At 47.1% G+C, this 243,793-nt stretch overlaps 2 protein-coding genes and 1 long non-coding RNA gene across 17 annotated transcripts in view; all 3 read right to left on the reverse strand.

Moving 5' to 3' along the window:
• DNMT3A (DNA methyltransferase 3 alpha) overlaps nucleotides 1–26,577 on the reverse strand; it is a 112,409-nt gene extending 85,832 nt beyond the window's left edge. For 2 of the 3 annotated variants that reach the window (XM_077330581.1, XM_077330571.1), the window contains exons 1-2: nucleotides 26,422–26,558; nucleotides 6,640–6,896 (exon numbers count right to left, since the gene is read on the reverse strand). In XM_077330581.1, coding sequence (XP_077186696.1) covers nucleotides 6,640–6,708 — 69 coding nt within the window. In that variant the 5' untranslated portion in view covers nucleotides 6,709–6,896; nucleotides 26,422–26,558. Of the gene's footprint in view, nucleotides 1–6,639; nucleotides 6,897–26,421 lie in introns of all 3 variants that reach the window. The other variant, XM_077330590.1, reaches the window with a different exon arrangement.
• Nucleotides 26,578–32,740: 6,163 nt separating this feature from the next.
• LOC143833615 (uncharacterized) lies at nucleotides 32,741–50,507 on the reverse strand. The gene is made up of 3 exons (XR_013229676.1): nucleotides 50,276–50,507; nucleotides 49,131–49,163; nucleotides 32,741–33,079 (listed from the first exon to the last, which is right to left on the reverse strand). It is a non-coding gene; the product is annotated as an uncharacterized LOC143833615 (long non-coding RNA).
• A 24,943-nt stretch (nucleotides 50,508–75,450) lies between these two features.
• Nucleotides 75,451–243,193, reverse strand: DTNB (dystrobrevin beta). 13 transcript variants are annotated; one of them, XM_077330631.1, is made up of 21 exons: nucleotides 242,949–243,134; nucleotides 226,947–227,014; nucleotides 223,140–223,220; nucleotides 217,230–217,443; nucleotides 211,710–211,795; nucleotides 206,585–206,739; nucleotides 205,705–205,810; nucleotides 202,306–202,472; nucleotides 193,112–193,236; nucleotides 158,326–158,403; nucleotides 136,957–137,046; nucleotides 135,115–135,202; nucleotides 124,478–124,563; nucleotides 122,018–122,131; nucleotides 121,646–121,742; nucleotides 120,499–120,519; nucleotides 92,629–92,788; nucleotides 90,064–90,153; nucleotides 84,647–84,700; nucleotides 80,900–80,935; nucleotides 75,451–77,109 (listed from the first exon to the last, which is right to left on the reverse strand). In XM_077330631.1, exons 2-20 carry the CDS (start codon nucleotides 227,011–227,013, stop codon nucleotides 80,931–80,933), a joined length of 1,884 nt encoding a protein of 627 aa, XP_077186746.1. In that variant the 5' UTR covers nucleotide 227,014; nucleotides 242,949–243,134; the 3' UTR covers nucleotides 75,451–77,109; nucleotides 80,900–80,930. The 13 variants fall into 13 exon arrangements, 10 of the variants coding, with proteins under 10 accessions (XP_077186746.1, XP_077186737.1, XP_077186764.1 ...); XM_077330622.1 differs by having other exon boundaries at nucleotides 135,115–135,205; nucleotides 242,949–243,132; XM_077330649.1 differs by lacking the exon at nucleotides 120,499–120,519.
• Between the last annotated feature and the right edge of the window lie 600 nt (nucleotides 243,194–243,793).

The raw sequence follows: 243,793 nt of genomic DNA on the forward strand, positions 1-243,793 counted from the left end.
AGCATAGCTAAAACAAGGGAATGGAACACCTTCCCTATGAAGAAAGGTTGGGGCTCTTTAACTAGGAGAAAGGACGATTGAGAGGTGACATGACAGAGGTTTGCCGAATTATGTATGGGAGAGAGAAGGTAGAGAAAGAAGTGCTTTTGCCCCTTTCTTGCAGTACAAGAACTCCTGGGCACTCAATGAAATTTATGGGCTTAGAACTTCTTCACTCAAACACATGGAATTCGCTGCTGCAGGAAGTGGTGGTGTCTACAAGCAGAGTCAGCGTCTACAGGAGATTGGATAAACAAATGGAGCAGAAGGTCCATCAGTGGCTACTACCCACAAGGTATAGCTGGGACACAGCATCTGGGGCAGTGATCTCTGTATTCCTGGTGCTTGGAGGCCACCAGTGGGGGGGCTTCTGAGGTTCTGGCCCTGCAGGTGGGCCTCCTGATGGCCACCTGGGTTTTGGCCACTGTGTTAGATTGGATGGGCCACTGGCCTGAGCCAACATGATTTCTCTTATATTATGTGTCAGCTTTGTGAGTTTCAAAGGTACCAGCGGACTCTTGTTGTGTTTTGCTGCCACAGACGGACAAAGCTCCTCACTCAGAATGTCAAAAAAAGGCTCTTGCACAAGCTTTGTTGTCATGAGGAACAGAATCAATTCAAGAAGTGCAGTGAAAGATTTTTGTAATTATAGAGATACTTTATATCTTGCTTTTCTCCCCAGTGGGGATTCAAAGTGGCTTACAATGTCAGTTTCTCCACCTCCATTTTATCCTCACCACCACCCTGTGAGGTAGGTTAGACTGATAGAGAATGACTGGCCCAAGGTCACCAGGCAACCTTCCCTGGCGGACTGCTGATTTGATCTTGGGCCTCCCAGATTCTAGTCCAAGAACCTCTGTGGTACACTGGCTTATACCTTTCCATGCTCAAATAAAATACTCTTGAGGTACTACCAGAAAATATGTCTATGATTGCCAGAGATCAAATGTGCAATTTGTAGCTTTAATGTGCAATCTTCCCCAGCCTTCCCCTCAAAACCACCATGCCAAGCAGGGAGAGTCTCCATCTTTCAGACAAAGGGAAATATGGCAAACAAAGCAACGCCTGAAGGGAGAAGACAAGAGAAATGTTGCCTGAACTACAGTCACCACTTAGACCCAAATCCAAACCTCTGATTAGTGGAACCAGGGTGTAGTCTGCACGGGGCTTTTTACCCACTTCCAGCTTGAATAAATCCCTCCCGTCTACAGTGAATTCCATTTCCATTTTGATTTTGGGTAAATTTTCCCTCTGCAACATGCATGATTGATCCGGAGTGACTCTACCTTTCCCCCCGCGATATCCAGAAGTGGATATAACCCTAGATATTTGAAAAATCGCCATCAGTAAGTGTGCAGCATTTTGCTTTTTGCGAATTAACTTCCTGCCTCGTAGCAAAGCAGTCTTCCCTGATTGGCCAGGGCATCAGTACAACCAGTTCCTGGTTCCTGGTTGCAAGGCTTCCCTGTCTTAAAGTGACTGCGCTCCAGAAGCCCTAACTTCTCTCAGCAGAGGTCTGCCTCTTGGATTTATTCCCCCCTTCTTTGCTGTCTCCAATCCTCCCCCCCCCATACAAGAAAGAGACTCCTGCTGCGTTTGGCTCCCTTCCCTGCTCTGAGCTTCTCCAATCAAGCGCAGAACACTTTCTGTTTCAATTGGGGGTGGGGAATAGAGGAAGACCTGAGTTCAAATCAATCTGAATTCAGCAGGATGCACAAAGGAAAAAACAAAGTAAGTGCAGAATCAGCCCTAGTGTGAACAGCTGCAGGACGAGATGGGGCTACTGGCTTGCAAGACCCAGAGTAAACTGCTTCTCCGCTGCCAGCTTTGCGCTCCTCACCTAATCTCCACTGCTCACCTGTCAGTCCGCATCCGCTGAGCCACACTCCACCTTTTGTTTCTATTGTATACCTCTACAGTCCTCGGGGCAGGAACGTTCTGTGCGGCACCTGGTGCACTGAGAGTGTTACATAAATGGCAGGAGATGTTTGACAGGGGGGTGATTCCCTTGGAGACAGACAGAAATTCCACCATGAGAAGAATCCCCCCCCCATTCCAGCAGTCAAATGTGAAAATAGACCTGAAGGCCAAACGCAACGATTCCATGTCCCCAAGTCCACCACAGGGCTTTAACACCATTTTAGATCTTCTTCTTTTTTTTTTTTTTTTTTTACTTTTAAAAATGCCACAGGGCCTGATCCTGATGGTGTGGGGTTCCCACATCATTTTCAAGAGCCAACTCAACTGAGGCAAAAATGTTGGCAGCACAAGGTCCTGTAGCTGCTTCCCCCGCGGAGCGGTCAAGCTTGAACAAGATGCTGCGTGAACATGCAGTCCAAAGGGGGACTGCTTCTCACCCCCCAGCATCACCTTAAATCAAGCCAATCCCCTCTAACTCCCAGGCTGCAGCACTCACCAAGTGCCTCTCCCTGGACCATGCTACACTTCATTCCACTTAGACAGCAGAGAGACGGGGTGAAATCTCAGGAGTTAGGATGTGGGCTGTGCGGGGTGGGATTTCGAGTGGCCGAGGATGCAGGGCTTCAGTGTCCTACCCAAGACTAGCAGAAGGAGAATATAGCAGTAGCAGAAGAAGAGTTGGTTTTTATAGGTCGCTTTTCTCTACCCAAAGGAGTCTCAAAGCGGCTTCTAATCGCCTTCCCTTTCCACTCCCCACAACAGACACCTGTAAGGTAGGTGAGTGTGAGGGAGCCCTGATATTACTGCTCAGTCAGAACAGCTTTATCAGTGCTGTGGCGAGCCCAAGGTCACCCAGCCAGCTGCATGTGGGGGAGGAGCAGGGAATCAAACTGGGTTCGCCATATTGGAAGTCTGCACTCCTAACCACTACACCAAGCTGGCTGACAAGAATGTAAGTTTGATGTCAAGAATGTAAGTCTGACAAGAATATAAAATACGTCTGACATCATCTGCCCATCTCAGAGTTACCTGAGACTGTTTTAAAGATTTTGTCATGATGGTACAGTGACAAGAGTTCACACGCACCAAGTACTCATGGTGGCCTGTGACATCTAAAAGCATCTGAAAAGCAGGCTTCCCTGAAGAGCCAGGGAAAGCTGCTCCCTCTCTGGAAGCCAGAACAAGCTGGGTGGAGGCAGAGGGCAGGGATGGCCTCTGCATGCCCCATCCCCATGCTTTTGTCATCACACCAGCAGAGAAAGACCCACAGAACAAGAACTGTCATGTCCCCCTCCCCAACTGAGCAATTATCCCTTCTCCCCCCTAACCTGGGATCCCCACAGAAGCCACAAGACTCATGGGCACCTTTCCCAGAGCTCACTAAGTGTCTTCACAAAGTGGGTGGGCCCAGGTGGGGCGTTTTTGATGTTTATGGAATAATGTAGAGAGTCGCTTTACCTGAGCAAGCAGCGGAGTGATATTCTAAAAACACAGCAGGATTTGATTTTGACTAAGCACAATTAGGCTGTATGGGTAATGCACTTAGCTGGAATTTCTCAGACGTTTCCAGTTGCAATGTATTTTTATAATTCAGACGGAAGTTGCTAATAACATTACTGCATCGAATTGTATTTGTTTTCCAAAAATCATTTATATTCCTGTCAAAATCTGGCCAGAATGTCTCTTTGCCCGTGTACATGTGCACAGAGCTCTCACCTGCCCTTCGGCCCCAACGGTTATTGTTACAAATAATAGTGCAGATGTCAAATGTCTGGGCTCACATAAAAGGATACACAGGAGAACAATAATTTTTCCCCTTTTCATTTATGTAGGTGCATTAGATTAGATGTCTGCAAAATGAAGATGCTGACAGATGAGAGTTTCTTAGTTAGCTCAATATGCATCTTTTGTGTATGTGTGTGTACTTTTGAACAATGTAAGGCATTAATTTCCAACAGAAATTTTGAAGACTTATTACCATAATTCCACATAACCTCACAGCCTCTCCATCAGATGGCTATCCAGTCTCTGTTTAAAAATTTCCAAAGATGGAGAACCCACCACCTCCTGAGGAAGCCTGTTCAACTGAGAAACCGCTCTAACTGTCAGGAACTTCTTCCAGATGTTTAGATGGAATTTCTTTTGAATTAATTTCATCCCATTCGTCCTGGTCCGTCCCTCTGGGGCAAGAGAGAACAACTCTGCTCCATCTTCTATATGGCACCCTTTTAAATACATGAAGATGGTTATCAAATCCCCTCTCAGTAGTCGCCTCTCCAGGCTAAACAGACCAAGCTCCCCCAACCTTTCTTCATATGTCATGGTCTCCAAACCCCTCACCATTTTTGTTGCTCTTCTCTGGACACACTCCAGTTTGTCTACATCCCTCTTCAAAGAAATAAACCTTCAAAGGACTGAATGGGGTGATAAAAGCAAAGCTTAGCTTTCCTTCCCAGATTGGCTACAGGTGGAATGCCCACATGGATGCTGTTCTGCAGGCACCACGAAATCCCCAATTAACAAAGTCCCCAATTAACCCAGTGGCGGGGGCTGCTTCAGCTTAAAGGGCAAAATTCTGGGAAACACACACTTCCCTGTCTTAGAAAGCAAAGAATAAATCACCAACTGGGGAGGGATGGAAAAGCAAAAAATTGCATGGAGAAGGCACCTTACGTTGGTAACACATCACTTTGACCAGCATAACTCCTCTTCTAACATCTGTTACATACCGCCCTTCATGGGACTACAGTTCAAAGTATATTGTTGGTTAGCTGTTTTAATAATAGGTTGATATTGCTTGTTTGTTTATTTCTCATGCTTCTGAGTTTGTCAGGAGCCACCTCCTCCATCTTTGCAGGGGCAGCATGACGCACACCAAATAAATAAAACATCTGCCAGACCACTCCAACTGGATACGCCCCGTATTGCTCAGTGGTCCTTTCAAGTATTGGGGGCACCTTGGTCTGTTTTGCATTTTCATGCACTGTTGTTGTTTTTTTTACCAATGCTCCGTTTGTGTATCTACATTGCCCACATTCCATACTTCGATAGCCCCCCCCCATACTTCTAAGTAGAAAAGCTGGATATAAATAACCTAAATAAAAACAAATGTATTAACAATGGTATAGTTGAGCAAAGTCAGACTCCCTGCACTTCTACAGATCCAATGGAAAAATGAGCCAGAAATACCAAACTCGTGGGATTTACTTTTTGTGGGATTTCCCTGTTAGACAGATGGCATTTTAGAACATCAAGAAGAAAGAAGGGGGTTACATGCCAATGCCAATTATGTCACAAAACACACTCCAAGCTACAAGAGCTGTGCTAGAGTTGTGGAGTAAAGTACAATCATCTCAGAAAGCATGCAGGGCAGGACAGAGAAGGGATCACAATGGTTTAAGAGAAATATTGACTGAGTTTCCAGGCTTAAAATGCATGAATGAATGATGTCAGCTCCATTATGTAAATACTGAGTGACAAGATTTATGCACTTTCTACTTGAGTCAGAATACCAAGAATGGAACCTCCATGTTCAACAGCAGGATACCTCTGTCAAGTGCTGGAGACAAAACAGAAGGGAAAGGCTCCCTTCATCTGAACTTCTGCAATGCATTCTACTTAGGGCTACCCTTGATGAGTGTCCAGTAGCTGCATCTAGTGCAGAACGCTGCAGTTTGGGGCCAGTTATCAGGATCATGTGATCCCAACATTACAACAATTCAACTTTAATGTTCTACATTCACAATGGCATGAGATTACTTTCAGATTTTCTGTCTACCAGTATTTTTAAACCACTAAATCTATGTTAGTGGTTTTAAGTATTTTATTCTCTGTTTTATTATCGTAATTATGTGGCCTTGAGTTCCTATAAAGTAGAAAGGCGGCTAATAAGTATTTTAAATCAATAAACAAAAATGAATTCACAATAGCTCTTTGTTCCTAAACTTCCCTCGGGCACCTGGCAGGTCAGTGTAAAAATAAATGGGTTTTGATCTGGCCTCGTAATGCAATCCTCATCGACATGGATCCCCTGGGCCGATATAACCAACACTCAAACATCCTCTTGAGTCCCCACCTCCACAGCATACTCACAAAAAGACTTTCAAACAGAAGCTGCAGGGACTTATTCCAGGCACACCCCTATAACTTGGGGGACAGCAGTGTAACTGCTCTAGGTTGCCCTATAACCACAACATCTAGTGCTGGGCTAAGTTCTCTTTCACACCCTGCCTGTCCTCAGGAGCTTTCTTTAACATTTTCTTGGCGTGGCACTAAAGAATCGAAACACGGATCCAATGCGGCCCCAATGGATACACTCTAACTAGGCCTCTAGGCCTCCCCTCAGTTATCTCCTTTCTGTCTCCGTTCAGGGCATTGTGGGTGTTTTAAATAGCCTCTCCTTAGCTAATCATCAAAACCGAGCCCAACAAAAGTTCGTAGCCCCATCCCACCTCACCCCCATCTACACTGGACAGAAATGGGGGTGAGAGAATCAGCAGAGCTGTCTCACAGAGCAGCATGCGGTGTGTGCAACACAAGCCCAATGCCCCACTTGTGCACAGAGGTCGGTGGTGACCCTTTGTGCTCAGAGCACAGCCCCCTGCGGGAGAGCCCTGCGCAACCAAGTCGCGAGGCTGGGGACAGGGTGGGAGCCCAGACATCAGTCCCGGCCCCCCTTACCTTATGAGAGTCGGCTGTTTCTTGGTCTACAGTGGGGCCGCTGGTGTCGACGGGGCCATTGGACGGCATGGTGGGGAGACTCAAGGTGGTGACAGGGGGCTACAAATCTTTTTGGAGTCTGGGGCTGAATGGGCAAAATTAAAAGTTCCAAATGTAAAAAAAAAAAATATTTGTTTTTAGATAGAAATGGAAGAGCTGCCCACGATGGCAGTTTGATGGCCCCTCTGCTGGCACGTCTGTTCTGGTTTTCCTGCCACCTGTAACGGGAAGAGGGAAGGATGGAGGGTGAGGCCCAGACTCACAATGGGGAGCTGCTTCAATGGCCTCTCCCCAGCCGCAGGCAATCATTAACAAGGTGCAGCCTTGACTCAGCCAAGCTGGGCCCCCTGTGGGTGCCACGGCCCAGCCCAGCCCAAGCCATCTACGACAGGAGATGCCCCCCTTCCCCCTCCCCGATCAGACCCACAGACCTTCCCTTCTGCTGCCCCAGAAGCAGCAGCTGCCCTAGGCAGTCCAGGACCTGCTGCTGTGGGAAGAGCCAGCCACACTCCCTACAGCCCCCCTCCACGGCTGCTTCGGGCACCAGGGATCCTTCCAGACAGCGTGGCAGCAGGAGGAGTGCAGCAGCTACTGACTGAAAGGACAAAACCTAGGAGGGTGGGCTTCTTGGACATGGGCGCTTCAACAGAGGGGTCTGCTTTAGACACCTTAGGTGCCACCAACCCCCTTGAAGAAGTCTGCCCCATCAGCCACTGTCAGCCTGTGTTTGATCTGTGAATTCCAGCCTCTGCCTCAAAAAGATTTTAGAAAGCAGAACAGCCGGGAAGCAAAGCCCCCTTTGATATGCATTTATGCCCACCTTCTGGCCCCAAATGGAGCCTCAGGACAGTTAAGCCACTAATCTACTGAGCCAGAGAGCAAAACAGGCCCTGAATGACCTCCTCTCAGTGTCCTGCTGCTCTTTGGCACACCTGCAAAGAGAAGCAGAGGACATGGCCCTTTGCTGTCTGCACAGGTGCAACAGCAGCAAAAGGGAAGCAAATCGATCCTATGGAAGTGTGGACACACTTATCTGCCCCAAGACCAGCAAAAAAGGGATGGGCCACAACTCATGGCCTGAAGATCACTGCCCTAAGAGGTTCCATGTGCTGGCACCTTTGAATAATTCCTTTGTTTCCCATCCCCCCCACAGAACTGCCACTGCAGCGGCCTTCCTGTCTGTCAATCCGGACTTGGCTCTCTCCGTCTGTCACCCCATCTCTCCACCTCTCTGCAACCAGCAATGGCTGTGCAAGCAAACTGTGCCAACACTCAGCCATCGATCATCCCGAAATTCCACGGACCTGGAGGAGGGAGAAGGAGGGAGGTCGAACGAGAGCAAAGTTCTCTGTTCTAACTCTGTCGCACACAGCAGGGTGCCTCAAACCAAGACCGGGGATCGCTGCAGGCTGCTTGATGCCTGTAAATCAAAGAGCTCTGAGTTACGCTGGAAAGTGAGCCAAGCCACTAAGGGGAAGGCGGGAAAGGAAACACACAAAACGCTATTCAAACACGCCACTTATCAAAGTCACAGGCCAGCCTGAGCAGCGGCAGTGGTGGACCACAGAAGGCTACTGGGTGCAATTAGGTGCCACTCAACATCCAACCCATAATAGACCTCAGCAGCTTGCAGGTGGGCTTGGCCTTTGTAAAAGTCTCCCCTGCCTCACTCGCAAATCCCCCTCCACACTAACTCCCAGGCTACGGCAGGCATGTCTGTCTCACCAAGTGCCTCTCACTCGCCCCCGACCATGTTACCCTTCACTGCAAGAAAAAACCCAAAGGTCTCATCTTAGGCTGGGCTTCAAATCCCTTCTGAGACACTGATTCTTCCAACCCCCTTCTGTCTCCAGAACAGCAAATTGATCAGCTGTCTAGGCTGGAAATTACTTTCTCCAGGAGAGGTCCGACCCTTCAAGAAACGATCTCACCCCCTCCCCAACACACACAGAGAAATAAAATGCAAAAATCAGCACTGCCCCCCCTCCTCAACACCCCACCTCCCCAGATGGGCTTCCGCCCTCCCAGAACATAAGCCCTACTTCAAGCCAAGCCACAAATGGCTTCGTAGTTCCTAACAGCACTGCAGTGAGGACCCAGCCAGGACCCTGGGAGCTCCCTACAAGCCTTGAGTCACAAGGAAAGATGGCGTATAAATATTTTAATAAGCAAATAGGCAAGATACTCTGAGCCAGTGGTAGTCAAACTGCGGCCCTCCAGGTGTCCATGGACTACAATTTCCTTGAGCATTCGCTGGCAGTGGCTCATGGGAATTGTAGTCCATGGACATCTGGAGGGCCGCAGTTTGACTATACCTCAGCCTGCAGAAAGAGACCAGCCACAAAGGAGAATGCAGGAGAGGGAACGAACTCTCTCTGATGATCCCACCACCAGAAAACCTCCTTTCCCCCATTTCCAAACCATTTGCTAACGTGCTGGTCCATTGCCCTCTCTAGGAGGGGCAATCTTCTTGCTTCTCCCCCCCACCCCAAAGTTCCCACAACTATTGTTCCCACCACAGGGAAACCGAACACACACTGCTCTGCATCTTGCCAATGCCAACCCACCAAAGAGAAACAACGCAGCTACCACGCACGTGGGGCTCCAGGCCAGTCCCCAAGCTTCCAACTCCGCTCATTCCCAGATATGCAGCCTTCTCCATTCCCCCCGGATGACTGCTCCAAACACCACCATGTAATGCAGCCAGGCCACCACCACCTCCCTGCCTGGCCAGGGACTTCCCCATTTCTGCACCCAATTATAAAGCCAAGCTCCCAGGAAGGGTTCATTGTTCCAGCAGTTTAGACTGTATTAATAAAAGGTTGGGGAGGGTGGAGAAAAAAGGGAGGATTTTAATACGTAAATCTCTCCCACACCGAAGGAAAGCTCCCTTGGGGCTGCCAATCACCCCTCTCTGGAAGAGGAAGCACCCCAGAAGACACCATGAAGATAAAATGGGCCTGGAGCTCAAAGCAACCCCCAGACCAGCTGCTATGACTATCCAGGGCTCCCATTCTTCCACTCCCCCGCCTTTTGGTACGTCTGACTGAACAGCTCAGGGGAAGAGTATGAAGCCCTCTTGCTGCTTGGCTTCAGTACTTATGCGTTGGCACGTGGGAAGGAGTGGGAGAAGGTTCCTGGGTCCTTATGAGGCACATGGCAAGGATGCCTTCATAGCACAAGACCCTGCCCTCCAACTAGTTTTTGGCACATTAACACATGAAGCTGCCTTACAGTGAACTAGACCCTTGGTCCATCAAAGTCAGTACTGGCTACTCAGACAGGCAGTGGATCTCCAATAGAGATGGGTATAAGTTAACCACGGTTCAGTTCATGGTTCACGAACCAAAGTTGGTGATGAACTTCCACCAACTTTTGACACCATTCATGGCAGTTTATGGATAGAACAGAAAACAAGGGTTTAAAGGGACTCCAAATGTGAACTCAAACTTTTTCAGCCCTGGCCCCTGCCTGCTGAAATGAGCTTCCAGAAGAGCTCCGAGCCCTGCAAGGACTAATGCAGTTCCGCAGGGCTTGTAAGATGGAACTCTTGGTTGAGGCTGGGCAGAGAGAGGGACATCATGGGGCCCTCCTCCTCAACTGTTCCCATGCCCCCATCTGGGTAGCATTTCTTTTCCTTTGGGTGTTGGCAGCTGGGGGGTGGGAGCGGGTGGTTTTAATTGTTTTATTGTGTTATGTTTTGTCACTTGATCTTTGTATTTGCATTTTTATGTTAACTACATCATGAGCCAGCTGGCCAAGGGCGGCCTACAACTCAAATGAAATAACAAACAGACTATGAAGGAAGACCAGGGTTATTATGCAGAGGAAAGCAATGGCCATCTCTGCTCATAATTTGCCTTGAAACCCCTGTGGTCCTGGGCCCGCCATGAGCTGACTGGTACCTGACAGCTCAGAATTATATTATTACTGAAGACAACCTGGAAATTGCAGCTAGTTCAGAAGGCCGCCTGAACCTTGTTAAGGCTGCCCGTTAAGAATAGACCTTGCTATTTTAAAGCAACTTCATTGGCTACCAGTTTACTTCCAAGTTCAATTCATGTGCTGAGCTCCACTCAAGCACTTCTCCATCTACGACCCACATACCTTTGAAGGGTCTTCTCTCCCCATCTGTCCTCATTAGCCAGCAGCCGACTTCTGCTTGCCACGTTCACTCTTTAAAGGTTGCACCGTGGGAATCAAGAAGATGCCACTCCTCTCTCTGTGTTGCTACCAGTTTAGAAAACGGGCTCCTCAAGGAAGCAAGTGAACTGCTGCCTTTAGAAACTTTCAGGAGGCACTGCAAGGCCATTTTGAATGCATCGTAGCTGCAGGCTTGTTATTCCACCTTATTAGGCTTTATTAGGTTTTATTATGCAAGGGTGGAGTGTGGAGTTTTATTCTTGTTTTATGCTTTCATTATGGCCTTGAGCCATGGGGAAAGGTGAGCTATATATAATATTTTAAAACAACTACGTAAAGGAGGCAGCTGGCCTCACACCACTTAGCACACCTATTGAGAAGTTTCGTCCACTGGGGTCACGGGGAGAGGAGCGCTACACATCAATTCTCACTTCTGTGCCCAAATGCACCCTGGGGGAAGAGAAAGGGCTACAGGAGGATGTCAGAGAAAGAGTCTCTGATTAGATCCAAGGCATTTGTCAAGAAACCATTAGGGGCACCAGGGTTGTGACTGTGAGAACTGGAAGCAAAATGGACATTTCAAACGCCATGCTCAGGCACCAAAACGGATGCACAAAATAGCAATACAACAATCCTGCATGCTGTTCTTCAGCATTCCCCTGCTTTCCTGCAGCAGCTGCTATAGAAAGGTTCATTGGCCCTGGCGATTTGATTATAATAACTTTATTTTTATAGCCCGCCCTTCCCGGTTGGCTCAGGGTAGGTAATAACTGGCATGTACATGTAATAAAATTACATTGATAACAACTGACAACAATTAACTGTTCAATTAGATTATGTTAAGTTATACTACTGACTTATTAAACCACCTCTATTAGGGACTTGTAAAGGAGAACTTCATTTCGGCTGGGCAGCTGGTTTGAGGATAGTGCGTTATTGAAACTAACTCAAAAGAATTTTCAGCTAAACATCCGGAAGAAGTTCCTGACAGTTAGAGTGATTCCTCAGTGTTACAGGCTTCCTTGGGAGGTGGTGAGTTCCCTTTCTTTGGAAGTTTTTAAGCACAAGCTAGACAGTCACCTGATAGAAATGCTGATTTTATGAACTTAGGCAGAGTGTGAGTGGGTGGGCAGGAAGGGATGTGCCAGTGTTTGTCTCTTGTGGCCCTTCCTTGCATACCCAGAGAATTGCTGATCGCCACTGTGGGATGGCAGGTAAATTTCATCCAGGCCAGGTTGGATTTTGGAGATTTTTTTTTGGGGGGGGGGAATCACTTGAGCATGAAATTGGGGTCTCTGTGGGCGGGCAGGTAGTCGTGAGTTCCTGCATTGTACAGGGGGTTGGACTAGATGACCTTGGAGGACCCTTCCACCTCTATGATTCTATTGGTTTTGTGAGGAGGGAGGCCAGTGTTATCTCGGTATTTATTTCCTGGCCTCAACTGTCGGCCTGGTGGAACAGCTCTGTCTTACAGGCCCTCTGAGTCCCTCAACAGTCCTGAAGGGCCCTCATCTCATCAAGGAAAGCATTCCACCGGGTTGTGGCCAGGACCAAAATGGCCACCTCCCGCAGCCCCTGAGAGGTTTCTCCCTCCAGGAACTTGCCTCATCCCCTTTTAAAGCCATCTTGACTACAGGCCATTGCCGTTTCTTGTAGCAAGGAGTTCCATACACTAACTATGTGAAGGAATATTGTCTATCTTTATTCCACTTCCTCTGGGAGGCCCAAAATCAAACAGTATGCAAATAGAGGGGGAGGAAAAATTATCTCACCATATAAACGCATATTCGTTTAGCAAACTTCTGCAGCCTCTCTTCCGCCTAAGTCAATCCTAAAATTCACTAGTGGCAGCAGTTCATTAAAGGGTACTAGAGAGCCAACAATCCTCCCTGTGTTTCTGCACCAGGTCCCCAAGGAACACACTTCCCTTGTCACACAGCACAGACACTTGCCATGGCAGAACACTCCTTCAAGTCAGCTGTGATTTTGATCCTGGACACACAGGTGCAGAAAGCGATGTGGGCTGTCAACTCCTCAAAGAGACTTGGGGCCCAAAAATGCTCTTTTGCGGCTAAGCGCATCCATTTCCATGTACAGAAAAGTCACACATGAAGCAACATTCCCACACACGTGTGCCAAAAAAAGAACAGGCCTCTTGGCATAAAAACAGCATCTCTCCTCGCCTCAGAGGAACATAATACACATTCCTAGGCCCCCCTACCAATTTTTCCTGTTAGCCATTGGCTGGGCTTGGAAATATCATCTTCTCCCCCCTTGCCCAAGAATTTTGTCCATGTTTTTACGATAAAGGAGGACAACATTCCCCTTTCCCACCTCCCACCTCCAGGTTACTTCAGATAGCTTGGAGAATCTAAAGCAGGGGTGGTCAAACTGCGGCCCTCCAGATGTCCATGGACTACAATTCCCAGGAGCCCCCTGCCAGCATTTGCTGGCAGGGGGCTCCTGGGAATTGTAGTCCATGGACATCTGGAGGGCCGCAGTTTAACTACCCCTGATCTAAAGGTTTGGGCACAGATACCCTCTGCAGCCACCACATCTGCAGAGGCAGTTTCATCTGAAAGGATCCAGTGCAGCCAATGCAAACAGAAGTGACTGCAAAAGGGAGACCGAAAAAGGAGAACTTCCCCCACACACGCCAACACACCCCTGAAAGGTCGCACTGTGTTCATCTGCTTCAGTCCCGAAATGGAGAAGCTTGCGATTATCTTAAACTTCTGCCGACTACAACCCACGCCATCAGACAGCTTTCCTCCATCGGCAAATATGTTTTTAATTTTATTTATTTTGGGGTTGCATGTTGGACACACGGAGCTGCCTTAAGCTTGGCTATCGAGCTCGGTATTGGCAGCTCTCACTTCATGGGGCTCAGGCAGAGATCCTTACGCTGGAAATGCTAGGGCAGGGGTAGTCAAACTGCGGCCCTCCAGATGTCCATGGACTACAATTCCCAGGAGCCCCCTGCCAGCATTTGCTGGCAGGGGGCTCCTGGGAATTGTAGTCCATTGACATCTAGAGGGCCGCAGTTTGACTACCCTTGTGCTAGGGGATCGGACTGAGGGCCTTCTGCATGCCAAGCGCATGCTCTGCCCACATTCACCCTTTGTGGCTCTCTAAAGGCCAAACTAGATGCAAAATCTTTTGATGAGCTGGACCAGCATTCTCTTAGACCAATTCACTTTTCTCTCTGTTAGATGGCAGCTGCTGGAAACTCATTTCCCACAGTGCAGCAGAGACCCGATTGAGAATGTACCTGCAGTGCGGGCCTCTCCCCCTCAACACAAAATGGCCCCAGTAGGGGGTTACTTGCCCTGTGGAGGTGGAGGAAGCTGAACACGCAGCTGAAAAGTTGCACCTTCAGCCCTAAACTTACAGTTTACGCTAATTGGGGCAGGGAACTCTCTGCTTATGTCCCAGGGCGATGTGAACCGAAGGGGACAGACGGCTCCTCCTTCACAAGCCACTCGGTGCTCCCTTTGCCAACAACTGACCTGAGTCGGCCTTTGCAGGAACCCAGACAGGCTCTTTCAGCAAGGCAAACGCCTCAAAACCAGACCGGCTGAAAGGACCAAAGCAGGTGGCTTCAGCCACACAGGGGAAGAGTTTCTGCCAGCATCCATGGTCCAGCCACTTTGGAACCTTTTTCTTCTGTTTAGTAGGGCAGTGGTCCCCAACCTTTTTATCACCGGGGACCAGTCAACACCTGACAATTTTACTGAGGCCCGGGGGGGGGGGTAGTCTTTTGCCAAGGGATGTCGCCGCCGCCTGAGCCCCTGCTCCACTTGCTTTCCCGCCGGCGCCCCTGACATTCCACCGCCCACTGGTGGGGCGCTGCCAGCAGCAGCTGCGCAGTGCCACGCCGAGAGGGAGCCCCAGCCATGGCAGCCGCTGGAGAGCACCAAAGGTGAGCCGGCAGCAGAGAAACAGGGCAGCTCCCAAGGCAGCAGCCGGGGAGGAGGACGAGGAGCAGCGGACCGGTACCGACTGATCCACGGACCGGGACCGGTCTCCGGACCGGGGGTTGGGGACCACTGCAGTAGGGTACTAAAAACATCAGCCAGACAGCAGGGAAGGGAGAAGGAAAACAAGAGATCCCACAAACTAAGGCCAGGAGTGGGTTAGGTTTCATTCAGCAATAGCATATTCTCTGCGGCAGCAGACGTGAAATGGATGTTTCCAACAACCTGGTTACCACATTGTAATTGCAGCTGTCTTACACAAGTAACCACAGTTATTATAAGGCACTTGAGGATTGTCTCTCTGGATCAGACCGAAGGTCCGTGTGAACCAGCCTGCTAAGGTCGTCTGAGATGCTCACAAGCAGGACAGTGACGGAGAAAGTGCTGCTCCCTCTCATCACACCCCCAACGCCTAATACTGAGGGACACTGCCTCTGTTCATGGAGGTTCCACCTAATCATCAACTTGGCAAATAGCCATCAATTAACTCCTCCACTGTTAACTTACCTAATCTTCTCTTGAGGAGACAGAAGCCTGAGAATACCGCCACAACTTGCTGCTATTATCTTGATGGATTAATTATGGTGGGGTGAAATTTTTCTTTTCACTACCCTGCATTTACTGCCAATCATTTTTCAAATTCAGGTGCAAATCTATTGTAAAAACAACCTAAGGTCGGGAATGCCTTCCAGGTGAGTGCGGCACAGAAAATGGAAGCTTCGCTCAAACAGAAAGGTACGGAGACTGCTGTACACAGTAAAATTAGCAAACAGCTCCTGAGGAAATTGAAGTGCACATTTCTATACTGAAAAACATACCTGTGGGACTCACTGACACAGGATGCAAAGCTAGGGCCAGAGCAGACTTTATTAAGGCCAGGGTGGTCCAGGCTATCCCGCTTTTGCCTGAGCCTGGAAGCTAAGAAGGGTTGGCCCTGTTTAGTATCTGGATGGGAGACTTAAAGGCCTCTACGCAGAGGTAGGCCATGGCAAACCACCTCTGTTCATCTCTTGCCTTGCAAACCCTACAGGTCCCCATACATTGGTTGCAACATTTGGGCACTTTCCACCACCACCAGACTGAAGCAACTGAGACATTTGTTAAACTGATGGAAGAAATATGGCGATCGCTTTGTGCGTGATGAATTAAACCTTCAGACATGCCCAGAAGTGTCATTCAACAAGTCTCAGATGGTCTCCGGGCCTCTTCCCCTGGCTACAGATTAAGGGCCCCCAATGGTGTTCCCTGTAATGAAAGCAGCAATCGGAGGGGTGAGGAGAGAAGAACCAAAGAGTAGCACGAGTGGTACGTTCCACATGAGAGACTGTTGCTCACAGCCCAGGACAGAGGGGCACCTGCTTGCATTTCACTAGCCAAGAATCAAAATCAGATGCATGCTGCTAACTTTCTGCACACCCAAGGGATACTTGCTGTCTTTTCAAGAATGGAAGCAGAGTTGGAAAGAGCACTTCCTTTCATGTAGTCCCCACAAGGAGCAGGCACGGCCACAGAGCTGTGATGGTGAGTTCGGCCTCTGTCCCACATTTTCACCCCAAAAGAAAGTGCAAACAAAACCATCCAGTCTACTTCATCTCCGCTCTTTCGCCTTTGCCCCAGAAACTCTTGGGACAGTGGTCAGTAGAAGCTCTACCAGCTTTGAGAACAAGGGGAGAAAAATACTTATTTGTCAAATCCAGAATTCAGCCTGACTTAGGGTGAAAAAAACAGAACCCAAAACCTGACACCACTACCTGACTCAGCTGCCTCATGCACAATTACAACTTTCGCTAAATATTTATTTAGTGTACCAGGAGCTGTACAAATGTTTGCAATCCTGCTGGGGTAGGAAGCTGGCAACACCTAAAAACATGCCACAGGTACTTTTCTTTTATGAGCTCTGGAACCCGGCAGGTACCACTCAGCCCTGCCTCCGCCATCTTCAGCCTCCGATTCAAAGAGAAACCACCTCCCACGGAGGCGCCAAATACTCAAGAGCACCCTGAACTCAGTGCTAGTGGGAGGGACGGAGGGGGCTGCTGATTCATGGCAGGAAGCACCTACCTCCCCTGAGTCAAATCTATCCCCTCCGCCATGAGCCCCTGACAGCACCATTGAACCTCATTCGGCAAAGATTCTAAATACTCATCAATTCCAAATCTATTTCTGCTGCGGGACGGGATTCCTAAAGGCCTGCCAACACCCCACCCAAGATCAGTGCAAGATTCACCCGACAGAAAGACGAAACAGAGGGAGTGAGGGAGGGAGGCTCAGCACCACTCAGTTTTAGGATTCCCCCAGGATAGGCAGCTTCAGGGGATGGCATCATGTTGCCATCGCTGCTGATATACAACCATCATAAATTCATAGCCAGGAGCCATAAAAAACGCTGGCTCCATCCAGCGAGACATATTTGGCTAATTATAACGTCTGTGGTCGGCTACCTAGCTCTGTATCCAAATAGACGTGGGATCCCTTTATGATGCGCGGAGGAGCAAGACTCTGGAAATTCAGCTCTCATCTCTGCTGAGTGTGTTGGCTTCCATGTGCAGAACGAGCCTCTGCACACACCGACAAAGGAAAGCTCCAATCTCCAAAAGGCAAGCCCCTCAGGTCCCCTAGGTGGCACAGAGACACGAACAGGTGGTCGAGACCACACCACCAGGCCGGACCCACGTAAAAGAGCAGCAGAACAAGTTATTCCAAGGAATGGCATCCTTTGCACTGAGGATTATCCCCCTGTATCCTCCACCCAATAACCCCCTTGCCCCACATGCTTTCAAGTTTAAATGACCACTGTAAGCTGTTTTTAAAGGCTTCTGAAGGTCTGTGGCAATATTAGCCAATTCTCTGGGGGCAGAGGAGAAACCCAGGAGAACTTGTTTGAAACTTTCCAAAACACTATGCTGGAAAAGTGCTTTGGGGCGTACGAGTCCCTGTTTGCCTCCATCCCATATTTTTTTTTATCACCACCACATAACGGAGGCTTTGGCTTCACATAGGGAGGAAAAAGTTTTCCCACAACTGCTTCCAAAAAGGAAAACCCAGAACAATGTGGGTCACGCCACCGCTGAAGCCAATGTGCTTCCTCGTACTACGCTCCGGGACTCTGAAGCAAACGCGGAGATCTGTGCCGAACCAGTGGCGCTCTCATGTCATCCATTATGGGCACGAGTCTGAAACAAGACAGTGGCCCCTCCCGCAGAGCTCTGCATGTGCCTCAGGGGGGCTGACCATAGCTTGAGGACTGGAAACTTGATTTTTTCCTCTTGGCACAGTCTAATTAATTGTAGCAGTAAACACAAGGAATGGGTTTTTATTCTCCCCTCCTTCACCTCTTGGCAAGAGAAAGCTTTCCTCGTTTAATTTTAGGCAACCACAAGGCTAAACAACAGACAAGCTGTTATTCATTCATGAGAAAGCACAGCTTTCATTCAACACCTATAAATCTATCAACCATGTCGAGCTCACAAATTAGGATAAAAATGCAAGTAACTAACAGACCAAGAAATAAGATACAGAACAGCTATCAGACTTATCTAGTTGTGATAGTACCCTTGCTAACGGTGTAACACCACATTCTGTCTGGCCTCACCGCTGGTACAGCAAACCTTTGCATTGGGTGAAATCATCTGTCAGGTCGTCTTTGCTGCAACCTGTTATTTTGATGACACTGCTTCCTATTTGTTTGTTTAAACTGCTTCCCATTTGTTCAACGTAGCCACAACCAGCAGGCATGAAATGGTTGTTTCAGGTTGTCTTTCCAGGTGTGAACTCGCATGGATCAAAACCACAACGCCCAAGCATGTGCAGGGACAGCACTCTAGGGCTGGCATGGTGGACCAGCCGAATGCACCAATGCATCGCAAAATCCATCAGCGGCGTGACACGCCAGCATCCTGTTTTCCATCTTAAAGCACATCCCTTCTCGGCAATCTCTTGGAGACGTGCGTGCGATGCCCTGAGCCGACCTCCCCTGCTGAGCGCTAGGCAACCTCCAGTCCTCCTTAGACAGCGCTCCCAGCTAGGGGACTCCCCTCAGGCCTGCACTGGATTAGAAGAATTCCAGGCTGCCCTTGGCGGCTTTGCAGGTGGAGGGGTCAAGAGGCCTCCACCGGGGTCACAACCTGTCTGCCCTCCTACTCACGCCAGGCCCGGAAGAGCATCATTAGGAGGCCGAAGCCACTGCCCCCCGTTTCCTGTCAGAAAGTGTCTCTGATGGAGCCACAGGTGAGAGAGTTAAGGGCACAGGCCGCAGCACTACAGCCCAGGCTGGGCTCCAAATGCTGCATCCTGCGGCAGCACCCTGACGTCCCCTAGAGCAGGACGGGTCTCTCCTTCCTGCCAAATAACAACTGTGAGCCTTGCGAGGGTGAGGGGAGCCGAGGGGGAGAAAGAGGCGAGTCCAAAGGACTAACTTATGGGATGCTGCCAAGTTTTTAAAAGCAAACATTCCTTCTCCGTGTCTCTTCCCGCTCCCCACCACCACTTTCCTCATGACAATCAAGTCTGGCTTCCTTCTAAGGCCTGGAGAAATCTAGAGATCTTAAAGCAAAGAGGCAGCCTCACCCAGGATCTAATCCGACTATCTCAAAGGGAGGAGGGGTCCTGCAAAGCCTTCCCCGCCCCACACACACACACACACACACACACACAAACCCCATCTTGCCAGACTAAATACATCCCTGATTTCTTTGAATGTTTGCAGACATCAGATTGGAAGGAGAAAGGGCTCCTGCCAGGAGGCTTCCATCTGGCCCAGCAGGGGAGGGTTACTGAGTGCCCCACCCCTCCAAATCCCCAGTTCACAAAAGGTCAGCCCTTTTCCCCTGCATTGTGTGGGTCCTTTATGGCCGCTGTGCTTGAAACACTGCCCCTGGGGTTTCTAGAGACCGCCCCATTCCAAAAATCAGAGAGGAAGAACAACTGGAGAGGGTAAAAAATGTCACGGTGCAGTGGCATTTTGCACCGGTCAAGCATTTGTGCCCAAACACCACATGGACCATGCACAAGCCTCCCTTTCAAAAGTCAGAAGATCCCCAGAAGAGGAGAGACAGACAACTGTAGTTACACATGTAAAGAAAGCCCCAAATTGCCATTGAACAAATGGCTGAACCGACAGGGAAGTTTGGTGACTTCAACAGCATGTAAGGCGTGCACATCGGCGGGGACTCCCCCTTCAGCGGGAGCCAGGACACACGTTCCTGCCACTGCAGTGGCTTGAACCCAAGGAGTCTGAAGAACTACCTGTTGGCAAGGTGGATGATACTGTGGGAATCCTTCAGCGTACTGAACCAAAGTGGAGCCATTTTTGAGAGCTGAGTGACCAAAGGAGGATGTGCAGAGTATGGAAAAATACTGCCACGTTGACAGGAACAGAGCTATGTGTCCTAAAGTCCAGAAGACTGGAAAACAACATATAGGAAGGAAAAAGGCCGGTAATGAATGTATGTATTAGACTTAATGTATGGTATATATTAACCTTGTAGTAGAGATAAGCATACTCACAGAGTACAGGGGGATTAAGACTGTAACAATAAAGACGGGGTAGGAGAGGGGGAGAGGAAAGAAGAAGAGAGCGCGCTCAATTCCCAGACGGGGAACCTCTGCTCGGACTCCCCTCGGCTCCTACCCAGATGAAAAGGCACACCGACTTTGAATCTTCTTTCTGGGGCTATCAGCTGTCGGCTGGCTCCGACAAGTGGTGCCCCGTGTGAGGCTCGTCGCGACACGTGTTTGGATATTTCAACGCTCACCTCGCCCGGCAAGGGTTTCAGGCGCCATTCATCTTCGGATCCCGGTGAGCGTTCCCCGGTGTTTGCCTTTCGCTGCTTAGTGGTTTCTTTCTCTCCACTATGGGCAGCTCCCTTTCCAGTCCGCAGAAGCGCTTTTTGAAAGACCTTCAGTATATTCTTAAACAGAACAGGCTGGAGGTTCCTGAGGAAGATTTGACGTCCCTCATTTTGGCAATAGCCACGTATTGTCCTTGGTTTCCCGAAGACGGCACAGGGGAAATAGGGCCCTGGGACAAGGTTGGGACCACTCTCCATAGAAATCCGCATGTTTCTCTGCCGGTTTTGAACGCATGGTGCAAGGTTCGTGTGGCCTACGGCACCTTAACGCCACCTAACATCAGCCTGACCACGCTTACGCCTCAGAGCCAGCCTGTTCCTGCTCTCGCTCTCCCGGCACCAGCCCTCCCACAGCTTGCTGCACCTTCGCCGCCGTCATCTGCTCCGCCTGCCTGCCAGGCTCTGCTGCCGCCTGCACCCCCTCCTGCCCAAGGCCAGCCGCCGCCATCCCGGAAATCGGCTATCTTGGCAGCGGACTCTGGGTCTGCGGAGCCCACTGCTTTTCCAATTTTTGTTCCGGCTTTTGGTCCTCCTACCCATGCGCCTTTCGAGTTCCAGCTCATGAAGGAACTGAAGACGGCTGTGTCCACGTACGGCATTAGTTCTCCCTATGCTCAAGGATTAATGGACAATGTTTTTTCTCTTCGCCTCATTCCCGAAGACCTTAAGTTGCTGGCGTGCACTCTCCTCCCTCCCTCAGCTCTGGTCATTTTTGACAATGAATGGGAGCATGAGTGCCGCGAACGGGCTCCTGTGCTCGTCCAGCAATATAATGCCCAGTTGCCCCCTGGAAGTGCTCGAGCGGATGAGGCTATCATGCTAGACGTTTTGTTGGGGCGAAGCACCCAAGCAGCAATAACAACGCAGGTTGCCTTGCACCGCCTGATTCAAGAGGCCTCCGTTGCCGCCGCGCGAGCCGCCTTTCTTCGCACCCCCGACCCTACCGGGAAACTGCAGAAATGGGGAGCGGTCCGCCAGGGTCCAGCGGAACCTTACGCTGAATTTATACATCGTCTCATGACTGCCGTTCAGCGACAAGTCACAAGTCCTGAAGCTCAGGAGCTGGTAGTCCGCCAGCTGGCTTTTCAGAATGCCAACAATGATTGTCAGGCAGCCCTCCGTCCCATTGCCGACCTACTAGGGACTGATATTCATGCTATGCTGCAGGCCTGTCAATCGCAGGCCGCATACTCCTGCGGAGCGACATTTTTGTTCAGAGGAACCTCTGGCTCGACCACTGGTGGCCTACCGACGCCTCCCCGACCCGGAGTGGAAAGGATCTGTCCCGCTGATACCAGGAAAATGAGCTTTTGTATTTTTCTGTTCTGTTACATGCTTCTTTTTGTTGATTGTAATCTCTTTGTACGTTATGCTTACTATATGTTCGAGCAACACGGTAAGGATTCTATCTTGTTGTATGAATCGCCTTTATTAGGGGAGAAAGGCAGGTTTCGTCCCTGGCCTACTGGCCTCACCACAGTTGGTGATGGGATCCCTTAATGAGATGGGAAACAAACCTACTGTATTTTGGCCCCCTGAACAAGCTTGAAATTACTTAGAAACAGGTTTTCGAATTAGATAGATGTGTGTGAACATGTATAGTAAAGGATTAGGTTTTTGGTGTGGGGTTAATAATGTTATATATAACAAACACAATAGAGAAATTTAAAACTCTTACCCAGAAACAAGATTTGGAAATTAAGGATCTTGATAAGAAAAACAAGGAATTCCAGGGTGAACTTTTAAAAGTAAAAACACAGTTGCAAAATGTACTGGATTTCCAAAGCCACACAGATAAGAAATTGAAAGGAAAATACAGCAGACCCAGTAACCCAGCTTCACCTCTTGTCTTTTAAGAGGAGGAAATATTCTCAGTTTCCCCATCACAGAGTCAGGAAGGAAATCTTGCCTCTGAACCTGTACAGAGTTCCAAAATCCAAGTTCACAATAATGGTTCAACATGTGTGCTTCCATTTTTACTTTTAAATTTTCAAATTTTACATTTGGCTGCAATTGGTAGAGCCTCCAGCTATAGTTGCAGTCACACTGAAACAGCCACTATTTTGCAATCTTAAAACAGACTCTCTTTGTCTAATTGCCTTCCTAAGCACTAAGCCCCATGACTCATTCCTTGCTCTCCCCCATCCCAGCAACTAATCCACATAACAAAGGACTGAAAGTATTCCTTCTTCCCAAATCAGGAAGGGAAGAAGTTTTGGTTCTCTAAAGACTGACCCCTACCTCAGAGAGAATCAAAGGGGGGGTAGAGTACAGTAAAATAGTTCTGTTCTAAAATATGTTTTGTTTTAGTTTTTATTTTTAAGACAATTTTGGCTGCTTTTAGTATTTGAAATATTTTCTCTTTGAGAAAAAGCATTCCCTCCATAGCTTTTCATTCTGATATTTTTACTTCCTATTTCAAATTTTAATTGGCAGTTAACATTTTTTCCCTTTTTGCATAAGACAATTTTGTTTAAAAATCTGTTTTTGCAATTTTGTTTTTGTTTTGAAGATGTTTAGAAAGCTTCATACAGATCTTTCATTTGGGTACTCAGGCTTCCACAAAGCCTGACTTCTATGAAAAGGCACTCTGTGAATGTACAGAGGAACAGTCTTTCCTCCTTAAAAACACAATTCTTTTGACACACTATTGTATAATAGGACTCACATGCAGATTGGAAAGGACGGTCAATGCCACTGGACTGATTATTCGAGAATTGCAAGGGGAAATTGAGGAATTATATCAAATGATGATGCAGTACCGTTTTGCCTTGGACTTTTTGCTTGCACGCCAGGGTGGATATTGTGAAATTGTAGGTCAGACAGCATGTAAAGTGACTTTTCATAATAATAGAGATAATGAGTACAGGTGGTGGGACTGGATCATTGGGGGGCTACCTTCAATAACCTGGCTGTGACAAGCGGTGGTGGGAATACTATGTGTGATTTGTGTATTAATAACAGGATGTTGTTGCTTACAATGTATTCCGTCTTTGATGACACAGTGCGCTGATTGGTTTCATGCAAACAAATCGGCCAAAGCCGTTTCTAGACACCATTTCACGGCGCCTGTATATCAGGTGGTTCCCACTAGAGATATGATTGGCTGTCATTTAAAAGAAAAGTGGGTATGTGGGAATCCTTCAGCGTACTGAACCAAAGTGGAGCCATTTTTGAGAGCTGAGTGACCAAAGGAGGATGTGCAGAGTATGGAAAAATACTGCCACGTTGACAGGAACAGAGCTATGTGTCCTAAAGTCCAGAAGACTGGAAAACAACATATAGGAAGGAAAAAGGCCGGTAATGAATGTATGTATTAGACTTAATGTATGGTATATATTAACCTTGTAGTAGAGATAAGCATACTCACAGAGTACAGGGGGATTAAGACTGTAACAATAAAGACGGGGTAGGAGAGGGGGAGAGGAAAGAAGAAGAGAGCGCGCTCAATTCCCAGACGGGGAACCTCTGCTCGGACTCCCCTCGGCTCCTACCCAGATGAAAAGGCACACCGACTTTGAATCTTCTTTCTGGGGCTATCAGCTGTCGGCTGGCTCCGACATGATACGGCACCAGACCACGCAAGGCGCTGCGCACCACTTGGAGAGGGGGGAGCATGGAACCGAGAGCACGGCCACAAAGCTTCTGCCTTTCAATGCCAAGGGCAAATACATGGGGAGCAAAGGCGGGCGGGGGGGTCTCCGGCTAGGGCTAGCCATCCAGTCCTTTGGCATCCCTGCCCAGAGCACAAGAAATGGTGGGCACGCACATGCACACGCACACTCTCTCTCCCCAGACTGGCAGCTGGAAGATGTGGTGCTTGCACAGCTGTACACAGCCCTGCCCGCTAGCCCTGGGCATGTACTTCGGGCTGCCCTTCCTGCCCCCATTCTCTCCAGGGCCTGCCCCAGTCCAGTGGGTCAGGCTGATGCCCGGCCGGCAGCCCTGAGAGAAAGCAGCCCCTCCGGTGGGGAGGAGGCAGAGGCGGAGGGAGGAGACTGGAGCCTGGCACCGTGCCAGTCCGAGGATATTAACCCAGCCATGCACGCAAGAGGAGAGGAGGGCTGGCAAACATGGAAAAAGCGAAGGGAGGGGTTCCAGGCTGCATTTCGGAGAGGGGCGAACGGCAGGGGCCCCTCCCCAGCCCTGCAAGGATGGGCCTGCTGGGGAGGGACGGAGACAACCCCCCCTCCCCCGGCGTTGCCCTTCACCAGAGGAGCTGCAAAGCGTTCAAGGACACGGCAGAAGCCGCCTCCCCGAGAGAGGCAGGAAAGGGGGGGGCGTCCCTCCCCGGGAGATTGAACACCTCAACCTAGACTAGGGAGCAATCCCGAATCGCGCCCTCCCCGGCACAAAATCGGGCGGCTCGAGGAGGGGCAGCCCGTTGTAAGGTGCACGGGAAAACCTGCACCGTTTCCAATGCAACCTCGGCGCCTCCTTGCCAGAATTTCCAGGGGGGGGGGGGAGATCAGAGGTACAGGAGGTCGGGAAATTGCACCAGGGGAGAATAGGCCCCCCCTGTACAGGTGTGCGCGGGGGGGGAGGGAAGAAAGCGGTCTCCACCCAACGCTGTAGCGGTCTACCCCTCCCTGCGCGAACCTGCAGTCTGGTTTGGTTGGGGGGGGCATTGCTGGGCAAAATTCTCCCCCCCCCGCCCCTAAAGGCCACCTTAATCGCCTTTCTGAAATCATGCCTCTCTTCCAGCACGAAAACGGGGGGGGGGCTCCCCTAGCTTCCCCCCCTCCCCCGCCAGTCGGGTCATGCCAGGCTGCCATTTTTTTGCCGCTCACTCCGCTTTGCCCTCCGCTTGCTCGGTGCAACATATTCCGCTTTGCAGGAGAATTTCGGGCGGGTGGGGGCGGAGGAGAGAGACGGAAATCCATCGCGGCTTCCCCCTCCTCGCCCCCCCACCTTTGCTTTTTCCTGCTCCCTGCACAGCCCAGATGCATCTTCGTAAAAAAAAAAAAAAAAAAGCCCCTGATCGCAGAACAGTACAGGCGAGACACGTCTGCAGAAATGGAAATTAATAGCAAGCCCCCCCTCTCCCGCGGCACGGCCCGGCGCGCGCGCGCACACCGACACACGCATGGGGGAGCCCCGCCGCCGCCGCCGCCGCCGCACTCCTCGGCGCTCCCCACCCCCGTGGAGCTCCTCTCCGCTCCGCTCCCATATTCTTTGCAGGCAGAGCCGTGAAGTTCAAGTTCACCCAAAATCTACACGGGGGGGAGACCCCTGAGGCCGGGCGCGCCTCGGAGGGGACCTTGCCAGCCCCCCGCCTTTGCCCATCCCTGTGCCAGGAGGAAGCCGCTTGAACTTGACGGCATGGGGTACGGTGGGGGGGGGCAGGAAGAGAGCGGGGGAGGCGCTGCCAATAACAGTCCTCGACAGACACGGACGTGCCATTTCGGTGCAATGCAATAAAATGCAACAAGCGATCGCGGCAGCGGCGACGTGTGTGTGTGTGTGGGGGGGGGGGAGGCAGAGTTGCCGCTGCTTCTCCGGGGCACGCATGGGAAATGCAAACCAGGAAAGGCGCGGGAGGGAGGGTGGGGGGCGCTGCGGCTGGTGCGGAGGGATGCGGCGCGGGTGGGGTGGGGTGGAGTGGGGGGCTCTGCCATCCTCTGCGCCAGCCTCGCATGTCAGAGCGATCTCTCCCCCCTTGCGCCAGAAACCCCTGCCCAGGGTGGAAGAGGGGGGCTGGCCCTGGCACGGATGACCCCCCCGTTTCCCTTCGCAAGTGTCAGCTCTCCCCCTCCCTGCTGTCCCCCTCTTACCTTGCGCCCCGGCGTTGCTGTCGCTGTTGCAGCTGCTGGCTCCTTCCCGGGAGGGGGGATCCTCCTTCCGCGCTCCCTCTTGCCTTGCTTTGCCTTGCCCTGCCCGGGGAGGAGGCCTCGCCCGCCGCCTCCACTGCAGCAACGAAGCCGCTCGGATCGGACCGCCTCGGCTCCCTTCGGACGCGCTCGGGCCGCAGCGCCGCCAAAGCCCGAGAGGGGGAGCCCGAGAGGCGCCGGCAGCCTGTGCCAGGGCCGCTTGCAGGCAGGCGGCCACCCGGGTCCTAGAACCCGCCGAAACCAGGCGAAAGAAATCCCCCCCCCCCAATCATGCGGGGGACAGTGACGCTGGGACCCAAGCCTCGCCCTCTCACTGACCTCAACGCCCCGCCTCCAGCCAACCCCCCCCCCCCCCGGCTCAGCAGAGAAACATCTCTCTTAAAAAACAGCATTGAGACCAGCCGTTCCGCCAGCAACACGCAAGTTTTTAAGAAAGCGCCCCCCCCCGTCCCTTGCCCTAGAGCAGACGGATCCGTTCGAAGATTCCATTGCTAGCTGTCATTGCTTCTCCCTGCAAATCCATTTAACCGTTCTACTTTTGGCTTCTGCTTCTTCTTGTGACACTGAGTACCACGGGTTAATCATTCATTCATTTGTCTCGGCATACTTGGAGCCAAGTTCAAACTCAGATTTTGTGTTCTGTATGACAAAATGCCCTTTTCAGAGCCTAGCAGTACACAATCATTAAGCTAAAGAATGAACTGAGTTGTGATCAAAGCTAGCCACCGCAGGTCAGGTTAGGCTACAGGAACTCTCTTTTTATAAGTTAAACTCTAGATATCCTCAGTTCCTAAAGATGATACTGGGTTGAAAGTTGGGCCCAGGTCTTTGAAGTTCAGTTTTTGTAAGTTGGCACTGAGAAAAACCAAACTCAAAAGCATTGTCACAGGCAGTTCCGTGGTAACACATCTGCTTTGCATGCCAAAGCTCCCACATTAAATCCCTGATGCCTCCAGGGGAAAAAAGGTGATGGGAAAAACCTCTGCCTGAGACCCCAGAGTACTGCTGCCAATCTGAGCAGACCATGCTGACCTTGGAAGTCCAATGGCAGCTCCGTGTGTCCCTTACTTAGCTCATCCATAATATGCTCTAGGACAGGGGTAGTCCACCTGAGGTCCTCCAGATGTTCATGGACTACAATTCCCATGAGCCCCTGCCAGCGTGCACAGGTGGACTACCCCTGCTCTGGAATACTGGCTGAAGCCCAAACCCCAGAATTGCAAAGCCTCAGCATACAGCATACAATGGCGTCTTCTTACCTGGGGAAAATATCAGCTTCCGGTGACTATTATCACTGCTGTTCCGGAAACACAGATTCGAATCTTCCCTGCGACCTCTGAGCATGCCATCAGGACACCTGCCTTTTAACCACTCCAGCTGGAAGGAAGTGATGTGGGGGGGGAAGTACAGCTCATCTGCTTTACGTGACAGTGAGGGGTTATGGTGAGGGGCTCAGCTTTCCGAGACAGAACAACCAAGGACACCCCCTCAGCCAGCTCCAAACACCCCCACGTTCTCTGGAGCAGCTGCAACAGCACCACCACTTCCATTTTGACTAAGCTACTCAGCCTCCCTTTTGTACATCATAAGTGACAGTGCACAGTCACTCCAGTCTGAACCCCATTTGGCTTTGAGCGACCACAGTAACTCTGCAGGGGAGTGAGGTGAGGAATCCAATTCATTTTATAGGGCACATTTGAAGTGCAAGGTAACAAAGCAGACCATTTTGTTCTGCGCCAAGAACAGAGTTTTCTCTCCTGGCATGAATTAACACGCTCTGCTACTCCATCATAAACCAGAAGGCAAATGGAACATCTTTAAAAGGATCTATAAAGCTAAACATTTATTTTTTAAAACATTTGTAACAATTCTGAATTGTGTATTTTGTCTGTTGTAACCCACCCTGAGCCTTCGGGGGAGGGTGGGCTAAAAATATCGTCATGCATAAATAGAATAAATAAAGACTGACCTTGAACTAGAGCCCATTTCAGCACCTGACAAAAATGGGCTCCTGACATGATTAATTAAAAACTGGAGTAAGCGAGGTTGCTGGGTCACCCCAATCACCACTGGGGGTGAGGATAAGGTTGCAAGATCCATGCTGGAAACCCCTGGAGATTTGGGGGACAGAGGCTGGAAAGGACAAGAACCTCCATGGGGTACAATGCCAAACAGTCCACCCTCCAAATTTACATTTTCTCCAGGGGAACTGATCTCTGTAATCTGGAGAAGAGCTGGAATTTCAGGGGATCCCCAGGACATCCCTAGGTAGGTCTGTGGCTGAGTAGCAGAACATCTGCTTTGTATACAGAAGGAAGCCAATTCCAGTCCCCATCTGAAACTAAAAGGTTTTGGGTGATATGAAAGATCTCTACTTAAGGCCCTGGGTAGCTGCTGCCTGTCAGAGCAGACAAGTCTGGGCTTGGGAGTGAAGGGTCTGACTCAGTAGATGGCAGCTTCATGTGTTCAGTTGCGTCAAGCCTTTAAGGTGCCACAGAAGTTTTTGTTATGTCAGCTGCAGTGCAGTAGCTGGGCCACCCTTCTGGAATGTATCACTATTTTTAAAAGTAGTGATAGGGAGACAACAGTGAGATGTAAACACCCTCCACATTAAGCAACTTGGGAAGGTGGCAGAAGGATCTTGCAATGGCTGCTGGGTAGGGGTGGGGAGCTGTACAGAGGGAGACATTTCCAAAAGGCCATTCCAAGTGCTACCCTGGGACGGATCAGCTGGCATTTATGAAAGCACTTCTCTCACCACAAAACTCCCACGGAGAGGAATTAACAGCAACCTGAACTCCATCTCCTGCTGAGCCAAGCCACCAACCTCTCAGGGTGGCTCCATGAGGAGGGTCCTGATGCAGCAAAGGGGCTCCCCTCCCTGCCAGTCACCTGCAGCATAGGGAGTGACTGGCATCCTTGCCTAATCTTTTCCCTCCAGGCCCCTGGCCTACTCCACCGTGGAAAGAAACACACAATGATAACACCACCAGACCAGTCTAGATCCAGCCCATGGACAGCACTACTAAAATCCAAACTGGGAATGGTTGCGTTTACCATTCCAGGATTTGTGGGGATAGTTACTGGGCAAAGAAATGTAGGCAACATCCCTTGTTTATACCATACCTGACCATACCAGGAGCTTCATACCATCTGCCAATCACAGGGGCTAGTAAGGTTGACAACCTCCAGCTGGGGATTAGAGACCTCCCAGAAATATAATTGATCTAGGGATGCCAGTCTCCAGGTGAGACCTGGGGATCCACTGGAATTATAGCTCATCTCCAAATTAAAGAGATCAATTCCCCTGGAGAAAAGGGCTGCTTTGGAGGGTAGACTCTATATGGCATCATACTCTACTAAGGTCCCTCCCTGCCCCAAATCCCTCCCATTCCCAAGCTCTACCCCCAAAGTCTCCAGCTATTTCCCAACCTGGAGCTAGCAACTCTATCAATGTTTCCTCTTGTTGCTGCTGTTCAGAGCTTTCCTGACCCTGAATGTGGAGAGCCCCTTTAGTCCAGCTTTATTTACATTTCTCCTTTCTCACTGGGACCAAAGGCAGATTAGAAGAAGAAAAGTTGGTTCTTACATGCCACTTTTCCCTACCCAAAGGAGTCTCAAAGCGGCTTACAGTCGCCTTCCCATTCCTCTCCCCACAACAGACACCCTGTGGGGTGGGTGAGGCTGAGAGAGTGTTGATATCACTGCTCGGTCAGAACAGTTTTCTCAGTGCCATGGAGAGCCCAAGGTCACCCAGCTGGTTGCATGTGGGGGAGCGCAGAATCGAACCCGGCATGCCAGATTAGAAGTCCGCACTCCTAACCACTACACCAAGCTGACACTCTTTACCCAGAGGAAGCCAGCTCAATCAACAGGATAGGACACCCAGTAATGCAATATAGGATGTGGACTGTAGAAATCTAGAACCAACCAGAATTCTGAAACAGAGCTGAAGCAAACCTTTCTCTCCCTCTCCCCTTCCATTCTGAAATCTGGAAATAAAATCGATAGTAGAATTACTCTGTCCCAAATTGTCAGGTCAAGAAGGTTTTAGGTTATGAATTTTAAGATTAATCCTGAATGTTTTGTGTATGTATTTTTATGGATGTTAGTTGTCCGAGGGAGGGGCAGCCAATAGATCTAAACAACAAATAAATAAATGTTGATGGAATCATAGAATCATAGAATTATAGAGTTGGAAGGTACCTCCTGGGTCATCTAGTCCTGAAATATGCAGGATACAACCCTATCGCTCATCCTTGGGAGGAGAAACCTCTTTAACTATCAGGAACTTCTTCCAGATGTTTAGATGGAATGTCTTTTGAATTAATTTCATCCCATTCATTCTGGTCTGTCCCTCTGGGGCAAGAGAGAACAACTCTGCTCCATCCTCTATATGGTAGCCTTTTAAATACTTAAAGATGGCTATCTGATCCCTTCTTAGTTGTCTCCTCTCCAGGCTAAACAGACCAAGCTCCCCAAACCTTTCCTCATATGTCTTGGTCTACAAACCCCTCACCATCTTTGTTGTTCTCCTCTGGACACACTCCAGTTTGTCTACATCCCTCCTTCAACTGGATTGCCCAAAACTGAACACAGTACTCCAAGTGAAGCCAAACCAGAGCAGAGTACAGCAATACTTTCACCTCCTGTGATCTGGACATGATACTCTGTTTGATACAGCCCAAAATCCCACTTGCCTTTTTAGACACCGAGTCACACTGCTGTCTCATGTTCAATGTATGGTCTACTAAGACTCCTAGATCCTTTTCGCACATGCTACTGCCAAGACAAGTCTCCCCCATCCTATATTGGTGTAAATAGTTTTTCCTACCTAAATGCAGAACTTTTCATTTATCCCTATTGAATTTCATTTTATTTTATTTAGCCCAGTTCTCAAGCCTATTCTGATTCGGTCTTCTGTTGTGTTTGCTACCCCTCCCAGTTTCATATCATCTGCATCCCTCATCCCTCATCCACATTTTACCAACTTGTCAACAAGAATATCATGTGGAATCTTATAAAAAGCTTTACTGAAATCCAGATAAATGATGTCCACAGCATTCCCCTGATCCGGCACGGTAGTCAGTTTCTCGAAAAAAGAGGTAAGTTTGGTCTGACAGGACTTGTTCTTGTGAAACCCATGTTGAGTCTTAGAAATCACAGCTCTCTGTTCCAGCTGCTCAAGGACTCAATTGTTTGATGATTTGTTCCAAAATGTTGCCAGCTATAGATGTTAAGTTAACAGGTCGGTAGTTAACTGGATCCTCCTTTCCCCCTTTCTTGAAGATGGGGACAACATTCGCCCACCTCCAATAATCTGGCGCTTCACCTGTTCTCCAAGAAGTTTAAAAAATAATTGTCTCATCTTAAGTACAGAAGGACATTCTTGAAAGATTATGGATTCTGGAGAGCTGAGCAGGTGAATGACCTCCTGATGATCCTATAATAGTGTTGTCTGAGTATGTGCGGGAACAAAATAGCCATCCAGATTTATTGATCCACAGATCTTGTGTTGAGTGGGCCTACTGTTGTTGGTTAATAGCTCATCTAGGGTTGCAGTGTGCCCATTTGTGAGAACAAGGCTATCCCCCAAATATGCTGTAGATCATTGATAATATTTGGCATAATTTTTTGCAATTCACTGTGAGGGCAAACAAGTTCTATTACTCTCTCTGCTGGGCTGTCAGTCTCATGGAAAGGGTTTCTTAGGTACCAGTCTGCTTTTTCACTTTTGGGAGGTGGGTATTGTAATTTTAATAATCTCCCTGGCTTCTATATTCTTTCCCTCTGCTGCTTTCAATTGCTAACAGCACTGCAGTGTCAACTTCCCTGTTGTACTGTGCATGTATACAGATGTGTACCACATCTGCTAGTGCAGAAACTGTCATGCGGTCTGCTTTTGAAAATCCAGACAAAGGTGATTTAGGTTATCTTCAGGCCTGCTCACCACATTCTGTAGTAATTCTGCAAATCCCTTTCAGCACTACAACCAGTCTCCAGAGCCCTTGACACACAAAAGGGGGCTCATGTACCCAGTCACACATGTGGTGTTTCTGGTATGAATTAGCTCTTGACAATTACATGTTTGAAGTGTCCCTCAAGACTGTAAATATGAGAATGCCAGACACAGGGACTGCGACATATTTATTATTTATTTAAAAGATGCGGCCAAAGGCTGCTTGCAAAACCTGACTGCGGGCCAAACAACACAATGAAAACATAAAAATATATAATATGAATGCTCCCAAAGAGAGCAGCATTGGATAGCTCTGTGCTGAAAACAATCAATTTAATAGCAAATCAGCTTAACGGCTACCATTCAGGAGACAGACCACTGGAAAAGGATGGTCTTATGGGCCTTATTAAAATCAATCAATGTTGGTGCTTCCTAGACCACCTAGAAGCACCCGGAAGAAGAGAACGGAGTGCTCCCATGCAAGGACAGGGATCCAGGAGGAGAAGTCGATACACAAGTTGGTTCAGGGAGGGGTGGGCCTTGAGATACACAGGTCCCAGATCAAGAAGGGCCTTCAAGATAAGGACGAGGACCTTGGACTCAACTCAGAGGCAAATAGGAAGCCATTGTAGCAGCTAGGTCCTGAAAAGAAAAGGGTGGTTATATTCTGCACACATTGAAATGTCAAGGTTGTCTTCATGGGCGGTTCTGTGTGTAGTGTGTTGGCCCAAACAAGACTAGAGATTGCAAAGCACGGATCAGAGTGGTCCACAGTTTCCAGATCAGAAAGCATTCCTAATGGCAGACCCAGCCAGTTTTCCCCCAACAGTAAGGTAGTGTCCAAGAGCACACTCAGACTCTCTTCCTGACCTGCTAAAGACAAACTCATCCTGTTCAATCTATTTCATAACATCTGTTTTCCCAGTCTACACTACTTATGTCTTATCCGGATTCAGTTTCAGCATGTCCCCCTTCATCCACCTGAATGCTGCTTGAAGAACTGGTTCAGAAGCAAAACCATCTAGGGTAGGGGTGGCCAAACTGTGGTTCTCCTGATGCCCATAGACTACGTATGATTGACAGCTGCCAGCAGCCAGCTGCCAGGGGCTCATAGTAACTGTAGTCCATAGACATCTGGAGAGCCACAGTTTGGCCAGCCTTGATCTAGGGCAGTAGTTGGGGGTCAGGACCCTTTTGGGAGTCAAACAACCCTTTCACAGGGGTTGCGGCAGGGCAAGCAGCTTGGCGGGGGGGGGGCACCATGCACACAACAGCCTTGAAGGGTAGATTGAGATATAGTGTTCATCTGTCTGGAGCAGTGGAAAAGAGCGAGATCAGCATGGTGGGACAAGAGGCAGAACTGAGAAACCCTGGGGAAAACCCAACTGATATGGATCAATGGATCTTCACGCCATTGGTCAGTTTTGGTTTAATTTCTGTGAAAGAACACTTGAATAATTTTATGGTTGGGGGTCACCACAACATGAGGAACTGCATTAGAGGGTCGCAGCATTAGGATGGTTGAGAACCACTGATCTAGGGGCTTAGTAAGCGACACGTAGTCTAATAGGACAAAATGGCATGCACATGGAAGCTTATACCCAAATTTCATTTGTTGGTCTTAAAGGTTCCACAGGACTCAAACTTACCAGTTTTGTGGCTTCAGACCAACAAGACTGCCCACCTGGATCTAGTTCAATAGGATCAGAATACTGATGATACCCAACTTCAGACCTTGGGATGATCTTATTTTAAGCTGCCTGTACCGAGACCATCAGCTCATGTTTCTTGGGACTATCCTCTTGAAGTGGCAAAAGCATTCCTGGCCTGTTACTTGAGATGTGTTTTAACTAGAAATTCCAGGGATTTAACGTCGGACCTTCTGTTTGCAAAGTATATATACTTTTAAACTGAGTTCTCTGGGCTTTGAACCAGAAGTCTCACAGCATCAGCCGCAGAGCTGCCAACTCAAAATGCTTCTGGAAGGGGCTTGGGTAAAGAGTTCAGGGTTGTGGACTATGCAAGTCTGTATTGTTTGCACGGTCTCTTGTTGTTAAGTAGGACCCTGCTATGTCAGGGGTCCCCAGCGTGTTGCTTGGAAGCACCATGGCACTCTCCAGTACCTTTCCTGGTCTCTGCCAAGTGTTTTTAGAAAGTGGGTGGGACCAGGTGGGGTTTCTGATTGCCCCTTGGAGATATGATTGGCTGTGTGGATTAATATAACATTTCAACAGCAGCTGCCACTATGGGTTTTATTCTCTCTCTGATTCTTCCTTAGACAGACAATCATGCAGTACTCCTTGGGAGGTGGTGGGTTCTCCATCTTTGGACATTTTTAAACAGAGGCTGGATAGCCATCTGATGGAGAGGCTGATTCTGTGAAGGTTCAATGGGGTGGCAGGTTACAGCGGATGAGCAATAGGGTTGTGAGTGTCCTGCACAGTTCAGGGGGTTAGACTAGATGACCCAGGAGGTCCCTTCCAACTCTATTTTTCTATTATTCTATTAAAGGGTCAGCCTCTCCACACACACAAAAAATGGACACAAATCCAATATTAAAATGCAACAACATTCAGAAACTGTGAGGGATCATTTCTGGATACTCTGCTGCAAATCTGAAGGCCACTTGTTCTTCAACAAGATCTCCAAGTAGGCTCCAAAACATGAAATCTCTGCACTCAAATTCATCACCAACTGACTCTCTTTGTTTAGCAGTCATTCATCAGGATTTCCTTTCCCACCAGAGGTGTTAAATATTAGCTTAGGCAAGTTGTATCATCACCAATTATTTTGTCTTGAGCGGTCACTGTACTTCTTTTCATACCTGAGCTTTTGCACTTCCTGCTACTTGAGTGCATCCTCGTGTGCCTGACAAGATGGGGAAGGAGCAACCCATGATAAACATTTGGCTCGCATTTTGTTAATCTTTAAGAGAGCTGCAAGACTGTCTGAAGCTTTCAACAGCAATGGGCTAACCCATCTGCCCTTCAGGAATCCACAGATCTGTCCCTCTTCGAGTCTGTTGTCTTGTTCATAACCACTTTAGTGTTTTAGAAAACCCTCACCAGCTTCTCACCTGGTGGAGGACAACACAGGGAAGGGTGGGGCCTCCTCATTTACAGGTCAGTGTTGAATTGCATTTATGGGGCATTCTTGTCTGGAAAGCTAAACTGAAGCTCCTTAGCACCCACACCCCAATGCAGAAGTGGAATCAGAGTGTTGCCTTTCTTCTGTCCTTCCTATCCTGCCACACAACTGTTTTTTACGACCATCGCACAAGGCGACCAAGATTCAGGAGCCAGATGTGAGTCTGTTATCCCCCAAGAGGACTCCTTTCAGAATAAATGTGCAGGAAGGTTGTTTCAGAGGGTCGAGGTGATGGTCTGCAGTAGAATAGCTATACTAAAGTCCAGGCACAGCTTAGAGACCAAACACCTTCCACGAGTCAAAGCTCCCTTTGTCAGAAGGAAGGAACTCCCCCAGTCTTAAAGGAAGTGATAAGGAGACACAGGACACACGACCATGTTTTCTAAAATGGCAGCTCCCCCTGCAGTCTAAAAAAAAAGTGCTGATTCTCTGCAGATAACCATCTCCATGCATTCTTCAGAACATTAAAAATGCCACAGCAGGGAAGGTTCATTCCTATGCTGCCCCCTCTTGCATCTCCTTGCTGGAGATGCCCAATTTAAAGGATTTATGCTGAGATAATCTGGAGCCTTCTTTCTATCTCAGATGTAATGCCTATGACTTGCTACCCCCTCCTCTGACAATAGTTGCACACAAACATGCTCAGCCAAATGCCTGATCTCCAGGCACCCTAATTCCAAGAATGCCTAGCAGGTTCATTGTACATCCATGTTTCAGTTTGGTGCACACTCTTTTTATGCACTTCTGGAATTGTTTACTGCGGCATAAGAAAGCATCCCTCTGGTTGACTTAGGAATGCGGTGGCCACAGGCCACTGGTCCCACACCCAGCATGCCCCCTCCAAGAGCCCATATCTGGTCATGCTGAAAGGGATTTTGAGCTACTGGTCTTCTGTCAGACCAGAGAATGAGACATCCAGATATTATCAGAGGGCCAAATTCAGCCCAGCACCTGATAGTGCCCTGAGGCCAAATGAAATCCAGGGCTCAGAATCCCAAACAAAACAAGACGGGGTTGTGTTAGAAGTTGTGAGTGAATTCTATGACTATTCACTGAGGGAGATGGCAGGCACCAACCACCAAATACTGAGGAAAGTCTTGTTGGCCAACAAAACCATGAGCAACATCGATGCCCTTTCAGGGTTTGCCTGGAACAGCAAACTCGGAAATGTATACAGCTCAGAAGTGTTTGCAACAGATTTGGAGATGGGAGAGAACTCAGCAGGGTATGATGCCATTCAGTCCAGATCAGCCATTTTCTCCAGGTAGGGTGGCCAAGTCCCTCCTGGAAACTGGCAGGGGATCGGGGGAGACTGGCCAGGATTGGGAGAGAGGCCCAGGCTATGTCCCCAGCAAAATGGTGACAACATTTCTAATATGTACTAAAGTGATGTCATCACCCTAGGATGTGGTCCAATCCTTCGGCATTTGTGCCAAAATTCTATGATAAAATGGCTTCTACCATGGAGTTTTTGGCCAAATACTCAAAAGAAAACCAAAGTTATACCTCCCATCTTCTGCTTTGTGTCCCCAGAGGGAGTGAGAGTGCCTGTAAAATATTCAAACTTTCACCTTTGCAGCCAATAAAAACCTAAACTGATTTTTATTGACAATAGCAAGCTTCAAAGAATCTTTAGACACATTGTTCTGTGAAGGAGGAATCTTGGACGTCTTAAGAAGATTGTCAGCACCTGTCCAGGACCCCAATTCCTAGCATCCCTTAAGAGAAGCACTCACAACTTATCTGGTCCAGACGTAGTTTTGTGTTGGTAGAGAAATACCTCAATTTGAGACTAACTTCTCCCAATCATACAGGGGTCTGAGCACTTTGTTTTTAAGCTAACCATTAACACAAAATCTCTTTTTGGGCTCCAGGGACCATGTTCAGCGTCTTAGAAATCCATCCAGAAAGTCCCAAAGAGCAGGAATCCCCAAAAGGAGGGGATGCTGTATTGTTCTGGCATTTCTCCATAGCAATGTAGCAGTTTTGATTTTTTATTAAAAATGCATCTGTGTCATGGCATTACTGCATAGCAATACGGAAGTGCCTTTACGGAGAGCCAGTTTGGTGTAGTGGTTAGGAGTGCAGACTTCTAATCTGGCATGCCCAGTTCGATTCTGCGCTCCCCCACGTGCAGCCAGCTGGGTGGCCTTGGGCTCGCCACAGCACTGATAAAGCTGCTCTGACCAAGCAGTAATATCAGGGCTCTCTCAGCCTCACCCACCCCACAGGGTGTCTGTTGTGGGGAGAGGAATGGGAAGGCGACTGTAAGCCACTTTGAGCCTACTTCGGGTAGGGAAAAGCGGCATATAAGAACCAACTTTTCTTCTTCTTCTTTAAAAAAAATTAATTTTGGAGCTGGGGGGGGGGAGATAATTTCAGTCCATGAGAGAGCTGTTGTGCTGTGATTGGTGGCTTGCTATGATTGACAAGCCAAGGATAGGAGAAAGAATTTTGGCTTGTTTTTCCTTGTAGCCTTGTCAGGAGGCAAAAAGCCGCGATGGGGTAGAGGGAAAACACGGGAGTGAGCTCCCTGTAAGGAGGGCTGCAAATGCAGGATTTACCATCCTGTGTTTGCAAGCAGGAAGCCACTTGCATTTTGTACCTCCATGCGGAAATGGTCCCTAGCATGAGATGGAAAAAACAAATGGTGATTCCCATCTTGCTAACTAACAGGGATTCACCCACTTGTAGGTAGGGCCCATTGAAATTAACTAAAGATGTTTAGGGCTTGGGAGGAGAACTTGCTTTAATAGGTCAGACCTATTTCCACTGTTTCCATAAATGACCCCAGAATCCACCTTGCCTTATTTCATAGTAGGCCCCCTCTGGATCTGGAGTTTTGCAGAACCCAAGAAAAATTGATTAAGTTTTCACACCCCCACAGAGATCTGGGCCTTCATGAGAAATAGTCCCACATTGCAGGAAGTTGCTCACCTCACCCCCGCCTCTGCCCAGCCATTCCTCTAGAAACAGACTCATCGCCAAGATGCTACTAGCGCGAAATTGCTGTGACAGGTGCCAATTTGCAGAGGCTGGGAAGCATTTCTAAGGGCCTTCAACAGACTGATTTGAATTGTTAATTTAACGAAGCAGGTGGGTGCCATATAAGCCTGTGACACATACAACACCAATCTATTAGTTAGTCAGCTGCTCCTGAATTCTCTGGAAGACGATGAGATCCTTGTCTTACTCATAACTCTTGAGGTGGGACCCATTACCTGATGTTCCTGGTTTTACTAATGGAAGAGAAGGTGATTCGATGTTGGAATCAAAACTTCTGACAAGATGGACCGTTGGCTGAGGGTAATTGTGATGGTCCACAACAAGAGCCAAAAATCCACCTCTTACTTTTTGTTAGGACTAATCAAAGCTGCACAAAACAGTAAGAAAGCTTTTGAGTTCTCCAGAACTATTTCTCAAATTGGATTTTTTAAAGTGGGTGGGGAAGATGTTCCTGGCCTTAAGTCTATTGATCTACATGTTGTGTAGAATGCCGGACAGATTTGTATAGATCAATTGTTGGTAGGTAAAACTGGTGTCAGGTTGTGCTTTTGACCTTCTGGGAGGAAAAAGCTATAATGGTAAAGAACTATAACTGCAAATATAAAAGTCAGTAGTTGATCAAATGTTTCTCCAACACCAAATGGTTCCTTAGAAGGTTGAAATTAAGGACAAACTGGCTATGGGTCTTCTGCATGGATGTTCTGATGGTGTTCCTCCTCTCTGAGGCCCTCATTGTCAAGAATGGAGAAGACTCCCTAAAGGACCAAACTGACCTCAAGTCTGAGACAGTAAGTCCCTCAGATCTTGATCTTCCACCTTAGCCATATAACAGCATCTGCTACTGCTTCACTTTTCACAATAGTGTTTATCATGCGACACGTTACAGTGGTTGATTCCTGAGGACAACAAGAAAGCCAAAGAAGGGGCCTCGAAGTTCCTTATGCTTGTCACTTGTATGGCAGACTCCAGCCTTGATTTCTTAAAGTCCCATGTCCTTTGGATTGAGGGCCAGGAATATTGCAATGAGGGCCAGCTGAGCCCTGCCATAATTCATCATTATCCCTCCTGGAGTCTCCACACGGCTTTATCAGCTTTGACTGAACCTCCATTTGAGCCTATCAGGGAAGTTTCCAATAAAACACTGTATCTAAAAGTTCATCTCCACAATGCCATGACATCCGCTTGTACAGTACTGGAGTTAGGTGCTCTCTGTGCAAGCAAAGATGGCTGCATATTTCCTAAGTGGTCCTCTGTAATGCCGCTGCATTTGTATCAAAGGTTACTTCATGGAGCTCAGGAGATTTGTCTTTTTGTCCCAAACCATCTCATCCTGGGACTTTGGCAAGGAGCACTAGAGATTGCAGCACTTTCCTCATAAAAGGAGCAGTGCGTCTTCCAAAAAGATTTTGTAACACTATTCATGGATTTTTCTTTCATCCCCAAAGGGAACGCAGTGTCCCTCAGGAGCCAGAGTGCGGTATGTCCTGCCTTCTGTCCCAAACCGAAGGACTGGAAGGAGACGGGATGGCATTCCTTAGACGTGTGCTAGGATCTATGCATATACCTGAACAGGACAGCATTCCTTAGGGCAGGGGTAGTCAACCTGTGGTCCTCCAGATGTTCATGGACTACAATTCCCATGAGCCCCTGCCAGCAAATGCTGGCAGGGGCTCATGGGAACTGTAGTCCATGGGCATCTGGAGGACCACAGGTTGACTACCCCTGCCTTAGGGTGTTCGATGCCCCATTCATTTCCCATGGTACCCAGAACTTGGGGAGGCCAGTGTCCTATTCACCATCATGTTCTGGCTGAAATAGGGCATCTACAAGGCATATGAGACTGCTCATTCCTTGAGAGTGCCAGCAACATTGGCTTCTGTTACCATCAGGGACCCAGAAATTTGTAGAGCTGCAATATGGTGGTCCCTTTTGACCCTTGTTAGACATTACAAGATAGACCAACCACAATGGAGGAAGCAGCTTTTGGCAGAAGGATGCTCTGACAGGTGGCAGAATATCAGATGTCCGTGTGCTGTTTGTTTTCCTGCCCTAAGGAGCGTAGCTTGAGCATAGCTAACCATCTGTGGATGACTTCCCCCACTGAAGTAGAATGAAACATTGGTCTTACCTGAAGGTGGTCATCCACTTCCCACTCCAAAACAACAACAAAAACAAGGCAAAATACAAGGCAAGGCAAAATACAAATGCAGATCTGTATGGAGGAGCTTGAAAAAAACACCCATTAAGGCCACTCAAAAGAATCTGAATCTGAATAGCCCTAGCTGAGCAGTCCCACTGAATAGAATTTACATGCAGCCAAGAGCTCTTTTTTGCCTGCATTTCCTCCACCTATGGGCAAGAAGGCATCCAATGCAACATTAAGGAGATGTCTGAGACGGTGCCTCACCCTAGTTCAGCAGGCAAGGTGGTTTCTGATTCCACAGGGAATCACAGCTCACTCCATGCACAGCACAGCTGCCAATGCAGTCTTTGGCGTCAATGCTTCAGTGGAGGAGATTTGTAAAGCTGCTATGTGGGTTCAAGTTTCACATTTGTTGGGCATTATAAAATTGACACCCTTGCCTTGACTGATGCAACTTTGGGGTGTAGAGTACAGCAACACACAATGCAATTAAAGCAAGCAGCTTTTTCCATCCCATATGAGCACTGCTGTTGTAAACTCCATGAGAAGATGCCCACCTCTTAGCATGAAGGTTTCTTGTACTCTGAGGAAGGAGGGCATCTTCTCCCACTCTTCGTGGGGAAAATCTTTCCCCCATATGGCTGAACCTTCTGTCTTCTCTTCTATAAATCTCCCTGTCTAGTTAACTCTGTAGTGTGTTTTTATCAAGTTTAACCTTGATGGTTAACCATGCTGTTTTGGCAACAATTTTTATTCAAGTAAGTTAGGTGAGAGCTTAGGGAGGACCTAACTTGAGGACCTGAGTGAGCCCATGATTGGAGAAAGATTTGCGATGACCTGACTAGTTGGTGGGAATCACCCCTGATAAGGTAAGGTGTCCTCCCTTCCCCAAAAGTAGAAGGAAGCTTTGGGCTATGCCAACACTGCCTTTTCTGCCCCAAGTTGCTGATCCAGGAGTTGCATGCTAGCAGTGCAAGGAATCCAGTGGGCTACCTGCCTCATCAGAAACTCCTACTGTTTCATGGGGCCAGTAGAATGATGAACATTCAAAGACAAGGTTTTCATCTCCTCACTAATCATTACCTTTGTAGAGGGGATCCTCCACATTCAGAAGCACTAAACCTCTGAATCTCTGAGCCAGGAGGCAGCATCAGGGGAAGGCTTCTATGTCCTGTTGCTGTACGTCCTTGAGGCAACGGTTGACCATGTTGTGAGACTGGGTGCTGGACTAGATGGAAGACTGGCTTGATCCATTAGGGCTCTTCTTATGCTCCTATGTTCTTTTGGCTGCTGGCCCCAGCCCTATCAATATCACCAATCCCAAGCAAGAAACCACTAGATTGTCCTGTCCTTTCTTTAGACAGCCTGATTGGGCATTGATTTGCACCACCAAACATATATGAATGAAGATAACATGGATTGACTGGACCTGTTCAGAGCTTGGAGTCATTCCTTGCTTGCAACACCATGGCTCAAGACTCTTTATGCCATCATGGTAGGGCACAACAAAGACTGCACTGCAGGCTAAATTCAACCCCACTTGTATACAGCCTCATCCATAATATGTCAGTTTAGTGATGGCAATTGGGCTTCCACCCATTCATTATTTACATGCATATTTGGTACAGACTCTAAGGAGAGAATCAACACTTTGTCACAGCTAGTGGGTTGGACTAGAACAAGGATGACCTGAATTTGAATCCCTGCTCAGTCGCGAGCCTTGCTGGACGATCTTGAGCCAATCATCCTCAGCCTAACCTACTTCACTGGGTTGTTGTGAGGATGAAATAGAGAAGGAAACAATAATACATCACTTTCAGTTTCTTGGAAGAAGGGTGAGATACAAGTCAAATAAATAAGGAGCTCATAGCAGCATTTTAATGGAGAGGCTCTGTGGGAGTTTCACAGCCAAGGAGAATAGGAGACCTAGCTTTCTTTAAGCCTGAAGTTCCATGCTCTGAGGTTTCTGTGGATTGCTCCAATAATGAATCCTTGACTTGATGCAAAGGATTGATTTATTGAAAGTAACGCAAGAAAACCCAAATCAGTACACTGCCAAGACTGGCTTGTAGAAATGATACTCTGGATTATATCCCAGATCCCAGACTCGCCTCTCCAGAATCTAGGTTCAGGTGGGAGCCATGTGAAATCAACAGGTCCTTATCAAGGACACCACGCTGTCCACTCTAGGAGCATTTGGAAGATGGATGGTAGGAACACAAGCAAGAAAGGGCACCAAAATGTCGATACAATAAAAGTAGGAAGGGGCGCCACAGTTCACATTGATAAAAAGAGAAAAAGCCTACAACTACATTCCCTACTGACTATATGATATACGGCAGGAAGGCACTTCTGACACACGTGCACCTTAATGACTAGCGGTATTATTCCGACATGTGCTTTTATGAGTCAGAGCTCACTTCTACAGATGCTAGGAAGAGGAAATCATTTTGCAGCGTTCTGCAGGAAGACTGACAGGGGGTGTTGGGAAAGAGAGGAGCTTGGTGCCAGTCAGTCCCAGCACACTAGCTGTTGGCTCCACACTCATTCATAACAGACTCTCCCTACTTTGCAAGCTGCAAAAGTTCCTTTTCTGAGGTGTGTCTACCTGAAGTCCTTCTGGAAAATTGATGCGGTGCATCAAATTCATGCAGACCATATATGTATCCCCCCTGCACGGATTTCACTTCCCTGTAATCTGGTGTTGGGGCATTCTCAGGATCTTGGCAGTCTCACCAATACAAAGAACAGACTAAATCTACATTGTCACACCCACAGACACACACCAGTGCCAGCAATTCAGGGTCTCCACTTAATGTTCAAAAAGTTTCTCACGTGACCTTGCAGTTACATAGGACTCTTCTTCATGCCACTAGTGTCCAGGGCAAAACATGAAAGAACATTTTACATCTCTACAGTGACCAGAGCAGGTTTCCTACAGCTCAGAGCCCAACCAAAACAGCTCTATCCCCTCTGTTGCACAAGCAATCGGCATGTACTTGCTCAAGAAGTACTTTTGTGAACAAGTCTCTCTCCCCCCCTCCAAGTTCCAAAAGCTGGCTCTTTGCTGGGCAAACTGGTGCGTTAACACGCTCTCGTTTCAATGACTAAGGCGCCCCAATGAAGTCATCCCAAATGTCTTTCTAAATCAACAAGCCAAAGATGAGTTGCCGACACCCCCCTCTCTCCCCGCTCTATCTTAGTCATCAGATCTGCTAATCGCTTCCCCCGGAAGGGAACCCACTCACCCGCCTCCACCTGCCTCTAGGAAGTGGTCAAAGGGGGAAGCTGCGGAGGCTGCAGGACAGAAGTTGGGCCGGGTTTCCAGCTCTTTGAGTGAGTTTGGCTGTGACAAGGAACCCTCCAAAAGAACCAAGAATCAGGCCCAAAGTGAACGGAGGGGGAGTCTGCTGAAGCCAAGCAGCAGCTAAGCCATGGACATTTTATTTTAACCCAGTCCTCTCTTGTTTGCTCAGTGTCTGTGAAGGGATTAGTTCTGCCCATGCCTTGTGGCAGAGCAGATGCGCTCTAAGGCTTTATGCTCTGCGGGCACTGATTCGTTGGTGATTCCCAAGAGAGGTACGCCTGGCCTCGACCAGGGCCATGGCCTTTTTGGTCTTGGCCTCGGCCTGGTGGAATGAGCTCCTGGGTGAGCTGTGGGCCCTGTGGGAGCTTTCCACATTCCCCAGGGCCTGCAAAGCGGAGCTCTTCCGCCAAGTCTTTGGTTGAGGCCAGGGCAGTGAGGAAGTTCACTGGAAGATCATGCCCCCCCTCCCCGGCTGGTGTTAACATCTGGGCCAGCTAGGCCCCTTCTCCTCCCCGATAGTGGGTAGCAGTCTTGGGTGCGGGGCTTGTTTTCTTTATCACCTGTTTGCTGTGTATTTTTATATTGTATTAGTATGTCCTTTTAATGGGGGTTTTAATGGGATTTTTAATAAGGACCTTGTGACCCAACACAAGCCATCGTATGAGATCACATAAATAAATAAAAATAAAAGGCCACAGGGGCAGCCCAAGACCTCAGCCCCGCCAGTAGCTTTGCCACATGACCTTATGCCAGGAGTTCCTGCCAGCACTTACAAGGGAGCAGAGCTTTCTGGAGGGAAGACCAAGGCAGGGAGCAATTTGCTGTTTTGGGGGATTATTAGGCTACCTTGGAGCACACACTTTTCTTGGATGCTTTGGGCTGATCCTGCGTTGAGCAGGGGGTTGGACTAGATGGCCTGTATGGCCCTTTCCAACTCTATGATTCTATGATTCTATGATTCCAAGGGGATTGCTAAAAAAAAAAAGCAGGATGGAACAAGCATCTGTACAGGAGCTGCAATAGTTGGTTCTGGCATTTCTGCTGGACCTCAGGCAGAAATGTCTCCCAGCCACAGCTGGTTGGGCTAACACTGGCTGTGTGAATATTTGGATTTATCTATGAATCAATTTGAATCAATTATGTAAGGATGTGACCTCCATTAAGACTGAGGGGAGGGAGGGTTTCTTCCTAGGGATTGTATTACTTCCCGAATGTCAGATCATTTTCACTTCTGCTAGAGGGAAAATTACCTGTGTGGACAATGCAAAAGGTTAAGAAGTATAATCTTATCTCCTGGGCTCTTGCAAAGGGACTTTAGATGGCCATTCTGGGATTACTCGATGGCTATTTGCCTTAGTCTAGCTCTGTGATATCCTGTGGAACTCCTAGTCACTGGAGAGGTATGGAAGACTGAACTAGAGAAATTCGCTTCAGGAGTACTTCTTGGGGGCCTGCTTTTAATGCCCAGAGTTAAGGAGACAGGAGTTATAGCAGTCAGAACAGCCATGGATGGCCATTGTATTTTGAAGCAAGTCCACCAGGGCTGCTATGCAGAACGAGGGAACGGCTACCTCTGCTTAAATCTGGCCTCCCTGTGAGTGGTTGTCATTAATCAGTTGCAACTCCACACCTTATTTAATTTTAAGAGGATGGGAATGGCAGAGTCCATAACTGTATGTAATACTTTAACTTTTCATGCTTACTGAGTTACATTCTCACATTGATGACGGAACAGCTTGAGAAATCAGAGGCATGGCCTACGCCAGCCCATTGGTGGCACTCCTGTCTGAAGGAGTGGCCTGGCAAAAAGGTTCAAAGAAAGATCAAAGCTGACCCATTCCCCTCCTATGATTTACTCAGGCACTTTCCATGTCGCTGCACAGAGCTGGGACTGTCGAGGCGAATGAAACAAGCTGCTCCAGAAATGCAGGGAGGTGGCAGGGCAGTCTGCAACAGCCCTGTTACCTCTGAGAATCCTAGAGTTGGAAGGGGCCATACAGGCCATCTAGTCTAACCCCCTGCTCAACACAGGATCAGCCCAGAGCATCCTAAAGCATCCAAGAAAAGTGTGTATCTAACCTTTGAGAAGAGGCGGCCAGGCTTGAATTGACCAACTAGGTGCCCTCAGAAGGCCTTTGAGCAGGGCACAGACATGTGTGGTTCCCCCTCACCCCACCCTGCAACTGCCTCTGAACACAAAGGGCAGATTTAGTGGCTCAAGAATTTGTTTACCCCCCCCCCCCATAAACCTTCAATACGAGCAGTCATCAGCAGATTCTGCAGCAGGGAATTCCACAGGCTAAAGACAGCTCTTGTTTGTGTTGTTTTATTCTGTAATCGTGTAATACATTATTTAATTAGATGTCTTATGTAGTATTTAAAAAAAATTGTAGACAGCCAGCATGGTGTAATGGTCAGAGTGCTGGACTAGGATCTGGGAAAGCCAGGTTAAAATCTCCATTGTAGCACAGAAACATGTTACATGACCTAAACTTCAATGCAGGGTTGTTGTGAAGATAAAATGGAAGAGAGGAAACTATGTAAGCTGTTTTAGGTCCCCATTGGTGGGATATAAACAGATAATAAATAAATCAGTGATAGCTCGACTCTCATAAGGCATGTGGAAACCCCCTCACCCCACTTGCTTGACCTCCTCCCTGGTCCCTCCCCCATTCACACAGACACACACAAACTCCTCCCCCCCCATTCATCCCCCACCCTCACCACCCCTACCTCTGGCTTACCTGACCTCCTTCCTGGTCCCTCACCCCTTCCTTGTCAATGGTGTTTCATCAGACTGGAGAGAGGTGAGTAGCGGGGTACCTCAGGGCTCGGTGCTCGGCCCCGGTACTTTTTAACATATTTATTAATGATCTAGATGAGGGGGTGGAGGGACTACTCATCAAGTTTGCAGATGACACCAAATTGGGAGGACTGGCAAATACTCCGGAAGATAGAGACAGAGTTCAACGTGATCTGAACACAATGGAAAAACGGGCAAATGAGAACAAGATGCAATTTAATAAAGATAAGTGTAAAGTTCTGCATCTGGGTCAGAAAAATGAAAAGCATGCCTACTGGATGGGGGATATGCTTCTAGGTAGCACTGTGTGTGAACGAGACCTTGGGGTACTTGTGGATTGTAAACTAAACATGAGCAGGCAGTGTGATGCAGCGGTAAAAAAGGCAAATGCCATTTTGGGCTGTATCAACAGAGGCATCACATCAAAATCACAAGATGTCATAGTCCCATTGTATACGGCACTGGTCAGACCACACCTGGAGTACTGTGTGCAGTTCTGGAGGCCTCACTTCAAGAAGGACGTCGATAAAATTGAAAGGGTACAGAGGAGAGAGACGAAGATGATCTGGGGCCAAGGGACCAAGCCCTATGAAGATAGGTTGAGGGACTTAGGAATGTTCAGCCTGGAGAAAAGGAGGTTGAGAGGGGACATGATAGCCCTCTTTAAGTATTTGAAAGGTTGTCACTTGGAGGAGGGCAGGATGCCGTTTCTGCTGGCTGCAGAGGAGAGGATGGGTTTAAACTTCAAGTACAACGATTTAGGCTAGATATCAGGAAAAAGTTTTTCACAGTCAGAGTAGTTCAGCAGTGGAATAGGCTGCCTAAGGAGGTGGTGAGCTCCCCCTCACTGGAAGTCTTCAAGCAAAGGTTGGATACACACTTTTCTTGGATGCTTTAGGATGCTTAGGGCTAATCCTGCGTTGAGCAGGGGGTTGGACTAGATGGCCTGTATGGCCCCTTCCAACTCTATGATTCTATGATTCTATGATTCCTCAGACACATACCCAGACTCCTTTCTCCCTCCCAAATCCCCCCCTCAAACCCCTCATCCCTCCCACTTCCTCCCCAGACTCATCTTCGTGGCAGTGCTGGCTCGGGTGGCCTCCTCACTGCCCAGGCCTCTTCTGGCATGCTCCCTGGGGCAGGACTATGGATGTGATGTTATAACCATTTCAGGGGGTGTGCTAGAAGATGTGTTCCACATCAGTAAGAATCTGCTTCAGGTGCTTCCTGAATAACTCAGGCTAGCCTGCTCTCATCAGACTGCAGAAGTGGAGCAGTGGATGTCTGATGAGGAACTGCAGGGCTGCTACTTCTCTCGCCTTGAAAGCCCTAGGAGAGGGCATCAGTCACCTGTGAATTGATGGCTCCCCAAAAGAAAAATCAACATCACAACAATCGGAGGATATGGCAGATACGGGGGGGGGGGGGGAGGCTGAACAAAAGAAGGGGTTTGAGATATTTTACCCCAAAAAGTTAGTAATCTTGGAGACTCACACCGATTCTAACCTCCAACCTATCCCTAGGAACACAGGGGTGGAGGCACAGATCATGAGAGCATCATGGCTCCACCTTCATCAACTTCTGGCTCCAGAGCCATGGTGATCCACACAATGGTCACGTCAAGGCTGGGCTACTGTGATTTGCTCTTTGCAGGCATAACCTCATTCCTGACCTGGAGACTGCAACTGCTCCAGAATGCAGGAGCCTGGGTCCTCACACAAACACCTTGGAGGGCCCATATCTGGCCAGTGCGTCGGCAGCTGTGCTGACTCTCAGTTGAATTCCAGATCAAGTTTCAGGTATTGGTACTTACCTTTAAGGCATACCTGAGGGACCACCTGTCTGCCTATGACACCCTGAAGAGAGCGCCACTCTGTGAATACTGATTGGTGGTCCCTGGCCCCAAAGAGGTACATCTGGCCTCAAACATGGCCAGAATGTTTGCAGTCCTGGCCCCCGCTTGGTGGAATGAACTCCTGGGGGAGACCCAGGGCCTGATGGAGCTGGCTCAGTCCTGCAGGGCTCTTCTGAAAAATGTTTGGTTGGGGCCAGTGACATTTAATGGGCCCATCCTAGGAAAGCACCCCCAACTGGAGGAAGACTTACTGGCATGGGGAGTGACCTGGAAGCTACAGTCACATTTGGTGTTAGATGTAGATGTTGGTTTGAAAAATGTTATTAGCTTTATTGTTATTCTGATTTATGATTGTTGTATATCACCCCTAAGGCAGCTTGCTGGGAGGGGTGTGTATATGTGTGTGTGTGTGTGTAAGTAAATACTTACATACTGTGCTTGCTTCAGGGAGAACAGCGGGGTCTAAACAGAGAAAAGGAATAAACACACCAGTGAATTGATGGTTGATGTCCGAATATTTTAATGTTTTGATATGTCCAGATATTTTTATGTAAGAATATCAGAGTGGCAGATCATGATCTCCAAACCTCATTGCAGCAGGCTTCAGTCCACTTGTGGTTGCCAGCTCCAGCCTGAGAAATTACTGGAGGTTTGTGGGTGGTGCTTGTGGAAGGGGGGGAATCTGGGGAGGGGGCTGACGTACAATCTATCTATAGTTTATAGTATGCCGTATACATAAAAGTCTGCTCTGTGAAGTTGCCGTTTTCTCCAGGGGAACTGACCTCTGTAGTCTGGAGGTCAGTGAGATTTCAGGAGATCTCCAGGCCCCACCTGCAGGTTTGCAATCCTAAATGCAGGACAAAGTTGGAGTCCAGGGACACCTTTCAGAACAACTTTCGGGTGTATGCACACTTCTTCAGATGCATGCACACGAAAGCTTATATCTTTTATTTGAGGTATAAGCTTTCGTGTGCATGTACACCTCTCCAAATGCATGTACATGAGAGCTTATATACCTCGGATAAAACTTTGTTGCTTTTAAAGTTGCCACTGGACTCAAACTTTGTTCTGCTGCTTCACACCAACACAACTACCCACCTGAATCCTAAATCCATTCCACTGGGGGGGGGGGGGTGAGCCTTTTCAAATAGGGCTAGTTTACTTCAAAGCATGTGGTATGTCTTGCAAGGGTGGAACAAATTTAGAGTCCAGTGGCACCTTTCAGACCAGCAAAATTTTATTCAAGGTGTGAGCTTTTGAGTGCAGGCACACTACCTCAGACAATGGAATAAAAGTGTTCCTGCACATGAAAGCTCACACCTTGAATAAAACTTTGTTGGATCTGAAAAGTGCCACTGGACTCTAAATTTGATTTCTGGGATCTGTTAACCATTTTCATCATGCGGAATGTTACTTTACTCTCACGTTCTACCTGTAAGATTGAACTGAAGTTTGTACCTGAGGAAGCGTGCGTGCACAGGAAAGCTCACACCTTGAATAAAACTTTGTTGGTCTGAAAGGTGCCCCTGGCCTCTGAATCTGTTCTGCTGCTTCAGACCAACCCGGCGACCCACCTGAATCCTGCAAGGGTCGGCGGGCCTCCGCGTTAAACAGATTCCGTGCCTGTGAACAGCAGCCTGCTGGACACGGGAGCCTGAGGCGTCTCCATTCTGCAACGAGCGGCCTGAACGCAGCAAGAGAACCGAGTCTGGAAGGGGAGAGAACCGGGAGCAAGACGCTCCCGCGCTCCCGTCCCCAGCCAGGCTCCACCCCAGCCACGCCCGGCCGCTCTTCCACCCCGGAGGCCTCGGTTTACCTGCCGCGGCAGCCCTGCGAGCCCGCCCGTCCTTCAGGCGCGGGTGAGAGCGGAAGGCGCGCGGCGGGTCAGCTGAACAGGCTGCGGCTGAAGGCGGCCTTCATTGCCTGGTGATGGATGGGCGCCGAGAGAGCGGGAAGGGCGGCCGAGCGGCGGGGCCATTACGCGGCGCAGACAAGGCGGAGGCTCATTATCGGCGAGCTGGGTCACCCGCCAGGCGACGCAAGGCAGGGAACCGGGGGGGGGGGGGGCGGCCACGGAGGAGGCCACGCAGGAGGCCGGCCTTAGCCAGGCTCCTTGCACAAAGCAGCCCGCACCGTCGCCGCGGGCCTCCGCCCTTCTCGAAAGCAAGCAGCAAACGCGGGGCCTTCTCCAAGCTGGGGAAGTAGGGGTGCCAGCCTCCAGGCGGGACCTGGGGATCCCCTGGAATCACAGCTCACCGCCACAGATCAGTTCCCCGGGAGAAAAATTGATTGGGGGGGGGGCTCTATGACATTGCAGCGCACTGAAGGCCCTGACCTCCACTCCCCAGGCTCCATCCCCAAATCTCCAGGTGTTTCCTAAACTGGTTCTGGCAACTCTACCCTTCCATCACCTTATGCCCCCCCCCATGCACCCCTCCCGGCTCATCCCCAGATCTCTTAAGTGTTTCCCAACCTAGGAGGAGGTTAGACCCCTATTTCTCCTGTAGGAGGGGAATCCAGAACGTGACTCTGCCTCTTGGTGAAGGATCTTTTTCATTTTGCTGCACTAGACCAGGGATCCCCCAAATGGTGCCCACTTTCCTGGCCCTTGCCAAGTGCCTTTGGAGAGTGGGTGGGACCAGATGGGTGCTTTTCTGATCAGCCATCGGAGATAGGCAGTCTTCTTAAAACGTTGCTTGAGCAGCTGCCGCCACCACTTCAGAAGACTGTGGGACTGAAGGTTAACCATGGCAGCAGCCATTTTGTGGCTGGCTCCATCTCCTGCAGCAGCCATTTTGTGGTGGTGCCCACCAGGCAGTGTCAGAATCCAGAGGCCCCTCGGGCTGAAAAAGGTTAGCGACTCTTCCAAAAGAGGAACAGGCCTGCCTGAATCTGAACATCTTTGCTTGCAAGGAACAGCACTGTCATGCATACCTGGCCAACAGACCCACAGTTCTGCAGCTCTAGATAGCGTTGACCTTTCTCCACATGGGATATTGGAACCGTTAGCTGTGTATAGGCGGTGGTGGGGATACGTTTGGTGAGGGAGGGCTGGCTGTCATCAATAATTTCGCAGGTTCTTTGCTGAGTGCAGCATTAAGTAAAGTGACTCTTGAAAACTTATACTCTGGAAGTCTTGTTGGTCTTTAAGGTGCTCCTGGATTCAAATTAAGTAAAGTGTGTGTCCGGGGGGTGGGGAGGGAGAAGGTTGTAATTTCTTAGCTGCTGGGGTTTGGGGAGACGGCACCGGAGCCAGAATGACACTGCAAAGAACTGGGCTGTAATCTGCCGTAGATTATGCCGGAATAAAATGTTGTTAGTCTTTAAAACACTGCAAGGCTCCTCTTTATTCTTTCAGAAACACCCCCTCCCCATCCTTGCACCTCTAGGAAAACTACCATTCATTGTAAGAGTGGCTGCTTTTAATGGGCAAATAAATGAAATAAATTATCGATGAAAATATTTAACAGAAAACCACTTAAAAGGCAAGAACACTCTAAAGCCCTTTTCAATCCCAAGAGCCTGGAAGCCACCCAAACAGGTCAATGGAGGTTGGGATTACTGGCCATTTGGTTCCAGTGGACATGGCAGGGCTTGGAGGCAGCCATCCTTTCCCAGTATGCCCCAGAAGAGCATTCCAAGTCGTCACAGGGTGATCCCTGGCCTGAAAGAAGTGTGCCTGACATTCACGCTGGTGGAATGGTTGCCAGCCGAGGCCCAGGCCCTTATGCAGTTATTCGTTCCCCGGGGTCTGCAAAACAGCATTATTCCACCAAGTTTATGGTGGAGGCCAGAACAAACAAATAAGATCATATGGGCCTCCCTCTTTCCCTCTCCAGAATAAAATCTCACCACTTATTACTGAATAGCGGGAGAAATAGCGGGCATATTGGAGCATTTGGTGAATTATCATTTTATTATTTTTATTGTATTTTACACTGATTTTAACATGTTGTAAACCACCCCAAGCCTGGCCACAGAGAGGGGCAGGATATAAATTAAGTAATAAATAAATAAAATAGATCAGATCAGCCTAGTCTGCCCTGCAGCCACTCTCCAGGACCTCAGGTATCTCACTTTCCGGGTTATCCAGTCCTTTAAACTGGAGAAGCTGGGGAGGGACCATGGGGCCTATCCAGTTACTAAGGATTTTGAATTCTTCCCAATGGGGGTGTAAGCAGAGGGCCCCTCCCATTGCCAGGTCCTGCCATAAGGCCTAAGGAAAGTTACTACTTCAGTGAGGAGAAAAGCGCTCGACGGTGACCCTTGTCAGAGGCCTAACGGCTCAGGGGGCCAATCAACTTTGGATTCCCCCAGCCCCTCCGAAGCCCAAACAGAGGGCTTTACATAAAACCCACAATAAACCTCCTCTATAAAACACATTTGAAAGTAATTAAATGGGGAATAGAAGGGGGAAGACAGGAAAGACACACTGAGTTAGCAGCTCACCATGTTTTTCAACTCTGGGCCCCGTAAAGATACCTTTGAGACTCCTCAATCCTTCTCTGCCCATCTGTTTCGCAGGCAGCCATGTTTACGTTGTCATGTATGCAGCCCACTACTGCATGGCCAGTAACTGATTCCACAAGATGACCCCTTTTGACATGTTGTAAAGTGTTCACATCAGGACAGGTAGCTTCCACTCCTGTGTCTTTGCTTGGTTTTATTCTTTCAGTTGTGTTGTAAACAGTCCACAGATTCTCTAAAAATGTCTCGGTTCACAGATTGTCAAATCCCTTTCTTTGATAAGCAGTGATAAAACCAACTATGCTTTTCTACCACCCACAGATTCATTTGTCAACATAAAGCAAGTCAGGATGTATGGGGTGGGGGTGGAGGGGTTAGCTGTTGAGATCTGTTAAGAAAAGCTCACCCACTGCCAAAATTACCAAAATTTCTTTCATGGGAAAGGAAGACATCAGAGAGGTGTCTCTGGAAGGCAGCTAGAATGTGTGTCTGTGGCCATGCCATTCCTCTTGTCAAAATAAATATATTAATCGTTCCTGGTGCCCCCAGGAATGTGGCTTTGAGTACATGCATTCATTCTAGGACTTTCTGACTCCCCATTCTGGCACTGCCAGCCACATCAGCTCAGAGGAAACATAATCCTCCAAGGAAACATAATCCATTTCTTTCGCCAGTAGGATGTTCCAGTGGGTCGCACTTATTTATGCTGGCTCCCTTTGGAGGAAAGAGCACTGGAAATGTGTGGTTTATTTATACTATCTGTTACATGTACAAATACACAAGTAGTGTATAGGCAGCGATAAAGAGGCATTCCTGTTTTGTTTTTACTGTCAAGCTACCCCATGGAATTTTATTTATTTATTGTCAGATTTTTAGACTGCCACCCCCCCCTGGAACAATTGTCTCGTGGTGGTTTCCATAAATCTAAAATCCCACAACACAGGCTCCGTCAGGGCCCTTAGTTCTTCCAGGAGCTCATTCCACCAAGTTGGGGCCAGGACTGAAAAGGTCCTGGCCCTGGTTGAGGCCAGGCCCATCTCCTGGGGGCTGGGGACCATCAGCAAATTCCTACTTGCAGAGCGAAGAGCCCTGCAAAGGGCATAAGAAAATCAAGCAGTCCCTCAGATAAGCGTTTTCAAGGCCAGGGACATTCCCAGGTGGTTTGCCTTTGCCTCTGCCTGCATCATGACCCTGGTCTTCCTTAGTGGTCTCCCATCCCAATACTAACTAGGGATGACCTTACTTAGCTTCTGAGATTTCACAGACTAGCCTGGGCTACCTAGGGCAGGGCAGAGGCATTCTTCCCCACATCAGGTACCCAGATCAGAGAATCTGCATCCCCAGTGTGCTTCAACAATGCACAGTAAAGTCTGTCTCCTCCTCTATCTCCTCTGTTCCTCCTAGCATTTAAAGCTGTGTATCTTTCCCACACAGACACCTGCCTACTCTATCTAGGTGGGAAGCTCAACTGTAACAATATCTTAAGAGGGCTTTGGGAGACCATGCAGTTTGTGGCATCCAAGACAGGTAAGGGGAAGAAAAAAAGTAATTACAGGCACCATCAAAACAGGTATTCGGCTGGATGGCTTACCCTCCCTTTTCAGTGTCAGAAATCGTCACCAACAGGAGCCAGTGTGCTTCCAGGGTGATGATGAGGCATCAGGCAGGTCAGGTATTTGGACAGATATCCTGTTGTCATTACAATGCCCAGCTTCTCACAAAGGGGCCTTTTATTAGGCAGAGGTTTTAAGGAAACAGCCTTGACAGGTCTCTGGAGAGGCAGTGTATGCGTTTTCTAAATAAATGAATAAGAAATAAATTATGCAACTGTTTGTTATTTTGCTACCAACCAAAAAGGGACACACTCTCCCTTTGACCTTGGAATACCCACACTTCCTAGGCAGTTCTGTAATATGACATATAAATAAACTTGTACCAGGGTTTTAAAGGGATTAGGATACTTCTGGAAATGCAGCTTATCTCCTGACCATAGAAATCAGCTCCCCCAGAGAAAATGCATGCCTTGGAGGGTGGATTCTGGCATTGCACCCCATTGAACTCCCAGGCTCCATCCCTAAATCTCCAGGAGTTTCCCAACCTGGATCTGCCCCCCCCCCCACCACCAGTGGCTGTGGGAGGAACCTGGCAACCCTCCTGGCTACAGTGCAGGGGGGTAGAAGGGTCTCATTGCCTCCCCCACCCACACTACACTCCCCTGTATATCCAGGCACCTTGGAAGGGTTAATGAGACAGCCCTGGGAGGCCCAGTGCAGTGAAGAGCCCCTTGGGGCATAGTAGGGTCATTACATTCACTTTGGGGGTGAGGCCATCTGCTGTAGTGTGTTCAGTGTGGGGTCTTCTCTGCTCCTTTGGGGTGGGGGTAATTGGGTTTAAACACCCAACTAATGAAGTGTGAAAACGTTAGCACAAATAGAATGAACAGAAGCAGCCCCTGTGCAGGGGCGGGGGGCTGTGGGAGGGAGGGGGAACTGGCCCACATACTGTACAATGGATGTTTTGGATATGATTTATCCTCCGAATTAATTGTATTTTTACAGTACTCCCAAGCACAGGTGCATTTCTCATTTCCTCACATCCATGGTGTTTTCCGTATAGGCTTCTGTTTAATTCTTGGGTTTTGGTTGTGTTTGTATAGCTATGTGTGGCAGATTTTTTTCACTCTGCTAATAGGCCACCGAAGTGTCTATGTAATCTGCTTTTGAACTCTGGTGCTGGAGAAGTCCCTTGGACTGCAAGGCGAACAAACAGGTCAGTCCTAAAGGAGATCAGCCCTGCCTGCTCCTTAGAAGGCCAGATCCTGAAGATGAAACTCAAATACTTTGGCCATCTCATGAGAAGGAAGGACTCCCTGGAGAAGAGCCTAATGCTGGGAGCGATTGAGGGAAAAAGAAGAAGGGGACGACAGAGAATGAGGTGGCTGGATGGAGTCACTGAAGCAGTCGGTACAAACTTAAATGGACTCCTGGGAATGGTAGAGGACAGGAAGGCCTGGAGGATCATTGTCCATGGGGTTGTGATGGGTCGGACACAACTTCACAACTAACAACATGTAATCTGCATACAGAAACATGTGTCACCTTCTGTATTGTACCTTTTTAGTGTTGGTAAACCAATAATGCCCTGACCTGGTTGGCCCAAGTTAGCCCAATATCATCAGATCTTGGAAGCTAAGTGATATGACAGCCATCTTCAAGTGCTTGAGGGGCTGTCATATAGAAGATGGAGCAGAACCAATGGGTTTAAATTAATTCAAAGTATTTCCGTCTAAACATCCAGAAGAAGTTCCTGACAGGCCAGTTCCTCAGTGGATCAGGCTTCCTCGGGAGGTGGTAGGTTTTCCATTGTTGGAAGTTTTTAAGCAGAGGCTAGATGGTCATCTGACAGAAATGCTGCATTTATGAATATAGGCAGTTTGTGAGTGGGTGGGCAGAAGGGATTGTGTTGGTGATTGGGTCTTGTGGCCCTTCCTTGCATGCCCAGGGAAATGCTGATTGCCACTTCGGGGTCGAGAGGTGAATTTCTTCCAGGCCACACTGGCCAGGAATTCTGTTTGGGGGGGGGGCAGGGAAAACTTCTGGGCATGGAATTGGGGTCACAGTGGGTGTGCAGGTAGTTGTGAGTTTTCTGCAATGAGCAGGGAGTTGGACTAGATTACTTTGGCCATCCCTTCCAACTCTATGATTCTAGGGCTGGCCCCGGTTAGCATTTGGATAGGAAACCACCAAGGACATCCAAGGCAAGCAATGGCAAACCACCTCTAGATGTCTCACACCTTGAAAACCACTAAGGCTGGGGTAGTCAAACTGCGGCCCTCCAGATGTCCATGGACTACAATTCCCAGGAGCCCCTGCCAGCGAATGCTGGCAGGGGCATCTGGGAATTGTAGTCCATGGACATCTGGAGGGCCGCAGTTTGACTACCCCTGCCCTAAGGGGTCACCATAAGTCAGCTGAGACTTGACAACACTTTGCATGAACACACACACACACACACACTCACACACCAATAACAGACCAGGAGCAGAGCTAAAGAAGTTGCCTCCTGTATGGCATTTTGGACCTCAACACAGCCAATGCTAGGGATCCATCCCTTGATCGCACACCCGTTTTCAGTGTTGTTGAACAAGCTGAGACTTGCACACACAATAGAATAATAACCATATTCAGAGAAACAATCAGCATCATTGTTACAGCACGGGCTGTGTCAGAGAATGTGTGTTGATAAAAATAGGTTACAAAAATTCAAATTAAGACATAATAATATTTTTTATAACCCGTCCTTCCCAGCTGGCTCAGAGCTGGTAACAAGAGGGGAAAAAAAAAAACAAAATAAATTATTTACATGGATAAAACAGTCATTATATATTTTAAGTTAAAATACATTATTAAAATAGACTGTTAAAACTATCTCCTTAAAAAAAACTTACAAAAAAAAGGAGGGCGGGTAATTTCTGTCAAGCTTGGGTTGATATTTCCTCTATTCCTGGCCTCAGCCATAGACTGTTTTGCAGGTCATCCTGAACTGTTGAAGCTTCTGATCTCACCAAGAGAGCATTTCACCAGATTGGGCCCAGGACCAAAAAGGCCCCGGCCCTGGTTGATGCCAGTGTTACTTGGACTGGCGAACCTGGGGATCCTGAGCAAGTGATGGTCAATAGATCTTAGAGCTCTTTGGGGTGGGGGTATAGTGGAAGAGGCACTGAGACAGCTACTTATATATAGTATATGGGAAAAGTCATGGGGAAACAGATGGAAGTTTTATGAAGACTTCAGAATGAGCTCCTGGGATTTTGTCCCATAAAACTTCCTTCCTAGGCTTTGAGTCTTTGGCCTTCGTTCCTTTTTGTCTCATCCTTCCTGATACAAAACCAGCCGGCAGCCAAAGCTGGCCCAATAGCACAATCAACCAGAATTTCTGAGAATGGCAATATATAAATTAAATAAATAAGCAACCAAAACTGTTGTTTGGGACAACAGCTGCACAGTAGTATTTAGGGGAGTGGAAGAATCTGTGACTCAGTAGAGAGCAACTGAGTTGCTTCCAGAGGGTCCTGGGTTCAGTTCCCCCAAATCTCCAGCTAAAAGGATCAGATAACAGATGATGTGGGAGAGCTGTGCCTTAGGCTTAGACCCTGGAGAGCTGCTGCCAAGGGTGGGACCCGAGAGGCACCCATTAAGTAGCCACATGTTGTCTGAGAGTGCATTAATATGAATGAAAACTGTGGAAACAGGGGCTGCCACCAAAGAGAAACCCATAGCCAGGAGAAGCATGGTGCCATATAAAGTGTCGGAGCGATGTTAAACATTGTGCTGTCACCTCATCCTGCCTGTTTCAGTTCTGCCGGCAGCCCAGTGTGGATAAGGAATCCTTCAATGGTGCAAGGAGGCCATTGTGTGGAACTACCCATTATGGAATTCAGCCTGGGATAAGAAGCAAAGCTAGACCGTCTCCGCAGTGATCACAGGACAGTGTCCCCATCGCGTTTACTTCCCAGAGCCCCCTGAGGCATTACTCAGAAAGGGTAGGAGAGCCAAGACCGAGAACTTCAAGCAGGTGAGGAATGCAGAGGGAAGGAGGCCTGAACTTTCTATTGGCCCGGGGCAAGAGGCAGAGGAGGGAATTAGGGTGTATGTGTTGAGGAGACAGTCTGCCATCTGGGTCCCTCGTAATCTTTTGCAGAAACATCTTCCCACCAGACACATTTGTGTGTTCAATATTTCATGTTTGTTTACAAGCTGTCAAAACAGAAATGTGACTGCGTGTCTGCCGAGGAGATGCCACGGCCCACGTTCCCCCTCCTCCCCCTACCCCGCTCCACATGCTCATGCATCGTGGACTAGGTCTGCAAAGGAGTGAGCCGTGGGTTCTTGATGCAGTGGCAGAAGTGGGGAGCAAACACAGAGGTTGGAACTGGGATTAGGCTGCTACTGATCATCATCTGATTACATTTTCTTCATGGGTTTTATATTTGGTTGGGTGAGCATTGGGTGAGCCCTGGAAGCCTGACGGCACATGCCTTAAAATAAATATTGCTGGGTCATTTTCTCTGTTCCTTGCTTTCCTCTGGGCAGAAGTGATCACCAGCAGGCCTGTCGGCTTGTTCCATTGGCGGTCAGAGGATACCCGAGAGCATAAGGGAATTCTTATTCCACAGACAAATCAAAGAAGAGCACACTGTTTAATGAGGTTCCACAACACCAGCCAGCCAAGGCGGAAAAATCATTTCTCCATAAAATAAACAAGTTGGTGGGACTTGGATAGCCTCAATTCACTTGGTGGAGCACCTTCAGACCCGTTTTTCTTCATAATGTGCAGGGGGGATCCTCCTGACTACCGTGGGATGCTGGATCCCAAAGACTCACTGTGGATTTAATTCAAATGAGTAGCCATGTTGGTGCTTGCACTCGAAAGCTCACGCCTTGAATAAATCTTTGTTGGTCTTAAAAGTGCTACTGGACTCTAATTCTATTGTGGATTTAATGATGTGTGCAAACATGTGAACTGCTGTCAAACTGCAGCAAGGCAAGGGAGAAGCAGAGGTGGTTTGCCATTGCCTTCTTCTGCAGGATCTTCCTTGGGGACCTCTCTCCGATTGTGGCCCTGGAGAGAGCAGACAAGGTTGGGCAATCCCAGGGGTGGCCAAATTGTGGCTCTCTGAGAAATGCTTTGTTCTATGACTGGTCGGTGGTCCCTGGTCCCGAGAGATGTTTGGTCTCAACTAGGACCAGGGCATTTTCTGTCCTGGCCCCTACCTGGTGGGATGAGCTCCCGGAACACATCCGAGCTCTGTTCGATCTAGCACAGTTCCGCAGGGCTTGTAAAACAGAGCTCTTCTGCCAAGGTTTTGGTTGGGGCCAAAGTTAAGTAACTTGGACCATAAGGAAGGCCGAGCGTCAAAGAATTGAGGCTTTTGAATTCTGGTGCTGGAGAAGACTCTTGCGAGTCTCTTGGACTGCAAGGCGGAGAAACCAGTCAGTCCTAGAGGAGATCAGCCCTGACTGCTCCTTAGAAGGCCAGATACTGTAGCTGAAACTCAAATACTTTGGCCACCTCATGAGAAGGAAGGACTCCCTGGAGAAGAGCCTAATGCTGGGAGCGATTGAGGGCAAAAGAAGAAGGGGACGACAGAGAATGAGGTGGCTGGATGGAGTCACTGAAGCAGTCGGTGCAAACTTAAATGGACTCCGGGGAATGGTAGAGGACAGGAAGGCCTGGAGGATCATTGTCCATGGGGTCACGATGGGTCGGACACGACTTCGCACCTAACAACAACAACAACAACAACAACCTATTCCACGGCCCCACCCATCTACCTACTAGTTACTAACATTGAGAGGAAGAAGCACTCAATCACTGCCAGCCCCTCACCTGCTCTGAGGGATGAGATGCCACTGCTGATTTTAACCTGTTTGTGCTAATGACTTTAAAAATTAATTTAAACTGAAATTGTATTTGTTTTAATTTACTGTATTAAGCTTCTATGTTGGACACCACCCCAAGTCAGCCAGCTGGATAGGATGGTTTAGAAATCCAGTCAATAAATATACAATAAAGTTGACACTCAGGGGCCTGATTCAGACTGGGACTTCCCAGTGGGAGGAGTGTGTGTGTTATTTGTCTGGCTGTCCATTTGCCTGTCCATTCATTCATTCATGGATGGGATTTTTAGGCTGCCCTTCTCCTGCAATGGTCTTGTGGATGTGCCACACCTCCCTTGCACTGTTCCCCTGGCCTGGAAAGACCCACAGAACTGCTAAGTGGCCCCCTAGCACAAACCCACAAGTCCCGCATAGGTAGGGAAATTGACTTTGGTTGCCTGGAGATCAGTTCTAATTCTGGAAGATCTCCAGGCCCCTCCTGGAGGTTGGCAGCCCTGATTCCACTTCATGGTGGGGAGGGAGCTAGAATCCTGGCAGGCCACAGGAGAGAGAGGACAGTGAGCCCACCCCTCCCTGTACTGTGCTGGCTGGTGAATCTAGTTCATCGTATTTATATCCTGCCTCAGAGGCAGCTTGCAAAACCAGAGTTTCCGACCCAGGCAGATGGCAGAGAGGAGATTTGCAGCTTCGGCAGCCCGAGTGGTCTAGAAACAGCCACAACACTCGGCCACCTGTACACATACCAGTCCTCTTCAAGCAACTGGCTGGAGCAGGCTGTACCTTTTCAAACAAATCGTTTTAGAAAAGTCACTCCTGCATCAGGTTTTTACATTACGACCATTCTGATTCTCTTCTTGGGAAGGGGATGGGGGAGTGTTTTATTCAATGGTGAAGATGTATAGCCTACCTTCCCATCAAATGATACAACCGATTGGAAGAAAGAAGAGAAACACACTCATTCCAGAGCACCTGCAGCTCTGGACTTGCCTGCACAACACATGATGTTCCAGCCTCCTCGGCTCTCTGCTGCTCCTGGTACTGCTGGGGCTGAGTCTTTTGCAAGCCCAGAAGAACAATCTCCTCTCAGGAAGGGTGTTAGAGATTTGCAGAAGAACCATCGCAGTAATTTCCCTATGCTGTCATTTTTAAAGGGGTTCCCAAGTCTCTACCATGCATGGAGGAAGTTAGCCTGTGGTACAGTCTTATGTGCAGAAACAGGGCTTCCTTTACCTTTAACAAGCTTTTAATCTTATCCCAGTTGAATTACTAGAGGCCTTTTAACTTTTAGATCTCTTTCATCAGCCCCCGACAACGATCACTTTCAATGTCTCTCTTCAATCCAAAGATACTAGACGGATTTCTCCTTATTACTTCAGAGACACTTGAAAGGATTACCCCATATAATGCATAACTCACCAATAAACTTATGTTGTGAAAACTCATGAGCACAATCAATATTCAAGATGTAGGAGGGAAAGAGATAGGCAGTCTCTGTCGTGGCCAATAGCTCTGAAGGTGCTCAGATGACAACCTATGTGCTTGCACACTGGACACCTCCATGCACCAGCTGCTAAGGAGATGCAGTGTGTGTGTAGGGGGGGGCTTTCCCATCATGCCCGGCTTGTGAGCTTCTCGGGACAATATGGGTAGCTGCCATTGGAGGCAGCATTGGGCTCAATTGGAACTGAATCTGACCAGCATTGCTTCTGCCTCCCAGCCCAGGTTGTGAGCAGGACAAGCCCACCCAACCCCGGTGTCCGTCTGGCACCATGCGGAGCAGCCCTCTCAGACCTCTGACCCTGGAACCAGCCGCAAAAATCCTCTCAGATTAGCACCGTGTTGCCCTCTGACCTCCCCCTTTGCTGGCCTGCTGAAGGCCTGCTGTTCCTGACCTCTCCAGCTCAGGCGAGCACAAGGCATTAACCTGCCTCCCAGGATCACTAATGACAGCAAACGAACTCCACTGCGTATGTCTGGCCTGGCCCAGGGAGCCTTAAGAGCCCGCCAGCGGCACCAGGAGGCCTCCCTCCCCTGGTGCGCCTTTCAGCTCCCTTCGGATGTGCTTTTAGCGACTGGCGAAAAAGTGCTGCCGGTTTGAGGGAACTTGGAGCAAGCTCTCTAGTGCAGGGGTATTCAACCTATGGTCCTCCAGATGTTCATGGACTACAATTCTCACGAGCCCCTGCCAGTGTTTGCTGGCAGGGGCTCATGGGAATTGTAGTCCGTGAACATCTGGAGGACCAGAGGTTGACTACCCCTGCTCTAGTGTATGGCAGCAGGAGAGCTATGACCCCAAACACAGGGTTCCTTGCTCCGAAAACCAAGGGCAAAGGTTTTCACTGAGAAGGCTGGATTCACCCCGGGCCTTCTGGCTGCTTCAGACTTCTCTACAGGGGCTTCGTGGGATCCTGAATCGCCCCTGAGGGCATCTTTAAGGTGGCTTTGGTGGCATGATCTTTCCGAGGCATGAGTCTGACCTTGGGAGCAGAGCACAGGCTTTGCATGCAGAAAGAGGGCCTCGAGTCTTACCCATTCAGAAAGGCTCTTGGGTTGCAAGTCCTTTCTCCCACTGAGGCCGGGGGAATTGCTGCCAGCCACCACAGGCAGCACTGCAGACAGGACGATTCAGATTAAGGCAGCTTCATTTATTTGTAAATCCACTCCCTCCGGTGTGAAAAGAATGGCTCCAGCTTAGTCTGCCATGATCCCTGTCCATCAGCTGATGAGCAGAAACTCCCGGCAGCTGAATCCTGTGTGCCTGCTGAATGCCGAAGGTACCAATGAGACTATGGAGGGAGAAAGGGCAAGAGTGATGCTTCTTCTGCCACAACCCCCATCAAGAAACGGAGAATGGGGAAGGGATGTGGGAGTGCAGATGGTCCCAGGTTCTGCCCCTGGCTTTTCCAGTTAAAGGGTCTGGCAGGAGGGGATGTGGAAAACCTCTGCCAGAGAGCTGCTGCCAGTTTGAACAGACTAGGCATCCAAACCGTCTTGAGCCTAGGAGCATCTTTGGAATTTTGACTCAGCAGGTACAAAATGGCTGCCTCTAATCTGGAGAACCAGGTTTGATTCCCCACCCCTCCTCCACCTGCAGCCAGCTGGATGACCTTGGGCCAGTCCCAGTTCTCTTAGAGCTGTTTTCACAGAGCAGTTATTAAAGTTCTCTTTCTCTCTTCCCCCCAGGGTGTCTGCTGAGGGGAGAGGAAGGAAAAAGGTGTTTGCAAGTTGCTCTGGAATTTCTCCGGGGAATGAAAAGAGGGGCATAATGCAACATTAAAAAAAATTGTTCAGCCATTTATAATTTCAGAACTCTTGTTGGGCAAAAACCCTACCAACTCCCAGCCTTTCAAAAAAGCAGTTAGGGGCACCATAGCCCACACTGGATCCACCCTGGGCCTCCTCAGAGTAGATCATACTATCCTTGATGGACCACTGGGTTCATTCAATATGAAGTGTGCATGTGGAGACCTGGTACAGTAAGTGTTCCCCTACCCCCCACCATCCACTTTTGCGTGGATAGATGCAGGTCTCTACAGCTGTGGCTGAGCCCCCTGAAAATGTCCTTGACTCTTCCAAGAAGGCTTGGGCCGACTGGCTTGCCAGGTCTTCTTCTGCTTTGGATTCTTCTTCTGCCTTGGATCCATAGCTGGGGAGGGGCAGGGGGAGGCGCGCCTGCAGGAGAGGGTCTTGCGTATTCATGCCCTGTCCTGCCAGCGCCCTGCAAAGAGTTTTGGGATGAGAAGGAAATGATGAAATCACAGCAGGGGCTGCCGAATGCCAACAGACAGCGGGAGTAAAGGCCAGCCAGCCTCTCTTCGAGGTCGTCCCAGAGAGTGGTCTGGGAATGCATCCTCTCCCCCCCCCCCATCTGAGGCAGAAGTAGCCTGACCTTTCCCCTTTCCTGGCACCGCTGACCTCCGCCTCGCCCCAGGAGGGGCCCAGCCTTCCCCGTCACTCAGCCCTCGACTCCTCATTAGGCCCTGACACAGCCTCAAGGACACCACGGGGGCCTTTTGTGGCTTCCCCTAATTATCTAGTACAGAAAGACTCAAAGTCAGCGCCCTTTGGGGGCCTGCAGAGCAGCAGTCTGGAGCCAAAACACTCCAGAAGAAGCTGGCCTGGGCTTGAGCTGCAGGACAGGACGGGCCTCCACATGGCATCCCCCCAGCGGCAGTCCAGGAGAAGTCAGGAGCTAGAGGACAGCAGTCTTTGCAACCCACCCGACAGGGAACAGGGCTGTCCCCTGGTACCGGCCCCTTTGCTAAAGCAAGTCTGCAGCAGGAAACCCCGTTTGGGGTTCAAAGCCAGCCACAACCCTGTGAGGTAGGAGAGAGCTCTGAGAGGACTGGGACTGGCCCACCCAGCTGGCTGCATATGGAGGAGAGGGGAATCAAACCTGGCTCTTCAGTCTGCCCCTCCGGGGTAGTCTGTGCAAACCAGTTCAACCTCACCAGAGGAATAAGTATGCTTATATCACCTCCTACGCCAGGAGAGGGGCGGCAGCCCTAGTATGTCTAATTTTAATTGTAAATTACTGTTGATTTCAATGTTTTATGTTGATGGTGTTTATCCTGAATGACCATTGTTTATTTTATACCTTTGGAGAAGGGCGAGCTATAAACAAATTACTATTACTGTTTTAATAATAACAACCACCACCACCATCTGCACCAAGAGCCGGCTTGGTGTAGTGGTTAGGTGCACCAATTTCTAATCTGGTGAGTCATTCCCTTCACATGCAGCCAGCTGGGTGACCTTGGGCTCACCACAGCACTGATGAAGCTGTTCTGACTGAGGAGTAATATCAGGGCTCCCTCAGCGTCACCCACCTCACAGGGTGTCTGTTGTGGGGAGAGGAAAGGGAAGGTGACTGTAAGCCACTTTGAGCCTCCTTTGGGTAGAGAAAAGTGGCATATAAGAACCAATTCTTCTTCTTCTACCTCAAAGGTGTCTGTTGTGGGGAGAGGAAAGGGAAGGCAATTGTAAGCTGCTTTGAGACTCCTTCAGGTAGAGAAAAGTGGCATATAAGAACCAACTCTCATTATTATTAACTATTACACCACAGTTGGTTCTCAGATATTTTCACTGGAGATACCAGGGATGGAGCCTGGGACCTTCAGCATGCCATGCAGATGTGCTTACCATTAAGCCCCCCACATTCAACTGACTAGCTTTAAAGGCTGACCCACAGATCTGTGGCTGCTGTATCCCCCTCATCTGACTTGGCCTCTTCCCACCCCTGCCTCTAAGTGCAGGTGCCTGTGATATTTTCTGGTGAGGTTTTCACCGCCTCCCCTCTCCCTCTCCCTGGTTCTGCCAGACATTCACGGAGAGGCACAAGGTGGGACGGGACTCATTTATTAAATATTTGGCAGATGACAGAACATGGCTTCCAGTTTACAGCTATTGAGATCCCCTCCCCAACATGTACAGTCTCTCCCAGATATTTTAAACAATTTTCGTATGAAACAGTCACACGCATATGCCATTCACGCGCACACATACACTTATGTACACGCACTCACGCACATACAGAGTGGGGCCCCAGTTGTGAAGTGGAAGTATTACAAATAGCACCCCCCCCCCAAAAAAAAATCAATTTCTCTATCCAGGACCGAGCTGGAATTTGGCGCAGTTTGTGGCAGGTGCTGTCAACCTGCAGTGCTAGTGGTCACTTAAGACCCATAATGGGCTTGGGCTCGCCACAAGGAACACACACACACATACCCATCATGAGCTGCTGATGTGCCCAATCTCTGAACATGCTGGCAAAGTAGGCCCTTGCAGAAAACAGGTTGGCAGCCGCACAGTGCTGAGAGGACAAAGCTTCCTAAAGCTTCCCTGATAATCAAGCTTCCATTTTCACTGGGGATGAGGGGGTGGGGGCCCTGCTTCCTGTTCAGCCCCTCTCCTCCACAAGTGACCCCTGAAGCCTCTGGTCCTCTTGGTGGTGCCCCAGTTCTGTCGCTGGAGTTTGTTATGGCATTTATGCAAGTGATGATGCAGCAACCATGATGGGGACTCTGGCAGACATAAACTGCATCACCTGAGCAAGACAAGGAGCAGGCTGCTTTGCCTGTTGGGGCTAGATGCCACTTCCCACCTGGAAACCGGGATTTCCTGTTTCCTTGGTATCCAGCCCTCGCGTGCTCCCAGCCGGAAACGGCCAGCCACATTCCTCCACAACACAACCACATCTTCCTGTCTCCTGCTGCAACTTCCAAGCTACCAGGCCAAACAGCCCATCTAACTTCCCAGCAATTGCGATTCTTAGTAACATGTAACTTGCCCTTTGGGCACTTCCCCCCAAAAGTGGGTCACGAAACATACTTTGCAAAACAGGCAGTTTCCTTTAACTGGCTAGATCTCTCTGAAGTGCAGGCCTGGGGGGGTGGTGGTGGTGGTGGTGGCAGAGACTGGAACCCTGCTGCCCTTTAGCTCAAGGTGGTGTTTGCGAAACAGCCCCCTAAAAGGGAAGGGAGGAAGCGGCAACAGCCCTCTGCTAATCCAGACTCTTATGCCAAGTTCCTGAGATCTGCCGCAGCTGCTGAGACTCAAAAGCTACTGCTGTGTCCGGACATCCTTTCCGGTACCTGCTCACACTTGGCAGAGACCCTTTGCTTTGGTGCCTCACTTGCACTGAGCTACCATGGCACAAAGATTGGAGGAGGAGAGGAGGAAAGCCCACCTCTCAATCAGGGCTCCGGTGTGGCATGAGTACCCCATGTGGAATTCACACCTTGCTGCTCTGTGCCTTTTCTTTTGATAAGGAAATACACGGCACTTACTCAGCTGTGGGACTTACGGTCACAGGATGTATCAACAGCCTCTAAGCTTAGATGAGCTTAAAAGGGGATTCAGCAAACCTACGGAGGAGGAAACCGTAATGTCAGTCAGTTGCTTGGGAGCCATCGTGGTAGGGGTTGGCTCCGGGCCTTGTTTGTTGGCATTCCAAGCCATTGGGTTGGCTGATGTGGGAAAGAGGATACTAGACGTAGGGGAACCAATGGTCCGACCCACAGCACGCTTTTCATGCAAAAAAAACAACAACAAGACCCATGTTGGGTGGAAAAGCTGGCTGAGGGTTAAACCTGTGGAAGGGCCCCTTGTCACAAGTCTCTTGAAACTAAGGTTGGATTGAGGTAACGGGGGTCAAATTAGCCTAGTCACTTTCTTTTGTTTCCAATCCAAATGGTCAAAATGGCCACGTTCTTAAGAAGCTGAGACCCCTATGAGAGTAATCAGTTATGGCTTCCACGCCCAAACCCACCCAAAATGGCTCTGCCCTGCCTCTGTTCCTTGACCCAAGGAACCCAGCGAAAATACCAGAATTCTTTACCAAAAGAGCTGGCAATTTTTCTGCTAATCCCCAAAGCAGCAAGGAACCTACCAGTCCCTCTCCCTTTTATACTTCCAGCATCTTCTTCAGGTTCTGAGGGAGTGGAGTGCATGGAAAAGTATGAAGGTGCAAGAGGGTGGTCCAATGGTAGGAGCAATGGAAAGTGCCCGTAAAGTCACAGCCAATTTATGGCAACCCCATAGGACAGAGGTGGCCAAACGATGGGTCTTCAGATGTCCATGGACTACAGTTACCATGAGCCCCTGCTAGCAGGTAGGGACTCATGATCATTCTAGTCCATTGACATCTAGAGAACCACAGTTTGGCCACCCTGCTGTAGGGTTTTCAAGGCAAAAGAGAAACATTTGTCATTTTCTGCCTCTGCTTCATGACATGGCCCTTCATTGGTGGTCTTCCATCTAAGCACTAGACAGGGTTGACCCTGCTTAGTTTCTGAGATATGATGAGATCTGGTTGACTTGGACCGTGCAATAAATCAAAGTGCTAAGCAGTTTGTGTCTCTTTATTCGGCATATCAAACAGGTCAAAATGCCAAAATGAGTCTCTGGATTAGAACAATATCTGTTTTCAATCCCTTCATCAGTTGTTGTTGTTGTTATCCGTTCAGTCGTGTCTGACCCTTGGCGATTCTATAGGAAAGTCTCCACCATGTGCCCCTGTCTCTGCTTCTTTTAGTTGGTTCATGGTCATCCCTGTGTTGCCTTTGATCGTGTCAACCCAGCGGATCCTTTGACGACCACGTTTCCTTTTGCCACTGACCATGCCGAGCATTTATAATTTTTCTAGCGAGTTTGATCGCATGATGTGTCCAAAGTAAGTGAGCTTTAGCTGTAATCTCTTCCCTTCTAATGACATAGTTGATTTGCTCCTCTCTAAAACTGTCTTGTTGGTAACTTTGGCTATCCATGGTATTCGCAGCATTCGTCTCCAACACCATAATTCAACACCCTTCATCAGCATGAGTTGTGGAGAGAAAATCGAGAGCCATTCCGCACAATGGGCAATTGCTAAATCTGAGTGCTATTGAAATGCGCTGCAATAAATAGTGGCAGGTCTCAGTAACGCACACAGCCGTTTTTCGCGGGGAAAAGGCGCTCCCACTAGAGCTGTTCTTGTAACGCACAAGTTTCCAGTCTCGCCAAAATTGCAACAAAGGAGGCGATATTTTTCAGTGCTTCCTTCCACCCCTGGCCGTCAATCAAACAGAACAGCCAATTAATGGTTGTGTACGTGCTTCCCTTTAAAAACTATTTAAAAAAAAACAACCCTGAAAACAGCTGTAGCAATGCATACGTTCATTCGATGGCGTGGTAGCTGGCGCTTAATTGTTTACATGCTCTTAAAGTAAAAAAAAAAAATCCCCCCCGTGCAATTTCTGGCCGAAATTACGGGCATTGTCGAATATGGGGCTGTATTGTGCTCAGAAACTTTACTTGTGGAGGGATTTCAGCCAAACAAGCATCACTTATTCGTTGCTTTTGCCAGTTTAAGGGGGGGAAAAGTGGTGATCCTGACGCTGGAAGCTTGGGTGCGAGAGCTTGCTACCGGTATACTGAGAACGCACATGTCTTTTTCGGATGTGTTGCAGGTTGTTCTCAAGAGTCTAGCGGTTTTTTTTACGGGGCATCCACTTTTGTGGATTCCCCGAAAAGCGCTACAACGAAGCAATTTTTGCGGGAGTGTTGCAGGAGTGTTGCAGATTGTGCACTGTGTTGTGTGTAATGTTAAAAAAATAGCGTTACATAATGATAAGACTTCAGCAACATTAATGCTGTGCAGGATGGTCCCGAGACTGATCCCTTTACAAATGAGCTGAGCTGAATTTGCTAAGGTCGTTCTGAGAGGATTTGAACATTGTAATAAAACCTGCAGACAAGGGCCGGGGGGGGGGGGGGTTAGTTGTGATGACTAAATCTGATTATGATTTGAAAATGTTTAAGCAACTGAATGATGTTAAGTATTATAAAAAGGTGGAATACAGCTTATTTTCTGACATCAAGAGAACTATAAGAATTGTGGTACACGAAGGTTTGGGATTAGATTATATTTCTTTATATGAAGCTCAATTTTTGGAAAACAAATATCCTTCTATCCCACATATATACTTATTGCCCCAAATCCATAACAATATTAATCCAGCCCCAGGAAGACCTATAGTGGCACAAAGGGGTCCCATTTTAGAGCCCCTTTCTCAATTTTTGGACTTTCACCTACAAAAACCACTACCTGCCTCTAACTCTCTGCTTAAAGATACGACTCATTTCCTAAATCTATTGAAAGTGGTCCAGCAGGAGCAATTATGGTTACTTTAGACATTCTTTCATTGTATACAAACATCCCCCATGAGGAAGCAAGGCTGGTGGTTGAGTAATGCTTCAACTCTTGAACTGAACATCCTCCTGCTCACTATATGTTAGAACTATATTTCTTTAAACAATGTCGACCTGCATTTATTAGCTACAGCTGTATTGCACCTGTTTGATTACTGGAAAAGGTTCTTATTGGCATACTATGAGCAACTTTGGGGTCCCAATGCAGTGTTAAGTATCACGGGGACCTCCATGTCTGTGATGACCCTCTATGGCTGAGGGGAATAAGGTAAAGGTATCCCCTGTGCAAGCACCGGGTCATGTCTGACCCTTGGGGTGACGCCCTCTAGCGTTTTCATGGCAGACTCAATACGGGGTGGTTTGCCAGTGCCTTCCCCAGTCATTACCGTTTACCCCCCAGCAAGCTGGGTACTCATTTTACCGACCTCGGAAGGATGGAAGGCGGAGTCAACCTTGAGCCGGCTGCTGGGACTGAACTCCCAGCCTCATAGGCAGAGCTTTCAGACTGCATGTCTGCTGCCTTACCACTCTGCGCCATAAGAGGCTTTGGCCGAGGGGATACTATAAGGTAATTTCTACGTTTTATAATGAAAAGGCATATTTATATGTAGTTAGAATTTTGAACAACTTGTATATGATTTTTGAATATTGGTTCTTTTCTCCATAAGGTGTTTGTTACATTAGTATTTTTTGAAAAGGTATGAAATATGTTTTATTAAATATCATTTTGATGTATGATGAAATACTGTATACTTACGGCTTATGCTTGCACTTAGGCAATGCCACTCAGGAAGGGATCAAAGTCTCAGCCAGCAATGAGGCTTCAGAGCAACAAAATGCAAGGTCTGCATCCAAAGGCAGCCCAGAGAGACAGCTGGAGAAGAGATACAAATTCTGCCTCTTCTCTAAAAAGGAATCTGACCAAGGGGAAGGCAAGAATTGAAGAACATTTGGAGAACAGAACAGACCCCATTCACTGGAGAGGCTGGAGGCAAACTGTTGCATGTGAACAGATCTTCAGAGAGTAGATCTTCTCTAGCAGTGCTGCAGAGTTTGACTGCTGGGCATCTGCAACCTTGGAAAATAAGCTGCAAAACACACTTCAGATTTCCCATGTAGTGCATGTAAAGTGGAATTCTTGCAGGCTGGATCAATTCAAAGATCTTTTCTGATGGAACTTGGCCAAAAGGGAGTGCGGATGAGGTGCGGAGGGCCAGAAGGCCATGCAATTTGACCCACCCTGGCTCCACTAATGGGCTGCTTTGTACTTCTGGGGGCCTTGCACTAGGCCCATGTTGAAGCCTCAAGTTCTGGCTGAATCACTTGCTAAGCACACCACAATTCCTGTCCTCTCCAGATACTTCTGAGTCAAGAAGACCGATTTCTGAACCGGCAAACTGGCCAGAGGAGGATGCTGGGCTTAACAGCTCAGGCTATGGACTTCCCCAATGAAGCAGAGCCATTTCTCCTTCCTTCCTCATGCTGCAGGGTAACAAATTGGCTGTTTGCGACTGTGAAAGCATCTGAACCAACCCAACGTTCCAAACACCATACAGATGCTCCGCTCTACGGGAGGGCTGACTGCAGCAACCTGGCAAATGATTTCTGCACATGCTTGCAGGCACTCTCTTCAGCAGGCTTGCCAGCTTTAAAAAAAACAGGCGATTTAGGATGCAAAGCCCCACCAGCAGCTTGTGAAAGACTCCACGGTGGGCTACTGAGAACAGACGTGGTTGCATCTGGGGTGCAGGGACACCTTCCCATAGTGAAGTTCTCAGTGGCACGAGCCCATCGGAGACCTTCGACCTTCCACAGGGTCCTGATGACCTTGGAGGCGACCACCGGCTCAGTGGCACACCTGTCCTGTGTCCCCAAGGGCCGCAGGCGAGAGGGGGCAGGGAGAAAAGGGAGTTGTTCCCAAATGCCTCCAGGAGAAAAGGCCGGGTCAGCCGCCAGCTGGCTCTAAATCTCCCACCCTCTCAGGCAGGCTTACAGGCTGGCAGGGAGCCAGGCCACCAGCTCCTTTGGCTCCGGTAATGTAAAGCATCTGGCTCCGTTGCTTTGTAGGCTAAAATATACGGCGCTGCGGGTGAAGCGATCCAGGAGCATGGCACTGAGGGGTCACTGTGCAACAGACCACGGAGGGCTGCAAAGCCTCACTCATCCATCTTGTCAGGGCTTGACCGAGAACAGACACCCCGGCCTTCAGCAGAAGTGGCTGTGTTTGCTGTGCTTGCTTGCTCAGGCGGTGGAGGGCATCGCGGGAAGGATGAAAAACAGCCACAGCAGAGTCTTCTCCTCCACCGAGGACAGTGACGAGCTAGCAATGGCTCAAAAGGCAGCACCTTTCTGGTTGCCACTGGCTGTTCACTAGCTGCTTGGATCGCCCCAAGGAGAAACGCTCCCTTTCATAGGGCCAGCTCCAAAGGGGGCAGCGAGGTGGCCAAGTTAGAACTTTGAGAAGTGGCCAGTGGCAGGCTGAAGGCAGGGACTCCCGCTCAGCACAGGGCTCCGGGCTCCCCCAGAAGGGATGGTGGGAGATACTGATCACTATTACAGACCTTACAGTAGGTGGGGGATACCCAGGGTAACAACTCAAGCAACCTGCTTGCCCTTCTAGCTGCTGCAATTCCTCCTCCCAAGACAAGGATTCTGTTCCATCACATGAGCTGCCTGCAGCACACTCTGCCTGCTCCAGGTGCAGGAAGGTGCCAGATGGGTCTGTTTCTGAATGGTAAGCACTGCAAACCACCTGTGGCTTAAGGAAAACAAAGGTGCAAACAGGAGAGAATTGTTACCAGTGTTGCCCATTTGCAGCAGAGCATGCTGTGCTGAACCCATCTACTTCAGGCAACAAGGAGGTCTGGAAATTCAGACAGCAGTTCCTAAACTCCACAGGAAGTGGGAATTGTCCTCCTTTTGTCCTTTTGCAAGACTGAGGCAAATGCGTCTCTTCTCCCAAACTCTCTTTGCTCTGTCCCAAATTCCCCAACTGAAGAATCTAGTTAGACAACCAGGCTGATGTGGAGACTCACAGGGCTGGTGACATTTTGGACCTGGATACGGCTCTTTGAAAACGTTGCAGAGTTTCACAATTCTGAAAGCTTGCCAGAAAAGACGTCACATGGTCGTGATAGCATTAGCATACATGGCTTCAAAAATTAGATTCTCAGAGGGGAGGGGAAGGGAGGGCCCATCCCTGCCCACCAATGGCTGTTTGCCATGAGAGATAGGAATGAAAACTCTAGAGGCAGGAAGGAAGCCCATCTATGACTTAAGCCCAGGAGAAAGCAAAGAAAAGCTGCATTTGGGGGAAGGGGGAGCACCTGGCTTCATCATGACTGCTAAGCTAAAGGTCCTCAGCCAAGGTACAATCTGAATTTGCCAGTTTAAAAGGATCGGTCTCATCTCATTTCTGGATGCAGATTTTGCTGAGCTCACAAGCTGTGTTTCAAAGCTAGTTTTGGAGGGTACATTTTTCATCAGCCGCACCTTTCTTTCCGAGCTGGAGCCGGAACAGGGGCTATGTGTAATGGAGAGATGCGGAGCCTCCTAGCTTGGAGTGTCTGGAGCCACAGGCCTTAAGTCCTTTTGGCCAAATGTCTGTGCCTGGAATGGATTCCCCACCTGCCCCCCTCCAGCTCCCCACACAGGAGAAGCACAAGGACTTCCTTGGCTGCTTCTGCGGAGGCTGCAAGCAGACGTCCTGAAACAAGGCTATCGGCACTTCCCTCTTCGCCTGACAGCCCATCCACAATATTTAGGTTGGACGAAGTCTCTGGCCAACACAGCGGCTTACTTTCTCTGATAGAGACCCAGCTTGGTGTCGTGGTTAGGAGCGCGGACTTCTAATCTGGACAGCTGGGTCTGATTCCCTGCTCCTCCTCCACATGAAGCCAGCTGGGTGACCTTGGGCTGGCCACAGCACTGATAAAGCTGTTCTGACCGAGCGGTGATATCAGGGCTCTCCCAGCCTCACCCACCCCACAGGGTGTCTGTTGTGGGGAGAGGAAAGGGAAGGCAACTGTAAGCCGCTTTGAGACGGGTAGAGAAAAGTGGCATATAAGAACCAACTCTTCTTTTTCATAGATGGGTGGACCTCCTGCCTCTAGAGGTTTCATCCCTACCTCTCATAGTTAACAGCCATGGGTGATACAGACTGCCATAGGGGGGACAAGGAACCAGCAAGCATCTTCCCTCTTTCCCAGCCAGTTCAGGCAGGAAGGCAGAAACTGGCTCCAGGGTTTATAGAATCATGGAAGGTACCTGCAGGGTCATCTAGTCCAACCCCCTGCACAATGCAGGAACTCAGAACTACTTGCCCACCCTCAGTGACCCCAATTTCATGCCCCAGTGATCCCCTCCATCAAAAATCTCCAGAATTCATTGTTCATTCAGTGCTCCCTATTAATGATCATCACTAGCTCCTCTACTAAGAATAACTTCCACAACTTCAGGAAGAAACATGGAACCACTAGGGACTAGAAGAGATTGTATCGCTGTCTGGATCACTACCAAAAAGTGACAACCATCTCTAGTGATAGTACAACAACAGGCTGGAGCAGTCTTTAAAAAAAAAACCTTATGCAGGGGTAGTCAAACTGCGGCCCTCCAGATGTCCATGGACTACAGTGCCCATGAGCCCCTGCCAGCATTCGCTGGCAGGGGCTCATGAGCATTGTAGTCCATGGACATCTGGAGGGCCGCAGTTTGACTGCCCCTGCCCTTATAAGTCAACACACAAGCCAAAGAGCTGCCGGGATGGCCGTCCTGTCCTATGACCAAAGGAGAACTGCCCTAAGTGCCAAGTGCCTCTTTTCCTACTCAAGGATCCCCAACTATTTGGGGGCACCTTTGGAAATCTGAGATGATGTGGTGGGTGTAGCACAAGATGGCTGTCACCGGAAGAGCCAACCACAAAACGGATCATGCCGCTTACTTTCGTCACATAGAGAAAGATCCTTGTTTTGTGGCAGCAACTGCTGCCGAAGCAATGTTTTAAAAAATCTGCACAGCCCAGCAAATCTCCAATGGCTAATCAGTAGCTTTCTTGCCCAAAAGCCCCATCGGGCCCCATCCACCTCCTAAAGAGCGCCAGGAAAGGCATGGGCAGGAGCCCTGGTGCCCAAGGGCATGACGCTGGAGGCCCCTGTCCAACACCCCCTTCTGCAGACAATACATGGGACTGGCTCCACATTACATTTGATGATTTATTGATCAGGAGACTGCAAGGAAGGCGCATAGGGAGTCACCACCTTAGTGCATCTGAATTGAAACAGTAATAAAGGGACCTCTTCAGTTTTACTCTAGCCCTGAGTCACGGTGTATATCAGCCTTTCTCAACCTTTTTACTGCTGAGAACCTCCTGAAACGTTCTTCAGGTTTTGAGAAACCCCAGAAGTGGCGTGATCCTGCAGAATATGGTTAGGAAGCAGAGCTGTCTAAATGCCCAGTCAGGGCCCCTCCCACCCCCTCCAGGCCTATCGTTGGCCATTTTGGAAGAGGAGAGAGATGAGTTGACATGATCATATATGGTCACGTTCCCCCAATACATATTTAACAAATTAAAAAGATTATTAAAAAAATAATTAACTCCCACCCATTTAGGAAACCCTTACAGGACCATCAAGAAACCCCAGGGTTTCACGAAATCCTGGTGTATATGCTAACAATTTTGACTGTGTCCTTTTCATTATTTGACAATACCCAATATATGTCTGGAGCTAACTGTATATTACAATTCATGTATTCTTATACATGCCTGACCACTGAAGAAGGCCAATGCGCCGAAATTCATTTGGTCTAGGCCATTTGGCCCTTGCTTGTTATTTTTAAGAATTGATTGTGTGGTGAGAGACTATTACTGAGGCCTTACAGCATTTTCAACTTTTTTTTTGTAATAAATACATGTATTTTCATATATTTAAACATTTCAAAATTTTCTATGCATTGCAGAATGTCAGGCCATACGTTTATGTTTCTTTAACCGTTTGGGTTCCTTGATTCAATTGCTTTTGGGTTATTTTCCCTTCTGTTTAAGATACTGGCAGGTGCCACGGTGCCCACAAAGCATCACGTTGGGGATCCTTGTCCTATTACTTACCAAGGAAACTCTCCCATGCAATCCTTGCTGAAACCAGCCATGCCTTTCAAACAGCTCCAGTACATTGCAGTGAGGGCCAAGCAAGAGGATGTCCTGTCAGGTGGCATCTTTGGAGCCAGGATCTGCCAGCCTCCTGAGACAGCCTGCCTTGCCTTTGCCTCCTGGAACCTCATTCCTTACCTGCGCTGTGCGACGTGGCAACGCTTCACCTGCAAAGTCCTAAGATAGCCCAACATTCAGCGAGACAGAGAGAGAGAGAGTGGTATTTTTGAACGCGAGAGTGTCTTAAAGAAAGGTCCGTGCTCAGCATTCGGAGGGTGCTGTGCAGAAGGAAACTTGGCTGGTTGCAAGTCTGCTTTTCAACGTGCACACGAGGGGTCGAAGGTCACAAGTGGACGTGCCCATGGCATGATGAGGTGGCAATGAGGCTGCTGGGTAGGCAACTGAGACCCTTTCACAGGAGAGTGGCTTGGCTTTTTGAGAAGCTGCTCCTGGCATTTCTCCTGCAGACTGAGATGAGGCTCTGCCCAATTAGCATGGGAACAGCTATGGAAACAGGACATGCAAACCTAAAGAAGTGCCCCCCCACCCTCCCTTCCCCAGGAAAGCCACTCTGTCTGTCAGAAGGAGGCTGCTTCCCTGCTGGTTGTGGTCTTCACGGCGTCACAATGGTGGATGTGTTGGCTGGAACATGCCTCAGTTGAAGGATGCGGAGACGTCTTTAGAACAGGAGCTCACACCTCTTGACCTGTACCAAGACACAGCAGTGTGCTAAGTCATGTGCTCTGCTGCAGAGAAGTCTACGTAATCTGAAGTAGTTTGAAATTAGTTTTGTTAGGATCCAACCAGACGTGAAGTTTAGCATGAATCTGGTTTGGGTGTCCCTACCCCCTCCTTCTGTTAGCCTAATGGCTAATGCCAAATGTTACAATCATGAAACGATGTCTGCAAGCCCAGGAGCTAAACTAGGCTGTCCAGAGACCCAGTTACCCTTGTGCGTGGCTGCATGATCAGCTACTCCCTGCATGATCAGCTCCTTGTTGGGCAGCCCAGTCTAAATTGGGCTAACCAGCAGAGCCTGAGGGGAAAGCTCTCCCTGCAGGATCAGCTGCTTGGTGGACTCTTTTTGGCAGTCCATTTTAAAATGGGTTGCCCAGCAGAGCCATAACCAGGCCTACTAGCAGAATTAGCTGCTTGGCCAGCTGTATGGGCAGCCTAGTTTACAGGGACCACCCAAAGGAGCCCCAGATGAGCTGCCTCTGAGCTGTTTTTAGCAGCTTTGCCATTGCCTTCTCACTATTTTTTGTTTGGGGTCTATTGGACGCAAACAAATTTTTGTACATCTGAACATTCTACCATTAATGTGATCCTTTTTTTTTTAATCTTGAAATTTTTTCAGATCCAATTGATCCGAACTGAAAAATAGCAGAAAAAGAAATTGCATACCCCAAGTTACAAGCAATAGGTTAATACATTTATCTTATTCGGAACAAATCTGCCCCTGTACCTTACGTTCGACATGATAGCACATATTTTCTTAGAGTGTCCTTTGTACACTAATCTCAGGAGGCTTTATATTTTACCATGTTTGCAAATTCATTTGGACAAACAATCCCATGACTTAGTTACTGTGTTACTTTCTGACAGGGATCCCAATAGAACTCAAGCAGTTGCAAATTGTTTGTTTATTGAGAGCCTAGCAAGAAAGCCCATTGCAAGCAGGAATGCAATGGGCGCTAGGACCCAGGGGACATCAGGAGATGCAGATCTCTCTCTGCGTCTCCCCCTTTGCCTCTTGCTGCGTGTGTGCCTCGCAGCAGGAGGCATACCAGGTAATCAGGGATGGTTTGCAGGAGGGAAGGAGGGCTAGTGTGCAGTTAGGGGCAGCTCCCTCTCTCTGTCTCTTTCTCCCTCCGTCACAGCATGTGCAGCTCTCTCTGTTTCTCTGTCAGCAGCTTGGGGCAGCTCTCTCTTTGTCTCTCTCTGCCTCCCTCGCAGCAGGAGTGATAGGAGGGAATGAGGGCTCGTGTTCGGTGTGGCAGGGCTCTGTGTGTCTCTCTGTCTCTGACGTGTCTGAGAGGAACATTGCTTTAGGATGCTTAGGGCTGATCCTGCGTAGAGCAGGGGTTGGACTAGATGGCCTGTATGGCCCCTTCCAACTCTATGATTCTATGAAAATGGCTAGCCTCCAGGGAGGGAGGAAAGGAGCTGTAGGGGCAGAGCCAATTAGGGTGCAGCCAGTGTCCCTGGCTGCACTCTGATTGGCCCTATTCCAACTTGGACAGCCGGACACGTTCCACCCCCCAGGCTGTTTCACAAATATATAGAGGAACCATGGATAAGGATAAGTGATTAATACCAACTACCGACTGCTGAAGATCGATAGAGGTTTTATTGGAGGAAAGGAAGGAGCATATTCTTCCATAGAGGATAATAACATAAGGAGAGCCCTGCTAGATCAGTCCAGTTGTCCATCTAGTCCAGCATCCTGTCTCACACAGTGATTAACCAGTTCTTCTGGAGAAAATAAGCCAGGGCAGCTAGCTGTTAGACCGTTAGGCAACAAAGGTGTATTAAAGTGTCTGAGACAGAACCAGGAAGTTGTGGATAAGCTGATAAGCTTTGCATTTGTCTTCATTGTGGAAAATGCGGTGCAGATATGTGTCCCTGAGGCGAACTTTTCAGGGAGACAGGTGAAAAACTGAGCCAAAGAGAGCTATGCAGAAATCATTCAGCCAAGTCTTTAAAGAATTTTTAAAAAATTGAATGACTGATTTGTTAACAAAAATAGGCAATTTGTTATCATCAGCCTCTGAGCCAGAAGACCAGAAAACAGCTGATGCAACACCAATTTTTTAAAAGGGAAGATGAGCTGTTAGTCAACGTATCGCCAACATCCACATGTCACCATTGGGCACTGTGCAGTTGCCGAACACTAGCTGTCAGTTGGACATAGACTGGCTGGTCCACGTGGGATAATTGTGGGTGACTTTTGTGATGGAATAAGAAAACTGCTTGTGACGGAGAGAAAGCAATGTCTTCCGTGGAAAAACATCAGGGTCACCCAATGAAGCTGACTGACATTTAAGAGAGACATTATTCTACTTCATATAATGGCTAGTTGACTTGCGGATGTTGTTGCTACTGGTTACGGTGATGGCCACTGGCTTAGATGGATTTAAAAGGAGGCTGGAAAGATTTATGGGTTTACAGCTGGCTGTTCTCCATGATAGCCATTTGGGGCCTCTGAGTCTAGAGGCAGCCTCCTGTCAGATGGCTATCAAAAAGTAATTGTTTTTGTTTGTAATTGTTCCAATTTATTGAAATATATATATACCTTCAATAATTAATATCCAATAGATATTATCTTCTGGCTATGAAAACCATAGAGCAGTTAAGAGACCTCCGTGAAACGCTGGGCCTGAGGGACTGTTCATATGATAAAACCACTGATGAAGAAGGAAACATTGAAAATGGGCTATTGAGAAAAAAAATGCGTTTATCCGGAAACCCGTTTTGGTTTGATTTATGTTTTCATGCCTGTAACATCACATATATGAATGTCTATTGAATATTAATAATTGAAGTTATATTTTTTTCAATAAATTGGAACCATTATAAACAAAGACAGATTACTTTTTTGATGGCCAACTGGTTGAACTTTTCTATTTTAGATACTTCCATTCAACCAGCCCTCTTTTGCACACAGTCAAAACTTTGGAGCAGCCTGCAGGGGAGGGCTGTTTGCCCCCTGCCACCCTTGCTCTTGGCTTCCCTGTGCTGGACAAACTGCTGGCAGGTTCATCATGGCTGCTTTTATGTTAGGATAACTTGAGTACCCAGCTTGCTGGGGGGTAAACGGCAATGACTGGGGAAGGCACTGGCAAACCACCCCGTATTGAGTCCGCCATGAAAACGCTAGAGGGCGTCACCCCAAGGGTCAGACATGAACCAGTGCTTGCACAGGGGATACCTTTACCTTTACTTTTACCTTTACCAAGATATACCCAGAACAGACCCCGCTGTGCTAATAACACAAGTAAGCTCTTTTCCAACCTAATACAAAGTTGTTCTCTGCATGGTCAGTCTGCCCATCTGTCCGTGTGGCCAGAATGGCAGTCAGACCTACAGACTGCCTTTGACATAGTCATAAGAACATCATCTAACCCAGGGCCCTGTGATCGTTTTGAGCTTGGGAGCTCATTTGGAATTCTCACACCCCATACTTGGTGTTGCCATAAAATGGCGGCTGCAGGAACCTGAGCTAGCACTGAAATGGCTGCTGAAGCTTACTTTTAGAAACACGGTGAAGACCCTTCTGCTGTGTGGCAGCTGATGCCAAAACAGCTTAATAAAGATCTGCCCAGCCTACCAAATCTCCAATGGCCAATCAGAAGCTTTGCCGGTCAAAAGCCCCATCTGGCCCTGCCCATCTACTAAGAATATTTGATGGACTCCAGGAAAGGTGTCAGCAGCTGCCATAATGTCCAAAGGCACCACCACTGGGGACCCCTGAACAGGAAGAGCCATGCACTTACTTGGATCAGTAGCCATCCTGGGCCCTTTTGGTTAACCTGCAAAGCAACGGAGAGACAAAACAAAGGTTAACAAAAAAGGTAAAACATTCCAGGTGGTTGCAATACCCACCCAGTCAGCTTCTATTTGAGCAAGTAACTCTCCACACACTCTAAGTGTGTACTCAAGGGGTCTTACAAATCCAGACAAACCATTAGAAAGCATTTGGAAATTTCAATCACAAAGTTAGGTCACTCACACACACACACACACACACACACACACACAGAGAGAGAGAGAGAGAGAGAGAGAGAGAGAGAGAGAGAGAGAGAGAGAGAGAGAGGTTTGCATGGCCCTTCTAAAACCATTAATGAAATGCTTCCATTGGTCTTCTTTTGGCAGAATATTCCGCACATGAAGCTGCCTTTATAACTAGTTAGAACCTCTGCTTATCGAGGTCAGTACAGTTGACTCTGATAGGCTGATCCTTGGAGATGCCGGTGACTGAACCCGGGCCTTCTCCATGCAAAGCAGATATTCTGGCACTGGGCTAGAGCCCCTCCCCAGCAGCATAGCAAACTCAAGAAAAGCTCTGCCCTGCACTGCCATGTTTCTTGCAGGAGGGCACTGGGGCTTAAAGCAAGATGCTCCCCTGATGATCCCAATGGATAGGGAGGCTCCCTAGGGGGGAAAAACCACGACTCGGGTCCTTGAATATGCCAGTGTAACCGTCATGGGAGCTGATCTTTGGAGACAAATAAGCTGGTCCAGGATACTGTGGACCATCTTGCAACCTGGCACCAAGGTTGTGAACATATCCAGCCAGTTGTGCAGCAACAACACTGGCACCAATTTGCTTCCAAATTTGATCCCAACTTTTGATATTAGCCTGGAAGATTAGCCTCTTTCCATAGAAGTTCACATACCAGGGGAGATTGTGTGGGCAGATGGTGCTGATAGTGTCCTCCCCAAGGAAGGTTGATGGGGTCAAGCCATATAGTCCTTCCAGGGGCTGCATGTCTCCTACAGAACCCCCACCCCCTCAGTGGATATAAGAAAAACAAATTATGTGGACTTCTCACAGAGGTTGCAAGAGCTTCCTGTTTTGGTTGACTTTTAATTTGCTATCTGAGTGAGGTGTTTTTATGGCTGGCATTTGGAATCGACCGCACTAATCACAGGGTTTTATTGGGCTGGTTCAATGTGATTAAATTTTGATAACGTAAATAAACACACGCAGAGATATGTGGCTGGATTTTGTATCGGATTTATTCTCCTATTTCTTGATTAATGCTGTTATGCTGAGCCTTGAAGACAGGAGAGGCAGTAGTATGTGTGAAAAGGATCTGGGGGTCTTACACTAAACATGAGTCAGCAATGTGACTCGGTAGCCAAAAATGCCAATGGGATTTTGAGCTGTATTAAAAGAAGTGTAATGTCCAGATTATGGGAGGTAATGCTACTGCTTTATTCTGCTCTGGTAAGACATCACTTGGGAGTATTGTGTTAAGGGCACCACAACTGAAGAAAGATGTAGAAAAACTGGAGTGTGTCCAGGGGAGGGCTACAAAGATAGAGAAGGGTTTGGAGACCAAGTCGTATGAGGAAAGGTTGAGGGAGCTTGATCTGTTTACCCTGGAGAGAAGATGACTAAGAGGTGATATGATAACCATCTTGAAATACTTGAAGAGCAGTCATATAGAAGATGGAGCAGAGTTGTTTTCTGTTGCCCCAGAGGGTCGGACCAGAACCAATGGGTTAAAATTGTTTCAAAAGAAGTTTTGGCTAAAAATCCGGAAGAAGTTACTGACAGTTAGACCGGTTCTTCAGCGGAGCAGGCTTCCTCAGGAGCTGGTGGGTTTGGAAGTTTTAAAGCAGAGGCTAGACAGTCATCTGACAGAAATGCTGATTTTATGAACTTAGGCAGATTGTGAGTGGGTGGGCAGGAAGGGTTGTGCCAGTCTTTGTCTCTTGTGGCCCTTCCTTGCATACCCAAGGAATTGCTGATCGCCACTGTGCGATGGTAGGTAAAAGCTGGATTCTGGAGATTTTTGGTGTGTATATGGGGGAATCACTTGGGCATGAAACTGTGGTCATTGTGGGTGGGCAGTATTTGTGAGTTCCTACACTGTTCAAGGGGTTAGACTAGATGACCCTGGAGGACCTTTCCAACTCTATGATTCTATGAGAGATGGGGTGCAAAGACTTTCAAATAAATAAAAAAATGTGACAGGCAGCAATTTGAATTGTCGAGTTGATACCTGACGCCACTACTCCAAGGAGGGCAGGTTCCCCAGGAGAGGCAGCATAAAGGCTCCCTAACTAAATAAATGAGGAAGGATTTCTTTGCACTCTGGACATTTTAATGGAGGTAGGTTTTAAGAGTGTCCTAACATGGATCTCATCAGATTTCGGAATCTAGTTGGCATCAGCCCTGGTTTGCATTTGGATGGAAAACCACCAAGGAAGACGAGGAAAGCCCTACGGGGCTGCCATAAATCAGCTGTGACTTGACAGCACTTTCCATCATCACCAGGGTTAAGAGCAAGATTATTGCCTTGGGGAGAAGGGCAAGAGATGACCAAGGTGGGGCTGAGATTTGTGCGCTGTAGTGGCTATCCTGGGCTATGATAGACTTCAGATTCTGCTCTGGTTTAGTAATGAAGCACACAGGTGGAAAGTGGGAAGGACTCTCATGCAATCTAGCTCAGAGTTGACATCTTCGATGCCAATGAGGAAGAAAGCCCCACGGTGTCTCGTAGCAATGTCACAGCATGGGACTAGTGTTTGTGTTAAGGACGGAGTCTGCTCCTCCCTGGATCTTATCGCTCTATGGTGCCACCTCGTCTAGGAAATGGTAGCTAGTTAAATCATACATGTTTAAATTGATTAATCAATTCTGCTTACATCAATTTGTACGTCAATAAAAAGTAGCTGTCCTGAAGGAAAAAAGCATTCTTCCTTTTGTAATAAGTGTCATATGTCCTGCACCACTTGCACACATCACGAAGGTGCCTTACACCGAATCAGGCCAACAGGCCACCAAGGTCAGTTCTGTCTATTCAGACTGGCAGCAGCTCTTCCAGAGTCTCAGAGGTGGAGGACTTTCATATCACCTACTGCCTGGTGCTTGGCAACTGGAGATTGAAAAACTGCATGAAAAACAGAGACTTCATCTGAGTCACAGTCCCTGCCTAACTCTTTGGAGATGGTACCACTTTGCCGCCTTTTTCTTAGTGATCCCTTAATGGGGAGTGTCTTGGACAAAAGACTACAAAGAACAGGAAGCTACAGTAAGGGAATCAAGGATTTCTCTCTACCTCCACCAGTGGAAAGAAGGGGGTGGGGGACAGTTTTGTACAACTACGCTTCCTCTGAACACAAGGTTCCCTTGACCGAGAGCAATCGCTTCTTGGAAGTGGAAGGAGCTGATGCGGGGAAGGAACAAAAGATCAGCTTTCACAGCTTGCGGTTGGGGGAATATGAGCCTTTGTTTTTACATTAGGCACACACAATGTTGCAACGGGCACCCGTTTGGGAAAGGCACCCCCTACTTGGTGATGGGGAGGAAGGAGAGTGCCCCTTGGGGAGTGGTATTTGGGGGCCACATTTCAAAACTTTTTTCCCTTTTAAATCTGCCGGCTGATTAAACAAGATTTGAAATCACGTGTATCTAGTAATTTGTCAATTATATGTTGCAGCCATCTTCTGCACTCAACAACCTTGCCAAGCGCTTGATAGAGCAAATCGCCCCGGGAGTTTGCCCTTACCTCTGTCCTTTCCGTTCTGCATCTTGTCGTCCTCCTCTTCCCCTCCTTCCTCACCTTCAAGACAAAAAGCACACAGCAGTAAAAGTGAGCAGGTCAGGCAGAGGGTGAGCAAGCAGGGCTGCAATGGCAGAAGGCCATGGAGAAACTATGCTGCCTTTCTAGGCGGGCTGTGGGATGGGATTCCTTCTGCAGGACATTTCCCCCCTTACCCCCTTAGTGCCATTGGAGCCCTCAGGCTAAGCGCTTCAGCTGGCCTCTGGTAGCCAAACATCTTCCCCAGCAGGGAACCTGGAAACAAGGCTCTGGAGGTGGAGAAAGATGGGGAATTCTTGTCAAAGATCTATTTACAATCCCATCAGGTCCTTCCTGAGCCTTTGGGGTGGTTAATTTCAGAGTCCAATGCAACCAGGACTGTAAAAGGTTAAATGTCTACATTAAAGAGGCAAAACCTCACTATAAAATGTTCTGCAGGCGCCTTGGCTCTCTCGTAAGCTCCTGGCTTTTAAAGCATGCAAAGGGATGGACAGGAGGGACAACCCCCCCCCAAGGATGCTCAGGAAGCCATTAAGAGAGGAAGGACATAATGAGCAGAGGGTTAAAGGCAGGCCAGGGGAGGACAGAGGCTGTGAAAGACAGAAATAATCGGATGATAAAACAATGAGAAAAAGATGCAGCTGCGCATGGCGGAGCCTATGGGATAGGGTTGACAGGGCTGGTTGTGGAACCAGATCATGAAATCTACATCCCTGGCCCCACAGGGAGAAGATGCCTGTTTCCTCCAGAATACACTCCAGTTTCCCAGCCTGCATTTCTCCACAGACATGGAGAAGAAAGCAAACTGCCGTTTCAATATGGCACCTGAACCGACACCTCTGTTGGAGGTCTTTTCAGCGGAGGTAGAAGGCGAATGCTTGCCCCTCTGCACCGCACAGACAACATATCCTATTTTTGCTTTCTTCCACAATTTTTAATGACATCGTTTATTTATGTCATTTCTATTTCTGGTATTTCCATCCTGCCCGTCCTCTCCACGGAGGTCAGGGGACTACACCTGATTCCCCTCTGTCCTCGGGTTTTATCCATAGAACATCCTTTGCGAGGTGTGCGAAGATGCGACAGGGGCCCGGGGCCGTGGAGAGCAGGGAATTGAAGCTGGCTCTCCCCAAGTCCTCATCTGATACTCTGACCACAGCACCACGTTCGCTCTCCGTCCTTCAACCAAACACAAGACAGGCCAGGGAGAGCACTCCAGGATGGACAGCTAAAGTAAGGGCATCAAGCCAATCCCAAACAGGTAAGGAAGCACGGATTATCAGGGGGGGGCCAGGAAGGGCAAAGTCTGGTAATCCCACAGCTACCCCTGAGTTACTTGTGCAGTTCAGCACGGCTGTGAAGCTTCCCCTCCAGCTGCTTCCCTTGATTTACAGAAAGGAGAGGATTTCAAGACACTTTCCAGGGGCCCTTTGCCTGCAGAGTCTGCTTAGTATCAAAGCAGGAGCCTGCCGTTTGTTTTACCTGTCATCCGACCACATGGCTCAGCGCAACACATTAGGCTTTGGTGGCTGGCGACAGAAACAAGCCCTGCTCTCACGTGGGCAGCCGTGCTGGTCTGAAGTGGCAGTGGAGGCTTTAAGACCCACAAAGTTGCTCCAATGCTTCCTAAACTCTCACCCACTCCCACCACTGCCGATGACACACTGATGACATTTTACAGTCTGGACAGATGGGAAAGAAGCCCTGGAATTCCACCAGGCATTCAATGACTTTCATCCGACCATCATCTGACAATGGGCCAATCTATGCCTAAGAAATACATTTCCTGGACACCACTGTAAAAACACCATGGACATATAGTGGCCACAACTCAACTCAAAACATCTCATCAGCAACTTACAACCTCTACTGGGTAGTGCCAGGTCTCTTTCCCAAGTACTGGGGGGACAAGCCTTTTCTTATGATCAGGCAACTCCCAATCTCAAACAACTCCTTGCCCACAAATCATACAACATCTAATTTGAACATGGACACTGGTCCAAGAGTTTGCAATAAACCCAGTTGCCAAATTTGTTGCCACATACACTCAGACAACACAATCACTGGCCCTAACATTCACTTCATCATCTCACATACTCATCTTCTGACATTGTATATGCCGTCAAATGCCAACAATGTCCTTCAGTTCTCTACACAGGGAAAACAGGTCAAACCCAATGACAAAGGAGAAATGGACACAAATCTGACATCATGAATCACAAGGCTCAGAAACTTGTAGGAGAACATGTCAGCCTCCCAGGGCATTCAATGGGGGACCTAAAGGAGCTGTTTTATTGTAAGGGAACTTCAAGAACAGACTAGAAATGGAAATTGCAGAGCTGCAAGTTATTGCAACACTCTGAACAATGGAATCCTCGGGTCTTAACAGGGTTTCTTGTCTCGCTACATATTCTAATTTCATTCAGTCCTTACAAGTCTTTATTTTATTTGGAATAATATATTAGAATAGTAGACTGTAAAGTACCATAATTAATAGCAGAATGCAATATTTAGAATGGTAGACTGGAATGTATTTCTCTGGCCTGGGGACAGGAGAAGTAACTCTTCATAGAAAATTGCCCTACTTCAAACAAGAAGCTGTAAGGTCACATCCATGCTTGAGAGGAGACGGAGGGAGCATAATGACAGGGTCCCAGTTAATTGCTCACAGCATGCCTCAACTAAGGATACATCTGCCCATCAGTCCCCAATTTTGACATATTGATTTCCTTTACCATGTTTCTCCCCAGAATTAAACCCAAGCAGCGGCACCCATATAAATGAAGCTTGTTATTCCTGTTTGGTTCTTTAATCTGTCAAACGTCTTCGTTATGCGGCATGCTAAGTTACTGCTCATCCTCTACCTATAGGTATGGTCTGGTTTCTGTTTCATTGCATCTGAAGAAGTGAAAGTTCAGACTGGGAATAAAACAGTGCTGTTCTCAAAGGTGCCACAGGCTTCAAGCCTACTTTGTTGGGGATTTCCTGAGACTCTGCATGTCTCTAGAGGGAGAAGGGCCAAGCCCCTGCTTTGTGGGAAATCCAGAGGTTCAGGTTCCTGTCCTGCCAGAGAGGATGCCTGCAGCCCCAGAGGCAGCCAACACATCCGAGGGCTTCTCTGCCCTGACCCTGAAAGGCCCAAGCAAGAAGCAACTACCAAACCAAAACACACAAACTGCCCTTGATGATCAGTCCATCAGATTTTTGTTCTGCCTGTCTGCCTAGGCATTTCCTCTCCCCTCTGTTTTATCCTCATCTCACCCTGGGAACCAGGTTAGGTTAGAGGATTCAATTGGCTAAAGGTCACTCAGTGAGTTGCGTGGCGGAGCAGGCATTCGAATACTGGCCCAGCCACAACCTTACGATGGCTCTTGACAATATCACGGTCCACAGGTGGGGAGGTGGAATTCAAATGGCTCTCTCCCATCTCCCCCCACCATAGTTCCCTTTTCCCAACGGAGGCAGCAGTACTGGCCTGGCCAGGCTGTGGGAGGGAGAGCAGGTCTGCAGTTTGACTTGCCCCCGCCCCCAGGTACACCCATGACAAGAGCTGGTGGACTAATACAGGCTTGGGCTGCTTTCTAGGAAAGCCAAGAATAGACTCGGAATGAACAACCCAGTCTCCTGCCAGAATCCTATCCAAGGAATCTCCAGTGACCTTCAGTGAAGTGCCTTGTCGACCTTCCTGACTCTGGAGGGGCCTGTATTCTCCTGAGTGCAGGCTTCCAGCTTGGTGCAGTGGTTAGGAGTGCATACTTCTACATTTGGCGAGCTGGGTTTGATTCTGCACTCTCCCATATGCAACCAGCTGGGTGACCTTGGGCTCGATACGACACTGATAAAGCTGACTGAGCAGGGATATAAGGGATCTCTCAGCCTCACCCACCTCACAGGGTGTCTGTTATGGGAAGAGGAAAGGGAAGGAGATTGTAAGCTGCTTTGAGACTCCTTCGGGTAGAGAAAAGCAGCATATAAGAACCAACTCTTCTTCTTCTTCTTCCGAGCTCCCTGGACTACTTCCTCTTTTCTGAGATGAGGATTTCAAAGCCCGACTCTTTCTGGACACAACTCCTCCAAAGTGGCACCCCAAGCTCTTTGCTGTTGGCTGACTGTGCCGTATATTTCTTGAATACTTTCACAGCAGGAAAGAGAATAAGAGAGCCCCCTTCCTCCCACGGACCACTCTTGTGGTATTTGAAACCTATCATCAAGTCTCTTCTCAATCTTCCTTCCCCCAAAGCCAGCTGTTCTTTCCACATTTACCCAAGGAACTTTCCAGAAATGTATTTATTTATTTGCTTTATTGATTCCTTGTCTTTCTCCCCAATGGGAACCCAAAATGGTTTGCAATGTTCTCCTCTCCAGTTTTATCCTGACAACAATCCTGTGAGGTAGGTTGGGATGAGAACTGTGACTCTCCAGATGTCCATGGATTACAATTACCATGAGCCCCTGCCAGTCTACACTAGCCCATGGACATTTGAAGAACCACAGTTTGGCTACCTCTGGACTGGCCCAACTCCATTCACTGGTGCCATCGAAGCTCACTGGGTGACATTGGGCCAGCCATGTACTCTCAGCCCAACCTACCTCACAGGATTGTTGTCACCCAGTGAGCTTAAGTGGCACAAGTGGGGATTCGAACCTGGTTCTCCTAGACAGACACTACACCACTCCAGCTCTCAAGGTTTTTTGTCTGTTTCATTCTTGCATAGGAAACATACTGCAAGGTCTTGAGCTCATTGATCTTCCCAGTAGCATAGAGCTGAACACGGGGGGGGGGGGGGGTGAGGCCTCCTAGACATTATTGCCCCCACAAAACAATCTCCTGCCTCCCTGCGGATGAACCCTTTCTGCAGAAGAGTGCAAAATATCCCCCAGGGCAGGAGTTCATGGGAATTGTAGTCCATGAACATCTGGAGGGCCACAGGTTGACTACTCCTGCCCTGGGGGACAGCTGTACAGGAGGAAGAGATCATGCATGCCTGTTTTAACCAAACTGATACCAGCTCATTCCAAACTGATTGGGGACAAAAGGCGAGTCTAGCTGCAGATTTGCATGCACACATTTGTGGGGGTGGAATATGTGCTTGTGTGCCTCCTGAACACTGACGTTATCTGTATCTGCACCATGTTGCTTTCAGGAGGAATTCCCAGTTCTACTTCTGGAAATCCTTTCCAAGAAAATGCAAGAGTATGGACCTGGGACCTCCTCCCTGCAAATTCCACCAATGACCTATGAATGTTTTGTTCCCTACCAACAGCACGTCCTTTGGGTAAATGCCTCCCACGGAACCACAACCGTAGAGAACCCTCTCCAAGTCCTCCTCAGAGGAATCTGATGGTTTCCTCATTTCGGCTCAAGTGTGACGTTTGCTGCGTACCTGAATGAAGCTCCTTCACCAAAGATGACATTGTGTTGGTAATGGAATCGGCTGCTACCAGCAAATCGTTACGAAGGTTTCGTCGGGTTCCTATGAAAGAGAAAGGGAAACGTGTTGGAGCAAGCTGAAAGTCCAACTTTTGAGGATCACCTGAGCAAGTGATCGTTATGCCGGACCTGCCCTGGCCCACGATGACACTGAGGCGGAGAGCTGCCTGGGGAACGGGCCGTTCCCCGTAGACAGCTGCCTCTTTGAAAGCATGGCCAGCAAAGTGCTTCACAGAAGCTCTGCCTGTTAAGCAACTAGGTAGCCAGAAAGGTACATGATCTCTATTTTGCCATAGGTAATCAGACACCTGCTATGGCAATATTAAAGCCATTCATCTACCAGTTGTATAAAAAAGGGTTGGGAAAAGGCAGTGAAGACTCACTCTAGGATTCAGGAATTGGTCTCCCCCACAATACAAGTTACATTTTTTATTATGTGCAGTTTGAATCCCTTAGGAGCTCCTCTTCTCCATGGCTCAGATCCTTCCCCCACCCTCCTAATTTGTGTTCTTTACGACATCCAGGAATGTTAGGTCCCCTTTAAGTAAGGTGGGATGAGAATTGCTGCAAGTCCAGGGAGCTCTTGGCTTACCTACCTGCCACCCAACAATAGCTGCAGGGGGGGGGAGCAGAGAAACTTAACTAGGTGTAACTAATACCTAACCACCCCCTCCCCCGCTTTCATTTCATTTCAAAACACACAAAGACCCTCCCTGGCCCCATCTGGGGCTGCTGCCATGTAGGACAAACATTTATTCTGGTTAAGTCATCCATTCTCCCACACTCCTGCACATACCCTCTTCAGACAGACAGGCAGCTCTCCAACAGGTTTTTCCAGGACTCCACCTGCTCACATATCTAGCTTTCCAGATCCCCTTAGGACAGGCAGGCAGGCAGGCAATAATCCCCCAGGAAAGGTGCAAATGTTGCATGCAAGCCAGAATGCTGAACCACCTGGAAACCCCCTGGCTTCCCTGCCTCATTAATTTCTGAACATTCAAAGAGCCCTGCAAAATAATCCAAAAGTTAGAGCACTCAGTTCCTCCACCCACACTCGTGCTCATTGGACAGGCCAGAGAGTGTAGATTTCTGACTGATTTCTGGCTGCCCACACACTGCCTGCTTGCTCGTGGGTGCCAGGGTAGCCCAGTGCAGGGACGCAGGAGCACTTTCCGCTCCTCCAAGCAGGAAGGGGGTCGGTCCAAGATGGAAGACCGACCCTTTGCTGCCCAAGCTTATCAAAGGTAACAATGGGTAGAAATGAGAGCACCAAAGTGGCACACTGGTAAAAGTTTGGGACTGCATGTCTGCCTGACCCAGGATCAAATCCCCACTCTGCCATGGAAGCTTGTTGGGTGACTCTCAGCCGAAAACCTATCGCACAGGTTGTGAGGATAGAACAGAGAAAGGGAAAATGTTGTAAGTCACTTGTTGGGGAAAAAAGTGGGCTATAAATGAAATAAATAAATCATTCCAATAAAGTACAGATCTGGAAGAATTGTGTGTATGTTTGTGCGCATGCACCGAACATTCTGGCCCGCTCCGCAAAATAATGAGACTTCAGGGTGAAATCAGTCATGACCTGGGTGAGGTTATTGGGATTTTCCAGAGTTTCTTAAAAGGCTAAAAGCGGCCATAAAGTGGGCAAGCATGGCCTGGGGCTATAGCACTGAAGGAGGTTGGATGGGTTATTTTTATTTCTTTACGGTTATTAAATAGTTATTCCCAGTTTTTGTTCAAGACAGCTATCGCGTAAAAAAACAGTAAAAGCTCCCCAATGATACCATAACATTTCTAAAACCAATGTGAAAATAACATGTGAAAAAAGCAATCCTCCTAAGGAGTATTCAGTCCAAACAGAGAGCTCTGCCTTATGTAGCTTCTAGAAAGACAGCAAACGTGGAGGTTTCTTGGAATCCAATATTGGAGCCACTAGCTACAGACCTTGCTCACACAGCCTGAATGAGTGAGTGAGTCTACATGGGGAGAGATGGTCCTCCCCTTCACTCCTTTTTGAAATCACTCCTGTGCATCAGGTCTTTGAGTATCATAAAAATGGACTGTTCAAGTGCTTTTGGTTACAGTTCATGTGGGACAACCTTCTTTTTGTTCCTACAAGGTGGCCTCTGAACCGGCAGCCTGAATCAGTCTGTTCTCAGATGACGTCGCTTGTCATGTTGTCCACAACTGATTTGACACCCGTGAGGGAGGGGTTAAATTCACATTTCTCATGATTTTCCCCATCCCTCCATTCCTTTCCTTTCCTTTCCTTTCCTTTCCTTTCCTTTCCTTTCCTTTCCTTTCCTTTCCTTTCCTTTCCTTTCCTACATTTACATCCAAAGAGACCACATAACAAAAACACTGATTTCCCCTATTCTACCTTTCCCCCACCCTTTTCAACAACAGAATGTTCACAAACATTACAGCAAACAAGTTATAAGTGGTAGAGGGCTGATAAGGGAAGATACTCTCAAGAAACAGTCGGAACTTCAATCATTTCATATGATAATTTACTTGCCTTGTGCAAATGCTTCCTGAACATCTCCGCCGACACCAGCGAGTGAATCTTGGGGTACGTGAGTTGGGGTGGAGCCCGCAGATGTCGACCTGACTGGCATGGGCATTGACCGGCTGGCCCCATGGGTAGGGGAGGTGTGTGGAGAACTTGCTGCCTGGGCCTAGAAGGAGACACACAGCCTGGTTCAGTTGACACTTCCCCTTGACAGACACCTCTTCCAAACAAGCAAAGCGGCAACCCTTAGCACCCACCCCATAGATGCTCTAATTCGATTGATAGATCCTTAGGCAAGATTGTCTCTAACAAGAAATTTGTTCCCTTAAGTACCAGCTGTAGGAACAGCAGGAACAGCTGTAGGAACCGGAGAGATCTGCGGCTCTTCTGGGCCCTGACTCTCCATCCCACATTCCAGGAAAACCGGCAAGACCGTAGATCAGTAGAGCTCAGGGTGGGCAGGTGGCTCCCACCTTGAAATGCTAGAGCAGGGGTAGTCAACCTGTGGTACTTCAGATGTCCATGGACTACAATTCCCATGAGCCCCTGCCAGCAAATGCTGACAGGGGCTCATGGGAATTGTAGTCCATGGACATCTGAAGGACCACAGGTTGACTACCCCTGTGCTAGAGGGATTGGAGGACAGGTAAGATGCAAGTGTCCTTGAGCTGTGGGACTCAATTAAAGAGCCAATGTTTCCAGAGCTGGAAGAAGAGGGCCAATCCTCTCTAACAACCTACGACCCTCACTCACTTTCCACACTCTCATCCCAGCTCCTGGGCTGCACAGAGGAAAGCAAGCTGGCCACAGAGAATGGGGAGTAAAACCACCACTATGGCAGCCACTTGGGAAAAGAGCAAGCTGGTCACAGAGGAGTGATGATTTCATTCCCACTTTTCCACAATCAATTTGCTCTCCTTGGGTTTTCCTGGCAATCTCACTCTCTTTGTCTTCAGGCTGCTGTGCCTCATGCTGAGGAGAGAGTGGGAAGCCCTTCCCCTCATGTCAGGTACACCAGGACTGGCTGAATTTTCAACAGTGGCAAGAAGAGAAAGCTCCTTCATGCTCTGAGGCAGTGGTCCCCAACCTTTTTATCACCGGGGACCACTCAACACCAGGGACCACTCACCGGGGACCACTCAATGCCTTTTACTGAGGCCCGAGGGGGGGGTAGTTTACTCCTCTACTCTCAACCACTGCCCTAGCGCTCTCTGATCGCTATGGTAATGTTTAAACATCCCTTCAAAATAAGATACAGACACGCCACAACAATGAAGTGTGTTGTAAAGGGCTGGGGGGGATGAAGTAAAGGGCCGGGGGGGGGGAGAAGGCGTCCTTCGGGGCCAACCTCCAATTAGTCGGAGGACCATATGTGGTCCGCGGCCCACAGGTTGGGGATCGCTACTCTGAGGTACTAAACATATTGACATATTTGACTAATTATAAGTGCAAATCTGGCTCTGCATGAACCAAGGAGCGAGTATCACTGGTTAGACCCCCAGGATGTGAGGGTGCATAAAACTATGAAAGCGGCTTTGAGGTCCGGAAGGCACTTAACATGGACAATCAAGTCCAGATTTGCACATGAGGACATACCAGCTTCTAAACCCATCCTCAGATTCTGTGAGGTTGAGATTCAGTTTTGAATAAGTAAGGATTCCAGGTTATCCCATCAGGTAGCTGAAAATCTCTAGGTTACTTCATGTCACCATTTTGAATGAGAGAATCATTGAGATGTCCCTCTCCCAATTTATTTATTTATTTATTTTTGCTTTTTAGTTAAATTTATTGATCTTTAACCTTTCTCATTGGGACTCAGGGAAGATTATCCAGAATAAAGTTATGTGTGCACTGGATTTGTGGCATAGGAATTTCCGTAATTTACCAGGAATGAGGGTCAAGCTGAAGAAGTCACGGTATTACGGAATTCAGTACAAAGTCACTGTCTAGCTGAAATGGCTGCAAGAATCAGTGCTCTGCCAACAAGAGGGGACTCATCACCTCTTTTAAGGCAACATGAGCTGTTTCTTAGCTCACATCTGCACCAGCAAATTTCTCACTGGCACAAAATCTGGCACTGTTTCCCTTCCACACTGCAATGCAGTTATCATGTCTCCCCAGAATAAAATATCCCTGAGTGACCCACACTGCTCAATGGTGGCGGAGTTTAATGCTGCAGAAATTAGCCTGCTTCCAGATACAAAATGGGTGTGCATTTTAGGGGAACACAGGCATTTAGACTGTTTCCTCTGGGACACCACAACTATCACCCAACAAAACATTTTCATTGCTAAACCTTTCAGTGTGCAAGGAGTTGTCCTAGCAGAAATGTGTACTGTCTCCCAAAGGCATAACATGTGTACAACTGGCATTAAATAACGCTTAAGTGGAATTTCACATTCTCCAGGGATCTCATCACACCTGAACAGATTCTAGGGAAGGAAATCTTCAGCAGGATTAGAGAAAGAGTGCAAAGACACATGGGAGAAAGAAAGGCTGGGACGTGGACTAAGTTTGCATAAGCAACAAATATTTAAGGCCTGAAAATATAGAAGAAGAAGAAGAAGAAGAAGAGTTGATTCTTATATGCCGCTTTTCCCTACCCAAAGGAGGCTCAAAGCGGCTTACAGTCGCCTTCCCATTCCTCTCCCCACAACAGACACCCTGTGGGGTGGGTGAGGCTGAGAGAGCCCTGATATCGGTCAGAACAGTATTATCAGTGCCGTGGCGAGCCCAAGGTCACCCAGCTGGTTGCATGTGGGGGAGCGCAGAATCGAACCTGGCATGCCAGATTAGAAGTCTGTACTCCTAACCACTACACCAAACTGGCTCCCAGTTTAGAAGGGCTTTGGCTGCACTGGTCTCAAAATGCAGGGATATTTTTCTCAGAAATAATTGGTACTTGACAACACGGTGCCTACCAGGGTACAGAAACCGAACAAGATGGTGGGGGAGACGGGCACAGGCCGCAGAGTGCAGACTGCAAGAGATCAATTATACATGTCAGCTCAAGTGGTGGAGCTTATGAAACGGCCTGCAAGTTCCTCGGTTCAGCCTTCAGCATCTCCCCTTGAAGGATCTCAGGTAGCAGGGCTGGGCAAGGCTTCTTTTCTGCCTCAGATACTAGAGGAGAGCTGCTGCCAGCAAAAACAGGGTAACCCGACCAACAGCCTGGCTCTCCATGAAACACCTTTACATATTCTGCACATCAGCAGCGCCATCAGTGGATGTAAACCCTAACAGAAGCCATATGCGCTCTAACAGTGCCTAACGCAGCAAGACGTCTGCGGCGCCCAGCAAAGGTGGGTGTGCACGGAAGCTAAACAAGAACCCTGAAAGAACAAGCTGATGTTTGCATACGTATATGCCCACAGCCCGACCACCCGCCAGGTAGCTTTCAAAGGGAATGCTGATAAAGCACCTGGAGGTGAAAGGGGAGAAGAAAGGGGACCAAGCTGCGTGGGGCTGTGCACGTCTGGCCCCAACCACTTCCACTGCCCATCAAGTGGAAATCTTACCACCACTGAGTCAGGCAGCACTAAGACAACAGGAGAGCTCCCCTTTGCATCCCAGCACTGCCCTTACTTGGCTGCAGGAGGACACTTTAGCTTATTTGTGTCTCTGTTTCCTACGTGCCTGTGGCTGTCTGGGGCAGAACACTCATGACTAATACCATAATTACCCCATTAAAAATTTACAGCCCCTGCACATCCTCCCTTATTCAGTTTGTGCCATTTTGTCTGGCCTTTATCCTTCTCTTTCTTTCTTTCTTTTTTTTTTTGAGGAGCAGGCCGCTCCCCCCCCCCCCACCCCGGCTGCTATGGAAACCATGCCGTCACTGGAGCAGAAGGAATCTGGCAATACCCATGGAGGTGAAATGAAGTCAGCTTCTACACAGCTTAACACAGCTTCACTTTAGGGATGGCGAGGGCTGTACCAAGAGCGCTGGGCCTGAGGGGTGCAGAGGGAGCTTAGCCATCTGCACGGCAGATTCTCCACTTGGCATGGCGGGTTGCCTTGTAGTAAAATAAACAGGCCTCCTCTGAAGGAACCTTTCCAGAGTAGACCCAGACAACCCACGAGCCACACTCTCTCTTCTATATAACCCTAGACACCCGCTTACGTCCCCAGAACAGCTTAGTCTCTCAGAGCCCCTCACCTGACAGGTGATTGGGCAGAGCACATTTTCTGTTTGCTCTGGCTCTTCAGGAAGAGCTTCTTGAGGGTCAACAACACTCTCTTCTCTTTGCTCACTTGTAGGATGTAAGACAGGGGTAGTCAAACTGCGGCCCTCCAGATGTCCATGGACTACAATTCCCATGAGCCCCTGCCATGCTGGCAGGGGCTCATGGGAATTGTAGTCCATGGACATCTGGAGGGCCGCAGTTTGACTACCCCTGATGTAGGGGAAGGCTTTTTTCAGGGGTCTTTCGGCTTTGTGACATAACTGTGTTTTCACAGAATCACAGATTTGGAAGGAGCCATACAGGCCGTCTAGTCCAACCCCCTACTCAATGCAGGATCAGCCTAAAGCATCCAGGATAAGTATCTGTTCAGCCGCTGCTTGAAGACTGCAGTGGGAGTACGACATATTGTGATTTTGATGTGATGCCTCTGTTGATAAAGCCCAGGGCTGCATTCAACTTCTTTACCGCCACTTTATACTGTCTGCTCATATTGACCTTACAGTCCACAAGTACCCCAAGATCTCATTCACTGCTACCCAGAAGTATATTTCCCATCCAGTATGCATGCTTCTCATTTTTGTGACCCAGATGTAGAACTGCACTTTTTCTTATTTAATTGCATCTTGGTTTCATTTGCCCACTTTTCTACCATGTTCAGTTCTCATTGAACTCTATCCCTATCTTCAGGGGTGTTCGCTACTTCTTCCAATTTGGTGTCATTTGCAAATTTAATTAGTCCCGCCACCCCCTTATCCAGATGATTGATAAAAATGTTGAAAAGTACTGGATCCAGAACTGAGCCCTGTGGCACCCCACTGCTCACCTCCCCTCAATCCGAAGAAACATCATTTGGGTGAGGTTTTCCAACCAGTCTTCGAGTTTACCTAACAGAACATCATGGGGAACCCTGTCAAAAGCCGGACAGAAATCCAGGTAAACAACATCAACTGAGTTTCCACAACTTAGTAAGCCTGTTGCTTGGTCAAAGAAGGAAACCAAGTTGGGCTGGCAAGTCCTGTAGGAGACAAATTAGTGCTCACTTCCCGGATCACCAAGTTCTCCTAAAGATGTTTGCAGATCACGCCCTTTAATATTTGCTCCATTATCTGCCTGCAACAGAGGTCAGACTCACTGGCCATTAGTTTCCTGGGTCACTTCTCCCTTTTTTGAACATTCAATCTCCTCTAGTCTTCTGACACATCTCCAGTCTTCCAAGAGCCAGGTGGGATGATGGACACAAGTTCTGCAAGCTCTCCAGAAAGTTGTTTGAGCACTGGTGGGAGCACACCATCAAGCCCAGGGGATCTGAACTCATCCAGTGCAGCCAGGTGCCTCTCGACAATTTCTCTGTCCATGTCAATCAACCACCCAGCTCAACCACCTTGCCTACTACCATCCCTAGATGTGTCCATATTCTTCCGTGAAAAAACACAGGTACTGAGCCGTTCTGTTTTCTCTCTGTCAGAGTTTCTCCATCTTCACCCAACAGTGGGCCTATTGCCTCATTTACTTTACGCATGCTCCTCATATATCTGAAGAAGTTGTTTGTATTATAGTGGGCTTCCTTTGCCAGTGTCAGATCGCTCCCAGCTTTGACTTCTCTGATGGCTGACCTACAGTGCTTATAACCTGCAGATATTCTTAAAATCCTTCCCTCCATTTCTTGAACATTTCCTTTTTCTTTCTTAGCTCCTCCTGAGGTTTTCTGTTAATCCAAATAGGCGTATTAGTTCCCCTACCATGTTTCCATCTTACTGGAATAGTCATGGTCTGAGCATGCAATAAAGCTTGTTTAAGGAAAGCTCACCACTCATTTGTTCCTTTCTCTTCCAGGACTGTTGTCCATGGAATGACTCTCATCATGTCTCTGAGTTTATTGAAGTCTAATATGCATGTCTAGTATTTCTTGTCAGTTAAGCCCTCTCTCACATACAGACAGTGGTTCATCTCCATCATCTTCAGCTCCCAAATAGTTCCTATTCCCCCTGACAGGCAGGTTCAAAGAGAATGCCACTTGTACCCTCCTTTGTTTCAACTACCTCCCCAAGATCTTCATAGTTACCCTTAATATGTTAAATTGTGTTCATGACCATGTTGTTTGTTCCCACAAGGACCATCACAAATGGGTAATGATCCATAGGTTTGATCAGCTTCAGCATCCGGTCTGTAGTGTCTTTAATCTTTGCCCCTGGAAAGCAACACATCTCTCAGACTACAATGTCAGGCCTACCCATATGACATTCCATACCCCTCAGCAGAGACTCACCAATGATCAACATTTTCCTTTTCCTTCCACTGCCATTTCCTCCAATCCCCATGCCTTTCTTCATTCCATCTTTCATTTTGCTTTTGTTTCTCTTCCCCCCTTGTTGCTGCTTCCACCTCCCCCACAAGGGCCTGGAATTTATTCCTAAGGTCCAGTGGCTCTGAGTGCCATCCTATTCAATGCTCTTGGGCTCATGTTGCAGCATTAAGGGGAGACTCAATAGGGAAGTCAAATCTTTCCTTTGGACAGGTCTCTTTATCCTTATGCGGGTTCGCACAACTCCTATCAATTAGATTATCTTCTTCCTTGATTTCATGCAGGGTTTTGATCCTTTCCTCCAGGCTCCTAAGTTTCTCTTCAAAAAGCCCTATCAGTTTACACTTATGACAAGTGTAGCCCATCTTCAGGGAGGAAAACAAACAGTCCTTGAAGATGACTGGAAATGGGCCTTGAATACCCATTATTGCCTTCCAAATAGAGCCCTTCACTCTAGATAGGATAAAGATGTCAGCCTGATCCCCAGGCAAAGAACTACAGGCCAAGAGCCCTTCGGTCACACCTCTAACAAAGAGGTGCCTTTGAGCTCACAAGGTCACAGCCCAGCACAGTGCAGGGCTTGCAATCTCTTTGCTACACTCAACCCCCAGCACACCCTTCTTCTATCAGTCACAAACAAAAGCACTCAACAGAAATTACTCTCTAGCAAATACCCACTCACCCACAATTACTGTCCTCACACACAGCCAGTAGCCTCAGTTAGAAGAGGCAAAAAAGAAAGCAAAGCCCCTCACCATGCCAGCAGTTCTTCACATACTCCTCTCCAGCTGACTCAGCCCTGCCTCTGATAAGGAGAAGCCTTTGAGCTCACAGGGTCACAGCCTTTGGACTAGAATCTATAGAGGCATTTATCTTGCATTTCAATCCAGGATTTGTGTTTGTATGGAAAAGCAACATATAAATTATCAACAAACTGAATGTTAACCTTTGCCCTTGCCATGCAATTCCACAACTGCCCCTTTCTTTGCTGCCTTCCTGCTAGCTGGGTGCAGATCCAAGAGACACTCCCTTTCTCCAGCTGCAAACCAGACAAGACGTCTTTTGCTCATCACTGAGTTGATGACTGAATCCACTTCCATCCCAAGTTGTTCAAGACGATTACCATAATCTGATGAAAGAAATATGCCCTTCCAAGTATTCCACAGTGCTTTGCATGGAGGAAAATCATTGGGTCAAGTCTGGTCAATGTTCATCATATCCCAGGTTGGCTGGTTGACTAACCCTTGAGGGTTTAAGTGGTCATCACTGTAAGTCAGCAGCTTAGTCTCCTGTAGTCTGTTGTGTCAGATTCACATTTACCGTTTCATGACCTGAAGCCAGGGGTCCTGGCCATCCAGTAACAGACAAATGGTTTGTCATCTCACAATAAGAATTGTACAGGCCATTCCTGAATTCATTTCAATTACTGCAGTGTACTGTGCTCACAAGAAGAAGCAGGCAATGTGCAGCAGGGGCTTCTTTCTGGAACACTCCAGAAATGCCGGAAGATCCAAGCCATGTGGAATTGCGCTTGTTTCCATAAACAGTGATGTTGTCACAGGAAAGAACTACATCAAGGACTCTTCTGGTATGAAGTGTTAAGAAGAGCCCTGCCGGATCAAACTAGTGGTTCATCTATATTAAGCATCCGGTCTCACACTGTGGCCAATCACTTTCTCTGGAGGGACAACAGCAGGGCATAGAGGCCAAGGTCTCCCATGATACTGCCTCCTGGCTCTGGTATTTAGAGGCTTACTGCCTCTGAATGTGGACATGTAACAGAAAAGCTCCACCTGACTGTGTGGTTTTGTATTACAAAGGTAGGGAATTCTCACACTTTAAGCCCTCCAGTTATGACAAATGTCTTAGCCTTTCTCCTGTAGCTTTATTCCTGAAATGGCAATGCAGAATCATTAAGGGTAATGAGCACCAAGAGAAAACAGGTACAACTATTAACCAAAGTTTGTGTACAGTTCATATGACTGAGCATCAAGCAATTTATAATAATGTAGCCAAATAGGCACAGCGGTTATGCAGACACTTTGGGCAGTCCCCGTAAATACTAATATCTAAGTTCTCAATCCCAACTGGGGAGAGTACAAACAACAGGCGGAAAATAGTTTGGCAGGCTGCACCACAGTCACATACAGGACCTGGTATTTTGCCCCATTTAAATGACAGGTCTGTACAACTGCCCAAACCTGTTTATATTCACTTAGCTGTCCTCCATACAATATGTGGCAATTCAAATCCTGCAAGCCTCTTGTTGGCGTTTAACAGACAATGGATATCGGGTGGGACTGATTTCATCCATCTTTGCAACCATTCATTCCCTAGATTGAAATTCTGTGACTGCCAGATTTGTGCAGATCTTATTGCTGGACGTCGGGACCCGAGTCTGGACAGGCCTGCGTCAGTCACGTCTTTCTGGATGAGCAGCTCTTTTTTTATTGATCTTTCTATATTCACGAAAAAGAGCATCTTGCTTTCAGAAATGCAGGGGAGCAACTGGGACACAACGTAGGTAGCCAATAGGTTGAAGTGGGTTTAATACATCCACTGATGGTTCTTGTTGTACTGAGTTGGCCATCAAGTTTGTGAAGGTGGGGTCTGCTGAGCAATATTGAAGCACTGTATTTCAGAGCACTATCTGCTATATGTTTTGTAGTCTGCAAACTTTTAGATAGATCACCTTCCCAAATATATATTTTTTTAATTCCACCCTTCTCTCATGCTGGATTCTGGCATTCAAATCCTTTACAGGAGACAGATCCTCACCCACGGAGAATTGTGCACACTCCAAGGTAATACATACAATATGTTAACTGAAGTTAATTCCACTGAACATATGGAAAAACAATGTTTGGGCAATCCAAGAACAAGATTCTGATACACCCTTTAAAAAAGCTTCCTATACACACCCACTGCTTCCTTTTCCAACTTGCTTCCCCCCCCCGACAATACTGGAGAAACTAAATTCTTTGGTAAGGAAGAAATGCAATATCTCTCACAAAAGCAGCAATTTCATTAATTTTATCCCAGCCTTTCTCCAAGGAGCTCAGAGTAACATAGACTTTCTCCTCTCCTTGTGAGGAAGAGCTGAGTCTTTTGTACCCTGCTTTTTACTATCCAAAGGAGTCTCAAAGCGGCTTACAAACACCATTCCCTTCATCTTCCCACAAGAGACACCTTGTGAGGTAGGTGGGGCTGAAAGAGCTCTAAGAGAACTGTGAAAGGCCCAAAGTCACCCAGCTGACTGCATGCAGAGGAGTGGGGAATCAAACCCAATTATCCAGATTAGAGGTTGCAGCTCTTTAAGCATTACACCAAGGTGATGCTGTGAGTGTGTGACCTACCAGTGAGTTTCATGGTAGAGTGGGGATTTGAACCTGGGTCCCCCAGATCCTAGCCCAATGCTCTGTGCCACACTGGCATGCTTTCCCATTAAAATGTGAGTAGCATTGCAGATTCTGAAATGAAACAGTACCAGCCATTGCACCAGCTCTCCCTACCGGTCCTAGCATTACCTGGGGGAAAAGATCAAGCAAAACAACAAGGGCCCTCTTGGGGCTTCTTTGGCAAGAAGCAGGAACACAATGGAGAGAAGTTGTCTCATGGCTTTTAAGTCTCTTTTCTTCCAACAGGCCCAGTAAGCCACAATTCTCATGGCTTCTCTCTAATGGCAATTCACTGCTATTCAAAGTCTTCAAATGACAGGCACTGTTTGGACACATTTAAGTTCTCTAATGTTACTAGCAGGAGAAGATGACCTTCACTCACACATGTTAGCATGTGGCCAGGTGTAGCTATGTTATTAACTACCTGCATGGTAAAATCTTACACACGCAAACAACCAACACATACTGATACTGTGTTTGCCTCAGATCCTCTGTAAGCCTGAGCTACATTCAGAACTGTGAGAGATACCTGGCAGTAACTCTGCAGTCAGGCACAGAGCCACAGAACAGAGCCAATTACCCAAAAATGCATGTGATAAATCCTAAGACACTGAAAGATAAAAACCTGGGAAACAAGAGCAAGACTCCAGGCAACCTATTTCAGATGCACTGGTCAGCCAACCTCAAGCCCAAGGAAGTCAGATAAGGTTAGATAAAGAGGCAGACAGATAGAAATCCAAGCAAGTGGAGGGTTTTATCCTAACTTTGTACCCCAACTATTACATGAAAGATGGAGGTAAAGGATAAAGGTATCCTTTGTGCAAGTACCGGGTCATGTCTGACCCTTGGGGTGACGCCCTCTAGCGTTTTCATGGCAGACTCAATACGGGGTGGTTTGCCAGTGCCTTCCCCAGTCATTACCGTTTACCCCCCAGCAAGCTGGGTACTCATTTTACCGACCTCGGAAGGATGGAAGGCTGAGTCAACCTTGAGCCGGCTGCTGGGATTGAACTCCCAGCCTCATGGTCAGAGCTTTCAGACTGCATGTCTGCTGCCTTACCACTCTGCGCCACAAGAGGCTCCTTGAAAGATGGAGACTTGGATGTAAAACCAGCCTGCCAAGGCCAGGCCAAGCTCTAGTTCCAGGAACTAATCAAGATCAACAGACATGGTGTCAACACTAAGGACCAAACTTCCATGCCATCAAGTCGCTTCCAACTTATGGCAATCCTATGAATTAATGACCTCCAAAGTGTTCTATTAGGATCAGGCTTGGTAAGGTCTAACAAACCAAGGGCTGCCTTTACTGAGTCTATCCACCTCCTGCTGCGTCTTCTTTTCCTACTGCCTTTAACGCTTACTTCTGCAATTGTCTTTTGTACTGAGTCTTGAAGACGAAACTACATCTTATGTTACAATGGCATGTATTTATTATGCCTTCATTCCATTTATATAGCTCGCCATTCTTCCAGCATGGACCCAGGAGGTTTCCCATTCAGGTGCTGACTAGACTCTGTTTCAGCTGGTCTGCTGTCATGATGAGCCTTCCATTCACACTTTGGGATATCCATGTCCTTTGGCTGTTCCTCCATTCTGAGCAGTCATGTGGTTCCTCCCATTCCCTCACAGTTCCCCTATATTAAGCAGCACAAGGAATCAGATTTAGTTCCAAGGTCGCATGAATACAGAAAAAGTAGTGCTTCTGGAGGAGTAAAGAACCACAGGCACACTTGGCTAAAAGCAGCAGTTCTCAATAGGGTACTGCTAGTAGGATTTGGAGTCTGGTGGAAAGGTGGATATCACTGCGTTTGCAGCATGGTGGCAGCAATGTGAGGGAGAAGCTGCAAAGGAAGCTAAACGTGGGTCATTTTACTTGAGTGGGTGGGCAACTTGGCTGCTTTAAAAAAAGTTTTACAGTCTCAAAGCCAATGTGTGACTTCAGCTTCTGACTGGAGGCCAAATAAACTCTATCCCTCCACCGTCTCTTGGAAGTTGAAAAAGAAATTCCATTACTACAGAGCACTTCCCATAACACCAGAGAAAAGGCTGGAGAGCTACAGGCCAGACGGAGAGCGCTTGTGCTAACAGGAACGAAGGATGGCAAGGAGGGGGGGGGGTGCTCCTGTGCTTCCCATTCCATTTGCCATTTTAGTGGGATTCAGGTTTGGTTCCAGGGCATTTTGGCTCCCCAAAATACAAATGGCACCAATTAACATGGGGCAGTTTTCTTGCTCCTGTTCATTTCAGTGGGGCATATCGGAGGAGAACTTCTTGGTGGCTTCTGCCCACATTTGTTACATACTCTGCTGCTCTTAATGGCTATCTGCTTCATTTTGTTGCTCAGTAGTGTTAGGGATGCCAGCCTCCAGGTGGGACCTGGGGATTCCCTAGAATTACAGCTCATCTCCAGACTACCGAGATCAGTTCCCCTGGAGAACATGGATGCCTTGAAGGATGGACTCTGTGGCCTTGTACCCTACTGAGGCCCTGTCCTCCCCAGGCTCCATCCCCAAATCAAAGATATGTAGGTGTTGTTCACAACCTGATCCCCATCCTATGATTGCAGCTGGAACCTTTGTGGTCCTTAAAAATAATTAGATAGGAAAACACAAACTGATAGATGAATGATAACTCTTATTAAAAGTATTCAGTCACTGATGAAGACAATTTGTATTGTTGAAAACGAGGTGTAATACTCCAGGGCTCGTTTTGGCTCTGGGACACCTTTTAATTAAACACTGAAGAACTTTTAGCCATTTTCAGCTTGTCTTCCTTGCTTCTGTCCCTGGTATATTGGCTGACGGGTCTTTCTTGGGCTGTTTCTTCAATTTGGATCTGGTAATCCTACTTTCCCGTCCCCGGCTGGTGGCTGGGGGGGGGGATCATGCAGTCCTGAGCAGTGTGGTTTTCTAGAGGGAGGGCATTTCAAGACTGAAATCTCCATCTTTACTTACTTTGGACAGAGGTCACAGTGGGGTATATCCAACCATCCATGTATCCCCCCCCCCCTAGATTCAACCCCAGTCATCCTTCCTGTTTTGTTCCCGGGGTCAGCAAACTCTCAGGAATAGCACAGGAGGCAAAGTAGGTGTCTGCCGGGGGTGGGGGAATTGCTGCCTGCTTTTCCACAAACAGAAATGCAGTTTAGTTGGAGGAACTGCATGGTTGGATGCACCCCAATGTGAACTAAAGGTAATTAAAGAAAAACAAAAACAGAAAGACAACCTTCCTTTGTTCTATAGCACAGATAATAAAACCAGCTGTAAACCCCAACTCAACAAACCAGTTAGAGCACTGACTCAGCAGGGGCCTCACTCACAGGCTCGGGAAGGCCATTCCATGGGGAAGGAAAGCACTGTGGAAAAAGCTGAAAGCTGGCATGATGGCACCATTCAACAGGCCTCTGTCCACAAAGTGCCTCTTCCACAAAGGAACATACTGGGAGAGAATGACCCACTGATTTCAGAACACCTTCTCTTCCAAATGGTGCTTCCCATCCCAGTGATCTGGGGTTTGGGGGGCTTGAGAGCCCCTCCCAGACTGCCTCATACTTAAGAGTGGGGATGGGCATGAATCGAGGCATGAACCAAGTCTCCCCATGGAAATGCGCCAATTCATGCCCCCCAAACGTTTTCTGGATGTGTGTCCAGTTTGGTTTAGGGGTTCGGCTGGCAACAATTTCAAAGTTGAAAGCAGACAGGTGCACCCGTCCTGCTATCAGGCTAAAATGGCTGCAAGCCAATAAACCAATATAATGTTCCATATAAATTTATGCAATGTTCCATGTAAACCACCCATAGAATGTATAGAATGCTTGGTATAAAAATCCAAATAAATAAACAAACACAAAAAAATTATTGATTAATTTTGCTCTTTCCTGCTTAGAAGCTGGGGGTGGGGTTAAATAGACCACTAAAATGGCTGGCAGCCATTTCAGGATGACAGCAGACCAGTGTGTCTGTCAGCTGTTACCCTTAAATGTCTGGCAGCCCTTTAAGCCCTCCGTTTCACTTCCTCCCCCTTCATCATGGCTAATAGCTGTTGGGAGACCCACCTGTTTTTTAAGAATTTGTCTCATTCAATTTTTTAAAAACCCCAAGCTAGTGGCCAACAGTACATTCTGTGACAGTATTCAATGATGTTCTTCCATCATTGTTCCATCAACTTCATTCAGGTTCTAACATTATTTACTCAGAACAAAAATGACCCTGAATGGAAGATTACTCCCCTCCACATGTTACATGTAAACACATGAAAATGACTACTAGATGTAGCTGTAACTTAGATATAAATGTAAGATGACTTTTTTGGGGTGGGGTTGTGACATACCTGGACACAACAACTTAATCTTGCATTCGAGTAAATGCAGTATCTGCGTATTAAAATTCAAGTGTTGCTTTAAAAAAAACCCTGTAAGTTATAGCAGTGGTCCCCAACCCCCAGTCCGGAGACCGGTACCGGTCCGTGGATCAGTCGGTACCGGGCCGTGGCTCCTCCTCATCCTCCTCCCCAGCTGCTGCCTCAGGTCTGCCCTGCCACTTTGCCGGCAGTTCACCTTTGGTGCTCTCCAGCTGCCACCGTGGCTGGGGCTCCCACTCGGCGTGGCACTGCACAGCTGCTGCTGGCAGCACCCCCCAGTGGGCGGAGGGAAGTCAGGGGCACCGGCAGGAAAGCAAGTGGAGCAAGGGTTCAGGTGGCAGTGGCAACGTCCCTTGGCAAAAGACTACCCCCCCCAGGCCTCAGTAAAATTGTCAAGCATTGACTGGTCCCTGGTGATAAAAAGGTTGGGGATCACTGAGTTATAGTATTATGGGGCAGGGAACAACAAAAAGCTGAAAGTCTATATCTGGCAATCAAGGTCAAATGAAGAATTAGAAGCCACTGATAAAGATGAAAGTAGGGAGACTTGGAATTATGTTAGGTGAGGAGCAAGTAAATGGCAGCAAGAAAACTTTTAAAGAATCACTAGATACAGTCCTCGACCAAAAGCTATGCAAAAGGAGAGCCAGGGTATCTAGAAGAAAATGTCAATATAGAAGGAAAAAGAAAAGCACTGGAGAGAAAGGGTTGGAGAGCTTCAGGCCAGAAGCCAAATCCCATCACAACCAACTCCTTTCAAAATAAAAAACTGAAGCTTTACAAAACTGAAGGTTTTGATTTCAAAGAAAGAGCTCACATGGGACTGGGGGCCATGGAGGCCTCTTGTATACATGCAGGCAGAGTAAGATTAGAATGAGTCCCTCACCCCTTTCTGAAAGCTAAATGTTGGAACAGACATTAATGTTGTGTTTACAGAAGGCAGGGCAAGCATTTAAGGGGAAGAAAATGGGGGGGGGGGGAACTCTCCTTAGAAAAAAAATCCTCAAACGTTATCACCTACAAGAAGCACTACAAGAAGCAAGATCCCTAAGGAGGCAAATCACAGGAGATGTCTACACAGCTTTACAAGAGTTATAAAAATGCCCTTATGTAATATCAACACACACTCCTTCCAGACGAATGGAATTCTTGCCATGATTTTTTCTCATGAAAGGGTCAAAGGAAGGGCTGCTGAATCTTTTTGCAAGCATACATCTACTGGTCTAGAACTAGTCTGATGCTGGCTAAGGTTACTGGGCTAGGATAACTTCTTAGCTGGCCACAGACCAGTTCAATGTCAGGCCAGATCCAGATAGTGGCTGCCTGCTTCCTTGTGGGGAATCAGACCTAGTTGGGGACTCAAAGCAAAATGGCTCAGCAAGCACCACTCACAGTGGTTGGAACAGGTGGGTGGTGGGTGTTGGATGCCTGTGGAATGTGCACTCCCCCCACCAACCAGTTTGGTGTAGTGGGTAGGAGTGCGGACTTCTAATCTGGCATGGCGGGTTTGATTTTGCGCTCCCCCACATGCAACCAGCTGGGTGACCTTGGGCTCATCACGGCACTGATAAAACTGTTCTGACTGAGCAGGAATATCAGGGCTCTCTCAGCCTCATCTACCTCACAGGGTGTCTGTTGTGGGGAGAGGACAGGGAAGGCGACTGTAAGCCGCTTTGAGCCTCCTTCGGGTAGAGAAAAGCGGCATATAAGAACCAACTCTTAGGATGAGGGGTGAAATGACAGGGCAAAAGACTCTGGCTGAATGAAACTGATTACAGACCATTGTAAGGCTTATGCCAGTGAGGTGAATAACAATAACAATACCAATACCCCCAAACACCCTTAAAAGTAAAGGAGTCTGCTTCTACTCTAGTCAGTAGAAACTGTGGACATAGGGAAGGGGAAGAGATCTTGACAGCCCACTGTGCCTAAACACTCGCGTCTGCTCTGACTCGGGACAAAAACGTTTAGATACAAAGGGTGCCGCTTGTCCGATTCTGATGGATACTTTTCAGCTGGACGTGGACAAGAAGGTCCTCAGAGGAGCAAGGCTGACAACCCGCATGCTGAACGCTTTCCCTTCCTGTCTGTAGAAAGTGCCCTAGGAAAGGCTGGCCATATTATTATTGTTATAGAATCATAGAGTTGGAAGGGACCTCCTAGGTCATCTAGTCCAACCCCCTGCAATATGCATGACACTCCCCAACCTATCGCTCACCCACTCTAACCTGCTACCCCCTTGAACCTTCACATAATCAGCCTCTCCATCAGATGGATATCAAGCCTCTGTTTAAAAATGTCCAAAGATGGAGAACCCACCACCTCCTGAGGAAGCTTGTTCTACTGAGAAAACGCTCTGTCAGGAACTTCTCCTGGATGTTTAGACGAAATTTCTTTTAAATTAATTTCATCACACTGGTTCTGGTCCATTCCTCCGGGGCAAGAGAGAACTCTGCTTCATCCTCTATATGGCACCTTTTTAAATACTTGAAGATGGTTATCAAATCCCCTCTCAGTCGTCTCCTCCCCAGGCTAAACAGACCAAGCTCAACCCAACCTTTCCTCATACATCTTGGTCTCCAAACCCCTCACCATCTTTGTTGCCCTCCTCTGGACATGCTCCAGTTTTTCTACATCCCTTTTTAACTGTGGTGGCCAAAATTGAACACAGTACTCCAAATGAGGCCGAATCAGAGCAGAGTAAAGCGGTACCATCACTTCCCGTGATCTGGACACGATGCTCTGTTTGATACAGCCCAAAATCCCATTTGCCTTTTTAGCCACCGAGTCACACTGTTGACTCATGTTCAATGTATGGTCTACTAAGATTCCTAGATCCTTTTCGCACATGCTACTGCCAAGACAAGTCTCCTCCATCCTATATTGGTTTTTCCTACCTAAATGCAGAACTTTACATTTGTTCTTATTGAATTTCATTTTATTCAGTTTAGACCAGTTCTCAAACCTATCAGACCAGTTCTCAAGCCTTTGTTGCTGTGGTTGTTGTCATTGTTATTATTTTATTTATATCCCACTTTTCTTCCCAGTGTGGACCAAAGACCCTTGCCTAGTTCTCTCCAGCCTTTTATCCACACAACCACCCTAGGTAGGCTAGGTGGAGGGAGTATATACTGGCCCATGGTCACCCAGCAAGCTTCCTTGGTGGAATGGGGATTCAAACCAGGACCTCCCGGATCCTAGTCCACAAGACCATATGAGCAGCAGAGCTACTGCATGCCTTGCTGAGGGAGAATGCTTCTGTGTCACTGCGAACATGATGTGACTATTCTCAGCTCCAGAGCGAATCCACTGGATGAAATGGATTGCCCAGACTCTTCTCATTCTGATTTCTGGCCTGGTTGCAGCACTACAACACAGCCCTGACCATCTTATCTGACAACCTGTTTGAACACAGATAGGGATGTGAGCCACAGTCAACTATCTTGAAGCTCTCAGCACTTTTTGATCCTGTCAACATTCTTATCCTTTCAGGCTGCCTTGCTGTCGTGGGATTGGGAGGTGCCATTCTGCGGTGGTTCGGACTGTAACCGGAGGGTAAGGTCCATAGGGCTTTGATCTGGCGTGGGTGTGGGTGTGTGGATTAGTGAACGGCAGAGCACACGTTTTAAAATAAACACATCAGTATCTTTAAGTAATCAGCCATTACATGAGTAGAGCAAGCAAACACAAACAAACAACAAAAAAACATCAAAAGAATCTGGGTTCCTCAGCACCCGGATTCTGGCCCAGCTGTAGCATGGAAGAGCATCATGACACGGGGGAGGCTATGCATGGGGGCTCCTGACGCAGCCTCCCTGGCAGCTGAAGGCAGGAACAAGAAACGGTTAAAATGGTGGAACTCATCAAGGGCTGAGCAGCGGCCATTGCATGCACGCACCAGAGAGAATCCCAAGGTACATTTAAACTAGCTAATTTAGCCATTTTTAGAACTCACACACAAATGCCTGCAGAACCCTTCCTCTTCTCCCCCCACCCCCCACGAGGTCCTTGTGTGGATAAAATACTGAAGAGATCTAGGTTAAACCGCTGATCATCCCATGGCTGAAACAGCTACAAAAATAAAAACAGGCCATGTTGTAATCCTACATGCTCCTCTTCCTAGCCAAGATTCATGGGAGCCTTGCTATGCAGACATGCACTGAGGAGCACAGGAAAGTGGGGGGTCACTGGGAACTGAAAGGCATTAGAGGGCCCTGCTGGCTTACTCCCAGCCAGCAATTTAGGAACAGAAAACACATGTTGCTTGCTGTGATGCTTCATTCTCAGGGGACTTCATCAAGAAGCTGGACAGAGAAGAGGTTCTGATGGAATCAATGGGCGCTATGCAAGAAAGAGGGAAGAAAGGTCCCAGCAGAGGATGCTCAGTGAAAATTCTAGTCCAAAGAGCAGCATGCCTGACTGGAGGTTCAGTTGCTTGCACGAGTATTTTCCTTGGGCTTACAGTCAGCCAGTTCTGAAGGATGGCAACTTCTCAACTGGAAGAGTTCTTTAAGACCACTGAAAGACGTGTGTTTGGCTATTTTGCCAGTCATGCCTCCATAAAGGGAAGATGCATGTGTACCAGAAAGGATGCTGCATACTGGAATCTACTTAATGTGAACCAGCTTGGTGGTCCTTTTAGCTGAGTATTATTAGACTGACAGCAGCTCCCTCAGCTGAGGCCTGTTACCAGAGTGGTATATTTTAAATGGGCTAAGAGGGGGTTCCCAAAGAGCACAAGCACTCTGGGCCCTCAGCATCCAGGTTACAAACTGTCTCCGGGCTGATAGAAGAGAGATTCAGCAGGATAAGTAGCTACTATGCCAAATCAGATAGATTTTTGTGGTTAGCTGACCACTGCTGGTTTCCCATTATTTATTGTCATTGATGTCATGTTTTAGAAGAAAGCAGACACCATCTTCAATTCAAGAGGGTGAGAAGCTCAGCTACTGATTCTCCCCAACCTCTTTCTTCCTTTCTGGATCATGGCGCTTGCTTCTTTAGGCTCTGGCACCCGATATAGGCTACCCAATCTTACCTTTGCTAGGTAATGCTAATGCAGGAGTGATGCATTGGCAGGGGAGCTTATGCAGACAGGAGGAGGGTGCCCAAGCCCTTCTTATCTGCTTTCTTGCCTACAACCTCTTCTCCCAGCCACCTAGAGGCTAGATTATGTTCAAAAGCAAACAACAAAAATTCCACTGCTGGGAAAGCAGCTCAGCCAGGAAAGGGTTAAACACATTTGTGCACTCACCCGAGCATTCACTCCAAATTCCCTCATCACACATACATGGGCAACACATTCCAGTACAAAACAAGCACAGGAGCCAGCAGTTGCAGAGGTAAAGCAGCCTCAGCTGGAGCTCCAGGGACAGCCTCAGATACTTGTCACGGGCAAATCCAAACGGCACAACCAATCCACCCCCTCCCCAACAGGTGCCCTAATTTCTGTGTGAATTTATAAAGTCATAAACAACTTTGTGGCGCAGGGTGGTAAGGCAGCCGACATGCCGTCTGAAGCTCTGACCATGAGGCTGGGAGTTCAATCCAAGCAGCCGGCTCAAGGTTGACTCAGCCTTTCATCCTTCTGAGGTCGGTAAAATGAGTACCCAGCTTGCTGGGTGGTAAAACAGTAATGACTGGGGAAGGGAATGGCAAACCACCCTGAGTCTGCCAAGAAAATGCTGGAGGGCATCACCCCAAGGGTCAGACATGACTCGGTGCTTGCACAGGGGATACCTTTACCTTTAAACAAATTTGGGGTTGCTGTTTGAATCAGGAACCAACCATGGGGCATGGCCCTCTGGGAAGTGGTCCTTCTGTTGACACACGGTTGAAATGTTAGAGCTCCTGTGGCCAGATCCATCTGTCCAGCCATCCCTCCCTCCCATTTTTATCCTGTCCATCCTCAGGGAAGCATACGTAGTTCTTTCCCTCCCCTATTTTACCTTCACGAGACTGAGAGAGTGTGACTGGCCTGAAATCACCCAGTGGGTCTTCTAGATCTTAATCCAATGATCTAACCACTATACCACATTGCCCCTCAGGGTGCCCAGAGACTGACTACCTTTCCTCGCCTCATGATAGGGCTATCTGCACTAAACAGCTGCTTCCTCTCCCAGGACAAGACTCCGGCCTGGCCATGCTGCTTCCTCAACCTCACACATTGATGCATTTCCGTTTTGCCTCTATCCTTTGCAATCTCCTGCAATTTTCCAATAAAAGACCAGCTGCTCTTATTAGCCAGATTAGCTCCAGCTGGTGAAACTGTTTTCGCCTGGGCCTTGACATGCAAAGGTTCCCACTCGGACCAGGAGGCGATCCCTGAAAATCATCCCAGTGGGCCTGGAGGCAGATAAACTTTGGATGTGAATCCTTACAGGACAGAGCAGCGGGAAGGGCAGAGATAAGCCATCCCTTTTATTCTGGGGTGGGAAACTGGCCCCTGTGCAGATCAGACCCAATTTCTGCCTTCGAAGAGGGCCTTCACACTTCTCCCGTCCCCTTGCGTCGTTCGGTACAGTAAAGCATCCAAGAACAATCCCCATAAAGGGGCCCATAAAAAGCTTATTACTCCAGCAGCCTAATAACCTTTTCCAACGCGTTAATAACCCCCCCCCCTGCTAAAATCTAAAGCAGGACTGTTATCATGGCAACGCAATGAAAGAGGCACTTCATCCATACATTGCTGTCTCCTGAGCGCATGGAAGGCAGCCAGGTAGCAGATGGCTGGTGTGGACAATTCCCTTCTTTCTGCTGCTTCATGTTTAAACAAAACAAACGCCATCCTCCTCTTGGTTACGGGCTTCGGAACGGCTGCGCGGAAGACACAGCAGGGAAAGGTGCTTTTTGTGCAGCCGGGAGAGGGGTGGGGGCCACGGCATGTGCTCCTGGCGCCCTGACAGCAATGTACAGTAGAGGGAGAGAGACGTGCATGGTCCATTTCGCGTGTTCTATTTTTGGGCCTCTGTTGGCACCGGCTTCTCCCAAAAAAAGCACAGCTGCCTAATCAAGTGCGGGAGTAAAAAGAGCAGGCGGGATCGACGGGATTACAAGGCAGAAGATTGCCCGTCACGTCGAGCGGTTCATATTTAACGGTGCAGAATTGCATAATTAAATTAAGGGCACCAAAACACACTGGGGGCCTCGCGAGCAGCTGTGGCACAGGGGAGCCGGCGCACGGGGGGCTCACGACCCAGCCGCCCTGGCAGCAGGCGGCAGGAAGCAGAAACAGTTAAAATGGCGGAGCTCGGAAAGGGCTGAGCGGCAGGGCTTGCGTGCACACGCCTGAGAGAGTCCCGAGATAAATTAAAAACAGCTAATTTAGCCATTTTCAAAACACACACACAAAAGGCCTGCAGACCCCCTCCTCAGCCTCCTCTCCTCCCCTCCCCCCCCCTCCCCCAAGGCTGCACACAAAGTTTCAGGCCAGAGAAGGAGGCTGCAGCAAGAAACCAACACAAACTCCAGCGTAATGATTAACTTCTGTGAGGCAGAAATTGCTGACTGGTGTGAAGAGACACAGGGGGCTCCTCAAGGCGGGGGGGGGGGGGGGGGGCTAGCTCTACGGAGAGTGGGGAATGGGAGGCCCCCCTCCCGAAAGAGCCAAGCTATTCTTGTAAACAGCTAATGCTGCAGAACCCCCTGAGGGTCCATCTCTTTTGGGAAGAGACCAAAAGACACTCTAAATCCAGAACTCGGCTGAAAGGCAAGGCTACGGGCACCCGTCCCCCATCCCCAAGCCATGAAATCTGAACTCCAGGGAGTGCCGCAGTCAGAGAAGAGGCGTATGGGCAGAAAGGGGCCTGCAGGACAGATTTGTTTCTGATTCTCAAGTAGAGGGGCAGGTCTCATGGGGCGGGGGTGAGCGTAAAAACGTAGTTTTACCTCAACTACTTGAGGTAAAAAAGGAGAAACGAGTCTTTCGGCTTCAAATATGGAAATCAGAACGAACTCAACCACCCCTGAACTGCCCCCCCCCCCCCGAGAAATTTCACGGTGGTACCAAGTCTATCTAGCCACAGCTCCCAACTCCAGGGTTGGTGACCCTTGACATCCCGGAGAAAGCAGAAGGGATGGTAAAAAGCAAACATTTCCTTGAGGCTGTGGTCCCCAACCTGCGGGCTGTGGCCCGGTGCCGGGCCGCGAAGGCCTTGGCGCCGGGCTGCGGCTCCCTCTCCCTGCCCCCCCCACAGTAAAAAACTTCCCGGGCCACAAGCTTGTGGCCCAGGAAGCTTCTTAATGTGGGAGGGGGGAGAGGGAATTAGGGCCGCGCAGGCGCGCATGCATGGCATGCACGGGCGGGCAGTTGCCCTGCCAGTCCCCAGCCTCAAAAAGGTTGGGGACCACTGGATTAAACTGGAAGGCTTCTCCAGAAACAGCCCGGCTTGTGGTGAGGCTTACTTTGCGTTGTGGAACAGCCACGACAATCAAGTCAGATCCCGGCAGCCTTCATGCATCAGTCGCATCCAAGTGAAGCAGCTTGCTGTGGTCCACTTGGCCACCACAGGCTGTGCTAGGACAGCATTTGTCCTTGAATAGCAAAACTACTCTTTCTGGCCCCTGGGCACCTCCCTGTGAGGTTGCTTGACCTGACAGATGAATTTTGTTACTCAGACATGCCTACAAAACTGCTTCCTGGTCTGACTGGTTACCACATCATTCATGGCGAGGGCTGGAAAAGGTTCCTTCAGAGGAGGCCTGTTTCTTTTGCTACAACATGACCCCAACGTTCAAGTGGGAAATCAACCACGCAGATGGCTAAGTCTATGCAGCTTTCCATTCCAGATCGCGGAATGCCTTCTGGCAGCCTGAAAAAAACATGTGCACAGAGAATATACCCAGAAAGAGAATGCAGGTCAGGTGACCAGATTTTAACATTGGTAAAGTGGGACACCATTGACCGGGGGTGTTCTTGATAAAAAAATCGGTCTATATGGAGCAACAAAAAGTTTCATAGAATGCATAGAACGCAAAAACAGTATTGTAATATATATTTTTTAATTTCAACATAAGTACAATTTGCCAGGTACCCCCAGATGCCCCTCCCAAAGTGGGACAATCTGGTCGCCCTAGACTTGTGCTCTCCCCTATCTGCAGAGTATGCCTGCACATGTATGTCTATCATTGCATGGACATTAAAAGTCCAGCACTGTGGGATCCAAACCAGAAGCCATAACTACACTTCTTTGACATGCTGTACTGTCAGGTTAGTTGGTGAAGAGAACTCCAAGCACTTCAGGAAGGCTCAGGGACACCTCTGGGCAGGGCAGATCCAGTCAAGGACCCACAAGCAGATCACTGTGGAAGCCCATCCTAGACTCCCCCCTCCTCTGTAGGGAGAAGCAGAGCTTGCGTGACAGCATTTGCACAACAGGTGTGAGACAGCAGCACAAGCTGGCAAAAGCTGATCATCCCTCCAGTTCCTGCTTTGTCGAGTAGGCTTGGTATTGGTTCCGATTGCAAAGGAAAGGGTTGTTTTCCCTACCACAACTGGGCTGGATAATAGAAAGCTGTGCTGACCCCAGCCCCGCCAGCTCCCTTTGTTTCATTTTTTTTCCTTTTTCCGGGATCAAGGAAGCAATAAAACCTTGGTTTTACCACACACCAAATAGATCAGACGGCATTGTTTTCATCCAACTTTCCCACAACTGTGGTCACGCACAGCCTTGTCTTCCCTATGGGATACAGAAACAGAGACCAAGGGGCTGTTCTCTTCACCAGCTCTGTTCCCATGACTGGGCCACACCCTTTCCCATCTGCAGGAGCTGCCAAGCCCTTTGTGAATCCAATTCTCAGATAGGCAGGATTTTGCTCCTGCTTGCTAAAAGCCATCTCTGCTACTTTTCAACCTGGCCTTTGCTGACATCAAGGCTTTTTGAGCAGAAATAGCCATACTCGAAAGCAGTAACCCTAAAACAAACTTTCCTCTTGTTTTCCTGAAAGAAGCTGGTAGCAACGGTCTGGTGATGAGGCTGCCTGATACGTGACAGAGAATCAAGCCATTCCCCGGTTCCTTCCTGATGTGGCCCGAATCTCTTTGCCAAATTCTGATAGTGCAAATGCTCTAACTGCACATTCATTACTTGCAGGGTACTGAAGCCACTTCCCAAACTACTTTCAGGGCAGGGAAAGATGCACACTTAGCCATTCTGGTGTAGTGGTTAGGAGCGCTGACTTCTAATCTGGCAAGCCGGGTTTGATTCCCCGCTCCTCCTCCACATGCAGCCAGCTGGGTGACCTTGGGCTCACCACAGAACTGATAAAGCTGTTCTGACCGAGCAGTGATATCAGGGCTCTCTCAGCCTCATCTCCCTCACAGGGTGTCTGTTGTGGGGAGAAGAAAGGGAAGGTGAGTGAAAGCCACTTTGAGACTCCTTCAGGGAGAGAAAAGCGGCATATAAGAACCAATTCTTCTTCTATTCCAGGGAGCTTAGGGAGGCATCCAGAGTTACCCCTCACTAATGTTATCCTCACCACTACAATGTGAGGTAGGTTGCTCTTTTTCTTGGCTTAACTGGCCCAGATTTCCAGATGGAATTCCAGACTGTGTTGTATCTACTGCAATCACCATAAATAATCTAATACCACAATAAACTGGTTCATCTTTAGGAGGCTGCAAACACTCTTGATATTTGACTTATGATTAAAGCGGTTTAGACAGAGTGGTTTCTCAGTGGATGAGGCTTCCTTGGGAGGTGGTGGGTTCTCCACCTTTGGACATTTTTAAACAGAGGCTGGATAGCCATCTGACGGAGAGGCTGATTCTGTGAAGGTTCAAGGGGGTGGCAGGTTACAGTGGATGAGCAATGGGGTTGTGAGTGTCCTGCACAGTGCAGGGGGTTGGACTAGATGCCCCAGGAGGTCCCTTCCAACTCTGTTATTCTATGATTCTATGATCACTCAGAGATCACCATGACCAAATGAGAGGCTGGAGCCAGGTCTCCCCAGTCCTAGTTGGACACTCTAATCATTATTCCAACACTGGCATTGGGAGCACTCAGTAAACTGTTCAACAAAGCCAATATCTTCAGAGGCAAACAGCCTGGGCAAACCCCTACCCAAATGCAGATGGGAGAAAACACCGATTATTAGAGGAGCCTTATCGCCTCCAATCAGGCCTGGCCAGTCTTGCATTTTGCTTCTTAGAATTCAGCCAGGCCCCTAGGCTTTCAGAGAATCCAGCAAAGCAGGGGTAGTCAAACTGCGGCCCTCCCGATGTCCATGGACTACAATTCCCAGGAGCCCCTGCCAGCGTTCGCTGGCAGGGGCTCCTGGGAATTGTAGTCCATGGACATCTGGAGGGCTGCAGTTTGACTAAAGTTTTAAGAAGGCTGGGAGAATAATCAGATGATTTAGAAGAAAGTGGGAGAGGACTGTTCAGATTTGACTGTCCCATTTGAAGGGAGGCAATCCTTCCTTCTGTGATTTTTAATGGACCATGTCCAGACACTTCTGCTGTGCCCCAAATGGTAGCACAGTTTACAGGACCCAGCTGCTACGGACAAGTGTGTGCAAGGCCCCCAGGCCAGATTCACCCCAGCATGGGACATTTGTGATGACATTTATATGTGTTTGTTTCCTGGGAGCCCAAGACTCCTGGGCTCCTGTCTCAGCATTCCACCGCAAAAGCCTCTAAAGGCCAGAACACAGTACCCAGCACACACACTAATATGAACCTCCTTGCAAAGGCATGGCTTGAATATGGTCTAAAAGCTTGTTTTGTTTTCTCCCCCCCCCCCCACACACACACATACGAGTTTGCCCCACCAGAAGAGCAGGAGACCGAGACTGATCTAGGCATATGGCACTTCAGAAGCTCTGGGGAACATATGCAGTGTTGACCTCTAATACTGACCCCTAAAGGTTATCTTTTACACACCACCTCCAATTAGTTCATATGTTGATGATCCTCCCAAAACAAAACATTCAGAACATAAGCATATTAGAAAGCTGTGTGCATATGAATACTGCTACAGAGCGTGCTTCAGCGAGGTCAGTGGATTTTCTCATTGGGGGTGTCTGAACAAGTTTTCTATGCATGATATAGCTGTCCATATGTCCCATATGACTGCAGGGAGATTCCCCCTGTTACCCCACCAATCAAAGATGCTTGCTTGGTGGGTAAACAAGAGATGACCTTGTCTGTGGCAGCCCCTCAATCAATCAATCAATCAATCAATCAATCAATCAATCAATCAATCAATCAATCAATCAATCAATCAATCAATCAATCAATCAATCAATCAATCAATCATTCATTCATTCATTCATTCATTCATTCATTCATTGAATTATATCCCGCCATTCTCAAAAGACTCGTGGCGGCTTACAATCTCATAGACCAATACAAGCCCTATAAACCCCACAACAAGCCCCGCAAGATTGGCAGCCAGATATCCCTTGCCTCCTGAGCAGACCAATCTGGGGGTGGGGTGCATAGGTGTAAATGCCCAGCCTGAGGAGGGGCCACGTTGATCTTGGCTGTGGCCTCAACCCAGGACCTGGCTATCATTATGGAACAGCCCTCCCCTCCCTGTGCAGGGGGGTGTGCCCAGACATCTCATCACTGAACTTCCAGGGGCTGTTGAAGACTGTTTTACTTAGCCCTGCATTTTGATTGATTTAGCTTTTGCTACTGGCAGTCCTATTTGGAACTTTTTAAACTGTGACTTTTATGGGTTTTAAAATTTTTGTTTACCTAGGGTTTTTTTTAAAAATAATGTTTTATTTCTATCATAAACTGCCTTGAGTTCCGCAAGGGGGAAAGGCAGCTAATAAACGTTTTGAATGATTAATAACATAGTGGAGTAGGAACACCCATTTGCTCTACCTGAGAATCTCCCTTCTCTTTTCCCAAATGCAGTTTTGGGGCTATGCGTCAGTATACATTATTACAGATGTGCAAAGCACCAAGCCAAGAGTCTGAACCTTCCTCACTGGCTCTGAAGCCTGCATCAGTTCTGCCAGAAGAGATGCTTGCTTCTTCAGGAAAGAAGAAGGGCTCCCTCTGGAGTAGACTCAGAGCTAATGCTGGATGGGAATAGCAGCGGGAGAACTGAAGAGCTTCTCTTAGGAAGAAGGCAGACCACCTCTTCCAAAAGCCCACATTGGTGGTGCACAGCACATAAAGCAGATATTCTGGGCAAAGCTTGGTCAAAGCAGCATCACATGGGGCCTTCTGTCTCTCCAGTTGTCCCATTCTTTTTTTCATGCGTTGCCTCATGCAGGGCTTAACAGGCGAATGCTGGGACTCTCCTGAACCCAAAAAGGAGAGCAACTCCTCAAAATACATCAAGCAACACAATGCAAAGAAAGGGATTCCAGTGACCTATGGATCTGCATGTCCAGAATGTACTCATCATGCACATTTCGCAAAAGATAAAATGGAATTGCTCGTTAGTCACGCATTCAAGGAAACCAAATTAATTTTGGAAAGCAAGCAAACACACCAAGGTTGAAAGGCACATTGCACAGGGAACAAAAGTGGCCTGGTTTGGCACACAGAGGGTGATAAACAGCCCCGCACCAGAGATTCTGGGCCAACCTTGGCTTCTGTGCCTACAAAATGGGGAGACTGTGTAGTATTTTCATGCAGAATTAAAGCAAAAATTGGGGGACATCAACTTACTGCCTGCTTTTGCTCCTCCTCCTGAAAATGCGGACGAGAAAAATGTGAGAAAGCAAGAGACAGAGAGAGAGGGAGAAACCAGACAGTTAAATTCAAACATTGAAAGGGAACACACACAAATACCCAGGGAGCGTTGGTGTTTGACGACACAGAAGGACCTTGGAGAACAAGGGTAGAGAAGGATATAAAGAGCTGCCTTCATATGCAGAGTCAGAACATTACTGGTCATCTAGCACAGACTTCTCTACTTGAACCAGCATAGATATGTCACATGTCTCACAATCTCTCTCCCAGGCTTGATGCCACAGGCCATCTGACTCTAAATGTTGTAGATTGAGCTATGATTCGGGTACAAGACAGACAGAAGAGGCTTGATTAGAACAGCCCCCAATCTCATGATAGAAGCCCTCTCCAAAACTAGATGTGCATTCTTATCAAGTTTGGTTAATTTGATTGGCAGCTGTAAGAAATGCAAAGACTATTCCTAGTGAAACAATTGCAAGCTAAGCTATTGAGAGCAGAGTGGTCATGGCAAGGATAGAAGAGGGGAACTGTGACCCACATGAAGCCCTTAATAAAGGCTGAACAGCACGACAGCATCTCCAAAGCCAGAATAAGGTAGACCACCCTGAAGAAGTTGTGGCTGTCCCTTCTTTGCTTAAAAAGACCATAGAGAGAGAGAAAGTACTAGGCGGGACTTTTAGATGCTCTCTGGGCAAGCCAAGGGCAGATGAAAGCTGGAGTCAACTCCCACCCAGGGAGGGCAATGCCCACAGATGGCCACCCAATGACAAGACTAAGCATAGCAACATGGTTCAGGTCTGTGCCATTCCAAAATGGTTCATCTCACAAAACTGGCTGATTCCGAACACTGGCCTTGGGGCTGCAACTGATTGGTAAAGTCTTTGCTGTGCATGCAGGACGTCCCGAGTTCATTCACAAACATCTGCAGTTAGCTGAGCTGGGAAAGACCTCTTTCTGCCTGAGATCTGGACAGCGGATGTCCAGCTGGACTTACAGCTGTTAAGGGTCTGACTCAGTGCAAGGCAGTGCCACAAATGGATACACAATGAACAGCCTCTCACAATTCCTATGACCAGTTCTGGAACTACAGGTGTTGAGGGGGCGAGGTGGGAACACGTCTCACCTTGAGTAGTTTCATGAGCCCTTCCAGTTGCACCATCAGCTCCCTCCGGCTTTCCTGCAGAGCAGACATCCGCTGTTCCAGCTCATCCTTCCTTTGCCTGTTTTTTTTAAAATTTAAGAAACAATCAATTTCTCATGAGTGTAAAGGCCAAGTGGCTGGACCCTTATGCTGCAATCTGCTCCCCACCCTCAATATCTATGCCGAGTACCCAGGATGGCCTGCTTTATAGGATTATTGTGAGGCTGAAGATGACACAGCAATGTTTTCACCGCCTTTGGGGACTTAGAGGCCCGTAAGCCTCCATGCTCCTTTCTGCTCACTGCTTTCACCTATGACCATGACAATTTTTTCGAGCAACCATTTCCTGCTTACCGCAATAGCCGGAGTTCCGCCAGCAGCGTTGGATTCTGCTGAGCTTTCTCCGGTGTGGGCTGGGAGGCCTGCTCATGCTCCAGTCGGAGGCGCTGGATTTCTTGCAGTATTTCCCTGAGCAAATAAAAAGGAAACGAAGAAGCATTAGCCCTTCTAGCTTTGCAAATCTTTAGGCCTCTCAACAGACCGTGATCTGTTCAGAATACAATTGTTGGTTTGAAGGCCTCAAGTGAAGCACATAACAAGAGTATTAGAAGGGGATTCCTGTAAGATCCTGAGAGTCCACACCCCATACAGCAGGGGCTGGTTCCTCCTTAACACCTTTTAGAAACCAACTATAAGGGGACTGAAGACCCAACTTGTCTAAGCCTCTCAGATTCCCATTCCTCAAAACCACCAAGGATTGTCCTGGTTTTTTTGGGGGGGGGATTCTGGAACAGCAGGGAAGCCCATATCCACAGTGTGGGCCATAGAAAGTAGGGAAGCTCTGAGACTCTGGTGTGTGCACTGTAGATATCACTGGGCTCACAATTCTCATCAACTTCCTTGAGTCTTCTGGAGTTCTATTGCTTTGAGAGAAAGAGAAATCGTTCTCTATCCATTCCTTCTACCCCATGCTTAATGTTACAAACCTATTGTCTTGTTCTGAGAAAGAAGGCAGTAGGATTCCTATGGATTCCTTTTTGTTGTGGTTGTTGCAAAGTCATGTTCGACCCATTGCGACCCCATGGGCACTGATCCTCCAGGCCTTCCTGACCTCTACCATTCCCCGGAGTCCATTTAAGCTCACACTGACTGCTTCAGTGACTCCATCCAGCCACCTCATTCTCTGTCGTCCCCTTCTTCTTTTGCCATCGATCGCTCCCAGCTCTTCTCCAGGGAGTCCTTCCTTCTCATGAGGTGGCCAAAGTATTTGAGTTTCATCTTCAGGATCTGGCCTTCTAAGGAGCAGTCAGGGCTGATCTCCTCTAGGACTGACCAGTTTGTTCGCTTTGCAGTCCAAGGGACCTCCAGCACCAGAGTTCAAAGGCCTCAGTTCTCAATTCTTTTCCTTTTTAGAGAGTAATTATTCCTCTCACTGGACTGCCTTTCTTGTCTGTCACTAATCTGATGTCACCTTTTCTCTGGATGATGGAAATAAATGTGTCTCTGTCTCTATAGTTTCAAGTGGGCAGGTTGTCAGTCTGTAGCAGAACAGCAAGATTTGAGTCCAGGAAGACCAACAAGATTTCCAGAGTATAAAGCTTTCAAAGAGTCAAAGTTTGTTTTTGAGATAGGGAGCTTTGCCTCTTGAAAGCTGATACACTGGAGATTTTGTTGCTCCTAGACTCGCATCTTGCTCTATAAATTCCGTGTTACTGACCATAGGTCTCAAAATAACTTTTAATAAAGTGTGATATTTCAACAATCCGGCTAAAACAAAACCTACAACAGATTATTTTTAAATATTATATCTCCCCTTTCCACCATCAGGGAATTCAAGGTGGTACAAACTGGGTTTCTTGGGAGGTCTCGTGTTCAGGCACTGGCCAGCCCCAGGACTGCTTAGTTTCAGCAAGGTGGCTGTGTCATGCCTCCTTCCATCCGTGATACTGGGAACTGGCTTTCAGTCACCTGAGCACCAATTAAGCCCATGTAAATAGCCAGGTTCTTTAATCATCACATAAAAATAGAAAGGGCTGCAACCTCAAGCTGCTAAGCAATATGAGAAAGTGGCTGAAAAAAGCCCAAAAGCTTAGCCCCCCCCCCAAATTTAAGAAGATATTTTCTTAACCAAGAATACTCAGTGGCACATGTAAATGGGACTTATCTCAGTGCCTTTGCTTTCTGCAAATTTTCTATTTCCTGGATAGCATCCACACAAACAAACAGTGACAGTTGTTCCTGCAGGGATTACTTGGGAGGAGGGCATGCCTTACTTCTCCACTATTCAGACTCAACATACAGTAGCGGTTCATTTGCTGCTATCTCAACTGTGGCCATGCTGGAGAAAGCCCTGCTCCTGTTGAATTGCTGCACAGCATGTAGTTGCTGATGGCATGGCTGGGGGGGGGGGAGGGGGAGAATGGAGGGCATTCTTTGGCCAGTTTCCTCTCTCCAAGAAGGGCGTATGGAAGCAGAAGCAGTGAGAGCTCCACTATTCAGACACAGCCAATAAACTGGCAGTCCATTTTACAGGAGGACGTAAACTCAAAGAAGACCATCTTACTCAGATGACGAATCTCCGCAGCCAGCATTAGCACCAAGTAAGCCCCGGCAACTACCTGGGGCACAGCAGAGTGCCAAGCTATCTACCCTCCTTTCGAATCTCCTTAACACTCGGGGAAAACAACAGGGAGGACAAATTAAGGACTATGGAAGCGAGTGAGACATAGGGAAGGGGCAAATTTTCCTTGCACAGTAGACCAAAAAAATGGGGGTGGGGAATTAGCCTTCCACTAACCCACTTGGCCCTCGTACCTGTTCTTGTTTTCCAGTTCTGCTATCAGCTGCCTTTGCTGCTTGTTTGCGTCGAAGTTGAACCCGAGGTCTGTTGGTGGACGTGGCTAGATGCATCAAACACACAAGAAAAGTTAAATACCTCGACGCTGTGATAATTGGCTGGCTGGAACACCCACAACCCCTTATCCCAACAGCAATGGACAGATCAGAAGGCCCGACACATTGTACAGATGATGACAAATTTAAAGGCAAGATTGATCAGGGTCTTGTCTCCCTGAGCAGTACTTGGAAGTCATGTCAATGGGGAGTTTCGTCCTCAATCTTCACAGGCAGACATTTCCCTTCGGAACTACCATGTTTCTCCTCTGCTTTCAGCATTTTAAGGGACCTGGTGTTACAGACATTTCAGTAAGCCCCTGGTTTCCATAGCAACAACTGGAAGCCCCTGTTGCCTTCCCTCTTCCTTCCCTAGCAGCCTCCTACCAGTTCTACCCAGTGCCTGAATTCTGCAAGGCCTAACAAGCCTCCTGGCCCTTTTAAAAAAACATCCAGAGTGATGAACAGTTCGGGAGAGACGGAAAGGCCTGCACAATGCATTGGCCTTACTATGACTGGTGTTGGATGGACAGACTTAGAGAGACCCCTTGGGGTTTTTAAGGCAAGAGATGTTTAGATGTGCCTCTGTGTTATGACCCTGGACTTCCTTGGTGGTCTGCTATCTAAATACTATTGAGGGCTGACCCTGCTTAGCCTGGGCCATTCGCTGGTCTAAATAAAAGGTATTATGTCGCTTCTGTGTTTGGTTTCTTCTTTGGCCAACACAGCAACCTAGAACCTATAGCAAGACAAGACGCTGCTTACTAAAAAGAAGAGCATTCTGTGAGAATTGGGGATGGCACTCACCACTTCATACAACCATCTACATGAACCTACGAAGCTGCCTTATGCCGAATCAGACCTTTGATCCACCAACATCTGTATTTTCTACTTAGACTGGCACCACAAGGCCAATTTTGGAGTGGTTAAGAAATCCCAAAATAAACAAAATAAATACATCTCTCCAGGCTGACAGACAGAGGTCTTTCACATTACCTGTTACCTCATCCTTTTAACTGGCTATGCCAGGAATTGAACCTGCGATCTTCTGCATGCCAAGCAGATGCTTTGCCACTGAGTCATGGACCACTCCTTCTCACTGGATGCATCAAGGAAAGCGAGGCCGAGTGAGGAAATCCAAAAACATATGATGGCAAAACATTGCAAGACCGTAATTGCTTTCTTGGATCACTTCAGAAGGGCCCTCTGTTTCCAAGAGTAGGCAGGCAGGCAGGCAGAGGCTTCTGGACAAGTATTATCCTATGATGTGATTCCCTGGGAGTCTTCCTCACAGGGGATCCCCATGGGTTTAATAATGAAAAATGGTAATGCAGATCAAACAAGCATCAAAAGGGGATCTGATAACCATCTTCAAGTATTTAAAAGGGTGCCATATGGAGGATGGAGCAGAATTGTTCTCTCTTGCCCCAGAGGGACAGACCAGAACGAATGGGATGAAATTAATTCAAAAGAAATTCCATCTAAACATCCGGAAGAAGTTCCTGACAGTGAGAGCGGTTTCTTAGTGGAACAGGCTTCCTCGGGAGGTGGTGGGTTCTCCATCTTTGGAAATTTTTAAGCAGAGGCTGGATAACTGATGGAGAGTCTGTGAAGGTTCAAGGGAGTGGCAGATTACAGTAGATGAGCGATTGGGATGTGAGTGTCCTGCATAGTGCAGGGGGTTGAACTAGATAACCCATGAGGTCCCTTCCAACTCTATGATCCTATGATTCTAAAATGCCAGTGAGTCATGCTTAAGGCCACCAAACAAGACAGAGAGTTGTTTCCACTTCTGAGACCCTGCAGTTCCCTCTTGCGAACAGCTGGCATAGTTGGGCACTCAGTCAAAGCCTTGACCTGCTACGATGAAAACAAGCAGCATAATCCCCTTCCTGGTATGTTCCTCCACTGGTGGCCTTCACAAACAGCTGGGAGGCACCTGTGTGTCCTAACCTAGGTCAGTGTCTGTTGGTTGCTTTTTGGAGGGAAGGAGGAAAGGTGTATGGGTTTTATTAATATTCCTCTGGCAAGGATCGCCCCCATCTGCTGAACCTCTAAGGAAAATAATCGAATTTGCTGTAGCAGGATGGCTCCAGATTGACATTCAACTAATGAAGTCTGCCCTTGCGGACAATGAAGTGGAGTCTGTGTGGTGCAATTTGATAGTCTCCTTGCAGATGCACACCCAGCATAGCTTCTGGCTTCCAGAAACATTCCCCTTGAACTGCATGCTCCGAAGGAAGGAAAACATCCCAGGGAATCAGCAGCACACACTGCAGGATGCTTGAGGGGGCCTCTTTGCCTCTTCCTCATCGAGCATGTTTTTGATTGACGCATTTTCTCCGTCCTGCTCATCTCCAGCTGCCGCCACCACCTCTGGCTTGAATCAGCTCAAATTCAGCTACATTAGCCAGAGAAGACATCACTGACGAGAAGCTTGTGAAATGCATGGCAAGTGTGCTAGCCCTGGGATACACAGGCAGGAAGGATTGTTACAACCAAAAATTTTAAATGAGAAGCCCTCGGTCAGGGTGTGATTTCACAAATCCGAACTGCTGGCAGCAGCCTGGGCTGCTTCCAGAGCACAGAAAAGAACCCGTGCTTTCCCCAGGCAGCCTGACCTGCCCTGCTCTGTTGGATGCGGGAGCACAAACCCCGCTGCAGTGCATTTAAGCCGGTGCCACACTGATATGCATCCCAAGTGGAGTTCCTCCCTGTCCGCCCTGGTACGGATGAGCTCATAAAGCTGGGACAGCTTGGCGTTCTCATTTCAGAAAACAATGAAGCAAATTTTTTTTTAAAATCAGGGAGAAGAATAAGAAACCAAAGAGGACATCTTGCATACAGACTTTCACTGTCTAGGACATGACTTTTTGTTTTACTGGCATGTTTCCAAAGTGATTTGCCAGAAAAAAATGTTTTCCTGATAGGGATGCACTATAATGGTTTATGCGGGAAAAAGATCACTGTAGATGGTGCTTTGCAGAGTGACGCAGGCAAAAAGACAAGTCCCTGCCACAAGGTGTGACCTTTGCTTGTCATGGTCAGCTCCATGGTTGGAAACGTCTCAGCATGTGGAGATGGGAAGACAGAGACCAATTCTGCACAATTACAAACCTCTGTATCAGTGTTCTTTAAATAATCAAAAACTTTGTAAAACTTTCTGCACTTTTTGCCTCCCTAGGAGTGGATTCGAATTCAGTGCGGTTACCTGAGTTTTCTGAATCCAGTAGTAATTTAATAGGCTTTGGGCTCTCCTACCGGAATGCCTGAAATCCAAATTCACAGTTGCTTCAGTCCATTTTTGTTTTCATGCAGTGTGGAGTTCATGGAGTAGTTCCACTGTTACTTCTGGGTCTTTGCTGTTGAGGAAATTTTGATACACCTTCTTACTATGGATGCACCAGCCTGGAATATAGGCTTTCCTATTTCCTTGAGGAACGTGCCTTTTGGCTGTAGATATAACAGTAACAACGAATTGGCAGCAGTTATGTGTTGGAGGGACCCATCCAAGACACCGATCCAGATCCTTCACTTGAAACCTTTTCTATTTGCCCTCTTAAACTTCCATTGTGGTCATCGAAAGACCCGATAGCTGGTATTTGATTACAGATTGATGCTGGCTGTGTGGGAAAGGCTCAGTCCTTCCATGCAAGGACTGACTTTTCTAATCAGATGAGACAAAAGTTAGATCAGGGTTGAACTCTCTATTCCATGCTGCTCATCTGAAGGTGCATTGTTTTGTTGTTTTCCTTTGGATCCGAACTTGCTTTCCTGAGTTTCAATTTTGTTTCCCACAATTCTTTTGTGTCGGCAGTATCATGTGTTCACCACCTCTCTGCCCCCGCAGATGTCCCCTGAGCAATCTGCTAATTTCATCTAAGTGTAATTTTATTTATATTTATATACCGCACTCCCCTGAGACTCAGGGTGGTTTATGTAAAACGTGTTGATTGTGCTATGATGTGATCCCCCCCATTATACTATAGCAGTGCTATAATATTGGGACAAAACAAGCAGCAAAGTTTCATGTAGTCTTCTGCATGCAGTTAGAAGAAGAAGAGTTGGTTCCTATATGCCGCTTTTCTCTACCAGAGGGAGTCTCAAAGCAGCTTACATTCACCTTCCCTTTCCTCTCACCACAACAGACACCCTGTGAGGTAGAAGAAGAGTTGTTGAGGCTAAGAGAGGCCTGATATTACTGTGCGGTCAGAACAGCTTTAGCAGTGCTGTGGTGAGCCCAAGGTCACCCACCTGGCTGCATGTGGAGGAGGAGTGGGGAATCAGACCCGGCTGGCCAGATTAGAAGTCTGCAGTCCTAACCACTATACCAATCACTACATCCAACCATTACACTCCTTTCCTTTCCTCTTCTTTTTTTTTTGTAGGTAGGTTTTGATGCCATGTGCTTCTGATGTGCCCCCCCCTTCTCTTTTCTTATAGCTCCCAGTGTGTTTTCTTGTTTACAGCATTATAATGTTGTAACATTACTGCATATTTAAAAACAAAAAAGAGGGGGAGAGGTTCCTTTGCTGATGAAATACATGAAGACACACTTAGCATGCTTCATAATCTGTTCCACATAATATATTTCTGGTAAGGCCTTGGATTGTGTCTCATGACTTAAGTGCCACTCAGCACTTAGCACCCACTCAGGGTGGCTGTCCCATTCCTGAGTGCCTTCTCCTCCAACCGACTTGCCTCCCTATCCAGCGGCCAGCCAATCGCCTGCTTTCCCTCACTCCTGACCACCCCCTCGTCCTTCCCCTTCCCTCTGAGGCTCGGAGGCTGCAGATCCCTGCTGTGTGAGAGCTGCCCCTGCCGGTGAGTTCCCTAACAACTGCCTGCAGCCTTTCCAGGTCCTGGGGGGAAGGGGAGGCTATCCACAGAGTTCTTCACTCCCCCAATCTAGCACCTGTTATATTCCTGAATGCAACAGGCTTGGCCCCTAGTTATTGAATAATGCTGCTATGGACTGGTCCATCCAGTTCAACGACTGCCAGCTATTTTCTTAGATGGCTACTAAGGAGGAGCGAAGGACCTTTGAAATGGTGGCAACTGTGTTGCTCCCTATAATACATCCAGGCTTAAAAAAAACAACAACACTGCTATGATGTTATAACACTTCTGCATATGCACTAAAAAGGAGATTCCATTGTTGACGAAGTACACGCTGACACATTTAACGTGCTTCAGAATTATCGAATAGCACTGTTCTGAATTGGTGTATCCAGTTTGAGGACCACAAATGGAATACTAATTCCCGGTTGCATTTTGATTTTCATGGTGATTCTTGGTGAAATGAGGAACCTCTGTATTGGCAGTAACCATGCTGTCTCTCGCAATACACCCAGCCTTCTTTTTACAGTGTTATGATATTACAATGTTTTTGCAAATGCACAAAGAGAGAGAGAGAGAGAGAAAGAAAGGTTTCAGCGCTGATGAAGTACATGGCAACATGACCGCACAAGCCTTTTCCAATGGAAGTATGGAACACTCTCCGGTCAGATCCAAATTCAATGGGGAAAAACCTCCAAAATAAATGCACTTTTGCAAAAGGGGTGCTGCAAAGTCGGAGCATCAGATGGGGATTCAGCAATGAGGTGTGGAAAAGGTCGGTGAGAGGAGAGACAAGAGCTAAATGCAGTTGGTTGTACTCAGGCAATGTTTCAATCAATAATGAGTGATAGATTGAAGCCAAGGGTTTCTTGGAAAAGGCAGGGAAGAAGGCATCAGGGAACAAGCTCCAGGGGAGAGTTCCAAGCAATACAGGGCAGTGTATTTAACTGCTATTTGTTATCATAAAGTGCCACCAGTAGGCAAAGTGCTTAAAGAGTAACTCCTTAGGAACACACTGGGGACCACCATGGAGTTTTCTTTTATGGCAAAGCAATTATCAAATCAATTCCCTTACAAGATGAGAATAGATGCAATTGACTGTACATCAGCAAAAACCTAGGCAAGCCAATTTGGTTCAGATCTGGTGATCTTTAAAATAGGATTTTTGAGACAAGTCCTCCCCAAGAGCATTCTCAGTCAAATTTGCCTGGCCCTGTGCAGTTCTGGCCTGCCTATACCCGGTTTCCGCAGAACCTGTTCAAAAAGGAGGAGAGATATTCCAGGGGGCTTGGGCTGCAGACCAACCCCTCCATCCACATCAATTAAGACCCAATAGTCCAGTTGAGCAGTGACCCCCTGGAGAAAACAGGTGGGCAGGCATTGCTTAGCTGTACCTGACCAAAAATCCATTTCGTCTGACAGCAGGCAGTCAGATGCTGCTGAGAAGCTCACAAGCGAGGCCCAGAGAATGAGGCCTCTCAACTATCCACTACCCCAAGCATCTGGTGGGCCTCCCTGGATGAACTCATTACCGAGGGCTACGAAATATTACAGCTAGAATTGCAACATTCATGTGGAGATGCAGCCACCATGAACTGTAATCCTTTTCTAAGAAGCCATCTAAGTTAGTGCCCTTCAGCAGAACTGTGGGAGCCAGTTTAATGAGCCAATAACGTAATGGGTGAAAAAGTATTCTCCGAGTCTGCAGCCAATAGGGTGATACCCTCACCAAGCTCCCTCCGTCCACTCCCTGCCTTGCAACAATGGCTGCCAAGAAGGTTCCAAAAGTTGCTTGCCCTGGTGACATTTTTTTTTTTAAATGGAGAGTTCATGTAAGTCACACCAATGTAAAATCATAACCTTTGGCACACTTAATCCAGGGAATGATTTAGGAGCCCAAAGACTGGCAGAGAAAGTTGTATATATTAAAAGTACCCATTAAGAGAATTAATAGCTCCGGACCCACATAGCTGCAGGGTTGCTTTTCCTACCATGTTTCACCATGTGAGCTTCACTCATCTGAGCAAAAGCTTCTGAGGGTACCATCCTGTAAACAGGTAAGATCAGCAGCATGTACTCTCCCTGGTACAGCTCCTATCATGTGGGGAGACAGGGGATGCCCCCCAAAAACTGAAAACGTTCAGGATGGCATTTTTTATAAGAGTACTAGTCCTTCAGTACAGCTCAGGAGGACACATTTTTAACAGTATACTACTCTGGTCTGTTGCTGTTTTTATCCTATGTATCACTTTCATTATTATTATTATTATTAATTAGATTTATTTGCTATTACTGCATGACGTTCTACCTTTGCAATTCCCTTTTTGATTTGCTTTCTACATTATGGTATGCCAGGCTTAGGAAGCTTACTGTTCACACTGTTTTCTAATTCTGCAATCTCAGTTTCAGTGCATTGTTTATTAGAGGTTTTTTGCTGTCTTACTGAAGTGCTTTCTACATTTTGTCATCTTCCTTGAGGCTCATTAAGAAAGGTAGGCTGTATACAAAATAAATAAATACAGTATTTTCTGGTAAGTGCCTGATTTTTAGTTCTATTCCCATGTCAACTTCCTGCTCCAGCAAGGCCTGAGGAGCTGATAAAAAGAGAAGGCATCTATCTTATAGACTGTGCAGAGGATCGCTACGCATTGATGGATGAGAGGCGGTACTGATGCCCAGGAGTGTGCAATCATATATGGATGCCTGCAACCTTTCTTGGCTTTTCCCTGATGTGGGATTTGCTTGCTGCACACTCACAGAACCATGCCCAAAGTCACAGATGGCTGCTGTTGATACCACCAAGCCGTTATTCGCTGACATTTTAAGTTGGCCAATTTGATCTGATTCTGATTAGCCCATAGGCCAAAACCTACCCCACCTTTCTACTGACATTTGAATGTGGAATCTTCCTGTAGTTTCCCTACCACCTCTTAGCCCCAACTGCACATTCCTTCCTTGTTTCAATGTTATAGTCTCAGTGAGAAAGGTGGACTATAAATAACATACATAAAATGTTTGGTTTTGACCTTGACGGAGGTCAAAAGTGATTAATGGCCTATCCCAGAGTAATGATCCAATAGGTGTGCTACTTAAAAATTGTCTTCCTCGGCATGCCAACACCTTGACTGCATTGTCCTGATTCCATTGACTATTTGAAAAATGACTGGATTGGGCAAACAGCCTATGCCAAGAACCTGAATTCATGGTCCTCTTTGGTTAAGAGGTGGGGGTTTACACCCAATCTATAAAACCTCTGGCCCAAGTAGTGGGATGGGTTATGAAGAAAAATCTATACGTCCATCTCCCTTCTTGGCCCATGCCTTGAAAAAAGGAGGACCGAAATGCACATCAGCTTCAGAATGCTGCCTGAATTTACTTTTAACACCCATCAAGATAGAATAGTTGCATCTTTTACTGATGTTTGTACTTTTTGCCATTTTTAGACAGTTTCTGTCATTTTAAGGGTTACATAAACTGATTGAATCATAGAATCATAGAATTGGAAGGGGCCATACAGGCCATCTAGTCTAACCCCCTGCTCAACGCAGGATCGGCCCAAAGCATCCTAAAGCATCCAAGAAAAGTGTGTATCCAACCTTTGCTTGAAGACTGCCAGTGATGTTTTACAATAATTATTTTTTTATTCAAGTCTGTGCTTTTAACTTCCTATCTCAATATCTGCCACTCAGCTGGGTCAGGGAGAGCTAGGTTGGGAGTATATGAATCTGGGCTGAGAAGCACTCTGCATATTCTCAGAGGTTGGGCTCTCCATGCTGCCACCAGCTCAACAGCAGATTGGACATTTACTTTTTTGGGGGGTAATCATCTTGTGCCACTGCCTTGGAGGGCTGCCTGTCTCAAAGCCCCACTTCACATTGCAGCTAGCAAGGCGGACCACGGCAGTGCCCAGCTATGACCTGTCACACAGAATACTGCTTGGCCACTAAGGATTACAGTGGTGTCTCCTTTTCCTCCAGGTAACTCTTCTGACCTCCATCAGGTGAGGGGGCTGTGGTGGAGAGAGGGACTTTTTTCCTCAGGGCCATTTTGGCCTTCCAATTTGCTCCTGTATTAACTCGTAGGGTATTCCCCTAAGTGAAAGTATGGTAACATATATCCATTAAAGACATTTAAAACTTGGTAGGGTGGATCCTAATCCTATCCCTTCACCACTCCCCAGAACAAAGTTTGAAACCCTTCTCCAGAGTAAGGAGCTTTCTTCTAACTTGGAGAAAGTTTTCTTGGAGGATGGTTAGACAAAAATGGAAAATTCCTGCTAAAACACCTTTAATTTTGTGACAGTTGAAAAAAAAAAAGATATAGTTTGGAGTTTTTTTTAAATCTAAATGTCCCCATATAAGTCTATGATTCTTATTTAACATTACAAATATCATAGAATCAAGGAATAATAGAGTTGGAAGGGACCTCATGGACCATCTAGTCCAACCCTCTGCACTATGCAGGTCACTCACAACCCTATATCCAAGTAACACTTACAGGCAAACTTCTTTATTGTGGCAAAACCTACCCTGAGTCAGAGCCTAGTTAATCAAATGCACAAAATGGCTACCACCAACGTAGGTGGGTACTGATACCCTGAATAGAGATTCCCCTATGAAGTCAGGTCAGCATCTCCATGGCCACATGTTTGTCCTGCCCTTCCTCTCAGGAGCTCAGGGTGCTGTTCACAGTTTGTCCTCTCCCCAATTTTATCTTCACAACCCTCTGAATGAGAATTCCTGGCACAGTGAGCTTTGCGACTTCATAGAGATCTGAACCTTTCTGGGTCAATCTCGCCACTATACCAGATTAGATGTCATGTTCTGGTCCTTAAAAGATTCTGCCACAATAAAGCTGCTAGCCTTTTAAGTGTCACGGGGTTCAGAGGGACCTTCTGTGCAACAGATTAAGTGTGACTACCCCTCTGGAATCTGTCATTTAAGATACCTGCAGTTTTGCATGCAGCACCGTTTCCCCTCTAGGCCATAACATCTCTGATATGCTAATGCTGTTCGCAAAGGAATATGAACAAAGAACATTTTAAATGAGGCGCTGGGGTGTGCAGACCCATCCACGGGTATGTGCTTTGCCTGTACCTCTTATAAATAATTGGCCTACATTTGCCTGCTTACCTAGAGCTTTTATGGCAAGCGAGTACAGACAAGTTCTTAGCAACATGCCCTCTGCCCAGCAGTTAAATCATTTCAGAATGATGATGGTGCAGGTGACTTTCTGGGAGCTTCTCTTGTGCAAGCGCCATTGATACCCCACATAGTAATCAAAGGCAGCAGCAGAGAGGGGCCAGGAACAACACTCCTCAAAGAGATTCCGATGACCCCCTTTAGGGCTCTGGGCACCTGTGATCAAAGAAGCTCCCCTCTGTGCTGGCTTCCTGTGGCTCACCAGGAACCAGCATCAGCCTCTGCCATGTGTACAGCTGGTTCCTTGTTTTGCCTTGCAGAACATGCCATTGCCTTTTCCAGGAAAATGAGGTTTCAGCTAGAGGCTGTGTGGATGCTACACAGATATGATGGATCCAGGTAGCACTGTGAGGATGCAGCACGTTACTTAAGAGAAGGAAAGCCAGGGCTTTCTTCTTGTTTCCCAAAGGCCACTTCTAGGGTAAATGGGAGAAGCTGTCCCTTTCTGGAGCTGGGAGTTTAAAATGGAGAAGTTAAACGTTTGGGTGTGCCCAGAGAGGGGCCAGTCTCTTTGCTTACCACATTTCCAGCTTCAGCAGCCAACCTGGCAGCGTACCGGGCGATTAGCCGGTGCTCCTCGTCCAGTCTGCTGGGGCTATCAAGGACGCTGCTGAGGGAGAGAAAGCCAACACATGCCAATCATTATTCATAGATCCAACAGAGGGCAGCCCATGGCTGGATAAATATTATGTAGAACTGGAGCCACATGACTTGGGAGAAAATATTACCAGGCCTCCTTAAGACCCTCCCTCCCACATCAACCTCAGCTTGACATCGGCTGGTGGTGAGTGACTTGTAAGAGCCAAGAGCGTTGTGTGGTTGATTCAAGGGTACTTTAATGGATGGAGCAGTAGCGGGTGGTGTGCCCCAAAATGCCTTAGCCAGGCTCAATTGGACTCTTATGGCTGGCCAAAAAACAAAACAAGAAAACCCTAAGTAGGGTGGAAATGCATCAACCAGAAGAACTGCCCAGCTCTCTGCTCTCAATTGCATGGGCTCGGATCCAAGGCATTCCACTTGTCTGTTGCAAGGCTACAAAAATCTAATGAATGTACACTTGGCAACAAAGCTGCTTTAAACTCGATAGCCTTGAGTTAAAATTTAAGGATTTCAAGCTCCAGTGGTTAAAGTAGGAGGAATTAAGCAAAATTAGTCATTGTTTCAAATATAGCAATCTGGTGAGGGCTCAAAGCTGGGACCTGAATGGGCTCCATTGTCACAAAACAGGCAGCAGGAAGCAGGGCCAGAGCATCCAGTAAGGGCAGCGACACACTAGCCAGAGTGACTTATAACTTGAGAGAATCCAGTGGGTTTTTTGTTCGGTTTTTCAGAGGCTTCTATTTATAGGGAGAGGCAGACAAGTGACCCATTGGGCTGAAAGCAAACCCAGCAGAAGACAAGTCTTAGAGCCTAGTCCCAGTGAGATGGCCGGCAGCTGCAGCCCCCTCCCATGCTTCAGGCGACAACATACCCCAACTGTTCTGGAGAAGTTCATGGCTATCTAGGGCCATTCCATTAATTTGTGTTTTTCTGTTAAGATAGCTGCTGGGGGCCTACACAACAGAGAGGGATACAAATCTATTAAAGACATGAGATCTAAAAGCTCAGTTTCTGCAAACTGGAGAGTCTTATACCCTGAAGAAAGGGACTTGACCAGTGTGGAAGTCCCCCAATGTGCCACTGGACCATTCATCAAGATGCAGTTTAAGAAAAGTTCAAACAGGAATTCTGAAATACGGAAGGGTAAGAATAGTCCAAGCCATGGGAGTCATTAGCCCAGGTTTTTTTGTTTTAAGTGACAATGACGTGGTTCTACCCCTGCCCCACCAGGGCCTTCTTCTCTTCTCCTCCTTCCCAGATAGAAGTGACGGTGAAGATGAATGAAATGGATGCCTACAGTGACTGTCAGGGGGGAAAAGAACTGGGAAGAATCTGTACTTGTCAAGTCTCATGCCAAGGAACGTCTGCTGGGATACAGATGCTCTGCTAAGGAGGGACCCATTCATACTAATTGGGGACACTTAAAAGCACTTTGGTGCTTGCCCAAAAGCCCTATTAATTAGCTGCCAAACTTGCAGGGGGGGGGGGAGAAGATGATGATTTTTTAAGTTGACTCTCTTTGGGCCAGATGCTCAAAACCAAAATCCCAGACAAAACCGAGCAAGTTTATCCTCAGAAATTTCACAACACACTCCCCCTTTTTGGTATACATTCCTCAGTAGGTAATAAATCTAAACAAGACAACTTTAGGATCCTGAAGTGAGCCCAGGTTTGGTGGCTCTCGGAATTTTGGGCCCTTTCATCAATGGAAAGAGAGTGGGGGAGCATCCCACCCCACCCAGCCGCTTTCCTAGCACTAACCGTGTGCCGCTCTGTAGCCGGCTCACATAGGCTGCTATCAGGGCGTGCTCATCGCTGAGCTGACCGGGGAGGGCCAAGCTGCACTGCAACCTAGTGAGATGAGGAAAGCAAAAGGAAACAAACACAACAGAAATAAAGATGAGGCAATGGGACGCACGACCCAGTGGGTGGAAATGCACATGTAAAATAATGATGATAATAATTACAATAAGTAAATGAACACAAGCATTATAAAAAAAATAAGAGGAAAACTTCAGTCTGCTGGAACATCATGTAGGTGTCTGCTTATCATGTCCGAGGGGGAAAGCAAGATTTCAGAGAAAGAGCTGCCCCCCCCCCCCAACCTGTGCTCCACCAGGTACCCTGCAGGATAAGGCTCTTGCACGTGGGAGAGAGGATTGATCAACTGGTCAGCTATCTCAGTGTCCTCCACTTCATGCAAGCTGCCAGTCCTGACTTATGCAGTTCCCCCTTTACTCAACACTTGCAGTAACTGATTGAAAACAATGGCAACACCACAAGGCTGAAAAACAGCAGTCAGGGTCTTGTGCGAGTACAATTGCTGTTGTTAGGTGCAAAGTTGTGTCCGACCCATCGCGACCCCATGGACAATGATCTTCCAAGGCCTTCCTGTCCTCTACGATTCCCCGGAGTCCATTTAAGTTTGCACCGACTGCTTCAGTGACTCCATCCAGCCACCTCATTCTCTGTCGTCCCCTTCTTCTTTTGCCCTCAATCACTTCCAGCATTAGGCTCTTCTCCAGGGAGTGAGTACAAAACACTTACAAAATAATGGCCGACATTGGCCAGAGTCCACACTGAGTGCCTCCACCAGAGGCTTTCAGAGTGAGACTTCATGCGTCTGGCAAACAGACCTGGCTGGGGAAAAAAGTGGCTGCTACAATATATCACTGGTCTTCCAAGTGCCACGGGATCCTTTATTGTTTATCAGGTAAATATCCTGCTTGTTCCCTAAGGAACCCATGCAACATGCATCTTCCTACCATGACCACAACAATTTCTCAACAAGAACAGAGATCAGGGCACAGTTCTCCCTACTCACTGTCCAAAAATCTATTATTCGTGGCGGAGGTGAGCACCACGTCCACCCACTGATGTTCTTCCTGGTGCCTACTTCCTTTTCCCACAAAGTATTTGTTCCCCACAGCAAAGAGCCAGTTCTAGCATCCCTCTACCTCACTGGAGCAAAAGGTGCTGTGAACATTTTTAAACATTTAAAAAACTGCATTGCTTATTAGATGTCTTGTGCACCTCTTCATCATTCTCTAATTCTGCCGTCCGGTTTTATTGCATTGCTAGTTGAGTGTACTGCACTGAATTTTGTTTTTGTGTCATTTGCTAAATGCTGTCATCTGCCTTGAATCTCAATGAGAAAGGCTACTATAAATGAAACGGAACAAATACAAATCTAAAAACTAAACCCCAAAAGAAAACGCCTGCTTATGGTGGTACCTAGAGAGGGAGAACCCAGATTTCCCTGCATCTCAGCCACTGGCCTCATGCACTCATATAGCCCCACTGGAAGGAGCCCTTCCACCACCCCTCCCTCCCCCTAACCAAGGTTAGGACAGCCGCTAGGATGCCTGACAAAGCCAAGCATGCTTAGAACATGTCGGCCTGCCTCATTCGGGCTCACTTACATCCAAAACATGGCCTTTTGAAGAAATCAGCATGTTATCAGGATATTGAATGCTTTAAGAACATAGCTACTGGGAGCTGGGTATGGATAGAGGCATGTGGGAGATGCCTCAAGGGGAAAGAAACAATATTAACAAAGGCAGGGAGCAGGGGGGGGAAATTGCTAGGTGGAAGGCAGACTGAGAGATCAGAAGAAGGTTGTTGGATCTGACAGGGGGCTCAAGGGCAGAAGCTGTCTCACATGTCAGCAGAGGCCACTTGGAAATACTTGCCTAAAAAGAACATAATTTCAATGGATAAATAGCATCCTCCTCAAGAGTTCAAAACCCCGGACAAGCATTACCCTGCTGTTGTAATCCCTACCTCCCCCCACCCTGTAAAATAGACAAGTATTACTAGCCCCACGTGGTGGGTGGAGGAGCATGAGAAAGCAGCTTAACGTGTGGTCTTGAAGGACAGGTGAGGTTTAGACCGAGGGCCTCCTGATTCCTAATTTAACTGCAGCTTTCTAAAGTAAGAAAGAAAGCAATAAGAAAACCATTCCACATGGCCACCTCCCCGAAAGAGGCAGAGACAAAAGCCCCTTTCTCATGCCAGCTCCATGTGTTGTGAGCATGGCCAAGACTGCAGGGCACAACAGGCTGAACGGAAGTCGCCAGCTGAGCGGGATGAAGGATTTGCAAAGATGGAGGGAGTGGGCTTGTTCTGGATGGCAGACCAGCCGCTACAAGAAATTAATTGTCATGGCTGCAGGCTCGCACACAGGCCGCTTCAGCTGCACTGACTTCATATTCATTCTGCTTTACATGCAAACACCTGTGCACATTTAAAGGCATACCCCTAGGAATGCACACCCCAAAGCAAGGGGAAGCACAACCGAGGAATGTCTGCCTTTATTCCTTGCCGCCATGGGAAATGGTGAGAGGCGGTGAGGCCGTTCACTGCTTGGGCTCCATGTTTCAAGTTAAATCTCCAAAAAGGAGCTTGAGGAGGGCTGGGCTGATACTTTGGGGTCTATTTCAAAGGACATCAGAAAGAAGAGGAAGGGAAAACTCCTTTCATGCTCTGTACTGGGAAACACATAAGCTGCAGCTGGCGGGGGCAGAAACTGTATGGATGGGAGGTCAGTTGTAGCTTAACTGTGAAAAGTAAAAATATTCAGACTCGATTAGACATTGCCCAAGGAAGTTTATAAAACGCCCGGCCTCACCTTGGAAAACTCTAAGCAAGGACAGCATCTGCTGGGGCTGCTTTGTTTATGTACTTTTATCCTGCTTTCCAGCACAAAGCACTCACAAAGTTCAGGTACAAGACATGCATTGAAAATCAAAACATACTGCAAAACGCCATTGATAGGCTAAATCTGAGAGCCAGGGAGGGAAGATTAAAAACAAACAACCCCAGAACCCAGCAACTATGATGGCTCAGGAGGCTGAGAGACTTTTCACACAGGCTGTCCCAGTCCAATTCCTAGGACAGAGGCAGTCAAACCGCGGCCCTCCAGATGTCCATGGACTACAATTCCCATGAGCCCCTGCCAGCGAATGCTGGCAGGGGTTCATGGGAATTGTAGTCCATGGACATCTGGAGGGCCACAGTTTGACTACCCCTGCCATAGGACCTCTAGTTGCTGGGGTTGGGGGTCAGGATCCAATAGACATTTGGGGGGGCTCCTGGCAGTCAGAGGACACTCAGTGATCTATCACAACAAGGTAGCTTCATAGGGTCATAAACCTGTCAGTACCTTTAACACCAAAATCAGCAACTAATCCAAACACAACATCCGCTGGTCCCCCAGAGAGCCCCCTCCCCTCATGATCTGAACTCAAGCTGACCTTCCTATGGGCTTATATTAGACTTTATGAAAGCAACTGTTGTATTATAATTTCGGCTGTTCAACTTGGAACCCACTGTTGTGACTATTATTGTTATTATGATTCAATGGACATATATTCTTCACGTTTGTGTAAACCAACCTGAGCCTCATGGGAGGGTGGTATAAAAATATAACAAACAAACAAACAAAGCTACCCATTTTAATTAGTAACCCATTAGTAACCCGTTAACTGAAACTGAAAACATTATCAATAACTTGGGCCAGATAACTGTGGAGGTGTTCTGCTAGCACTTCTAGAACAGCGGTTCTCAACCTGGGGGTTCAGACCCCTTTGTGGGTCAACAACCCTTTCACGGGGTTGCGGCCTGGGAAGCAGCTTGGCGGGGGGGGGGGGACCACAACTGTTGCTGCTCCTCCTGCAGGCGGAAAGAGTGAGATCGGCATGGTGGGACAAGAGGCAGAACTGAACTGAGAAACCCTGGAGAAAAAAACCAATTTATATACAATCCTGAACTGTGGATCTTCACGCCGTTGGTCAGTTTCAGTTTAATTTCTATGAAAGGACACTTGCATCATTTTATGGCTGGGGGTAATCACAACATGAGGAACTGTAGTAAAGGGTCACGGCATTAGGAAGGTTGAAAACCACTGTTCTAGAAGATTCTATCCACCCAAGGGAAGCACATCGGTTAATGAAACAGGTTGACGAGACCCAAAACACTGTTTTACCCATCTTCCCAGACATACCACGTGGGGTTGGAATTTGGCTAAACATCTGCCCATCTTAAGAATGAAAAGCAGGTATCCTTGTTGCACATGGAAAGAAAAGATCAATGGCCACCTATATCAGGGATAGAATCATAGAATCATAGAGTTGAAAGGGGCCATACAGGCCATCTAGTCCAACCCCCTGCTCAACGCAGGATCAGCCCTAAGCAGGATCAGCCCTGGTTCATGGTGTCAAACTAATAGGCTGGATCATAGCACAAAACATTTATACTGCACCAATTCAACGAACCAGACAATAGCGAAGCCCCTTCCCTGCTTGCATTTTGTTCGATGTTGACATTAGCTGGAGAAATGATTAACACGCATGTCTTTGCCATAACAAAAGCAGCAGAAATGGCGCACTGCCGCTAGATGCCATTGCTGAAGGTCAGATGGCCCTCACAGTTTGACTTCTAAACAGCCAACCTTTCCCAATTACTTTTATGGCACAGGAATATTTACGTGGGTCACCTCTGACCCCAAGCAATGCTTTAAAGTCATTACACTGCCCAACTGACTGGAATGGTTGCTTGTGGCATTTTATAAGCTAGCCATAAAGCTGGGCTTAGCAGGAGTGAAAAGTCGCTACTTTTAATAAAGCAGGAAGTCCTCCATAAAATTCAAATAACATCGCATTGGAAAGCCGGGCAAAGAAGGAAACAAATGCCAGGTCTTGCAATAATAAATAATAATTACCCTGGACACAGTTGGTAATCCTGCCTGGTTTTGTAAAGCCAAAGTAACATGGCTGCTTTTTCTCATTTGAAGGTCTGTGGGAAAGATCTCCCCGTAGGCTGCACCCCGTTTTTCAAAGAAAAAGGCTTCCTTGCTATTGGAGAGTAACTTGGTGCTCTTCTCCTAACAGAAAAAGCAAGATAAAAATGGAACTATAGTGGTCCACCTTGTCATAGTCAACGTTCCAAATTAGAAGCTCAGGAGGACGACCACAGTGGTGTTGTGATTAAGAGGATTGGACTGGGCTCTGGAAGCCCCCAGATTCATGTCCCCTACTCTGCCAAGGATGAGAAGAAGAGCTGGTTTTCTCTCGCCCACTTTTTACTATCTGAAAGAGTCTCAAAGCAGCTTACCATTGCCTATCCTTCCTCTCCCAACAATAGGCACCTTGAGAGGTAGGTGGGGCTGAGAGAGAGAACTGTGATTGGTCCGAGGCCAGCCAACCGGCTGCAAGTGAAGGAGCAGGGAATCAAACACAGATCTCTAGATCGGAGGCTGCTGCTCGTAAACACTACACTAGGGGTAGTCAAACTGCGGCCCTCCAGATGTCCATGGACTACAATTCCCAGGAGCCTTCGCTGGCAGGGGCTCATGGGAATTGGAGTCCATGGACATCTGGAGAGCCGCAGTTTGACTACCCCTGCACTACACCATGATGGATGCTCTCTGGGTGACCTTGGGATAGTTACACACTCCCTGGCTCAGGAGTAGTCAAACTGCGGCCCTCCAGATGTCCATGGACTACAATTCCCAGGAGCCCCTGCCAGCGAAGACTCCTGGGAATTGTAGTCCATGGACATCTGGAAGGCCGCAGTTTGACTACCCCTGCTCTGGCTAATCTACCACACAGGGCTGCTGTATGGACAAAATGGGGGAGAGGAAAATAATGTAACATGCACTGAATCCCCACTGCTTAGAAATGCAGAGCACATAGGAATAAACCACAAGCCCCATACCCCTCCATATCTGAAGCAGTTTTGCTATGACATTTTTAAAATGAATTGAGGTCGATTCTGTACCAGTGGTGCCACTCCGGGTTCTGCTGGAGCATAGCTGCATGCTCCACAGCTTTCTGTGTCCCCACGGGGGACACATTTCAGCAGGGCACCCAGTTCGCTGCTGAAATGTGTCCCCCTGGGAGACGCAACCACGCTCGACAGGGTGGGTGGCAAGTTTTTTTTATTTTGCAGGAAGGTAGGATTGCACGGGAATGCAATCCCACATTTCTGCAAAATAATTTTGAAAAAGCCCTATTCTGCCCCATGGTGCTATGAAGAGCCGTGAAGCTGACCGGGGCATTTTTTGCCCCCTCTCAGCCTCCATAGGGTGGGGAGAAGTTGGGCCTTGGACCTGCTGTGGGACAGGCCCCTTGGCCCCTGCGGAACAAAAAGGGAACGTGGATTCTCCTGCATTGCCTTAGCATGCGCCAAGTGAGGGCCCAATCCGCAGCAGGTCCATACTGATGCCGCCTTGGCTGTTTCCTCCCATGCAGACTCAGCCTGAGAATATTTTAAGAGCACATGAGGGATGTAGCGATAAAAGAAAATGTATGTTATTTATTAAAATGTTTATATCCTACCTTTCATCATGGTGGCTCACAAATGGCAATTGCAAGCATAGAGAATAAAATAAAACTTCAAATATCTCCCCAAATGTTGCCTGCTGTCTGGCCCCCATTAAAATCTCTGGCAAATAGAATCGTCTTTCAGTGCATCTAGAAATTTCGAGAGACAGCACCCCTCTTCACCTCCAGGGAGACTCGGTTCCACAGAATGCAAACAACCATAAAAAGGCACAGGCTCTCGCTAGTGTCAGTAAGGTGACCCCTGAGGGGTAGCACAACTAGTTGTTGGTAGCTAGAGGATCTCAGCTGGCACAAAGAGACCTAAGGAGAGAGTCAGCCTTTCAGATATGTGGGATCCCAAGCATATGCATGTAATGCTCTAAAAATTAAAGTTAAGGCAGGCAACATGCCTGTAGAACAGGGGTAGTCAAACTGCGGCCCTCCAGATGTCGCTGGCAGGGGGCTCCTGGGAATTGTAGCCCATGGACATCTGGAGGGCCACAGTTTGACTACCCCTGCTGTAGAATATAGGGTTGAGGGAGGGAAATGGCTGACAGCTGAATAAGCATTTGATTTGTTAATATGCACACTTCTTTATCAAAGGAGGTAAAGAGCCAGTTTGGTGTAGTGGTTAGGAGTGTGGACTTCTAATCTGGCATGCCAGGTTCGATTCTGCACTCCCCCACATGCAGCCAGCTGGGTGACCTTGGGCTCACCATGGCACTGATAAAGCTGTTCTGACCGAGCAGTGATATCAGGGCTCTCTCAGCCTCACCCACCTCACAAGGTGTCTGTTGTGGGGAGAGGAAAAGGAAGGTAAATGTGAGCCGCTTTGAGCCTCCTTTGGGTAGAGAAAAGGGACATATAAGAACCAACTCTTCTTCTTGCGCAGCTGGTGTTACTCTGCGGTTAAAGAACCTGCCACAATAATCTTGTCATGCCCATCTTCAGCCTGTAGGAGTAATCTGGCTCCAGTCACTTAACAGCTAGCAACGGCGGGGGGGGGGGGGGTTGTTAGAAGAGGTTTTCAAGCCAAATCTCCCAGATGCTCCTGGCTACCATATTACCGAGGTCAGTAAATCAGAGCATGGGCATCTTAAGCCTATCTATCTACTGGATATAGTTTCAAGGGGTCGAAATGGTAGCCCTGAAAAAGTCCCAGTAAGAAAGGATGTTAAGAGGCCACCTGCTGCACTAGCAGTGCTTCTTCCAGGCATTGGGATTTTGTTGTGAGCCGCCGTGAGCCCTTGTGGGAGCGGCGGGATAGAAATGTAGAGATTAAAAATAAATAAATAAATAGTCCCTGCCATAGGATTTATTCCAAGTGGCACCTAGGGTGGCTGAAGCATTGTCTTAATGCTGCACAAAGCTAATGCTCTTTCCATCTTTCTAAGATAGCCAGTGCGGTGCAGTGGTTAAGAGCAGTGGACTGTAATCTGTATAACCAGGTTTGATTCCCCACTCCTCCTCCACAGGAAGCCTCAGGGTGACCTCGGGGCAGCCACAGGTCTCTCTCTCAGCCTCACCTACCTCACAAGGTATCCGTTGTGGAGAGAGGAAGGGAAGGGGAGTCTAAGCTGCTTTCAGACTCCTTAGGGTAAAGAAAACCTAGCCTTATTCTAAATAAATGCTGCCACCTAAAACTTGCATGGCTGTCAAATCTCTTGGTGTAGTGATTAGGAGTACGGTCTTCTACTAATCTGGTGAGCCAAGTTTGATTCCGCACTACTTCCCCACATGCAGCCAGCTGGGTGACCTTGGGCTGGCCGCAGCACTGATAAAGCTGTTCTGACTGAGCAGGGATATCAGGGCTCTCTCAGCCTCACCTACCCCCACAGGGGGTCTGTTGTGGGGAGAGGAAATGGAAGGCGATTGGAAGCCGCTTTGAGCCTCCTTCGGGTAGAGAAAAGCAGCATATAAGAACCAACTCTTCCTCTTCCTCTACCTCACAAAGTGTCTGTTGCAGGGAGGGAAAAGGGAGGTAAGCTGCTTTGAGGTAGTGAAATGCAGGGTATAAAAAACGATTCATCAAAGGGAGGGAGGTGAGAACAGAGAAGGTAAAGGCTAAAACTAGCTACACAGGAAAGCCAAGGAGGAGTGGAAGCACAATGCAAGGAGACTGGAAGATGTACAGACACTGACTCCTTTGATAGTCAGTACAGGGCAGGGACTCTTCCTCTCTTAGACACAGTTTTGTGGAGTGGGTCCTTTTCAGGAGCTGCCTGGCTTCTCATGGTTCTTCCTGACACACTTTTAAAGCTCATTATAGAGCCTCTTCACCTCCTTTCCTTAATCCACTTGCACCCACATATGGATTTGCTTTGCTTCAGCTACCTTGGGAGAGGTTCAAAAGCCTCCACTTTGTGCTTGATTTAGAGAAGCAAAAGCTACCCCCTCCTCCCATGACTGTTAAAACCACAGTTTGACTGTGCTCCAGATCAAATGGCATAGGATCAGGCCTTCAGAATGATTCAGAAGAAGAAATCTTGCTGGTGGTTACTGTTTTCTTGGAACGGGCTGGGAGAAACTATAGAGCAGGGGTCCCCAACCATTCTGAGTCTTTGGACACCTTTGGAATTCTGACACAGTGAAGAAGAAGAGGAAGAAGAGTTGGTTCTTATATGCAGCTTTTCTCTACCAGGAGTCCCAAATCGCCTTTCCCTTTCCTCTCCCCACAAAAGACACCCTTATGTTTTCTGCATGGCGGTGGCTGCACTAGGCCACCGGTGGTTCCTTGTGATGTGGCAATTAGCCCTGGCATTTCCCAGGTTGTCACAGGGGATGATTTCCCCTGCTGCACTTGTCCCGTCCTGGATTACTGCCTCTGCATGAGGCAGCTGGGGCGGAGGGGTTCCACCAGACTTTACAGCAGTGGGGTTTTTTTTAAGAAATATTTCACGAGGGTTTCATCAAAAAAAAAAAAAAAAAAAGCTTAGCAGTGGCACAGAGCTGACTGGGGCATTTTTTGTACCTTCTGGGATGCCGTAGGACTTGTCCCCGTCCATACTAGTCTGTCCTGGGACAGGCCCTGTTGGCATCTGCGGTGAAAAAGGGAACATAAAAATGTCGGCATTCCCTTGCTGTGGGGCAATGGAGGGCCTAAAGTGGGCCAGGGCCATGATGGTGCCAACATCATGCGGAAGCGGGGATTAGCCCCATTGCCATACGAGCACCGGCCCGTCCTTTCCCCCCTGTGCGGAAAAAGTGCCTGGGAGGTGGGTAAGGCTGAGAGCGCCCTGATATTACTGCTCAGTCAGAACAGTCACAGTGCTGTGGTGGGCCCAGGTCACCCAGCTGACTGCATGTGGGGGAGCGGGGAAACAAACCCAGCTCACCCGGTGTGAAGCCGCCATCCCTAATCACAACACCATATTGGATAGCCTCAAAATGGCTGCAGTGGGAGGCAGAGGTAGGTACAAAACGGCTGCCACAGCCTACCTTCTAGAGAAGATCCTTGTGCTCTCAAGGTGATTGTTGCCAAAGCAGCGTTTTCAAAAATCAGAAGCATTCCTGGGGGAAGGCCCCACCTGCCCTTCCCACTTTCTAAAACACTTGGTGGATGCGAGAAAAGGTATCAGCAAGCATCATGGGGCCCAGAGATCCCTGCTATAGAGAGACTATTTTTGGCATGCTCTGATTCCTGAAAAGCAGCATGCAAGAAAGATCTGGGCTTAAATCTTTACTGCTAAACAGTCTTCCTGAGCAACACTAAGTTCCCTCTAAAACAACCCTACAGTCAGTCCAGCCTACCAAAGGAGAAGCAACTCAGTCATTACTTCATGCTAGTGAGTGAGAGTACGAGAGCTAAGCAAGAGCTACGATATGGAATATCCGATCATGTAAGCCCAAAGCCGTTTTGAATTTCTGAAGCCACCTTTTATCCCAGTGAGAAAGGCAGGCTAGATGTAAGCGAAATAAAAAGAAAATTTGTGCAGCGCAGGCATGTACTGACTTATCTCTTCAATGAGAAATGAGCCTCAGCCAGATATAATTGACATTTATCGTCACCTGTATTCATTAAATCACCTTTTATGTTAGTAAACCTGAACTTTAGTTGAAGAAGGGTATCACCTTGGATTCTTTTGCTTCAAAATTAGCACTGTCTTAGCCAGTGAAATTAAACTATTTCAGAACAATGAAACTCTGAGGGCAGAGGAGGGTATGTGCACATTGGCTAATGACATCACCAAATTGCTTCTAGAACATGGCACTTCAGGGTAGTTACCCAGCTGTTTGTTTTACAGGATAATTGTGTAGCAGCATCATTTGAAGGGCGCCTGTAGGAAAGCCAAGCACAATCTACTTCCAGTTTTATTTAAATGCCATGCCCCAGACAACCAATTCCCTGAGAAAATCCTCCCCTAATAGCAACCTAACAGCGATTTGTAACCAATTTTGCATCATCAATCCAGGCAAATTACCAACCGGTTGATAAACAAGCTGGCCCTCTAAAAGAACCACCACCTGATCCATTCTAAATCTCTCAGATCTACAGCCATGAGACTACACAGATTGAGCATAAACCCAAACAGATGGATTTTTTTGTTATAATTCAGTGGGTGTCACTTCAAATGTAATTGATGTTTTCTTTCCTGTGCAGTAAGAAAGTGGGCTGTCCATTATCTACAGCTCACCCCGTATTAAGGAGATTCCCTTTTGTCTGGAGAGGCCTGTGCCTCCTAATGAGCTCTTTCAGAGAGCCTTAGCATTGTAAGACCTAAAGAATCAGCAGGGACATGGAGGCAAAGGGGTGGAGGAGCCAGACTCTTTTGACTGAAAGTAAGAGAAAAGTAAAGACTGAGCAGGGAAGTTATGGAAACTGTGTTGAGCCCTATGGGACGGTGGTATAGAACAGTGGTCCTCAACCCCCGGTTCGGAGACCGGTCCTGGTCCGTGGATCAGTTGGTACCAGGCCGCGGCTCCTCCTCGTCCTCCTCCCCGGCTGCTGCCTCGGGGGCTGCCCTGCCACTCTGCCGCTGGCTCACCTTTGGTGCTCTCCAGTGGCTGCCATGGCTGGGGCTCCCCCTTGGCGTGGCAGTGCACAGCTGCTGTTGGCAGCGCCCCCAGCAGGTGGCGGGAAGTCAGGGGTGGTGGCGGGAAAGCAAGTGGAGCAGGGGCTCAGGCGGTGGCGACATCCCTCGGCAAAAGACTACCACCCCCCCAGGCCTCAGTAAAATTGTCAAGTGTTGACTGGTCCCTGGTGATAAAAAGGTTGGGGAACCGCTGGTATAGAAATTCAATAAATTAAATAAAATAATAAATAATTAAAATGAAGCTCAGAAACTGTCCACCAGACTCAAACTCCATTTGTGGCAGAATGAAAGCAGGTAGCGATCTCACGACTGCGTCCAACGTGCCGTCATACAGTAAGATCAGTGGTTGGGATTGTTTGTTTCAGCTCATGAGTGTATTTTCCCCAAATATTCACAAACTTTGCTTATCTACATGTGAGATGGTGTGCAGGCACAGTTCTGACAGCCCTGATGCTTAATTTTTAATCTCACGTACCTTTTACAGATTCTTTGCTTTTGCTAACCCCCCGGAGATTGAAGCTGTAATACAACAGCCGGACAAATGGTGGGAAATGCTGAAGACCTGGACACTTGACAAATATTGCTCTTAAAAGACGCACCTCTTCTGGGGAGAGCTTCTTTCGCCCCAAAGGAGACGCTTTCCCTGACCCAATTCTGTCTCTGGCAGGTTGCACACTCAAGTGCGCTACTCCTCTGCCAAGACCCAGCATAGCTCTAAATAGATTTCAGGGCCTCCACAGCTCTCTGTTTATTGCCGACACAACCTCCTGCATTGGAGAAGCACAAAAAGAGACAATGCAGGTGGATAAGAGGGGAGGGGGCTTGGGGGGGAGTGTGAAGGATATTAGGCATCATGTCTCATCATGGAAATTCTCCATGCACCAAATTTATACAAACCAGGAGATGATTATTTTTTTTAAATGGAGTCTCAGCAACTCAGCTGGACCCAAGGCTAGACAATGATAACGTGGGATTCATGGCCGCAAGATATGCAGATGGCCTCTGTCTTAGATGGTTCTAAAAGGAGACAAGACACATCCATTCAGGAGGAGAGGTCTATCAGTGGCTGATGGCAAAATGGAGCCTCCATGCTCAGAGGCAGTGTGGTTGTGAATATCAGGACAAAAAAAGGGAAGAGGTCTGTTGACTTTCTGCCGCTCTTGTTGTGGGCTTCCCAGAGGCATGTGGTTGGCTTCTGCTGGGAACAGAATTCTGGACTAGGAAGACCTTAAGGGCTCTTATGTCCTGATGAGACCCAAATCAATAACCGTCTCAGAAGCCATAACAGCACTGCTTTTATTTTCAGCACTGCTTTATTCCAAAAGCATTTAAGATCAACATCTATAGGAGATCAGCAGCCCTCCTTGATGCCCCAGTTCTTCTCAACTGTAAAGATTTCTCAGCGCTTGTGAGAGGCACACCCCTCACAAGAAACACATCATCAAGGTCAGCATTGTCTTACTGGTGGCGGCTCTCTAGGGTCTCAGGCCTTTCGGATCACTTGCCGCCTGAACCCTTCCAAGTGAGAACCTGGTATTCTTTTGCATGCAGTGGAGATGCTCTATCACTGAGCCACAGACTTGCACCCCACGTACCTCTCCCTGACTTCCAAACAGCAGAAACTTCCCTTGGTTTGCTCATCTACCTTATCAGTTCTTTTCTACTGCACAGTATGCAATATACACACAAGCAGGGCTTGAGGTCGGTTATGATATGAAAGGTAAGACATCATGCTGAGAGGCAATGCCTTTCTTCCCCAGAACCGAATGGCCACCTCAACTCCACATCACCTTCCAGTGGATACTCAAGCACAGCCAGAATCCTTGTTTTGTTCAGCCAGCTTCTGCACAGAGCCCCAGGATTCACAAACCCCTCCACCCTTCAATTCCACACCCTTGCTACTGTGGGTGACTGTTAAGTGCCATGAGTCAGACTCTATTCATGAATGACACCGCCCCCCCCCTCAAAAAAAAAAGTCCTATTAACAGCCTTGCTCAGGCCTTGTAAATGGAGGGCAATAGAGCCAGTTTGGTGTAGTGGTTAGGAGTGTGGACTTCTAATCTGGCATGCCAGGTTCGATTCTGTGCTCCCCCACATGCAGCCAGCTGGGTGACCTTGGGTTCGCCACGGCACTGATAAAACTGTTCTGACCGAGCAGTAATATCAGGGCTCTCTCAGCCTCACCCACCCCACAGGGTGTCTGTTGTGGGGAGAGGAATGGGAAGGTGACTGTAAGCCGCTTTGAGCCTCCTTCGGGTAGGGAAAAGTGGCATATAAGAACCAACTCTTCTTCTTTCTTCTTCTTCATTGAGTCCATCCATCTCATGCTGAGTCTTCCTCTTTTCCTGCTGCCTTCAACTCTTCCTAGTTTGTCCTTTCAGGTGCCCTGCTCTAACCAAAATACAATAGCCACAGCCACCTTTTAGCTTCCGGGGAGAATTCAGGCTTGATTTGATCTACAACCTGCTTATTTGTCCTCTAGCAAAGTCATGACGACTGTGACATTTTAACTCTCAGCTGCATATACAGATGACACTTCCAATTTTCTTTTGTCCCTGGGCAAAAGACCTGTTGACCCAGAGGCATTTACACGCGTTACTGTTGCTGCAATCAGTCAGTCTTCCTTGGTCTCGTGCAGCAGCCTCCACAACGCCAGGCCTACCCATACCACTCCCGGATGCATTGGACTCTGTCCTGTGCCCCCCCCCACACACACACACTTCCCACTGCCAGCTGCACGGGGGCAGGCCTTCTGGTCACCATGGCGAGAGAGCAGGAGGGAACACAGAGAGAGATGCTGCTCAGTTATAAACACCAGCATAGTTGGGTTCAAGGTAGCATAAGTGTCCTGAAGTTCAACCATTCCATGAAATGAATCTCGACCTTTTCCAGCCCCAAAGGGGCCTCCCAATTCCTGGGGGGCGAAGGCAGCAGCTCAGGACCATCCTTGGGGAGAAAGGGCAAGTCACTGAGACGTCTTGCCCCCAAACACATGCAGTTGCTTCCCTTTCCTGTCCCCCTCCCGCCAACACTGAAAAGAGATGCAGACCCATTCTGCTGTTTGAGAGAGAAAATCCCATCCAACTATGGAGGAGTACTTTTATCATTTAGCAACACTGGGGTCTTGAGCTGCTGACCCCCCCCCCCAACTCTTCTGCCTGCCAGCTATGCTTTGGGAGCAGAAGCAACTTGCTCCTCGATTCAGAGACAGTGCTGTGCCTCCAAACCACTGGGTATTATTGGCCATCCCAATGAAAGAGGGTGGCTAACAACCTTTGTGGTAGCAGATGTCTAATAAACACAAGCAAAGTCATCTTTCCTCCTCCCCCAAAAAATTCTGCCTTATCACATACTGGCCTCCCATGTCCGGGGCATTTCTCTTCCAAAGCTGATGAACATTTTGGCATCATTCAGTCAACTCAATGCAGGCATGCATATTTCAACAGCTGGCTTAATTGCATATCATTCTCCCATTCAAAAACCCAGGTGTCTTTCCAAGCAGTATAATGCAGCTGAGCTGTTGCATATTTCACAAGCAACTGACTTAATTATGCATCATCTTGTGCCTCTAAGTCACTGCTCTTTTTAAAAATGAAGCTGACAATAGAGTTGTTGGGTCCTCCTCATTCTCCCAGAGCTTGAAGCGAAAACTAGGTGTAACACAAGGAATGTTTTTTTACTTTCATTTGAACTAGACTAGGGAATGCTGGAGACTCTCTGTACTAAATACTGATTTTATTCACAAGCAGACAAGTGGGAAATAGAATTACAGAATCACAGAGTCGGAAGGGGCCATACAGGCCATCTAGTCCAACCGCCTGCTCAACGCAGGATCAGCCCAAAGCTTCCTAAAGCATCCAAGAAAAGTGTGTATCCAACCTTTGCTTGAAGACTTCCAGTGAGGGGGAGCTCACCATCTCCTTAGGCAGCCTATTCCACTGCTGAACTACTCTGACTGTGAATTTTTTTTCCTGATATCTAGCCTATATCGTTGTACTTGTAGTTTAAACCCATTACTGTGCGTCCTTTCCTCTGCAGCCAATGGGAACAGCGTCCTGCCCTCCTCCAAATGACAACCTTTCAAATATTTAAAGAGGGCTATCATGTCCCCTCTCAACCTCCTTTTCTCCAGGCTGAACATTCCCAAGTCCCTCAACCTATCTTCATAGGGCTTGGTCCCTTGGCCCCAGATCATCATAGAATCATAGAAATAATGGAAGAAAGCAGCCAAAAGCAGGCAGCAAAATTAATTGTCCTTCATCAGAGGGTCCAAAGCTGCTGCTGAGACCCCTGTAATTCCTGATCAAAAGCCAGGAAAACAGTTTAAAACTCACCGCTCCCTTTGTATTTATCACCCAAGAACTGCAACCAAACTGCTTCCCTGTCCCTCAGGCTAGCTCAGGGATGTCACTTTTCAAAGCAAGGGGAGACACACATCCATCATCAGGGAATGGTCACATTTTTCATCTCTGCCCACCCTTTAGCTACTCAGGAAAATGCTCATTCATAGCAGGTCAGTCAAACTCAGAAGAGTGGGTGAGATCCACAATGGGAGCTCTGCTGGCAAAATGGATCCTTCCCACGTACTCCTGTCTCTCCTAGCCTCACCCCAGAAGAGGGGAAGGGACCCTGAGGAAAAATGTGGGATACAGTTTTAGTGGAAATCCCCCAAAACTCATGGCTGCCTACTTTCGTGAGCGGAAGTGCCATCTGTTCAAGGAAGGGCTCCCTTGGACACAACTCAATACTCTCAGAACTGCTGCCCATTTAGTTTTTGCAGCAAGAACATAAAAACCAAGGATATGTGCGGCATCTCCCACACTTAGCCAAGTCCAGGCAAGTTCCATTAAAGGACAGAGAGGAGATGACATGTAAGAAATGCAAGAAAAATTATATTTGAAACTGTGGAATGCTTTGACTTAATCCACTCTATCAGGCAGTGCAAAAGCCTCCGGTTATCCGGGATGTTACAACTCTGACAGAATGAATACTCCCAGAGGGAATGGAAAGGGATCTGGATGCCAAGTGAGAGAGTCGTATACAGAGGTCTTTGTTACAGGAGCTTAAGCTTGTGCTCATGTAAGAGTTAGTGATAACTCTGTATTATAAGACTGTAAAGCGCCGTGAGCCAGTTCTCTGAGAGCGGCGGTTATATAAATCCAAACATAAATAAACATAAATAAACAGGTAAAGGTAAAGGTATCCCCTGTGCAAGCACCAGGTCATGTCTGACCCTTGGGGTGACGCCCTCTAGCGTTTTCATGGCAGACTCAATATGGGGTGGTTTGCCAGTGCCTTCCCCAGTCATTACCGTTTACCCCCCAGCAGCAAGCTGGGTACTCATTTTACCGACCTCGGAAGGATGGAAGGCTGAGTCAACCTTGAGCCGGCTGCTGGGATCGAACTCCCAACCTCATGGGCAGAGCTTCAGACAGCATGTCGCTGCCAGCGGTGTGTGCCAAATCTGCAGGCACAAGTTAATCTGGTTTATTTGTAGGTTTGCAATGGGCTTGAAGCTCTGCATCCGCACAATCAATGGCTAAAGCGCCATTTCCCTGGGCAGACTGCTAGGCTGAGCTTGTGGCTCCTGCAGCCTGTACTACTGTGCCAAGTACAAAAGGTCTGATTATGATGTTAGCCTTTCAGTCGTGTCCGATTCTTGGCAATCCTATGGGTCAACTGTTTAGGCCAGCTGCAACCCTTCATAATGTTCCAATAGCAGAAAGCCAGGGGCGCTGGCTCAGAGTTCTCTGCCACAGGTCAAGACAGCAGTAGTCTGCCAGTACGGTGTTTGTTGGCTGTAGAATCGCCAGTCCATATCACACTGAATTCAGAGAGGCTGGGAAGCATTGATTTTATCATTCAGCAGGACAGGAGCATAATTTTGAAATAGCATCCTGCACTCAGATGCAGGCATGTCATGTGAATGTCTCCAAGCCGCCCGCTCCCCCCCCCCCAAAAAAAAAAGGAAGAGGAGGTCATCTCAGCCAATCACGTTCCTAACAGGCCATTTCCCACCCCTACTAAAGAACTGCTCAAATGAAGAGAGTTCTTTACATTTTATAAGTAACCCTGACTGGTAGGTCTGCCCAACACATATCAGTGGGTACTATAAAAAGCGATGTAATGTGATGATGGAGGATGCCAGATACTGACTAGGCCAGTCAAAAGAGAACTGCAGAATTCTGTTCCCCAAGTAGTAGCATCCTGGTTCCTTCCATGTACTGTGAGTCCCAACTGCTTCAGGAACTTGGCACCAGATAGCCTAGATCAGCCCTTCTAGCGCTCACAAGGCTGTGTCCTCAGGCAGGCTGCTGCTCTTTGGTCCACCTTGCCCCAAGGATACTTCACCATCTGCAAGCCAAGAACTCTGGCGCAGAACTGTTCTGCATACCACAGCAGGGATGACAATCAAAACATCACCACTGCAGAGGGCATGCTGCACAGCGGACCAACTTTCCCAGTAAAATGGGGGTCTACCTCTCTGCCCAGGGCAATGCTGTGTCCCACACTATCATGTCCTTGAACTCTGCCTGATTGTACCTCAAGAAAATGATCACGTTCCTGCAGTGGAGAAGGACTGGCAAGGCCTTTGTTAATGCCTGTACATGAATCTATGGGTTTGTGGCCTGGGGAAGGGGGAAGAGTGGGAACCTCATCTTGGTACTGGCTGGAATGGTTTTCAGCTGATTCTACAGAGGGTGGGTAGGCTTCGTCCCCCCGCATTCCCCTTGAGTATGCTCACCCACGCACAGAAGTTCTTAGATACCAGGAACAAGATCAGTCTCATCTTTCTCTAGTTATTGTCCCTGCACTCCAGTTACCGGTCCTGGCTTGCAAGAATTTTAGGTAGAGAGACATGTTCATGGAAGGTGGTCTATTAGTCATGACAGTTAGGAAGGCAATCAGGGGCTCTTCTCAAGAAGAAACAAACAGCTGGAGACGACAGCTGGGGCTATCCATCATTATCTGTCTTGCAAGTTTCCCATGGATACTAGATGGCTTGTTAGTTTGATCTTGCTAGGGGGTTCTTATGAGATGCTACAAGCCAAGATTTTAAAAGCTGCAGAATTATTTCTCTTTCAAGTCTAATCCCCTTCCTTCCCCTTCTTGTTCCTCTGCTGACTCAATGCATCCCCCCCCCCCCTTTTACCTTGATTCTGGATTCTTCCTGCTTTCCCCTAGCAACTGCCTTCTTTTCTATGAACAGGAAAGGTCAGCACCAGATTTCGAGAACCACCAACATTTATGAAGACACTTGGCAAGATTCGTGCCTCAGACCCAGAAGAGGGTAGCAGTTGCAATGGAAATCCTTGAGCATAAACCAGTTCGGAACGCATACATATTCTACATGGAAAGGAGAAGAGACCCTGAGATTTTGATTTTTTTAAAAACTGCTAACAAGAGCAGTATGTGCTGAAGGTCTGAATAATTAGCACGCCAGAGAACCACGGGGTTTTCCTTGAGATGACCCTGTCTTTCGTCTGCTTTGCCATTCACTTCTTCGACCTTGCTTGCTCAATGTTGCACGCTCACATGGGACTACAAGCGCCTCGCTCAAAGCTCCCTCCTCCCCTTGCCTAATCTTGTGAGGCTTATCGAGAAGCCTTGAAACTGAGGCAACCCAACCATGCTCTCCAGCACTTCCCAATTATATGGTCTAGTGCAGAGGTAATCAAACTGCGGCCCTCCAGATGTCCATGGACTACAATTCCCAGGAGCCCCTGCCAGTGAATGCTGGCAGGGGCTCCTGGGAATTGTAGTCCATGGACATCTGGAGGGCCGCAGTTTGACTACCCCGGTCTAGTAGCAGGCTTTTGGCACCCGGGTCAAATAAACAGTTAGATAACTGCACAGGCTCTAGAACAGAGATCAGGCTGCATCCAAAGGGCAGCATATAAGCCCAACTGACGGGTGTCTCAGAAAATGCTGGCATGCAGCTCAGAATTGGCGCCAGCAATGCTGTGAGCACTGCACAAGCCCAGTTACAGGGTCAGGTGTTGCTGCTGCAACTTCTATCCCAGCTCTGTGGTTTCCTGGAATTGGGGGTGGGGGGAATGAATAGTTGTAATGGCAACAGCTGAAGATAATTCCCAGTGCTTGCTTCCGGTGAATTTTGGCTGACCCTCCAACATTTCTCACATGGAAATCTCTACAGTAGGAGAGGAATGGGGTGCAAGTCATAATGAGTACAATTGTCTCTTGCACTCTCTCCCTTGACCCTGAGTCCCTCCTACCTCAAGTGGGCTCACTTTCTGACAGGGCCAGGCACACACACTCAGTGTATATCCCAGCCCCAGGAGAAGGCGAGGCCAATGTAGCACTTTGGATCCTCGTCGAGGAGAAAGACAGTATAAAAATGAAGTAAACACAAGACTGTCCACAACCTACTGAAAATGACCAAATGCACAGCTAATTGAGATAGATGCTCACAGCAACTTTCCTGTGAAATATTTTGCACCAATCCTGCTCCATCTAATCACCCCAAACCAAACTTGCACAAGGGAAAAGATCAATGCATTATTTACACCTATGAGACACAAGGGAATTAAAATCACATTAATTGTTAAAGAAAACAAAAGGCACTGATGTGAAAATAATATTTTTTTGCTTAATCTGAAGATGGAATGCTCTTCAACAGACAAATGAGAAGCTCGGCCTGAATCTCTTAGTCTGTGCAGCGGAATGGGACTAAAAACCAAACGTCACTTACTGCAGCCCTTTCAAAGACTGAGCACTGGAACATTCACTCACTGCTGTGTCCTTCACCCTACTGCATAATGGGAGTAGGCTACTTTGACAGCCAGGTGGCCTGGGCTGTCCCCCGTTCAACTCAGCATAAGAGAACTTTTGACTCAGAAGAAACCGCACTCTTGGTCTGGACCTCCAGGTTCCACCAGCAGTACTTTCCCACTTCGGTATGGACAATTCACTTGCTTCAGCCTGTCCATGAGTGATGGAAAAAGAATCCTGCCCTATGAGATGGAGCAGGGTAGAAAGAAGGGGGCTGTTTCTAACTCACCAAAACCCTTCATGCTTCTGCAGTGTATTAAAAATGACCCAACTGGCAGGAAGGGGCAGGGGAATGAAAACTGAAATGAGGAGTAGTAAATAATTAAGATATTTTTACTAAAGAAAGGAGAAGAGGCTGCAGGAACGGGATCATTGCTTCAGAAACACCCAGTGCACAAGCTCATCATGGTTCATTCCCCAATCTCCCATCTTTGAATTTATACCAGACTAGTAATCAAGCCCGCTGCAGGGGAATGCAGCGGGCGCTAGGTCCTACCTAAGTCGGCGGCGGCGGCGGCGGGCTGGTCGGCGGCTGCGAGCTTGTTTGTTTTGCGGCGGGCTGACGCGGCGAGAGGCGCTTCGCGCCTCTCGCCGCGTCAGCCCGCCAGGCAGGGAACCCCTGGCGTGACTGCCGGGGGCTCCCTGGGTCGGCGCCCTGATGCGGCGAGAGGCGCTTCGCGCCTCTCACGGCGTCAGGCCGGGAGGAACTGGGAATCAAGGGCTCCCTGGGTCGGCGGCTCGCAGTTCCTGGAGCTGGGAATCGGAGGGACCAATCGGCAGGCGCTTTGCGCCTGCCAATTGGTCCCTCCGATTGTCTGTCGTGAGGAAGGGTCCAATCCGGACCCTTCCTCATCACGGACTAATCCCACCTCTACCCCTCTTAGCGAATTATATAGTCCGTGGCGCCCGTGGCGCCACGGGCGGTTTAAAGATACCTTATGGTGAACCACCTGCCTCTTGTATATGCCTCATATGCCTACCTTTTTGTTGGCGTAGGGGCTCCAGAAGACATGTGTGTTACCATGGCATCATTCATGTTCGCAAGGAGCCGAGGAGGGCTGAAATACAAAACCAGAGATGGCACATTATGGTCAGTAAATGGGCAAATAGCACATAGTTGGGGGGGGGGGGGAGGGGAGGAACACACAATGACCACCATATTGGATGATACTCAATGACCTTCTTATGAGTCACTGAGAGTTAACATCAAGCCTGAAGGGCCTCCAGCTACCCCTGTGGCCTAAGGTTTCCCATCACTACTGTTTCAGTCTTTCTCGGTTGGTTGCAGTAACTAACTGACATCCTAGCCCCAGCTGCCATGTTTGTTTTTTGCAGCACTGGAAATAGATTGGCTCTGAAAAAAAAAGATAAAATCCCAGATCAGTGCTTTTCTTTTCCAGAAGATGAAGGATTCATTTGGTAGTGGAGGAGGAGACCAGACCGTTACGGTCATTCATAGAATCATAAAATAGGATCACACAATCATAGAGTTGGAAGGGACCTCCAGGGTCATCTAGTCCAACCCCCTGTACAATGCAGGAACTCACATCTACCTGCTTACCCACAGTGACCCCAATTCCATGCCTAAGGAAGTTCTTTCTCAAGGATGGTCTTTAATGAATCACAAGGCTGCAGCAGAGCCAGCACCTTTAAAGGATACAACGTACTAACAGGGGTAGTCAACCTGTGGTCCTCCAGCAAACGCTGGCAGGAGCTCATGGGAATTGTAGTCCATGGACATCTGGAGGACCACAGGTTGACTACCCCAGAGTTTGCTCCAGCATCCTCCTGCTCATGCTGATCGGCCTAGTTGCAATAGGATAAGGCCATTAAAACTATGGGGATGAGATCCAGCCCATTTGGCTGCATGGTCTGGCCTTCACAAAGAGACTGAAGTTCAACCAATTGCTCTGGGATTATATTAATTTTAGTTTAAAAAATCACGCTCACTACCTGTTTGCAAGTATCATCATAGTTATGCCAGCCCAACCCTGCAAGACTTGGAGTGACCAGAAAAGCACTTCTGCAAGACTTCTCCTGATTAGCCTTGTAGCCTGCAGACAGATTGATGAGTGAAAGGGTTGACAATATGTCTGACTTGCACTTTGAAGGGCTTGGCTATTGTTGCAACAGAGACTAATAGTCCCTACTCCACTGCAGCATGAGGTCAGTGATTGTTTTGGTCTTGATGATCGGGGGGGGGGGGGGGGGAATGGCTCCAAGGCATCTAGCATAGACCAGCAAGAACAAAAATACGCCTAAAAACAAATTACCTAACACAGGAACTATACAGCTGGACAGCCAAGCAGAGAAAAAGTCATCACTGAATTGTTGTGCCCCCCAACAACTGTTTTAATTTAAAACAACACCCTTGACTCCTGAGTTCGTAGAGGGAAGAAGGGCCACTGTGGGGAAAGCCCTGCTCCAGCCACCCACCATGCTTCATATGGAGTAGACCTCCAAGACAGGTCTTAATACGTGGTTTGAATTAATATGGGAGTAGGCAGTCCCTCTAGGTATCCTGGGCCCAGTCCTATGCAAGGTCAGAGCCACCACATGGACTTAGCCTGGAAACCATCTTGGAGCAATGTAGTCTTTGTGAAATTGGCATGGTGTGGTTCCAACAGGTCTGCCTGAGTCTGCACTCCAGCAGCCCGCAAGCATTTACCCCCACTCTGGCCACAGTGTGGAAGCAGTGTTGGTCACCTTGCCAGATAATCTCCGGTACCAGCTGGATCAAGGTGGTTCAGCTATCCTCCTGATGCTTGATGTGTTGGCCATGACTGATGTGGTTGACCACAAGTTGTTAGCCCATTACCTCACTGAGGCGGGGCTGTGCTGAGGTAGCTGCATTGGTTGCTGGTACTGCCCAGATCAGGGCATTATCCTGCAGTCAGGGTCCCACATATCTGTGGGACTGCCAATGTTTTTATGGCCCCCACAGGGCGCTTCACTCTGCAGGTGCTAATTGTTGGAGTTCCCTGGCCTGAGGGAGGTTCACGGCCTCGACCAGGGCCAAGGGCCTTTTTGGACCTGGCCCTGGCCTGGTGAAATGAGCTCCCAGGAGAGCTAAGGGCCCTGATGGAGCTTTCACAGTTCCGCAGGGTCTGTAAAATGGAGCTCCTCTGCCAGGTCCTTGGTTGAGGTCAGGTCATCAGTCTTCCCGTATGCCCTGATGAACCAATCTGAAGCCTGTGGTGCAGGAGAAAGGTTACTCTCGCCACTATGGGTGGGTTAATTGGTTTATCTTAAGGGATTTTGTTGTGGGTTTTATCTGGATTGCTACCTACCACGAGCCACTGCATGCAAGTGGCAGGCTATAAATGAAATGAAAAAATAAAATAAACAGCCAACAAGCAGAGAGACAAGCACAAGCTCTAGATATACTCTGAAATCGATACGGCACCCAATCTAGAACAGATACCAGCCACTTTTAATTGGATGTAAAAAGGCACCTGACCACTTGGAAAGATTTTGATGCATGGCTCTCGGCAGTCACAGTGATGGTGGGGAAGCACACTTTCTTCACCAGCATAGAGTAGGCTCTAAAGGCGCTTCATTAGCTTTGCCATAGATCATCCACTAGATGCTCAAGACATCCTCCTTGCCAATTCATTCCCGCTCCCTCGTCCTCAGTAAACCAAATAACTGACTGGGCCAGGCAGAGGGCAGAATGTTAGTTAACAGCCTGAGCAATCTGGCTGATTCAGACATAAACATATCTAAGTCATGTCAGCAGGAAAATTATCTAGAAGTGTGAGGAAATTATCAGAGGGTGCATCATGCTAACTGGTCCCTAACACCAGTGTTCCTGCGGGTCAAAACCAAATCAGGTTTAACTCTCTGGGTCCCCCAGTGAAACAATATTAAGGACGCGTGGCACACATCGTACGGTTTTGCCTTTTGCAAACAATTGGAGAGTTTGGTTTGCTAAAAGGATGCAAGAGACTAACCAAGAATTCACAGAGTATCCCAGATCCAGAGGTCAAACTAAGGAGCATCAGAGGGCCTCCTACATTATGAAAGGTTTCCAAGGCTGCCCAAGAAAATGTGTGGTCATCCTTGGTAAATTGTTTCCAGTGTGTTTAGCTTCTCTCCACTGGCAAATCTAAATAGGACCATCTGGCTAAAAATAAAGGGGGGGGGATCCACTCCCAGGGCAATTGCACACTCCCTTGTCATCACTCTATAACACAGTGGCTGGGTCTGCAGGGAAGCTATTGATTGCCAGCAAAAATAGCACAAACAAGACTAAACAAATGCAGTCTCAGGCAACTAATGGTACCTCTGGCAGATAACCACATTTTCCTTTCCTCTTTTAAGGTTAAAAGGGTTGCAGAAGGGCGAGAACCTCCAAAAGAGGACAGAGAGCAGTGCCTGATGTGTTTTGTCAGATGCTCCCCACCCGAAAATAATCCACCTCTGAGATTACCTCTCTCTTAGCTGTTTTCAGAATGCTTTTAACGTACAGGGTTGTGACGACTTCATGCAGCTCCATGGAAGCTACACATTTATTAAAACATTTATACCCCACTATTTTACATGGTTCAAGATGGCTTATAAGTAATTGTTAAAAACGTCCTTCAATTATTTATTGGGGTTTTTTTGTTTCTCTTTTAACCCTTAGATCATACTTATTAGGCTGCCACTCCTGACCAACATCTAAGCATTATAAACACAGTAAGACAATAGTCTAGCCCCACCTAACCTTCCCACGGCAGTCAAAGCCCAAAATAAAATAGTACTCCCACTATTTATAATCAAGACACTTTGCCCACTTTTGAGGCTCTCCCTTTCAGTCTAACCCAGCTTTTTTCAACCTTTTCACCATTGAGGAGAAGAAGAGTTGGTTTTTATGCCCCACTTTTTACTACCAGGAGTCTCAAAGTGGCTTACAATCACCTTCCCTTCCTCTCCCAGCAACAGACACCTTGTGAGGTGCCCTGACAAGACTGCTCTGTGAGAACAGCTCTATCAGGACTATTACTAGCCCAAGGTTATCCAGCTGGCTGCATGGGGAGGAGTGGGGAAGGAAACCCAGTTCTCCTGTTCTCTTAACCTCTGCACCAAAGCTGAGAAACCCCTGAAACAATTTTGAGGCTTTGAGAAACTCCAGAAGTGATGTCAGCATGCCACATCTCCCTGCCAGGCCCCTGGAAGTCACATGTCACCAGAAGTGACATCACGCAGACACTCCCACCAGATGTGACATCATGTTCCCCCCCTCCCTCACTAGACATAGCTCAGTGGCCTGCTCCTGAAAAATTGGTTGGCAAAGAACTTACAGAGAGTTTCTCAATTACTGCAACTATGTCAGCATTTTTCAACTTCTTTACCACTGAGAAACCTTTGAAATATTCTCCAGGCTTTGAGAAACCCCAGAAGTGGGATCTCCAGATCCCACCTGGAGGTTAGCATCCCTGCCACTGTTCAGGGAAGCCAGCCTCCAGGTGGGACCTGCAGAACCCTCAAAATGAAAGTTCCTCTCCAGACTGTAGAGATCAGTTCCCCTGGAGGAAAGGATGCTTGGGAGGGGAGGTCTCTGTGGCACGGTGCCAGTGTTCAGGGATGCCAGCCTCCAGGTGGGACCTGGAGAACCCCCAGAATGAAAGATTCTCACCAGACTACAGAAATCAGTTCCCCTGGGGGAGCAATTGGATTACTAGCATCCCTACAGTGCAAAGGTCGGTGTATACTTTAAAGCAGAGGTAGTCAACCTGTGGTCTTCCAGATGTTCATGGATTACAATTCCCATGAGCCCCTGCCAGCGTTTGCTGGCATGGGCTCATGGGAATTGCAGTCCATGAACATCTGGAGGACCACAGGCTGACTACCCCTGCTTTAAACGATTTAATAGATTTAATAGATGTGTTGAATTATCTATTCGGATTACCATATACTTACAAAGTGATAGGACAACCATTGAGGAAAATTACCCTTTGAAAACGGGATATACCTAGAAACCGTTCTGGTTGGATTCTACACTACAATAAAGCAACATAGAATGGAGAGACTTTTTACTTTTCCTTATTCTGTACTATTTTGAAAAGTTTGTTAGTAGCCTAGGGATAGTTTTTTTTTCTCTCGTTGAACAAGATAGGCAAAGCAAGAGTCGAGGGACACTTTGTGGGGTGGAGAATTTTGCACTCCGGAATAACAAGACAGATAATACACATTTGTTTGATTTACTAAACCAGGGGTGGTCAAACTGCAGCCCTACAGATGTCCATGGACTGCAATTCCCATGAGCCCTTGCCGGCAAGGGCTCATGGGAATTGTAGTCCATGGACATCTGGAGGGCTGCAGTTTGACTACCCCCGTCTAAATCTACTTCCATCAGAATGTTAAGAGTTAACCTGCAGGGCTGCCCCGTCCTGCTATGCTCTGTCAACATTGTTCATCTGAGCAATATCTTCTGACAGCTGCACCCTACAAATGGCCAATATCAGAGACTGCTGGCTCGTATGTGTGTTCCCTGTCGTAGCTCCCACCTTGTGGATCAGCCTGCCAATACTTCTATCATTCTGCAGAACGTGCAAAACAGAAATATTCAGGAGGTCATTTTTTACGAAGAGATTAGAACTGTAGCACAATGGAATAAGGACTTCAGTCTACTGCAATGATTATCCTAGATACTATCCCACTTTTACTGCCTTGTCTTCTATGTTTGCAATTCCATTTACTATATTATCATAGTATATCTTGCCTTACCTATTTTTATTTATTTTACAAAATTTAGACTCCGCCTTTCTCATGAGGGCTAACAAATTTCAACATAGAAAACACAACTACATCTTAAAAACCATTTAAACCAATAAAACAAACACACATTGTTAAATCCAGAGCTAAAAGACACATATACAAAGATAAAAACAAGAATTAGACTACTGAGTAGAAAGAAGGGATCACTGAGGAAATGCCAACAAACAAAAAGTGTCTTGTAGAAAATGGCCTCAGAAGGGGACCGACAAGTCATCCTGAGGGCAGAGTTCTAGAGTTTTGGTGCCGTGAGTGAGAAGGCTACCCGCTTCATCTCAGAACGCAGGAGCACCCAAAGGAGGGCTCCCAAATTTGCTTGCATTTACCTTCTTATTCTGTAATCTTAGTCCTATTGTGTTGTTAATTGGATGCCTTATGCTGTACGAACACACTGTTTTTATTCTGTAATCCACCTTAAATCTCTGCAAGAAAAATAAGGCTATAAAGTAAATAACTAAAAATAACACCGCCAGACTTACTCTCCCATTATAATGCAAAATCATCATGGACTCATTCCAGATCTTTAAATACTATGGCCTTCAGCATTTCTTTTTAAAATCCTCAATTACCGTGATGATGGAGTGAAATGTAAAATGACGGGCTAAGAAAAAAGAACTAAAAAAAAAGAACTGAGGTTTCTTGCGCCTTCCCCATTTAGCGGCCTACTGCCCTCCCCCAACATCAACAGCCCCTTAGTTAATTCAATGCCATCCCATTCAGCCATACTCTTGTAAATAGCCAATTGCTGCCTTCTGCAAACAAGGCCCAAAAGCAATATTACACATTCAACTTGGTAAATTCAGTGTTATTGGGAGGAACTGGGGATCTTCTTCCAATGGGGGCTCTTCAGTTGACAACAAGCGATTGTACACAACAGCCTCAGGTCTTCTTCAAAGAGTAACTATAGGGGAGACTACGGGGGAGACAAGCTTCTTCTCCACCCCTCTTGCATCCCAAAGAGGCCCAAGAAGGAAACAGAAAACATGCCGTCATGCAAGATTTTAAGTGCCCTGCTTCTTTAGCTAAAGACTACACACTACAAAGGACAAAATGATTGTAAAAGCTAGTGACTGGTTTCCTAACTGCAGCACAAGGGAATTTAATAAGCCAGGTAGCAAGGGCATGGGGGCATTAAAGCAAGGCATCAGTAACTTAGTCCTCTGCTCCAACTAATTCCCAGCTGGAGAGGAAGCAATGCTGATGTATAGCAAAAGAAGAGGAATTATTTGCCTGCTCTGGTTAGCATGGAGGCCAGGATATAAATACATTCCCAGCAAGGCTCTCCCTCTCTGATGACTGTTGCATGGTGTGTACAGAGGAGCACGGAAAGTTTTCAGGAAGCACTGCAAGCCCCATTTGCCATATGGCTGAGCAAAAGCAGCAGAGCTGCTCAAGGAGCACAACAGGAGAGCTCACAGCCCTCTGAATGGGTGTCAGTCTTTTGGTCGCAAGAAACCACCAACCAAAAATGCAGCTGGTACTCCTAGAAGTGTGTCCTGGCATGCCGCTAAACATGGCTGCCCCAATCTCTTAGAAGAAGAAGAAGAGGTGGTTCTTATATGCCGCTTTTCTTTACCTAAGGAGGCTCAAAGCGGCTTACAGTCGCCTTCCCATTCCCCTCCCCACAACAGACACCCTGTGAGGTGGGTGAGGCTGAGAGAGCCCAGGTATCACTGCTCGGTCAGAACAGTTTTATCAGTGCCGTGGCGAGCCCAAGGTCACCCAGCTGGTTGCATGTGGGGGAGTGCAGAATCGAACCCGGCATGCCAGATTAGAAGTCCGCACTCCTAACCACTACACCAAACTGGCTCATTAGCAAATGCCAGGCAACAGCACAATGGTTCACAAAGACTTCTCACATCCATCTGTTTGGTTTCATAATCAGCCCCGGCCACAGGTCACTACAGAGGTGAATATTTCAGTCTTTAACTCACCCCCCCTGTCTCCAGTTATGAATCCTGTTGCTCAGTAATACTAAGACACACTTTATTGCCAAGGATTTCTAAAAGGAGACTGCTGCATGCAACTTTCACGTTTGCATTAGTGAGACTTCTCCAGGCAGGAGAAAATGATGTAACCTGCTTTGGGTCCTCAGTGGGGACGCAGAGTAATAGGATCAAAGCATGAGCCCAGCTGACCCAACGAAGACCACATGATGGCTCCCAGAATGAAAACGGCAGATTCCGACATAGATAAGTAAGATAACCATATTGGAGGCGAGTAACTATCAAGACTCTTAACCAAGTCAAAACAAGTATATTCTCCCTAGAAGTCACATGCAAGGAAAGCAGTCAGCATGTGAGTGTCTGTGTGCCTGAGAGAGGGGGATACATACAGAATGAGGAATGTCCTAGGCAGACCAGGTCCCTTATGAGCTTCTGCATCAGTTGCAGAAATTGGATTTGCCCTTCAGCGACAGTCTTATTTTCATCGACAGCTTTTTACACCACTGAAAAGCTAACACGAACACTGAAATTCAGTAGGTTGCTGATTATTTGTAAAATGGAATGAAATCTAATACGCTCTGTTGAAGCTCAATGAACTGTCCAGAGCCAATGAATTTTGTGCTTTATATTGAGCCAAGAGATTTTGACTGGAATAAGATGGACCATTTTCACACAGTCACTTTCCAGTCTTTCAAATGCAGAAGCAGCTTTAAGACACCCAAAGAATTAATTGCTGGCCACCAGCCCCATCACTGTTTTTGGGAAATGGAAGAATGATGATCAGAAGATGCCTCAAGTTTTGAGATCTTTATTCTGCTTCTTCCTTGGCATATTCACAAACATTCCCCGAAGAAAAGTTGGGAGAAACTAGAACACAACAAAAGGGGCAATTTCCTCCTCTCCCAGTTCACTTCTTAGAATAAGACTAGAAACTGGTTCAGAACTCTGATTCATGCTGGTTTTACTAACTAGGAAGCGGCACATTTCCGGAAGAGATTTGGCTTCTTAGCTACCAGATTATATTTTTTTCTTGCCTAGCTTATGGCAGAACTCCCCTCTGCCCTTAAGAGGAAAGCTAGCAAGCACTTCACTGATGTCAAAATTTTCTTTTCATTTTACAGCTTGCAAATAATGGCCAATGTTAGAGAGACCCAGAGACACTGCAAGACCCAAGTGGAATCTGTCCATATCCCTGTCAATGAGTCACCTGATGCATCCCTACTTCAAAGCTGGCCCTGGTCTCCCGTCTCTGTGCCAGACCGGTGACAGGAAAATGTATAACATGCATCAGGCTCCAGCAGTGCTTTGTGCCTGCAATGCCTCCCTCATTATTCAGGGCACAACATCTTCTGGGGCTTCTCCTGCATTCTTCCTTACTAGCTGCTGCAAGCTCTGATGGGAAGGATTGATCAAGGAGGAACTGGAGATGCAATGTTAGGAAGAGCAACACAGAGGAAGTGGTGACAGAACAAGCTGAGCACTGAAGCACTTGCAAGAGGAAAGGCTGCACCAGGAGTGGGGCAAACCCACCCAAGGGCTCCAGTGCATTGCAAACCAAAACATCCCCCTTCCTTCCAGGGTCAACAAACAACCAGAAATGAGAGGATCTGTGCAGGGTACATTACAACCTTCAGCTTTTGAGAAGATTATATTTATCAATGCAAATCTCTTTCTCTCACACTTTTTAGGGTATATGGCCATTTGTTCCACAAAACATTTTTGAAAAATTGACTTTCCCCCTACAATTTAATTCAAAGAACCAATTTTTTGCCTTGATCTAATGTTAACCCATCTTTCATATTTTCAAACTCTGTTTTGAAAACACTCCCTGTGGGTTATTCAGTGCTAGGGCATGACTGTCCAATGCATTTTAATCCACCAGAGGGCATGAATCAATAAAACCAGTTATACTGTTAGATTCCAAGGGAAACATTTACTACAGTCCCAAGACATCTGATGGACCAGCAGTCCTGGCTGACAGCTTCTTTACCACCAAATAGCACAAGAATTTTGAACTTTGTCTGAGTGCCTTTATAAAATCAGCAGGTCTTCTAACCTCAGGCCTCCAAGAAAGTTACTATAAAAGACAACAACTTCCTGTGAAATGTGTAGCATCAAACCTTATATGCAGGTAGGTATAAGATTCATGAGGCTGGGAACTGAGTTGGGGAAAAAGTTACTTATGCCACATGTCACTTCAATAAGGGCAGCTGGAATCTGAATCCAGAGCTCCAAGATTTAAGTCAGAAGCCCCCAGGATGATGCCCATGGGCACAATGGCCACTGCTGTGCCTTTTCTGGTACCTGCTAAGTATTTTAGGAGGTAGGTGGGGCCAAGCAGGGCTTTTGTCCAGCAAAGCTTCTGATTGGCCATGCAATTTTCAACGATTTCAACTATTACTTTGCCACCACAGCACAAAGATCCACACAGCGTTACGGAAGCTAAGCTGTGATCATCATTTTGTGGCTGGCTCCACCTCTTGTGGTCGCCATTTTGTTGCCACACCCATCATGCCATGTCAGAATTCCAAATATGCCCACAGGCTCAAAAATGTTGGGGACCCCTCAACACTCACGGAGTTAGGTATCCAAGATTATATGCCACCAAATATTGCCTTTCATTCCAGTCGGTGATGGGATGCTAGGTTGCTTACCCCTACACATTTACACAGAAGCAAAAAGTGTCTTAACATCTTCCAAAACTGGCCTACATTAACTTATCTCTGAACCGGAAGCATTTCCCTTATTTATTATAAAAAGTGCCTCTCCGCCATCGACAATAAACGCCCCTGAAGCAAGTGAAGCCACACAAGCCAAGGAGATGTATTCTGTATTTCAGAAGATGTATATGTACGTAGTTGGGGACAGGGGGAAGAAGTTAAGGTTAATTTCACTAGCTTGCCCCAAGGGCTCTCAGCAACTTGGGCCAAATTCGCAAGACTTCTTGGTTCACTCGGCTCTGGCATTATCTTCTGGTTTTCTAGAGGCTGCCGCAAACAAGAAAAGGGACCGCTGCCCCAGAATGAGCTTGTTGAAATGACTGGTGAACAGAGCAATATTTTCATAACTGTCTCGATACCAAAGGCAGGATTAACAGCCTCCTGCCACTCAGCCTAGCTTGGCACTCCCACGCATCTTTCAAGAAGACAGAAGAAAAAGGTTGTTGTTTTTTTTTGTTTTGTCTTTTGAACATTCATGCATGCCAGTTTTCCTTCGGGCGAATTATCCACTCACCACACCACACTCCGTTTCACCGTAGAGGACAACCAAGAGCATCTGTGCTCCCGTTAACAATGCTAAAAACTAAAAAGGACCCACAACACAGCCTGAAAGGTCTGAGCTAAAAAGACAACACTAATTTAGAAGAGTTATGATTCAGCTTACTTCCATGGGAAGAATTCAACTGGGACCAGCGTTAAGAAGTTCTCCTATGGCTTGATACTGAAAGAATAAACAGAGTACCACGAGGGGTGTGTGTGTGTGTGTCGGAGGGGGGTTGAATCCATGCATACAGGGACTGATACGAAAACACCCACTTGATCACTGCTTACCACTTGATCACTGCTTGCATGTGATCTCCGGAACACTGAATAGTTCACTGGCTAACGATGCCAAACCAGATAAATCCATCCTTTATTGTTCAGGCTCTAATACTTCTTTCCATTTCAGCGAGGACCTGAACCACTTGAGCCTGAAGAAGTGTTTAAGCTGCCTCTCCCTCTTGCCCCCAACTGTCTACTCATAACCGAGCATGTCTACGAGACGCTACTTCACAAAGACTTCCTCCTTTGAGCAGGTCTCAAACAATAACTTCTAACTGTTTGGGAAGTTGCTCCTTTTCCGACACTGTGCCATCAGACAGATACCCGCACCCCCCCCCCCAGTACAAATCCTCTTCTCGGTCCCCTCTGCTACCAGTTTCTATTGCGATCCATTTACCGCAGCCAAAGTTTTTTTTGGGGGGGGGGAGGGATAGAAGCACTGGCAACCTGCTCACACTACAACTCCATCCCCTCACACATCCATCTCTCAGTAACAAAAGAGCCACAAATCACTGCCAGGGAAAGGTTAGGGTTTCATCAACAGCATCCCAAGGAGTTCACTCGATCCTCGAGAAGGATTCCCGGCATGCAAAGATCCTGCCAAACCCAGAGCAGCAAAAAGGGGAGGGGGAAATAGAAGCAAATACAGCAAACCTTCTGCGCTCGGTAGCAAATGCCTCTTCCTTCCTTTACCGAATAGGCATCCAAAGGCAACTCCTCCACTGTCGTCTCTAAGGAAACGGAGCCGTCACATGACTGAGGATCTCCTGCTCACAAAAACGCTTTGCTTTCAGGGAAGAGCAGGTACCACCCTGACAGCACATTGGCAGGACGGCTGCACACCCATTTCCCTCTCGAGCAATCAAGGTGAGAGAGAACAGGCAGGAGACAGCCCCCCTCCTCACACACATATACACCCCCCCCCCACACAGCGCTTTGGCCAGAGGCAGTTTTGATGACGAGGACCAGTTAATTTCTGCTTTCCCCCTTTTCCCCAAACAGAAGGAGAGGAGGCAGTCTGGACAGCTCCTTGTTTGTCTACATCTATGCTGGTTCCCAAGGACTTTAAAAGTGCAACTCTCCTCCTAAGTGAATAATGGCAAGTCTCAGCTGACCTGGGGGCAACTGAGGATGACCACCACTTAAATTCTCGTCAGGCAACATGGAAACATCCCTTCCCTCCCAAGGACATCAAATAAACACAGTTGCTGCTCACACACTCACACACATACGCACAAATGTCCAGCTACTTCATTTTAAATCATGATTTTCTCGACTGAGTAAAGGAGACAAACGCACTCAGATGCTTGAGGGAGAAAAGGAGGACAGAACACAAGGGAAGAAAGCAGCCAGGCAAAGAGCTGGGATGGAGGAAAGACATGTTAAAAGCAGTTCTCCGGAGAAGTCTCATTGGAATCACTCCACATACGAAGCACAAGTGCTGTTCAGAGTAAACTTGTGCTTTTATCCCACTCCGGGTACGGCTGTGGCTCACAGGCAAACTGCTTTGCATGCAAGAGGTCCCAGGTTCCATTCCTGGCATCTCCAATTAAGGAGCTATTGGGTGATGTGAAAGACCTCAGCCTGGGACCCTGGACAGCTACTGCCAGTCAGTGCATAGTGCTGACCTTGACAGGCTGATAGTTTGACTCGGCAAAAGGCAGCTTCAGAACCGTTTATGGGGAAGAAAAAAAAAATATTGTGCATTCATTCTGATCCAAGAGAATGGAAACCCGGCACCTCAACTTGGACAGACATGCACAGCATAAGGGTGCGGGAGTATAGAAGCTGGGCAGACAAGCCTACCTTTACTGTGCTGTCTTGCTAATGTAGGTGTTTAAACAGCTCTAGGAAGAAAGAAGCCTTTTTTAAAAGTCACAAATCCCAGAAGTAGGTTAACCAGCGCTTGTAAAAGGAGAACAGAGTTCACTTGCTTGAAGCCACAATCTCCTCAGGAGATGCCGGGTTCTCTATCTTTGGAAATTTTTAAACAGAAGCTGGATAGCTATCTGACAGACAGATTCTGTGAAGGGGGTGGCAGGTTACAGTGGATGAGCGATAGGGTTGTGAGTGTCCTGCATAGTGCAGGGGGTTGGACTAGATGACCCAGGAGGTCCCTTCCAACTCTGTTATTCGATGATTCTTTCATTGCAGGCATACAAAAAATATCGGGTGCACTCATATAGATTTCTATACATAACGGCCTCTGCTTATTCTCCTTTAGCAAATGTTAAACAGATTCCACTCACTACAAAAAGCTCAGGAAAAGTCCTGGGGAGAAGCCGCATCACTGGCAGCACACTGGTAGAGCACTGCATACCGACAGCCGAGTTGCAAAAGGCTTCGGACCCAGGAGAGTGGCTGCAGAAGACACTGGGTTACGCGGATCAGCGGTCTTCACCTCTCTCAGCAGAAAACCCCCAAACAGTTTCAGACACTTAAGGAATTAAAATTATCCATGATGGATGGTGCACCCTCAGAACGCAAAGGGACGGGAACTTCTGAGGATCTGAATTTCCCGTCAAGCTGAACACTGATGGCTGCCAAACCTCCATAAGATCGCCAACCGCCCAGAGACGCCGTGGCCACCTCCCTCCAGCACTTTTCCAATAAAACTCATGCTTTCCACCCACTCAAGAGGATGTTTTTAAACATTCAGATGGGCTGACTTTTACAAGACCCATTAAGGCTTGTTTCCCATGCACCTACAAGCATCTGTCAAAGAAAGTTCCAAGCCCTTCATTAAAATCCAACTAAACCTCTAAATATTTTAAGCGTGCAAAAGATTGTTCCTGGCAAAACTCATTAAGAAGGACTGCCAAAATGACAGAGTGTATTTTTGAGGTTCAATGCATCAGATGGACTGCGTAATTGTTAATGAGCTAAATTATAGTTTACCGAAAGTTTAATAAACATAGTGTTTAATTGCTGCGACCCCACTCGGAATAGGACAGGTTCCTTTCTTGCTTCCGTTGTGCCCGTTAGCTTCCACAGCCTCTGATTTCCTCCAGCAGAGAAGACTCAGCTTTGCCTTCCAGGGTTCCACCTACTTTCAGCTATCAGCCAGGATCAACTGTTCCCACAGCCAGCTCTTTCCTGACCTGTTCCTGACAGACCTCCCCCATCGCAGAGTGTCCTGTGCAGCCACTACTAGTTCCCCTTACAGCGTGGTGACAGTCAGGGATATTCTTTATGAGGCATCTCAGGATATTTAATTTACAAGGCAAGCAGTAAACAAGAGACCAATGCTGCAAAGCAATACATCTTTCCAAAGGAAGAAGAAATCTAGATACAGCCAGTGTGGCACAGTGCCAGGAAGTATGCTGGGTGACCTTGAGTCAGTCACGCACTGAACCTAAGCCAACTCACAGGGCTGTCGTGTGGGTAAAGGAGAAAGGGAGAAGACTCTATGCTGGAGGAAAGTGTACGAGATAGACAGAAGGCGACCCTGGCACCGCAATGAGCCTTGCTGCAATGGCATCATTTGCCATGCCAGGCTGTTACTACAAGCCAGCCTTTGGAATCAAGCCCATCTCCAATCCAATAAACCGCTAAGGATACTATTTGGAGGGCTGCAAACACCTACTTCCCTGGTTTGCTACAGCCAAGCAGGAATTGAAATATGGAATGAAGTCTCCCCCAACAAATACCACGGGAAGAAAGCTGACATGGGCTTCATGACCACTGAAATAGCTTCTCCCCAGAGACTGGGGTAAGGTGGCTGAAATGGTGCACTCAGGACCAATCTGAATGCAGGGCAATATTCGCAGGGGAGGAGCTGAGAGAGAGAGAGAGAGAGAGAGAGAGAGAGAGAGAGAGAGAGAGAGAGAGAGAGAGCGCCACATATGATCCATGAGAGGCATGTTCAGCTTGGTGTAGTGGTTAGGAGTGCGAACTTCTAATCTGGCAAGCTGGGTTTGATTCCACGCTCCTCCTGCACATGCAACCATCTGAGTGACCTTGGGCTCCCCACAGCACTGATAAAGCTGTTCTGATCAGCAGTGATATCAGGGCTCTCTCAGCTGCACCCACCTCGCAGGGGGTCTGTTATGGGGAGAGGAAAGGGAAGGCAACTGTAATCTGCTTTGGGACTCCTTTGGGTAGAGAAAAGCAGCATATACGAACCAACTCTTCTTCTTCAAACAGAAATGCTACACTCAAATCAAGCATGGCTGGAGTAGACCCAACCAGCAATCAATGGATGGCTTGTTTCTCAAAATGTATAGCTTCCTGTTCTCCCAGTATTGTTCCCAAACCAAGCCAGTTGGGGTCTCCATGCTGTCTCATCATTGTGTCCCCCACCTCTACATTTCACATAAAACGTTATCAGAGGGTAACAAAGAACAATAGCAAAAAGAAAAAAGAATTGATTTCTGATACAGTAGGCGCCAAGAAGTACCAAGACAAGCATGAGGCCAGCTGAAGATAGGCAGTGGGTAACACTACCAAGTACCAAGAAAAAACAAACAGTGCACTGTTTATTGAGCAGGATGCAACGGAGGAGCAGTTGGCAATATCGGAGTCTGAGACAAGAGTCATAGAACTGAAGAAAGCTCTCAGGTAGCAAACAAGGTGCTCTGAAATGGAGACCTTGCATTCTGCTACTGCCCCTGACAGCCACCCCAAAGTCTCAGCTACTGCCTGTTACATTTTCTGGCACATCAAATATGAGTTGGGAATGTAGGCGATTGGCTCATGGGATTCAGGCTAACCCTTTGGGAAGTCTGACCAGCAAGTATGACATAAGCGTCCCCTTCCGAGTCTGGTGGACAGCGCCTTACCCCACAGACTCACCTTCCACCAAACTTGGGGAATGTTACATGATTAACATCTCTACCTATGGAACAAGACCTCCAAACTAGAGCTATAAAACTAGGACTGTAGAACTGGTCTATAGAGCTATTGGATGCCCACCTAGAATATGGCGTGCAGTTCTGTTGTCTTGTTTAACCGGATATAGTAGAACATAGAAAAGAGCTGAGATAACAGAAGAGTTGAAATGTCTTTCACTCAGGAAAGGAACCAGAAACTGAAAGCTTGAGATTTAGAAATATATACAGAGATAAAGTTATAAATGACATGAATGGAAAGAGAATAAGTCTCCAGAAACAAGGCAGGTTTCATATTATTTCATTATTATTTTATATGTGGTTCATGGTTCATGTCAGACTCCACCCCCTTCCACATCCTGGTATAAAATGTCTTATCCAAGATCTATACTAATTAACCTCAAATACAAGAGGAAGATATCTGAGAGTCACTTTGAAAGGTTAGTTTTTGCAGCTCTTTCTTTAGGGCAGGCGTAGTCAACCTGTGGTCCTCCAGATGTTCATGGACTACAATTCCCATGAGCCCCTGCCAGCAAACGCTGGCAGGGGCTCATGGGAATTGTAGTCCATGAACATCTGGAGGACCACAGGTTGACTACCCCTGCTTTAGGGGACTAGAACAAGTAGCAAAATAGATTATAATGTGCAAATTTGAGCATGACGCTCCAATAAAACATAGCTGCTCTAATATCCTATTGTCTCCTTATATACAGCTGTTTCATTTAAAAACAGCCACAGTCGGTGGGAGTTGCAAGACAAGGGCTCTGGCATAGTGAGGCTACAGTTAAGACACAGAATCCGATGACATCATCTCTCCTCACTCCTCTACGTTCGCACTGATGCAAGAGACTTCATCAGGGGAAGAGGGAACAAGGCTGATATGCCAGCAGCCCCCTGAGCTCAATCATGTCATCTAGCATTATCTTTCTGAGTTCCCAGAAAGATGCCTGAGAAATGTAGAAGTGATCTGAAAGGGTTTTCTGCATACAGTTGGCAGGATCTAGCACGAAACATTAAGCCAATCCTAAAAAGACCTATTATATAAGATAAAGAACTGTTCATATTTGCGGTTTAATTCATTTATTCAGAATACCTAGCTAACTGTTAGCAAATGCATGCACTAGGACAACCAGCTTACCACATGGCAGAATATTCTGGCACCAATCATACCTGAAGTGGTAGAGCAATCACGGGATTCCAGACCAGAATCATAGAATCATAGGGTTGGAAGGGACCTCCAGGGTGATCTAGTCCAACCCCTGCAGAATGCTGGAAATGGCCACAAGAGCCAAGCACCAACACAATCCCTTCTGCTCATTTACTTAAAATCTGCCTAAATTCACAGAATTAGCATTTCTGTCAGATGGCTATCGTTGTTGTTGTTGTTAGGTGCAAAGTCATGTCCGACCCATCGCTACCCCATGGACAATGATCCTCCAGGCCTTCCTGTCCTCTACCATTCCCCGGAGTCCATTTAAGTTTGCACCTACTGCTTCAGTGACTCCATCCAGCCACCTCATTCTCTGTCGGATGGCTAACTAGCCTCTGCTTAAAAACTTCCAAAGGAGAACCTACCACTCCTGAGGAAGCCTGTTCCACTAAGGAACCACTCTAATTGTCGGGAATATCTTACAGATGAAATTAATTCAGAAGAATTTTCAGTTGAGCATCTTACAGATGTTTAGCTGAAAATTCTTTTGAATTAATTTAATCCCATTGGTTCTGGGGCAACAGAAAACAACTCTGCTCCGTCCTATATGTCAGTGGTCCCCAACCTTTTTTTGGCTGGGGACTGGCAGGGCGACGGCCACGCCAGCGTAGTGCGCACGCATGGCTGCGCATGCGCACATGCTCGCTGCGCAGCCGAAATCGCACGTGCGTGGCACTGTTGCGCATGTGCGATTTCGGCCGCATGCACGATGCGCGGCGCGGCCCTGATTCCCTCTCCCCACCCTCCCACAGTAAGAAGTTTCCCGGGCCGCAAGCTTGCGGCCTGGGAAGTTTTTTACTGCGGGGGGGGGGCAGGGAGAGGGAACCGCGGACCGGCACCGGGCCACAGACCGCAGGTTGGGGACCACTGCTATATGTAACAGCCCTTCAAGTACATGAAGATGGCTATCACATTGCCTCTTAGTCATCTTCTCTCCAAGTTCAACAGACCAAGCTCCCTCAACCTTTCCTCATAGCTCTTGGTCTCCAAACCTCTCAACATTTTCGTAGCCCTCCTCTGGATGTGCTATGAAAATCATCTCCATAGGCAATTAATTATAAAAACAAGCTGTATTATGAAAATGTCACAAACACACATATCTCAGTATCTGCTGACTCCTAAACCTGAGCCTTTATAGAACACAGCCTTTATAGCTGTGATACCTTTACTAAGTTTTTTGCTGAAAAAATAAGACAAGTCTGCTCTAATCTGAACGTAGGCTGTAATAGGCTAAATGAGAAAATTGCCTAATATTTCATCCTGTCTCTGTAGGGACCATTTTGACCTAGTTCGTGTGATGGATGTTGACAGGATCATAAGAACATAAGAAGAGCCATGCTGGATCAGACTAGGGGTCATCCTGTCCCACAGAGTGGCCAACCAGTTCATGGGATCTGTTAAGGCCACCACCACTTGCCCATCCCAGCTGCTGAAAATATTCTAATCACCACATTAAAGTGTCCTTAATGTAAATCATAACTAGTCACTAACTTGTGGCACATATCCCTGGTCATGCAAAGATGTGGTTATTCTTCCCTTGTTAAAAAAGAAGAAATGCTTTTTTTAAGCATTTCACTACCCAAAGGGATCCCAAAGCAGTTTAAAAACTCCTTTCCCTTCCTCTCTCCAAAACAGACATCCTGTGAAGTAGGTGGGGCTGAGAGAGCTCTGAGAGAAGTGTTCTGTGAGGACAGTCCTAAGAGAACTGTGACTAGCCCAAGGTCATCCAACTGGCTGCACGTGAAGGAATGGGGAATCAAACCCAATTCTCCAGATTAGTGTCTGCTACCCATAAATCACTATACCACGCTGGCTCTCTATAGAAAACAAATGCTGCCAAAGAGCACCCAGTTCCTAAATTGCCTTTCCTGGGAAATTTATTTATTTATAATTGAATTTATATCCCACCCCTCCTGACAATGTCGGCTCAGGGCAGCTTACAGAATAAAATGGGCCACCAGCCTGATAAAAATCATAAAATAACAAGATCAACAATCCCCAACATCCCTTCTGTTAACAATTTAAACAATTAAAATAATTTAAACAAGATGGTGGTATAAAATCCAAAAAACCCCCAATAACTCCCTTGCTCCCACATCCAGGCAACAGTGTGGCCCAAGATTATATATACAGGTTGTCAGATCCTTCTTGCCAAGCATCTAATGTTTGGCACATGACATAGGACGGGACCCTCAGATCGCAAGAACTTCAGATCTCTTCCACCAGGCATTTAACTGAGGCCACGGCAAGGATGATTGTGGCCTCTCCTTGAAATGGCCAGAACATTGGCCACTCCCACTTACATCAATACCCCATAGCAGGGGTAGTCAACCTGGGGTCCTCCAGATGTTCATGGACTACAGTTCCCATGAGCCCCTGCCAGCAAATGCTGGCAGGGGCTCATGGGAATTGTAGTCCATGAACATTTGGAGGATCACAGGTTGATTACCCCTGCCCCATCGTACCAGATGCTGGAGGTCTGTTGAGCAGGGATGGAGGGAGATGGTATTTTCTTTGCTGCTGGGGTATGTTTTATGATTGTAAATGATGGTTTTAAGTCAGGGGTTCTATTGTGGGGTTTTTAATTCCGTAACCCGCCGCAAACCAGATAACGAATCCAATAAATAAAGTAAACAAATAAAAGTATGATCCTATTATGTAATTTCTGCATAGTTTAGTATGTCATGTCAGTGCTCATATTTTGTTTCAGCTCTGCTTTCAGATTTCTCCAATCCAAACCCTAGTGCGCTGTTTATTGGACATCCCATTCCTGCTGATTAAAACTGTCTTCTGCTGTGTGACCTGCCTAGAGCTTCAATACGAAAAGGTAGACTATAAATGGTGTAAATAAACAAACATGCAAGACTAAGAGCCACAGTAGACTTCATTGTAACTGGCTGGCCCTCCCACATTAACTACTCACATCATTCACTGCTTACTTAAATTGTCTACTGCACAAAACAGTGCAATTCCCGACCCAAAGACTGCAGTGATTATCACACACACACACACATTTCTTTCTAATCGCACAAATAATGCTAATATTGAATGTTAATACAGCATATTAAAAGAAAAACAAGAAATGTTTTGCATAGATCCTCCCCACAAGCTCATAGTCCAAGACAGTAAGTGTATAAATTTGCATAAACCAAAGGAACAAGTCCAGTAGCTGCAATGACCTTCACTAGTGCACTACAATGGACAGTAACCAGCAGGCAGAAAACCAAACAAAATTCTTTTCAAGAATAACATCCACCCTGATACAGAGGTCGCATAAATGCAACTCTGACAACTCACAACTCTGTTCCTCCCCAATGAATGGCCAACTTATGAGCCACTTCTACCCTCTCAACTATTCAGCCTCTTCCTTCCCTTTCCTTCTTATCCCAGTATTTTCCTATCCTAGTGCCCCACAGTAAGTACACCAGCCTCAGCTAACAGTGGCTGGAATATCAGCTAATATCGCAAAATGAGGAACTGCTGCTCTTGGTGTAGCCGCCTCTCTCCCTAATGAGCCTCACTGATCTGAGGGCAACAGCTTTACAGCAACACACCACAGATCCAAACCCAAATTCATTATCTGTGCGGCTTTCTGACTGGGGATGGGGGGGACAGGGGGGAAACAGTATTGCACTTACTTTTAATGGCTGTTTATCAAGTAGTCTTCTGTGCAGGCACATATGGTGACTGCATTTCAGCAGGCCTGCCATGGACCGTTTATGCACTGGAGGTTTTATGCCGGGCTGCAGGCTGGAGTTTTAGTTGTGGCAGGTTGTCCCACCTCTTCCTGCACCCACATGGGGGAGCACTTGGCCTGGTGCATGTTGTCCACCCCTGAATTGTGCTCCTGCACAGGAACTGGGGCAGTGAAGTTCCCAGTGCATAAACGGTCATGGAGATGCAATAGTGAGCATTTTCAGATATTTCTAGATCCCCCTTCTCACCTAGGAGGAAGCTGACTTTCCCACCCAAGTAGTTTGATGTGGGAGAGGCAAGCACTCTTCCCTCAGTTCACTGCTGTTAGAACCCAGTATAAATAAGTGCATACAAGCCCACAGTGGGGAAAGGAGGGAGGGCTGCATACCTGCACAGAAGACCACTTGATGAACAGCAGTTACAGGTAAGTGCAACCTTGTTTTCACCTTTATGGCTTCTGTACAGTCTCACATAGGAGAACAGCAAGTTTACTCACCATGGAGGAGGGGTGTGGGCTTACTTAGCAGAAAATTGATTGAAGTTCCTTTTTTCCCCACAGCAGCCTCTTTCCTTGAGTTGATGTCCATCAAATAATGCCACTTGAACATTGAAGGATTTGACCAGGTAGCTACTCTGCAGATCTCATCCAAAGGTAGTCCAGAACATGACTGAAGAGACTTGCACTCAAGTCAATTGTGTGGAGATTCTAAGTCAGTGGTTCTCAACCTTGGGGTCGGGACCCCTTTGGGGGTCAAACGACCCTTTCACAGGGGTCGCGGCAGGGCAAGCAGCTTGGCAGGAGTGGGCACCGCCACTGTTGCCGCTCCTCCTGAAGGCGCCCGCCAATTTATATACAATTATAACCAATTTATAAACAATTATAACCAATTTATATATAATCATGAACAAATGATCTTCACGCCATTGGTCAGTTTCAGTTTAATTTCTGTGAAAGAACACTTGCATAATTTTATGGTTGTTGGTCACCACAACATGAGGAACTGTATTAAAGAGTCACAGCATTAGAAAGGTTGAGAACCGCTGGTCTAAGTGGACATTCAACCTTAGCTAACATGTAAACTAGTCTGGCAGACGAAATGATCCAATGATCCAAGTTTGGGCAGAGGACATTTGCTTTCATTAAAGCCACTAAAACAGATAAAGAGGTTCCTATCCACCCCAAAATGTTTGATGCTTTTCAAATAAAAGAGCAGGGCTCTGTGTATATCTAATGTGTAGTGTCTTTTCTGGACCTCAGAAGGGAAAGAAGGTTGGTAAGAACACTGATGTACCTAGATGAAATCTTGAGACTACTTTAGGTAAGAAGTCAAAGGCAAGTTTCAGAATTACCCTATCCTGGTGAAACTGTAGGAACTGGGGGTACAAGTTCCCCAATCATCTTGCAGAAGTTATACCCACCAAAAAGGCTGCTTTATAAGAAAGGTTATTTTTTATACCCCGCTTTTCACTACCCAAAGGTGTCTCAAAGCAGCTTACCATTGCCTTGCCTTCCTCTCCTCTGTGAGGTAGGTGTGGCTGAGAGCTGCTCTGTGAGAACAATTCTAACAGGACTGTGACTAACCCAAGGTCAGCCAGCTGGCTGAATGTGGAGGAGCAGGGAGTCAAACCAAGCTCGCCAGATTAGAAGCTGTCACTCATAATCACTACACCAATCTGGTTCTTGAGACAAATCAGAAACAGTCATAGGGTTTAAAGGTTTATAGATTAACATAGCCAAAAAATAGGAAACGCTGGCAGGGGCACATGGGAAATGTAGTCCGTGAACATCTGGAGGACCACAGGTTGACTACCCCTGCTCTTAAACATAGCATACATTACAAGGGGCTCCACACCTCTCCATCAGATCACTACCTAGCCTCTGTTTTAAAATGTCCAAAGATGGAGAACCCACCACCTCCCGATGAAGCCTGTTCCACTGAGAAACCGCTCTGTCAGGAATTTCTTCCGGATGTTTAGAGGGAATTTCTTTTGAATTAATTTCATCCCACTGGTTCTGGTACGTCCTTCTGGGGTAAGAGAGAACAACTCTGCTCCACCCTCTCTATGGCAGCCTTTTAAATACTTGAAGATGTTTATCATATCCCCTCTCAGTCATCTCCTCTCCAGTCTAAACAGACCAAGCTCCCCCAACCTTTCCTCATACAGCTAGAGATAATGAAGTTTGCCCTGGGTGCTTCAAAAGGTAAGACCAACGCTCTCATTTAACTCTAAAAAGATTTTCTAATTTTCTAGCTGGAGTTGGTGTCAAAGTTCGATTGGATCAAACTCCTAAAGCTGCATCTTGCACCCCTTATATAAAGGGAAGAGCTACCGGACTGGACTGTGGATTCGAGAGAACTTTCATAATGGGATGAGTAGATTTAGGCTCTGTTGATGGATACTGTAGATTCAAAGCCTTGGCCATTCCAGTAGTTTACTCAGAGTAAACTCTAAGGTCTTCAGTAGGTGATGCTGATGACTCTGACAGTGTCACTGGGGGATGGAATCAACCAACTCTCAGACTCAAGATCTGATTCTTTATCAGCACTGTCACTCAACTCCAAGACATGAGATGTGATGTCGGGGCGTTCGCTGGCAGGGGGCTCATGGGAATTGTAGTCCATGAACATCTGGAGGACCACAGGTTGACTACCCCTGCTCTAGAGGAAGAATGGGATTGGAAAGCTGACAAATCTGTTTTGGGCTGCTCTGTCTGGTTTATTGAGCATCTCCATTTTATAAACAGCAACACTGCAAAAAACTAAACACATCCCCCAAACTCGTCAAGAGAAAGGATCATTTTTATAAGCTTGCAAAGGGAATTCCTTGGGGAATATTCTACAGAGTGGAACAATCACTTCCATACGCACAAGGTCATCTGAGGGTAGGTAAAAACCTTCCCTCACTTTGTCTCTCACACTATTTCCCTTGGTACTGAACCACTGAGCCAACATGCGCCTGCATATTGGCAACAGAGTCTAGAATTCCTCGCAGCTTTTAAGAATAAAGGGAGAAAAATAATAACGCTGTCTACCATAACTGCCCCTTAGGAGAGCAAAACAGCACAAGACAGATTTTTAAGTTCCCTCATGACCGTGCTGAAATGAGCACATTCCCTTAATAGCTGAGGGACAGCTCCCTGCATGATGTTATTGACTTTACGCCATTAAATAAGTGTATTTGTCCCAACTGCTCCTATTCATTTCACTTCTGAAAAATGGCATGATTAGTTTTGCTCAAGTGTTTCTTCAAAATATAGTAATGGAAGATTTTAAATCTAACATAGGGCCTTGTACCAAGAACGGCCAAGCCGTACCTTGCAAGTCAGATTCTGAACTTGCACATGTTGGGCAGAGACACCTGGTGCTTTTGTTGTAATAGATCTCTTCTCCTTTGAGTTGCCATGAGATATCCTACTCTCCTGACTGTAGCGGGCTAGCAAGGCTCATTCCCTCTGAAATGTGTGTGTGTGGGGGGGGACGGGGACGTAGGAAGCATCTACTATGAAGACACTGAATTGAGTCTGCTCATGGACCTTAAGGTGACAAATTAGTTGTCAAGCTGAGTTCTGTTACTTCCATGTAAACCAGTGAGAGAATATCAGACAGCCGAACTGCATGTAAGTTCTAGCTGTCAAAGCAATGTTCCCTCCACTGCCTGGCTTTTTAAACCTAAGGATGGGAGCTGCCCCTAAAGTTCTTTGGGAGACAATTATTGAACAAGCAGGATCTAAATATATATAGCAAATAAAATCTGTAGGTTTATGTAACATTAACCTAAAACTGCCACTCCCATCCACCACAACAGTCCATCTCAGGCTGATTTTGTGAAATTTGGAGAGGGAGCAAAAGGAAATATCAAATATTTAGCTCAGTCACTATCTTTCTCTGAAAATGACTCAGGGAAAAGTTTTTGGGAGAGGGGCCAACAGGAGACAGGACCCTTCTTCCCTTCCCACTACCATCTCCTGAGCACATTTCCATACAATCCTGAATGGAGGGATCAAATTAAATCCCTTATTTTGATCTTGGCTGGAGAACAGATTTAGCCTAGAGAATGTCACAGTTACTAGCCCCTCAGCCAGGAAGCCAAAAAAAAACTGCAGCGGCTGCATCTTTTAAAGACACCTTAGCTCAGCTCATCCCACTTTTACCCTGTGCTCTTCCTTCTATTTATAAACAAATTAAAAAGATTCAAAGGCAAAATGTACTGCTGATTACCCATAAGGTTTTGCATTTACCACTTGTACATTCATGATCTCAGGGAGAGCTGGACCCCCCCCCCCCCCAACAACAACAACACACCCCTGTCGATCACTCCTGGCTAGAGCTACAGGCATTTTACAGCTTGGCTGAACATCAAGCTCACTTGTGTAGCTAAAGCCCTCCTCACCTGTCTCTCAAGACATGAAATCCTGATTGCATTGTGTCACAAGGATTCAGTATGTGTGGTGAAGAACACAGAACTCTCCCACATTCAGGGATGCCAATCAAACTTCATCTTAGAGGAAAACAAAGGGAAGGGGCCCAGGGGAAAAATCTTTGAAAAATCGTTTTACCAGCCCCCTTATGAAGGAGCACAAGCCATCCAGCAAACCCTTTCAAAGACCACACCACTCAAAATCCTGCCTCTTATTGCAGCATTCAAGATTCCTGCCAGGAAAGGGAAAAAGTCATCCCAGGCGCCTGTAAATGGGGAAAAGGGGAGTCCTCCTTGACTCCAGAGGACTCCATTTCTGGAACAACAAACAAAATGGGCACTGTCTATAAGCTGCCCATGAAGCCGGCATCCCCACTTTTTCTCTCTCATACATCTCTAGCTCTTTTGGATGCAGCCGGAAACACTGAGTGAATTGCCCTTGCATAGGGAGGGTGGGGGCTCTAGACCACAAAAGCTTTCACTGGAATAAAAAATGTGTTGTCATTAAGATGCTAAAAGGCTCCTGTTTGTTCTTTGCATGTTGACAAACTGTAAGAAGTAAGCAAGACCAGCTTAGCCCAAACAGATGGCATGAAGCTGAACTAGTTCCTCGCTCACGCACACACACCCTGTCCCCTTTGCTCGCGCCACAGGCACCAGAAACCTGGCCTCCCCTTCCCATGCAAGCGGGATGCCATTTTCTTTCTTGGCAGACATAGACTGGTGCGCAGGCAGGCTGTGCTTACATAGCAGTGCTCCCACATGATGCTCTGAGTTCAACTTTCCGCCATCTGTCACAGTTTGGCTGGCTGGCTTGGTCACCATTACACCAAGATATTTTTCAGGGAGTGACAAAGGCCAGGAGCCATCAGACACCATGAAGAGCTGCTCAGAAGAAAAGGAAGTGTTGGTTCTTATATGCTGCTTTTCCCTACCCGAAGGAGGCTCAAAGCGGCTTACAGTTGCCTTCCCTTTCCTCTCCCCACAACAGACACCCTGTGGGGTGGGTGAGGCTGAGAGAGCCCTGATGTCACTGCTCAGTCAGAACAGTTTTATCAGTGCTGTGGCGAGCCCAAGGTCACCCAGCTGGCTGCATGTGAGGAGTGCAGAATCGAACCCAGCTCACCAGATTAGAAGTCCGCATTCCTAACCACTACCCCAAACTGGCTGTTGCTTTGGAGCACTAATTACTTCCCCAGATTGCTGCTGCAAAACAGCAACCCCTTGTAACTCTTGAACCACAGCAAATCAGGGAATCATTCTGTTTGGGGGTGGGAGCAAAATGGGCTTTGAGTGCCTTTATGTTTATTTTCTTCCAGAATTAGTGTTATGCCATTTTCTAGTTAAGAGGCAATCGGGATACTACTGCAATACTTCACAAGCAAATGCCGGCAAAGGTCTGCAATTTAATAACTTATGCGACATTGACCCAAAGTCTAATGAGCAGTAATTATGCTTCAGCCGTAATTTTAAAGTCAGAAAGCCATTTTCTTCCCCTTATGCTGAAAGGCCTCAGTGTGCCCATGCAGTTCAGCCAACTGGCTGGCTGGCTTGGGGGTGGAGACCGTGCAGAGTCTGTCAAAAAGGAGTCGCCACCATTCAACAGCATCTATGTCTACTGAAGCAGAAACGCCTGTGTAGGAAAAGGAACACACCCAGGGCAATGTCAACATACTTTTCCTTGGTAGGGCTGCTTTCCACCCCCACCCTCCTCCCTGCATAGTTATAGATCCAGGTTCTAAGTTGTAACAAAACCAACGGACCGAAAAATGGTAAGCACCGACATTTCAATTTGCCCATGGCAAAACAAATAACTTTAAATAAAAGGAGGGAAATTATTTAGGGAAATGGAACATTAATTCAGGAATGTAAGAAAACCTGCTAAATTGGAAGGAGGCCGATTTGTGATGGAGATGCTGCAGAGGAAAGAAGGTGCTTAACCCTTCTTTGGTGCACTGCTTTTCCCAGTGGGAAGGGTTTTAACAACCTGCTCTTTGAGGCCTCTTCTCTACGGCAATTAAGTGAGTCCCGGGGTGCTTTACAAAGGAAAAATAGCCATCCAGATAATATTATATCACTTTCTGATGAATTTAGAATATTCATCTCCCACTCAAGTATAAACACCTTGACTGGGATGGCTCAGGGTACCCCGGTCTTGTCAGTTCTCATAAGGCAGGGAGGGCCTACATAGGAGACCCCCAAGAAAATCCAGGGTTGCTACGCAGAGGGAGGCAAAGACAAACCACCTCTTGACTTGGAAAGTCCTACGCTGTCACCATGAGTCCGCTGGGCCTTGATGGCATTTTCCAACGCAGCAAATATAAATTGCAGCTCTTAAAATATTTATTTTGTGGCCCTTATGACAAAAATTCGTTCTCCGTACAATATTAAACTCCATAGGTTTCACCTGTCCAGAGCCTCTTTTTTAAATAAATTGGTCAGCTTTATCATGATAAACTATTTTTAGGACTGTCTACTCCTGTTTACTAGGTTCACCTTTTCCTTTGGCAGCCAACAAAAGCTAAACTAGCGGCAGTTGTAGCATCCCAAACTAAATCACTAAACCAATAATGCATTTCCTCAACATTATCAAGTAACCAAAGCTCTAGAGAATATGACGGTCCTTCCCTGTTCCCTCTGCTCACGTCACACCCCACTCCCTTTGGGACTCCACTAGGCCTCAGAGCCAAGGAGAAGGGGATAGGAGCAAGGGTTAAAGCATTCGTACCTGTCTTCAACCCAGGGACGTTTAGCTAAGGTGAGCACCTCCTCTTTCTCCTGCCCAGCCTGGTACTGAAGCCTCTCTTAAATGCCTCTTAATTTAGCTCCAACCCCCACCTCCAGGCCTCACTTGTACCTAGGCTAGGAACTAGACCACTACAATGCACCGTAGTCACAAAGCTGGGTGTTCATACAGCACATATAAGTATGGCAGAATTATTCTTGGGATAGTTCAGATGTATCAGAACAAGGCTCAGGGCCTCTGCTCTTGTACTTTCTTCTCAGTCACAACATTCAAATATATATATATATATATATATATATATATATATATATATATATATATATATATATATATATATATATATATATATATATATATATATATATATATATATATATATATATATATATATATATATATATATATAACTACTTTTACAGAATAGAAAGCAGGTGTCGCTTCAGATACGAATGGTGACATGAGAAAACATATAGTGCAAAACAAAGCCCAAATATATTTGCTTTCCATTCCAAATTCAGAAAGCCAGATATGGCTGGCAGCTCCTGATTTAAGCCCTTACACAAATATTTCCTTAGTCAGTATGGAGAGGCTGAGTGTTAAGCAAAGGAAGTCAGCCAGATAACCCCCAAATTGAATATCCGTTGCAGCAAGTACAATACCACAATGCTGACATTCTACACTCCTTTATCCCAAATTTTAAAAAGCAAATTGCTTAGGGGAAATGCAGCAATTAACATGACCATACGATCTCACTGGCATAGTTTCATCTGTTCCATTAAGGATAACAGTTATCCAAGGACAAAAATATATGATGTTTATTTGCTAATTTTTATACCCTAATTTTATAGTAAAGACAAGAGCTAGTGTTGATATGACTAAAGTCCCAGGGCAGTCTCCAATTCTGTGCTCCAGTCTGCTCATCTGCAAAACATGCAGATGGTTTAGATACGCAATAGAGCTTTTGCAAGATTAGGCAATTTTGTTAAGAGCGGTTTTGAGGCCAGATACACAGGAAGGAATAAGGGATCTGGACAGAGTGTGACAAGTCAATCACAGTTGTTGCTGAAGCCTCACCTACCCCTAAGAGGAGACCAAGAAGATTTGGGGGATATAAGCTAATGAGAGCCAAAGCTCTCTTCATCAATCCCTTGGCCTAAGGATGCTTTAACTCTCAAAAGCTCATACTCCAATACTCTTGGTGGTCTCTAAGGCACGAAGGTACTCTAATCTAGCTGTTTTACTGCACACCAACATGGCTGTCCTCCTGAAATATTCTTAAAGAAAACTCTGCAAAGATATTATGAGATTTGATTTTGACAAAAGTTAGCCTCTTGTATTTGTATTTATTTATTTACTTATTTATTAGACTTATTCCCTGCCATTCTTGGCAAGCCGGCTTGTGACGAGTTACACAAGAAAAGCCCCAAATACAACAAAACCCCATAAAACCCATTAAAATGAATATAAAATGTATTTATTTATTACTTATTTATGTAAACACCACTGACGGAAGTATTGATTACTTACAAGTAGTGTTGTTACCAAATACAATTTAATTGGTAATACAGGTATAACCATAATACAATAACTGATCTTGGACTTCAAAAGACACAATAACAATACTAAATACCAGTACACATACCAATACAGCTACAGCAATGATGCAGTCCCTAGACTACAAAGACAGACAGCCTGGTCCAAGGGTCTGGCCTCATGCCAACCAAGGATGGCTATCCATTAAGTTTAATTATATGAAAGTAAATTTTTGTAACAGCCATAGTAATTTTACAGACCCTTCCTTCCCAAACGATTTGCAGCTTTCAATGGAGTGGGAGGCAAGTCACATCCTTTATCAAGGGAGAGAGAAGCATTGCTCTGAATTCATAAAATTTTGGGCAGGCCAATAAACAATGAAGCAAAGAGTCTGCATTCTAACTCACAACTACAAAATCTTTCAGCCAGTGGGATCCTTCCATAATATCCATGCAGTTCTGCCATTGGAACAGAGTTTAAACAAGCCATCATAAAGGCTCTTCTATATTTGTCACATAATCTAAATAGGCTGGATAAGATTTTGAATATGGCAGTCCCAAATAAAAAGGAGAATATACTTTATGAGCCTGTGTTCCAACATTCATCTCATCTAAGGCATAGAGATGTCTCAGAATCAGTTTCCTCACAGAAAGCAAACTGTCAATATCAATCCCCAGACACTCCAGATAAGAGTTTAACAAATTTCTGCCAAGATTTTTACAAGCATCCATTCTCAAAGCCCACCTGTACCTGGGGATGCAAAAATCAACTTGAACCAAAATGTAGAAGAAGAACGGTTCTTATATGCCGCTTTTCTCTACCCGAAGGAGGCTCAAAGTGGCTTACAGTTGCCTTCCCTTTCCTCTCCCCACAACAGACACCCTGTGAGGTGGGTGAGGCTGAAAGAGCCCTGATATCACTGCTTGGTCAGAACAGTTTTATCAGTGCCGTGGCAAGCCCAAGGTCACCCAGCTGGCTGCATGTGGGGGAGTGCAGAATCGAACCCAGCTCACCAGATTAGAAGTACGTACTCCTAACCACTACACCAAACTGGCTCTCAGATGACCAAGCTCTTGCCTCTAAGGAGCTCATATCAAGTTCAGTTCTCAGTACTGGTCCTGCCACACAGCCTGGAGTCCCTGGGATTCTTCAGAAGAATCTGGCAGAAATAATATCCTAACTGATCAAGACAATCAGAAATCCAGATTGGAGCTCCATACAACAACTGAGCTCCAACCATAGAGGTATTTGCTGTAAGTGCCACTGGTACACACTGGCCTCCTTTAGCAAAAAACCCCCCACAAAACCTCTAAGAATTGCTTATATGCATCAGTGGCAATCTTTTGCCCTTCAATACATTGTTTCCATGACAAATCGTACTGAAAAAGTATGCCCAAGGTCAGACATGATTTGGTTTGCTCTATCAAAATGATTTGGTTTGCTCTAATTTTTGTCTCTTTATTTCCCAGTTACATATAAAGGTAAAGGTATCCCCTGTGCAAGCACTGAGTCATGTCTGACTCTTGGGGTGACGCCCTCTAGCATTTTCATGGCAGACTCAATACGGGGTGGTTTGCCAGTGCCTTCCCCGGTCATTACCGTTTACCCCCCAGCAGCAAGCTGGGTACTCATTTTACCAACCTCAGAAGGATGGAAAGCTGAGTCAACCTTGAGCCAGCTGCTGGGATCCAACTCTGAGCCTCATGGGCAGAGCTTCAGACTGCATTTCAGTTGCCTTACCATCCTGCTCCACAAGAGGCTCTTAGTTACATATAGAAGGTTGCAATTGTTTAGTAAAAACTATAAATTGGAACTTACTATTATTAAGGTTCAAATTCTCCTATTTACAATACTGGAGAAAAGCTTCTAAAAGGTGCTGGAAACCAACTGGATTGCAAGAGAGTAACAGAGTCTCATCAGCATATGGATGTGCCTAGATACTGACATTTGGTAAGGCAGGTGAATGTAGTGTGGCGATTTGAAACTGGCAGAAAGATCCCCCCACAAATGGAGCCTTGACACAGCCCTGACAAACCCCTTTCTGCAACGGAAATTATTTTGGAAAACAGCCTCTTGTTTTTCATGTCATCACATTGCAAGTGATTCTATAACACACACACAAAAATTTAAAACAGCCGTTTCCACTTTTGGTAAGATTCCACTTCACTGGCAGTCTTCAAGCAAAGGTTGGATACACACTTTTCTTGGATGCTTTAGGATGCTTTGGGCTGATCCTGCGTTGAGCAGGGGACTGGACTAGATGGCCTGTATGGCCCCTTCCAACTCTATGATTCTATGGTTCTATAAATGAGGAAATCCTTATCTGGAGTGGCTTTTTGTAACTTGACATTTGAATAAGTAGTCCTGGCCCTCTTAACAGCAGCTACGTGGATTAGCTAACAAGCAACAGGCTATGGGCCAAACCCAGTCCTCCTGTCATTGTCTCGCCCCTGTAACCAGCCAGCACATGCTCCCTGTCTTCTGAGGAGATGGACAACAAGAAGACTGAGACAAAAACAACACGCTCTCCTTCCCTGACTCTGAGGCAGAGGGAGGAGAAGATTAGGCAGGACACAAGATATGTGCCCCAACACCAGCCCACCAATGATACCACTTCAGGTTAGACGTACTCACATTCAGTGGCAGCCTCTGGTGGGACAAAGCTAAATCTCAGTCATCAGAATTTCTGAAGATGGACTGGAGCCACTCAAAGACCCCTTCAGGGCTACTACTCACAACCCGTGCTATACCATTATGTTAGCTTTCATGTACTTCCCTTCTGGCCTTGTCTTTGGACCTCAAACCCTACTACTTCATTGCGTCCTACTATCAAGGCCACACATAGCCGTGTTATAATGACAGAAGCATTACTTTGCCAAAGTAATCCTCTTTTGAAGACACATTGAATGGTGACCCATTTATTTGCTCGAGGAGGGAAGATGTGCCACATTAGAGCAATTAAGGCTACCTCAACTGAAGCAAGGCTTCAGAACAGTTTTGCCGACAAAGCACTGGGGCATATCCTCTTAGGCTGTTAGACCAGCAACAAAGCATTCAAAGTTAGTTTCTGGCAGCCGAAAGTCTCCAGGGTCATTGGCAGATTTCTGTCACAGGCTCGCTACTAGAGATCGTTTTGCCCAAAGCATTAGTTATCCCCTAGCTTCATGATTGTTCTCTTTACAGGCTTGAAATATGGGAAGCAAAACAGAGCCACATGTGTACACGTTCCCATGAGTGATATCCCTGAAGCTCTGCTGAGCAAAAGACTCTACAAGCATACTTTGGAAGCACCTGTAACCTACCAGAGGCTTAATTGTTGCCATAATAGCATAATAATAGCCTTCTCAACCAGGGTTTTATGAAACCCTGGGGTTTCTTGATGGCCCTGAAAGGGTTCCCCAAACAGATGAGAGTTAATTAATTTTTAATATATATTTTAAATTTTGTTAAACATTTATCAGATGATATGATGATATATGGTTATGTTGACCCATCCACCCCTCCCAAAATCGCCAACAATGGGCCTGAAGGGGGTAGGAAAGGGAGGGGCCCCAGGTGGGCATGTACACAACTATGCTTCCCAACCATATTCTGCACAATTGCGCCCATTCTGGGGTTTCTCAAAGCCTGAAGAATGTTTCAGGGGTTTCTCAACAGTCAACAAAGGCTGCCCTAAGCAATATTTCATGACACAGCGAAGAAACACACTAACATGAGGTGCAAGTCCTCTTGTCCCAATCCCAAGAGATTGTATCCTGTTGCTTAATGGGCCTGCTCAGCATTTCAAGGATTGCCAACGCTTTCCAGTTCCATGCCCTTGATGGGGGAATAAAACACATATTTTGAAGAGGACTGGATTGCCTGCTCACTGCCATCTCATTCATGGCGCTGGCCTTCCAAAAGTCTCCTCACTATCCATTTTGGTGCTTGCTAAAACCCTCCCGGATTTAAATCTAGCAAGCAGCAACAAATGTATGTAGCATTTGGCTTCACAATAAATGACAGAGGAACTGGTATCATACTTTCCCTAATAGTATTTTAAATTTGCCAGATCCTTCACACAGAAAGTGAAGACACCAAAGGTCATCAATACTCTGCACTGCATCCCACTGACCAATACAGCTATCACTCCACACACACACACCCCTGAGAATCAGAAGGCATTACTGGCCAGGGGGGGAAGCAGGGAAGATTTGTAATTCTCGGGCAACTGGACCTTTGGATCCAAGCCAGTGTAACCTTGGACAAGCACAATAGTTTCAGTTTGCTTGGTGTAGTGGTTCAGAGCAGCTGCAGAACCGGGTTTGATTCCCCACTCCTCCTACACATGTAGTCACCTGGGTGATCTCGGGCCAGTCCCAGTTCTCTCAGAGCTCTCTCAGCCTCACCTCCCTCAAAGTGTGTCAGTTGCAGGCAGAGGAAGGGAAGGCGATTGTAATCCACTCTGAGGCTCCTTCAGGAAGTAAAAAAAGGTACAAAAACAACAGCTCTTTTCTCTTCAAACCGTGTGCTTCACAAAGTGGAGTCCTAATGGTAAAGCCTTAGCCATGAACTAGACCAAAGGAGATCAAATAGCCCCTACAACAGCCCTTGATCTATTGCATAATTAAGTTCTGAGCTAGCCTGGAGCGGAATATTCACAACACAACTAGCAGGGTCAAGCTCCCAATTAATACCTGCGAGAAACAAGTGCAGATGCAGTCACTGCTTTATTTCATTTCATTTATATACCGCCCTCCCCTAAGGCTCTGTGCCAGAAGTCTTCACCTGTGACACCATCTTTTACGGCCCGGGCTGTTTAATCCATCTTTCCAGAACACAAAGCCATGTCAGCCTGTGGTCCTCCAGATGTTCATGGACTACAATTCCCAAGAGCCCCTGCCAGCGATGGCTGTCAGGGGCTCATGGGAATTGTAGTTCATGAACATCTGGAGGACCACAGGTTGACTACCCCTGATATACTGCACAAAAAATAAAGGCAGGGAAGAGCCACCCTGGCCAACATATCCCCCAAAGGACAAATTTAGAAAAAGAGGCGAACGGAAGGAATGATATGTACATGAAGAGCAGAGAAACAGATACTCACACTATATGGGCAAGGTCAAGGGGCTTCTCTGGCTGTTCCGGATATACAGGGTGAGGAGGTTCTCTAGTGGGTACACAACCAAGAGATTTACTAATGGCATGGCTCAGCTTCTTGGCAGGCGATTTCTGTTTTTTTAAAAAGAATTAAATACAGAGACTGGTATTAAAACAGCAGATCAGACTGTGCAGCACAGTACAGAAGAACTACAATCCATCTTGGACGCATGGCAGCGCTCGCAATACTCAGTCAGTCAGTTGGAAGCCCTCCTGGTGTCTAAATCAGGGTCTTCACCGGAGCTCCCCCTCCCCACACCTCTGCATACAGCTCTTCTGGCTGTCATCTTGTGAATAAAGCAAACAAACCCCTCTGCAAAATCAAGTTTTCCCGTATCTCAGCTCACGCACAGGATCATGTTGGAGGGCACTATGCCAAGAAGCAAAGACAGAAAAAATACTAAGTCATACATCAGAGAACTTGTACTCCATTGTACATCCTGCTGTTGGGAGGGGGAGAGGAGGACCCAGCAATACCTCTTTGTATAAAGAAGCTCCCACCTGCCACATGGGGAAATCAGACCACAAGCACCGACCTGCCCACAGTATGCAGATTTGTGATGTGGGTTGCATTAGCACAATACCCAGCTGCTAAGTAGCAGGAACTTCCTTAATGTCATGATTGAACAGATCAGCCATATTCTCAGGATGTAAAGGTGGCCTAATAAGCTTAGGCCCAATTGAAATATTTAGGACTTTCCAGGAGGCCAGGATGTTTTCAGGAGGCCAGCTTGGTGTACTTAGGAGTGCGGACTTCTAATCTGGTGAGCTGGGTTTGATTCCCCATTCCCCTATGTGCAGCCAGCTGGGTGACCTTGGGCTCGCCACAGCACTGATAAAGCTGTTCTGACCAAGCAGTGGTATCAGGGCTCTCTCAGCTGCACCCACCTCACAGGGTGTCTGTTGTAGGGAGAGGAAAGGGAAGGCGAATGTAAGCTGCTTTGAGACTCCTTCGGGTAGAAAAAAGCGGCATATAAGAACTAACTCTTCTTCTTCTTCTTCTTCTTCTTCTTCTTCTGGAGCCTTCAAGCAGATCTTGCCCAAGCATCTTCTTGCTGGGCACAGCTACTAGACACCCACTCCCCTTTTTAATGGAAGCCAGTTCTCATCATCTAAGATTCTGCACACTTGCTATTTTTGCCTGCTGTTGCCAAAGATGAGCCCAAAATTGCACACATAAAAGAAGCTGCTTTGAGTCTTAATGCCCTCTAAAAAGGGACAAGGCTAATTGATCCAAAACTATGCCCTTTTGATGGCTCAATTGCTTGGCAGTTATGTAGGCTACAGTCCTTAAAAGAGTGAGATATGAGCCACCACAGAGTCCTAAAGAGACAGAGGAAAGACTGCAACTGCAAGATGATACTGGACAGCAGGATAATATAAAACCAGGCAACAGGACGGCTAGGTAACACAACACACAATTCAATGTTTAATAAACTTTTATCCCAGGAGTTGTTAAAAAAAATACCATATACCCCAGCTATTCATCCTCAGTTTTTCTGTACAAATGAATACATATCATTGAAAGCACTTCACTTTGCCAAATCCACTTTTTAAGTGATTGCTACCCACTTCTTTTTGCCTGCTTAACATAGGAAGTTCTTTGGGACGCATTTCAAAGAATTTTTACAGCCTGCTTTCTTGCAGGGTCCAGAAGTTGCTGGTTTTATTTTGAGAAAGGATAAATGGTTCTACTGGCCAATAGCAATTCCGATACAAACCTGAAGGCTAGGATGCTGTGATGCCGCTTAATAATTCGCTACTAATTTACATTCTCCTTATATCTGTACTCTAATCATCCTTGTTCCGTTGTCTGTAATCACATTTACAGTTGCACATGCTGAACATCCTTGCCTTTTGGTTAAGCTGTGAAAGTTCTGGAGCATAGTAGCCAGAAAACAATTTGTTCTAGCACTTTAAAGACCTTTTCAGATTATATTCAACCTCAGCGATCAATGTTAAGGGCTTTTATTATTCATGGGCACATGCACATGAGGGAATACTGCAGTTACATTTCAATGTTTTTGTTGGCAGTGGAACTGCTGCACATCTTGCCCTCTGGATTCTACCAAGTTTGTTAACTAACTTTTTAAATTATAGCTTCTAAAATACTGGGGAGAACACTGCCAATACTTGCAATGGGAGAAAACAGACATCTTTTCATTAACTATTGTGCTTGTAATTCTATATATACTTTTGCATTATCCCAGTGAAAGTATTTATGTCACTCCTGTACAAGACTAAATGCATTTGCCCTGAACTAGCAACAGCCACCCTATGCACACAAATAAATTGCAAGGATGTGATATAAAGAGAAGCAGCTCTCCATATTTAGCTGTCTTAATTATATGTGCGGTTCTGGACCCAATCCATGGATATAACAGCGGGCTATATAGCTACAGGTACATTGCTGATGGGTGCATTTCCCTTGCCAACTTATGCTTTGTCCAGGAACATAATTTCATTCCCCCCCCCCCCCCCGAATGACCTGTTTGTCAATGGGGAGGAGAAACAAGCACTTAGGAGACACATAACTGAAAATTCACTGGCAATATTTACTGTATTTACTGCTTGGTCTTCCAAAAGATTAAAGACATGGAGAACATTTAAACATGAAATCAACAGAACAATAACTAAATCTCTGACAGCATTAACATCTTTATGGAGACCTGACTAAAATAAACAGAACACTAAATGAATAAAAAACAGAAGTATAAATCCAAAGGGGGGCATACACAGTAAACCATTACATGCAAAAATTAAGCAATGTAAAAACAACAGCGCTGTTCAAAGCCCTGCAGTATACTCTTTGCCACTGTCCAAAGGGCTAACTATTATAGGGGCAACTAGGCCTGTTGGGACAGAGAATCACAAAACTGCCGGAACTGGGAACACAACCCAAAATCTCTGTCCTATGTACTCCCATGAACCTTACAAAGAGAGGGCAGCACCAGCTATCTGCAGGCAGGTTCATATGTGTGAAGGCACATGCCCTGGTCCAAGGATATCTAGGGCTTTAGGAAGGTTATTAATTTATTCAAAGCAAAAAAGCTCATTTGAATTACAATCCGATTTTGTGCTATGAGGAGCCAAAAGCAGATTGTGAAAGTCGTTGCATATAGCAAGGGGAAAGCACTTTGAATATAGCAAGCTCTTCACATTCCACCCCCCCCCCAAAAAAAAAGAAACAAAACCTTAGCAAACAGCAGAAAGAAACAACGCAGAGAGGTCTGGGAAAGCACAGGCATATAAATCTATGGGGGATTTTTTCCCCATCAGTATTGCTCAAAAGTTCTGCCTCCAGGAGGTCAGAATTCCTGTTTTTATACTTGGGCAGAATCTGCCCTCTGCTGGAGAAATATTTTATAAAGCTAAACATTTTAGAAACCTGCATACGTAGGGGGGACGATTAAATACATTCAGAATGGCTTGCGTTTTGAAAAGAACACCACTCGTATCAAGGAGATCCATAAAGCAATTTGCAGGCTATGGTTCAAACACAATTTCTCTGACATTCGACCAACAGGGAGCTGAAAATGACACCAGCCCTACTCTAACTTCATAAAATTTCAGACCCCCACAATTACGTTCTACAGCTTTCCTTGGTGGTGGATTCAGTTTAAGAGCCAGTTTGGTGTAGTGGTTAGGAGTGTGAACTTTTAATCTGGCATGCCAGGTTCGATTCTGCGCTCCCCCACATGCAACCAGCTGGGTGACCTTGGGCTCCCCACGGCACTGATAGAGCTGTTCTGACCAGGCAGTGATATCAGGGTTCTCTCAAGCCTCACCCACCCCACAGGGTGTCTGTTGTGGGGAGAGGAATGGGAAGGCGACTGTAAGCCGCTTTGAGCCTCCTTCGGGTAGGAAAAAGCGGCATATAAGAACCAACTCTTCTTCTTAACTCTGTTTGAATGAAGATAAGTGTTTTCACCACTCTTCATACTGAGAGTCAGGTTCCCCCCATGAAATTGTTTTGTAATAGACTCATGACAAGGTCATGTGGAATTCACAGCTTCAGGAGATGGGCATGGCCACATGCTAGAGGAAAAGAGGCCTCCTCACACCTGCTAGTCACAGTAATTAAAATGGAATCTTCAGGTTTAGAGAGAGAATTGTTGGAATATGTAGCCCACAATGCTTTGAGTGCTGCAGAGGCTATGTGGTGTATGCACATGCAGGCAAGAAAACAGGAGACTCTTTTCTCTTTTCAGATTAATATGGACCCTTTACTATATTTTCATTGAGGTATCCACAACCACCCCAAGGTCTCTTTCTTGGTTTGTTGCTGCCAGCTCAAATCCCATCGATTATTACTATTTAGACTTACTTTCCGCCCTGTTTCGTGAAAACTCAGGGCAGATTACATCACAGCAATACCATATCAAGATAAAACACAGCAATAAAAACATAAAACTATTAAATTAAACACAATTAAATCTAAAAACAAAATTTGGTCATCTATTGCGTAGTTCTTCTCATGGTGGAAAGGGAAGAAAGAACAGATGGGAGGATCTGACATATAAATAGGGGCTTTGGTGGGGAGGCCAGCAGAATTCAGATGTTGCTTTTGACCTCAACCATAGGCTTGTTGGGACTGGTCGAGGTCCCACAAGGTTCTGATTTCATTTGGGAAGGCCCTGGCCGAAGCCAATCTAATCTCCTTGGAGGTGGGGAGCCTGAGCAAATTTTGCTCTCTAGATCTTAAAGCTCTTTGGGGCAGAGGCGGACTCCCAGGTACAATGGTCCCAAGACCATTTAGGGTGCTAAAAGTCATGACCAAAACCTTGAAACTGATTCAGTCTCCAAACTGGAGCCAATGCAGCTGGAAGGTCTTAATATATGTCCTCCTCTGAGTCCCCATAAGGACTTGTGCAGCTGCATTCTGGACAAGATGGAAGTTTCTGAAGCAGCTTCAAGGGTAACCCTGCATAGAGGGAGCTGTGATAATCCAGCCCGGAACTGACCACTGCATGGATCACAGTGGCTAGGTTAGACATCGATAGATAGGGGCAGTGTGGTGTAGTGGTTAAGAGTGGCAGCTTCTAATCTGGCAAACCAGATTTGATTCCCTATCCCTCCACATGCAGCCCGCTGGGTGACCTTGGGCTCGTCACTGTTCTGACCAAGCAATCCCATCAGAATATGAAAACCAACTCTTCTTCTTCTAACTGCTATGCCTGGTGAAGATGATAAAAAGCCAAGCACAAACATCTGTGACCTGGGCCTCCATAGACAAGGAAGCACCCAGGATCACACCCAGACACTTGATGGACACCATCAAGTCAGGAATTGTCGCGGCCCATCTAAGGCATAGTCACCCAGCCAGAGGAACTCCATGTTAGCTGGATGACTCTGACTGACCCACTCTACCACAGCCACCAAATATCTGGCTAAAGAATCGAGGTGTGTGTGTGTGTGTGTGTGTCAACGGTGACCATCTATCATCAGGTATAGCTTGGTGTAATCAGCATACTGTTGACATCCCAGCCCGAAACTCCAGATCAGTTGGGCAAGGGGATGCATATAATGTTAAATAACATAGGGAGAGAACAGCTCCCCGAGGAACCCCGCACACAAGGACATGTTGCTGGGAGATTCCCTCTCCCAGCATCACCATCTTTCCCCAGCCTTGGAGGAGAGATTCCAGCCATTTAAGGGCCATACCTTGAACCCCCACAAGTTGGATCAAGGGTGTCAAATGCTGTTGCTGGGTCTAATCATCACATCAGAACTGATGCATCTAGAATGAGGCATTCAGATGTGAATCCAGGTCTCACTACCTGGGCAGAGCATACATTAGCCAGTATTATAATAAACTATAAACTATCTATAGACAATACTTCCCAAGTTCACAATCTTCTTAACCCATTGCCAAATTCTGATCCCAGGGTAAATCAAAAGTGGAATGCACAACAGGAAATCACAGATCCCTAGCAAAATCAGGGGCTACATTCTCTCTCTCTCTCTCTCTGATCCTAAGAAAAGAAAGTAAACAATTAGGTGCATACCTCACTCTCTCACAGTGCAGTCCTACATGTGGTTTCTACAGCTAACCTTTTAAAAAGCCTCATACTTTGATGTTTTTCACACAGATTATCATGTCTTTGGTATTCCTGAAATCAGGAAGCATTTTCTCATTTGGTAAGCCCCCCTTGTCCAGGCTTTTGTCCCTTTTCCATTGTGCTTGTATCTCTACACCAGGTATCTCCAACCTTTTTGATCCTGCAGACGCTTTGGGATTATGACAGGGGGTAATGAGCACTACCCCCAAAATGGCTTCCGTGGAAGAGGAGCCAAACCTAAAATGGCTGTCTGCAGAGGCAGGAAATTCTGATGGGGGAAAGAGAGCCATGCACAGACTAAGGCCAGTTGCTTACCAGTTATCCTTATCCTCCAGTTAATTTTTTTTATATGAATAATTGAAGCCAGTAATGGCCCGACTTGCTGCTCACAGGTGCAAAGGAGAGTATTGACAAGTGCCATTCTGCCCATGGGGAATGCTACGCTACACATACCAAAACATTCATTACACACTATGCATATTACGGTACCCCATAGTATTTAGAGCTCAACTAGACACTGGTTTTCTGATAGTAGGGTCATACAGGAAGAAAACAAAGCAGAGCATTCCAAGGACACACACACACACTGTGACACACCAACCATCAAGACAGTCAGGCTGCAAACAAACCCTAAGCTGAGAAGGCTTATCAACTCCCAGTTCCTATGCCAGGTCTATATGGTGTATCGTGTAAGGACAATCTTACACAATCTACTGTGTAAGATATGTAATTCTGCATTGTGAATGGGGTGAGGGGATGAGCCCTGATGAGCCCAGCTCAGTGGGAAATAAGCCCAGTGTTCTTGGAGTGAAAGGGAAGGAGGGCGGGTAAAGCCTTTCTCCTCTTTCCGGGGCTCCCCCTACAAACTCAGGAGCTGGACTGGCACTTCTTCATTAGTCAGTGCTCAGCTCTGCAAACCACTAGGATGACTCAGACTAGCCTGATCTCATTGTATCTTTGAAGCTAAGGAGGGTCTGTTCTGATGAGTGCTTGGATGGGAAGCGACCAAGGCAATCCAAAATTGCTGTGCCGTTTTGCTCTGAAAATTTGTGGGGCCCCCCATAAGTTGGCTGTGACTTGATGGCACTTCGCACCACACCACCACCTTCAGGCCCCACATACTGCTTGGGCAGGTGTAGCTGATTCCCTTCTGGCCAGATCCCCCCTTGCCCCCTTACTGCTGCTGTTCAACTTCCCTAAAGCAACACACAGGACACAGATCTGGAGGGTAGCTTCCTTCAAGATACCTTTAAGATCCTTTAAGATTCTTAAGATCCTTCCTTTAAGATACCTTAAAGATTCCTTTAAGACCTTCCTGCCCTGTCCCTCTTGTCAAAATACTCTCTTTTTTGTAGCCTCCAGTTGGCTAGTCCAAAGAACCTGTTCATACTCTGTTATAACTACCTGCAAACTCTCTGTTTGTTGCTTGGTGCTCTGCTCTAGTCAGTGCTCAGTTTTGCGGGAGGGACTCTATCCAAACAAGGGCATCTATCAGTTCCCAGGCAGTGCTCTTGTGGACCTTTTAATGTGCACGTTTCATATGGAAACGAGAGTGAGCTCTACAATGGCAGAACAAAATCCTATGAGGTCCCAGAGTCCTCTTCATGCCCAATCATCCCATTTTCATATTGCATTTTATCAGAATTGACACATCAAGGAGGAACACTATGATCTAAGGGCAGCTCACAGGCACACTAGCTTACTAGCAGGAAGCTTTCCATTATCTGCCACTGTATCTTACAGTCCTTGAGTTAGGAAGGCATTGTTGAGTTCTACACATTTAGCCACTGTTTTCTCAATCTCAGTGGCATCTGTTTCAATAGCAGGAACCTCCACTACATGAAATTCAGGCCTCTATACCACACCTGTTTTTACAGACATGACACCATAAAAGCGGTGAAGGTGTTTTTATTATTATTATTATTATTATTAGATTTATTTCCCGCCTCTCCCGATAGGCTCGAGGCGGGTCACAACAACTAATCCCATTAAAATTCCCATTAAAATATCAATCTACTAACTAACATGTTTTAAGAAACAAAAACCATTAAAATGTTTGGCCCCAAGGTTAGGGGCAGATCACTTATCTCTTGACCTGTTGTTAATCTTTTGGTTTCATGTTTTGCCTTGGAATTCATTTCTGTACACGACCTCTTGAAAAAGGCTGCACATTTGCTTAGCTTTACACACAGGCAGACCTTTAAACAACTGAGATGCCAGAGAACTCTGTGTCTGGGCAGAAACAGTTTGCAGAAGTTGCTGGGCTGTCAGCAGGTTTTAGTAAGCTCTAGCCACTTGCTTTGCTTCCAAGGTTTACTTTGGTGGCGAGACTTTTTTCTCAGCCTCCAGTTAGAAACTTATGCTGGTGCAGGCCATGTAGGAAACTCACATGAGTGGTCTTGAAACAGGTCTTAACACAGCAGACAACATGATGAATACAACTAACACACATACTTGTATGCTATAAGGTGCTACTTACAGGACAGACAGAGGGGTGCTTTGCTGGGATACCTTCAGAACAATTTTGTTGTAACTGCTCCTTGTCACGGTTAATTAGTTATTGCATGTTTTTCTTTATTGTTCTAAGCACACTGCTACCAGGGAGAAATTTCTTGCGGCACGATTGCTAAAATAGTCAACCCCCTCTGATTTGCATAAATTAAGGTTGTTTCTGATTGGCTTTTGAAAAGCCTGCAGGGTTGATGTGGCTAATTTTTTCTTTGCTCTTGTTTTTTTTATTTGTACATGTTTAGCTCTGTGTAAATGTTCATCTCGGTGTATGGCCTATGGACTGTTAAATCTAATCACGACAGAGACAAATCACTATGACTAACATGGGCAACCACTCAGTTAAACCTCCTGGAATCCCACCAAGACTGATGTTTGGATTTTTACAGAAGAGCAATGAGGCCTCAAGAGCAAACTGACTCAGGAAACCCTGGCCGTGGCCCTTCTCCAACCATCCTTCCATCATCACTGCAGAGCACCCAACACGTGAACGCCTACTGGGTGGGGGGGGGGGGGAAAGACACAAAAACAGCCTTCCGGCAAGAATTAAAAGGCATTAAAGGATGATTACCCAAGAGGAATGCTCCTTCATCTGATGCTGGTTGCTGTGAGGGCCGTTGGCGTGGCCACGCCAAAAACAGTTTTGACAGAGCTGGTAGTTGTGGCACTGCTGGCATCGGTATCGGAAGCCCATCATGCTCTCACACCGGCAGTAAGAACATTCCACTGGATGGAAGACTTGGCGAGGGCGACAGGGAGAGAAAGAGCAATGGTAAGGGAAAACAGGCTCCAAGCAAAACTGAAGAGTTCTCCATGCTTAAGATGCCACTTAAGCCTAAGTGGCCTCCCACAAAGAGTTGCATACAGTTGTGTACGGATTTTCCCACAGGTCAAGGGGGGAAATTCCACCGACGTTGTAATTTCCTTTTGCCTAAAGCTCTCTCCTCCCAAGTCATGCTATTTTCTATTTCTCATCTACACAAGGGCCATGCTATTATGAAACAGAAAGATTAAACGGACACGAGCAGGCAGAGATCGAGTGCAACGTAACAGTTACAGTACTACAGTTTGATCCAGGGACCCAGGTTCAAATCCCCATTTGCCCCTGAAAGCTTGTAAGGGGACCATGGGACAGTCATACTCACTCTAATCTCCCTCATATAGTTATTAGGAAGATAAAATGAGAGAGAACCATGCACACTGTCTAGAGTGCATTAAAGCACGAGTGAGAAAAATATACTAGATCAAAATATACTAGATTCACTGAGACACACATTAAAGGTAAAGGTAAAGGTATCCCCTGTGCAAGCACCGAGTCATGTCTGACCCTTGGGGTGACGCCCTCCAGCGTTTTCATGGCAGACTCAATACGGGGTGGTTTGCCAGTGCCTTCCCCAGTCATGACCGTTTACCTCCCAGCAAGCTGGGTACTCATTTTACCGACCTCGGAAGGATGGAAGGCTGAGTCAACCTTGAGCCGGCTGCTGGGATGGAACTCCCAGCCTCATGGGCAAAGCTTTCAGACTGCTGTCTTACCACTCTGTGCCACAAGAGGCTCTATGAGACACACATTAGCAATGATTTTAATCCAAAAGAGCCATATTTAAGAGCAGAAGAAAAGCTATGCTTAGGGCTGATCCTGCGTTGAGCAGGGGGTTGGACTAGATGGCCTGTATGGCCCCTTCCAACTCTAGGATTCTATGATTCTATCAGACTGAAGGCCCAGCTATTTCAGTATTTGGTTCACACAGTGCCCAACGAGTTACCTCTAGGAAGCCGATAAGCAGGAAGACTACAACAGCACCATCCTTCCTGTGCTCCCTAGCAACTGATTTAAAGAGTAGATATCCATCGTGATTAGCAGGCACTCATAACCCAGCACTCCTTGAATTTGTCTTTTAAACCCTTGAAGCCTGCAGCTACGAACACATACCGTGACAGTGAGTTTCACAAATTAACTAGATGCTGCGTGAAGAAATACTTCCTTTTGTCTGTTCTGAAGCTCCCACGCTTCTACTTCAATGGAAGACTCCAGATTCAATACTTTGGGGGGAGGGGTAGAGAGAGAAATTCTCCCTGTCCACACTCTCTTCACCATGCATCGTTTTATAGAATTAATTTTATAAACTTATATCATGTCTCTCCTTAATTGCCTTTTTTTCTAGGTTAAACAGCTCGGTTTTAACTGATCCTCAAGGGACTGATGACACCCCTGGCAGGAGCTGTTTCAAGGCAGGAGCCAACCACCCACCATAAGCCCCTTAAGGAAGGACCTTGCACACTTCCCAGATACATAGGGCAGGTGCTGAGAAGAGACACTGAGTATCACTCTGCTAAATTAGACAGAGGGCTGTAGATGGGTAATAATTAGGGCAAGGCATCTGGTGCAAAGGGAGTGCTGCCACTCGCAGCGAGACTAGGGAACTGTACCTAGGGAACAGCAATGGAGACAAAACCACAACGAACAGCCAAATGTCATCTGGCACGGCCAAGAAACAGAACACAGAATCAGGCCATGCTGGTAGGAGGCAAACAGGAGGTCACCAGCCTTTTAATCTGCCGCTCCCCACCCCCAGCCACCACATTCTCTATAATTGCTCTCCCCCCACCAATACTGGTTGATCTGGCCTGCACTGACAGTGACAGAGTGGAGTGCGGGTGCACGCATTAGGTCCCGGAGGGTCCTTTCAATATGCAAGCCCTTCATGATGATGGGCATTTTGCTATTAGCACAATTAATAACGATGGTAATAAGTAGCGCTTTCCCTAAGCAATCAAAGCACTTGACATGCATTATCTCAGCAATCTCAACCAGAATCCATTAACTGAGGAGAGTCATCCTGACCCCTGTGTCATGGACTGGATGGAGGAGCGGGCTTGGGGCAAAGGGCTGCTGATTGCTTTGCTAAGGCCACCAAACTCACCACGGCTTCCTGCTCCATCCATGAACTGCTTTAAACGTTCATGACAGTAGACCTGTCACAAACTTCTGCTTGTGAATCACAAACCGGGCAAAATTGGTGCAGTTCGTGTCCATCCCTCAATAAAACTGAAATTGTGACCCTCTCAAAGCTACATAAGCAGCCCGGGTATGAAGCAGCATTTTGAAACAAGGCTTATGTGCAGTTGCATCTTTTTCAGGGGGGGTATCAGGAATTCACAGGAGTAGTCAAACTGCGGCCCTCCAGATGTCCATGGACTACAATTCCTATGAGGCCCTGCCAGCGAATTGTAGTCCATGGACAGCTGGAGGGCCGCAGTTTGACTACCCTTGCTCTAAGAAGTGGGCATTCCAACATACAAGTACAGTTTCACATAGAGGATTCAGATTCTCAAGGGCCTTTTGCAGCAGCAATGGTGCACCTGTATTTTGCCAAGACATGGTCTGTTTAGCCTGGAGAGGAGACGACTGAGAGGGGATTTGATAACCATCTTCAAGTATTTAAAAGGCTGCCATATTGAGGACGGAGCAGAGTTGTTCTCTCTTGCCCCAGAGGGACGGACCCGAATGAATGAGATGAAATTAATTCAAAAGAAATTCCGTCTCAACATCCGGAAGAAGTTCCAGACAGTTAAGAGTGGTTTCTCAGTGGAACAGGCTTCCTCAGGAGGTGGTGGGTTCTCCATCTTTGGAGATTTTTAAACAGGGGCTGGATAGCCATCTGACGGAGAGGCTGATTCTGTGAAGGCTCAAGGGGGTGGCGGGTTACAGTGGATGAGCGACAGGGTTATGTGTGTCCTGCATAGTGCAGGGGGTTGGACTAGATGACCCATGAGATCCCTTCCAACTCTATGATTCTATGAGTGTACCTCTAAGCATTCAGGGATATGTGCAGCAGAGTCTCAGTTAGCTCATGTTGACTAAGTGCAAATGCATGTCTCTCTTTCCCCGTATTCTGTGCTTATTAAGAATGCCCTGATGGCCCACAAAGCAGCTTTTATACACAAGCAGGAACACTGATCAACTTACCATTTTCTACGTGGGCAAGTCTGTGCATGAGAGGTAGCCATACAAGGCACTGGGGTGGTGGGTCAGCCATTAATGTGTCTAAGAACATGTTTAGCACGACCTTTTTCTGTGAAGAGAAAGACTTACAGGTTAGACCAGGGATTCCCAACCAGGGGGCCATGGGGTCAGCCGGCCTTTCCCCTCCTGCCATAGTGGACTCAGCTAGGGAACCAGCTGCTTCTATTGCTCCCCCTCCGGAGTCTGAGTTCTCTCATGGTTTCTGTGCCTGGGAGGAGGGTGGAGCCTGCATGCCTATTCCCCCTTTAAACCACCTTCTGTCTCTTCCCCCTCAGTCCTCCTCAAGCTCATCTGTTAATGCAGTGGCATGTCACCTCCAGAGGCATGGCAGGGAGGAGTGGCCGGCTGACACCACTTCCAGGGCTCCTTGAAGCCTGAAAAATTATTGGAGGGGTTGCTCCATGGTCAAAAGACTGAAAAGGGCTAGGTTAGACAGAAATCAAGCATGTTTGATTTAAAAAACTGCAGCTTGTAAAGCTGATGCTGCATACTCAGAGGAAAACCTTTGAGCAGTAATAGCAGACAAGGAAGCAGAGACAGGCAGTAATAAAGTGAGGTGCTGCTGACCAGCTTTTCATAAAATACTTGGTGGCAGTAAAGGTGAGATATTGTCATTTTGCCACAGGTGCTCAGGATTGGACTGCAAATTGTCACAGGGCACTCCTGAGGTCCAAGTGTAACATCTCCTAAAGTGTAAAGAAGGTGTAAACTGTTTATTGCTCATTCTTTCCCCTTTATTCAATCAAACGTCAAGATTCTTTGGAAACAACATCACACAAGCATTTAAGACAGCAGCCCTTGTACTCTCTGGGGCTAAACTTACCTGCTGGGGGAAGCATGTCCGCACAGAGTTTTCTGTGTAGCCAAAGGAAGGCCCCTCAAAAACAGCTGTTGGAAGTTTCAGAACCTCCCGCAGAAACTGGTCAAACTTAGAAAATATCATCAAGCCATTGGAATCAGACATCTGAGAGAAGATATCTAGAGCAAACCAAAAGCCATATTTACATTATAGGCTAAATATTTGTATGGCCAGTGCAAACATACCAGTTACTCCTTATTTTCATCTTTGTTCTGTTATCTAAATTGTAAAGAATTAGGTTTCAAATTACATGGACACGTACAGGTTCCCATCATGCCTCCCCAAAGAAAGTGGATTTGTATCCTTCCTCTATTGAAAGATCTATATTTCTAAAAAAGTAGCCTAGATACTTTATTGGATTTCATGCAGCATTTTGGAAGAGGCGGTACGAAGAAATTAACTATTCATCTTAAAAAGCTAACTCAGCACAGGAGTAATTGCTCTTAGCTTCTACCAATAATTAAGCACAGTAGGGAAGGACTGGACCATTCATCCATGTTCACATGAAATCAAGAGGAAACCAGAATGCCAAATATAGCAGAAAATAAAGTTCATTACGTCCTTTGAAAAGAGCTCTACACTCAGTACAGCAAATTAACAATAGAGCAAGTCACAGTGGTAAACAATCATATTACTTAAAGGAAAACACAGGATCAAGAAATAAGGTTTTTATCCACACTAATGGAGTTCTTAAAAGCAGAATGCACTGCTGGTGGGCAGAAAAAACAACTACTGATAAAAGCCTTGATGATCCCCGGCAAAGACTACAAGTAGATATTAATGAAAACAAGTCGATACTCATGGGGGGAAAAGTTTGTGCAATATTTTTATAGGGACAAATTACTGTAAAGCAGCAAGCAAGCTGTCAAATTCACCAGAACATGTCACGTTAGATGTTGACTTTAAAAAGAGGGTGGTGAAAGGAAAATAGAGATGTTTATTACATAATGAAAACACCACCTAGTTCATAATTTGTTACAGTTTTCAGAGAAGGCTTATAAAGAGCTGGGTTAGAATGAGCTCAGTGCAAAACAGATTTCAGCCTGCACCAAAGGCTGTTAGCAGAAAGAGAAACAAGGAACAGCTGTTCTTTTTCTTGAAAATATGTTTTTAAAATCACCAATAATTCAAATATGCCTCTAATCAGAACACAGGGGGACACGGTAAGGCAGAGAGCAAGCATGAAGAAAGCATGACAATCCTTGTTGTAATGACAATGGAGAATATCTAGTAAGAAAGAAAAGTGTCTATTGTCAAATGGCAGACAATTTATGGAGACCCCACGAAGCTCTGCATCATGCAGTTTCCAAGGCAAGAGAGCAGCCAAGATAGTTTGCCCCCAGTCTTCCTTGGAGGACTCCCATCCCACCCTCCTTAGCTTCTGAGCTCTACAAGATCAGGCTAGTACAGGGGTAGTCAAACTGCGGCCCTCCAGATGACCATGGACTACAATTTCCATTTGCTGGCAGGGGCTCATGGGAATTGTAGTTCATGGACATCTGGAGGGCCTCAGTTTGACTACCCCTGGGCTAGTAACATTCCCATGTTTTGGAAACATTTATATGTTGTCAAATTATCCATCAACATTGTGAACCAACTGAACAGTCATCCTGATTCAAGGTTCTGGGACATTCAAAACCTTGCTCATGACTTAGTAACACTGGTTTCAACCAGTCTTCACAAGAGATATGACACTAGTGTTGCTTTTGGCAAGGAAGGCCAACCTTGGAGATGATTTACTGAAAGCACAACATAAAGGGTGGCCCCTAGCAGGAAAAATGGAGCACCAGTTGGCCTCCTTATTAGAGATTGCTAATGGCATCTGGCCACACAAGTTGATCAAGTCCTAGAAACAGCCTTGGATTTCCTGAAGCACTGGAATGGCTCTTGAGAAGTCAAGCCAATCTTGGAATTGAAATGCCAATCTGAACAGTGGCAAGAATCCTGTGTATAGGGCGGAGGGAGAGAAGTAGTAGAGTACAAGTGAAGTACGCCAGGAGGGAGATACAAGAGGCCTGGAGTTTGGCTGGACAAGGAAGCCACCTCTAGCAGCAGAATCTGAGTGCCATTAAAGGAAGCACAGTTAACTATCAAATATCTAGTGATACTTTTAATAGTATGGAAAGGAAAGGATAGTATTATTCTGGATTTTCTTGTGTCGGGTGCCAAATTTTTTTCGGCTGGCCTGGTCTCTCAAGATAGAAGTCTTGGAGAGAAAATTAGCACCAGAGTGTCAAAAACCCTGCTGCCAAAAGTGAGCATTAAACACTGATAACAAATCTTGCCTGTAGGACTGAGTGGAATTCTTGGTTCAGAGCAGGCAAGAAGGCCTGGGAAGGGAAGCATCAGGCCCAGATTAAAGAGGCAGACTCAGTGCTTTGCAGAAGCACACCCAGAAGCTCAAAAGGGAAGGAAGTTCCACTGAAGATGATCAAGGGGAGAAACAGAATAGATGGCCATGCTGCACTATATGACAACAGAACAATATTATAACAGAAGAAAAACTCTGCCAGGTGACACTACAGAAACGGAAAATCAAACATATGGTGGGGCATGCGTACATCTAGGCACATGGATCCCCAAAAGAGAAACTAGACCACCAGAAGAGAAGTTGTTCCTGGGCCATACAAGTAGGAGTAGTTAGTCCAGAAGGGCTTATGACCAAGTCTTCCCCCAGTCAGGAAAGACAGAGGAAAGCCGAAGAAAAGCAGTAGGAAGGTATTTAAGACATTTCTGCCCTGCCCTTCTATTTAAATGGCACTCAGGACAGCTTACAAAGCTTAAAAATTAAAACAATAGACCACATTAGGCTCTAAACTGTCACCCAAGCAGCATAGAATCAGAGGTGGGCATTCTCTCCCTGCTTTCACTTCTACCCTCAGCTAAGCTTCACCTACTCAAACAACACAACAAGTGTTCTGTAGCACGGAGCAACGCTGCCTCCTCCCTCCGCTGCCAGTTTTGGTGCCAAAGTCTCTTCCCACGCTCACCTATACAATTGCCAAGCCAGCACATGTGCTCTGATGAGCGCAAGCCCACCGAGCTGCTTGAATTTCAATACTGAACACAAAACAAGCTCGGGAGAAAGTGGGCTGAAAACAACAGATAATTAAAGTAATGCCGAGCAAAACCCGAAGGAGGGAGTAGAACCATCAGCCTGCAGACTGCAAATGGGGCAGGTTTGTCATAGGGCGGTGGGAAGATGCCAGATCCCAGCTGTGGAATTCTCCCTCTCGCCCCTAGAGGTCAAATTAGAGGTTCTTCTGGAAGTCAGCAAAACAGTTCTGCTTTGGCAGATTTTGAAGACCCAAACTGCCCTTAGCTGTAGTATTGATACAGGGAATTTTATGGGGTTTTATTGTGTTTTTAATCTTTTAATTGTCTGTAAACCGCCGTGAGCCCAGTTGGGAATGGCAGTATATAAATTTAAGAAATAAATAAATAAGGCTGCCGGTCATGGAAGGACCTTTTGCACAGTGAGAGCCTAAACTTGCCGTTGACCTCATTCTTCTTTCAACTTGGAGTGCATGTGTGGAATTCTGTCTCGGATGTCATGCGAGCCTTTGAAAGTGCTCAGGAAGCAGCAGGAAGAGGCTCTGCTTCTGACCACCTACAAGCCCAGTGAGAGGACAGGGATGAGCACCCAGCATATCTTTCACTTAGTGTTTCCATCACAAAAGCGTGTGCCAGGTTAAAAGGATGTGCTGGAAAGTGCTTTTGTCGCCTCCTGCCATTGTGGTTAATTTTTCTGGTACCCGATTTTATTATGTGAACAGCATGGGCTCATAGTACTAAACAGAGTACTGCAATAAATCCAGAGCGCACAAGAACTAGTAGCTGCTTAAAATATATATTCCATCCGCCACAGTAGTATAAAACCACCCCCAAAAGCTCTTGAATAAAAATGCCTTACAGCCTCTCCCAAGCACGGGCAGAAAAGCTGCCCTGAGCCCTCTTGGGGAATGGCAGAGTAAAAATCAAACATTTTTTTTAATTCTTGTTTCTACTGACAGCCCGTTATAGAGCAGAACAACAACTGGAAAAGCCCCGACTCTTCCTAAAAGAAGGGACAGTATAATGAATGAAGCAGGAATCCAGATTTGTGCGAAAAAAGGCAGTCCTTCGACTATGTGGATCCCAAAACCCACACGTTTAATGGAGCCCGGAAACATAATGGCAGCCGATGCAGATATCCTAAGACAGGTATCATGTAACAAGAATGAAGTATCTTGTTCAAAAGGAGAATCTTTGTGTCATTAATGGATTGACCTTTCCAGGTTGTCTCCATGTTCAGTTCCACGTAAAGCGCATTAGAGTAATCCAGCCTTGAGGTTACGGTAGAGTGGATCAGTGAGGACAGATCAAGCCAGATCTAGAAGTGGAGTTAATCTACACACTACATGTAAGGGCTAAAATTGCCTTCCAACTGCACTACCAATTTGCCTATCCACTAACAAAGTCACATGTTCAGTAACGTACACAAACCGATTGCCTTTGATGCCAATGAGTTACTGCATAGAAAGTTGGCAACAAAATTCCCTCTCCAGACTATCAGGATTCCTGCCAGTGGTGGCATTTTTTAAAAAGTTGTTACTATAAAGTACATCAAAATGCAAGCCATATATAATAACATAACCACTGCAATATACTCTGATTCTCTACGTTCCTGTTAAGTGAAGTGTACAAATTCCAACATTTTTTTTAAAGGAAGCCATTTTTAACATTTTCTTTCCCACATACATTTATGAATTGTGAACTTATCTATTAACATTCCATGCCAGATTCTTCACAGTCAATCCTTTCTCTATGAAACAATCTGCTGTTTCCACACCTGCACTATCTTTCCTTATGCATCTTTGTGGTCTCTGGATTAGTCATTTGACTAGAGAATCCAGGCAGCAACCTGAAATTGTATACTGGACTGAGCGTTTGGAAAAACAATATGAAAATAGCATTCTGTAGACCAGACGCCAGGCTCAGGGAAAATTTTCTTAGCATGATAGCAAAACAAAACCAGTAGTCAGAATCTTTAGTGTTGACTTATCAGAACAAACACTGACCTTAAACAAGGCTTCTGGGTTATACTCACATCTTAACTTGTCCAGAATCTTCCCACCACACATGGTTGCCAACATGGCTTTTATGGAAAAAACCGTCAACTTCCCATGGCCCTCACTGTGAAACAAAGGTCATAATTACAACACAAGAGTTTCTTATTACTGAAGACACAATAATAGGATTCTACTAACACATGACAACATTATTTAATCCAATGGGGAGGACCCAAACAGCTTTCATGTTGATTTAAAAAAGGGAAGAAGGGTCCCCTTTGACTACCCAAAAAGGTTGTGCTGGGGATGGTGGGACCAGCAGAGACAAAAGCCATGCATGACAGGGGTGGCATTAAGGACAAGAGGAGGGAGATCATTTTCAGCCTTTACTTTTCCCGCAGACATCTCCAGAAGTCTTTGGTGAGATACCAGGCTCTAAGAGCTTAATGCTTTTCCTACTGTTAAGTAGAGCGCTGAAAAGATTCTCTTGGGGATTTTAGCAGTCTGTCCTGCAAAAGGATTCTCCGTGGAACTGGACTCAAAATATCAGTGGTTCTAAATGTCAATTCCCACCCTGAAGCAGAATGTTAGCTAGCTGCTTATGCCAGCTGTCCAAACGGAGAAGCCATCCGACGGAGAAGCCATTTTTGATGCTGCAGAATCTCCACACTGATGCCAGAATGTGGTAAGATTTTCTCTACAGATTGTCCCATGGCTTCACTTTTACCGGAGGCATGTACTCCAAGATGCTGCAAGGGCAGATGTCCACATAGTAATAACACACAATTTGTGCAAGTGCAAATCACTTTAACAGATTTCCCTGCATGGAAGAGTTACCTGTCATGCTGAGCTCTCAAAACAACACAGACAAACCCTTATCGTACCACTCCACTCACCTAAGTATGAAGCCTTTCTTCAGTGGAAGAGGCCACTTAAACAGGAGAAAAGGCTCCAAAGGGAGGAGGAAAGTGTCAAACTTAGCAGTGTGGAGTGGTAGGATACGAGCCATTATCCTTTCCTAAGGGTGTGCAGGTAACAGAGAGAGCCAAAATGCATATGACTTAAGGCAGGCAAAGAGTCTTTATGCTACACTAAGGCTAAGCCCTAATGTTCCTTGTTCTAAACTCACTACATTTCTCTAATCAACCCAGACTATCTCAGCATCCACTCTCAGCCACAACAGAGAGAGAATGGCCTACCCTACAAGGGCGTTGGAAGGACTGCAATGTAAATTGTTTTGAACACTGAACATACTGTGAAAATACTGAAGGAGTCCACACACTTTCATATAACTGCAGTGAAAGTAGGAAAGGAAACTACTGAGATTAGGGATAAACAGCAAGTTTTGAACCAGGCTTATCAATCATTCTTGCCCCCCATGACACCTTTTTGACAACTGCAGCCACTTATGGGAGTCAGGGCTTAAATTATCTTACTATAATGCAAATTCCCACATTCCGTGAAGTTTCCCTCAACTGTAGCTGCATGAGGCTCAGTCTCTACTGCCCCCATAAGCCATTCTTGGATAAAAACAGAAAGTGCACCAGGCATGGCTCACATGAGCTAGTCTACTAGCAAATCACTAGCTCCAGCTGGCATATGAACAATCGGGTGCTATGCACAGGGTTCTGTCTCCTCCCACCTTAGATAAGGTTTCACTTGGCAGAAGAGGCATGTGAATTATTGTGCCCTTTTGTAAAAAGCAGCAAGAGCCAGATCTCCCCAAAGACACTGGGCTACAGGGGCTCCTAAGGGAAAGGGTTCCTATGAGGTCACTGGCATCAGATCACCTGAGACCAGTGAAGGCACAGACTGAAGATGAATCCACACAGACTAATCTAGGAAGAGAGCCTTGGAGCAATCACATTCTGAGCAGTCAAAGACTCTGAAAGACATATCCAGGTCAAAGAAGTTATACAATGAGCAGAGGAGGGATGTAGTAGCTCAGACATAGTAGCTCAGAATGTTTTGTGTGTCAACACCCCCTCCTCCCAAATTTTGCCTTAATACCCACACATACCTCTTATCCACACACACCTCTTTCTGGAAAGCCAATGCTGCACAGTTTCAGGTGGGTAGCCATGTTTGTCTGAAGCAACAGAATGAAGTTTGAATCCAGTGGCACCTTTAAGACCAACAAAGTTGAATGGTAGGTAGAAGTTTTCTTGTGCATCCAAAGAAGTGGGCACGAGCACAAAAGCTTATACCCAGAATTAAACTCTGTTGGTCTTAAAGGTGGCACTGGACTTAAACTGGTTCTAATGTGGTATAGTTGTTAGACTAGGCCTTGGGAGCTATCTCGGTTCAGTGGGTGACCTTGGGCAGTCATCGGCTGTCAGCATAACCTACCATACAGGGCTGCTGAGAGAATAAAAGATAGGACAGGAGAACAATGTAGGTCAGAGGAAGGTTGGAATCAAAATTTAACAGACAGACTTTGGCTCAGTTTCCATGCTTTAATCTGATCTTGGGCACATAATAGGTTGGAGAGGGAGAATCTGGACTTGCATGTCTCTATCTCTACTATAAAGCATTTCACTCTCCCCAAGTGCTCAAAATAGTGTCATCAAACACTGCCGGTGATCACAGGTTGGTGTTATTCCTTCCTTGGTGTTATTCCTTCCCCCAGTGATGAATTCATGACCTGCATCACAGTTTGTTCTGTAAATTACACTTCACAGATGGTTCAAACCCAGCCACCCCCAATACCATGTGGCAAATTACCACTGAAACAAGGACTCCAATATGGAAGTCTGTTTCAACGGAAGAAAAAAAAATCATCTTAGTGGGTGCACTTAAAGTATCTCTTTGGATTCCACCTAGATATTGAATTTTTGCATAATTCAGAATTGGAGGGGATGTGGGGGGGCAGGGTTTGCATGAAGAAATGCAGTTATGTGGATCAACATTGACATTTATACTTGACACAAAGCTCAGCTCTAGGGACACTAGAAGCTTCTGCACGTACTGCCAGTGTGTTTTCAAATATGCTCGTGTCAAAGTAAAAGCTATGAAAGTACATGCGTCAGTTCCACAAGAACACCATCCTCACACTCTAAAGACAGCAGACTTGGCTCTTTGCAGTCAAAAAAGGACACAGGGACAGGACGCTGCAAATGGGCCACTAAAAGAGCCTTCCACTCTATACGTCTTAAAAACTAACATTCACTTGCATCTCCATGAACGTTTCCCTATTGACACAAGCGACTCTTCTCTAGCTAAACAAACCTGCCAAGTCTTCTGCCTTCTGGAAGCTGATTAGGAAGAGCTTCAATCCTAGAGGGCAGTCATTCACAAATGACACAACACCTTGCTTTACAGCACTCCTGTCGCCTTCCATCCTGCCCACTCGGCTCTCCTTTCCTGCATCACGCTCAGTTTTGTCTTTTGCTCACCCAGTGCAAGCAGAGGTGGTTTCCTAACATAAGAAGAGCCCTGCTGGATCAGACTGGCAGCGCACCAGAAGCCACAGTGCCCAACCATGGAGGGCATACAGGCTGAGGTCTTCCCTGGTATTCAGAGGATTACTGCCTCTGAACATGAAGGTTCCTTTTAGTCACTGTGACTAGTAGCCACTCCATGAGTCTAATTTAAGAGAATTTAAATATCTTTCCATATTTCCATGAACTTGGACTCTAATCAGTATGCTGCCTGTTTCTCAGTTCAGATTGATAAAGTCTGTGCTGAGCAGCACTGATTGCCTGCAGAAGATTATATCTTTATGTAAAATGGAATCACAGAATCGTAGAGTTGGAAGGAGCCAAACAGGCCATCTAGTCCAACCCCCTGCTCAACACAGGATCAGCCCAAAGCATCCTAAAGCATCCAAGAAAAGTGTGTATCCAACCTTTGCTTGAAGACTGCCAGTGAGGGGGAGCTCACCACCTCCTTAGGCAGCCTATTCCACTGCTGAACTACTCTGACTGTGAAAATTCTTTTCCTGATATCTAGCCCAGGGGTCCCCAACCCCCGGTCCTCGGCCCGGTACTGGGCTGCAAAGGCCATCGTACCGGGCCACCAGCGGCCGCGCCTGCCTCCCCCCCCTACAGCGAGAGGGGGGGAAAGAGGCCGGCACGGCAGCTGGCGCGCCAGCGACGCTAACGCGCACGCGCGGAACTGCTGCGCATGCACGTTTGCGCCCCCTGGTGGCCAAAATGCGCACGCGCGGCAACTCTGTGCATGTGTGTTAGCGCCACCTGGTGGCCAAAACATGCATGCGCATTTATGAGGAACTGTGGCAGCCGGGCCGCTGGCTCTCCCCCACCCCCGGAGGCGGTCCCCGACCAGATGAAGCTGATCTAGCCTATATCGTTGTACTTGTAGTTTAGACCCATTACTACGTGTCCTCTCCTCTGCAGCCAACAGAAACAGCATCCTGCCCTCCTCCAAGTGACAACCTTTCAAATACTTAAAGAGGGCTATCATGTCCCCTCTCAACCTCCTTTTCTCCAGGCTGAACATTCCCAAGTCCCTCAACCTATCTTCATAGGGCTTGGTCCCTTGAATAATAATATCCCTCCTCTTCCCTATGCCCTCCCCATAAACAGTGGCCCGAGGAAGATTTGACGCCTTATTTGGCTGAGTCCAGTTATTTCTGAGTTCTGTATGATCCAGACTTGAACAATAAGTATTAAAACTGTAGCAAAACTAACACTGTACATTCTTGCTGACTCTTTTAAAGCTACTCTTTACATCCACAAAGAGCAAAAAGCACAGCTCATGAGCTAACCTGGTGGCCTGTTTCTGTAGCTTGGAGAAACAAGACGCAACAGGGAGATAAGCATCTTGATCAAACAAGATTTTAAGGCTGGAACAAGGGTGTGCCTCCTATGCCAGCTTCAGTGTGAGCATGAAAGACCACGGGGCTCCTGGCATAGGTAACGTCTGCTTGCAAGCAACACAGAATCATAGAATCATAGAGTTGGCCATACAGGCTGTCATGAACCCCGATTCATGCCATCTAAGTTTCGCTTTCTCACATAGCTTTTGGTCTCTCACCAGCCGGCCCCAGCCAAGGCCGTAAAGCGATAAATCTGTCAGCTAACTCCAAGCCTCCCTTCCTTTTCCCAGCGGGAGAGGCTCCTCTGCTGATGTATCAGTCTTATTGTAAGTGTCCTTGCGGAGACAACTCAAGTCTCAACAAAGTGCCAACTGCTCTGTTAAGATTCTGGGCCATCTGGTCGCGTGGGAATCAACCCACCTTTGCTGTCCTCTCGCTCTCCCACCAAAACGCCTATGTACCCCCTTCCCTTATGTGGTGGGCCCTATATCTGCCCTGAGTGTCCTATTGTACTTTGTTATTATCAAGATCTTTGCTTAGGAAGATCTTGGCTTGCTTCAGCGTTCTGTAGACTCTGTCTAAATAAAGCTCTCTTTGGATTTGCAACTGCCTGTTGGATCTTGGATGTGCCTTTATCACGGACTCTGCAGGCTAGGCTCAGCCTGGATCCTGACACAGGCTGTCTAGTCCAACCCCCTGCTCAACGCAGGATCAGCCCAAAGCATCCTAGAACATGGATTACTTCAAGAGGAAACAAACAACCGAGGCAGTTACTAGCCTGTCATATGCTGCTATCATGAAGTTAAGGAGAAGGCTGATGGATTGCTCCACACTGATCTGGTGAGTAGAAGGAAGGCGTTTATTCAGCTGGTAGTAGATGGATGAAATGATGGTTTCCAGTCGAGACACATTGATCTCTGTGTTGTGATCCAGGGTGTTAAGGCCGTTGTCTCGGAAGGCTTCGATCATGTTCCAAATATCCACAAGGTGGACTGGAAAGGAAAGGGTCACCATTTTAGTTTGAACTGCTCCACCAATAAAAATACAGTAACAATGCCCTGAAGGCTCCTCCTGTAGAAACAGCCTCAACATGTATAGCTGTCAACCTGGAGTGAATTTTGAGGTTCACTGTGCTACACTGGCATTGCAACAGCAGTCAAAATACCTGCTCCATTTAACGAGCCATACAAACATCCCCATTTCTCATTGCAGCTCATTAATTTGGTATTGCTTCGTGTCACAGCCAATATTTGTAGCTGGCTGTCACGCTCTGGATGCAGATCCCAGTAAAATGCCTGGCAAGGAAGGACCCAGGAAGGAAGTGATGCTCATGCTGCAAAACTGCAAAACTGATAGTCCAAACCAGGGGTAGTCAAACTGCGGCCCTCCAGATGTCCGTGGACTACAATTCCCAGGAGCCCCTGCCAGCATTCGCTGGCAGGGGCTCCTGGAAATTGTAGTCCACGGACATCTGGAGGGCCGCAGTTTGACTACCCCTGGTCCAAACCATTGCTAAAAGGTAAAAGTAAAGGTATGTCCCCTGTGCAAGCACCGTGTCATGTCTGACCCTTGGGGTGACGCCCTCCAGCGTTTTCATGGCAGACTCAATACGGGGTGGTTTGCAATTCCCTTCCCCAGTCATTACCGTTTACCCCCAAGCAAGCTGGGTACTCATTTTACCGACCTCGGAAGGATGGAAGGCTGAGTCAACCTTGAGCCGGCTGCTGGGATTGAACTCCCAGCCTCATGAGCAGAGCTTTCAGACAGCCTTTCAGCCGCTTACCACTCTGCGCCACAAGGTGAGCACAAAATGAGGACACTTCCACCCTCTCCCTCTCTCCCTGTGGCCTCCCTTTTTTATTTCACCCGACCCCAGCAATGAGGGCAGGAAACTCCTCTGTGTTCATTTTGTGTACAGTGATGATGCACTGTAGCTGTTTAGAGGGGGAAGCATATTTTCACCAAGAAGCAAAAGAGAACACGAGTCATACATCAAATATATAAACACCAGGCAGAAACCAGGGATTGGCTTTATACATAAAAGCAGTTATCATTTCATTTGCCTTATACCGCAATGTCCTGATTTTGCCACCGATGCTTACTTCTCTCTGCCAGCCTATCACAGCCTACATGCATTTTACTTCCATTTCAATCATTTCTCTTCCTTTTGTAACACCCATGCACACATGAATGCACAGCACTGGATTTTAATCTCTTCATCCCATGGGGCTTAATTTGAGCCCGACACACATCATCATGTGAACGATGCAGAGTACATTTCTCATCACTACCTATCAGGAAGAAGTTCCTGACAGTTAGTGCAGTTCCTCAGTGGAGCAGGCTTCCTCGGGAGGTGGTGGGTTCTCCATCTTTGGAAATTTTTAAGCAGAGGCTGGATAGCCATCTGACGGGGAGGCTGATTCTGTGAAGGCAAAGGGGTGGCAGGTTACAGTGGATGAGTGTTAGGGTTGTGAGTGTCCAGCATACTGCAGGGGGTTCGACTAGATGACCCATGAGGTCCCTTCCAACTCTATGATTCTAAGATTCTCCAGACTTGGAAAACATCAGCAAATTGCAAATTATACACAGTGGTGTGGATCCCACTACTATCCTACTATTCCACTGAGCAACCTCTAAAGCAGGGGTAGTCAAACTGTGGCCCTCCAGATGTCCATGGACTACAATTCCCATGAGCCCTCGCCAGCGAATCCCACTGCTTTTAGCAAGATTGGCAAGCTCTTATTCCCCTAAAACAGAACGTGTGGAAGTGGGCTTGATGTACCAATGTGTCAAATACAGGAAAGCCTGATCAGCTGTTAGCCCACAAACTCCATCCCCGTTGCACTTTCTCTCCTCCTCCTCCTCTGCCTGCATAGTCAGCAGCTGATGACAGACTGTTTTAAGAGCTAAACAAGATTAGAGGAAAGGGTAGCCTCAGGGATACTGCTACCCAGTCTTGATCTGGCGTTGCCTCAGCCATGGCCATGACACCAGATGGAGCCCTGCAGTACAAAAAAGAAAGGGGTCAGAAATCCCATCCAGGTCTTGGACTATGTTAACTTGCTGTTACATTTCACATCAGCTCCCTGCTAGCCCAGCCTACAATGCACTCCTGAAATACAGCTAAATGCATTTATTTCCCCTCTGCAAACAACTTGGAATCCGTAACTGCACTGCTAAGTTTTGGATACAAATATCATCCTGCATGGGAGGAGGAGGAAGAAGAGTTGGTTCTTATATGCCACTTTTCTCTACCAGAAGGAGCAGCTCACAATCACCTTTCCTTTCCTCTCCCCCCAACAGACAGGGCTGTGGCAAGTCCAAGGTCATCCTGCTGGCTGCATGTGGAGGAGCGGGGAATCAAACCTGACTCACCAGATTAGAAGTCCGTACTCCTAACCACCATACCAAGCTGGCTCTTAACCACTGCACCGAAGAAGGCCTGACTCAAATGAGTTTTGAGTGACAGAAAAGGCTTGCACACAGTGTTGCCTCATACCAAGTCAGGCCACTGGTCCGTGTGGCTCAGCAATGTCTATCTACTCACTATGTTGGGCAGGGGCTCTCCAGGGTTTCAAGCAGAGAAACATCTTCCTCAACACCTGTGAACTTTTAATTACAGAAGCAGAAATTGAACCTGGAACCTTCTGTACAGGCCCAACCATGGGGTTTTCTTGAGAGGGAGAACCTGGACTTTCTTCACAGTATCACTGGAAGGTTCAGTTAAAAGGTACCTTAGTTCAGAAGAAAATAACCCTCATTAACAAGGAATAAAAAAGCCCTTCCGCCCCCTTTATGATGAGCCAAGAGGCAAGTTTTATTAAAAGAATACATCCTACTACCTGAGGTCTTTCCAAAACTGAAAGTACGATTTTCCTATTATCAGACAACGATACCTATCTTACCAACAGAGTTGCATTGTTCGCCCTCACCGCTGGAAAGATTAAGATCCAAACTGCACTGCATTATTAGGTTGGAGACTTCATTATTATGATTGGCTATACTGTATTTATATTATCATGTAGGAATGTCTTTCATGATGTTTCAAGATTTGTGTGCATTTCACATTTGATTGAAATGGCCTATGGCTGATCAATAAACTGAATATGGAATATTATAAGCCCTTCCTTTGACTGCCTGGGTCAAGTGGTCTGATATTTGACCACTAGGCCAAAGAAACGTGAGCGGAAGAGCTGGCCAAGGAGGCAAACTTGCTCTCTTTAAGGGCTACCCCTTCCACGATAATGACATTTACAGCAGGGATCCTCAACCTGTGGTCCTCCAGATGTTCATGGACTACAATTCCCATGAGCCCCTGCCAGCGTTTGCTGGCAGGGGCTCATGGGAATTGTAGTCCATGAACATCTGGAGGACCACGGGTTGAGGATCCCTGATTTACAGCACTCAGCTCCGTTTCAGAGCAATGCGTTGGGTAGTGGAAGTCCGTGAGAAACTGAGATGTTCAAGGAATTTACATAAGCTGCCACAGTGTATGCACAAGTGCATCATTTGATCCTGCAATGTGTGACACAGCATTCAAAATAAGCGACAGGTGGCTCTCATTTTCCCAGGTTGATGATGTTTAACTCTGTTCCGCTGCTAATGCCTTTCCATTCTCACTTTCATTTTTAATACTTCTATGGTTTTTATTGCTGCTGTTATCTGGTTCTCTCTGCTGGAATTTTATGCCGGGAGGGGGGTTGTATGTTACTTGGGCAGTTATTATTGCATGCTTAGTGTTGTAAGCCACCTGGGAAACAATGACAGGGAACAGCGTAAACGTCTAGCAAACAAGGAGCAAAAGGGTGGAAAGGCATCACACAACTTGTCTGACAATTGATGCAAACTTTATGATCCATGTAGAGCACATTGTGAAGGTCACTGTAAGCTGTTCCATTCCTGTAGTGAAAAGCACTTTACTAGCTATAAGACTTCTTTAATAGCCAATTGGATTCATTTGCTTTTAGAGTTTAAACGTCCTTCGTGAAGGCTAGATTGTATGTTCCCAGCTCTGCATATGCTCTATATAACCACAAGAAGCCAGGACCAGGAGATGAGTAAATGGAATTTTCCTCTTAGCAGCAGGGAAACTTTACACCTATCCCGTTTTTGTTTGGATAACTACTCTTGTCTGGAAACTAGTGTGTTTCCTCTTGTCTCTGTAAGATGCATTTCTCACTACCTTCTCCCATGGGCTGTTGCGACTTCAGCGCTAGAAACATACTTGGGTCTCCAAGGAACTGTCTGAACAAATTGTTCCCCCTCAACTCCCATTTGCTCCATGATGGAAAGGTTCCCATAGAAAACTGTTAGCTGTTTTTTCTGCCAGTGGCTTCTACTCGAAAGAGCTATTGCCTAACGTAGCTGTAAGAGTATCCAGAAACCTCAGAACCACCCTCGATTTTCCAGAAGTACAGGCAAGAAAGGGTCAGCTGGTCTGCCTTTGAACATCTTGATTTGACACTCTGACTGATGAATATGTGCTACAGAAATCCTGCCCCTCACCATGATTCCTGACTGTTGAGAGGGGGCAGTCAGTCTAAGGGTTACTTGAAGGCTCTATTTGCCTTTTCCAAAGAAATGTCTTCTCTCCCTCTTCACACAGAAAGTATTGTCAAACCCTGCCCCCCCCCCCCGAAGGCTCCTGTTGCCTGCATCAGAATGGGTTCAAAAGGGAGAGTGTCCAGATCTGAAGGTAGCAAGAAAGGATCACGACTGTGTGAAGGTGGCCCCAGTCACAGAATCATAGAGTTGGAAGGGATCTCCCGGGTCATCTAGTCCAACCTCCTGCACAATGTAGGAACTCACAACTACCTGCCCACCCACAGTGATCCCAATTTCATGCCCAAGTGATTCCCTACCACACACCAAAAATCTATAGAATCCAGGCGGGCTTGGAGGAAATTCACCTACTATTCCACAGTGGCAATCAGCAATTCCCTGGGTATGCAAGAAAAGACCACAAGAGACAAACACTGGCACATCTCTTCCTGCCCACCCACTCGCACTCTGCCCACATTCATAAAACCAGCATTTCTGTCAGATGACTATCTAGCCTCTGCTTAAATCCTCTATAGTGTTCTGTCTTAGTCTAAGCTGGGCTTGCAGACTTCCCAGAAATAGTATAGAACAGTGTTTAGGATGGAACAATTAACAGGACAGATAAAGCAAAGGGACTCGTAATTTTGAGTTTTCACATCATAATTATAATCTCCATGCTTGAGAGGAGACGGGTGGAATTTAATGGCAGGGTCTTGGTTAATTACTCCCAGCTTTCCACAATGATGGATACATCTGCCCATCAATTTCCAATCTGACATATTTATTTCCTTTACTGTTTCCCCCTGGAACTATACGCCAAACAAACAGTAACATATATAAACTAAGCTTATTATTCCTGTTTGGTCCTTGAATCTGTTAAACATCTTCATTGTGTTATATGCTGCTTCACTGCTCACCCTGTACGGTCTGGTAACTTCGATTTCATTGTATCATTCAGTGTGCATGAACATGAAAGTTTACAGCTTGAATAAAATTTTGTTGGTCTTAAAGGTGCCACTGGACTCAAACTTCATTCCACATTTTCCCAAGTTAGTCTTATAGTGAACCAAATCAGTGAGAGAGGTGGAGAACAGCTACGATAGGTGCATTTATCAACCTGCTTGCGTAAGGGTAGTTTCTTACTTACGGTTGCATCTTTTTTGCACAAATCTCAGTTTACAGGCAGTCCGATATGTTGAAAGCCGGATCACGTCGAAATTCTGGGCCCCTGTGAGCCAGGAAAAAAGTCATCTTAGCAATGCATTCCCATTTCTCTCATCGTTTTATTGTGGGGGGAAAAAGGCTTTCAGCATGGTTTGGTGACATTGTCTCTCTGGCAGCTGCATTTTAGAGACTAGTAATTATGGCATAGTTTAGTTTGTATCTGGGCTACACCAATTCTTACTTTTGTTGAGGGATCATATGATGGAACGTCTCCATGTAACATTCAACCTTTCATGCAGAAAAAGGACAGGCCAAGGAACGTAGCTCTAGCTTAGTCTTTTCCCCAACAAGCCAGTTGCCACGTGGAGACACAGATTCCCTTCAAAAAGCATTGGATGATGCAGTCCACACTCAGCTTTATCACATCAGTGAGAATGCCTCCACTTTCCCCTACTTAATATTTACTTCTGACTTCCAGTTAAGAGCAAGGGCAGGAAACAATTCCCTCTTTGTTTTCACTCCCCCCACCCCGCACAGTAGGTAACTCTGTTCAAGTTATTGAACTTGACTAATCGGAAATCAGTTATTTTATTTATTATACTAGAAATTAAGTCTGCTGTAGATAAAATACAGCGGGCGCTAGTGGATGGGGAGGAAGAATTAAGGAAACGGAGGTAGAAGAGGGGATGGGAGGGAGAAAGGAGGGCAAGGGGTGGGTGAAGGGAAGGATACAAGGGAGAAAGAAAGGAAGGGAGAAAGGCAGAAAGGCAGGAAGGGCGAAAGAGAGCAAGTGAGAGGTAGAGAGAGAGGGGCAGGAAGGAGATAGACAATTAAAGGAAGTCAGGGAGGGAGGGAGGGAGGTGGAATGGGATGGGATGGGACAGGGGGGAAGGAGTGTGGTGTGTGAAGGGTCTGCGGGGTGGTGGGGGGAGTTGAGAGGGAGGGCCAGTTGGGAGTGGGGGTGGCGGGGGAAGACTGCAGGTTAGAGAGGGGTGGGTGCGTGGATGTTTGGGGTGGGGGAAGCGGTGGGAGTCGTCAGCTCAGTGGGAAGGGGTAGCTTTGAGGCACCCCCGGGTCAGGTCCTGTCTTCGGCGGTGGGAAAGGAGCAGGGCTGCTGCGTCTTTGTTGCCCCCCCCCCCATCTCAGACCGAGCCCTCCCACATAGGCCTTAGCCTTTTATTTATACCGCTCCCTTGGAGTGGTGTAAAGATTTCTATCCCGCCCTCCTTTCTGGCTCAAGGCAGTTTACATGGAACATAGAGGAAGGGCAGCATAATTCATGAAATCGAGTAAACAATAGTAACAGGGGTTTTAACTGGTGATAACACTGTCTATAACATTTCCATATAACGATTCCAGCGCCAGTGTTAACTTGCTATGTTAACAATGATTCCACAAGCAGACCGGTTCGGGATTCAGTATATAGATAGGGGTTTCTTTGGGGGCCCCATTAGATGCTTTTGTTTTAGTCGGCATCAACCAAAAATGCCTGGCAGAAGAGCTCCATTTTGCAGGAACTGTGGAAGTTCAGGCAGGGCCCTGATCTCTTCAGGGAACTTGTTTCACAAGATGCGGGCCAGGACAGAGAAAGCTCTGGCCCTGGTTGAGGTCCGATGTGCTTCTTTGGGGCCGGGGATCACCGGCCAGTTGGAGGTGGTGGAGCATAGAGATCTTTGGGGGTATAGGCAGTGTCAGGTACACTGGGCCCAGACCCCATATGGCCTTGAAGGTGATTACCAAAACCTTAAGTCTGATCCGGAAATTGACTGGCAACCAGTGCAGTTGTTGGAGAACGGGCCAAATAAGAGTAGACCTGCTTACAGCGAGTTGTAGAAGTCCAGTCTAGAGGAGACCATCGCATGGATCACTGTGGCTAGTTGTCCTGGTGGAATGCGACACTGTTAAATGGAGGGAATAGCTGTACATCTATTATATTTCTCTGTAGGTGTGTTTCCTGTAGGTGTGTGGCAGCTAAGATGTGCAAGGTCCTCCTAGCCAGTTATAGCTAAAGGCTTCAAAATATGCAAGAAAACTACTGTCAAAAGTCTTCTGGCAGTACTGAAATCCAGATTCAATAAAGTTGTTTGCTGCCAACATATTCTTGCATTAACATTTACGTAAGGGAGGTTGTTGAATTTACAACCCTGACAGATATTCTTCACTTTTCTCAGGTTAGGGCTTGTTTTGAAATCAGGATTAATATAGCGGCTGGCACACTAACGGTGCTTTAATGAACACTACCACAGTTGAGGGTTGAATTATGTTCCAGATTGAATGTAGGCATTTCAGGGCACCCTTCCGAACCGGAGAGAATTGGACATACAGAGCCAATATGACATAGCAATTGACACTGTCAAACCAGGAGGCCCGAGTTCAAATCCTCACTGTGATATAAAGCCCTATGGCAGTGATCTCCAACCCCCGTCCAGGGACCGGTACAGGTCTGTGGATCAGTCGGTACCGGGCCGCGGCTCTAAGAAGTTAGGTGCTTCAGCCCACCAATGTCGACCCAACTTTGCAGAAGTCCAAGTCACAAAGCTCCTCTTCTGTATTCCTGCTCTGACTAGGACTCCCTCATCTCACGTCCAGGAGCGCCTTATTCCCAGGGCAGCCCACACAACTCCGTGGCAATGATGTTCCTGCCCGCTGCCTTCAGTGACCACGGCGAAAAGAAACAGGCCAACTTGCTCCCCTGTCCTTCTCGTCCATTTGCCCAATCAGAGGAGCCATAGCAGCCACCAGCTAAGCCCGCCCCTCCGGCGCCATCCAATGACGGGTCCTAAAGTAGACTGCCTCCCCCCCAGGCCTCTGTAAAATTGTCAAGCGTTGACCGGTCCCTGGTGATAAAAAAGGTTGGGGACCACTGCCCTATGGGATGTCTTCGGGCCACCCACACCATCAACCTAGTTTACCATACAGGATTGCTGCAAAGATGAAATAGAGGAGGGAACAATAATGCACACCACCGTGAGCTCCTCTGAAGGAGGCTGGGTTAAAAATGCACCACATAAGCAACCTTATATGGGCCTCCTATTCCCATGGATCAAGAACACTAAGATGTCACAAGAAATCCTTCCCTCCTCTCTCTGCCACACCTACCCATCCAGCCCTAACTCTCTGCCTTTTCTCTTTCCACTGCCATTTCCCAGACTTCTTTTTTTCTGCTCACTGTAGATCCAGCAGCTTTATCCAAAGATGGTCCAAGAAAAAAAAAAGGAGACTAAAGTAACAAACATACGAAGCTGCTTATCCTGGATCGCTTGGTCCACCAGCCTCAGTATTGTTGCCTCTGACTGGTAACAGCTGGCCAGGGCCCCAGGCAAAGAAGGGGCTTTCCCAGCATCTGCTGACTTCAGCAGCTTTGAATGGAAGTGCGACAGACTGACCCTGGGACTTCCGCACGCAAAGTGGGTGTTCTGCCACTCAACCACAGCCTTATTTCAAGCCACTGCTTGAAGGAGCTAAGCCGGAAAAGTGGGCAGGACATCAGCAGAGCTGGTGGGTAGGACAGGAGAGCGTCCCTGCAGAAACAACTCCAAAGAAGCCATTCAATTCTGGATTAAAGTACCTCAACCGGAGGGTCTCGTTAAATGGAGGGAATGCTGTGTGAATAAGGAAACTAGTAAAAGGAGGTCAGTGCTGGAGAAAATTGGAGAACTACACCCCTGAAGTTTTTTATCTTCTGATGTTCATCGTCTCTTGGGAGAAACGAGATCTGGTAACATTCTTTTTTTGAAAGGCTATAGTACATTCCTTAGAGAAGTTGTAAGCTTAACAGTGTCCTACTTACTCATTTCCATGAACAGCTGTCTCTTTTCTGCCATTGTCCTCCTCCTTTTTCCACTTTCCTCAATCATCCTAAAGATACAAAGCTTCATGTTACAAAAAAAAATAAATCATATTCATGCACCACATAGTTCTGCTTTGAGTCCGTTCCAGCAAGTCACACAGGAAATAGCTAATACAAAACCTCTAAGCAAACATGAAGATGACATTGATAGTTTGACAACCGGAGTATGTAGAGCAGAAAGCAGATGACAGCAGTTTAAATAAATTGCTATCCCTTTGTTTTTAATACAGATCCAGATACTGGTGTAGGGAGGGGAGAAAAAGATGCAAAAGAAGATGTGATGAATGATTGTAAAAGACCGTGAGCCCCTCCAAAGTCCTTCCAGCTCCCATTTCCATCTGGAGACATTCCTGTGATGCACAGGCTTGGCCTACCCTGAAAGCTCTTTGGAGTAACCCGCCCTGAGCCTCCGGGGAGGGCGGTATATAAATATAATAAATAAAATAAATAACCATCATACAAATGCATCAGAAAGCCAGAAGGGGCAGAATCTCCTGACCTTTTCTGGGAGGCTGTTCCACAGTCAAGGGCAGGGGTAGTCAAACTGCGGCCCTCCAGATGTCCATGGACTACAATTCCCAGGAGCCCCTGCCAGCGAATTTCCAGGAGCCCCTGGAGGGCCGCAGTTTGACTACCCCTGGTCAAGGGTCTACTCTGCTTCAGTATATCTGGATCTCCTCAATGGGGGGGGGGGGAGAGATGTACAGTTCATCTCTGCATCCTGCCTGCAGTCATTTTGCAGGTCCTGTGGAACTTTGATAGTTCCATCAGCACCCGCATCTCTGCCAGAATACCTGGTGAGCTGCCTTTATGATCTGTTCCTCCATTGTTAAGGAGGCATCAAGGATTATCCCTAAATTCCTGACAGAGTGCAAAGTTGTTAATTGCACTCCATCAAAGAAGGGGAAGTATGCTTCCTTATCGGACCCTTTCCTACCCAGCCATAAAAGGTAAAGGTAAAGGTAAAGGTAAAGGTACCCCTGTGCAAGCACCGGGTCATGTCTGACCCTTGGGGTGACGCCCTCCAGCGTTTTCATGGCAGACTCAATACAGGGTGGTTTGCCAGTGCCTTCCCCAGTCATTACCGTTTACCCCCCAGCAAGCTGGGTACTCATTTTACCAACCTCGGAAGGATGGAAGGCTGAGTCAACCGTGAGGCTGCTGGGATTGAACTCCCAGCCTCATGGTCAGAGCTTCAGATAGCATGTCGCTGCCTTACCACTCTGCGCCACAAGAGGCTCATACCCAGCCATAGGACTTCTATCTTTTTGGGGTTTAACTTTAAGTGGTTCTGTTGGAGCCATTCCACTACCACCTCCAGACATTTGGCCAGTGTATTTGGGGGTGGGATCAGCCAGCCCTCCATAAGCAGATAGAGCTGTGTGTCACTGGCATATTGACGATACCCAAGCCCAAACCGCGGACCAGTTGTGCTAGAGGGTGAATAAAGATGTTGAAGGACAATCAGGGAAAGTACTGCACTCTGTGGCACCCCACACGGGAGACCACAGTGACACAACTGCTCATCCCTGACTGGTACCCTCTGTCCTCGCCCTATACTACTGAAAGGGAACACAAACTATTATGGTGAACCTGATGGCTATATCCCACAAAGCTCTTTAAAGATGCACTGCCTGTTTTCATGTAGGAGCATGGTTAAGTTTTGGCTACAACCATATAGCAGGTCATTCCCATTTTTCCCTTCCCTGATTTTACCAGTAAATCACATATTTAATGGAGGATAATTTAGCAAGGTTACTGGAACTACAGGATGCTTCTCAGGGCTAAAAGATGAGATGAGTGGGGTGAGAAGAACTTTTAAAACATTCTAGATAGACATAGGCACACTTTTATACAATAATCAATATAAAATTAAAATGTTTCCTCGTTCCATTCCGGGTCTAAGAGCAGATGGTTATGTTATGTTTCACTCTAAAACAAATCATACGTACAAAAGGCTTCCTCGGTAGTCACTAAAAAATTCAAATACTTCTGCCCTCCTCGCTGAATAAGCTCAGACAAAGACAATTTCAAATTGACCTTAATGTTTACATGTTTGCTTATTTCAGAAGTATCGTAAAAGAGCCACCTAAATTCTTTAGGCCAATACTACAGGACCTATTTTAACAGGTTTCGCTCTTCTTGGAGCTCATCAGCTGTAGGTAACGGCCTATTTTGGATTCAACTGGGTAGCCATGTTGGTCTGAAGAAGCACAACAGAATCAGAGTCCAGTAGCACCTTTAACACCAACAAAGATTTATTCAGGGTTTGAGCTTTCGAGTGCATGCATGCACCCTTCGTCTGATGAAGAGTGCTTGCACTCGAAAGCTCATGCCCTGAATAAATCTTTGTTGGTCTTAAAGGTGCTACTGGACTCTGATTCTATTGGCCTATTTTGGGTTATGCTTTCAGAGGTGCATACTGGGACTGGTTAGGGAAATCGGAGAGATGTTGTGACTGGCTTAGGCTGCTGGGAAATGTGTTTTATTCTTGTCTTATTGTGCTTTTGTAAACCATCGCAAGCCGGCATGATCAGTGAGTGGCGGTCAATAAATCGAAAAACGAATAGCTAGATGGACGAAAGGAAGGAAGGGCACAGGGAGGCTGACAGCCATTTTTGCCTCTCAACCTTGCCGCTTATCACAACATGAGTTCTGCATTCATCTTAGGATCTGAGATCACGGCTACTTCATTTTATGTGCAAACAATACTTGTCCCCTTATAATTACAATAAGTCGGTTGACTTGAAATGTGTGGTCCTCACGCTTACACGAGATAACTGCTTTATAATTAACAAGTCAATCCCATTACAGGGGGCCTGTACATAAAGACAATATGTTACAGTTAAAGTGTGCTATGCCAATTACCTAAGTCCAAGTTGCAAGGGCTTCCTAGAGAGCCTGCCATGTGACAAACCATCCAGTTGTATCTGTCACAACAGAGTATCAGTAGCAGATAACAAGTAGGTGTTCGCCCATTTCCAATACCAGATTATAAGAGCAATGGGCTGCATGCTGTCTGTTTAGAGCAGGAGTAGTCAAACTGCGGCCCTCCAGATGTCCATGGACTACAATTCCCATTAGCCCCTGCCAGCATTTGCTGGCAGGGGCTAATGGGAATTGTAGTCCATGGACATCTGGAGGGCCACAGTTTGACTCATGGGAATTGTAGTCCATGGACATCTGGAGGGCCACAGTTTGACTCATGGGAATTGTAGTCCATGGACATCTGGAGGGCCACAGTTTGACTCATGGGAATTGTAGTCCATGGACATCTGGAGGGCCACAGTTTGACTATGCCTGGTTTAGAGCCTTCATCGAGTAGGATGTGGCAGCTCTCTTCCACACATGGCTGGATTAAAGAAAGCTTGTGGGAAGAACAGTTGATTATTGCCGCTCAGCCACAACGGATGGTCCGTCCAATAAAACCTAACCATCTCAGACTGAATATAGCAGGGAGACCACCCTGCTCTCACCAGTGAAGCAGGGTCTCCCTCTTCACCACATCAACAGAAGATTTTTTGAATTCAGAGATGGCTTCTGGATCTCACTGACCCTGGAAGAAAGCTCTTGGAAGAGGTTTTTTGAAAACTTATATGGACGATATGTTAATGCTCGATGCAGCAGGAACCTGACAGAGAATACTCCGCTAGTGGGGTGTTTTTTGTGTGTCATTACCAAATCATAGCTTCTGATCTGGTAGGAATGGAATCAAAATAGATACACAGCTATAGATTATGCTGGTTTACTTGGGCAATTGTGCTCTTTTGTTTCCAAGAGACTGTGCCCACACCTAAATCTGCTTCTGCAGACTGGAAAGAGATTCCAGTATAACAATGGATTGCCAAATATACATCTTACTGGAAGCTACACATACTATGACTGAGTCAAGTCTGGGAGGCATCCTACTCCACCACTGAGCTACATGTCTACCATGACACATCCAGTTCAAAATTGGCAAGTTTAAAGCTAATTTCTGCCCCAGAGTTTAATTTTCAAACCCTTAAAACAGTGGTCCCCAACCTTTATTAGGCTGGGGACCGGCAGGGCATCGGGCCGCGCCCGCGCTTCGGGCCACGCCCACGCTTCGGGACGCGCCTGCGAGCCGCGCCCGCGGATCGGGCCGCGCGGGCGCGGCCTGCACGGGCGCGGCCCGGCCCTGATTCCCTCTCCCCACCCACCCGCAGTAAGAAGCTTCCCGGGCCGCAAGATTGCGGCCTGGGAAGTTTTTTACTGCGGGGGGGGGGGGGCGGGGAGAGGGAGCCGTGGCCCGGCGCCATGGCCTTTGCGGCCCGGCACCGGGCCGGGGCCCGCAGGTTGGGGACCACTGCCTTAAAAGATTTCTCTGCACTGTAACTCAAAGCTTTGAAATCCAGGTGGCTATAGTATGTCAAGATTCTAGTACTGAATTTGTATTTTATATACAAAGTCATGTTCCTGTTTTATTCTGGAAGACTACAGAAACAACTAATGCACACAGCCCATTTTTTTGAGCACTGATTTATTCTGGTAGGGTAGGATGCAGAATCTTAATTACACCTTATGAGGTTACTGAATTCTTATCTACCGCATGAACAAATTCAGAAGGGAGACATTAAAGAGTATACCAACTGCTCCAAATATGCAGTTCACTCTCTATTCTCTTAAAAACCGTGTAGGTTGCAAAGAGAGCATAGCTGACACGAGAGCCAATTTTGTAAAACTACTACAGTATAATTTTCTTCCCACAAGTACACGCAAGGGCAAGCCTCTCTTATTCCAATTACAGTTCATGATGATTAATTTGATATTCCACTTTTACGTTTGCAGGTGCTGTTGCTCTGGAGCCCTTGCTAGATCTCTGCAAAGCTGCACAGCAGCAAAAAGGTAAAGCAACGTGACCCAGAACACTTATCCTACTTTCTCATTTTGCTCTTTTATGCACAATGATCTCAGGTATTTGATCAAGTAATTGCGACACACCTTTGCCACAAACAAAGGGATAAATTCATCCTACCATGTCCACTATTCACTGCAAGTCAATCATTGATGTTAGCTCTGCAACGTGAGAGTTACAGTTCTAAGTTCTTCCGCCTTAGAACAGGTTCCAGCTACTAACTTTGCCAGAGACAGGAGGTTGCAAGAGTAATCAAGGGGGGGGGGAGGAAAAGTGCGTTTCTTTTTATGGCGTTTTGGATTAAATTCAGGGTATGTTCCTCTCTTAGATCTTTCAACTGTCTGCCAAGGTAGAGTTGATAATCCCACCTAGGTTCCAGAGTCTCTAATATACCCAAGCCCCCTTTTCCTATTCTACTACTGAAAAGCCTTCTCTTCTATCATTTTAGTCCACCACCTGATTTTCTGCAGCTTCATTTCTGTTGGGGATTATTATTATTATTATTATTAAATTTATATCCCGCCTCCCCCTGGAGGCTCAAGGCAGATTTGCAGGATCATCCAAAAAAGGCTGTTTATTATAGTCCTATCTGCAACATGATCCAGGCAATAAAATCAGAGCCCGGTAGCACCTTTAAGACCAACAAAGATGTATTCAAGGCGTGAGCTTTCGAGTGCAAGCCCTTTTCCTCACTCTTCCTTGCATTCACGCCTTGAATAAATCTTTGTTGGTCTTAAAGGTGCTACCAGACTCTGATTTTATTGTGCTACTTCAGACCAACACGGATGCCCATTTGAAAGGATCCAGGCAAGTTACTTGTTGCACGGTTTACCAGAAGAGCTCTAGAGACACAACAGCTATACTTTCCCATCTGAACAGAAAGCTGCACAAGACCAGCCGTCTGATGGGCCACAGGATTTTCTTTTGGGTGGTAAGAAGTGCAGCCAATTGATATACACAAGAATACTTAAGAAAAGTTACTTCAAGCTGGTAAGCACTTTTGTGAAGTACCTTGTGGGGATTTAGAAGCAGTAAGTGTCCCCCAAAGGCGGTTTGCCTTCTGTGTATTGGATAATTTTGCCAGACTTCTCTCCCTTCCAATTGGAGCCCTGAGCAACATTCCAGGGGGAAACAATTAGCTCAGCTTGCAGAACCGCAGGTCAATGTTTAAGGCAGCAAGAACAAAAGTAAAAGCCAAACTGCATCACAGAGATTGTGTCTGTGAAGCTATTTACTCAGATTTAAAATATTTACTTAAAATGCTCTTGATGTTCTTCCCTCTTGTCACAGGACCTGTAGTGATAAACAGCTAGGGTTTAGCAAGGAAGCCCAACTGCCTTGGGAAAGCAAATCTTATTCTGGATGGAATTACTTGTACAGCACAGAGCAATTACACCTAATATATGAAGCCAACAACACAATTCAAGAAGGGAGCTAATGTGGTGTACTTGTTGTTGCTGGAATAGAACTTGGTGGGACCTGAGTTCAAATCCCAACTCAGTCATGAAGCTCTGTGTGACCTTGAGGCCAGCCACCCTAACTTACTTCATGGAGTTGTTGCCAGGATAAAAAGGAGAAGAGAACCATGCATATTCCTCTCAACTCTTCAGCAAGATGGCAGGATGTAGAAGAAAAAGAAAAAAAAACTGAACAGATGTCACACTTTTGAACAAACAATAACTGAATTTTCTCTCGGTCTAGAACCATGAGACATAACTGGAAAAACTCAAAGGAGGAGAGACAGAGATATTAAATGCAGCTGTCTGAGCACACTTCTAGAAATGTCCCTGATGGCTTACCAGGAGCAATTACCCCCCAAGCATTATTGCTACACAACCACCATTTATTTCAGTAGGATTGGTGTCCTGTTCAACACCTGCTGAAACAAAGGCAGATTGTAAAGCAATAGGGGCCATTTACTCCCACCTTCTGTTAAAGCAGAACTGCACTGCAATTCCACTGAAAGCAATAGAATTTCTCTCCCTCCACTCTAGTTGGCACTAGAAAAGCCCTAAGTAGCAATGCAGACAATTGCCAGGTATAGGGAACAGAGCTGCATGCTGAGACACTGTCAGCTTTGAAAGGAAAATTCCACTTAAATCAATTCTGCAGCAAAACGTATGGAAGCAGCTGTGCACAGACTGTCCTGAATCCTCTAAGTGCCAAGTCTAGGTCCTGGAAAACAGCAGAAGGATAAAAACTAAGTTGCCAGAGTAAACATATGGCTCATTTCTCAATTATCAGTGAGCAATTTCTTCTCTTGCTCAACTGTCCACACACTTTGCACATGCCCATTCCCCCTTCTCCCATCCTGTACTTACAACAGACCCCTGGCACTGCAGAAATGATGAAATCAAGGAACAAGAACTTTTCCAGTGCATCAACTCTGCTTTGGCATTTCCTCCCATAAGAGGATCACCAGGCAAGCTCCCAGATACTTTGGGGGCTAGGGAGGGGGTAATCCTGACTCTTTGATTGCCATGGCTCTCATCTCTAAGCTCTGTGAGAAGTTTTGTCCAGCCTTCTTAAGAATACCTGCATAAACTTTCAGCACTTTGTGAGTAACAAAGTACACACCACCTTCAGCAATTATACTGCCGCAGCCCAGCTATTAGACCAGTGGGCTAGGAAGCAAAGCCAAAAACCTGAGGGACTGCCTGTTGCCTTATTCCTCCTGCAGGGCTTTACGTTCTGTGGGTACAAACCTGTCGGTGGTTCCCAGCCCATAGCAGATTCACCTTGCCTTTGCCCTGACCTGGTGGAATGAGCTTCTGGAAGAGCTGAGGGCCCTGCAGGAGCTTGCACAGTTCTGCAGAGCCTGTAAGATGGAGCTTTTCTGCCAGGTATTTGGTTGAGGTCAGGGCATGGAAGATGGGGGCCCCTTCCACACCACCTGCATTGGGGTCATCAGCACCGCCGAAGGTTATGGCCCCATGAGGTGCCGTGGGAAGGAGGGGAATGGACTGGGGAATGGACTTGGGTTTTTTTATGGATTGTCTCGTCCACAGAGAGGGCTTTTGGTTTTATATGTAATTGTTTTTTTAATCATTTTATTGTAACTTCGCTGCAAGATGCTGTGTGATAGTAGTGGATAATAAATTCAAATAATAAATAAATAAAGAGGAACCGATCGCAAAAGTAGCCCAGCTGGTGTTCTTCCACCTATGCCAAGCTACTAGCGCTCTACCTGGCCCCAGAATACCTAGCCACAATGATCCAAGCAACGGTCACTTCTAGGCTGGTTTTCTGCAACTCGCTCTATGCAGACCTACTCTTATCCCTGCCCGGAATCTCCAAATGGTGCAGAAAGTTCTTACAAGAACACCTTGGAGGCTCCATATTCAGCTCACACTCCAGCAGCTGCACTGGCTACCAGCTGACTACCGGATCAAGCTTAAGGTTCTGGTAATCACCTTCAAGGCCATATGTGGTTTGGGCCCTCAGTATCAACTCTCCACCTATTCCCCCCAAAGAGCTTTATGCTCCTCAATCACCAACTAACTGGCAATCCCTGGCCCCAGGGAAGCTCATCTGTCAATGTCTAGAGCTAGTGCATTCTCAGTCTTGGCCCTCACCTGGTGGAATGAGCTCCCAGAGGACATCAGGGCCATGTCAGAAATAAAACAATCCACGGCTGAGGGTCTTCATCTCACTATTATATTGATCCTCTTGTTGTGCAGTGCTTTGCTCTCTATGCATGCATGCTAGGAGCCATCTCTTTTTAAAAATCAGCACAAAAAAAGGAAAAAAAGTGGTTCTGCATGACAACCCACCCATGGGTTGAAGAATACCATCACAGAGGACACAGGGAGGGGCACAGTCTTCCAATTATGGAAGCAACTGATTAAGTGCAAGATCCTTCAAAGATTACCAAGTATGCGCTGCAACTATATAAACAGATTAAACTTCTCCCATAAGATCTGCCATTGTGTTCGTTTCAGTACATACAGTGCAGGGTTTTAAGACAACCCACTGTTAACCTTTCACCACAATGAAATAGCCCATTCATTCCCACTCACTTTCCTGATCCAGACAGTATGGAGCTGAGGTCAAGGCCGGGCCCGTGAATGTTTCAAATTATTCCGCTGGGGACAGCTGCTCAGCCCCTGCACTAGTCACACGTAGCAACTTCTTCCTGTTCCTTCTCCTGCCCCTGTCTTTAATGCACAACCAGAGCGCCCACTTTACAGACCTGGTGCTGAGGCTACACAGCGAGAATGAGCTGTCCCAAGATCAGCAAGGCAATGGCAAGTGATTCTCTATGCTAGGGGTAGTCAACCTGTGGTCCTCCAGATGTCCATGGACTACAATTCCCATGAGCCCTTGCCAGCATTTGGGAATTGTAGTCCATGGACATCTGGAGGACCACAGGTTGACTACCCCTGTTCTATGCAACTATGAAATCCAGCAGTTCTAAAGCTACAGCGAGGACACAGCCTACCCGATCTCTAGCCTCTGTGAGGGATACAGACCAACCATGGGACTTTCCAGCCTCTGAACGGCATTCAAGTCTGAAATAGAGGAAGTGAGACAATTTTTATTCCCCTACAACTAATGAACCTGGCTTTCACATAATGAATTTAGCACATGACAGCAGTCACAGAAAGAGGGACTGCCAGGTGGACAGCTGTGTTGGTTTGAAGCAGCAGAAAAAGTTTGAGTCCCAGGAGCGCTATTAAGACCAAAAAATTTTTATTCAAACATAATGAATTTAACATTGATTAGAGTTAAAGGAATAGTTTCTACAAGTAAGAACAGCATCTGAACTAATGGCACCAGCAAATAACAGATGATAGTGTACATCACACTGCATAACTTTTGAAAGGGAAGAAAATATTCCTCTGAAACATGTCCAGATGGACTTCCCAAATTAATTTTAACTCTAGTTGCTGTGCACCAGCAGAGCTACTTTGTCTGTGTTCTCCTGCATGTTCTTTCCACCTTGAATATTCTGTCTTATGGGGATGATGAAGGTGGAGAAGAGGGCCAGTGAAGCAGGTGAAATTTACCTGGCCTAATAGCCCCCTCCCTTTTTTTTGCCATTTGGCCAGTTCTAATCTCATTTTGTGCAGAAGAACAGTGGTCCTCAACCACCGGGGACCACTCAACGCCAGGGACCACTCAATGCCTTTTACTGAGGCCCGGTGTGTGTGGGGTAGTTTACTCCTCTACTCTCAACCACTGCCCTAGCGCTCTCTGATCGCTATGGTAATGTTTAAACATCCCTTCAAAATAAGATACAGACACGCCACAACAATGAAGTGTGTTGTAAAGGGCTGGGGGGGGGGGGAAGGCGTCCTTCGGGCCCCACCTCCAATTAGTCGAAGGACCACATGTGGTCCGCAGCCCACAGATTGGGGATCACTACAGTAGAATACACCACTTCCAGAAATAAGCAGCAATAGTCTATGGAAATGGCAAACTCCATCATCAAGCAGCACTGCCGACAGACAACTTGACACAGAATATACTACTGCCACATAAATTCAGTCTCAGCTTTTATTTGGCAGCTGTTTTACAGTGGATGCAACAATAACACAAATCTGCCAGCCAAGAGCCAGAGAATGCAGGCTAGACATGCACTAAATCTTAGAAGTGCATAATTATCATCAAGATCACCTCTGGAAGAACTCCAGTACTCCTTTCCTTGTTCCACTGGCTCTCTTGCAGTGAGGTGTCTTGGTTTTCAAGGACAATAGCAAAAAGTTAACAAGGACTGTGACAGAGCTTTCAGCAAGAACCCATTACTGTTCTTCAAAAAAAGAACTGTTGACAATGGCTAGGCGTGGAGGGGAATTTTCTGAAGTCAAATATAAAGCAGATTTGGAAGATATGGAGAGAGCAACTAATTCTGGATACACAGCTTCATTCTTGCAAATGCCTCAAATAGTCCAAAACTTTAATAAATAATAATGTAAAGGGGAAAAAGCTCTTATTCTTTTTATAGTATTTGGTAATTGAAAATTGGCTGCAAATCATTTTCATTATTAAAGAAAATGATCTACAGCCAATTCTCAATTACCAAATACTACAAAGAGAATAAGAGCTTTTTTCATACCCCATTTTACCTGAAGGAGTATCGAGGCAGCTTACAATTGCCTTCCTTTCCCCATGACTGACACCCTGTGAGGTAGGTAAGGCTGAGAGAGCTCTTAGGGAACTGACTGGCCCAAGGTCACTCAGCTGACTTCAAGTGGATGAGTGGAGAATCAAATCTGGTTCTCCAGATTAAAGGCCGCTGCTCTTAATTACTACACCAAGCGGACTCACCACCTTGTAAAGGGTAAAAGTAAAATTGCCAGTGTGCAGATATATTGTTAATAAAACAAGGAAACAGTTCAGTGGTGTGTTTTGCATGCAGAAGGTCCCAGGTGCAATTGCTGAAGAACTATCAAACCTTGGGGAAGAACTATCAGTGGTCTAACTCAGAATAAAGTAAGCTTCATACAGAGATATATCAAACTGCAGAGGTTTTTAATTTGTGAAGATGGAACAGACTGCAGAATGTTTTATTTCCACTCACCTTTTTGTAGCATATTACTTTATAGCTAAAGTACAGGCATTATCAACAATGAGAGAGAGAGAGAGAGAGAGAGAGGACAGTTAAGTGTGCAGAATTTTCAAGCTGTCAGTGGATTTCTTACTAAGAGATAGTTGGCATTTGGATGAAAGAACAACTTCTAATGGCAGATTAATCAAAATGTTTAGTGCTCTGTGCATGTTCAGAAACACACTGCAGGAAGAGTGCAATTATTTAAGAAAACAGCAAAGAGAGACAAGATGACAAGTATAGAACATTGCAGACTAAAATAAAAGGAATCATACCAAACAGTTTCAATTAAAACAAAGAAATAGTGATCCTACACACTTCCAAGGAAATCTGGATACGTGCAAGCTGTGAGACTCAAGTTATTCTTCCAGTTGTTGACTCAACTCACTGTTCTGGAAAATGATGGAAGTGTTTCAGGAAGGCTAGGGTAATACACTGAGATTTAGCCACCATTCCATGTTTAATCAAAGTCCAATCTTAGAGACAACACATGCATGCCTCACGATGCACGGTAGCTGCTTTAGGCTACAGTAAACTCTGGCTCCCTACTTATGGTGAACCACCAGGCAGAACTAACTGCTAGCATGGATGCAAATCCACAAAGAAAAAAAATGAACACACTGACTACACCCATTTCAAACACTGCAAAAATTAATGCACTGAGGAAGGTGAATTGGGTAAAAGGTAGCATAGGAATTTTTTAAAACCCACACAGAAGACTCATGGGCAGGAAATTACATTCAACTAATGTTTAGATTACCATTGGTGACAACTGTGGGACATTTGCTGCATGTGTTTGTGACTTCTAGATGCGCACACTCTGGATAAGGGCAACAGAAAACCCATGTGAATGCTTGATGTGCAAGAAAATCCGCACAGGGATTCCATAGTATTTATTATGCAGACGTGCTTTTGACGCAGGAACACTGTAATGAGCAATTTAAGGCAAATTACAGTTGGCACGTTTGAGGGTTAAATGCATAAGACTGCAAGGTCAAACTCTCAAACCAACAGCATATAAATTAACCAAATGCCTACAGACAAAGAGACACAGATATATAAGTGCTTCCAGGGTTTTGGATAACTAGGAGTCAAAATTTATGCCTCCTATGAACCTATTTAGGATGGCTGGGTCTTATCAACATCATTTGGAGGATGGCATGTCCAAAACACAACACAAAGATTATCTCCAAATCCCATCCCTGGGTCCAGCTCAGTGAGAGAAAGGAAGGAATGACCCATGGCAAAACTGCGCATAGGAGGCAATCTTTGAACTGAAGCACCAAGGCAAAATCCAGTTCTCCTGAGCTTGGGAGAGATCACCATTGCTGTTTCCTTCTGTCTCTTCATTTCCCCATTTCTGCAGTCACCACCATTGCAGTTATTCCACTCTCAGCTCTTCGCCTCCCACCACTTGCTGGTGCTTAAAGGACAAGTTAGTGCTCAGCACTCAGCTCACACACTTTCTGTTCATATCAGACCAGACTAGAAAGGCTAAGTGAGGACAGAAGCAGCATCTCATGCACTGAGTGGTGCTGAGAAGAAAGAAGGTGGTGGCTTACAAGCTCAGCTAGTGCTAGAAATGAAGCAAAAAGAACAAGATAAATAAAACTCAACATATGGAGAAGGACCTGAACACTGAAACCTGGCCAGTTGTTACCAAGCCTCCACACCAAATCCATTACCTCTGAGCTTGTAGCACGCAGCCTCTTTAGACCCTATGCCAGGCTTTGGCGTTTATCCCTGGCTCATGCAGTTCCATGCTGTGTCCCGATTCCTGCTTTTTAAGCCACTGTCCACTTTGTCCTATTTCCTTGGGAAGTCCAGTCTGCCGACTGTTTTCCCTCTCCCACATAGCCTCTCTTGATCCTGAGCACTGAACTACAGGTTCAGAGATGCCAGCCAATTAGGCCTTCCTTTCTTTAGTTCCTTGCTGACTGCTCTTTTCATGTTCTAATCTACTGCTCCTTCAAGTTTCCTTTTCTCAGCTCACTGCCCACTCTGAACAATTTGTTCTTACCTCTAGGTTTCCTCTCCCCTAATTTTCTGATTGCCTGGAGGCTTCCTGATCCTAAACTTGTTTTCATGCATGATCTTAAGCCTGTCCAGACTGCCTTCACAGAGACTGGACTGCAAGTTCTGTAGTCTCCTGTGCAAAGAAAGCTTACATGTCATACCAATTCAGCAACTGAGCAGCAGCTTTTCACCCCAAGACTTGATTCACAAAACTACCTAGCTAGTATGATCAGTCATTAAAAAGTACACAGTTCAAGTCTTCTTAGTTGTGGGGTTCCAGAAAACAAAGGGGGAAGTATTTATGTGCAAATACAAGTTACAAAGTCATAAGTGATAATAATGTGTTATTCATACTACCATTTTGAGTACAGGAACAATGGCGGGTTAAATGCCAATTCAACCCTTACCACATTGGCTACTTTTCTGTTCCCTATAGTGCCCCACATGTGCTTTGAAATGTCAGCACGAATGTGCAGGTAAGGGATATGAGAAGCAGGTGCAGAGGTGATTGTAAGGGGAAAGAAAGTAAAACAGGATAGCTTTAACACACTATTACTTGTATTGTCCTCCATGTGAGAATTGCAGCCCTCCATGAGAAACATCACACAATGACTGATTAAGGAAGCATGGTGTAGCGGTTAAGAGTGGCAGATGCTAATCTGGAGAACCAGGTTTGATTTCCCACTCCTCTACATGCAGACAGCTGTGTGACCTTGGGCTAGTCACAGTTCTCTTAGAACTGTTCACAGAGAGCTCTCTCAGTCCGTCCCCATCTCAAAGGGGGTCTTGTTGTAAAGAGAGGAAGGGAATGGTGTTCTTAAGCTGCTCTGGGACTCCTTTGGGTAGTGAATTGCAGGGAAGGAAAAAAAACAGCTCTTCTTCAAAGCAATGTGTTCCCCAAAGGCAAAGCAGGAAGGGGTAGTCAGTGCTGTCCACTGTCAGCTAGTGCTGATTCACCCAGATAGCAATCCAGGAGCTTGGCTCAGGCTCAACGCTTTGCCAAGCCCCTCTATGGACTTGAGATCTACACCCTGATGATGAATTACTCCCAGCAGCAGCATAAAAATCAAGATAAATGCAGCATTTTACCGAGGCTACAGTCTCCCAGGCAGTAGGTATCCAGGCAATAAGTTCTTCCACAGTGAGAAACATAATTTTCTCATGAGGTTAAGGCATCCAGGCTATGCTAATAATAAAAGTCATGTCCACCAATTTAACCCATATGTATGCTCTGGAGAAAAATAGACTTAATTATTTCTCATTCACACTTTCAGTCTAAAGAACATGAAAACCCATGTGACTAGACTCTGGCTGGACTCTGAACCCACACACTGCGTGTCCCAGGATTCTCAAAAAGTGCACTGAAGGCTTAAGACAGTGAATGGAAAAATCCCAGAAGGCCTCCGGTTTCAGACACGGAATCATAGATTCAGTTTCAGACATGATCCCCTAGGTTCATCTGTAGGTAACAATTGTATATTATATTAGAAAAATATGAAGCTCCCTTATCCTGAGCCAAATCATTGGTCTATCAAACTCAACTTTGCCTACTCTGACCAGCAGCATTTTAACAGGATCTCAGAGATTTTTTCATCACCTACTACCTGATCCTTTTAACTTAAGGTGTCAGAGGGATTGGACCTAGGACCTACAATAAAGAGCACAAAACCACACCAGACCTCTGAATCATACTCATCTCTCAGGAAACCCACCAAAGGGTTATTATGTGGATTAATAAATTTTATGCACTACAGTTAACACCATATAAGCCAATCCCCAGCATTCCATTATTCAGTCTAGAATGACCAAGAGAGATGGGGCCATAGAACATCCTGTGCTCACTAGGAAGAAGGAAGCCTATCCTCCATCCCGACGAATGCATCACTTCCATTTCTGCCAGGGAAGGCAACCAGCTGCTCAGCAGGAAAAATAACACAAAGTAAACCAATATCTCCTGAAAAGGGAACCCACAGAGAGGGACCGCATGTCCCAGCCCGCATTCCCTCCAAAATAGTCAAGACCACCTGCACAGGTGGGCTGCCACTTCACCATCCCAAGAGCCTTAACAAGGAAGGGATGCGGACCACTGAAGCAGGGCTTGGTCCTTTCATTCAACATGCAGGGCCAACAGGGCAGCAGGGGCCCCGCCAGCACCTCTCCCCTCCCCCCCCATGCAACCCTGCTGCTGGTCCCCAGTTGGCGGTGCAAAACAAGCGGCTGCAGCAGTCTCGGTTTAGCAAGGTCGGGAAACACACCTCACTCTCGGGGACGGAAGAGGAAAAGCAGGAGGCTTTGCTGCCGCACGCCAGGTAGGAGCGGAGGCGGAGGGGCCCGAGGGGTAGCCCCCAAGCCTTCCTGCATACGGAAACTCAGGTAAAGGAGGGTCGCGCAAGCCCTGCCCCGAAGGGACTGCGGGAGGGGGAGGCGAGGTCCTCCCCGGGGCTTCAGGGGGACAGCGGGGCTGTCGTCCGTCCGTCCCTCCCACGCTCCCCTCACTTACTTTTCTGCGGGGGGAGAAGCCGAGGCTTCTCCGTCGGCCGGGGGAAGGGGGTTGACCGCCCAGCCCCCGCGCGCGCCACAGCGTTGCTCCCCTCAAGCAGCTCCGTCCGCACCTCCCGAGCGGCCAGCCGACGAACCAACGATCGTCCTCCTCTCAGCCCGGAGGACCCGCCTTCCCTGCTTCGCTATCCAATCCAGACTGCGGCTTCCGAAGGGAAGCGAAACGACAGGGGGAGGAGAAAAATATTCTCGAGCCAACCCCGCCACCTCTTCGCGCCTCTGCCAAGACCGCAGCCAATAGAAAGGTGAGGACCCGACCGCAAAGCCCCGCCCATCCGATGCCGGCCACGCCAGACTTAAACCAATCAGAGCTTGTATACAGGATAAGGGCTACGAGGGCCGGCGAGCTGCACGCGTTCACTCACTCAGCCGCACAATCTCCCAAGGGCGAGTTCTGGCGCATGCGCCACTATGCCTAGCCAATCGGCTCTTTCTCCGTAGCGCGCGACCCAACTTTTCTGTTCAGGCGCGCGCCTGACCCCCCCCCCCATTCTGCCTTCTCACGAGTGCGCAGGCGCATGTGTCTCCAGCCCTCCCGGGATAATGGGGATGTCTTACCTGTTTTGGGGTCCCTTGAGTAGTCTTGCTTTTCTGCCCATCGGAACGGCCCTTATCGTGGTCCTTTTAAGAAGTTCGGCTGGAGGGGGGGGGACAATTGGGTTAAGCACTGCCCACGCCGCACCACTTCTCGCTCCCAGGGCGGGGGTCACCACGTGAGGGCGCTTCCCTGCCTGAAGAAAGTTCACGTGCCGGGATTGTAGGCTACCTTTCTCCCTGACGCCTTCT

This window comes from Paroedura picta, chromosome 1 (genome assembly GCF_049243985.1).
Source record: "Paroedura picta isolate Pp20150507F chromosome 1, Ppicta_v3.0, whole genome shotgun sequence".
In the NCBI taxonomy this organism is placed as follows: Eukaryota; Metazoa; Chordata; class Lepidosauria; order Squamata; family Gekkonidae; genus Paroedura; species Paroedura picta.

Bases quoted from the DNA above. Each gene is read 5' to 3' on its own strand.
- DTNB (XM_077330622.1), bottom strand. From the start codon at position 227,013: ATGATTGAGGAAAGTGGAAAAAGGAGGAGGACAATGGCAGAAAAGAGA. The intron at 217,444-223,139 runs GTAAGTAAGAAA...TTTCCTTTCCAG, and splicing joins TGTGCAAAAAAGATGCAACC to TCCACCTTGTGGATATTTGG. The intron at 120,520-121,645 runs GTGAGACGTGTT...CCGCATTTTCAG, and splicing joins GGCTCATGAAACTACTCAAG to GAGGAGGAGCAAAAGCAGGC.